The sequence below is a fragment of the Gopherus evgoodei genome, chromosome 1 (assembly GCF_007399415.2).
Source record: "Gopherus evgoodei ecotype Sinaloan lineage chromosome 1, rGopEvg1_v1.p, whole genome shotgun sequence".
In the NCBI taxonomy this organism is placed as follows: Eukaryota; Metazoa; Chordata; order Testudines; family Testudinidae; genus Gopherus; species Gopherus evgoodei.
Window position 1 is genome coordinate 358490226 of NC_044322.1, and position 225606 is coordinate 358715831.

The 225606-nt window shown below is 42.1% G+C and overlaps 1 protein-coding gene across 2 annotated transcripts; it reads left to right on the top strand.

Annotated features, from left to right (window-relative positions):
- Positions 1–13329: 13329 nt before the first annotated feature.
- Positions 13330–205630, top strand: MKLN1 (muskelin 1). 2 transcript variants are annotated; one of them, XM_030574455.1, is made up of 19 exons: positions 13343–13433; positions 23843–23941; positions 43313–43382; positions 57721–57863; positions 59445–59533; positions 75199–75308; positions 82313–82505; positions 91382–91459; positions 92240–92305; positions 109950–110062; positions 147184–147396; positions 148979–149200; positions 161050–161179; positions 172575–172722; positions 173896–174010; positions 178163–178302; positions 182443–182545; positions 201751–201805; positions 205308–205630. In XM_030574455.1, exons 2-19 carry the CDS (start codon positions 23886–23888, stop codon positions 205427–205429), a joined length of 2166 nt encoding a protein of 721 aa, XP_030430315.1. In that variant the 5' UTR covers positions 13343–13433; positions 23843–23885; the 3' UTR covers positions 205430–205630. The 2 variants fall into 2 exon arrangements, with proteins under 2 accessions (XP_030430224.1, XP_030430315.1); XM_030574364.1 differs by lacking the exon at positions 23843–23941 and having other exon boundaries at positions 13330–13433.
- Positions 205631–225606: the final 19976 nt, after the last annotated feature.

A 225606-nucleotide genomic window follows, 5' to 3' on the forward strand; every position in this document is an offset into this window, starting at 1 on the left:
ACCAGGGGGCTTACCAACTATTTAAAGGAATACTGCCGTAGTCCTATATATTACATATTATTTCCTCCTGTAATATAAAGAACATAAACAAATTACAAAGGCATTACTAGCTAAACTACTGTCACTTCGGGTTCCCAACTTTCTAGTCGCAAAAACTGAACACCCTAGCCCCGCCCCTTCCCTGATGCCTTGCCCCTGCCCCACCCCTTCCCTGAGGTCACGCCCCCACTCACTACATTTCCCCTCCCTCGGTGGCTTGCTGTCCCTCACCCTGACTCACTTTCACTGGGCTGGGGCAGGGGGGTATGATGTGGGAGGGGGGTGAGGGCTCTAAGTGGGGGTGAGGGCTCTGGGGTGGGGCCAGAAATGAGGGGTTCAGGATGCGGGTGGGGACTCTGGACTGGGGCAGGGAGTTGGGGTGCAGGAGGGGGTGAGGGTTCTGGCTGGGAGTGGGGGCTCTGGGGTGGAGCTGGGGATGAGGGATTTGGGCTGCAGGAGGGGGCTCCAGGCTGGGGTTTGGGGCTGAGGGATTTGGAGTGCAGGAGGGGGCTGAGGATTGAGGCAGGGGGTTGGGTGAAAGAGGGGGTGAGGGCTGTAGGGTGGGCCAGGGATGAGGGGTTTGGGGTGTAGGAGGGTGCTTTGGGCTTGGGGGGAGCTCAGGGCTTGGGCAGGGGGTTGGGGTATGGGCTTACCTCAGGTGGTTCCCGGTCAATGGTGCAGTGCTGGGGTGGGGCTAAAACAGGCTGCCTGCCTGTCCTGGTACTACGAGAACCCTCTGCCAGAAAATCAGGCCTCTTTAAGATGTCTCACATTAGGCCCCCAAAGTCACTAGTAACTTTTCAAAAACGTGGTCAATATTCTTTTGCCTTCAAGGAAGCGCAGTGAATTTTTTGTTTTTTCAATTGGCTTTTGTTGCTGCACTCTGATTCATTTTCCTAAAATAAAGCTAAAATATACATTCTCTGTGTTAATTTAATCTAGTCAGGCACCTTTGTGACCTAGCTGGTCAGATCTATTTCTCTAGCTGGTCATCTTCAGGAGATGTCTGTTTCTTTTGCCTCTCCTCCTGTCCTAAGATGTCTCCCTTTTCCATTCCAGAGGCCTCTAGGGGTACAACATCTTCACTGCAATAAAACACCCATGTCTGGCCTGTGTTACCTGACTTTTGAGTTTGCAGGGCTTGGGCTGTGGGGCTATGAAATTACAGTGTAGACATTTGGGCTGGAGCTGGAGCCCAGCCGTGGGTGTTTTACTGCAATACAGATGTACCCTAGAACTTCCTTGTTGCGGTTCTAAACCCCTTCCCTCCAACATTACCTTCTCTGTATCTCTCAGGCCTTGACGGGCCATCTCTCTTCTATCTATCTCCTTCTCTGTGTCACCAGAACAAACAGACTTCTAAAGCAAGCTCTCCTAGAAAAATCCATTAAAGATTGCCAAACCCACTAGACACTCACTTAACTAAACAGGACTTCAAAGAAAGCCTCCAGGTACTTACACCTGATACATCCTGTGGTCTGGGTAATATGTCAGCTAAAATGATGAAAATCACCACTGTGTAAATCTGGAAGTCTGTTTGAGAACTGTCTAAACTAATTCTCCATGACAGATGTTTCTCCAAGATATGGTCAGAGGAGCTATCATCCCAATCCCTAAATATGATGATGTTAATCCAAAAAGCTGCGGAAGTATCAGTGTTATTAGCAACATCAATAAGTTATTCTGTGGATTCAACGGGAAAGTACTATACTACCTAACAATACATCTGCCACAATACATAATAAGAGTCATACTGAATCCCTTCCCAAATTACAAACCACGGAGCACACATTCACAACACAGTTGCTTATCAATAAACACACAAACAACAACAAAAATGAGAAAAGATAATTGTGTTTTTCGTAGACTTAAAAAAAACCTTGTGATTTACTATAGCAATTTAGGCTCAACTTTCAACTGCAGCCAAATGGAACTGTTGGCAAAACATATGACATAATTAAATCTATGCACCAATCAGTCAGCTGCAGGATAAAAATAAACCACATGCAAACACATGTCTTCAAAGACTAAAGAGAGGGGTAAAAGAAGGAGGCGGATTCACTTCCAACTTGTTCCAACACCTACGTCAGTGGCCTACCTATTCTTCTCTAACAGTCTCTAATCCATTCAACTCCTCAGAAAGAAAGAAAGGTAGTTTGACATGGATCACAAAAGATTAAGAAATGTGGGGCCAGAAACTTAGCTGGTGTAAACTGACATCAAATAGCTCCACTGACATACCCTGAGATACAGCAGCAAAGGTTCTGGTCCAGGAGGGATGTATTCACCAGTTTATCAGGCTCCTTCACCTACTTACACACCAGCAAAAATATTTTTAAAAGCCTCTAGCTGAGTCTGGCGCCACGAGCTATGACTTTAAATTACTGTAAAACAGAACAGGAGGCAAAAAATATGACATAATTAAATCCATGTACAAATCCATTTGCTGCAGGATAAAAACAAACAACATTATGGTTACCAACCCTCCAGGATTGGCCTGGAGTCTCCAGGAATTAAAAGATTAATCTTTAATTAAAGATTATGTCATGTGATGAAATCTCCAGGAATACATCCAACCCAAACTGGCAACCTTACAACATGCAAACAGATGCTTTCAAAAAGAAATAGGAGACTGGAATTAAACCTTCAATCTGTTCAAAATTATTTAATTACCAAATTAAAAGTGATATTTCAGTGTTACTCAATCCATCCCAAACACATCAATAAATAAGTCTGAAATAAATTATCTACTCTACTCAGATGACCTTGTCCTACTGGTACCCAAACAGGACAGAAGAATCTATACCTTCTTTCTCTGTTCATGTTTATTGAAATAACTTCCAAACAAACCCCCCAAATTACTGTCGCAATCAGAATCACAAATTATCAAAGAAACCACCGAAACCCTTCCCACTGCAGACTCTGTGTCCTGAAAACATGAAGATCAATCTGATATCATAGGCCTTCATGCCACCCACCATTCTACCAAACTCATTCTTTTTTCTCCACCATTGCCAGTGACCAAATAACCACACCAGTAACGTGCACCAGAGTTTCAAGTGTGTTGTTCTGGGTCCGAAGACAAGCTGACCAGCGACTCTGCCATAAGTAGTATAAAACCAGTGTTAACAACTGCCAGAGTCTCAAATAAAAAATATGTGGCAAATGTCTGTCCTTGATCGAGGCATGATGCTGAGTCCTCTCGTATCTGAAAAAGTTCAAAAGCCAGTACATAAGTCTGGCCACACAAGAGCAGGACTCACAGTTTTGAAGCCAACAAATCCCAAATGTGGACACTAAAGGAACAGAATACTAAAAGGTGCTCTTTTGTCTCTACTGAATCAGAGCACGCTTCCTGGGGACAATCTTTATATACTATATGCTTCCCCCATTATATCTAGCATCTGAAGAAGTGGGTTTTTTCCACACAAAAGCTTATCCCCAAATAAACCTGTTAGTCTTTAAGATGCCACCGGACTCCTCATTGTTTTTGTAGATACAGACTAACATGGCTACCCCTCTGATACATAAGATACCCACTATATATCCCTGTTGTGGAAGGGAACTCTGTTATTTTGAAAGTACAATAATGACCCACAGAGACAATCTTCTGGGCAATTCAGTCATGCTAAATGGTGTTCTGAAAAAGTTCCTTAAGCACCCTCTGATACAGCACTCTCCTAAACTGTAAGCCACCGGGCCTGGAATGCTGTTGCCTAACTTTGCCAGTGGGAAATATTTCTTAAAGCAAGTTGCATGTAAAGTGCGCTATTGCAGGAGAAAATACCATTTTGTGAGCTGCATCGCCTTTTTCCCACCAGTTACTCCATTTCTTCCTGTGACATTTCCCAGCAATGCTGGAAATTAATAGCCATACCCTGCCCCTAGCTGCACAAACCCTATGAAATGTATAAAACCATGCCTAAACCCCCTTTTTTAGCTGGCAGGTAGCCTATGCTTCCCTTCATTAGGTTATATTTATTCCCTCAGAGCATCTGAAAAAATAACCAATAATTTTCCAGGGGGAGGATACACATAGAATCATATAATATCAGAGTTGGAAGGGACCTCAGGAGGTCATCTAGTCCACCCCCCTGCTCAAAGCAGGACCAACCCCAACTAAATCATCCCAGCCAGGGCTTCATCAAGCCTGACCTTAAAAATCTCTAAGGAAGGAGATTCCACCACCTCCCTAGGGAACCCATTCCAGTGCTTCACCACCCTCCTAGTGAAAAAGGTTTTCCTAATATCCAACCTAAACCTCCCTCGCTCCAACTTGAGACCATTGCTCCTTTTTCTGTCTTCTGCTACAGTCTAGATCCATCCTCTTTGGAAAAGCCCCATAAATCCATAAATGCAAAGGGGTAACAGGAATGTTTTAATGAAACATATCTTACACTTCATCACCTTGCTCTGGCAGGAGGCAAAGTGCTTCTCCCAGTTCAACTCAGCTATTGACTCACCACTGACGGTGAGTCTCAAAATATCTGTATAGCCCCAGGAGGGCTCATCACAATCTGCAATGAATCTGGAAGAGCAAAAGAGCAACCCCTAATCCCCATCCCCAAAGCACTGCTCTTCTACATGTTAATTGCTGTTTTGGCTGCAGCTGGTTAATTAAGTGTCAAAAAATATATTCCTGTCATCTGTCCTGTCCACCAGCACTGTGACATCATCAGCATGGGCAAAAATTGCCATTGACAGAGTGAAATTCTTCTCCCCCTTAATCCACCCATTTAAATTCCCTGTTACCAAATACTGTCTACAGCAAAGGGCGCAAAGAAAAACAATATAACCACGGACTCAAGGGACAATCTTGCTGTACCCCAGAAAGTCTCTGTATAGCCCCCTTTTCCCTGTCATTCGCTAAAGGGATTCATAGGGCATGAACATAAAAAGCGGTAAGCCAGTTAATAAGCTGTGAGGGAATGCCATATTGAGGATGGACCAACCATAATTAAGGCAGGTTCACTCTGTCATAAGCTTTGGCCTGATCCAAGGCCAAAACATAACCCTGCCATTTTCCCCATTGCCCAGTTTCAAATACCTCTCACACACTCACAAAGTGTCTGTCCCTATATGACCTTTAACTGCCTTAGATTGACTGGGATACAGTCATTTCCTTGCTATTTTCCCCAATCTCTTGGCTATAACAGAAGTCAAAATTTTGTAAAATCCATGTTCAAAAGGGCAATAGGTCTCCAGTTCCTGATATTTTCCAAATATCCTTTTTATTTTCTTTGCCAAAAAATCAAAAGGGCTTCATAAAAGAGCCCAATGTGCTTCTAGTCAAGCCATTACTCCTGGAGAAATTTTGCACCACAGTGAGTGCGCAGAATTCATGTCCCCTGTAGATTCCTTTGCTTCCCCACAGAAAAGTGGCTTTCTGACAGGGAAGCAAAGGGAAGCTGCAAGAGCAGTCACACCTCCATCCCCAGGAGCGCAGGTATGTCATTTCAGGTACCCAGAGCAGCTGGCAGAGAGGTAAATCACCGCCGGCCTGGGGACACCCCAGACAGTGGCTCCTACCCTGTGCTGAGATCAGCCGCTAGTCCTGGTTGGGCTGGAGGCGGGAGAAGACAGAACTTCCTCTTCCCCTGAAAGGAGTGGCTGCGACTGTATCAGACCCACCCCCAGAAACCTCTCCCAGCTGCAGGGGGAGGGGTCATTGTATGGGGAGCTGCTCCCCCATCCACCCAGACCTCCCATACCCAGAGACCCCCGCCAAGCCATACCCGAACCTCACCCCATTAAACCTCAACCCCTGCATCTAGAGCCCCCTTGCACCCAGATGCCCTGCCTCCAGACCCCCCACTGGGCTTCCTGCACTCAACCCCCTACCCTGATGAGCTCCACCCCCCTGCACCACCCTGAGCCCCCACATCCAGACCCCCATGCCACTGATCCTGAACTAGCTATAAACAGATTCCCACCCCACCAAGCCCCCAGCCCCAGCACCCAGACCCCTGCCTGCTGGGTCCCCCACATCCAGACCCTCCCCTCCCCCGCTGAGACCCGAACTACCTTCACCTGGAAGTCCCTGCAGAGTTCCATTGCCCCTGCACCTGGAACCCCCGCAACAAGCCTCTGTGCATCCAGATCCCCCCAAACCTAGACCCCCCCACTGAGCTTCCTGCATCCAGACTGTCCCACACAGAACCCTCTCACCCCACACCTGGACACTCCCCCCCCCCACTGAGCACCTTCACACCTGGATCCTATTTGGTTGAGTCTGCCTACCCACACCTGGTACCCCTGGCTCAGAGGGGCAGGGCCCCAGGGTGTTTCTGGGGCAAGCCCGGACCTTGTGCTGTGTCAGGATTGGGTGCAGCCTCACCGCTGAGTCCTTGTCTGGGGGGTAGCAGGGGCCTTCAGGGTGATCTCCCACCTCCATGTAGCCAATGCCATGCTGGAGCCTCCGCATTTATTTATTGACAAATAAAATGTACAGAATTTTACAGAATTTTAAAATATTGTGTGCCATTGTTTTTAATTTTTTGGCACAGAATTTTTTATTTTTTGGTGCAGAATGCCCTCAGGAGTAATCCAGCACTGAAAGCACATTAGAGTACCATAGAGGGGGGATCCATAAACCTCTCATAAAATTCTTCTGTCAAATCATCGACTCCTGGGGCAGTTCCCTTCTGCACTAACAAGATATCTGCATGAACCTCAATTTCTTCTATTGGCCTCACAAGTGAGTCCTGTTCCTTATCTGCCAATGTTGGAAAATCTGTGATACTATCCAAAACCTGCTGCTGCTGGAAAGGAGGAATGGTTTGTTCCTGAGAGATCTCACTGTAATATTCCTGAACTATTCTCAATATGCCAGCAGGGTCCCTGTGGACTTGCCCAGCACTAGGATTCCATAACACCATCATATGCTGCTGCAGTCTCTTTTCCTCACATCCTGCAAATACATTAGAGGAGGCTGTTCCACCTTTTGTCCTGAATCCTTTGCAAATTTATCTGATTCTAGCCATCGCCTTCAGTACTGAACCATTTCCTTCTTAATTGTCTCTAAGACCCTTGCATCTACGTGTTCCCGAGCTTGCAGTTGACTATGAAGATCTCTCAAATGGCTCTGCAGTACTAAATAATGCTTGTAATCAGATGTATACGGACGTCATGAAAAGGAATGTAGAGAGGTCACCAGGCTCCTCTTAGTCAGTTCCCACCCTTCTGTCTGGGATGCATAAAACTCGTAAACTGTTTCTTGTTCCATAAAGATGCCTTCAACCTTTCTACATGCCACTGCATTATGAAATAAACAGGTATTTAGTTTCCAATAACCATGGCCAAAGTTCACTGTTCTGTACTCCCTGAGTTTAACTTGGACCAAATACAGTGATAAGAAAATTCTACAGGCTGCACTCTGCAGCATCCGCTCACTGAGATAGCTTTCCCAAACACCCTGTCCAATCAATCAACCATTTCCCCTCCACACAATGTAAATGCCCCCTTCTTCCTTAAATTAGGAGGCCCGAAAACATCAAGTCAATGGAATCACGCATTGATTGTAAGTTTCAACAGCTCATAATCCTTTGAGTTGCTTTGCTCTGTCAGCCACTGCAGCTAAATAACTAAAATCCCCCATTAAAAACAATTGTCGAGCCATTAATACAAAAGGAGCAACTTCTATAAAAAAAGATCTTTCCTCAGCTTCCGACGCTGTGGGCCACAGATGTAACACAATGATACTTCACACTCCAATAACAGAAATCCAGTAATAACCCTCTCCTGGCTGTAGTTCTACCACCTTCTGCACCGATATCACATAAGTATAAAATTACCCCTATTCCATTAGCTCAGTGGACGAAATCAGATGGGTCTTTCCTCCGGTCCCTCTGAGCTACAAAATGTCACACCTAGAACATAGTCTCATTTCCTGGATACCTAGTAGAACCAAACCCTGCCCATCCAAAAATTGAAAGATCATTTTTCACACTCAGGATCGGGCACATGTTCTAAATTGCAATTTTCGGTATCATCTAAACAAAGGTTCACAGCTACTTGTGGCCCCCATCTAGCTGACTGCCTTGACGTTGCTATTAAACCCTCTGACTTCCCCTCTCCTCTTGTTTTTTCTTTACCCACTTTTTTCTTGCTGACTCGTTCATTTCTCACAAATTAGGAAACCTCCTGAGTCCCCAGATCTTGATCCCAATTCTGATACACCTCTACCTCGATATAACGCTGTTCTCGGGAGCCAAAAAATCTTACCGTGTTATATCGAACTTGATTTGATCCGCCAGAGTGGGCAGCCCCGCCCACCGGAGTGTTGCTTTACCGCGTTATATCCTAATTCGTGTTATATCGGGTCGCATTCTATTGGGGTAGAGGTGTAGTTCATTCTGAAGTAACTCAGACCCAATAGCTTGTGGGTCCCTTTCCCTCAATGAATGCACATTTAACTCACCCACAGACTCCTTTCTCTGCTGTTCCTCATCCGCAATAGCACCTAATACAGAAAACTTGTAAAGTGTTTGAACTGTGAAAATGCTGTGTGGTTTGGACAGTTGTAGGGCACTCTGTCACTGTAAGCCCAGCTGTCTCCTTGGAGCCTCTCTTTCCGCCTGTGATTTCAAGAAACTCTTCTATTCCTGAAGCTAAGCACATCAAATCCTATTCCCCAGCTGTCAGGTCTGCCAGATCCACAGCCTGTTAATCCCTCTGCGGTGGCTAGGATTCCTGCATAACAAATTTTGCCTGTGGATTTTCCTTCCCCAGTTTCTCTTATTCTCCCCGCCTCTGCCATCTCTGATTGTGTCCCCTACTTTACTAGTGCTCATGTCCCATCTCTACTGTCCTGGTTCTCAGTGGTTCCCACTCCCTTACCCTGACCCCTTCCCAATCCTGTATCAGCAAAGTACAAGGTCAGTCCTTCCTCTAAAAATAGGGAGGCCCTGCCAGTCAGAATGGGGCTTTCTCCAATCCTTGCAGAGCTGTTTGACGTTCTCTGACCCTCTGGCAAAGAAGGGTCATTCTGAGGCTAGGAATGATGTTTTTCTCTATTGTGCCATGCCTTTAGGCACTGCCTATGAACAAGTCCACTTTTCCTACACATTGCATCTAATGAAATCCCGGCAATCCTCAGTCTTGCATGCATTAGAGCAGCAGTGCATGTGCTTCCTCACCACAGCCCACACTAAAATGTTCTGTTGGGTCACATGAAAAACATGTGCATAGCTGCCAGGGATACCTACAGCAAGGGTAGTCAATAGGCAGACCATGAGCCAAATCCAGACTGCCAGATGCTTTTGAGCCAACCCCAAAATATTTTTATTTACTTATTATTATTATTGTTGTTGTTATTTTTGTATTATTTTCTCTGGAATCTAGACATTGACTATATCTTGACCAATACTTTTGGACCTTGCCAAAAAACAATTGACTACCCCGACCTATAGTAACTCTGCTTAGAACCAATGTAAAATATATGGAGGAGCTGTTGCATTGTATTATTTACTTCTATAAGTTCAATGGTGCCTTTAAATTCATCATTCCAAACCCTAAATCAAACATAAACTTTTACTGGGGCATCAGAGAAACAAGGCTCATAACATCAGCTGATAGCGCCACAGGACAGTGCACAATGACTTCTGCATATGTCTCCACGATCACATCCAAAGAACTTACTCAAGGAGTAAAGCCTCCTTTGGCCTCACCATCTGAGGCTGCAGCTGTCTCAGCTGGAAGAGAAAGCAAGAATGAATTTCACTCTCTCTGTCCCCCACATACTCCTCACTGTCATATCTACTTGAAATATATTGCAGCACATTTGAATGATAAGAGTCAATGTAGGAAGTAAGGTCTAGTGCAGGGGTTGGCAACCTATGGCATGCATGCCAAAGGCGGCACGCGAGCTGATTTTCTGTGACACTCACACTGCTCGGGTCCTGGCCACCGATCCGGGGGGGTCTGCATTTTAATTTAATTTTAAATGAAGCTTCTTAAACATTTAAAAAACCTTATTTACTTTATACACAACAATAGTTTAGTTATATATCATAGACTTATGGAAAGAGACCTTCTAAAAATGTTAAAATGTCTTACTGGCACACGAAACCTTAAATCAGAGTGAATAAATGAAGACTTGGCATGCCACTTCTGAAAGGTTGCCAACCCCTGGTCTAGTGAATAGGGTGTTGGACTGCGACTCAAGAGACCTTGGTAAAATGGGGTATCTCGGGGATCTTACCTAACAGGCATGTTATGAGGATAAAATCCATTAATGATTGTGAGGCGCTCAAACAGTGACATGGGTCATATAAGTACCTAGATAGGTAGTACCAGCCTGTCCCTCTAACCTTAGAAAACATCCTGCAAGCCCAACTCTGCACACTTATGAAATTTGCAGCTGACTCTAAACTGTGAGGAAGTATGGAGAACACTCAGAAATAACACAGAGGGGGATTAAAGAAATGGACAGAAGTTCAGCAAACAATGCAGTTAAATTCAGCAGAAATGGAGACTAATATGTTTTCATAGATTCCAAGGCCAGAAGGGACTACTGTGATCATCTAGTCTGAACTCCTGTATAGCATGGGCCATAGAACTGCCCCCAAATCATTCCCAGGGCCGATCTTTTTGAAAAACATCCAATCTCGATTTAAACATTGTCAGTGATGGAGAATCTATCACAAGTCTTGGTAAATTGTTTCAATGGCTAATTACTCTCACTGTTAAAAATGTATGCCTTATTTCCAGTCTCAGTTTGTCTAGTTTCAACTTTTTGGGAGAGGAGGATTTGAAATACAGATATTCAATGGAAGGGAGAAACCTGAAAAACAGTAATAGTACTACACAGCAAGTTAGCTATGAATTTACAGTGGTGATTTGGTCACAAGGAAAAGACCAATGCTGAGGTGGACTGCTTATGAAAAAAACAACAGTCAAGAACAGGGAAGTAAAATGTCTCCTCTAAAGGGCTGTGGACCAACCCCACCTAAAATAATACATTCACTTCTAGGCACCACATTACCAGAAAGAGAATTTTAGCTCCTTGGGGTAGGGACTGTCCTTTTTGTTCTCTTTGTACAGTGCCTAGCACAATCGGGTGTTAGTCCATGACTAAGGATCCTAGGTACTATGGCAATACAAATAATAAATACTATTATATATTGAATAACTGGAGGGGATTTAGAGACGATGAATAAAAAGGATCTTGGCACTGGAAGGACTGACTTCTCAGAATTGAATAAAAGAACGGAATGTGTCCTACTTAGAATAATAGAATATCAGGGTTGGAAGAGACCTCAGGAGGTCATCTAATCCAACCCCCTGCTCAAAGCAGGACCAACACCAAGTAAATCATCCCAGCCAGGCTAAGTGATGACTAGGAAGGGAGAGGAATTCTTTAGTTTAGTAGCTGTGGGTAAAGGAATTATATGAAATTAAGAAAGGGGAAAGTTAGGCTGAATATCACTCTGACATTGAGGTGCACTAGGTTGTGGAATAGTCTACCAAGGGATGTGGTGGAAACCCCCACACATGGGACTTTTAAAAATTATTTGTACCGTGGCACCAGAAAGGAGACTCAGTCGTGGACCAGAACCGCATTATGCTAGTTGTTGTACAAACACTGAACAAAAAGGACCCCTGCCCTAAAGATCTTAGACAAGACACTCTCAAATACAGTCCTACAGTGGCCAAGGGGAGACGGACTTGATTGTCTAACAGGCCTTGCCCTTTCCATCTCTAACATCTGTGGTATCAGCAGAAATAAATGAGATGGCACACAGCAGCCATGAACCAGCAATGGGTGCTGATGACAAATAGGGTGACAAGATATCCCAATTTTATAGTGACAGTCCCGATTTTTGGGTCTTTATTACCCCCCACCCCCGTCCAGATTTTTCACAGGTGCTGTCTGGTCACCCTAATGACAAGTGATCCTAAGGGACAAAGCCCTGCTTGTGTAGTTTATTTGTTTTATTCGTTTTTTCACTGCCCAGTGCCAGGCAATTCCTCACTATATTGCTGGGCCTCCTAGCAGACACGCCACAACACTGCAACCCAGGGACCCAGCAGGGCTCGGTCTGCCAGAAACCACTTGGGCTTGGATCTCAGCATGTGTCTGTGAGCCCCTCGTCTGTCCATCCGTGCGGGAGGCCTAGGATTCAATTTTGTCCTCATCCTGGTCTGGAAGTGCCTACATGCCAGCGCATAAGATAAGCAGGTAGAGAGACAGCCAGGAAAGCCAGACGCACTGAACTGCCTGGCCTGGCCTGCCCATCTACCATCGCTGCCTGCAGTGTGGGTCTGTCTGCTTGTTTGTTATGTCTGCCAGGGTGTCTGCAGCATGTCTGCTTGTTGTCTTTCCGCAGGGTGTGCCTGAGGCCGCCTGCAGTGGCTGTAGTCTGGGTCTATCTGTCTCTCTGCAAGGTGTGTGTCTGGCTGTCAAAGCCTGGCTGCGGTCAGTGTCTGCAGCGAGGGTCTGTGCTGTCCGGCTGTGCTGTCCGCCCGTCTTTCTGCAATGGGTCCGGGTCTGTCTGCTTGTCTGCAATGGGTCCGGTTGTGCTGTCTGCAATGGGTCCGGATCTGTCTGCTTGTCTGCAATGGGTCCGGCTGTGCTGTCTGCAATGGGTCCGGGTCTGTCTGCTTGTCTGTAATGTCCGGCTGTGCTGTCTGCAATGGGTCCGGGTCTGTCTGCTTGTCTGCAATGGGTCCGGGTCTGTCTGCTTGTCTGCAATGGGTCGGGCTGTGCTGTCTGCAATGGGTCCGGGTCTGTCTGCTTGTCTGCAATGGGTCCGGGTCTGTCTGCTTGTCTGCAATGGGTCGGGCTGTGCTGTCTGCAATGGGTCCGGGTCTGTCTGCTTGACTGCAATGGGTCGGGCTGTGCTGTCTGCAATGGGTCCGGATCTGTCTGCTTGTCTGCAATGGGTCGGGCTGTGCTGTCTGCAATGGGTCCGGCTGTGCTGTCTGCAATGGGTCCGGGTCTGTCTGCTTGTCTGCAATGGGTCGGGCTGTGCTGTCTGCAATGGGTCCGGGTCTGTCTGCTTGACTGCAATGGGTCCGGTTGTGCTGTCTGCAATGGGTCCGGGTCTGTCTGCTTGTCTGCAATGGGTCCGGCTGTGTCTGCGGTGTCCGCCTGTCAAGCCTGTCCGCTGGCGGCGAGCTCTGTCCGCTTGTCTCCCTGTCAATGCCAGACACACGGACAGGCCGGACCGCGGGTCTCTCGCCTCCCCAGTCTCCCAGCCCGGCTCGCTCCCCTCGGGCTCGGGAGGGCGGCGGCCCCTTTAAGAGCGGCTGCCCCTCCCCCCCTCCGCCACTGCTGCTGCTGACAAGATGGCGGCGGCGGCGGGGCCCGCGGGTCCGGCCGGGCCCGAGAGCCGGGTGCTGGGCTACACCCTGCACCGCTGGAGCAGCTTCTCCTCCACCTACCTGCCCGAGTGAGTGACCGAGCCGCCGCGGGGGCCGAGCGAGGCGTCCGCTCCCCGCGCCCTGGGCCTGCGCGGGCGCGGCCGCGGGGCAGAGCGGGCTGGGGACGCGGCTCCTGAGAGGGGCCCGTGACCGGCGCCGACCCGGGGGCGGAGGAGCCCGTGGCAGGGTGGCCGCTCTCCGCCCCCCCCCCCCCGCAGCCCGGGGTCAGCTCTGCCGGGGCGCTCCCAGCCCGGAGCCGCGCGGTGCCCCCGCCCCGGGCAGCGGTGGGGGAAGAGAGGCCGGCGGGGGTCCCGGACCTCGGTGCCCTGATGGAAGATGAGCGGCGGCTGTAGGAAGGGGACCCCGGGGTGGGGGGGAGGAACCAGCTTTAACCCGGGGAAGGGGGTGACCCGGTCGCTTCTTCGGTCCAGTGTGGCCCACCTGCCACCGTGGGACACGACCAGGGACTGTCCCATCCCTGTGCCCTATTCCTGCTGCTGCGCTGCCCCCCCGGGGGCCTTGTCCTTGTCCTGCCGCTGAAATGCTGCTAACCGTGCAGGAAAGGGCTGTTCACGCCACGCTGTGTCTGTTGTTAGGAGTTAGTGTTTTCTGTCCCTCTCTTTGGGGCGTGTGTGTGTTTGGTTGTAAGTAGGCTTTAAGGTTTGATCCAGGCCTGAAGAAAGTAGCTCAGAGTTGCGTTTTACTGTAGTCCCATAGCATCGTTAATGAACACCGAAGTGGTGAAATCTCGGTGAATGCAAATATAGGTCATACTGCCCACTGGTTATGACCTGCTAAATTCCGATGGCTGTTGACAGTAAAATGAATAAACTTTATAAGTATCATAAAACTATTATGACCTGGATTTATTCTTACTGTTGTCCACTGTGTACCAGTTCAGTTTTGAATTTTTCATAGGTTTTTAAGGTCATAGTGACCATTATGATTCTGTAAAAAGTGCTCTTACATGTACGCAATCTGACCATCTGCATGAAACAGGCCATAAAATTCTGGTTGAACCAGAGCGTATCTTAACTCCATCACTTGAAGTCTAAGTCAAGACTGGATGTCAGTCATCTCATTCTCTATTTCCATTGGTTAATTACTGTTACTCATGTTCTTAATTTTTAAACCCAAAGTAAAACATTATTTATTTATTTATTTACTTTAACTTCCAGCCATTGGATCTGGTTATGCCTTTGCAAGTCTGGATTCCTTTAGTGTCAGATATCTTCTTTGTGTATGTACTCCTAGGCTGTGACATCTCTGCACCTTTCCTTTGATAAGCCATTTAGACTAAACTCTCTCTTTGTAAGGCTTGTTGTCCAGACCTCGAATCTTCCTTGCAGTTGTTTGCTTTAAAAAGATTTGAGAAGCATCAGGGTTGATAGATACCTGAACTGGACAAGGTATTCTAGTATTGGTCTCACGGGTGCTATTTACAAAGGTAAAAACTCCCCATTGAATAGTTCTGCTTATACAGCCAAGCATCCTCTTAGCCCTCTTTGCCAAGCATCTCATCAGGTGTTCCTGGTTAGAGGCTATCTACAATGCTGCTCTAAGGTTTTTTTAGAGACTCTCAGCTTTTCAGGATACAATCTCCCATTCTGTAAATATGACTTGTGTTTGAGGATGTGACACTTTACATTAAACTGTATTAAAATTAGGGCTGTCAAGCGCAAAAAATTAATCACAATTAATAGTGCGATTAATCATGCTGTTAAACAATAATACAATAACATTTTATTTAAATATTTTTGGATGTTTTCTACATTTTCAAATATATTGATTTCAGTTACAACACAGAATACAATGTGTACAGTGCTCACTTTATATTTTTTATTACAAATATTTGCACTGTAAAAAACAAAAGGAATAATATTTTTCAATTAACCTAATACAAGTACTGTATTGCAATAGCTTCATTACGAAAGTTGAACTTACAAATGTAGAATTATGTACAAAAAGGGTATTAAAAAATAAAACAATGTATGACTTTACAGCCTACGAGTCCACTAAGTCCTACTTCAGCCAATCACTCAGACAAACAAGTTTGGTTACAATTTGCAGGAGACAATGCTGCCCGCTTATTGTTTACAATGTCAGCTGAAAGTGAGAACAGGGTTTCGCATGGCAGTGTTGTAAATGTCTTGCAATACCAGCTACGTGCCAGGTATGCTAAAGATTCGTATGTCCCTTTATGCTTCAACCACCATTCCAGAGGACATGCTTCCATGCTAATGATGGGTTCTACTCGATAACGATCCAAAGCAGAATGGACCAATGCATGTTCATTTTCATCATCTGAGTCAGATGCCACCAACAGAAGGTTGATTTTCTTTTTTGGTGGTTTGGATTCTGTAGTTTCCACATCTGAGGGTTGCTCTTTTAAGACTTCTGAAAGCATGTTCCACACCTCATCCCTCTCAGATTTTGGAAGGCACTTCAGATTCTTAAACCTTGGGTCCAGTGCTGTAGCTATTTTTAAAAATCTCACATTAGTACCTTCTTTGCGTTTTGTCAAATCTGTAGTGAAAGTGTTCTTAAAATGAATAAGGTGCTGGGTCATTATCTGAGACTGCTATAACATGAAATATTTGGCAAAATGCAGAACAGGAGAAATACAATTCTCCTCCAAGGGGTTCAGTCACACTTAATTAATGCATTATTTTTTTAACGAGCATCATCAGCATGGAAGCATGACCTCTGGAATGGTGGCCAAAGCATGAAGGGGCATACGAACGTTTAGCGTATCTGGGATGTAAATATGTTGTGACACTGGCTACAAAAGTGCTGTGGGAGCAACTGTTCTCACTTTCAGGTGACATTGTAAATTAGAAGTAGGCAGCAGTATCTCCCGTAAATGTAAACACTTGTTTGGTTGAACAAGGAGAATGAGTGGACTTTGTTTTGTTTTTGAGTGCAGTTATGTAACAAATAATCTACATTTGTAAATTACACTTTCATAACTGAGATTGCACTACAGTACTTGTATGAGGTGGCTTGAAAAATACTATTTCTTTTGTTTATCATTTTTCCAGTGTAAATATTGGTAATAAAAAAAGTGAGCAGTACACTTGTATTTTGTGCTGTAAGAAATCAATATACCTGAAAATGTAGAAAAACATCCAAAAATATTTAATACATTTCAATTGTTATTCTGTTGTATAGCAGTGAGATTAATTTTTTTGAGTTAATCATGTGAATTAACTGTGATTAATTGACAGCCCCCGTTAAAATGTATGTTTTACTGTGCCCAGATTACTAGCAATCTGGATTACTCTGTATTGGTGACATATCCATACATCCTTATAATTTTTTTGTTGTATGAAATCATTGCTGTTAGAGTTTGCATGTGTTCTTCCAGATCATTGATAAATATTGAATAGTTGCGCTGAGAATGATCCTAGTGGTAATGGACTAAAACCCTTCACTTGATGATTTCACAATAACTGCTATGTTTGGAGACCTAACAAATGTGATACCAAATGTAAAGGCAAGGAGCAGTCCTTTACCTGGCTGCAGGCTAAAGTATTCAGCCAATACTTGGAAGTCCACTCACCTGTTTGGCAGTGACAATAGGGACAGCTTCTTTGGGGACTTCCTGTTCATTTGTTTGGTGGAGGTTGGTGATTGCAATAACTAGTAGTTTAGCAGAATCTGAAGTCAGACTCCTTAAAAATAGGTTTTGTCTCTGTGTTTATAGATAACCTTCCAAATATCACTCAAGGAAGTATTCTCTCAAATTTTCAGAAGGACAGCTCCAGCATCTTTTACAGCTGTTCCTGAGTTTCCCAAGCAGTCAAATGAAGTTAATGATCAGGACACTTTGGATGTTATTATTCAGAACTCCATGGGCAGCAGCAAGGGTGTCAAGAATCCAGGAATCATGTCATTGATTCTGTTGGTTCTTAGGAAAGTTATAAGTTGTTGCCAGGAAAATTGAAACAAATTCATGCACTTATTGCTAGATCACTGTATTTCAAATGTCAGAGGGGTAGCTGTTTAGTCTGGATCTGTAAAAGCAGCAGAGAGTCCTGTGGCACCTTATAGACTAACAGATGTATTGGAGCATGAGCTTTTGTGAGTGAATACCCACTTTGTCGGGTGCATGTAGTGGAAATTTCCAGGGGCAGGTAAATATATGCAAGCAAGAAGCAGTAGTGCCTAGTTTAGTCATTGTTTTTATGGTGCTGGAGTAGCCTGGTACTTGGAAGGAAAGTCCAGTTTTGATTCTTCTCTTGCACCTCTTGCTCTGACTCACTGTAGACTGACATTGCCAAAGAGCTGGCAGGCTCAGCCCCCGGGAAGAAAGGACTGTCTCATGTTGCTGACAACTTTGCTGTGACTTTTTCCACCACTAAATGTCCTATATTTTTTTTCTATGAAGCAATAAAACTAGGAAATTCCCTTCAGGGTTTTTATTAAGTGAAACAGAAAAGGTACTGTGTTTCACTTCATAAGCATGTATATTCTTCAGACCTAAAACGTCATAGATTCATAGATCCTAGGACTGGAAGGGACCTCGAGAGGTCATCGAGTCCAGTCGCCTGCCCTCATGGCAGGACCAAATGCTGTCTAGACCATCCCTGATGGACATTTATCTAACCTACTCTTAAATATCTCCAGAGATGGAGATTCCACAACTTCCCTAGGCAATCTATTCCAGTGTTTAACTACCCTGACAGTTAGGAACTTTTTCCTAATGTCCAACCTAAATCTCCCTTGCTGCAGTTTAAGCCCATTGCTTCTTGTTCTATCATTGGAGGCTAAGGTGAACAAGTTTTCTCCCTCCTCCTGATGACACCCTTTTAGATACCTGAAAACTGCTATCATGTCCCCTCTCAGTCTTCTCTTTTCCAAACAAAACAAACCCAATTCCTTCAGCCTTCCTTCATAGGTCATGTTCTCAAGACCTTTAATCATTCTTGTTGCTCTTCTCTGGACCCTCTCCAATTTCTCCACATCTTTCTTGAAATGCGGTGCCCAGAACTGGACACAATACTCCAGCTGAGGCCTAACCAGCGCAGAGTAGAGCGGAAGAATGACTTCTCGTGTCTTGTTTACAACACACCTGTTAATGCATCCCAGAATCACGTTTGCTTTTTTTGCAACAGTATCACACTGTTGACTCATATTAAGCTTGTGGTCTACTATGACCCCTAGATCTCTTTCTGCCATACTCCTTCCTAGACAGTCTCTTCCCATTTTGTATGCGTGAAACTGATTGTTCCTTCCTAAGTGGAGCACTTTGTATTTGTCTTTGTTAAACTTCATCCTGTAGACCTTAGACCATTTCTCCAATTTGTCCAGATCATTTTGAATTACAACCCTGTCCTCCAAAGCAGTTGCAATCCCACCCAGTTTGGTATCAGCTGCAAACTTAATAAGCGTATCCTCTGTGCCAACATCTAAGTCGTTGATGAAGATATTGAACAGAGCCAGTCCCAAAACAGATCCCTGTGGAGCCCCACTTGTTATACCTTTCCAGCAGGATTGGGAGCCATTAATAACTACTCTCTGAGTAGGGTTATCCAGCCAGTTATGCACCCACCTTATAGTAGCCCCATCTAAATTATATTTGCCTAGTTTATCGATAAGAATATCATGCGAGACCGCATCAAGTGCCTTACTGAAGTCTAGGTATACCACATCCACCGCTTCTCCCTTATCCACAAGACTCATTATCCTATCAAAGAAAGCTATCAGATTGGTTTAACACGATTTGTTCTTTACAAATCCATGCTGTCTATTCCCTATCACCTTACCACCTTCCAAGTGTTTACAGATGATTTCCTTGATTACTTGCTCCATTATCTTCCCTGACACAAAAGTTAAACTAACTGGTCTGTAGTTTCCTGGGTTGTTTTTATTTCCCTTTTTATAGATGGGCACTATATTTGCCCTTTTCCAGTCTTCTGGAATCTCTCCCATCTCCCATGATTTTCCAGAGATAATAACTAAAGGCTCAGATACCTCCTCTATTGGCTCCTTGAGTATTCTAGGATGCATTTCATCAGGCCCTGGTGACTTGCAGGCATCTAACTTTTCTAAGTGATTTTTAACTTATTTTTTTCATTTTATCTCCTAAACCTACCCCCTTCCCATTAGCAGTCATAAATTGTGCAGAAAAGTTTTAGTCTGGGGGAATTCTGCACCACTGCACATGTCCCCTGCAGATCGTTTTTTTTTCCTGCAGAAAATACATTCTCCTGGAGAGGTGCTGCAGTTATGCCTTTTGCCCACCAGGGGTTGCGATGGCACCAGGACAGAGGGTACCTGGCTCACCCGCCGTAGCAGGTACTTTTCTGTATTTTTTTCCGCACATACTCAAGAGCCCTCCAGGTTCACTCCCAGACTCCTTCCCAGCAATTACTTCCTTCTCCCTCAGTTCCTCCTTTTCCCCTGACTTCCCCCAAGACTTTGTACTGCTTTTGTGGGGTGCGGAGAATACATTTCTGTATTTTAATTTAAATGAATTATTACTCAAAGCTCTGTATTAATATGCCTAGTAAGGAATCTGTTTGTCAAAAAACATTTCCTGACTCTCTTGTTGCCTGTATTGTTAGATGTATTTGCTGATAGGTATTTTGAAATAATTGAAACTGGCATGATTATATTGTGTTGCTTTGACAAATAAAATATGCAGAATTCCCCCCAGGAGTAAACTAGTATCTACCATTCTTGTGTTTACCCTTAGATGTGGATAGACTTGCTTTTTCACAATCTAACCTATTAAAAAGTTTTTGATCAGAACAGTCAAAGTGCGAAGAATGTGCTTGATTGACTTTGAGCTGGCTGGAGTGACATTTTGTTTTCGTTTTTTGAAAACCAGTAACATTCTGAAGTCAGCTGTCTTGTTTTTTGAGATTATATCTCCACAGTTTTTCTAAACAACTGATGCGACAAGCTTCTTTGTAGACTGAGTTGAAATTTATATCTTAGTTTTAAATGGTAGAAGGAGGGAACTCACTTATGTTCCAAGAGTCACAAATCAGCTTTTTCTTGTTCTGAACTCAGCCTTTGATTTGTGATCAATCGAGACTAAGTATGAAAAGTTCCTGAAGCTTGTTTTTGGACTTTCCTTAAGTAGTTCCAGTTCTTTATTAATTAAGTGAAAGCAATTTCTATTTGGATTGCAACAGTAGTGTCATCAGATGGCAGTCTGTCAGGTTCCTCTGAAAATGCCTTTGTTGGCTTTTACAGTAGAACTCAGAGCTATGCACACCTCTGGAATTGAGGTTGTTCGTAACTCTGAAATGTTCTTAACAAAATGTTATGGGTGTTTTTTCAAAAGTATACGGCTGAACATTGACTCTATACAGCTTTGAAAGTTGACTATGTAGAAGACAAATGCTGCTTTTAACTATCTTAATTTGAATGAAATAAACACAGTTTCCTTACCTTATAAAATCTTTTTTAAATCTTTCTCTTTATATTTTCAGTAGCTTACATTTAACACAGTACTGTATTTACTTTTTGTTTATTTTTTGCTGCTGCCCTATTGCATACTTCCAGTTCCAAATTAGGTGTGTGGTTGACTGGTCAGTTCATAATTCTGGTGTTCGTAACGCCGAGGTTCTACTGTATATGTTTAGTGCTGTTATGTAGAGTCCATTAGGTAAAAAGCATGCTGTATTTTGATCAGTCATCCTTGTACACAGTGCAAACGTCAACATGCTTAATGACAGTTGGATGCAAATGTAGAGAAACAATTTTCCTGAGTGTGTCAGTCTTTGCATTTCATCCATCCATCTGCCCTCTTTCAGTCAATTATGCTGCTAATGGCAATTGTGGAAGAATGTTTGAACTATCACAATGTGCTTTAGATTTCTTTAGGTCTTATACTTTCTCAGTGAGCTGAAGTGTGCTCTCCATTGATATGTCAGAAGTTTAGGTGGTTGTACCTAAATTTTCATCCTTATTTCATTTTTGTTTTCAGAGTAAATGAGAGACCGTATCATGCTTTTATCTGCATTCTTGAATGGCATCTTCAGCAACTTCTATGCGAATGAGGTTTTCCTTTAATGTATAGAATCACTTCTATTAAATAAGAACACATTTTTTCCTTTAGAGATTGTGTAGTACCTACTGGGTCAATTCTCAATTTCAGCAAGTGATATGAATTAGTGTGCCTGATTCTTTTATTCCTCAGTTCTTTCCCTAGCTTTTCTGTTGCTGCATCTAGTAGTGAACCAGCAAGTTTAAATCATTCTGGAAGAGTATATCCAGGGCAAAGTGCGTGAACAATTTAAAGAAATGAATTTTTCTAAAGGTTATAAAAGATGCAACTTGAAGTTCAAGTCTATCTTTTTTATGGCATAATCACTGATGAAGCTTTACTATACTTTTGGGTGTTGAAGATGAACAGAGACCACTCCTTAATTCAGTCGACATGGAATTGCTACTGGAAACTCAGAACCAGACACTTCTCCTGGCAATATTTTTGATAGTGGCATATCCCTTGCTGGGTCATCAAAAACTGTGTTCTGGTCTTCTATGTCAATAGACAAGTTTCCTTCAATAATGAATTTGACCTTGAGTTATCCAAAGCAACTGATTATTTTTTTACTCGATATGAGCATGAACTTCTTCCATCTTACTACTTAACAGCTTTTGTCAACATTTACATTTTACTTTAGAAAACTTACCTATTTTTATTTCTTTAGTTTATTCAATTGATTGTGTTTAAAAGCAAAGGAAGACATTGTAAACAGTCAGATAAATACTCACACTATTTGATAGTGTTTGTTAATCCCTATGCATTAATGTTAGTCCCTGTTTTCAGTATTGATCAGCTTTAACATTTATTGTTGGAATCAGAAACAACCATAGAGTGAATTCTGACACGAACTAGTGGAAAATAAGATGAGCTAGTCAGCTTTATCACATTATTAGATGCACAACCAACCTTGGAGTTGTTCCTAGATTCTACCAAACCATGGGCTTTTAATAGTTCAGCACTTTACCCTCTTCCTCCTTTTCAATACTAAATGAAAAGTGATTCTTCCCATTAGTCATGCCTTGCTCTTTCTTCAGAGACTCCACCCATTTCCCTTCCCCACAAGATTGTTCTAGAACTTGATTTACTGTTTCCTAGTAGTCATATAAAAATCCTAGGTTTTTAATAACTTCCGTTTTAGATCTGATAAAGGTCTCAGTCACAGACTGAAGCTGGAACCTGATGTTTATAGCATCAAAAACATTTTAAAGATGATCTTTACATGAATATGTCAGGGTAACCTAGGAATTGAAAAAAATTAGAGGTCCCATCCATGGAATAATTAACTAAAAGCACTGAAGAGTCTGGGAGGTTCACAAGGCTGCAAGCAGCTTCATTATCAGTTGGCCCATGGCTCTGATAGAAAAGGATGTTATGGAGTAGGTAAATTCTTCAGTGTTCACCTTTTCCTAACGTCAGCCTTACCTGGGTTCACTTTAACCTGGATGGTGGATCTTCTCAAGACATTGGGAAGTCTAGGAGATAGTGCTGCTTAAATCTGATTTGAAGAATGTGGTGAGCAGAGTGTCATCTTCATATTGCTGACATTTTATACTGTGGGGTCTTACTGTATTCCCAAGTGTTACAGTTGCTGCAGTAAGATGAGGCACAGGATAGAGCTTTGCTGGACTTGGTAGATGAATGCTCTGGGAGTGTTGGAACAGTTTCCCATCACATCTGTCTGGGTTGGACTGAGGGCAGATTCTGACAGTTTTAGGATGAACGCTTAGAAGATTGTGGTGGTCATCAGCTGTGTTGAATGTCACATATAGGCCCAGTAGGTTAAGTTATGCATTTCTGTGGACAGGAGGATATCATTCACAAGGGCGACAAGTAATGTGTCTATGCTATGCCATGCCTTGGCCTGAACCCTGGCTGAGATGGCTCCAAGGCTGTGAAGGATGTTATAATGGATCTGGAGATGATTCTAAGCAAGCTAATCAAGAAGATACCATAGGAAGTTGAGGCTTAACGTAAGGTGATAATTAGTCAAGGTCACTTGTGCAGAATACTAATTTCTTTAGGACTAGCTGGAATACAGTTGCTTTATGGTTGGAGGTAACGTTTTCTCTTTAAGGGAAATATTTAGTCTTTTTTGGGGGGTCCCAGGAGATCTTTCGCTAACCAGGAGGAACCGAGATCAATCACATATGGTGGACTTGATTGTTGTTAGCGCTTGTGCTATTTGTCTGTAAGCCTGAGAGAATTGGATGTGCTGGTGTTTATTTTAATTAATCTGAAAAAGGACTATGTGTGATGCAGAACCCGAGTGCCTTCTGCTATCTCTGAGCAAGTGGGACATGTGTCCCACTGGTTCTGGGAATTGGCCTATGGAAGGTGCAGGCTCTCTCTGTGAATAAGTAAATGGCAGCAGAAGCAGTTAGAGCAACAATATCTCAGGAACCCTATTGTGAATATCTTACTTTGCTTTAACAGGGATGCGAATCTCTGAAGGCAGTGGGTGGACCTTGAGAAGTGAATGGCCTGCAGAAAAAGGAGGTCACAAGAGGAACTGTATTTTTGTATACATTTAAAGTAATGTGTTGATGCATATGTACATATTTACCAAGTATTAACATAGGAGAAGGCTGAAGTTAAAAAGAAGTGGAAATAGTGGGAGGGGTTTTAGGAAAATATCCCCCTCGGTATTCCTAATTGAATCAGCTTAGATAGTGCACAATTTGATGTTCCGTTTAATTGTGTGGCTATGTCACCGTTAGCTTTATATTTGGGGTTTACTGACTTCAAATCAAATCAGAACACATTTTAGAAACAAATTTTTAACTCTTCTGTAACCGTCTTTACCTATTTGATGTATGAAAAATATAAGCTAACTGCTTGAAAGGTTGTAATACTTTCTGGTAACACATACCTGCTTTCTTTAATCAGTGTTTTACTAAATTACACTTCAGGGATTTCATTGTTAACTAATATAAATTAGCAAGTGCTATATTTCTTATTTATTAGATCTTTATATTTAAACTTCCACCTCATTTTTATTCATTGCTTAGCAAAGGAAGACTATTCCTCCCCCTACTTCCCCCTTCTGCATTTTCTGCATCCAGTTGGTTTCTCAGGTTAGGATGAAGTCGTCCAAATTTAGAAAATGAAATTTCAACACCTTTAGAACAGACTCCTCCTGGAAAATAAGCAGGGTTGTCACTTCTATTAACTCATGACCAATGTGGCTGGCCAGTGATTTCTACTTTTTAGTTATGACTACCTGATAATGTGTCAATATTGGTCGTCATCCTTCATACCAGTAACCCACTTCTCAGGATACTATTTCATTGTTGCTATCAATCTCCTATCATTTTAGTTTTTTTACATGCATGTGATCCTCTCAGAACACTAGTGAATGATACTGGAAACTCTTAAAAATATCCCCAGATAGGATCTCTGAAAACCTGGAGAGATGGTAGGTTTCCTCCAAAATGATGGGTACTGCAATGTATGCTCTAGCTTAACCACAATTTATTAGGCTTGTTCCAGGAATCACTGTAGTGATATTCTATGTACTGTGTCATACAGGAGACCAGAATATGAGAGTCCCTTCTGGTGTTAAAATCTGTTGTTAATTGATATAATACTGTTAAAACTAGTTACTTCTGCACAAGTTACATAAAAAGTAACCGTATTCAAGTTAAATGTTCTTGATTGTTCTCCAGTTGAAAAAGTATTATCGAAGAGTGTTTCTACAAATGGAAGCAGAGTTACTGAAACTATAAAGACTAGCAACCATTCTGTAGTTCAGCTATAAAATTCCTTCATCCGTTCTATCCAAGTTAAGAACCTAAGTGCTTACAGGTTCAGAGCCCTAGATTGAGGCTCATTGAGGCAGGGACTCCCTGCGTTTATACATAACCTAGTACAATGGGACTGCAATCCCTATTAAGGCTTTTTTATGCTGTTGTAAAATAAATTTAGTAGTATTGTTTAGGATATTAAAGATTAGAAATGTGGAAAGAACCTCAAGGGATCTAGCAAAGCTAACTGAATGACAACATTATGGCAAATTAAAATCCATTGTGACTAAATGCCAGGTCAGCATGGAGAGGAATAATTTAAATAAGCTGTAAACGTCACTATGTTCCAAACTAACTGTAACCACACAGGAAACACTTGGGTATCGTATTCAGCTCTATTAAAAACAGCTGCTCCATGCTTAGCAGTGGTCAAAAAAAGCAAACGAAGTTCAGATGTACAAAGAACAGAATAAAAAAAGTTGTCGTTATTTAGATTGAAGGTAACCCTCACCAGGAATGCTGTGTTCAATTCTGGTTACCCCATCTAAAGAGAGTATACATAGATGTGGTCCAAGGAAAGGCCACAAAAATGGTTATGTAACTGAGTCTTTTGTATGAGGAGAAATTGAAATATTAGGACTGTTTAAAGAGGGGAGTGACTAAAGGGGACGTGATAGAAGTATACAAAATTAATCTGGGGTTCAGAGAAAGCAAGTTAATTGTTCTTACTTATCTTTTCCAATAATGGATGAACAAGGGGACATCCAGTGGAATTGAAAAGTAGAAACCTTAAAACTGATAAAAATAAATTAGATTTTATGCGATGAACAATTAACGTCTGGCAGTAATGGCTGCTGTATATTGAGGCCAAGAGTTCAGCGAGATTAAAAAAAATGCTCAGTTTTTGAATAATGAGGACATACAGTTACATTTGGAGTCGAAAGCCTAAAACTTCAGTGTAGAATCAGCCACTGAGTGACCAGATCAGAAAGAAACTTTCCAATTGGCAATGGGATTCTTGCTTTTTCTCTGAAGTGTGTGGTACAGGCTACTGTTGGAAACAAGTTACGGATCCAGTTAGTACATTGATCTGATCCAATATGGTGGGCCCAATGATTCTGTTAGTTTGATAATCAGCCCTTTCTGGGGTTAAATTTTTATTGGAACACTTTTTCTTAAAAAAGATGGCTTCTTTTCCTACTGAGTAACAATACCAACTGATTATTTAGGGACCAAATTAGCAATATGGGTTCAAAACCTGCATGGTTTATGAAGAATTTCCAGCTCCTGGTTAATTATGGTCTCCTTTTTTTCACATGTAATACTTGAAAATGTTTTCCTCTTACTTATTACACAGATATTCTTACACTATTTTATTGTACTCTGCAAAGTTTAGAGTTGCTGGATTTCCAGTAGCATCTCTTCATTGGTGATACGAAAGAATCATTAAGATTTAGGAAAAACTGGTTCTGGATGAGAGTAAATTGGCTTGTGAGAGTAAGAATAACTTCAGGTATTTGCTTTTCATGGCTGAGTTTGATCAATTAATCACCTCAATCTGTACTACTTCTGAAGATGTACATGGTAAGAAAACTGTCAAGTATAAATTAAAGGTGGGATGGGGGGCAGGGGATCTTGCAATCCCTTGGGTTATTACATTTTTCCTGAATAATGGTTTTCTATTGACTAGTTGTGGAGGGAGAGACTTTTCAAGCTATTTATTAGGGCAGACTTCAAAGCCCAGAAGAACTTGTCCTCAGGTAAAAATAACAGGGGTGGAACAAAACCCGTACTATGTGGCAGAATTTTCCAAAGTATACTTTAAAGACAACCTGGTATGAAGTTAATTTCCAGGGTGAATTTTTTGAGTTCAAAATCCAATTGAACAAAGTAAAACACAACCATAATTTCATTGTAATTGAACATAACTGTATACAATTTATTAAAAATAGCATATATGATTGTTAAATACGGTAACTCCTAGAGCAAGGTCATGTTTTCATGGAACAACTTCCTCAGGTGGAAATGCACTTTATTCAGAATTAGTTTGCATATTTTAGCACATTGAGGAATTAAATTTGATTTCGCTGTACTTAGAATTTCACTGTATCAGTTTCTGTAAACGAGTCTTACTGTACTTGCCTAAAAGCATTTAGAAATAAACAAGTCTTGAGCATGCAGTGTGTTTGAGAGAGTTAAGAATGAATCTATAAGGCTGGTACATGTTAATGGGTGTGGTTATGACAGAGAGATTGTATGTAAGTCAACAGCTCTTAAATCAGATTTATGAAAGCAGGAATTCACCTTCCTATGTAGTGAAAAAGTTAATAGTATTGTGATGCTTGTGTAAGAGCAATGCTACAATATTGCAGAATCATTGCTGAATATCTTAAAATTCTTGCTTTTCATTAAAAGCTTACTTTCTGGATATTTTTTATGGATTATTTTTTGTTTGACAGTTGCCCAACTTCTTTGGCGATCTTACAAAATTCTGCAAAGAATAACCGGAGATTCACACAGATGTATGTTGTCTGTTTTGTTACTCTGGTTTTCTGGCAATACCAAGAGATCATTTCTGTATAGATGAAACACAAGAATGGAAATGCATAGCTTAGACGCTCCTGTAGTGTCTTAAATATGTCATGACTCTGTGTTGAGGCTAAAGTATTAGAGGTTTAAGAGAATGCAAAAGATAGAGCTTATGTCAAAAAAGACCTTGGGGGCCTGATTCGCCTTTCTTCCTGGTGTAAATTAGGAGTAACTCCATTTGGTGTAAGTCAGGAGTAACTCTAGTTATCCCTTTGTCTAAAACTTGATACTGTGTTCATCTTTATTCTGAAGATGACACAGAAAAACTTAAGCCTCATTAATCTGATTAATTCTTTTAAAAATAAAACACAAGTCTTGTAAATAGGGTTAATAGTGCATCACAACTTTGAAGCTACATAAGTTATAGTAAATTTATTTGGGTTCATGAAAAGAAAGAACTAGTGAGGAATTAACTCTGAAGGTGCTCTTGGAAACCTATTAGCTGTAATGCACCACGAGCCACCTATTTGTTTTGGTTCATATCCTTAAGAAATTAGAAATGGGTCTATAAAATCCCCTGTAAAGCTAAATTTGGTTCTTTCATTTAAAAAAAGAACTGTGTAATTGGGTCACAACACAAGTTTTAAAAGGTACAAAACTTAACAGTACTACTTTTATAAGAGGCAGTCTGTATGCAATTCTGGATTGAAGTTGCTGTAGCAGCGGAATACTGTGCTAGCTTTGTTTTGTTAAATGTTGTCATTAGCAACTTAAGGTGAGTGCTGCTGTTTCATGGAACTCTTGGGAAGTATATTTGAACTAATTTTCTTAGTCTGCAATTATTCTGCTTGTATTTTTCCATTAATTAAAATATGGATTTTTTTTTACCTTGGAGTTAGTCTAACTTTTTTTTTACATCAGTTCGTCACTGAGGAAATGGTTAAAGCTCTCCTATTATAAACATTTATGAACAGAATCGCAACACTCTTACCATGTATCCTGGATGATTGAGGGGCGAGGGTGGCAGGGTAGATTTACGTCGTGCTTCCCAACTGGATTTTGGGTTGGTGGATATGAGAAATAGGAGCAGTGGATTACTGAAGAAATGTGTGTGATCGTCCTTTTGTGTCAATGTTTTGGGGGCATCAGCTAATTCTTTGCTCAGCTAGTCGATTTGCTGATGTAGATTTTTCTCATTTTGGGGACTATGGAAAGGTACTTTCAATAGATTAATAGATTTGTAATTTGAAGGGATTGTTTGTGCAAGTCTAGTTTGACTTCCTGCATAACACATGCCATAGGATTTCCTTGTGTCAGTTCCTGCCTCGAGTCCAGTAGCTGTGCTTGAATTAAAGAATAGCTTTTAGTAAAACATCCAATCTTGATTTAAAAAATGGCCAGTGATGGAGAATCCACCACAACCCTGGGTAAGTTGTTCCAATAGTTAATCCCCCTCAGTGATAAAATCAGACTAGAAATATGGCCCAAACTTTTATCTGGCTTCATCTTCCAGTCATATAATAAGAACGGCCATACTGGGTCAGATCAAAGGTTCATCTAGCCCAGTGTCCTGTCTTCTGACAGTGGTCAATGCCAGGTGCCCCAGAAGAATGAACAGAATAGATGGTAATTCATCCCCTGTCGCCTGTTTCCAGCTTCTGGCAAACAGATGCTAGAGACACCATCCCTGCCCATCCTGGCTAATAGCCATTAATGGACCTATCCTTCATGAACTTATCTAGTTCTTTTTTGAACTATGTTATGTTGCTGTACCCTTTGTCTGCTAGGCTGAACAGCTCTGTTATCAAATTTTTGTTTCCCGTGTAGATATTTATAGACTGTGATCAAGTCACCCTTTATCTCTTCAATGAGCTATATTGAGCTCTTTGAGTTTCGCTATAAGGCATATTTTCTAGTCCTTTAATCATTTTTGTGGCTCTTCTGTGAACTCTCTCCAATTTTTCAATATTATTCTTGAAGATAGAATTAGTGATACCTCTGCAAGCCAGATGCAACCTATTTTTGATGGTGAATAGTCTAACATTTTTTTGCAGTGAATATGTAGCCATAGTTATCTTAAGGGTGGGAGGGGGAGGAATTCCCATTAACAATCCTGCTGTAATATCCTGGTAGAGACAAGGCACTGTCATTTTTACTCCAAAGTCAACCACATGGTAAAAATTAAACAGTGCCGTATCTTCATTATGATTTTGTAGTGGAATAGGTAATGTGCATCTGCTATCCTGTGGTTAAAAATGCTCCCTTTTGTCTGTAAGACAAAGCTTGTATGATTGTCATATGGTAAAGAATTCCCTTAGTATGTTCACCTTATTCATGTTTACCTGTAGCAACTGTGGGTAAGTACTATGCTGTATTCTTCAGAGTATAGTCTAGCTGCTGTTGCTGTGACAAATCTTTGATCCTGCTTTGCCCATTCCAATTCCTACAGTGTTAAGAAATTTGCAAGTCATATAATGTACTCACAGAAATGCTCAAGAAAATGCAAGCTTCTGTAGGTTGCAAGGTTTGATGGAAATTGGTCCTGTTTTTTCTTAATTTATGAAAGTGTGATGGGATAAGCTGTCAGGTTGAATGCTGAATGAAGACTACTTGAGGGATAAGTGGCTATTAAGATGCAAGAGTTTGATTTGTGACTTTTTTGTTTGTTTGTTAAGCTTTGGCTTGGTTTACACTAGAAAATCAGGTTGGTTTAACTAGGTTGGTCAGGAGTGTGAAAAATCCACATCCCTGAGCGGTGTCTTTAAGCCAACCTAACTCCCCATGTAGATAGCCTAGGGTGACAGAAGCTTTAGCTCCGCCTCTAGCTCTTACCTACCCTGATGGGAGAGACTTTCCCATCAGCATAGGTAGTGTCTATACTGAAGTGCTACAGTGGCACAGCTGTGCCACTCTAGCATTTTAAGTGGAAACAAGCCCTTTAACTAACTACTTTCCCATATAGAGGGTAAATCTCTAGTCCTGTATGATTAACTGAATTAATTTCTTGTATTTAAGTATCCATGAAGCAGAAAAAATCTCTTGATCTTTAGGTGCTTTTGCCCCATGAAATACAAGCAAACTACTAACAACAAAAATAAATTCAGCAGTCCTTGAAGCCAAGAAGAGGAAGTGGAGAAGCCACCTCTGCCAGAGATTTCAATCTTCAGTGCACAGACTCCATCCATGTCTCTCCCAAACCCTCTGAAAATAAATGGGATTTGCAGCATGCCTTGCACGTGGACAATGTGGGCTATTTTGGACAAGTTGAAGGGAGAGGAGTGAACTCAGAGTTCAGGGCCACTTCCAGATAGCATGCTGCTAATAACTTCATTTCTTTTAAATTGAGGGGGCCTCAGCTTGTGCACATCTGCTGACCCAACTTTTGGTAATATGACAGAAGGAGGGATGTGATTTCTCAAATTGGCAGGTCCCATGTCTTTAAGGCCATAATTGCAATGTATATTAGCCTGGTTCCTGGCTGTCTGAAATAGCCTCTCCTTCTGCACTGTTGTGACAGTTCAAGTCATCTGAGGTATTTGAGCTCCTTGTGCTTAGATTTGCATGTCTGAGGGTCAAGGACAGGATGTTCTTAGTGGAGTGTCTTCAAGTCTGGAATTTTGTTTCCTTGCTGGGCTGAAAGCAAGACCTGCTTTCAGGCTTTTGCCTGACAGAGTGAGTGAGGAGCTGATGTTCAGTTTTCTTGTGCAGTACTGAAGCATTGTACATGCATCCATAGAACTTTCTTTGTATTTGCATTTTGTAAATAAACAAAGCTGAGTTTCAAATAACCCTAAAGTTATGAATAGTAGAAAAAGAAGGGGCATTGTGGCTATTAAAAGAAATAAGCAGAAGGGGATAAATGTTGAAATCTAGTGAGTGACAGTTAACTTTTGTCAAATTAAATAAAACAACTGGATTCATAGACTCTAGGACTGGAAGGGACCTCGAGAGGTCATCAAGTCCAGTCCCCTGCCCTCATGGCAGGACCAAATACTGTCTAGACCATCCCTGATAGACATTTATCTAACGTCTATCTACCCTTAAATATCTCCAGAGATGGAGATTCCACAACCTCCCTAGGCAATTTATTCCAGTGTTTAACTACCCTGACAGTTAAGAACTTTTTTCCTAATGTCCAACCTAAACCTCCCTTGCTGCAGTTTAAGCCCATTGCTTCTTGTTCTGTCATTAGAGGCTAAGGTGAACAAGTTTTCTCCCTCCTCCTGTCCCCTCTGTCTTTTTTCCAAACTAAACAAATCCAATTCTTCAGCCTTCCTTCATAGGTCATGTTCTTAAGACCTTTAATCATTCTTGTTGCTCTTCTCTGGACCCTCTCCAATTTCTCCACATCTTTCTTGAAATGCGGTGCCCAGAACTGGACACAATGCTCCAGTTGAGGCCTAACCAGCGCAGAGTAGAGCGGAAGAATGACTTCTCGTGTCTTGTTTACAACACACCTGTTAATGCATCCCAGAATCACGTTTGCTTTTTTTTGCAACAGTATCACACTGTTGACTCATATTTAGCTTGTGGTCCATTATGACCCCTAGATCTTTCTGCCGTACTCCTTCCTAGACAGTCTCTTCCCATTCTGTATGTGTGAAACTGATTGTTCCTTCGTAAGTGGAGCACTTTGCATTTCAACCGGTTTACCTCAGACCATTTCTCCGATTTGTCCAGATCATTTTGAATTTTGACATTCTAAAGGTGAATGTCAAAGAGGGAGTCATGCAACAATGAGAGCTGCTGAATCTCTAGACGCAGAAAAATGAGTTCTTTAAATACATTATGGCATAGTGAGCCATAAAATAATGCTCCCAATGTAGGAATATACTGGTAAGACCCAGACTGGATCCCTGGAGATGACATAGGCAAAAATTCACACATCCCACTGAGAGAAATAGAAACTTAAAACATGTCCAAATGATGCCAAGTAAACAGCTCCTAGGGATTAGTGGGAGTGGAATTCAGTTTTTCTAATAATTGACTAGTCTTAGTAGAAATCATAAACGTGTATAATATGAGCAGATATGGTTCACCTAAGAAATGTACTTTGAACAAAAGCCCAGTTTGGGGCCACAAAAAGTCTTGAATTTGTTGAGAGTTTTGGGGTAGCACCACAGATACCAGTTACCAAATTAAACCACTTCTGATTAATCTGTGACTATGTCAACTTTGTCATTGGATTATGTTAATTATTTTTGACCTTTAGGAGAAATTTACTAATAAGGTGCATTATTGCTATGGTCCAAAGATCTTTAAAAATTAAAAAGAGCCAAGTTAGAGTGGTTCAGAACGAATTAAAAAAAAAACCCTTTTGTTAGAAGTTTTGCTTATTAAATCATTTTTTGGTAACCATCTAAAATAAAAAATTGCCATTTATTTGTTGCTATCAAATTCTCAAAGCTAGATATTACCATATGAGGGATTTACAATATCCAGGAATCATTCAGATGCTGACGGTAACTAAATTCTCCAAGTTTTTGAATATTCTCCCCTAGCCAACTATAGAAAATTATCTTAAAAAACCCCAAACAAACTTTGTGCAGCCTATTACTGTAGGAGAATGTATTTAAAACAATTGATTGGAAATCTAAAACAGGTTCATGTGACTCTGGAGGTACTGCTTTTATGGATATCAGCCTCAAATTACAAATGTTAAACAGCAACAGTTTGAATCTATTAGTCTGTGTTTTCTGTAAAAGTTTAACAGCCACCTGTAAGTGCTAACTTACGCAAATACACCTGTTTTACCTTGTACTCCCCCAAATGCCATTTGCCTATTCATCTGTTGCTTTTCGTCAAAGTAAATTGTGAGCTCTCTGAGATAGAGAATTGTTCGTAACTGTCTGATACAGTAGGGAGCCGTAATCCTTAATTAGAATCATTGGGTCCTACCACAAATGAAATAACTATTAAATTAGTGAAATGATTATGAAAAACGGGGCATGGATTTGCGCTATTGCAGCATTTTAAAGCCAATTTTCCTTACGTGCCAGGAATTCCTAAACTCTGTGAAAAATGTCAGATTAGAAAATGTCCTACATAAAGGATTTTTGAGTAAAGGGGAATATAGCAAAAACCAAAACCTGCTTTTTTTCTTTTTTAAATGATCACACTGGAATCTTCTGCAGTATCACCAATATGGCAGTCAAACAATCCAGTGTTTCACCAGCTCATTCCCTAGATGCTGAGGTGTTTAACTATGTAGAGTCAGACTATCTATCTGTGTAATACTTTGAAATTGGTTTGGGATTTGACACTACCTTTATAACCATTGTATCACTGTTGGATAGGAATCTGCCAGCAAGATTTTTAATTAATGCTATCTCTTTCCCAATTACTTTCCCCACGTATGGAAACCAGACAGTTACCACAACTTCTGCACCCCTTGAATTAGTGAGTTGGTTCTTTGTCCATTGCTACTAAATATGATTTGACTGACACCTCTCAATGTGGATATGTTTAGATTACACTTGCATTTCATATAGGATATATGTCCGTGCACACACATTACCTTACTTCATTTTTTTTGGCAGAAACCATTTTATTTTCTTGTGACTTATTACAAATTGAGGGAAACAAATCAGTGATCAGGAGGTGGAGTGATACTACACCTCTACCTCGATTATAATGTGGTCCTCGAGAGCCAAAAAATCTCACCGCTTTATAAGTGAGACCGTGTTATATCAGGTTTGGTCTGCTACGGTGTACTGGCAAGAGCCAGTATGCCGTGCCAGACTGGACTGGACTGGCTTCTCCTGCAGTGATTTAAAAGGTTTGGTGCTCCAACTGTGTGCAGTTCTGGTCTCCCGTGTTTAAGAAGGATGAATTCAAACTGGAATAGGTACAGAGAAGGGCTTCTAGGATGATCTGAGGAATGGAAAACCTGTCTTATGAAAGGAAACTCAAAGAGCTTGGCTTGTTTAGGCTAACCAAAAGAAGGTTGAGGGGGGATACGATTGCTCTTTATAAATATATCAGAGGGATAAATATTAGGGAGGGAGAAGAATTACTGAAGTTTAGTACCAGTGCGGACACAAGAACAAATGGATATAAACTGGATACTAGGAAGTTTAGACTTGAAATTAGATGAAGGTTTCTAACCATTAGAGGAGTGAAATTCTGGAACAGCCTTCCAAGGGGAGTAGTGGGGGCAAAAGACATCTGGCTTCAAGACTAAGCTTGATAAGTTTATGGAGGGGATGGTATGATGGGATAGCCCAGTTTTGGCAATTAATTTGGCAACTGATCTTTGATTATTAGCAGGTAAGTATGCCCAGTGGTCTGTGATGGGATGTTAGATGGGGTGGGATCAGAATTCTCTGTAGTAGCTCATTCTTGGGTGCTGGCTGATGAGTCTTGCTCACATCCTCAGGGTTTAACTGATCGCCATATTTGGGGTTGGGAAGGAATTTTCCTCCAGGGCAGATTGGCAGAGGCCCTGGGGGGTTTTCACCTTCCTCTGCGGCATGGGGCATGGGTCACTTGATGGAGGATTCTCTGCAGCTTGAAGTCTTCAAACCACAATTCGAGGACTTCAGTAACTCAGGCCATAGGTTAGAGGTTTGTTACAGGAGTGGGTGGGTGAGATTCTGTGGCCTGCATAGTGCAGGAGGTCAGACTTAGGTGATCATAATGGTCCCTTCTGACCTTAAAGTCTATGAGTCTGTGAGCCCTGGGTCCTTTAAATCACTGCTGGAGCTCTGGCAGTGGGGCTCGGGTGGGGATTTAAAGGGCCTGGGGCTCCACACGAATTCGGATATAACGCGGTAAAGCAGCGGGGCTCGGTTGGTGCTTTAAAGGGCCTGGGGCTCCCCACTGCTTTACCATGTTATATCCAAATTCGTGTTATATCAGGTTGCATTCTCTATGGGTAGATATGTATGTAAAAATGGGCCAAAATATGAAATGTGGACATTGAAACTTAAAAATATGACTTGTTATGCAGAATAATCAGGACTGACACAAGATTTATTATTTTTGTCCAATCATATGACAGGCCTTTAGGTAGTTCTAACGAGCCTGGAAGTTTACTAAGTGCTGTTTAAAATCAAATGATCTGTTTCCTGAGTGAGCAGGCATTCTTTGTCCAATGTATAGATCGCTGTTTGTTTGCCAATGGTTTACTTACTGCTCTATAAAAGAAAGACCTTTGAGTAATAGTTAATTATAGTCCATTCGCTAAAAGAAATATACCAAATTAAAAAAAAATGAATTATTGCACCACTAAACAATTGCAGGAATTAATCCTTCAGTTCTTGTTATCCTTCTATGCCATTTTAAACAGTATATAAAAGTTATCGTTCTGACAGATGAGGAGATACAAGAACATTGCTTTTTTTTCTTGTGACTTTACTCCTTTTTTAAACTGTTTATTTAGGGAGTTTTAACAGCCTTACATATCTTTGCTATGTGAATATCAAACAAAATGATAATCATGATGACTGAGGGTGTGGTTTTTTTATTTTTTTTTAAATTAGAGAAACATTATGCAGTAATATTAAATATCCCTTGAACAGGATGTTACCACATTACAGAGAGAGCATCTTTACCCCATCCAGGAGATGTTGTTTCTGGTGATTATTAAACTGAGTGAAACTACTGACTCTACTCATCGGTGTGCTGTTGTCTTGCAGGAGGGTAGTTACCACTTATTCACTACTCAAAGTCTAAATACAGAAGTACTTGTTTATCCTCTCTCTAATTTGCTGGGTACATAATTAATGATTTTTCCATAGCAAGCTCCTATGTTTTTTTTGGAACCATTCTTCCGTTTTTGGACTTTTTCCCCCCCTTTTCATTGAGATGCTATTAGTAGTCTCATCGTTATTAGCAGATGAGAGATGATTAAGCCTATATACACCTCTACCCCATATAATGTGACCCGATATAACATGAATTCGGATATAATGCAGTAAAGCAGTGCTCCGGGGGGTGGGCCTGTGTACTCCGGTGGATCAAAGCAAGTTCGATATAACACAGTTTCACCTAAACACGGTAAGATTTTTTTGCTCCCGAGGACAGCGTTGTATTGGGGTAGAGCTGTGTGTATATATAACTGTTTCCTAATGGATCAGAAGCCATTGCTTGTACCAAAGTTAGTTTTCTATATGAAACATCTAGACAAGTTTTTAATTTCTAAATAAGATAAAATTCTTAGAACACCCTGCCAACCATATGTATTTCCTGGCTCTCCCAATCTTTAAAACTCAATGGTTTGTGGTTTGAGTTCAAACCTGGATAATTTGCAAATGTTAAACATTGGTGAAGGGAATTGTTTCTCTAGTTCTAGCCCAAATCATAGCATAGCCTTTGGAGAGCGATAATTATACCTTTCTGGAAGGTATAATTTTTTTTTTTTAATTTAAACCCTGGTAACCTAGCAGTATATACACTGCCACAATTTTCTTGCTGAATAAAGATCAAGTGTTTGGGTGAATTAGAGCAGGGGTTCTCAGACTTCATTGCACCATGACTCCCTTCTGATAACAAAAATTACACGCGACCCCAGGAATGGGGAACCGAAGCCCGAGCTCTGCCACCCCGGGCTGAAGCCCTCGGTCTTTGGCCCCGGTCGGTGGGGCTTTGGCTTGGGCTTCAGCCCCGGGCCCCAGCAAGTCTAATGCCAGCACTGGGGACCACATTAAAATGGGGTTGCCACCCACTTTGGGGTCCTGACCCACAGTTTGAGAACTGCTGGATTTGAGCACCCCTAAACCACTGTTGCTTTGAGTTGTCTGGTTTGATATTACTGCATAATTGGAACAGCTAGTACACCCTGTTAATGGTGCTTACAAAGTATCTCCACTCACACTTGGTCTTCCCTTATTTCATATAAGTTCTAACATTCTTTGCATTTCTGCTAGTTTTATCTGAGACGATTATAGGAAGATTTTGAAACAAGAAAGATATCTCTGGCAAAAAAGTCATTTTGACTGTGACTTTTCTACCTAACCATGAAACTATAATTTTCTCTGCACTCTATTTTTTTTCATTTGCTAAAGTAGTGATTTTGACATTGAAATTATACAGCTCTTCTGGTTTTGTTTTATATTTGAATCCCCAGGTATTTTATAGAACTTGTCCATTTGTACTGAAATGTTTTCTGGAGGGATGACGTTTTAGAGCCTAGCGAATATAGAGCTAACATTTCAGATTTGGCATAAATTACTTTAAAGCCAGGAATTTTTCATTTACTTAAAATACTGTGTCTTCAGAATATAAAGCTAATTTCTGATGTGTCCCTGTAAGTTTTATCCCTGTGATGAATTCATTGTTGCTTTTCCTGTGTGTAAAAGGCTCCACGGCCAGTGCGGAAAGTAAAGGAAACGATGGACATCCCTGCTTAGTTTCCACATGTAATTCAAATAAAATGTAACCCCATTGATTCACTTAACAGTTTTTTTGTAGCTGGTATAAAGAGAAATTATCCGTTTAAGGGACTGGGGGCCTGTGAATTTATGGTACAGGACTTCAAACAGAAAGTTTCACTTTATTCTATCGAAAGCTTTCTGTGCATCAGGTGATACAAGAAATGCATCTCTTTTGGTGTGGCACCATGACAGATTCCAAATACTCTGAGAATGTTACATGACACTTGTTTGTCAGTTAATCTGGTTTGATCCAAGTTTATGTAAACTGAGAGCGTGGACTGCATTTGGTTAGCTAGTATTTTTGCTAAATTCTTTATAATGATTCAGCAGTGACAAGGGCCTATAAAGAGCTGCATATGGTAAAGTCTTTTCCATCTTTAGTGAGAGCAGCAGTAGCTTCTTTCATGGAGTAAGTTCCTCCCTTAACAGAATGGCATTAAAGGTACCACAGACCTGTTTATAGCTCTTTAAATATCTTGTCAAAATTCTGCTGGGAAGCCATCAAGTTCTGGAGTTTTGCCACTCTTCATACTTATGATTGTTTATAATAAGACTTCTGTTATTTCTTTATCTAAAGCTTCTTTATCTGTTTTGTTTATCTTTGGCAAACCAGCTACTTACAGATGCTCTTGAATCACTTCATAGCTTGGAATATGTGAAATACAAATGTCAAAGCTGATTCCCCACTCTGGCACTTTGAATGCAGAAGGTGGTGGCCCCCAAGGATTCTAAAAATTAATATTGGTCACTCCAGGCTGGTATTAAACTCCCAGGGTTACAGCTTTTCTCTGACCTTGGATGGGTAGATGGTGCCACAACCCAAGTCCAATAAAACCCCTTTCGACCCAGGAAGGCACACTTGGGAATTCTTCCCTGTGGGGTACCCTCAAGCCCCCGCCCCCCCGGAAGAGCTGAGAAAGAAAACAAAGGAATTAAACAACATAGGCACAAAACTCTTAAGACACAAACCCCCCCAATCCTGTTCTTAAAGGTAAATTTTATTTAAAAAACAAAGAAAATATATCTGGAATGTAGGCTATTGCTAGATTTTAAAAAAGATCAAATATAATAAGTAAGCATCAAGAATGGTTTTCTTGAGGTCCAGCTTAAGGGTTACAAGCAAAACAAAAGCACCTGGCGTTAGCACAGATAATAAGAGAGAAACCTAATTGCATCTTCCTAGACATTCTCTGATCTACTTACATATCTGGGGTTTCAGATAAGTAGTTTCGAGGTATGATTTGATTATTATTTTTTTTTCATACGTGGTTTAAAACGTCTTACAACATTGCTGCTCTGTCTCTCCTCTCTCCGGAGAACAACAGACAAAGGGAAAGTGTGTTTCCCCCTCCCCCTCCCAATTTTAAAAAGTTCTAACCTTTCCATTCGCTCTTTTGGACAGGTGCCCACTCCCTTTTACCTCTGGGCTTTTTTAACTCTTTCCAGGTAAAACAAGTAGAGAACAGGTACTAACAGGGATTTTGTAGCTAGCTGGGTGTCCATGAAAGAAAGCTACTTCCCGCCTTCATTTATTACAACACAGGTTTTTATAAGAAGCAGGAAAAACTGCACATATTTCATTAGGGTATGTAGCCATCTTTTGCTGATTGTTCTTAGTTGGTGAAATAATGTATTGCTCTCATCTCTTTAAGCATTTGGTCCAATAACTTCTCACTTTATTTCCTTTTTCATGAAATATATGCTTTGAGACAGGTCTTCAAACAGAAAATTCCACTGTATTCTAGCAAAATCTTTCTCAGTGGTGTCTAAACATTGTTTCCTCCCGATTAATACACTTTCTTCAACTTGGTTTTTATGAATTCCTTTTAACCTTTTTATCTCCTGTTAGTTTTAATTTTTCTTGAGCTCTTTCAAATGAGGCTCTGCTTATCAACTGACTCTTAAATATTACTTCCTGCCTCGCTTTATATTTCTTTATCATTTATTTGAAAATATTCAACAATATCCTCTTTAATTGCTGCAACCGGATCTTTGACCTGGAACAGCAAACAGTTAATTTCCCATAAAAATGATCTTTGGGATCCGTCCATCCCTTTTTAGCAAATTACTTTTGGATGGGCATGAGCTGACCATGTAATTGCACCAATTTCTATAGACTGTATCTGCTTCAGTAAGCATTTAGAGCAGGGATTCTCAAACTGGGGGTCGCGATCCCGCTGGGGATCGCAAGCTATCAACCTTCACCCCAAACCCCACTTGCCTTGAAGATTTATAATGTTAAATATATTAAAAAGAGTGTTTTAATTTATTGGGGGGGGGGTCGCACTCAGAGGCTTGTGATGTGAAAGGAGTCGCCAGTTTAAAAAAAAAAAAAATTTGAGACCCACTGATTTAGAGATTAACATTAAATCTATTTTAGTATATAAACGAGGGTATGACTAACATGTATAATCTCATTCCCATGGGTGCAGTTCTCTCCAGCAATCTGAGCAACTGATTTGTTATAGAAAGGTTAATGCTGCACCTGTTTCCTTCTCTCCTATGTTGTTGTCTTCAAATCTGGGACAGTAAGGAATTTGGTGTACAGTAGAAGTCTCCTCCAGGTATAATTTCCCTTCTCCAAAATGTAATATTTTAAAGAAATCCTTTAAAAAGCTTAGAGCTTTTTTCTTTTGATTGGGAGCATACACTGAGCCCTCTATTAATATTCTACCGGTTGTGTCCTTTAGTAAGAAACTGTCCTTACTTATCTTGAAATTGATCTTTAATCTGGAAAGGTACGTTTAAAATATTTTGCCCTTATTGAGTTTTCTCCCTCTGCATTTTCAGGCAACCTCTTAATTCAAATGTTTCTTCTCTATTTTCTTTCAGATTTAAACTGCATCTCTCTCTCTTTCTCTCTCTTCTTCCCCCCCCCCACCTCCTCCATCAGTGCCAAGCCGTTCTGCAGCCCTGTCTCTCCATTGTTTCTCTTTGGCCAGTTCTTAACACTGATTTGAGAGATCGAATTACTGTAATGTCCCTTTTTTCTGCTAGAATCATAGATATCAGATCATTTGTTTTGGCTTTAAATTCAGATCAACTCCCTGCTGTCCACCTTGGTGCTCAGTTGATTTTCTTTGGCTTTGGTTCTTCCTGATGATCTGCTGTGTCCTCACTTGGAGTCAGAGAGGCCTCCCTAATCTGTGAGTCAAACACTCTTTGAGGTATCTCTTAAAATTTTAAGATGTGTTTTGGAGGGTCCATCGAGTGCAATCATGTACTCTGCTTTCTTGGAAATTCAGTGGCTTTAGGGCAGTGGTGCCCAATGTTATCACAGGAGGGCCACATAAACCTCAGCACAACTTTGAATGTCCACAGTGGGTCAGACTAATGGTCCATCTAACCCAGTGTCCTATCTTTCAATAGTGGCCAATGCTAGGTGCTTCAGAGGGAAAGAGCAAAACAGGTAATGATCAAGTAATGCATCCCCTGTTGCCCATTCCCAGCTTCTGGCAAACGGAGGCTAGGGACACCATCTCTGTCCATCCTGGCTAATAGCCATTGCTGGACCTATTTTCCATAAACTTATCTAGTTCTTTTTTGAACCCTGTTATAGTCTTAGCCTTCACAACATCCTCTGGCAAATAGTTCCTCAGGTTGACTGTGCACTGTGTGAAGAAATACTTCCTTTTGTTGGTCTTAAACTTGCTGCCTATTAATTTAATGTGGTGACCACTAGCTCTTGTGTTATGAGGATGAATAAATAACATTTCCCTATTTACTTTCTCCACACCAGTCATGACTTTATAGACTTCTGTCATATCCCCCCTTAGTCTACAGATTCTGCATATTTAATAAAGTCTAAAGTCACCTATATTTTATATTTTAAGTTCAGCTTGTTCCATATGTATTCAGATAAGTTGTTTCTATGTACAGTATTGTCTGTTTACACACTTGTGTATACTAAAATGATGTAAATGTGACAAAACACTGATGAATCGGTCCTTAGTATATTATATTCATAAGGCCCACAGCCTGCTTCAAATATTCTCGTGGACCATGTACGGCCCACAGGCGGTAGGTTGAGCACCCCTGGCTTAGGCAGTTGATGTAACCAGATTACTTTGGTATGTCCTCAAACTCAGGCATCAGGCAACTATCTTAGTCCATCCCTCTGCATATTTTCTAAACGTTACTCTGGTACTGGACTGTCTGGAGACTCCTTACATGTTGATGTTTCTTCCTGTTTCTAGTATGTGGAGAGAGCTACTCTTCTTGAAGGACCCTGTTAAACTTCTCAATTAACCTTTTTTCCTTTAAGCTTTTACATAAACTTTCCCTTCTCCAATATTTTATGCTAGTCAATATGTGTAGAGTTCCTCCTACATAGCAGATGGAGAGATGATAAATCTTTTTACGTTCTCCTCCTTTGCCTACTAGGAGCTTCCCAGGTCAGAGAACTCAGCTGGTCTCCAACCTGAGCAAAGGAAAAAATGGAACAGAATGATTTGTCCACTGAGATTCAAGCACCTAACTTGGTCTTTGTGCCTCTTACCATCACATATTCCTCTATCTTTCTTTCAACCCAAAGTAGTTCAGTATGTTTAAATTACAAAGGAAGACACAGTGGTCACTGGTATCTCTTAATACATGGGAAGGCAATGCAGATTAAGCATTTTATGAGACTTCATGTTCCGTGCATCAGTCTAGACCTATTGACAGGGGTGAAGATGACTTTAAATTTGAGGGTGAGAGATGATTTTGTAATTTCCCCAGTGTGGCAAAACTTGAAAGCAAGCTAGCAGCTCCATTGCTCTCCATTCCAGTACTTAGTGTCTAACAAATAGAAGTATATTTTAGCTAGATTATGCTAAAATGATAGTGAAATGGTTAATGTTCTCATAACACCTCACTGGGCTTTAAAATTCATGCCCTGTTGAGGTGAATGAGACAGTTCATGCCTCTCTGAGTTAAGGTTTCAAGTTGTCAGCAGACTTGAGTAAACATAAATGCATTGGTTTTCATCTATTTCACAATTTGGGATGATCTTCACAACCGCAAGCACTAGAGGCTTGACTTATCTTTTTTTTTAAAAAAAAAAAAGATTCTGCCACACAATTATGCAGCAAATTCAAAAAGAACAACTACATAGCAACTTAGGTAGCTTAATAAATGCATTGTTGACAGGACCATATGTGTTTGTGTTCAAACTATAGGAACTATTGGCTAAAGTGTAGTATTTTCTCTGCGAGTTAGCCGTTTTGGGTTTAAAAATTAGTATTGTAAACATACCTTTGTTTTTCATTTTTTAGGAACATTTTAGTGGACAAGCCTAATGATCAGTCTTCAAGGTGGTCTTCAGAAAGCAACTATCCTCCCCAGGTAAGCATTTTAATTCTACATTAGTACTTAGCCATATTGTGGCTTCCAAAGGCCCAAATTTTAAATTGCAATTTATATTACATCTTGACTATTATTAATCTAAACAGCTGGTTAGTAATGCTGGTATTGACTGATAGATCTGAGTGATCTGATACATAAAATGTTACCTCTCTTGCAGCTTTTCTGTCTCTGTTCTTGGCAGGAATATTTACATTTCCACCTAGGGCATGGTTGCCTCCTTGATTATTATTATTTATTTTTTTTAATTTTTTTTTAAAGCAGTTTCCTTTTTGGGGCAGAATGTCATGTTACCACAAGTGAATTTGGCAGGTATCTTTTTATTCTTAATTTCAGACTTCAAGAATAAAACTAAAAGGGATTCAAGTTCTGCTGTCATTGAGCTAATGGTGGGAATCTGCCATGCAAGCCCCATCTCCTCAGCACCTTGAGGAGCTGTAATAGAGTTCCTTTGCTCGCCAGTCTTGTTTCAATGAGTATATTCTGTCCTCTAGAATAGACCACACATCCTCCATGTTCATCGCTTAAACTGCCAGACTTCTAAACGTGTAAGCTGTTAGAAACTGTAAATTGTATTTCCCCTTCTTTTGCCTGATTACTGTTCTAGAACGTGGTTCTGCTTGTTCACTTGTCTTAATATCACAACTTTAGTGTCTAACTCATCTTTCTACTGTGATATTTTGATTTCTGGAACTTCTGAGAGAAGGAAAATCTGTTCATCCTACCACTTCTCTATCAAAATATTTGTTTGGCTTTTTCTCCAATAAATGTAAGCTCTCCTGTTGAGCAAATAGATTTGCACATTTGCAAAATCTGCTATTCCGCTTACCTCTTAAACAGTCTAGTAATATTGGTAGAGAGTGCTCCTTTTTATCAGTCTTCTGGGACCACTTTAAGCTCACAAATTTTATCCTACTTATATATAAGGCTAAGATTGTCACAGAAGTCACACAATCTGTGATTTTGAGACCTCCATGATATTTTCTGCTTCCACTCCAGGGTGGTGGGGGTGGCAGAGATGCTCACCCAGAGTTGCTCGCCACTGTGGGAACAGCAGTGGAGGGTGCTGAACTCCACCACATTTTGTCAGTTACTTTTAGTAAACAAAAGTGACATGTCTATGATGTTTACTGAAAATAACTGTGACAAAATCTTAACCTTACTTATATGACCTCACTGTGCTTTTGGCTGCATTTGTTTACTCTGTTTTCCAGCCTGGTTGTTTTACTCTGAGTTTACATTTTTTCCTGATCTAAGCAACAAGAGATTTTTCTTTTTCCCCCCAGGACTAGTACTATTTACAAACTTCCTTGTTGCTTTTACTTCACTAGATCACAACTTCTCTATCTTTTTTTTGTTTTTGATTTGCTTTTAAATTCATTTATTTAGCATATAATGTACCTGCTGCCACACAAGAGATTTATGAATGTTCATAATGTGCAGCAATAGTAACCCCTCACTTACCCACCCAAGAAACATGAGAAAATTAATCAAAAGAGAAAATGCTGCAAGACTTAGACTGTGGGGGGCAAATGCGTACCTGGAAAGAAGAATGTTCTGTTTCAGTCTGAAGGCTAACAAACATGAACAGGACTGACAGTATTCTACAGTAGTGAGATCATCCAGTGTGAATACCTTGTCTAGAGCCTTTCAGCAAAAGTATTTTCAATGATCTCCATTGACACAAAAATTCATCTGCAAGAACTCTTCCCCACCATAAGGTTTTGAAGTTCAGAAAACATTTCACAATGTGTGCAGTTGTCAAAAGCTGTGATGAAGAATGACTCCTTTTGGATCCTGTTGGTCAAGATTTCTGTTCAGGGATTGCTATTTAGGTACATACATGGCCACATCACTGTAGTATGAGCACTTGTTCTGGTTTTGGGAACATTATTTTTTACCTATTTGGTTGTTATCTCTGTGTTGTCTTCTGACTTCACAAGGCCAGAGATTCAGGGAAAACCAAATAATGCATATTTCACATACCAACTTCCTCTGATCCCCAGGGCTAGTACATCTGCTCAGTCAGTTTAAAATTACTTGTTTTTTTAATCTTGTACAGCACAAATGTGTTGGTTTGGAAATGTAGAAAAATTTGTTCCCCACTTCCAAGCAATCTTAATCCATCCTAGAATGGTTACAGGGTAATGAGTATTGAGATTGAAAAATAACTTCCTTGATAGCAAACCATCTTCTGCTTTCTCCCTCCTTACAGCCTCTGTGGCAGGCAGCGTGTTCTTACTTTGTAGTATCAATTAATAAGGAAATGTCATGTGGTATATTCAGAGCATTCAGCCTCACTTTCTTTCCTAGATTGTTTGGCAAGAATCTAGTTCTCTGCAACTGGAGACTCATGTGTCTATCATGGCTTCAGGTCAAAAACTGTTCGTTTTGTTTGAAATTAAGCTCCTTTCCCTTAGGTGTGTTTCCCTTTAATTCTACAGCTCAGATCCTTCAGAGTTCTTGACTTACTTAGGTCACCTTTATTCTCATTGTGAAGGTTTATTAGAAGTTTACTCTCACTCCTTTGTTCAGAACAGACATCAGTAAATTGAACATTTAGCCTCCTAATTTCATAACTGTCACTTAAAAAAACCCCACTGAGAAGTAATAATCTAACCATAGGGTCAAATTGGAATCCCGCTGAGTAAGAACCATTTCTTAATCTTAATATGGTTACTAAGAACGTAGGGACATTTTCCTTTATGCCTAATAATTCTCAAAGGGGCGGCCTTTCTAACAGGTAGTAAAAAGGGATTGCCGGTTTGAGGAAGGGATAGTCTGTGGCAGGGGTGGGCAAACATTTTGGCCTGAGGGCCACATCTGGGTATGGAAATTGTATGGGGGAAATTGTATGAATGCTCACGAAACTGGGGGTTGTGGTGTGGAAGGGGGTGATGGCCCCAGTTGGGTGTGCGGGTTCTGGGGTGAGGCCAGAAAGGAAGATTTCAGGATGCGGGCTGGGGCAGGGTGTTCGGGTGCGGGTGTGTGTGAGTGAGAGGAGGGCTCTGACTGGGGGTGCAGGCTCTGGGGTGGAGATAAGGGGTTAGCGGCGCAGGAGGATGCTCTGGGCTGGGATTGAGGGGTTCGGAGGGCGGGAGGAGGATCAGGGCTGGGGCAGAGGGTTGGGGCACAGGAGGGGGGCAGAGGTGCAGGCTCCAGGTGGCACTTCCTCAAGCAGCTCCTGGACACAGCAGCATGTTCCGCCTAAGTCTCCTACATGGGGCCCAGCCAGGCCTCTCTGCATGCTGACCTGTCCTCAAGCGCCACTCCTGCAGCTCCCATTGGCCGTGGTTCCCAGCCAATGGGAGCTAGGGGGACAGTGCTTGGGACAGGGGAAGTGTGTGGTGCCCCCTGGCTGCCCCTACACATAGGAGCCGGAGAGGGGACATGCTACCGTTTCCAGGAGCTGCACGGAGCGTGGCCAGCCCCCAACCCCACTCCCTGGCTGGAGTACTGGAGCGGGGCAAGCCCTGGACCTCGCGCCCTGGCAGCTGCTCGAGGATCAAATTAAAACATGTGAAGAGTCAGATGTGGCCCCTGGGCTGTAGTTTGCCCACCCCGGTCTACAGTGAGCTTTTTTTCTTTCTCTGACACATTTTGCCTTCATTTTGTTAAGCTCTGTCAAAACAGTGGATTAGTTGGAAGTGAGCTTGATTTTTCTTATGAAGTCAGCTATTAAGTCAATTTAAAATATATTTTTCTCTTGGCTATAGTTTTTATTCAGACCTCTTAATAAGATCAGGATACACCTTATGTGTAGACGTCCCTCTGTGGAAGTCTTGAGGAGGGTTGGTGCATGCGTGTGTGAGAGAGAGAGTGACATGGTTTGGCACTGGGAAAACTTAGTTTTGTTCCACTCTGCTGTTTGTCTTATGCTTAGCGGACAATCTGTGAATCTCTTGATATGCCTGTAGTGAAATAAATTTTGGCATCAGAATTCTGTTTGTTGCTAGGCTGAATTCCATGGGACTTGCGGCCAATATATTATCAGTGTGGAATGGTGGATCTGAGTCACAAGCCCAGTTTTCAGAAAAGAAATAGTTTAACAGGTTCTTGTGTAGAGTCTAAAGCAAGAAAATTCCTGTGGACAAACACAATCTAGTGAAGTAAATGTTCTGTAATGTAAAAACTTGTTTTGATAGCGCTTCATCAGATATGTGTATCCACCTAGGTTGTTGCCCAGCCAGTCCCACTTCTCTCCCTGCACCCCAGCTTCTTATCAGATCCATCTCTTGTCATCTCCTTCCTACTGCTGTGTTGGGTCCCTGTCTCTCCTCCTGGCTCGTAATCTGGTCTGTTCTACCCCCTTTCTACATGTGCAATCTTCAGTCCCTGTGCCACTCAAAAACATGCTTGTCCCAATCTACTCCCACTATAAATCTGACTTTTGTTTCCTCTGTATTTGAATTCAGCGGCTTACTACTTGAGGCCATCAGGGTGGTCACTGAGAGCACAGGAAAGACTTGATGATTTTAGTTCATGCCCTTGGACCGGGTACGACCTGCAGTTGCCTAGCAATTGCAGGGAGAGTGCTACACAGCACAGACTGCATGTTAGGGAAATTTAGCTATTAAAATCAGAGTTCCTACTGAGTGGATTTTTATAGGGATGGCAAAAGGCACATCCTTGATTTAAAGACTGTCTGTCAAATTTAAAGTCCCTGCTGCATAACATGGGGGCACCATAGCTTTTCAAAGCTTCTTAGGATTTTTCAAACAACTTATTTTTCACTAGCTTCATTCTCAGAAATGGCCAAATAGTTTTGGCTGAAATTTTCTGAATTATTCTGCTGGAGGCAGGCAGCTGGCATGGAAAACTTCAGCCCAGACGGTTGAAGTTTGGCTAAGTTATAAGCAACTAAAAACAGAGTCTTCTATTGAAAGTATTGGGCAACTTTAACTGGATGCCCACCAGCCCTGCCTTTGATAAGCTGGGGAGAGGAAAATTCTAAATATATTTTATATTCATGCCTAGATATTACAGTAGTAAGGGGTATAGAAATAAGAAAAACAAGTGCATGTAGATTGTGGAACAGAAACTCGGAGTGCAGCAGAAGTCTTATGGCCTGATTTTTCAGAGGTGTTGAGCACAACAGGTCCTGTCGAAGTCTATGTAAACTGAGGGCTTAGCACCTTTTGTCATAGGCTCCTTCCTGCATCTATTCTCCTAAAGCAGTCTAGAGTTCACGCATATGGGGTTCATTTTATCTACCATTGAAATCCAACTCAAAAATAGTTGGAACACAGTTTTAACTGTATAGCAAATTGCCAAAATTGCTTAGGACAGGAAGTGAACTATGCTATACCCAACTAAAAAGTGAAAGTAAAGCTTCCCTTTCTGTGATATAAGTCCTTCTGGTTTGCCCTAATTATAGTTCAGACAGACACTGCTCTGACACATTTTTTAAAAATGCCATGGGATATTTAGTAAACTGACTTCCTGACTAGAGCTGGGTGAAAGCTTTTAGATAAGTAGTTTAGTTGCTGAAAAGTGCACTTTTGAGTTGAGAAACTATTTGTGAATGCATGCTGAATAGTTTCAATTAAACTGAAAAAGTCATGTTTCAGTAATGCCAAAGTAATGCCAGTGACCATAATATAATTACATTTAACATTCCTGTGGTGGGAAGAACATCTCAACAGCCCAACACTGTGGCATTTAATTTCAAAAAGGGGAACTATGCAAAGATGAGGGGGTTAGTTAAACAGAAATTTAAAAGTTACAGTGACTAAAGTGAAATCCCTGCAAGCTGCAAGGACGTTTTTTAAAGACACCATAATAGAGGCCCAACTTAAATGTATACCCCAAATTAAAAAACACAGTAGATAAACTAAAAAGAGCCACTGTGGCTTAATAACCATGTAAAAGAAGCAGTGAGAGATAAAAGGCATCTTTTAAAAAGTGGAAAGTCAAATCCTAGTGAGGTAAATAGAAAGGAGCATGAACACTGCCAAATTAAGTATAAAAATGTAATAAGAAAAGCCTAAGAGGAGTGGGAAGAACGGCTAGCCAAAAACTCCACAGCTAGTAACAAAATGTTTTTTTTTAAGTACATCAGAAGCAGGAAGCCTGCTAAACAAGCAGTGGGGCCCCTTGATGATCGAGGTGCAAAAGAAGCCCTTAAAGACAATAAAAGCAGCAAAGAATCCTGTGGCACCTTATAGACTAACAGACGTTTTGGTCTATAAGGTGCCACAGGATTCTTTGCTGCTTTTACAGATCCAGACTAACACGGCTACCCTCTGATACAAAGACAATAAAGTCATTGCAGAGAAACTAAATGGATTATTTGCTTCAGTCTTCACAGCTGAGGATGTTAGAGAGATTCCCAAACCTGAGCCGGCTTTTGTAGGTGACAAATCTGAGGAACTGTCAGATTGAAGTGTCACTAGAGGAGGTTTTGGAATTAATTGATAAACTCAACATTAACAAGTCACTGAGACCAGATGGCATTCACCGAAGAGTTCTGAAAGAACTCAAATGTGAAATTGCGGAACTATTAACTATAGTTTGTAACCTGTCCTTTAAATTGACTTCTGTACCCAATGACTCGAAGATAGTTAATGTAACGCCAATATTTAAAAAGGGCTCTAGAGGTGATCCCGGCAATTACAGACTGGTAAGTCTAACGTCAGTATTGGGCAAATTAGTTGAAACAATAGTAAAGAATAAAATTGTCAGACACATAGAAGAACATAAATTGTTGGGCAAAAGTCAACATGGTTTCTGTAAAGGGAAATTGTCTTACTAATCTATTAGAGTTCTTTGAAGGGGTCAGCAAACATGTGGACAAAGGGGCTCCAGTGGACATAGTGTACTTAGATTTCCAGAAAGCCTTTGACGAGGTCCCTCACCAAAGGCTCTTACGTAAATTAAGTTGTCAAGGGATTAAAGGGAAGATCCTTTCATGGATTGAAAACTGGTTTAAAGACAGGGAACAAAGGGTAGGAATAAACGGTAAATTTTCAGAATGGAGAGGGGTTTATTAGTGGTGTTCCCCAAAGGTCAGTCCTCAGACCAATCCTATTCAGCTTGTTCATAAATGATCTGGAGAAAGGGGTAAACAGTAAGGTGGCAAAGTTTGCAGATGATACTAAACTGCCCAAGATAGTTAAGACCAAAGCAGACTGTGAACTTCAAAAAGACCTCACAAAACTAAGTGACTGGGCAACAAAATGGCAAATGAAATTTAATGTGGATAAATGTAAAGTAATGCACATTGGAAAAAACAACTCCAACTGTATATACAATATGACGGGGGCTAATTTAGCTACAACGAAACAGGAAAAAGATCTTGGAGTCAACGTGGATAGCTCTCTGAAGACATCCACAGTGTGTGCAGAGGCGGTCAAAAAAGCAAATAGGACATTGGGAATCATTAAAAAGGGGATAGAGAATAAGAAGGAGAATATATTATTGCCCTTATATAAATTGATGGTATGTCCACATCTTGAATACTGCATACAGATGTGGTCTCCTCATCTCAAAAAAGATATACTGACACTAGAAAAGGTTCAGAGAAGGGCAGCTAAAATGATTAGGGGTTTGGAATGGGTCCCATATGAGGAGAGATTAAAGAGGCTAGGGCTTTTCAGCTTGGAAAAGAGGAGACTAAGGGGGGATATGATAGAGGTATATAAAATTATGAGTGATATGGAAAAAGTGGGTAAAGAAAAGTTATTTACTTATTCCCATAATACAATAACTAGGGGCCACCAAATGAAATTAATAGGCAGCAGGTTTAAAACAAATAAAAGGAAGTTCTTCTTCACGCAGCGCAGAGTCAACTTGTGGAACTCCTTACCTGAGGAGGTTGTGAAGGCTAGGACTGTAACAGCGTTTAAAAGAGAACTAGATAAATTCATGGAGGCTGTCCGTTAATGGCTATTAGCCAGGATGGGTAAGGAATGGTGTCCCTAGCCTCTGTTTGTCAGAGGGTGGAGATGGATGGCTGGAGAGAGATCACTTGATCATTACCTGTTAGGTTCACTCCCTCTGGGGCACTTGGCATTGGTTACTGTCAGTAGATAGGATACTGGGCTGAATGGACCTTTGGTCTGACCTAGTATGGCCATTCTTATGTAAAATGAAATATTTTGTTTTGAATGTCAGGCATTTTGACAAAAGCAAACAAAAGATTGACTTAACAGCGGATCGGTGGTGGTGCATAGTTGTAAGCTTTAGCCCCAGCAGTTAGGGTAATCATGTGGAGACCCTGGGTTAAGCTCTTCCCGCTGCTGATGTAGAGAAGAGTTTGAAGTTGGGACTCCACCTCCACTTTTGCAGGAGAGTGTTCTAACACTAGGCTATTCTAGAATGGGACTTTCTCAATCTTTGCTCTGAAGCTGCTCTGCTTTCTCTAAATAAAACGTAGTCTGCAGCAGGGACTGGGTCTCTCACATCCTAGGTAAGTGTTCTAACTAGTAGTCTGTGGAGTCATTCCCCAAACTCTTTCCCTGGCCCACAGACTATTCATGACTATGAACTGTGAATTTGAATGGAAATGGTCCAATAGAAGATATCTCAGCACCTTATCTCTCTAATATCCTGGACCATCATGGCTAAAAACTATTGTGCATGTTTATTTACGGAAAGTGGAGCAGCTTCAAGAGCAGAGATTGAGAGAGCCCCATTCCAGAATAGCCTAGTGGTTAGGCCACTCTCCTTCAATGGGCTGGGAGACCCATGTTCAAGTCCCTCTGCATATGGGAGGAGGGGGGGAATTGAACTCAGGCTTTCTATATCCCAGCTAAGGCCTCCAACTGCTGGGCTAAAAGCTTATAAGGAAGTACTACTTCCTTTTCTTCCTGTTTGGGAATCCTGTGCTTTCTTTTTGTCAAAATGTTCAAAGTGTAAACAAAACCTTTACTTTCAACATCACTGAATATTTCAACTCAATTTTTTGTTTCAATAATGTTTACACTTTTTGAAAATTTTCAACAAGTCAAAATGTCATTTTTGGTTTGCCCTCAGATTTACTACTGTTTTTTTCAAAATTGCCTGCAAACTGAAACTGAAAAATTCGTTATTCACCCAGCTCTAGTCCTGACCAGTAGGGTTTGTCTCTTCAGAACAGCTGCACCTTCAAAATCAGTGTTTTCTAATGCCATTTTGTGGCACTGGTTCTGTGCTGCTTAGTGAATCTTCACCACTTAATTGTTCTCTGTGTTTAATTCAACATGCATTTCCTTCTCTTCTTTCCTTCTGCTTGTTGCTGGAAAGAAGGAATTGTCCATAATAAACTTCTTTATTTGAAGAGCACATATGATGGGCTTGATAAAGAACCTGAGCAGAACGGGAGAAAATCCACCAATTTGCAGAGTAGCTGAGGGAAATGAAATGAAATGTCATTTGATTGGTGCAGTAGGGTGTTAGGTTGTTCATTGAGAGAGAAACTGAAAGTGGAAGTCTAAAATCTCAGCATACAACTGAAACATCTGACATACTACCCCTTGGGTTATATTTAGTAAAGGGGTTTTCCAGCTATGTGGTTATGGTAGAGTTAAATGACTCTTGTGGCCTTGAAGGCCATGAGTGATTATGAATGAGTGCCAGCAAAGGAAATACACTTCAGCTGTTCGTTAACTGGATACTTCTGGGATGCACTCTTGAAATAGAATGACCCAGAAATTATATGTACAATGGTGATATTATTTAGGCAGAAGCTGGTATATTCTCTCTTTTCTTACAAAAGATCTTTTTCTAGATCTACAAAGGAAATGTAATAAAATTGATAGCATTGGAGACCAGACTTTCATTTTATAAGAGAATCTTAGCTGTGGTTCTATTCTGAATTAGTACAGTGTACATACAATATGGATTCCTGTGGTGGTTGATGACAGTTAATATGTAAAAAGAACATGTTTTAGATGTAATCCTTGTTATAAACATAAAGTAGACCTTTAATGCAGCGAATGACATCCGCAGTCACTATGCCTGACTTAACTTTTTTTTTTATGATCTTGTATTCTGTTTTTTTATATACAGTACCTCGTGTGTTAATGAAATGCATTACCTCTAGGGTGAAATCATGACAGCTGCTTATTAATGAACTGAAATTGTTTATGTTGAAAAACTAGCAGAGTATGTCGGAATCAAATTGCAGGGTAGATAAGACTTTTAATGTCTGATTCAGCCTATTGGCTCTGGAGAAATCACAATTTGAGCTAATACAGAGCAGAAGTATTCTATCCTTGTAAAAATGAAAGCGTCCGAAGTGACAACTTCAATTTGCCAAGTACGTAAACATTTTTCTGGTTCAAAAGATTTTTGTATCCCTGCAGAGTAAAGAGATTTTGGGCTTCTGCCTAATCCCAAAATTTTGCCTCTTGATTCTGCTCCTGCTGTGCAGATCATATCTGGGAGTGATTTAAAGTATATTGTTAAACTTGTTCAACTGTATGCGGTAAACACCACATGTAGATTCAACATGTGGCCTGGGTCAGATCTTCAAAAGAACTCAGTTCCCGCAGTGACACTTGGGGGTCACATTTATTGATGCCTATGTGACTGGGTAGCGGTTGCTAAGGTTACATGTATAGTTTTGTTACACTCCCTTTTCCCCTGTACCTCAGGTTTATTTCTCTGCTGAAGCACAGGCTGAAGTTTCTGTGGTTTCAGGACTTCTCAGGAAATTATTAAACAAAGTTAATCCTCAGAATTATAATGCAGTCCCCTGAATGTTGGTGCTACTAGCAGTTGGTCAGTCAGCCTCAGGAAGAATACTATATGATTTTCTTAGTGAACAAACTTTTAGTATAAACAAAACATTTGGAATATTTTTGAATAACTGGTTTAATAAAAATGTTAGGCACTGGAACCTATTGGTGCTCCTTGTACAAAACTCTCCCCTTTTTGTTACTTTACATATAAATCAGTGCATGGTTTCAACTGAGCATATATACCCCTTTATACTTTCTGCTCTGATCTTCTTCTCTCAGATTTTTCAGTTTCTGTAGGGTGGCATTACTCTGTGTAGTGTGTCAGTCAGTCAGTCACCTGGATCATCCAGAGCCTAAGGAAAATGAGATCCTCAGTTCCCTTCCAAACAGCTCAGAACCTTCTCAGCACAACAGTCAGGTGATCTTCACTATCAGCAGCAATTTCAGTTCCTGAGGTAATAGTCTACTGTCTCTCCTCTTCCAACCAAGATTAGATACAAGCTGCGTATTCTTAAAGTGGAGAGGTATTGGAACGCAAGCCTTTACAGCAGATGCATTTCTTGATCCTGTGTTGATCAGCCACTGAGTTCACAGGTCTGTCTCAACTCCTGTTTATAACTTTCACCCTGTGAGCTCTCTTTGCTCTTCTCTCAGATGGTGAGTGTGTGGAACCTGCCAAGACTGCTCATCCTCAATTGAAACCTTCTGCATAGCTTCTAATACAGCTAGTAAGCATGTCCGCTAACTACCACACCTTATTTCTAGAGGTCTCTGCCCTTCCAACTAAGGTGCCCTGCACATGTTATGCAGAGACAGGTTTTGACTAAAATCCTGTCTCCTCCCCACTGTTTTCTCTCCTTTCCTTTGGACTAAAAATAATAAAACTGCAGCATTTAATAAGCATGTAGACTGCAGTGAGTTTGGGTCTTCTGAAATCTGGCATTAATATTTGCCAGAGGGTGTATCTTAGTAACCTAAGCATCTGATGTGGTTTCAAGGAATTTAAGAATTCCATAAGTTCAGATCTTGATAAGGTCAGTTCCAGTCCTTCAGCTTTCTCAGGTAAAACTGTGTGATATATAACTTGTGGTACGAGATTTTTGGGAAAGAACATAAGATCACATGGGATTTGTGCTAGTGTCCTAGGCCAAAAGTCCCCCATCTTCTCCTTTGTTCTTCAGCATGCCCCACGCCACTTTGCTCTGCTTGCTGACCACTGTCAATTCCAGAAGAAGTTGGAGTTCAGTGCTGCTTAATTTGTATGGTTTGTGAAGTTCTTTGGGATACTCTGATGAAAAGAGGCATGTAAAATAATTAAAAATGTGTAGGTGGCTAGAGAGAGAGACTTGTGTTCAAATATGGCGTTGAGCTATGTGAGGCTTTGCAGAGAACTACTGGAAAAGCACTATGTCCTCACCTCGCATTGTAACTAGCTATTGGCAAAGTGTTGGTATACCTCTTTTGTCCTAAATTGTGAATAAACTTTTAAGATTGGTTTTCCTTGGGTTTATGTCTCTTAATGCTATTATTAACTAAAAATAACTTACCAAATCATGTTTAAAGATTCCTTCATTTAGTATTAACCAGATGCTTTATAGTAATGCCTTTAGCATGAATGCTGCTTCCTGTTGTGTTAGTAGTGTTGTGACACAGTGCATAGATATGTAAGTTGTTAAAAATACATAATCACTGCTATGATGTTTGTTTAGGGTTGGCAGCATTCAATTGTATTTTTTATAATTTACTGCAAAATTATGGGTTTAAAGCATTTTTCTTAGTTAGCTATTTCAGTTTTCAGTTGTGGGAAATTATGTATGAGGTCAGACCATAATTGTTTAATGACAGCAGATGAGATATATAAAAATTTTAATTGTTGAAACATTAAACCACAATTGTCAACATTCACGTCAAAATATACAAAGTAAATATTCTTAAATCAAACTCTGTTCCTTTCTTACTCTGCTTACTTGTAGACTTCAATTATTATTAATGAAAATATTTTTTCATTTTGTCTAATTCTCTCTAGCCTGTGTGTTTTACAGTAAGACTTAGAGGCGCCCATTGAAATAATGGTCCCATTGAGCTGGTGCGGTATAAACACTTAGTGAAGGCCTGTTCCTGTCCTCAAGAACTTAGTCTAAATTCACAGTTTTACTGCCCTAGGTACAATGTGGTGTTGGTCTCAGTCCAGTTTCTAGGGACAGTTAGAGGTGACTGTATGATGGAATCACAGCAAAAAGACCAAGGTCTGTCTATCTGACTGGTTGTGGAGAACAAATTCCTCCATCACCCTGGAAGTTGTAATGCTAGGTCAAGTTTGAGGCATGGTGGCAGGGCAGTTTCAACAAAGTTTGCATGTCTGCTTTCTGTACTGTACCTGCTTTGTGGATAGATAAGACTCCAGTCTCTAATCTGGAATCTTTGAAAGCAGTCACTTGTATTTAAATTCTGTAGAGTCTGTCACTTGCTATCAAAATAGTTAAACTTTGAATCTTCAGTACCATTTTATGGTTGGACTAGGGCCCCCCCCCATGTAGTTTGCAGTGGAAATGTTTCTAGAATATTGTATATGTCTGTTCATACAGTAGCTTCTATTGAGGTTTTTGGGTCAAAATCAAAGGGAAGGTAGTACATGTGGAGTTTATTGTACATTTTTCAACCTCTTGTTCTATTGTGTGAGTGTGACAATCCTGTTGTAGATCTCCCTGTTGTGAAGATAGAGAGCAGAACAAGATCTGCTACTCAGGAGTAAATTCTAGATTATTCTGCTTTTGTTGGGGGGGGAAAAACCTTCTTTTGATTCTCTCAGAGAGAGAAGGGAGTGTTTTTTTTTTTTACTCTCAGCTATGCAAAATTAAAACGTCTTGATTCCTGGTGTCCAAACAGACTATTCAGTAGGAACATCTCCCTTCAGAGGCACTTAAGAAGTAGGATTCTTTCCCTCAGGCAGTGCTGGTTAAGGTGACTGATAGGGCCAGAAAATGTGATTATGCCAACCCCTCTGTGCCCAGGGGACAGCTGAAAGGAGAGCCTCATGAGCCAAACCCTTCAGATCAGTTTCCTTATGGACTAGGAGGGGCTCCCTATAGCAAATGAAATGGCCAAATATCATTTGATATGCTTTATAGGCAGTTGGTTCACCTATTACTGACGAGCCAAGCTTTTCGTGGCTCACTTTGCTCTCTGGGACCAGGTAGTCTCTGAACTGACACATAGTTAATGGAAGTTGTAGGTTAACATCTGAGAGAGATTGAATCAACAGAATGTACTCCAAAGTTAAGGTTCAGTTCAAGCATTAGTGCATAGCAGAGTCACAGTTATCCAGAGCCTGGCCATACCTTGCAGTGCCTTCTGAAGTCTGTCTTCCAACTCCCAGGAGGAATACATGAGGTCTTGAAGAGCATATGGGGTCTGACTTATTTTCTGGTTGTGTAGATTTCTTTTAAAGCAGTACTTCCTAATATGCAGCCCTCATCTTCCTTTGTTTAATCTCATTCACAGGCAGGGACCATATAATTTTGAGTACCAACATTAATCGTTGTCCTGCAGCCTTGGTGTTACCTGTGAAGGCTGTAATTTTCCTCCTTCTAGGCGTACACTCTGCGGCATTTATTGTTGTGCTCAAAATTCATCCTGTTTTTCTCCTCTTTCCGCAGTATTTGATTCTGAAACTCGAAAGACCTGCCATAGTCCAAAGTATAACCTTTGGTAAATATGAGAAGACTCATGTCTGCAATTTAAAGAAGTTTAAAATCTTTGGTGGAATGAATGAAGAAAACATGACAGACCTTTTATCCAGGTAAGAAATGATTTCAACAACTTGTAAATCATCCTAAATCAAAGACTGGACCACAGTCTTCTTCCCTCCCCTCTTTTCTCCCAAATGGCACTTGGTTAACAGTGCAAAAAGGCTGCTAGTGTAAGCCTGCTATTGCTCCTGTGGTCCCATGGGCAGATAACTGATGTGATATGGTCAGGCCAGGGAGCATACATGTCAAAATTTAGCTCTGGGAAACCTTCCCTACTTTGTTCTAACCACAAACGATTTGTGGAGGGTGAACTCTTGGAGGTTTTGAAGAGCCAGGGCTTAATGCTTGTGGGCTGAGATTCCTTTCTTCTGCATACCTGAGACTTGCACCTAAATTTGAGCTACAGTTGTGGAAAACTTTTAATAGCTCTTTAGGAGTTCTGTAGTAAGTGTTCTCGATTGCATATGTACAGAAACTCGTTGTAATAGTACAGGTCTGAACTACTCAGCTGCTTTACCTTCATGTTGATTGATCTGTCAAAGGACAGAGTACAAAACTAATTTCTTCTTTGTCTTAAAACCATGTGATTTGGTAGTCCAGTGGTAGGTATTTTGTGGAAGGCAGCCTATTACCAGTTTTAGACTTATCGTAGATCTTAGAATAATTACTAATGTAAATTTGAGAAGCCCACCTAACAAGTTTCCTGCCTCCTAAAGAGACAGATAATGTTTAGATCACTCACTGTACTTCGAGTGCAGAGGAGCCATACAGCAAGAGCCCAGTGTTAATTGGAGGCCAGCAACAGGAAAGCCCAGTTATAGGGAGTGTGTTGCTAGTTTGTTGAAGTAGTCAGTATTCATTGGCTGCACTCCCTTGATCAAAGAATCAGACTAGTGCTGCCTTACCAAGTGAAACCATGTGGCATGAAGAACCTAGCATAGATATCCTGCAGGATCATGTTGTAGGATTTCAAAAGCATCTTCAAATTTGAGTTACCCCAATTTAGTAACTTTAAATTGCTATTGCTTAGTGCTTGAATTGTGGAGCAATTTGATGGGAAGAGGGAAGGTTTGAAATAGGGAGGAAGGTATGCTAGTAGTTTGCTGGTATAGTTGAGCAGTCTTTCAATGTCATTTGACTTCTCAATTTGTCAGGAATTATTGCTTCATGTATAATTTTTGATAAAACTGGACTTTAGTATAGTTAAAATTTATTATGTATCTTGATACCTTGCATTTTACGTAGTACTTTTTCATCTGGAAATCACAGAGCACTTTTAAATCAATTAATACTCAGAATGCTCCTGTGAGGTAGGCAAGTATTGTCTATGGCTTACAAACGGGAAAGCTGAGTTGCAGAGAAGTGACTTTCCTAAAGTTACACTTTGAGTCAGCATAGATGGGAACAGAATCCATGTCTCCTGACTCCAGTTCCCTACTCATATCACTAGACATGCTACCTCCTTGGGAATTAAAGTGGCTGACAACAGTCCAGACACTGGTCCAGCATGCATACTTATGAATCAGTAGTAAAATGAAACCATCACCTTTCAGACATGATCTAGGTTGCATTTACTAGCTAGTTCTAAAATACAAGGTAAGATTTAGTAACTTTATTTATTTTTTCCACAGTGGCTTAAAGAATGATTATAACAAAGAAACATTCACCTTGAAGCATAAAATTGATGAACAGATGTTCCCCTGTCGATTCATTAAGATAGGTAAATGCATTTTTTCAGCATTCTGAGTAGAAAGTAATCTCTTCTTATACTTGTGCCAGTCTTGGCACTTGTGACTATGCTGTACTCAGGCAAAATATCCAAAATAGTTGTTCCATTTCATGACCTTAGACTGGTTAGACTAGAACACAGTGAAGCCTTGTAACCAAGGAGTAATAGCGTAATATTTTAAATCCTATGGACTGCAAGCAAAGTAGAATACAAATGTAAAGAAATGTAATCATATAGCCAAGTAATATTGCTGGGGATGCTGCTTACTGTCCTATTATGAATGACAGTACAGAGCTTTAAAAAAAAAATTCAAGTAGTTTACTGCTGATAAAAAGTTCAGCATTGACAGCCTTCAAGGTTGAAAAGAGTTGAATTCTTCTATTCCTAAAACAGATACAGCATTGTTAGCAGGAACAGAAGCTTCCCTTGCCCCTTCCATAACACTTAGACCCACCCTGACTAAAGAGACAATATCTGGGGGAAACAGCAGGTCAGTCCTCATGATGTACTGAGTCATTGGTCTTTCTGTCAACAGGTGTATCAATTAGGGCCACTTGTGTTTGATGGTTTTTGTGATATGAGCATTTGTCCGCTGAGAACTGGACCGAGTCATTTCCTCATTTCACCTGGCCCACCAAGCACAATAACACTTGGTCACTGTTCTTCTTTGCTGCGTTTCAACAAGTGACCTAGAGGTGAAAGATTCCAATTTATGAATTAGCTGAGCTATCTGGTCCCTTAGTGTATGTCTACACTGCAATTTAAAAAAACTCATGGCACTGAGTCTCAGATCTCAGATTGGTTGAGTCTGGCTCACAGGGCTTGGGCTGTGGGGATATAAAATTGCAGTTTCGATGTTGGGGCTTGGGCTGGAGTCGGGGCTCTGAGACTCTTCTCTCTCATGGGATCTCAGAGAATCTGGGCTTCAGCCTGAGCCCAAATGTTTACATAGCCAGTATATAGTCCCGTGAGCCTAATAATGGCGATCGGCAGCACAGCCACAGCTGGCCTCCGGTCTTATATTGTGGCATTAGACATATCCTCAGGTCAAGAAATAGATAAGTTTATGGAGGATATTCCATCAATGGCTATTAGCCAGGATGGGCAGGGATGGTGTCCCTAACCTCTGTTTGCCAGAAGCCGGGAATGGGTGACAGGGGATGGATCACTTGAAGATTACCTGTTCTGTTCATTCCCTCTGGGATACCTGACATTGACCACTGTCGATACTGGGCTAGATGGACCTTTGATCTGACCCAGTATGGCCATTCTGATGTTCTTATTTGCTTTGCTGTAGTGACTATTCTTTGAAAGGAAAACAGCAAGGACATACTTGCAGAACAGTGGAGGAATGAGGCAGGTTATTAATACAACTCACAACATACGAATTATGTAGCTTGAGTATCTTGAGGTCCTGTTTTTATCTTACCTCGCTCACCTAGACTTGGCTGAGACTGACTGACTGAGGCTCCTCTTGGAAGCCATTCTCTCTGTCACTCATACCTCTGCTGTAGAGTTTTATAAAGATGTTGTCTCCATTGTGTGCCAGCACCTAGGGAAGTGAGAACTTAGGCCCAAGAATTTAATCTGTGATTTTTTTGATAACCAGAAGCCCTAATACACTTGCACACTTTTATGGGATTTTTTTTGTTTGTTTACTACTGCCCCGACCTCCCCCCAATGATCTTCTTGGGCATATAATCTGCAAAATTTGGCTCTGAGGTACTTCATGACAGAAGAGCAAGGTAATGCAGCAATTGTGCTGCTTTACCGAGTATAGCATATGTGAACGTATTAGCAAAGTTGTATTGCCCTTAAACATGCTGAGGCCTATTTATTTTGTCACAGGATAAAAATGTTACTTTTCATATGTTGTGATGCAAGGTGAAAAAAGTAATGCCAGTAACTTTTTGGTCATTTTTTGAGCTACTGGAGCATTAAATGTATGCTGCTTTACCATTCAGAAAATGGTTCAGATGCTTTTTGAGCTCAAATTACAAATGGCAGTTTTAAAATTAAACACTTGATATACATAATTGCAAGCTAATTCTGAATGTGTGCTTTTCTGTGGATTGAAAGAAACCATTTGATAGGTTATGAATATCTAACAGTTTGTGTGGAATGTGTGTACTTCATTAATTTATGCATGTGCCAGAGAGAGGGGTTTGGGAATGCCCACAAGTGAATATTATTCCCAGCATTTTTCATAGATCAGGTGCAGGATGATTTGACATTACTCCTGGGGGAATTCTGCACCACTGCGCACACGCAGAATTCGTTATGTCCTGCAGAATTATTTCCCCTGCAGAAAACACATTTTTCCCAAGAAGTGCTGCAGTTCTGCCTTTTGCCTACCGGAGGCTGCTGTGGCACCAGAACAGCTAATGGCATGAATGCAGCTGGCTGTTCTGGTGCCACAGTGGCCTCTGATGCGCGAAAGGTGGAACTGCAGCACTTCTTGGGCACAGTGTATTTTCTTCGGGCCGGGGGTGAATTCAGTGCATGCACAATGGCGTAGGATTCCCCCAGGAGTAGAAGTTCATCACAGTACCCTGCCTGCGGAGCCAGGTTAGAACAAACAAAGTGGGGCACACAGGACTGCTGGCGGCAGGGGTGTCACGGATTAGGGTTCAGAATGGCTAGTGGGGGGAACAGACTAGGGTGTGGGCTTGGGCTGGTGGGGTAACAACATCGAGCCAGGGGCTGAATAGGAGTGGGGGTGCAAAGTCATATGGGGAGGGGGAAGGAGGGTTGCAGGGACATATGAAGATAGGGGGTGCGGGAAGAGGGGCAGGTGTGCCTGACTGAATGGGAGAGGCTTGGGGTCAGCAAGGGTCTTCATGGGGGAGGCTTCTGAACTCCCTAACAATCCTGCCTCCCCCCACCTGTTCCATACTTCTCCCACTCACACCCAACAAATTTCCAGGTTCACTCCAGGCTCCTTTCCTCTCCCACAGCTCCTCCATTACTCCTGGCTCCCCCAAGCCTTTGCACTGGTTTTGATGGGTGCAGGAAATACACTTCTGTATTGTAATTTGATTTAATTACTCAGAGTTCTGTACTAATATGCCTAGTAAGGAATCGATTTCTGAAAAAAATTTCAGAATCTTATTTTAATCTGTATTGTTACCGAGAAACTTGCTGAAAGATATTTTGAAATAAATTACCAAAATAATTGAAACCAGCATGATGATACAGGTCTGTCGCATCTTAACGCGCATTTACACATGCACGATTTCAGCTTTACGGTGGTCGCAAAAACAATAAAAAAAAAGAGTAAAATTAACAATTTAATACTGTTTCTGTTAGTGCGGGCGATTTCACCCCGCGTTCAACTCAGTGTAATTTTGACTGTATGTGGTTTCGCTTTCCGCGCTAACCGCAGAACGGAACCCCCGCGTAAGATGACAGACCTGTGTGTTTATAACAATATGCAGAATTTGCAGAATTTTAAAATATGTGGTGCAGAATTCCCACAGGCATAGGACATGCTAGTCAAAGAGCTTTGAGGTGTGCCTTGATACCAGATAGTGTTTCTTTTTCTAAAGAGTATGGTATTGCTCTGTCATTAACACTCAACATTTTACTTTTGCAACAATTCTCCGCTTTTCACCTTTTTCATTACCTTCGTGATATGTAACAATGACATAACAGAAGTGTGCATGGACCTGGGAATGAATGAACTGTGGAGTGTCAGAGGTCACTGCTGAAGTAACAGTGGCTGGATAATCTAGAATAGGGCTCGGCAACCTTTCAGAAGTGGTGTGCCGAGTCTTAATTTATTCACTAATTTAAGTTTTCGCGTGCCAGTATTACTTGTTAATGTTTTTAGAAGGTTTTTCTATATGTCTATAACATATAACTAAACTATTGTTGTATGTAAAGTAAATCAGGTTTTTAAAATGGTTTAAGAAGATTCATTTAAAATGCAGAGCCTCCCCAACCAGTGGCCAGGACCTGGGCAGCGTGAGTGCCACTGAAAATCGGCTCACGTGCTGCCTTCGGCACACATGCCATAGGTTGCCTACCCCTGACCTAGAAGAATAGGTCTGTGCGGTTCTGGACTTGTAAACAGATGCAGTAGGCAAAAACTAAGTTCAGTTAGGTCTGGTCTGTCTTTCGATGGAATATATCGGAGAGGGGAATGAGTGTTTGTTGGTTTTGTATGCCAGACGGTTAATTACTGGACTACTAGTGACTGCAAAAGCATAGCTAGAAGTCTTAGCATGAGAACAACCTTGCATATAATGCTTCTGAATACCAAAGCCCCTTCATCAGTTTCTTGCCGAAATGGATTCCTTACAAACGGAGAATCTTCACTTGTTATCCTTCTACATCGATTGATATGGGACTCTCCTTTCTAAGCTTTTTTTTTCTTTTTTTTTTTAGTAACTTAATTTCTTGATTCCTTTCTCTTTTGGGATGAATTTTTTTATGCTTTCTGCATGCCTGGAAGTAAATTTTGGTTGTGGAAAATTGAAGAAAGTCTACATAGCCACTTGGGAAAGATTAGGCATTTAAAAACAAGTGGCTTTTAGACTGAAACCTATTAAAATACTTTCTATTTTGTTTTATGCAGCATTGTTCATATAATAATGTGACATGAAAGTGTTTCTACTGTGAAAACGCTATTGTGAAATCTGTTATCTTTCATGCTTACAGATCAAATTTGCTCAGTTTACGAGTCAACTTTATTCTACTTGCTAGCCATGGTAATTTAACTTGGGATAGGAATGCTATGCCGTGTTCCTTGTGACATCACCAATAATCAAAATTCTGTAAGCCAAAATTTGCTCTTATATGAGCCTATTGGGTAAAATCCTGACATCAATGAAGTCACCCATTGTCATCAGTGGGATTGCACAAGTGTAAATTAGACCTAATTTGGCTCAGTGTTGGAATTTGGTTAGCAGTTCTATTAAACATGCCACAATAGACTCAAACTTCCGCTTCTGTAGTTGAATGAGCTCTGCAGAGTTAGCAGAAGGAAAACGGTGTGGGGAAGGAGCGGGGGGAACCCAACCAAAGCCCCAAATGCCTTATGTGTTTGTGTTCAACCATGGCTCCTAACTTGAAAGGGTAGACCGTTGAATAAGAAGGCAACTTTAAAAAACATCTATTAGAGTTGAGCTACACTTTTGTAATTCTGACTGCTTGACATTGTTGGGACTTCGTAGGCCATGCAACAGAGCAGTGGGACACATTTAACCCTTACAACAAAACTCTGTTTTGCTTGGTTGTTCATTGAAAGACTGGGCGTGGGTGAGGGAAGCAGCTTACTTGGATATTCCATATACCAGTAGAAAGCTCATATATTCATTTCTTATCTTAACACTTTCATTTCTGGCCCTTCTGCCTGCCTGCCTGGGTTTCAGGAAGGTTTGCTTGGGGAAGCTCTTCATTGAGGGGGTGTGAGGGTGTTGTGAGGATTGTGGTTATACTGAAAACTTATCAAGAGGAGTGTCTGACATACCAAATAACTGGCATGAGTTAATTAGCCGTACATGCCATAAGCTTTGGCATAATGGAATAGAACTATACTTGCTTTACTGTTGCTGCTCTGGTAAGTCTTTTATAAATAAGTTGGCTGTAATGTTATCTAAATTGTATCTTGTAGCATGTGTTTCTATATACAATAACTCTTCACTTAAAGTTGTTCCGGTTAACATTTCATTGTTACGTTGCTGATCAATTAGGGAACATGCTTGTTTAAAGTTGTGCAGTGCTCCCTTGTAAGGTTGTTTGGTAGCCACGTGCTTTGTCCACTGCTTGCAGAAAGAGCAGCCCGTTGGAGCTAGCTGGTGGGGGCTTGGAATCCAGGGTGCACTGGCAGACCCTCCTATCAGCTCCCTGCTCCCCTATGTTTCCTATGTGGCAGCCGCCCAGCAGGCTATCAATTGCTGGGCAGTTCAGCCGTCTCTCCCCCCACTGCTGTGTGCTGCTCCTGCCCTCTGCCTTGGAACTGCTCTCAATTTGCTAATCTACTTAAAAAAGGCAATGTACTTACAGTGGGGTCAGTGTACTTAAAGGGGTAATGTGCATCTCTTTCTCTCTCTCTCTCTCTCTCTCACACACAGGGTGTGTCTCCCAGTTTTCTCTTCCATGCTGTCTCCCCTCCCTCCATTTGTGCTGCCTTGTAGAGTGAGGCTACATTAACGTGCTAATCCTTGAGGGCTCAGCGGAGTGCTAGTTCATCTTTTAGCAGTAAGGCATTCCCTGGGAAATATCCCATCCTTGGACTCACTCCAGCACCTCAACCAAGCTTCACAATCATCATTGCTGTGTACAGTATTAAATTCATTTAAAACTTATACTGACTCTGTGTGTGTGTGTGTGTGTGTGTACATATAAAATATAGTCCTTTTATCTGGTGAAAAAAAATCCCTGAAACCTTAATTCTTACAGGGAAATTGGATTCGCTTAACATCATTTCGCTTAAAGTAGCATTTTTCAGGAACATAACTACAGCATTATGTGAGGAGTTACTGTACATGTATGTTGTGTGGCCAAGTACCATAATGTCAGCCTGCAACTCTATAGTTGAGGTTGCTGTAGATAATTTAAGATTACGTTTGAAATAAATGAACTCAGACTTCAATCACGTTTCCCCAGTCATAATATTTTGGATGATGTTTTCATTTCCATCCTCTATCACATGCTCCCTCAGTAGGCTTGTTCTTACATCATTTTATGAAAACAAAAGCACTTTAGTGCCACTTGAAATACCTGTATGTCTTGTAAGTGCCCTAAATATCTTCACTGCTTTTGATCTTGTTAAGTGTGGTCAGTTGTTTGGCTGCGAGCATGTTCTCTCCGTGTGCTGTTGCAGCTCTGTGCAGACAGTTGGCACAGCAGACCTTGAGCGAACCACCCAATGACCACAAGAGTTGTTAAAGTGCGAAAACATCCAGCCAGGTTTGTCGACGAAGTACGATAATAGCACCTGGCAGACTCTACGAGGATACTAAGACGTGTATGTGTGATAATGGATGCAGCTCAATCCATGATGGGACTTTCCACTACTCCCTTGGCTGACCACAGATACTCCCTCTGAGATGGATCTTTATACCTTGATATAAACAAGTTATGTACTGTCATGCTAACCTTATCTTCTAGGAGGGGTCAGTGTGTTTCTGTTATCCTTGGGGAATGTTCTTGTACCATCCTTGATATCTGGATGTTCTGGTACCACTTGATATAGGATGTGTCTGCATGAGTACTCTGTACTTAGCACTTCTTAGGATGTTTCTTTTTGCAGCATCAGCTCTGTTCTTGCCAGATTCTGTGAGCAGGTTCTGCCTCATACCAGGCCTCTAAGACAAGGGCTTATGCCTCAGGCTCTATTCCTATTACAAAAAGTATATTGATTTCTGCTCTGCACCAGTTTTTTGTTACTATGTAGCAGTGATTCATTTGATCTAAACTGTTTACATGTTCAGTACTGATTGCTGTAGTACTTGCAACAAAATATGCTGAGAATCTTTAAGCAGATAGCTGTTCTGACGGTTTTTACCGTGGCTAGTATGAGCCAAAGATAACTAAAACTCTACTCCCAAAGGGATGGGAGTGCCTAGCACAGTGGTCCCCAACCTTTTTCGTTTGGTGGGCGCCAGACGAGCCACGGAGAACCGTGGCGGCGGACAAGCATCCGCCAAAATTCTGCCAAGTGGCAATGTCAATAGGTGGTGCCGCCGACAAGAGCGGTCATCCAGAGGCGTCACCTCCGAAATACTGTCGAAAATCGGCGGCATTTCAGCGGCGCTACCGCTGAATGGCGCAGCTTGTTGGCGGCATTTTGGCGGATGCTCGTCCACTGGCCAGTATCCGGGCGCACTTAGACGCCCCAGCGGGTGCCATGGCACCTGAGGGCGCTGCATTGGAGATCCCTGGCCTAGCATAATCCAGTACAGAACATACACATAACAGGGCATGGCCACTGCGGCGAGAATACCCTTACAGAACACATCTTTGGACTTCATTTTTACAGGGGCTACTTCTCAAATACGTGGGAAGGTTTTACAGGCTTGAAGGGCAACACAGAAGAAGATATGTAATCTGGGGTGGGTGAAGGAGACAAAGGGAACTGTTGGGAAAAGAACTTTAGATGGGGCGTAGGTATTAACTTCCTCCTCCTCCTCCTCCTCCTCCAGATCCTTCCTCAAAACTAGCTACTTTGTTGCTTTTGCAAATATTACAAATAAAATAAATTTACAAGAAGACTAGCTCAGTACATAACAAAAACAGGGTTACCCCCATGACCATATTTTGTGTGAATCTCACTGCTCTTTCAAACTGCATCCCACCGTCTGTCTCTCCTTATGTCAGTCTAATTTAAATAGTTGCTACCCCAGCCATATGACACTTTATCTGAAATGCTATGCACATCTCTAGGAGCTGTATAAATGAGAGGGCAGAAAACTGTGAAAGTGAAGATGAAAAGCTTGCCCTTAATGTAGAAGAGTGGGAACCAGGGCGAGATTCAAGACTGAGGAGATGTGCTTAAAGTGATGGAGAAGGAATCCTAAAATGTCCTATGTATTAGAGTTAAAGGGCAGGTTATCTAGCCATCAATTGATACTTTTTTTCTCTCTACTCTCATCATTGGAGCAACTGTAAAATATCTGATGAAATTTTTCTTGGGCTTTGTAGCCCCTGCAGGGCGTCTGTCATCTTCCCTTTCATATGTGGTATAACTTCTGTTTTAATGCTACTTGTTTTTAAATACTTGTGAAATAGAATGATGCTGCGTAATGGAACTCTGATAGTAAAAACACCACTGCTCACCTCTTTTCTGTTTTATTTGTGAACAAATGTAAGACCTTGTTGAATGTTTAATGAGAGGTATTGAGCTGTTTGTGGTCTTGCATCCTTGTGGTATTCATGGTTCACATTTCTGAAGTACCTGTCACCTTAATATCTGGACATGTACATAAATGATAAGAATGATCTCTAAATGGGATTTTAGCTGTCCAACCTGAACCTCCATTTCATGGCCTCTCAGGGTATGATTCCAAGTAAAGTGGGGTGAGGTGTAAAAAGCAACGAGTCCTGTGGCACCTTAAAGACTAACTAAAGTGGGGTGAGGCGGGGAACCTGCTATTCCATTAAAACACCTGTGTAAGGAGAAGTCTTTTTCCTGGGTCCGGTGTTAAACCTGGACTGTTAAATCTTTGCTGGAAGCCAGGTCCGGAGTTGGGGCTCTCCATTGAGAAGTTCTGTCTCGGTCCATGTGAGGTGTACCTTGTGCTCTGACAGCTTTCCAACCATCAGCTCATGTTTCAGTGTGAGGGACAAGTGGCAACTGTTGAGATAGATGGGCCACAGCCCCTTAATCATTTAGCAAATGATTGTTAATACCTTGAATTGGGCTTGGAACTGGGTAGGTAACTAGTTCTGAGTGTGATGCTCAGGGGTGGAATGTTCTTGATGCTCTTCCTTGCGTAGAGAGGTTTCTGAATGGTATGCTAGTTCTAACATTTTCAGGTCTTCATAGCTCTTACTTGATTTTCCTCTCTTTCCAAGCTTTTTGGGGGCTGGGGTGGATAGACGGATAGAACCAATAGCACTTAATAGCTTTTCGGTTATTTATTTTGTTTTATAGCCTCTAAAATTGTAGTGTGAGGGACAATGCTTTTTCTTGTAGAGAAGAAACTAAATGAAAACAATCATATTAAACTTTTATTAACCTTTAATTTTTTTTACATGCAAATCTGTGTGAGAGAGAGAATTTGATAAATTGCTATGTAAGCTCTTGGATTAAATCCACTTCTAATCAAGAGAAGAATGTTAGTAGTGGTTGCTGATGAGCAGGACCTGTTACTAAAGTCCTCTGTTCAAAGGACAAATATAGTTAAGGCAGCAGGAGCATAACTTTCACCTGCACTGTGCATTAGTCCTGACCTGAAAAGATCACCTCATATCTACAGGGGGCTTCTGCTCTCCAGGGCCTGTTCAATCCTTTTTGCCTCATATGTGTTAACCATCACCAAGCAGTATCTTTGTTGGGTTTCTCTGGATGTGACAGCTCTCCACTAGGAATTGGACTGAGAGTAACTCTTGGAACTCTGAAAGGCCATCAGATGGTGGGTCACTTTCCAAACTGATGAATTTGAACAGATGACCTGAAGGCTTATGTCAGACAGACATGTTACAAATTCCATAAATTATCAGATCGCAAGTATAGTTTGATACTGCTATAGTATGCCCCACTCAGAGTAGGAGATGGAGTAGGGTGCAGGTTCTAGTGCTGCATTAGGGAGCAACTACTGTGTAATATCTTCTCAGTTTGGATTTTTGTTAGGTTTTTAACTTTCAAAGTATCTGAACATTGTGGTGGGAGGACTGTACTCTATGAAGTGATTTAGGGTTTTATCTGCATGTTTAGCAAAGAGTGGAAGAAGCCATCCCAACAGTCTAGATTTGTTTTTCCGTGTCTTCCAAATTTTACAAATTGTTCTTTATGGGAATGTTTATTTTTCAAAATAAAATAGGAATAATACATATCCTGCAGGCACAGCATTTGGCAAATCAAAGATTAAGAGCCAGGCGGTGTAGTGAGGAGAACAGTTTTTAATAGGTTTCAGAGTGGTAGCCATGTTAGTCTGTATCAGCAAAAATGACGAGGGGTCCTTGTGTTCCAGTTAGTCTCTAAGATGCCACAGGGACTCCTTGTAGTTTTTAATAGGGCATCTTTGGTAATGAAAATAGTCAAAAACAGTGGACTGGAGGCATGTATAAAAATCTTGAACTTTGTGTTGTAGAATTTGGTGTTCTGTAACACTTTCCATACTACTGGTGTCACGGATTAGCATTTGAACATCATATGCAAATGTTGCAGCAAAATTCTTTTCCTTTGCAATAGCTAGGAAAAGCACTTGCACACTAAGACATGTTCAATTGAGGGACATAAAGGTATCCAGGACTCTGGAGGTATCTGTTATAACATTTCTTCCCAGATCTGGACCTTAGCGTCCAAAATATGGGTGTTAGCATGAAAACCTCCAAGCTTAGTTACCAGCTTGGACCTGGTATCGCTGCCACCAGCTAGGAATTATACAGTGCCTAGCTCACTGTGGTCTCCCCAAAACCTTCCCTGGGGGACCCCCAGATTCAGATGCCTTGAGTCTTACAACAAAGGGAAATAACCCCCTCCCCTTGTTTCCTTGTTACCTCCTCCCAGGCTCCCCTCCCTGGACGACCCTAGGAGATTTCCTGCTTCCAGTCCTTGAAACACAAGTACCGAGAGATCTAATCTCTCTTCCCTCTCACCCAGAGGATATGCAAAGTCAGGCTTAGTAAATCTAACACAAAGAGATTTTCCCCCTGACTTCTTCCTCCCACTAATTCCCTGGTGAGCGGCAGACTTAATTCCCTGGAGTCCCCACTAAAGAAAAAACTCCAACAGGTCTTAAAAAGAAAGCTTTATATAAAAAAGAAAGAAAAAGACATTAAAAATAGTCTCTGTATTAAGGTGACAATATACAGGTTCAATTGCTTAAGGAAAAAAGTGAATAAACAGCCTTATCCAAAAAGAATACAATTTAAAACGTTTCAGCAATTACACACATGTAAATGCAAAAGAAAACAATATAAACCTATTGTTTTCCTATTCTTGTACTTACAACTTGGAATTAGAAGATTAGAAAGCCTGGAGATAGAAAAATCACTCTGAGACGAGAGGGTCACTGAACTAAGACAAAGAACTCACACCCAAAACTTCCCTCCACCCAGATTTGAATAAGTCTTGTTTCCTGATTGGTCCTCTGGTCAGGTGTTTCAGGTTACTGTTGTTACCCCTTTACAGGTAAAAGAACATTAACCCTTAGCTATCTGTTTATGACAGTATCCTCTCTTTATGTTTCAGAAAATGTCCTAATTTAGTTTAGTATCAGACGGGTAATCGTGTTAGTCTGGATCTGTAAAAAGTGAGAGTCCTGTGGCATCTTTTATAGACGAACAGATGTATTGGAGCGTAAGCTTTTGTGAGTGAATACTCAGTTCGTCAGATGCATGTAGTGGAAATTTCCAGAGGCAGGAAATTTGACGCCATCAGCTCAGGATTAAACAAAGACTATGAGTGGCTAGCCAATTGCAAAAGCAGTTTCTCCTCCCTTGGTGTTCACACCTCAACTGCTAGAAGAGGGCCACATCCTCCCTGATTGAACTAACCTCGTTATCTCTAGACTGATTCTTGCCTGCATATTTATACCTGCCTCTGGAAATTTCCACTACATGCATCTGACGAAGTGAGTATTCACCCATGAAAGCTTATGCCTCAATACATCTGTTGGCCTATTAGGTGCCACAGGACTCTTTGTCGCTAATTTAATCTGAGACTTTGTAAGTGAAGAGAGAAGGTTTCAGTGAAGTGAATAATAGGAATGGGGAAAGAGAGAGTGGAATAGAAATCAGAACCTGCTGAGGACCCTCTGAATTTCCTTAGAATCTATGAAGTAATAATCTTCTGTGTCCATTCCTAGAATCTTGGGTACAATTTTTATTTGGAAAGTTCTGAAAGGACATAGTAAAATCTAGGCATTGTGTATTTAAGTAGGTGCTTTGCATCCAGTTTTTTTGTTTTTTCACACTGCACCCATCATTTGTTTCTGTCACATACAAATATTTTAAATCAGCCTGCAACTGCTAGGCAGTCAGTGAGACAAATCTACTGCTCTCTCGTGAGATCCGTCTGGACTGGGGCCAGGACTTCCTTAGTCCAGCAAACCCACTGCCTTATTCTATGGGGCCCCACAGTTTGGAGACTAATAGGGGTGGTGTGGTGTGGTGTGAATACTGAAGTACGCTGCATTTAAATTCCTCTATGTGGATGCTGTTGTGAGGGAATTAAAAGAAGGTTCCTAGTTCGCGTTACACATGTCCTAAAGTAAATTGAGGAATCGTTTAATTTGTGCCTGCAGTGTCCCACATGGGAGTTCTACTCAGCACTTTGCTGCGCACTGCAATTCGTACCTTTGATGTCTGAGCAGTAGTGCAATGTAGACATAGCCCAGGAGCCTAAACCATCTTTTGTCATGTCCTGAAAGACAGTCAGCAAGGAGTGTATTAATTTTGGCAAGGACATTTTCTCTCCCCTCCCCGCGCTTGAGAGGTTCCCTTTTCCTGGAATCACTTTCATCCCTCTCCTTTGTTTGGCAATTGTTCCCTTTCATGCAGTGATTTTTTTTGTTTTGTTTTGTTTTTTTGTGAGAGCTATTTGCTATGGTATCAGGTACTTTTGGTTCTGGTGTTCCTTTGGAATGGATTGGCTATTATTTTGTTTACAATGCATTTCCTCCCCCTCCCTTTGAAATGGGACAAAACATTGAATTTTTGTGTGGAATAATCTCGATTTGGAAATGGTGGTGTTTTGCTTTTGAAATTTTAAATTGAAACAAAACATTTTGATATTCTTGAATTGGAATGTTTAATGTCCGTTTATTTAACTGACCCAAAATGTATCACTTTGAGTCAATTCAACATTAAAAATCATTTCCCTATAGTTTTGCATTGTCTCATAGGAGTTGTAGAGCAGGTACCTGATGCCCTCTTTCCCCTGTGGACTAGACTTCTTGCCCAGACTACAGCTTCTGTGTTACTTCCATGTGTGACTTCCATGATGCACTACACAGTGTGGTCAGGGGAGATCATGTTGCATCATCAGATGTAGTGTGGCCTCCGCCTGCTTCATAGGGGGCATGGGGCATCTGAATTACAACTTCTATCATGCAACGTGGCAGTATAGGAAGATGCAGTTCAGCAAACCAAAATAGTTTTACTTGTCAAACTGCCAAAATTAAACATCTTGTTTCAGTTTTTCCCAGAGGAGAACTGAAGAAGAACCAGTCAAATTTCCAGAAAATACATTTTCTGTCAATGATTTTGGACAGAAAATTCCCAGCAAACCCTTAACCTTAGTATATTGTGTTGACTTGGTATATTTGGCTTCCTGTATGGAGCTTGTGTATCTAGCAATAAGCACTTTTTAAAACTAAGCTATTTAGAAGAGGAAGTGAAGTCTCAGTTTAAACTACAGATATTTAGTTGTGCAATTGTAACTATCAATGGGAATTTGGCTAGGACATCAGTGTCAATATCCTTAAGAGTGCAGTAACAGACACTTTTTTTTTTTTTTTTTTTTTTTTTTAAATTACCACCAGTGGTAAGAGGATATTAAGATTGTAACTGGAAAAATAAAATGATACCTTTATTCACTAGTATGATCAGTTGGGATGGAGTTTCTGTACCTCTTGTATCTCTCCATAGTTTCAGGTCTATGCTGCAACTTCAGTGTAGACTCCTCAGTCTTGGCTTGTGTTGTATAGTTAACATAGCTAAATGCTATAGATCTACAGCATTACACTTTATTCATATTAGATCTGCCTACAGACCGGCTGTTAAAGTTTTGCACTGAATTTTGGCATCCTTTGCTATTCCTGAGAGAGAACATGTCATTTTTTCCTTAGTGTAACATTTTAATAGCTGTTTTCACTTTTAAAGGGATATTGTCAAATAGTTTAAGCCCAAAGCTATCTTATTGTACCTCTAAAATTAAGGAGGACGTTTCCATGTTCCATAACTGTTTGTGTTGTGCTTCACGTTTTCTAAATGCATGTACTATTTATTCCTTAACCTTCATTAGCAGGTCTCTACTGCTGTGGGCTTGAGCATAGTGTACTTTGGGGAAAATTTTGCACCAAACATTTTAAATGTCTGAGTACAATATTTTAAAATTCTTCATATTCTGTATGTCAAAATAACACAATATAATCACTCCATTCATTATTTTGGTAATTTATTTCAAATACCTGTAAAGCACATCACTTTTTTCCTCCCAAGCTTCCGGGACAATGTTGCAATCATGTAAAGTTAAAAATAACCAACCTGATATCCTCTTCCTTAACCAGGGATGGGTTTCTACTGTTGGCAAAAATGCAATAAACCACACACTTTAAATATCACGTACTGCCCTCAGTTTGCCCATGTAATGTCCATCAGTGTCAAAACACATTGGCCATTTGAGCTGTTGTATTCTGACCCTACTTTCCTCCACCTGTGTGCAAGCGTCTAGTCCAGGGGTCGGCAAACTTTCAGAAGTGGTGTGCAAAGTCGTCATTTATTCACTTTAATTTAAGGTCTCACATGCCAGTAATACAGAAGGCTCTGTTCTATAAGTCTATAATATATAACTAAACTATTGTTTAGTAAATAACTATTGTAAAGTAAATAAGGTTTCAAAATGTTTAAGAAGCTTCATTTAAAATTAAATGAAAATGCAGAGCCCCTCGGACTGGTGACCAGGACCCGGGCAATGTGAGTGCCACTGAAAATCAGCTCGCGTGCCGCCTTCGGCACCCGTGCCATAGGTTGCCTACCCCTGGTCTAGTCTATAAAGATCTGCTGTCTCATCTTTTTTCCACTGCACGCTGTTTTGAGGCACAACTTAATAAGATGTATGGCTGGTAAATTTTCTAACCTTACAGAAAATCAATAACCAAAAATTTGTGTGTAAAGGAAGATAATTTTATTCTTGTTAAATCATTATTCTTCCTGGGCTAAAAATGCATTCTTTGGCTATAGTGTTGTAGGTTTGATGAATAATCTAACAAGTATTTGACATTTATGTACCTTTCTTTTTTCCCCACTCTCTCCCCCTCCAGTTCCACTGTTATCATGGGGGCCCAGCTTCAATTTTAGTATCTGGTATGTTGAACTTAATGGCATTGATGATCCAGATGTGGTCCAACCCTGCCTCAACTGGTACAGCAAGGTAGGCCTGCATTTTAAATGACTGCACCACTCTCAAAGCAAACACAATCTCAGGACACTGTAAAACTTACTCTTGTGCAATTGCATTATTTCTCTTCTGTTCTGCAGATATCAACTGTTTAAACAAGCTTGTTTTTTCTTTTTTTAAATTATATATAAAGCAAGTGCGGAAGCTTAAATTCAGACTTTTTGAAACTATCCTGTGCTTTAAATTTGTATGATTTATTGTGTACCAGCGAGTCTATGGAATTTGAGGCACATTTGTTAAATTGTGATCTTTTTTGCCTTACACCCTCTTCCAGTAACTTTTTTCCTATATCTTACCCTTTCTTTAAAGGGTCTTGAATACACTGAACACTTGGTTATTTGAAGTAGGTGGACTTGTATTTTGTATTTGGTTTTCACTAGTGAAGCATGGCGTACACATACCAGGACAATTGTAGGCATAGGCTTCAGCATGGTGGGAGAGGGACTATGTGAGCTGTTCTAGAACACTGCTATAATACAAACATAGTAAGTTGCTGTTGCAGGACAAAACACTAAAGCTTAAACATATAAGGATCTTGATGGTGATTTTCAATATACATTCCCATGTAAAGTGTTCTCTTATAGAGTAATATTAAATCTTGTCATACTGACCAAGGTGTGTGTGTGTATGTATAGATGTACACGTTTTCATACACACTTTTTTGTCTTTGGTCAGTATGGTGAAATTTGATCATTTGAAGTCTTGTGTACAGGAGAGCAGTTGATACAGAAACATCAACAAAGCGTGTGTGCGCATACAGACCACCTCTGTTTTCCGAAACAATAACGGTTGATAAAGGTCAATCCAAATAGTAATCCATGCAACTTTTCACCTCCCCTTTCATCTGTCCTTTTTCCTGTCACTAGGTTCTTGAATTCCCAGTGTTGCCATTACATCTTTATAATACTTTGCTTTGATAGGTCAGCCTCAAACCCTGTTGCTTTTATGGACTCTAAATGAGGTTGTTTTTTTTTTTTTTTTTTTAAATATAAAACTCTTCTCCAGAATTCCTGGTTCAATTAACCGCATTCATCAACATCAGAGCATTTTTGTAGTTTGCTTTTGCTTGACTATACTTCCTGTTCTTGTTCCTGCATTTGCTAGTGAATAGTAGAAAGCTTTTGATGCTACTTAAACTTTAAGGTTAGCTGCAGTGAACTGTTTTTAACATGATTTCTTTTTTTGTCTCCCTATCCTGTTGTTAAATTATGAGAAGTTTATTAAAAGTCGATCTACAGCTATAGTCTGGCTCGTCTACTTGAACCTTGACAATGGTGTAAAAAATAGTCTTCAGTATTTGTATAATGAGAGAGGCGCTACTTGAATTGTGGGATGATTATCAAAAAAAATTGCAGCTGAGTTGCAGACAAGCCATGGAAAATTGCAGGAAAGTAGTAATGGACCTTAATGGACTTTATTACCACAGATAATAAGGTCATTTGTACTTTTCAGCGATTTTTTTCCGCTGTTGGCCATCTGGGCTGAGAGTGAGGGCCCCCACTGACAAAATTGCGATGGAATCTTAATATTGTGGATTCCACAAATATTGCAAGTTAAGTTGAGTCTTAATAATAGTATCCAAAAGACCAAACCAGGAATGGGGCCCTGTTATCCTAGTTGCTGTACCAGTGAAGATATGGTCACTGTCCATGTATAAAAGATCTTGCAGTCTAAGAAGATGAGCAATCTTAAGGGTGGGAGACAATGAAATATATAAAGTGTGTAATGTACTCATAGCTTTTCCCAATAAAAGCCATGCCGGACCTCTTCTTGGTGTTTTAAAATAACCATTTATGCTCTTAGGGGCATTTCATTGTAAATATTGACCATGAAAATTAGCATCCAACATTAATTTCAGTCTTTATGGACTAAATACATCAAATGTATTCATGCCCTCAGTGGAGTTACACCAGGGTTTAATTTGGCCTTATGACTAAACTAGGGAGTTGAATATGCTCCAGTCTGCTTTTTTTATCCTTCCATCACTTGAGTAATTTAGGATTTTCTGTATAGGTTTCACTTTAAAACTAGGTAGATTTTACTGATGTACAAGTGAACACTTTTAAAGTTCTAAACAATATCATAACTCTTAGAAATCAAGATGGTATATGTTATATGGTGTGCATATATAGCCACATCTGGAGTATTGTGTCCAGAAAGGGCCCCCTACTACAGAAAGGATGTGGACAAATTAGAGAGTCCAGCAGAGGGCAACAAAAATGATTAGGGGTCTGGGGCACATGACTTACGAGGAGAGGCTGAGGGAACTGGGCTTATTTAGTCTACAGAAGAGAAGAGTGAGGGGGGATTTGATAGCAGCCTTCAGCTACCTGAAGGGAGGTTCCAAAGAGGATAGAGCTCGGCTGTTCTCAGTGGTGGCAGATGACAGAACAAGGAACAGTGGTCTCACGTTGCAGTGGAGGAGGTCTAGGTTGGATGTTAGGAAAAACTGTCTCACTGGGAGGATGGTCAAGCATTGAAATGGGTTACCTAGGGAGGTGATTGAATCTCCATCCTTAGAGGTTTTTAAGTTGATGGCTTAGTTGGGGTAGGTCCTGCTTTGAGCAGGGGGTTGTACTAGATGGACTCCTGTGGTCTCTTCCAACGCTAATCTTCTATGATTCTGTGTCGTTTTTTCATACATTCAGCTATATTGTGAAGCTGATCTTCTTGCTTTATTTGCATATTCCAGTAAGTGTTCTGTGTTTTTTGTTAGCACACAACTTAATCTCATTCACATATTTGCTGGTAGTTGATTTTTAAGTCACAGATAACATTCGCTCCCAACATTTTCAGGTAACTACCAGTTCACAGATGACTTGCAAATAATTTTGGATTAAGAATGATCAACACCGCACTTACGACTATTGTAGATATTTTCTTTCTACTTGTAAACTTTTTGTCACAAATTTTTTCAAAATTCATCCAACTCTAGGCTTTTTGAAATATACTAAAATACAGAAACTGACTTCACCTACTGAAAATGTTTAAAATAAAATCTGTCAGCATTTGATACCTACGTTTTAAGAGGCAAAAAGGTGAAATTTCAATAGTTAATGAAAGCCCCAAATCCAATTAGATGAAGTTGGCATATTTCTCAGTCATAAAAGCTAAGGGTAGGATGTTCAAAAGTGCCCATGTGGTTTATTCATAGCTTCCAAGGTAAGAAGGAACAATTGAGATCTCTAGTCTGACCTGTATAACTCAGGCAATAGGACTTCACCAAAATAGTTACTTTTTGAACAGAAGCATATCTGTAATTTAAATTGGAATTTAAAAATATCCAGTGACAGAGCACCCACTGTGACCCTTGGTAAATTGTTCCAATGGTTAAACAGAGTGTTTAAAAAAAATCACACTTTCTTTATATTCTGAATTGGTCTCATTTCAACTTGTAGCTACTGGTACATGTACTTTTCTCTGCTTGATTCTAGAGCCCATTATTAAAGGTTTGTTCACCATAAGGGCACATATAGATTGCGATTAAATCACTACTTACCCTTGTCTTTAAGCTAAAGAGACTGTTCCCTTGAGTCTCACTGTAAAGCATGTTCTCCAGCCCCTCAATCATTTTCATGGCTCTTCTCTAAACCCTCTCTGATTTAGCAATATCTTTCTTGAAATGTGGGCACCAAAACTGGACAGAGTACGCCAGCAGAAGTTGCACCATTGCCAAATACAGAGGTAAAATAACCTCTCTACTCCTATTTGAGATCCCCCTGTTTACGCCTCCAAGGATTTTATTAGGTCTCTGGTCACAGCATCACACTGGAAGCTCATGTTCAGTTGATTATCCACCACAACTCTCAAAGCTTTTAAGAGTCACTGCTTCCCAGGATAGAATCTTCCATCTTGTAAGTATGGGCGTATGTTCCTAGATGTATACTTTTACATTTAGCCATATTAAAACGTGCATTGTTTGCTTGTGCCCTGCTTACTAAGTGAGCCATATTGCTCTTTATCAGAGATCTGTTCTCTTCATTATTTACTACTCCCCCAATTTTTGTGTCATCTGCAAACTCTCTGATTTTCTTTTCTTCCAGGTTGTGTTAAATAGTGGAAGGGATCAGTTCTTATCCCTACATGATCCCATTAGAAATGCACCTGTTTTTTATGATGATTCCTCATTTACTGTTACATTTTGAGACCAGTTAATTAGCCATCTTTTAATCCACTTCATGTGTGCCATGTTAATTTTGTATTCTAGATTTTTTTTAATCAAAATTTCATGTGGTACTTTAGTCAGGTGCCTTACTACCAAACTTGTAATCTCATTAAAGAGATCTGGGAGCACAAGTTCAATGAAAGTGGGTGTGCTAAGTTGCTTACACACATTGGAAAATGTCACCCTGAATTCCTTCCATCTAGTTATTGCTATTAACATATTTAAAGCAAATGATAATTAGGGCTGTTGATTAATCACAGTTAACTCATGCAATTAACTAAAAAAATTAATTGCGATTAGTTGCAGTTTTAATTGCACTGTTACACAAAAGAATGCCAATTAAAATTAATTAAATATTGTGGGTGCTTTTCTACATTTTTGCATATTGATTTCAGTTACAACACAGAATACAAATGGTACAGTGCTCACTTTATATTTTTATTAAAAATATTTGCACTGTAAAAATGATCAACAAAAGAAATAGTATTTTTCAGTTGACCTCATGCAAATACTATAGTGCAATCTCTCTATCATGAAAGCAATTTACAAATGTAGATTGATATTTTTTGGTTACATAACTGCATTCAAAAACAAAGCAATGTAAAACTTTACAGCCTACAAGTCCGCTCAGTCCTACTTCTTGTTCAGTCACTAGCTAAGAGAAACAAATTTGTTTCCATTGACAGGAGATAATGCTGCCCACTTTTTATTTGCAATGTCACTTAAAAGTGGAACAGACATTCGCATGGCACTTTTGTAGCTGGCATTGCAAGGTATTTACGTGCCAGATATGCTAACATTCATATTCCCCTTCATGCTTTGACCACCATTCCAGAAGACATGGTTCCATGCTGATGAAGCTCATTAAAAAAATTATGCATTAATTAAATTTATGACTGAACTCCTTGAGGGGGGAATAATATGTCCTCTGCTCTGTTTTACCTGCATTCTTCCATACATTTCATGTTATAGCAGTCTCGGATGATGACCCAGCATGTTGTCGTTTTAAGAACACTTTCTCTGAAGATTTGACAAAATGCAAAGAAGGTACCAATGTGAGATTTCTAAAGCTATAGCTACAGCATTGGACCCAAGACTTAAGAATCTGAAGTGCCTTCCAAAACCAGAGAGGGACAAGATGTGGAGCATGCTTTCAGGAGTCTTAAAAGAGCAACACTGTGATGCGGAAATTACAGTACCCGAATTATCAAAGATGAAATCAGCCTTGTGCTAGTGGCATCTGAGTCAGATGCCGAAAATGAACATGCGTCAGTCCTCACTGTTTTGGATTCTTATTGAGCAGAACCCATCATCAGCATGGATGCATGTCCTCTGGAATGGTGGTTGAAGGATCAAGAGACATATGAATCTTCAGCGCATCTGGCATGTAAATACCTTGTGACACCGGCTACAAGAGTGCCATGCAAATACCTGTTCTCATATTCATGAGACATTGTAAACAAGAAGCAGGCAGCATTTGCGAAAGATAATGTAAACAAACTTGTTTTAGTGATTGGCTGAACAAGAAGTAGGACTGAGTGGACTTGTAAGATCTGAAGTTTTACGTTATTTTATTTTTGAATGCAGTTTTTTTTGTACATTATTCTACATTTGTAAATTCAACTTTCATGATAAAGAGATTGCACTACAGTACTTAAGTGAATTAAAATATTTTATTTTTATAGTGCAAATATTTATAATAGAAGGAAATATGAAATGAGTAATCATAGAATATCAGAGTTGAAAGGGACTTCAGGAAGTCATCTAGCTCAACCCCCTGCTCAAAGCAGGACCAATCCCCAGACAGATTTTTGCCCCAAGTCCCTGAACTCACAACCTTGGGCTTAGCAGGCCAATGCTTAAACCACTGAGCTATCCCTTTGTATTCTGTGTTGTAATTGCAATCAATATATTTAAAAACATGAAAAACATTCAGTTTAACAGTGCGATTAATCGTGATTCATATTTTTAATCGCTTGACAGCCCTAATGATGATATATCTTCCCCCTCTCTGACAACTAAAACAGTAGCTTTTTCAGATGCTGTTTTTTGAGTTTTGGGGACTGTAAGTCACTGGATCTCCTCCAGACCCTAGTGTCAAAATCCTGCACTGTTGGATGGCAGGTGGGCAGCATTGATATACTGGGGGATACGATGAGGAGTTGGTGTGAGGGAATAGTTTACAGTGCTAGTTTTGGCATGCACACCATTTTTTTCCGAATACAGTTATGCAAGACAGCTGGGCTTTTGAGGCTATGGGCTTTCATGCTTTTTTACTTTGTTTTCAAGTAATGGCGATTAATGGTCATTGTCTGTGTGTATATGGTATATATTCCTGTTTAATACTCTTCCCTTATGCTCTTTGGCTTAGAGAAGCTGTGACCTACTTACTGTTTTAAAGTATTTTGTTATATAATTTATGATTGTATAACTTTGGGAGTGAAGGGTTTTTTCCACTTTCTTCCATTTTCGTGCAGAATTCAGCAGCAGTAAGACCAAAGAGAAAAGGAATGCCAGTGATTTTAAAGATTTGGTTTTGTGGTGAAGTGTGCAATCACATCTTGTAACTGTATCAAAAAATAAAATCATCTTAAAGAAAGAAATAGCACAATGTTTTGTCTCATCTCCTTGGGAGGCAGATGCGATGGAAAGTATTACGTTTAGTATAGCTTTGTAGGCTATGAACAGTTAACATATGCAATATGTATGAGAGCTTCCACTTCCCTGTCATCCCAACAAATTTGTAAGAAATTCCTGCTAGTACCAGCCAGGGAAATCTACCCTTCTCATAGGTTTTCTTGTGTTCCAGTAGTACCGTGAACAGGAAGCCATTCGTCTGTGTCTAAAGCATTTTCGCCAGCACAACTACACTGAGGCTTTTGAATCACTGCAGAAGAAAACCAGGATTGCGCTAGAGCACCCAATGTTGACAGATCTGCATGACAAACTAGTGCTGAAAGGAGACTTTGATGCTTGTGAAGAATTGATAGAAAAAGCTGTAAATGGTAAGTGAATCCAAAGCAGCATCTTGTCTGGAAAGCCTATTGATGTATAAACTCTTTCCATAATGTACATTAATATACACAGCTCTATTGTGATAACTTTTGTTTTGCATTATGTAAGGGGAGCTATTTAGTATCTGAAGCATGATGCCTTGTAAACTCTTGCTGGACACATGATTATGATCTGCGTGAGAAGAGTTAGTAAAGGTTGACAAGACTTACTAACATTTTCCCTGGTTATAACACTACAAGAGAAGGTAATAAACCAGGCCTGCACAACATACGGCCCGTGGGCTGCATGCGGCCTGCAGAGGCTCACTGTGCGGCCCGTGGCCGGGATTCAAAAGGCTCTGAGCTGCCCGCAGTGGCAGGGAGCCCAGAGCCCCTTAAATCTCAGCCGCGGCCGGGAATCAAAGGGCTCTGGGATTCCCGCAGAGATTCCTGTCCACGGCTGAGATTTAAAGGGCTCAGGGCTCCCTACTGCCACGGGCAGCCCAGAGCCCTTTGAATTCCGGCCGCGGCTCCAGCGGATGGACTGGGGCTGGGATTTAAAGGGCTCGGGCTCCCCTCAGCAGCAGGAGTTCTGGGCCCTTTAAATCCCTGCCCCAGCCCTGCAAAGCTCCACGTTCCGTCAGCTGCCGGAGCCCCGGGCCCTTTAATTTGCCCTGACAGATCCCAGCCACCTCTTCAGCTGGGAGCCCCTGGTTGATTTTAAAATCAACCATCACCTCCCCACCCCCAACCTTCCTTTTTGGCCCACAGCTGTTTTGGTGGGGCGGCGCTGGGGAAGAAGGGTTTGTTTCTGCAGGGCTGGGCGGTGCTGGGGCCGGGTGTTTCCACAAGCAGGGAGGTCCTGGGAGGGGGGAGATGTTTCTGTGGGGCTGGGGGGTTTCGGCCCTCAGCTGTTTTCTTTGCAGTAATGTGGCCCTCGCTGCTTTACAAGTTGTGCAGGCCTGTAATACACTCCTCCCAACTTCTCTTTTGTTTAAGGGAATGACAAGATTTCAGTAAGACTCACCAATTAACAGGGCCATCTCTTCATTATGGTTGATTTTGTTAAATTTAATGGATTGTTCTTTTTAAACCTACCTAATTGGGCAACACAGCAGAAATAATATTTTGGGAGGGATTTGAGTGAGGGCAGTGGCTTTGTTAACGGATGTAGGGACAATATGGCTTGTAATAGGAATCTGCTTACAGGAAGACCCTGAGGTGAGAGTGGGAGACAGGCTCTGACTTTTGGAGCAGAGGCCCAGCGGCTAGATTTGTTATAAATAAATTTAAGATTAACCCTTTATTTAGAGTGCAGAGGGAACTTGAGTAGCAGAGTTGAAGTGTCTTTGCCCTGCACAGCAAGCTTGGAGCACAGCCATGGTTAGAACTCCGCAATTCCTGACTCTCAGTATTGTGCTCTATGTTCATTTGCTCTGTCTAGGTGAAACTTATACTGGCATAATAAAAAGAGAATCTTTGGTAACTCCTTTGACTTCAGTGGCATAATAACAATGTAGCATGATGGCAAGTCCAGCCCAGAGCTTTGTCCTTCTGAGCTCAACTATCCTGATTTGTAATAGCTACGAATAAACACAACTTCCAGAAGTGTGTATGTGTCTGCTGGCAACATCAGTAATGCAGTTTTTATCAAAGTAGTGATTGGTTCCTGGGGTGCAGTGGGAGTGAAAAGAAGTGTAACAAAAGATAGCCTCATAGTTTGTGTCTCCTTCATAAATCAAGTATATCAAATAGCATGTTCTGTTTACTGTGTGGGATTGTGCTGTGCTACTTTCCACTCCTTTGGGACTGCTCTATTTTCTCCAGACTTGTAGATTGTGCTTTTTCTAGGAAGTACTTGAGTACTTTCTTACTTGAACAAATGATTCATAACTGCTGCAATGTTCTCCTGCTTATCCAGGTATAGAAGTATTGGCAAAGGACAAGTATGGCAGATTCCTAGATCCAGTATTTCACTGGCTAAGAAATCACGGTTGCTTTCCAGTTTAATTTTTTTTTTTTTGTAGTGAAGAGTCAACCTGCCTAGTTCCTGACACAGTTTTAAATGTCAGGTTTGCATTGACTGCTGACATCTCTTGGCATGGAGCAATGGCCTTGAACAACTGATTGCTTGCTTCAGTTGCACCTATGCAATGTGCAAAAAAACTCTGGCCGTCTAGCTCTAGGCCAGGTCTACACTAGAAGAGGTTTGCTGTTATAGCAATACTGGCAAATGCTCCTAGTGTTAGACGCAGTGTACACTGGTTCCTTGAGCGACATAAACTAAGCTGGGAAAAGCACTTTCATGTTGGTATAACTGCGTCTACACTAGGGCTTTTGCTAATACAGAAATTTGCTTAAAATAAAAAAGAACTTTGTAAACTGACGTTAGCAAACGTTTCTGGTGTATGCCTGACATTAGGCTATGGCTACTCTGGAGAGCTTAGTGGCGTAGCTGCACTGATGCAACTGTGCTGCTGTAAGCTCTCTTGTGTACCTGCTGTAAGCTGATGAGAGAGAGCTTTTCTGTCAACTTAATTAATCCATTCCCAACGAGTGATGGTAGCTACATCAATGGGAGAAGTTCTCCCACTGACCTAGCACTGTCCACACCCGCACTTAGGTCAGTGTAACTGTCGCTCACAGGGTGGCTGATTCACACTCGGAGCGAAATAAGTTATATCAGCATAAGTGGCAGTGTAGACGTAGGCCTGGTCTACATTACGCGTTTATTCTGATTTTAGCAGCATTAAACCGTTTTAACGCTGCACCTGTCCACACGAGGCCCTTTATATCGATATAAAGGGCTCTTTAAACCGGTTTCTGTACTCCTCCCTGATGAGAGGAGTAGTGCTGAAATCGGTATTGCCATGTTGGATTCGGGTTAGTGTGGCCGCAAATCGACGGTATTAGCCTCCGGATGGTATCCCACAGTGCACCACTGTGACCGCTGTGGAAAGCAATCGGAACTCGGATGCACTGGCCAGGTAGACAGGAGAAGCCCCGCGAACTTTTGAATTTCATGTCTTGTTTGCCTAGTGTGGAGCTCTGATCAGCACGGGTGGCGATGCAGTCCCAAATCCAAAAAGAGCTCCAGCGTGGACCGTACGGGAGATATTGGATCTGATCGCTGTATGGGGAGACAAATCTCTTCTGTCAGAGCTCCATTACAGAAGATGAAATGCCAAAGCATTTGAAAAAAATCTCCAGGCTATGATACAGAGTCCACAGCACAGTGCTGTGTGACAACTGTAATGGAAAGTCAAAGAATCAAATGGACGTTCATGGGGGAAGGGAGGGGGTACTGAGGACTCCAGCTATCCCACAGTCCCCGCAGTCTCCGAAAAGCATTTGCATTCTTGGCTGAGCTCCCAGTGCCTGTAGGGTCAAACACATTGTTTGGGGTGGTTCAGGGTATATCTCATCAATTTACTCCACACACCCCACCCCCCGTGAAAGAAAAGGGAAAAAAAATCGTTTCTTGACTTTTTTCAATGTCACCGTATGTCTACTGCACGCTGCTGGTAGATGCAGTGCTGGGGCACTGAACAGCAGCATCCTTTCCCTCCCTCCTCCCCCCGGTGGCAGACGGTACAGTGCAGTAGGATTGGTAGCTGTCCTCGTCATCGTCCCGTGAGTGCTCCTGGCTGGCCTCAGGTGAGGTTGACCGGGGGCGCCTGGGTAAAAATAGGAATGACTCCCGGTTATTCCTGTCAGATGGTACAGAACAGCTGGTAACCGTCCTCATCATAGCAGCTGGGCACTGAACTCCATCAGCTCCACTCCCCCCCTTCATGTCTAAAGAAAAGATTCTGTACTGCCTGGACTATCATAGCAGCTGGAGGCTGCCTCCCTCTCATTTTATCTCACTAAAAAGTCAGTGTTTCTTATTCCTGCATTCTTTATTACTTCATCACACAAATGGGGGGACACTGCCACGGTAGCCCAGGAGGATTGGGGGAGGAGGGAAGCAACGGGTGGGGTTGTTGCAGAGGCACCCCCTAGAATGGCATGTAGCTCATCATTCCTGTGGGATCTGACACGGAGCGGCTGTGCTCTCTGGTACACTGGTTCTCTAGTACACTTGCCCCATATTCTAGGCAGGACTGACTCTATTTTTAGATACAACATAAAGGAGGGAATGACGTAGGGGGTCATTCCCATTTTTGTCTTTGTGTCCCTGGCCGACCTCAGCGAAGGTCAGCCAGGAGCACCCATGACAGCAGCAGATGGTACAGAACGACTGGTAACCATCTCTGCTACCTTACAAAGGCAAATGAATGCTGCTGTGTAGCGCTGCAGTACTGCCTCTGTCAGCGGCATCCAGTACACATACGGTGACAGTGACAAAAGGCAAAATGGGCTCCATGGTTGCCATGCTATGGCGTCTGCCAGGGCAATCCAGGGAAAAAGGGCGCTAAATGATTGTCTGCTGTTGCTTTCCCGGAGGAAGGAATGAGTGACGACATTTACACAGAATCACCCGCGTCACTGTTTTTGCCCCATCATGCATTGGGATCTCAACCCAGAATTCCAATGGGCTGGGGAGACTGCGGGAACTATGAGATAGCTACGGGATAGCTACCCACAGTGCAACACTCGAGAAATCGATGCTAGCCTCGGTACATGGACACACACCGCCGAATTATTGTGCTTTGTGTGGCTGCGTGCACTGACTTTATACAATCTGTTTTACAAAACCAGTTTATGTAAAATTGGAATAATCCTGTAGTGTAGACGTACCCATAGCCATAGTTAACTTGATACCTGCAACGTTAAGCATGTTGTGGCATTGCATCCTTTGTTCTTGTCCCAGTTTATTGTAACGACAGAGTGAGCTATTCCTTTCACTAGTAATCTGTTTGAATGACTTAGCATGAATTTTTTTATTTACACATGCTATTCTACATTCTGTCACTGATTCTGAAGGAATATTCTAAATCTGATATCAGCACTTTTACGATCTAAACCTATTATCCAGTACCTGGCTAACTGAAGCTCCTGGTTACGTGTAACTTGCATTACTCCCGGCTTATCCTTTTCTGCGTCCCCTTCTGTTACTTTGACCACATTATCCCTGAACCCCTTCGCTGGCTTCCCCTGGCTTTCACATTAGGTTGCCACTCTTTTTAATTCTACTTTTCACTCATCTTCCCATCTAGCTTTCCTTCTTTGTGTAGTTGCATTACTTGTGTGCTGTTATCCTCACAACGTCCCTGTGACGTAGGGAAGTAGTATTATCCTGAAGCACATTAAATGACTTACCTGAGGTCACACAGGAAATCTGTGGCAGAGCAGGGAATGAATCTGCACTTCCAGAGTCCCAGGCTAGTGCCCTGAACCACTGGATTATCCTTCCTCTCATTGGCCTTCAGGGCCAAACGTCTTCATTCTGGTCTGCCGTGTTTCATTCTGGACTTCTACCACCACCTGCTCACCATGCTCTTTTACTCTCTTATGCTGTCTTCTGTGTTTGAAATGCCTTCTCTCCTCAGGTTCCCTGCTTAAAACTTTTGTGAAACCTTTCTACAATAATTTCTTCAGATGCAGAGTTTGGGACTTTTTCATTCCTGAATTCTTGTCCTGTGTGTTAGCTTTTCAGATGAGTTTTTGTTTTGGTCAGTATAGCGTTGTGTATACTTCCAGTGCTGTACAAACGTACATTTAAAGAGAAATGTATACAAATGCCCAGTTGACTTTGAAGCCTTCAGAAACTCTGAACTCTCCTGGCCATTACATAGCTTAAATCTGGGGATGTGAACTTTTGACCTCATGCTGATCTTGAGGTTCATGGCCTTAACCTCATTTCACCACTTCATTTTTCTTTAACAGGGATGCCGCACAGTTAGTTTAGCACAAATTGACTTAAAAAAGGGGGCAAATATTTGTAATGCTGGGTTGAAAAAGTGACATGCCATACCTCTTGCAGGCCATCACTGTATTACATGGGAAGAATGGGTCTACATGGGTGAGAATGAAGATTAGTGGAAGCAGAAGTAGATTTTTGTATTGCTAGTGCTGAACACTGATGCCTTCCACCCTACCTCACTGGATAATTTCTTTTGAGAATTTTTTGGCAGGAAATCACACTCTTCCCACAGCTTCTTAGGACTTCCTCATGCGCATTATACTCAGAAAATGGGCATATTGAAACTCTGGCAACTGGCTGACTTCCTCTCAGAACTAAAAGGTTCCCTAAATCTCAATTGCTTCTCAGATGTAGCTCAAATACCTCACATTTGGATTCATTCCTGCATCTTCCAGACAGCCTACGCTCTGACAGACAAGTCTGGTTAATATTCCTGTACAGCAAATGCAGAATCCAAGTTACTTAATGGAACTGCATGCAACTACTGCAAAATGTACTTACAGATTAGATTTCTGTGTGCAAGCTACAAGTAGTGTTCTGGTTTCCCTTTTTTTCAAGGAAGTGCTCCATCTGGCTGTTGGTTCATGTCAGTATCTGATGTTTGATCATCCACTAAGTCACTAGCCAGAAGTCTTATCATATTTGTTGACTGTGCTCAAAGTGCTTAGGGTGTATAAGAAGGGAATGGTTGAATCTTCCTGGAAGTTTCAGAGACACTGCAGTTTTAGGGGGTAATACTAAGCCATGCATAGTCCTTTCATTCAGTTACTCTGTAAAATCTCTTGCTACATAACATTCAACTGGCTGACAAAATAGTCTCTAATATTAGTAAACTGTACCTCACTGAATAACCTGTAATCTCTAGGAGTTGGATGTTACTATATGCAAAATGCATCCCAGTGTAGGTGTAAAGGAGTTAATAGATAGTGATTACATAATGAATCATCATCTTTGGACATAATTGTAGAGTAGATGTGGACATTGGCTTGTGTGAAAGGCCTCATGGGCTCTGGAATCTGATTTTTCCTTTAAAACTAAGTGCTCTTAAAATTGTTTCTGCGATGGAGTTGAAAATATCATTCTAAACCACTGTCACTGTTTCATTGGAAACAGATGATAAAAACCTAATCTGACCTAGGTCTGATCCTCCACCGGGCCTATGCAGTATGTTGTTTCTTTCTTCAAACATGTCAGGTCAGCTTAGCTGATAAAACAGGAACTATGAGCAAGGTACTAGAATAGATAGATACCCAGAAGGAGATCCACCTAGGGCCCCCTTCTGCCTATGTGCCAAACCACTAGTGAGTGGTTCAACTTCCAAAACAAGCCACTGCTGATTTATAGTGCAAGTAGAATGAATGTGGAACTGCTCCCAGCTGAAAGAAACATTTCTGGGAAGAGAGCTGGAATATCTCCAAATCAGTGTCCCATGGAAGAAAAGAAGCATTATTAAAAGAAGCTGAAGGCACAGCAGGGGAGAAGTGTTCTGTCTTGACAAGTGCAGCCCGTGGGTGTTGAGTACGGGCGAGAGGTTAAACCACCCTTTTCAGGTCATATGGTGCAATTCATCCTCTTGTTCTGTGTGTCCAATTATCTGTTCTCTGTCAAAGGGATTGATGCTGCTGTTAAGTTCCTTTCTTGACGACCAAACCATCCTAATGTTCCATAAAAGAATGATTTATTTTTTTTCCTATCGGTTTGTGGCTAGTAAAATGGGACTGATTCTGTTAACGTGGAATTTTTTACTAGTGTCAAATAACAGAACATATACTGTGCATGTATCTCTGGAGCGAATCAAAATGCATGAAAACTTTCGCAAGTTTTGTAGCTAGAATTGACCAACGTAACTCTTGTTTGAGTTTGTAAATGATGTGTCGTGTTTGGGGAGACCAGACTTAAGAACCTTAGAATGCTCAGCCTCTTTCAGGAAGCACTCATTGACTTGCAGAATTAAGCCTTTAATTTAAACCTTGATCTCAGTCCTGACAAATTAAAACCAGACGAAAATTAAAAATATGATGTGGAGAAAGTTCATCATGTACTACACAATTTAGAACTTAGACAGTTTTGATTTTAACTTTTCCACTTAGAGGCATCTGGGGTATGTAGTACACTTCTGAATTTGCAGCTGTATTTTTAGGAAGTGGACGTCTATCAACTAAGTTAATAACTTTTAAAGTCCTTGCCTTACCCCCAAATGCCTGGGCTCCTGAATGGGGAAAAGTACCCACTCCACCCCCCTCTTCCTAGGACTGACAGTCCACACACAGTAGAGATGAACAGGCAGGTGTTAAAGTTTTTTTTTGTTTAGATTTATAAACTTCATCTTGTGGTTCAGGAAGCATACATATATACCCTGTACAAATCTGCTTTATCAGGGGCCCCAAAAGCCCCGTCCCCTTTTTGCATCTCTGTCCCCTCCTCTCTTCCCCCCCCTCCCCCTCCAAAAAACGGGACCACCAACACAAAAACGCTCTTGGGTACACTGAGGAGGGAGATGGGATTTAAGACTAATTTACTTTTCTGTTTTGATCCGGTGCCTGTTTCTTTCTTCTTAGCATTTACAACTATCTGCTTTAACCTTTTTCTCTTAGATGAAGCTCTGGAGACGCCATCTGACCCAGTTTCAGCTCAACATGAGCTAAAATGGCTGAATTTATAAGCACTTGCAACTTCCTTGTTTAAATAATGGAAATAGGAACTCATTCTTAATTAAAACATGTCACGCTAGAGATTTATGGATAACTGGCATAAGATGGCAATCAAGCCAGTTTGATTCTTGATTGATATAGTGCCTAATGTTTACTCTTTTTATTTTGTAAAAATACAAATTGAATAAGGTATGACTTATGAAAATGTTATTAGTAACTGACATGCATATGACAGTTCAAAGAGAGCTCTAGAGTAGCAGTTAAGTTTGAATGAGCACATCTTATTTTAATCTGAAAATATTCTGCTACAGCACAATGTAAGTGCAAACATTACATGCAGCAATATGTTAGTTTTTCTGTGTTTGCAGATGGCTTGTTCAATCAGTACATCAGTCAGCAGGAATACAAACCGCGTTGGGGTCAGATTATCCCCAAAAGTACCAAAGGTAAGAGTCTAGATGAAAACACTTTTTTTTAAATTACCCATGCATTAGTAATTGCCACTATAGTAGCTGGTGGATACAGTGCATGAAGGTGATAGAAGGGAGGTTACGAGACAGTTTAGTCCTGCTTTTTACAGGTGCAGCTGATGTCACTTTATTTTTCACTCTGGCACAATGCATTTATCTTGAGATACTAAAATAATGTACATCAATGTATAGTTCAGTAAGGAACTGTTCACAGAACAATAGCTTTAAACCAAAAGTTATACAAGATGGCCTTTCTGGAGTGGCGGAATATCATTTAAGGTGCCATTCCAGCTAACTTGTCTTCAAGCAATTCTGGGGCTACTTTTTACCATGCTGGGAGCTGAATTAGCCTTTGTCTGTCCCCACTGTTGGGGCTGCAAAGGTTGGTTGAAGCTCAGTTTTTATGGACCTGAGGATATGTTTTCACATCCAGGGACTGTTAAGGTCTCCTCTTGCAAGACACTCCCTGTACTGATAGAGAGCATTGTGTTCACTACTTTACACATGACAATGATTTTCCTCTAGAAGATAGATACAAAAAACAATTGGACAATAAAAAAAAAAAAAAATCTTGGTTGCCTTGAGTATAAACATGCTGTTCTCCAGATAATTGCTATGTATATTTTGAATGTTTGAAGAACTCTGGGCTATTTAAGTTATGCTACCTCTGCTCAGCTTATATGGCATGAATGAATGAATTATGTATTTTTTAGAAAATCATGTATAATAGAAAATCTTTCCTTTGTCTTTTACAAGGTGATGGAGAGGACAGCAGACCAGGAATGAGAGGAGGCCATCAGATGGTCATTGATGTACAGACAGGTGAATGATCATTTAGTCTTTAAGAAGAAAGTTCTGTCCTATTTTTATTTTGGGACTTACTTATATTGAACTGGTACCAACTCAGCTATAAATATGCAAACATTTCTTGTTCCTTTTGTATTTTCTTTTTTTCTGTTAGTGTTGGGACAAAACTCTGTTCTTAGTGCATCTAGATTGTTGTTCTGCATTCCCTCTATGGAGCCCTAGTCCACTTTTCTAGATTTTAGGCTGCTTGTTTTGGTGATGCAGGAGTGACTTCTTCCGTAGGTGATCTGATCTTTTGGTTGAGGGAGGGTGTGTTACGAGTGCCCTTTCCACCCCTATCTGCTGCAGGTCTGAAGGCTGGAAGCAATCTCAGCCTTTGCTGGCCAAGTGTTACTGGTCTCTAACTCACATTGATAACCTAGAAACCTTCTGATTAAGAGCCAGGGCTTTTTCCTGAAGGGGCCTGGGATCTTTAAAACTAAACCGGATTTCGTCTTCGTCTTGCAATGATTGGCCATGTGCTATGAGCGCCACTTTTCTAAGAACTTACTCTTGGGGAAATTCTGCACCAAAAAATTAAAAACTGCACAACATTTTAAAATTCTGCATATTTTATTTATCAAAATAATGAAGTATAATCATGCTGGTTTCAATTTTTTAGGTAATTTATGTAAACTACAGTACAATGGATGGAGAATGGAAAGCATTAGAGGAAATCCCCAAACCCACTTGCCTAATCATAGAACTGGAAGGGACCTCGAGAGGTCATCTAGTCCAGTCCCTTGCACTCATGGCAGGACTAAGTATTATCTGGACCATCCCTGATGGTCGTTTGTCTAACTTACTCTTAAAAAATCTGCAATGATGGAGATTCCACAATCTCTCTAGGCAATTTATTCTAGTACTTAACCACCCTGACAGCAGGGGCGGCTCCAGGCCCCAGCACGCCAAGCGTGTGCTTGGGGCGGCAAGCTGCGGGGGGTGCTCTGCCTTCGCTGTGAGGGCGCCAGGCAGGCTGCCCTTGGCAGCTTGCTTGCGGAGGGTCCGCTGGTCCCGCGGCTTTGCCTGCCTGCCATGCTTGGGGCGGCAGAATTCCTAGAGCCGCCTCTGCCTGACAGTTAGGGAAGACTTCCTAATGTCCAGCCTAAACTTGCAACTTAATTGCTTCTAGTCATATCCTCAGAGGTTAAGAACAATTTTTCTCCCTCCTCCTTTTGTATATTTATATATTTATTATAATTAGACAGCCACAGTGAAGGTTGTTACCTTTTCACTGTGGCTGTCTAATTGTAATAAATATACAAATCCGTACCCTGTAGCTACTTTGTGTGCACTGCTATGGAGGAAGAAAAAGTGTTAGGTTCTGTGTAAACACACAAGAATGGTACAGTCCCTGCCCCAAAGAACTTAGTCTGTCAAAAGATAGAGGAAAGGGGGATACAAGTAGGATGGTCAGGGTTTTGATTGACCATATCTTGATAGGTTGATATGTAATAACATACACTATCTCCAATTACTGGTTAACCTTGCTGTTACCATTCAGAAGACTTTGTGTTGCCCTCAACTTCTTATTTAAATACTCTTAACAAATGTGGTTTCTAACCCATACGATTAATACAATGTAATAAAGGTGACTTACTGTTAGTGGAGAGAGAGGGGCGAGTGCCAAGCCTTTGGGTACATCTGTACCACAAGTCGGGCTGCAATTTGCAGCTTGTGTAGGTGTGCGTTTATTAGCTTTAATCTAGCCACCTTGTGAAAAATAGCAGTGAGGATATGGCAGTGCAGGCTGCACAAGCCTGTTTCACCCCTCTGGGTAGGTACTCACTTGTGCTGCCTGCTGCGTCCTCACTACTATTTTTAGCAGACTTGCTAGCTTCAAGGTACTGTGGGTATGTCCGTGCAAGCTGCAAATCATACCCCAGCTACAGTGTGATACCCCTTGAGGGGCAAGGAAGAATGTGGGATTATTATTGAAAATTTGGGGGAGCTCAAGGTGGCTTTATTGGTTGTGGGTATTGTCATAACTTTCCTACTCAGATCTGAACCTTAGAGTTCAGAACATGAGAAGCTAGCATGAAACCTCCAAACTTAATTACCAGCTTGGATCTGATATCACTGCCACCAGCCAGAAAATTCCAGTGTCTGGCTCATTCTGGTCTCCCCAGAACCTTCCCTGGGGGACCCCAAGACTCAGATGCCCTGAGTCTCACCACAAAGGGAAATAACCCACTTCCCTTCCCCCTCTTTACCTCCTCCCAGATTTCCCCGCCCTGGGTACTCTAGGATATTCCCTGCTTCAAGTCCTTGAAACGCAAGTACCGAGAGATCAAATCTCTGTCTCCCCTCACCCAGAGAGTATGCAAAGTCAGGCTTAGTAAATCTAACACACAGAGATTTTCCCCCTCCCTTCATTCCTTAGCCTTAACCAGTGAAAAAACTCAAACAGGTTTTAAAAAGAAAGAAAAAGACATAAAAATGGTCTCTGTATCAAGGTGACAATACACAGGGTCAATTGCTTAAAAGAAAAAATGAATAAACAGCCTTATCCAAAAAGAATACAATTTAAAACATTTCAGCAAGTACACACATGTAAATACAAAAAAACAATATAAACCTATTGTCTTACTATCCTTGTACTTACAACTTGGAAACAGAAGATTAGAAAGCCTGGCGATAGAGAGATCACTCTCAGAGCCAAGAGGGCCACTGAACCAAGACAAAGAACACCCACCCAAAAAAACTTCCCTCCCTTGACATTTTAAAAAAATCTTGGTTCCTGATTAGTCCTCTGGTCAGGTGTTTGGTTCCCTTTGTTAACCCTTTACAGGTAAAAGAACATTAACCCTTTGTTATCTGTTTATGACAGGTGTATAGATAGGGAGTTGAAGGCTGTAACAAGTTAAAGTGCATGGGCCTGAGGACAGAATGTTTAAAAATAACTAGGGCTGTCGATTAATTGCAGTTAACTCGGGATTAATTAAAAAAAATTGATTTAATCAGTTTGAATTGCACTCTTAAGCAATGAAATACCAATTGACATTTATTAAATATTTGGATGTTTTTCTACATTTTCATATATATTGTATTCTGTGTTGTATTTGAAATGTGTATATTTATTATAAATATTTGCAGTGTAAAAGTGAAAAGAAATAGCTTTCTTCAATTCACCTCATACAAGTACTGTAGTGCAATCTTTTTGTTGTGAAAGTACAACTTACAAATGTAGATTTTTGTTTATTACATAACTGCACTCAAAAACAACACAGTGTAAAACTTCAGAGCCTACAAGCCAACTCAGTCCTACTTCTTGTTTAGCCAATCACTAAAGCAAAGAAGTTTGTTTACATTTAGAGGAGATAATGCTGCCCTCTTCTTATTTACAATGTCACTTAAAAGTGGAACAGGCATTTGCATGGCATTTTTGTAGCCAACATTGCAAGGTATTTCCGTGCCAGATATGCTAAATGTTCATATGCCCCTTCATGCTTTGGCCATCATTCCGGAGGACATGCTTTCATGCTGATAACACTTATTAAAAAACAATGCGTTTAATTACATTTGTGATTGAACTACTTGGGGGAGAATTGTATGTCCACTGCTCTGCAGGTAAAACATTCTGCCATATATTTCATGTTATAGCAGTCTCACATGATGTCCCAGCACATGTTGTTCATTTTAAGAACACTTTCACTGTAAATTTCACAAAACGCCAAGAAGGTACCAATGTGAGATTTCTAAAGATAGCTATAGCACTAGACCCAAAGTTTAAGAATCTGAAGTGCCTTCCAAAATCTAAGAGGGGCGAGGTGTAGAGCATGTTTTCAAAACTTATAAAAGAACAACACTCCAATGCGGAAACTACAGAACCCGAACCACCAAAAAAGAAAATCAACCTTCTGCTGGTGGCATCTGACTCAGATAATGAAAATGAACATGTGTCAGTCCATACTGCTTTGGATTCTTATCGAGCAGAACCAGTCATCAGCATGGATGCATGTCCGCTGGAATGGTGGTTGAAGCATGAAGGGACATATATGAATCTTTAGTGCATCTGGCACATAAATATCTTGCAATTCTGACTACAACAGTGCCATGAGAACGCCGGTTCTCACTGTCAGGTGCAGGCCTGGCTCCAGGCACCAGCAAAGGAGGCAGGTGTCTGGGGCGGCCAACAGAAAGGGACGGCACGTCGGGGTCTTCGGCGGCTCTTCAGTGGCAGCCCAACGCTGCGCTTTAGTCTTCAGTGGCAGTTCGCTGGCGAGTCCTTCACTCTGTCTCTTCCGCTTCAGCAGCAGCTCAATCTGTTTTTTTTTCTTTTCTTCGCCACTTGGCGTGAAAAAGAAAAAAGGCTGTAGGCGGCCCTGGTCAGGTGACAGTGTAAAGAAGAACTGTGCAGTATTATCTCTCTGCAAATGTAAACAAACTTCTTTGAGCGATTTGGCTTAACAAGAAGTAGGACTGAGTGGACTTCCTGGCTCTAAAATTTTACATTTTAGTTTTGAATGCAGTTTTGTACATAATTCTAGATTTGTAAATTGAACTCTCGTGATAGAGATTACACTACAGTACTTGGATTAAGTGAATTGAAAAACACTATTTCTGTTGGGTTTTTTACAGTGTAAATGCTTGTAATCAAAAATAAAGTGAACACTGTATACTTTGTATTGTGTTTTAATTGAAAACAGTATATTTGAAAATGTAGAAAACATCCAAAAATACTTAAATACATGGTATATTATTATTGTTTAATAGTGCAATTAATCATGATTAATTTTTTTAATTGCTTGACAGCCCTAAAAATAACTTGCTTGTTCACCATTATGGTTTCCTGGTTGATAAAGTTCTAAACCTTTGTCACCCAATATATAATTATTGCCCAAGAGAGGAAGTACCTCATTTGTGTGAGGCTGGCAAACATTCTTCTTGGAGAGAGGTAGAAGAATCTGAGGAAGATCTATGAGGATAAATTTTCCTTGTTAGAGATTGTGTTGAGAGAAGCACTACCATGTGAAATGAAAGCTGTGAAGCGCACTCTAGTGGCTATAGAATATAGTTTTTCAAGATCGGGTGCTTATTTCAAAGCAGCAGGAGTGATGCTGATACAAGTAAGAGGAATATACGCATTTTGACATGAAATGTATTAAACATTTTCGGAATGAATGCATTGGTAAGTGTGATTCTTCCTCCCTTACTCAGAGCAAGCTGACTAGCTCAGGCTTTGACCTGTGATCATTCTGATATTAAATAAGGCAGGGAAATGGAGTCAGTCTTCCAGTTTCTTAAACTGATGTACTTTGTTTTCAGGAAGAACTGGACTTCCTCACATTCTTGTAGTCAATTTCACCGCCAAGCTTTATGCCTTCTAGTGACAGAGGGTAACTTTGGATCATTCTTACAGCTCTGGAGAAGAGATTCCCTGTAGGCTTCTTAGTAGGCTGTACTCAGTTTTGCTTCAGGGCCTGCTTGGGCCTGCAAAGTCAGTATGTTTTATTTGGTGGTGGTTTTGCTCATGAGGAAGTTCTGGGTGTTTCTGGTATTTAATTTGGCTCATGAAAAGGCCAGGAAGGTTGCTGATACTGTTTGTGTTGTAAAACCTGCTGCTTCTGCTAATGGCTGCTCAAGCTTCCTTTTGTGCTTGGGCACATTTATCGAAAGTGTGGGAATTTGGCTAGGCGTGGCTTTGGGGTGTATTTTACAAACAAGCTAGTCTCTCTAGGCAGTCTCACGCATGCTTAATATTAATGGAAAAAGGAAAAAAAGGAACATACGCCTTGCCCCACTTGCTGAACTGTTATGACATAGATCCTAGGGATGAGAGGAATAATAATTTGCGCTTAACACTCTTCATCTAAGAGACTTTCAGAGATTGGCATTATCCTCATTACCATCTATGAAAAGTGAGGTAGGAAAGGTTAAGTGACTTCTCCATGTCTCACAGTAAGTCAGTGTCAAGAACAAACCCCTATTCCCTGATGCCCAGGCCTAACCTGTGCTGCTTTCAACCTTGTATTTTGTAGCTTATATACAGTTCTGCTCTTGCTTAGTTTCCAACAAAAATGAGCCAGCAAAAGTGAAAGACATCACTGTCCACAGGCTTAAAATAGAATACCAAAGCTTATGTTACTCTGTTGGGACAAGTATGATGTTGGTATGTAGCTTCTAACAATTTAGTCATGCAGGACACGTTAACACTAACTCTGCCCTCTTACATGTATTTCTGGGAATAGACTTTTTTTTTTTTGTGGGTGGAGATGAAAGGGGAAAATACATTATGTTAAAGATTCTGTGGGTTACTAGGTTACCTCTCCTTTAAAGTAATCAGATGATATTAAAAATGTTTTTAAAACTAGTTGTACTGCTCTAATGCTACACTGAGTGAAGCTGGAGGCTAAAATTAATTTATTTTTTATTTTATTTTATTTATTTTTAACACACGTGGGAGCATGATGGAGGGGACGGGCAATTCAATTCTGTGGCCCAAGAATATAGTCAGATATACATGGTGCAAAAAGTCTGATGCCCATGCTGTAATCTATAATGTCCTTCCTAACGTAAGATAACTGTAGCTTTAAGGTAAGATAATCTTTTCAGGACCAGACAGTACTCCAGTCAAACACCACAGCAGAACCAGAGCTGGCTCTAGCTTTTTTTTGCTGCTCCAAGCAACCAAAAAAAATAGGGGAGGGCAGGGGGCGGCGGCTGGAATGTGCTGCACCAAGACCAGCTGCCCCAAGATTGGCCGGAATGCCACCCTTAAAATGTGCCGTCCCAAGCACGTGCTTCTTCTTCCGGTGCCTAGAGCCAGCCCTAAGCAGAACACTCTTAATATATTTGCACAGAAGTATATTCATTAACCAGGCTTAGATCAGGGACGATAACTTTATACATCCACAGGCGCATACAGTTTAAAATGTCCATTTTCATTTTTTCTGTAAGATGGACCTATTTTTAAATCACTGTTTATATGGGAGGCAGGACAGTTTTCTGTACCTTTTTTAGGGGAAGAAAGTTATGACTGCATTTTGGAAGCTCTAATATAAGGAAACATGGGTCATCACCCAAGGACATTAGAGGTAAGTGCTCTGCCTAGTTCTGTAACATAAGAAGGTACTGTAGTTCTGTTTGTAGATTCTGGCAAAATACCCAAACAGAGGAGTGCAGGCTTTGATTTCAGTGCTATATTCCCAGCTGAACAGAGCTGCAAGTAGCAGAGTCATTGTCTTGATGCATTTTGTAAGAGGATTCAGACATCTACTGCTGGTATCTTTATCCAAATGACCTAATCACGCTTTGTCAGGCCATTTATTAAGCAAATGAGAGGTAGGTTCCACATAGAAACAGAAAAAACATATATATGTATATTGCGGATGAATTCTGCTACTTAATGTCAGGATGCCAAACATAGGTTTTAAGGAATAACAGCCTGTCTTTGACAGGAATACAATGCATATTTTGTTATGGAATCATTCCTTGCAGTCCCATAGTTAAGTTTGAGTTGAGTTTTGCACTAGAAGTAGGGATTCAATCATTTTATATATGAAGCATACGTTGTAGTGTCCCCCAAATTACAGCACTTGTTTCTTGAGTACAGAATGAATGTTCTGGTAATTTACAAGTAAATTCATTAACTGGTTTAAAGTTAAAATTAATTAAAAATATTTCCGTTGTGAAATGTTTTTGTGTATCATTGTACTTTTATTCCTGATGGTCTCAATTAAATAAAACTGACCCTGCTGACATTGCGTAGCTAAAGCTCACTAAAATCTCATGCATTGGGCTACATTTGGATTAATGGTGATTTCCCCCCCTCCTCCCCCCCCCGGTGTTGTTATGAGTGAAAGCTTCTCCTTTATGGAGAAGCAGATGAACAGTCTCCTTCACAGAATTCCACAAAGAACTGCTCTCTTTGAAAATGGATACCACTTCCCATTGTTTGTCATGGAAATGAAGCCAAGCTATACTCCAGGAAGGCCCACAATTTTATCCTGGAGAAGGTAGGCAAATTACACTAGGTAGCTAAGCAGCGGGAAGGTCAGGGGAAAGGGAGTTGCGATAGTCAGCTGACCACAGATGAAGGCCTAGTGGAAGGTTTCAGCAGAGATGGAATGAAGGCAGCAGTACACAAGGACAATGCTGCAGAGATATGGTGAGTCAGATTCAGACAAAGGCATTACAGGAAAAGTAGCAGAGGATGACACCAAGGTTGGCGTAGGTACAGTAGAGGCAGATGAGAGGCTTAGATTGAGAAAAGAAGGAAAGAAAATGCTGATTTTACTCAAAAGCGCTTCTATCTCAGGACGCTTACCTGAAAGCTGAGAATAAGACATGAGTTTACTTGGTTGAGGGGGGAAAGAAGGGAGCACAAGGTATAATCCAGGGGGTTCTCAAACTGGGGGTTGGGTCCTTTCAGGGGATCATGAGGTTATTACATGGGGGGTCGTGAGCTGCCGCCCTCTATCCCAACCCTTGCTTTGCCTCCAGCATTTATAATGGTGTTATGCATTAAAAACACTTTTTTTCTATATTTAAGGGGGGTCACAATCAGATACTTGCTGTGTGAAAGGGGTCTCCAGTACAAAAGTTTGAGAACCCCTGGTATAATCAAAGGTACTGGGAGAAACACTGTTTGCATGTCATTTAGTTCCATTACTGTAACACAATGAATATGACTAAACATTAATCTTCCCCTCCCCAAGTTGTCTAAGTATTTACCTGGGATTGCTTATATTAGCCTACTCTGTTGAAAATTGGTAAGTACATTGAGAGAATTTGGGGAGCAGGAACCACTTCATTGGTATCGTATGATATATGAGTGAGCCTAGTGATTGCTCTTCAGTACGGTAGAATCTAGTTAATTCAAACTCTCTGAGAAGCCATGTTGTGACTCTTGAGGTAGCAAGTGACACATTTAATGAAAGAACAAGGGTAACTCATTACAGTGTTTGTTTCGACAAGTATAGTTCAATTTTAATGTGATCTGTGCTTCATAATGTACTAGTGTTATTAAATGCACTGCAGTATATTGTAAAATAAAAAAGGTAAAATTTCCTAAAGTGCCTAAATCTCATTGATTCAGTGGGATTTAGATTTCTGAGTGACTTAGCAACTTTTGAAAATTTTACCCGAAGTCATCTTAGTGTGAGATTTAGTTCCATTGCCCTCGATTTACACTGCTAGTGAGGAGTGTAATCTTTTGTGCAGACTAAGAGTGACATGAAAATGGCTGCGTGAGTGCACAAGTTCTCTGGAGAGAGGCAATCTGACTGATGTGTTGTGTAGCACGTGATGGGAGAGGGTTACTAAATACTCTTTTGAAAAAGGGAAGCTTAGAGAGAAGTTGGTAAGCAGTATCCAGGTTGAGGCGTGGTGATAAAGGATGGACAGAGTAGTGCAGCTTCTTGCACTCTTGGGAAAGGGGGGTTGTTGACGATAGCAAGAGTATTGAGAGTAAGGGAAGAAAGGGGGAGAGCAGAGTAGGCCTCTTGGGGCCTGCTTTTTTGCCAGAATAAGCAATTTAGAAGTGCTCTTGAATATAGTTTTTCGAAGACATACTTTAATTTTGAGTTTTGGGCATGGCAAAAACAGTAGGGAATTCTGACCTCCAAATTATAGCTGACAAGGGCTTTGGATGGATGTGACAGTGCTATAGTCTCTTGCAAATGTTCACTGGTTGATTTGGGAGGAGAAATTCCAAATTTGGACCGTGAGTGGGAAAGGAGGAGTTGAGTGGGAAGCTGGAGAGTGATGCAACATTACCTCTAATACATATTATTGGGCGCAGGGAGAGTCTTTTCCTGTATATTTTTACAATATGTAGCACAGTGGAATCCTGATCTTGATTGAGCTCTTGGGGTGCTACTACAATATAATTATCTTGACATGCCAGGCCTTTGCCTTCTCCATTCAGATCTGTCCTCCAGTACCCATTGCAATGCCTGCAAGAAATGACATTTAAAAAAAAAAATCTAATTTGGTTTGTTTACCTTCTCTCTGATCACTTTACTTGTATGTCGTTATATTTGTGTTGTGGGAGTACCACAGTCATGACAGGGTGTCATAACATTTTTTTCCAGATCTGGACCTTAGCGTCCAAAATATGGGTGTTAGCATGAAAACCTCCAAGCTTAGTTACCAGCTTGGACTTGGTAAAGCTGCCACCAGCCAGGAATCATACAGTGCCTAGCTCACTGTGGTCTCCCCAAAACCTTCCCTGGGGGACCCCCAGACTCAGATTCCTTGAGTCTCACAACAAAGGGAAATAACCCCCTCCCCTCCCCTTGTTTCCTTGTTACTTCCTCCCAGGCTCCCCTCCCTGGACACACAAGTACCGAGAGAGCTAATCTCTTTTCCCCCTTACCCAGAGGGTATGCAGAGTCAGGCTTAGTAAATCTAACACAAAGATTTTCCCCCTGACTTCTTCCTCCCACCAATTCCCTGGTGAGCTGCAGACTCAATTCCCTGGAGTCCCCACTAAAGAAAAACTCCAACAGGTCTTAAAAAGCTTTATATAAAAGGAGTGAAAAAGGACATAATATATAGTCTCTGTATCAAGGTGGCAATATACAGGGTCAATTGCTTAAAGGGAAAAAATGAATAAACAGCCTTATCCAAAAAGAATACAATTCAAAACACTCCAGCAACTACACACATGTAAATACAAAAAAAAAATAAACCTATTGTCTTACTGTCTTTGTACTTACAACTTGGAAACAGAAGATTAGAAAGCCAGGAGATAGAAAAATTACTCTCAGAGCCGAGAGGGTCAGAACCAAGACAAAGAACAAAGAACTCACACCCAAAACTTCCCTCCTCCCAGATTTGAAAAAGTCTTGTTTCCTGATTGGTCCTCTGGTCAGGTGTTTTTTGTTACCCCTTTCCAGGTGAAAGAGACATTAACCCTTAGCTATCTGTTTATGACACAGGGCCCCATTGTGCTGTACAGGCACAGAGGGGAAAAATGATGGCCCCTTTCCCAAAGAGCTTACAATCTGAGTATAAGACGAGACAGTAGGTGGTTACAGACATGGGAGCACAAAGAATAAGACATTACTGTTTTCTCCCCTGTTTGTTTTTAGTCTTTAGATTGTAATCTTAGAGGCACAGATCATTTCCCTATATGTCTGTGCAGTGTCTGGCACATTTTTGGTGTTACCGTAGTACTAAAAATAAGGATTGTTCACATCTCAGATGCATGGTAGAAAAATATCTGCTGTACAAGCTGATATTCCATCAGTCTTTTGTTTAACTCAAATACACAGTAAACGTTTCCTCTCCCATCTTTTGCATGCAAAATTCATCTTGATCAGAGTACAGATATTTGATATTTAAAAGATCAGCCTAATGGAATCAGCATGCAGCCTTGAAGAGTTGCCTTGCTCCTTTGTCATTGAAGACAAGCAGCTTTAACTTGGACATTTGCTATTTTATGTGTTTCTTTGGTCTGCTTGAGAGTTCTGAGGGAGCAGGTGAGAATGTAGGGTTCCTTGCCTGGGATGAGTTTGTTCCTATTCTTACATGTAGTTTTAACTCTTTTTTGTACCATCTTAGAATTAAGACTTTTAGTGATCTTTAATCATGTCAGACAGGACAATAAGGCTGCCAGTGAGCCTTTCTGGGCACAGAGGTTGGAATGTGCATCAGACTTGCAGACCTTTTCCTGGAATACTGTCTGACTCTCAATTGTATCGTAAGTATCTGAAGAATTGAGTGAAAATGAGGTTTGCCACTGCCTGCACTTCTATATTGTAACTTGTATTATCAGAATAGCACCACTTGGAATGGATCAATTTTATCTTCTCTCCCTCTGTCTCACAATCGTGAGATCGAATTGTTTTTCTACAATGGCTGCACATGAATCTTCCTTTTACCTTTTTTGTACTTTTTGTTCTTTTAAGGGCACATTACCTTTTTTGCCAATTTAATGTTAAATTAACTAGATTACCAAGAGGTGTCAATTGGAATTGGAGCCTCATTGCATTAGGCAGTCTTCAAACACTTAGCCTGGTCTACGCTACAGGATTAGGTCGAATTTAGCCACATTAGATCGATTTAAAAATGACTGCGTCCACACAACCAACCCCATTCCGTCGACCTAAATGGCTCTTAAAATCGACTTCTGTACTCCTTCCTGACGAGAGGAGTAGCGCTAAAATTGACCTTGCTGGGTTGAATTTGGGGTAGTGCAGCTGCAAATCGATGGTATTGGTCTCCGGGAGAGTGCTCCATTGTGACCGCTCTGGACAGCACTTTGAACTCTGATGCACTAGCCAGGTACACAGGAAAAGCCCCAGGAACTTTTGAATTTCCTGTTTGGTCAGTGTAGCGAACTTAGCAGTACTCAGCAGCACAGGTAACCATGCGGTCCCCCCCCAGAATTGTAGAGCGTAGAATGTTTCTACGCTCCCCCTATCATCTCCATCCCTGAGGTTATCGCAGATTAGAAGTCGAAAAAAACCACACTCACGATGACACGTTTTCCGAGCTCATGCAGTCCTCCCATAATGATAGGGCACAGCTTAATGCATGGAGGCATTCAGTGGCATAGGCCGGGGGAGAATTAAGTGAGCGCAAAGAAGGGAAGCGGAACACGATGCTGAGACTAATGGGGGAGCAAACGGACATGATGAAGCATCTCTTGGAGCTGCAGGAAAGCGGTCAAGAGCACAGACCCCTGCTGCATCCACTGTATAACCGCCTGCCCTCCTCCCCATGTTCCATAACCTCCTTACCCAGATGCCCAAGAACGCTGGGGGAGGCTCTGGGCACCCAGCCACTCCACTCCAAATGATGGCCAGGCAACAGAAGGCTGTCATTCAAACAGGTTGATTTTTAGTGTGGCTTCAATAAGCAATGTGACCTTGTCCTTCCCTCTTCCCCCACCCCACTTGGGCTACCTTGTCTGTTATCTCATTTTTTAAAATTAATAAAGAGAGAATGCATGGATTCAAAACAATAATTACTTCATTTTGAAGGGGGAAGGGTGGTTGGCTTACAGGGAATTAAAATCAACAAAGGGGGTGGGTTTGCATCAAGGAGAAATGCACACAACTGTCACACTGAAGCCTGGCCAGTCATAAAACTTGTTTTCAAAGCCTCTCTGATGTGCAGTGCGCCTTGCTGTGCTCTTCTAATTGTCCTGGTGTCTGGCTGCTCAAAACTGGATGCCAGGCGATTTGCCTCAGCCTCCCTCCCTGCCTTAAATGTCTTCCCCTTACTCTCTCAGATATTATGGAGCAAACAGCAATAGCAATGGGAATGTTGGTTGTGCTTAGGTCTGAGCGAGCTTTTAAACATCCAAAGGCACATTCTACAACTATTCTGCACTTGCTTAGCCGATGGTTGAACTGCTCCTTACTACTGTCCAGCCTTCATGAGCCATGGGAGCAAGGGGTAGGCTGGGATAGGTGCGACCGCACGGTGCTGCTAGCTGGGAAAGCAACCTGAGGCAGAAGCCTCCAGCTCGGAACAGCAGCGGTGAGCTCAGTGGGCTCCATGCTTGCTGTGCTATGGCATCTGCACAGATAACCCAGGAAAAAAGGCACAAAACGATTGTCTGCTGTTGCTTTCATGGAGGGAGGGGCGACTGACAACATGTACCCAAAACCACCTGCGATAATGTTTTTGCCCCATCAGATATTGGGAGCTTAACCCAGAATTCCAATGGGCAGCGGAGACTACGGAAACTGTGGGATAGCTACCCACAGTGCACCGCTCTGTAAGTCAAAGCTAGCCACGATAGTGAGGATGCACTCCACAGAGTTAATGTGCGTAGTGTGGATGTATGCAATTGACTGTATAAAATCGATTTCTAAAAATCGACTTCTATAAAATCGACCTAATTTCGTAGTGTAGACATACCCATAGGAACATGTGATCCCCGTCTTGACTAGCTAGTCCATTTACTTAAAATGGTGGATAGTAATATTGTGTTTTCTGGAGGTAAACTGAAAGTTTCAAAGTGCAGCCTCTTTACCTATAAGTATGATATGTTGCCTAAGCCAAGATCAAGAGGGTCAGTATCACCATCAGACTACTCCAGATCCATTCACCAGACTTATCCTCTCTCACAAGTCTTGGATCCTGTTGAAATGTTTTCACTGCAATCGTCGGCCTAGTAGCTATATGTGTAAGTGTGGTTAGGGAAAACAGATACTGTGATTGCTCTAAACAGCCAATGCAGCATAATCATCATTTACCAACTGTTAACACACTGTGGTATTGGGAATATTGTGATATTTTGTTATTCTGTGAACAGAGATAAATGCAGTATGGCAGAGACTATGAATGTAATAAAGTTGATGACTTAATGCAAGCCAAACATTATGGAGGATGTCAGATACCCCATTTGATGATGGAATAGTGCACATATATAAAGGGGGCTAGGAAGTGAAACTGTTGCTGCAAAATTGAGTTACTTTGGATTTGTGGTGAAGGATAAAAATACATGTTACTTAAACCTTGGAAGAATAGTTTCAAACATTAGAAGAAACCATTTCAAAACAAAACAAAACCATGAATCTCTTGGCAGCAGATAAATTTATATTTGGAAACACCGATGTCCTTCTAAAAAAAATCCTCTAAATAAATAAATTTTACAGTACATAAATTGTGCTGGCAATACAATAAATAATAAAAGATGTTTGGTTTTATTTTGTGCATCTGCTAAAAAGCCAGTAGAAAGGGAAGGAATGTCAGTCATTCTGGACTGGATAATGATGGAGCCTTTATCGCTGAGCTGGAATGTAGTTATGCAGTAAGAATAAAAGCAAATTTGACATTGTGTACATTTCTTTTCATTGCCGCTTGTAAGCACTGAGGTGCTTACAGTTGGCATTTACTTTATGATGATATTTCACTCCTTTTGAATGCTTGCAAGATTATTTCATTTTACCAAGTTTTCTTAAGGTAGATAAAAAGGTTTAGCTTTCATCAGATTTATTCAGGTTTGCTATTAAACTTCAACTGGTGCAACAAAGCCTTCATAGGCAGGCATGACATTTTGGCAGAGACCCAATAGGATGCGTGGTCTGTGCCAAATCTTTTATTTTCTTCGGCTATCAATGAAGCTGTTGTGGTAATGTGGGTTTTGTGAACTGTGAGAATTTATGAGCACAAAGGGACTTGCTCTTCGCAGGGAACATTGGGAGCCCTGAGCCCAAGAGGAAGGGTAATTAAAGTTAATGAACCAGGATAACCTTTTCATGGTGGTGCCCACTAGCACAATTATAGACAAGGGTCAATAGCCATTTAAATTCTATATCACATTTTTAACTGTGCTGTTTAATTGGTACCAGATTGAAAGTTGGCAGACAGTTGTTATAGTAAACTAGTGCATAATTTTTTTAGTAGTACTTTAGGTGAATACTTAAAGGGTTTTGAAAGCTGCCTATCTCCTCTCGCCCACCCCCCGGAAACACTCTTAAATTTTGAGAAAAATTAATTTGAACTGTAGTTCACTAATCAATTTGCTTTTTGGTATTAAAATCAAATTTTCTTTTGAGAAGATCTGAGACTTCAAAGCTACCAAGCCAGTACACTAGATGTTTCCTACTCCTCTTTTTATTAGAGCATTGAGATTCTTTTTCACTTCTCCTTTGTGCAGAGACTCTGTCTCTCACACACATTGTTATATCTGAGCATGACTGCCTGGGACACCTTTTGGAGACCATTATGTTGGTCATTAATTGGTTGGTGGGGTCATAGATTTAATATGCCTCATATAGTGATGTTTAAATATTGATGGGTAGCAAGCTTTGGAGGAATGGGCTTGGAACTTGAAGTCATGGAATTTTCTGGCTCTGCTACTAACTTGTTTGTGTAGCTTTCCTCACTTGTCAAAAAATCTCAGAGCACTTCATAAATTGTAATTACCTCACTGTTAAGGGAAGCATATCTGTTTTACAAAAGAGCAGACTAAGCTAGAACATTTGTAACTGAGGGCTTGTCTACATCACAAAGTTGCAGCGCTGGTGAGGGGGTTACAGCGCTGCAACTTAGGAGGTGTACACATCTGCAGGGCATCACCAGCGCTGCAACTCCCTGTTTGCAGCGCTGGCCGTACTCCCGTTTTGTCTCGGGTGTAGAGGATCCAGCGCTGGTGATCCAGCGCTGGTAATCAAGTGTAGACACTTACCAGCGCTTTTCTTGACCTCCGTGGAATAAGCAGGTATCCCAGCATACCTGAGGAAGCCTCTGGTAATCAAGCAGGTCTCCTTCCCCAGTTTGCTCTCGCGTTCCCCGAACCCCCGTGCAAGCAGGTCTCCTTCCCTGCGGTTTGCAGGGGGGTTCGGGGAACGCGAGAGCAAACCGCGGCGAAGCTGGTCTCCTTCCCCGGTTTGCGCTCGCGTTCCCCGACCCCCCCCTTGAAGCCGTCCAACAGCGCTGCAGTGTGGCCACATCTAACACCACTTGCAGCGCTGGTTGCTGTAAGTGTGGCCACTCTGCAGTGTTGGCCCTATACAGCTGTACTAATACAGCTGTAACAACCAGCGCTGCAAAATTGTAGATGTAGACATACCCTATGTCAGTGTCGGATCGCAAGCCTGCCAGAGCTTGGAATAGAACCCAATTTCAGGTTCTAGTTGATAGCCTGCACCACATCCCATAGAAAATCCCAACACCTTGTTGAACAAGCTATACTTATTCAACCAATATTCATGTTCAGGGTACGGTGAATTTTTTTCAGTATTTTTACAGTGAAATACTGGTTTTGATTCTCCCTTCTGAGATAGGGCTTGTCTACATCAGAAAGTTGCAGCGCTGGTGAGGGAGTTACAGCGCTGCAACTTAGGAGGTGTACACATCTGCAGGGCACCACCAGCGCTGCAACTCCCTGTTTGCAGCGCTGCAACTCCCTGTTTGCAGCGCTGGCCGTACTCCCGTTCTGTCTCGGGTGTAGAGGATCCAGCGCTGGTGATCCAGCGCTGGTAATCAAGTATAGACACTTACCAGCGCTTTTCTTGCCCTCCGTGGAATAAGCAGGTATCCCAGCATACCTGAGGAAGCCTCTGGTAATCAAGCTGGTCTCCTTCCCCAGTTTGCTCTCTCGTTCCCCGAACCCCCGAGCAAGCAGGTCTCCTTCCCTGCGGTTTGCAGGGTGGTTTGGGGAACGCGAGAGCAAATCGCGGCGAAGCTGGTCTCCTTTCCCGGTTTGCTCTCGCGTTCCCCGAACCCCCCTTGAAGCCGCCCAACAGCGCTGCAGTGTGGCCACATCTAACACCACTTGCAGCGCTGGTTGCTGTAAGTGTGGCCACTCTGCAGCGCTGGCCCTATACAGCTGTACCAACCAGCGCTGCAAAATTTTAGATGTAGACATGGCCATAGAGACATTATAAATAAAATTTGAATAGCCTAGAAAATTGGCTGTATATCTAAGGGGGCTGCGTCAAGCCACTCTGAAAACCTAATTATTAGATAAACCACCTCCTTTCCATTGCTCCTTCAATTAACGGGTGAGAGAGAATTGCATTCAGAAAGGAACTGGCTTGAAATTAGTACAATTTTCCATGTCCACTGACTTTTATAAATTGATCAATTTGTACTGCCTTTTCATCCTAGGTAGATCATAAGTATGTTTTAAGATCATGCCTCTTCAAGGCACTCAAATTAACTGGTTTTGTGTTTTTTAAAATCCATGTATGTTCTTTCATTTTTATAGAAACTGTTTATTTGTTTGGTGGCTGGGATGGGACTCAGGATCTGGCTGATTTCTGGGCATACAGTGTGAAGGAAAACCAGTGGACCTGTATATCTAGAGATACTGAAAAAGAGGTAAGTTCCCCCAAACATTCATATTACTAGTATCTGATTAAATGTCCTCTGTTACAGTTACAAAATTCATCATGCTTCTGTAATACTCGTGTTAGAGTGTTGCTTGCATTAAGATTCAGATTTCAGACTCTGAAGTTCTACTGGACTTTTGAAGTGCTTATATTGGGAGAATGTGAAATAAAGTGACTTCTCAGTCTCAAATACTTTTCAGAGTAGAGGAGGGAAGAGGTGGTTTTATTTGTCAATAGCAGAATAACCCACAAGTTAGAGACACAAGATGGGTGAGGTAATATATTTTATTGGATCAACTTCTGTTGATGAGAGAAGCAAGCTTTCCAGTTACACAGATCTTTTGTTAAGATCTGGGAAAGGTTCTCAAGCATCACAGCTAAATAAAAGATAGTTTAGCATAAGTAGTTTGCATATATGCTAAGGGACCATTCAAGGTGATGTGGCCTGTTAACACCTCTTTAGTCACAGGACAGAAAGAGGGGTTGATGAGCTACAGATTGTTGTAATCATCTGTAAATCCAGGGTCTTTAAATTCAAAATCATAGTTTTAACAAGATCCCAGGCTTATCTTTTGAAAGTGTGTGTTTGTGCAGGTTTCATTTGAGGATGACGTAAAGGTCAGATATAGAGTGATTGCTTTGTAAAAAGTGTTCACCCAGAGGTGATGGGTGTTTTTATCTTTTGTCATGTTCCTGTGCAAGTTCATTCGAGAGCATGGAGATTCTGTCAGATTTCCCCCACATAGTTGTTGTTGGGGCATTTAGTGGACTGCATGAGGTACACCACATGTGATAGGCATGTGAAGGACCTATGGCTCTTGAAAAGTGTGTTTGGAGGGGATGTTAATCTTTGTGCAGTGGAGATATGTCTATGGGTTTTGTGTCTGTTCTGGCAGAGTCTGGTCCCATTTTGAGCTTATGTGTCCTGGTCTGTGGAGAGCTTGCTTTTGATGATGAGGTTGGGGGTTGTTTGAAGGCCAGAAAGGGGGTGGGGGTGGGGTTTCAGGAAAGATTTCTTTCAGGATAGGGTCCCCATTGAATATGGGTTGTAGTTGTTAGATGGCACCCGTATGGGTTCCAGTGTGGGGTGGAAGATGAGAACTAAGGGTGAGCGCTCGGATGGGATTTTGTCTGTATTGAAGCAGGTTCTCTCAGGGTATGTCTACACTACAAAATTAGGTTGAATTTATAGAAGTCGTATTTTTAGAAATCATTTTTATACGGTCGACTGTGTGTGTGTCCCCACACAAAATGCTCTAAATGCATTAAGCTGGCGGACTGCGTCCACAGTACCGAGGCTAGCATCGACTTCTGGAGTGTTGCACTGTGGATAGTTAACCCACAGTTCCCGCAGTCTCCGCAGCCCCTTGTTGATTCTGGGTTAAGATCCCAGTGCCTGATGGGGCAAAAACAGTGTCACTGGTGGTTCTGGGTACATGTCGTGAGGCCCCTCTCTGTTGAAAACAACAGCAGACAATCATTTCGCGCCTTTTTTCCTGGGTTACCTGAGCAGACGTCATACCATGGCAAGCATGGAGCCCGCTCAGCTCACCGTCATCGTACATCTCCTGGGTGCTGGCAGACATGGGACTGCATTGCTACACAGCAGCAACTCATTGCCTTTTGGCAGCAGACGGTGCATTATGATTGGTAGCCATCGTCATCATATTCCTGGGTGCTCTTTTAGCCGACCTCGCTGAGATTGGTCGGGGTGCCTGGGCAGACATGGGAGTGACTCAGCCAGGTCATTCCCATCTTCTGCCGAGCACCCAGGAGATGACGATGGCTAGCAGTCATACTGCACCATCTTCTGGCGAGCAGCCAGGAAATGATGATGGCTAGCAGTCGTAATGCACCGTCTGCTGCTAGCCTACGATCTAAAAGATAGATGGATCAAAACAAGAAATTGAACAGATTTTGTTTTGTGAAATCAAGGGCCTGCTAAACCCAGGGTTTTGAGTTCAGTCCTTGAGGGGGCAATTCTGTGTGACAGTTGTTTTGTGTTTCTCCTTGATGCAAAGCCACCCCTTTTGTTGATTTTAATTCCTGGTAAGCCATGTCGTCAGTCACCCCTCCCTCTGTCAGAGCACTGACAATTGTTTCGTGCAAAACCAGGCGAGGGGGTGACGGCAGCGCGGTGACAAGAGGGACATGGTCGTAGACTTCTCAAAGTATGGGCTGGGCAATGTGCCCTGGTGGTGTGCACATCATGCTGATGAGTTCTGCAAACACGCAGGCCAAACAGGAAATGAAATTCAAAAGTTCGCTCCCTTTTCCTGTCTACCTGGCCAGTGCATCTGAGTTGAGAGTGCTATCCAGAGCAGTCACAACAGAGCACTCTGGGATAGCTCCCGGAGGCCAATACCATTGAATTGCGTCCACACTATCCCAAATTTGACTTGGCGAGGGCGATTTCATCGCTAATCCCCTCGTCAGAGGTGGAGTAAAGAAATCAATTTAGAGAGTCCTGTAAGTGTTTAAAAAAAAAAAAAAAAGGCTTCATTGTGTGGATGGGTCCAGGGTTAAATTGAGGTAACACTGCTAAATTCAACCTAAAGCCATAGTGTAGACAAGGCCTCAGGGTATTTGGATGTCTCCTTCAGTGTTACAATCTGCTTCTCTGGTGGAGCGTTCTTGTTTGGTAAAGGTAGTTTTGAGTATGTTTAGGTGTATATCCTGGACTTTCTCCTCAGAGTGTATTCTGTGACATCCGAGAGCTTGGCTGTAGATAAGAGTTCTTGGTCTGTTTTTAGGGTGGTTACTGAGTCTGTGAAGGTAGGTGATCTGAGGAATTTTTTCATATATAGTTCTCAGTAAGGTTCCATTGTTGAAGCTGATCGTGGTGTCCAGGAACTTGATGCTGGTGTGGGAATGTTCCAGAGAAGAGTTTGATGCACGAATGGTGGTTGTTGAAGTTGTGAAAATCTGTGAGGAAGTGTCATCTGTCCAGTGGATGAAAACATCATTGATGTATTATACAATGGATATATATATTTGGTTTTGTGGTGTTTTTGTCTAGAAATTCTTCTTAGTACAAAAAGATAGAATTCAGCAGGTAGCATGTGTGGAAATAATTTGACAGCACTGAACAGGCAGTCTGCATTCCAGTGTCACATTCCAGTAGTGGTTCTGAAGCTACATCAGTACAGAAATAACTTATTTCCTTCAGCTTCTCTCAGCTACAGAAATAAAACGGACACTTGAAAATTTGAACCCAACTAAAAGGGAGGAGTTCCAGAGGTGTTGGAATCCTAAGAGCTTCAGTGATTTTGCTTGTGCCATGACCTTCAGCCTGTTTTGCTTTATATTTGATGTATGAAGCTTTTGGAGCTGCTGCAGTTTGGGCTAGTAGGAAGCAACAAAAAGCTTTATAGATTCATAGTTCAAGGCCAGAAGGGACCTTGAGATCATCTAGTCTGACTTCCTGTATATCACAGGCTTTTACCTTTCACCCAGTTACCCTGTACTAAACCTAACTATTTGCGTTTAGAAAAAGTGTATCTTCCAGAAAGGCATCTATTGTTGATTGGAAGACATCAAGAAATGGAGAATTCACCTCTTGTCTTGTTTGTTTCAATGGCTAAAAATGCGTGCCTTGTTTCTAATGTGAGTTTGTTTGGCTCTAACTTCCAACCATTGTTTTTGTCTTTTTAAAAAATCCCTTTAGCGCCCAGTGTTTTCTGTAGGTGATGGTTCTTATGCACTGTAATGAAGTCACCTCTGTTGTCTTTTTGATAATCTAAACAGACTGAATTTTTGTAAATCTTCTGCTGTAAGGCATTTTTTTCCAGCGATGGAATCAATTTCGTGGCTCTCAATTAGACTCTCTCTCTCCAATTTTTAAACATATTTTTATAAAATATGAACACCAGAACTGTACGTAGTACTCTAGTATCCGTCTCACCAGTGCCGTATACACCTCCCTACTCGCAACTCCTTGTTTATACATCTAAGGATCACATAATCTCTGTTTGCCATAGCATTGCTCTGAGAACTCCTGTTGAGAAGCTTGCCCATTATAACTCCTAAATTCTTTTCAGAGTCATTGTTGTCCAGGATACAGCCCCCCATTCTGTAGTTATGGCCTGCAGTCCTTGTTTCTACATGTATAACTTCCCATTTGTCTATACTGAAATGCGTTACTTCTGGTGCATCATGGTTTGCATACTTGTGCAACTCAGCTGAAGATAATGAGGTTTCACAGGCTTCTGCATAAATCCCCTGCGGGATTGGTGAATATCTTCCCCCTATCTCCTGCCGCGAAAAAAACAACTTTTGGTGGGCTGTAAAGGGGAGGGTGTGAAAGCAGTAGAAGGGACAGAGAAAAGATTCAGAAGTTGTTTTTTGCAGCAGTGCTCAGCATTCTATTTCTCCGCTCTTTCCTGCTGCTGATGAGCTATTAATAGCTCAATAGGCAGGATACAGTTGCTGCCTTGTGCCGTGGGAAGGAAGGGATGAGTGGAAAGTAGGCCATGTCCTCTTGCTGGACAAACTTATTTGCGCACAGACTGGCTAACCTAGTAAGGAGGGCTTTAAACTAGGTTCGACGGGGACAGGTGAGCAAAGCCCACAGGTAAGTGGGGAACAAGACCTGGGAGATGGGTTGGAAACAGGAGGGAGCACGGGCTATAATGGCAGAGAGGAAGGAGGGTCAGGGCAAAGCTGGGAGGCAAGATCAAACCAGTATCTTAGATGCCTTTATACAAATGCAAGAAGTATGGGTAATAAGCAGGAAGAACTGGAAGTGCTAATAAATAAATACAACTATGACATTATTGGCATTACTGAAACTTGGTGGGATAATACACACGACTGGAATGTTGGTGTGGATGGGTATAGTTTGCTCAGGAAGGATAGACAGGGGAAAAAGGGAGGAGGTGTTGCCTTATATATTAAAAATGTACACACTTGGACTGAGGTGGAGATGGACATAGGAGACGGAAGGGTGGAGAGCCTCTGGGTTAGGCTAAAAGGGGTAAAAATCACAGGTGATGTCGTTCTGGGAGTCTACTACAGGCCACCTAATCAGGCGGAAGAGGTGGATGAGGCTTTTTTCAAACAACTAACAAAATCATCCAAACCCCAAGATTTGGTGGTGATGGGGGACTTCAACTATCCAGATATATGTTGGGAAAATAACACCGCGGGGCACAGACTATCCAATAAGTTCCTGGACTGCATTGCAGACAACTTTTTATTTCAGAAAGTTGAAAAAGCTACTAGGGGGGAAGCTGTTCTAGACTTGATTTTAACCAATAGGGAGGAACTTGTTGAGAATTTAAAAGTAGAAGGAAGCTTGGGTGAAAGTGATCATGAAATCATAGAATTTGCAATTCTAAGGAAAGGTAGAAAGGAGTACAGCAGAATAGAGACAATGGATTTCAGGAAGGCGGATTTCGGTAAGCTCAGAGAGCTGATAGGCAAGGTCCCATGGGAATTAAGACTGAGGGGAAAAACAACTGAGGAAAGTTGGCAGTTTTTCAAAGGGACGCTATTAAGGGCCCAAAAGCAAGTTATTCCGATGGTTAGGAAAGATAGAAAATGTGGCAAAAGACCACCTTGGCTTACCCTTGAGATCTTGCGTGACCTACAAAATAAAAAGGCGTCATATAAAAAATGGAAACTAGGTCAGATCACGAAGGATGAATATAGGCAAATAACACAGGAATGCAGAGGCAAGATTAGAAAAGCAAAGGCACAAAATGAACTCAAACTAGCTATGGGAATAAAGGGAAACAAGAAGACTTTTTATCAATACATTAGAAGCAAGAGGAAGACTAAGGACAGGGTAGGCCCACTGCTCAATGAGGAGGGGGTAACAGTAACGGGAGACTTGGAAATGGCAGAGATGCTTAATGACTTCTTTGTTTCAGTCTTCACTGAGAAGTCTGAAGGAATGTCTAGTATAGTGAATGTTTACGGGAAGAGGGTAGGTTTAGAAGAGAAAATAAGGAAAGAGCAAGTAAAAAATCACTTAGAAAAGTTAGATGCCTGCAAGTCACCAGGGCCTGATGGAATGCATCCTAGAATACTCAAGGAGTTAATGGAAGAGGTATCTGAGCCTCTAGCTATTATCTTTGGGAAATCATGGGAGACAGGGGAGATTCCAGAAGACTGGAAGGGGGCAAATATAGTGCCCATCTATAAAAAGGGAAATAAAAACAACCCAGGAAACTACAGACCAGTTAGTTTAACTTCTGTGCCAGGGAAGATAATGGAGCAGGTAATCAAAGAAATCATCTGCAGACACTTGGAAGGTGGTAAGGTGATAGGGAATAGCCAGCATGGATTTGTAAAGAACAAATCGTGTCAAACTAATCTGATAACGTTCTTTGATAGGATAACGAGCCTTGTGGATAAGGGAGAAGCGGTGGATGTGATATACCTAGACTTTAGTAAGGCATTTGATACAGTTTCACATGATATTCTTATAGATAAGCTAGGAAAGTACAATTTAGATGGGGCTACTATAAGGTGGGTGCATAACTGGCTGGATAACCGTACTCAGAGAGTAGTTGTTAATGGCTCCCAATCCTGCTGGAAAGGTATAACAAGTGGGGTTCCGCAGGGGTCTGTTTTGGGACCGGTTCTGTTCAATATCTTCATCAACGATTTAGATGTTGGCATAGAAAGTACGCTTATTAAGTTTGCGGACGATACCAAACTGGGAGGGATTGCAACTGCTTTGGAGGACAGGGTCAAAATTCAAAATGATCTGGACAAATTGGAGAAATGGTCTGAGGTAAACAGAATGAAGTTCAATAAAGATAAATGCAAAGTGCTCCACTTAGGAAGGAACAATCAGTTTCACACATACAGAATGGGAAGAAACTGTCTAGGAAGGAGTATGGCAGAAAGAGATCTAGGGGTCATAGTGGACCACAAGCTTAATATGAGTCAACAGTGTGATACTGTTGCAAAAAAAGCAAACATGATTCTGGGATGCATTAACAGGTGTGTTGTAAACAAGACACGAGAAGTCATTCTTCCGCTTTACTCTGCGCTGGTTAGTCCTCAACTGGAGTATTGTGTCCAGTTCTGGGCACCGCATTTCAAGAAAGATGTGGAGAAATTGGAGAGGGTCCAGAGAAGAGCAACAAGAATGATTAAACGTCTTGAGAATATGACCTATGAAGGAAGGCTGAAGGAATTGGGTTTGTTTAGTTTGGAAAAGAGAAGACTGAGAGGGGACATGATAGCAGTTTTCAGGTATCTAAAAGGGTGTCATCAGGAGGAGGGAGAAAACTTGTTCACCTTAGCCTCCAATGACAGAACAAGAAGCAATGGGCTTAAACTGCAGCCAGGGAGATTTAGGTTGGACATTAGGAAAAAGTTCCTAACTGTCAGGGTAGTTAAACACTGGAATAGATTGCCTAGGGAAGTTGTGGAATCTCCATCGCTGGAGATATTTAAGAGTAGGTTAGATAAATGTCTATCAGGGATGGTCTAGACAGTATTTGGTCCTGCCATGAGGGCAGGGGACTGGACTCGATGACCTCTCGAGGTCCCTTCCAGTCCTAGAGTCTAAGAGTCTATGAGTCTATAAATAGGAGCCCATAGCTCTTGTTAATGTCTCACTGGGCTCAGTTCCTACTTTGTTTGGCCACCATTCCTGCCAGCTTTGAGCATCTGCAGGGCAGGAGGGACCTGGCTGGAAAATGATAGAAGCTGCCACCCTAGCTAGTGCTCCTCCACTTCCCCTTTCTCGTCTTAGTGGGCGAGGCACGAGGAGCTATGAGGGGCACTGATATGATGGAGGAGGACAGCTATGGATGATGGACACTAGGTGGTGACAAGGTACTAAGGGATAGTTATGGGAGGACAGTCTATGGGAAACGGTTGAGATGACAGGCACTAGCAGTGCTAGGTTCTCAGGGGGCAGCTATTGAGGAAAGGGAAAACAGGGCAGAATATAGAAGAGGGAAAGGAGACAGGTGCAAAAAACAGTTTGAGGAGAAAAATAAGGGTTTGGGGATGAGGGGGAGAGAATCAGGTAAATTTTGAGGTAAGGAGGAGACTGGGGGAGTGTAAGGAGGATGGATCTTGGAAAGGAGTGACTGGTTTTTGAGGGAATAATCAGAAGTAAGAGGAGAACTATGGCTTGGGGGGGAGATAGAGGAGACAGGGTAGTTTATGGGGTAATCTGATATGGCTACATTTGGAATTTCAAAGCGCTGCCCCGGCAGCGCTGCGGGAGCGCTGTCGTGGCAGCGCTTTGAAGTGTGAGTGTAGTCAGAGCGGCAGCGCTGGGAGAGCTCTCTCCCAGCGCTGCATGTAAACCACATCCCTTACGGGGGTAGTGTACAGCGCTGGGAGCCGTGCTCCCAGCGCTGCTGCCCTGATTACACTGACGTTTTACAGCGCTGTATCTTGCAGCGCTCAGGGGGGTGTTTTTTCACACCCCAGTTGCAGCGCTGTAAAGTGTGAGTGTAGCCAAGGCCTGAGAAGACTTCACAAAGTCTTGAGGGGAATTTGAGGCAGAGAGAGGTTTACAGTGTGTGGGGCTTTTACTGATTATTGAAATGGGGCATATTCAGAATTCAAATATACTGTCAATATATACTATATATTATATGTACTTACACACTAATAATGCCCTTCTTTCTTATGAGCTCTGAGTATAACAAGTGAAAAATGGAAAGGTTAGAATCTCAACTGGGTAGGAACGCTAAAGAAAACACTCCAAATATTCCTCTAACAAGAAGGTCAGAATATTCATAAACAAGTCGCTATAAGGAATAGTCTGAGAAGGAATTGCTGAAAATATTCAGAGAGATCTCAAGAGAACTTGAAATCTTTTCTCTTCATATTGTATGTATGTATTTTATTTCTATGCCTTCAGTGCTTATTAATTTGGCACTAAATAATTAAACTGTTAAGCTAAAATATGAGCAGAATGCAATAAACATATCCCCATTTTTCCAGTATAATCTCAAGGGTAATATAAAGTAACCAGTTCTAGGACAAAGAGGTGTAACTGTAAGGGAGACGGTAGTGGTCCATATATTTTAGGTAGCCTAGCGTTTTTTATGAAAGATTATATTTTTTTAATTTAAATTTTTTTTTTAAGAAGCTATATTGGCTCAGTTGTTTGCAGCAGTCCTTTGAAATTCATTAGTGAGAGAGCTGTCAGGCTAGAGAAATGCCTTTTTTAAATTCCATTCATGTTTAGCTGAGTTACAAACTGAAAATTGTATTCTATGGCTGATGCAGTCAGCAAAATTTGGGCGCCTGGAAAAAATAACAGAAAATAATATTTTAAAGCATTAGACCCACACAGGAACACGGCAGCAGCAGATGATGCTGTGCTCAGAATTTGGGGAGTAGACCTTCTCCCCTGTAACAGGCTTCTCTGCATATATGGTAACTTTACAAACACGTTACCTCATGAGGAAAATATGTGACTTTAAAGAAGTCTTATAGTCTTGTAGCCTATATTATCACATCTGTCATGTTATCCTCATTCCCTCAATATCCAGTTAATTCTTTCATTAAATATCAGTATGTTGCTTGGTCTCTAGTTTTACTATCAGTTGATAAGTATGAAATGTTTCTTGTTTTTGCATTTGCTTAGAAACTGGCACTGTAATGAATAACTTTCAAATATCAGATTTTAGTTTTCCTGAAAGAGATCATACATGAATTTAGTGTAAGTAATTAGAGATGAAACTCTTTGGCTCATTGGGTAGCTGTATGAAAGACTGCAGTTATAAGCTAATCATTATCTAAAGTTTATAAATTTTCTCTTCCTGAAAGTCCCAAAGCCTCTAAATTGGGTCAGAACGCTGAAGTGTTTTGGGAGTCCCAGTGGCTTTGATAAATAAATCAGCAAACTGAATACAATGATAGTTTGTTTTTGATATTTTATCAATAGTACCATAATTCCTGCAATAATTTATTTGTATTACAGTAGCTTCTAGAGACCCCAACTGATATCAGAGCTCTACTGTCATAAATGCTGTACAGTCATAAAGAATAAAATCCTATGTTTACAATCTTAATAGACAGAACAGGAAAAGGGTAAGAGAAAGGGGTGCAATGTATAAGCAAAAGACTGAGACTCAAAGGAACTAAGTGATTTACTGAGGATTGCACAAAAGGTCTGCAGCCAAGTGAGGAACTGAACCCAGATCTCTGGGCTTCTTGCCTAGTACCTTGACCATAAGAACATCCTTCCTCAGCAGGGTCCTGATTTAGCAAGGTTTTTAGGCACACGCCTAACTCTAAGCATGGGAATAGGCTTATTGGAGATGACAAAGGTGTTGGTAATCCCTTTCTCCCAACCTTTGTCTGTCTTTTCCATTTAGATTGTAAGATCTTTGGGACAAGGATTTTCTCTTGCTATGACTTTGTACAGTGCCTAGCACAAAGGGACCCTATAGACAGCTGCAGCTTTGTGCTATCTAACAGATTTAATGTAATCTTTTAAAATCTAGAAATCCTGTTCACAGATTTGTGGTATCTGTCACCATGGGCACAATATCAACTTCTATACTAGAAAAGTTCATAGTCACACTGCTCACAGTATATGAGAAAGTAATCCATCCCTAATATTAGCCTTTCTGTCTTTTTTCAAGCATGTCAAATTAAGAGTTACTGTGATTGTGAGTTTTTAATTGTTAAGGTGCATTAAACTTGTGTAGGCATTTTTGTAGACTTTTTAAATCTAAATAAATAAAATAATTTAAGAATCTAGTATTACTTCTATTGCAGTTTGCGCACACATACCTCAGTTAGTATCAGGTGCCTGTTATGCTAGATACCACACCAACACATAGGGAGAGATGGTCACTGCCCCAGAGAGTTGGCAGTGTATTCCTGCAAACATGCATGTGAATACCTTTTGCACACACGAGTTACTCATGCATGCAATTGTTAGCAAGATCAAGGCCTAATTTTATTATTGCCCTTGCTTATTTTTTATTTATTTGTAACCTCTGCAGTGGTTTCTGTTAACCCCTCCCTGTTTTTATGAAGGTTTCTAACTCTCCAACATGGAAGAAAAGCTCACCCCTGCTTCTTCCAGCCCAAACAAGTACCTAGAACTATTCTCTTCCACTCCACTGCTCTCCATCACCTTGCACTTACAATTCGCACTTCTGACCGTGATAAAACTGCATAACAGCATTCCAAACTTCAGGCACTTTCAAAACGCCAAATGTCCGAAATAAGCATCTTTGCACTGAAACATGGAGAGTTTCACAGCAGCTTCACAGAGGGTCCCAAACCTTGGTCCTGGGAGATCTTGGGAAGGAACCAGTTCTCCCCACGGATCACCCTTCTTCTGAGAGGGCTCAATCATTTGTGTCTGGGCTAAGGTTGCATACTCAAGTGGCATAAAAGATATGTGGTAGCATAAGTTATGACATGCTGAATTGAGAGCCACTCTGTGTTTGTAACACCACATGTGGCATGCATAATTGCTCTAAAAAGCTTGTCTTTTAACTGAGACCACTGTTTTAGTTGTATCTTACGGTTTGTGTTCCTGATGAGACACCACAGAATAGTAGTCTTGTTCCAGTTCTCTGACCTTATTTGGAAGATCACTTACCAGTTTATCTTAAGGATTCTACAGTAAACTGAAACTCCTCCCCATGATGGTTTAAATGCCTCCTAGTACAGAGCAGTAAACCCTTGGATTTCTTTTAAAAGTATTATAGCATTTTCAACTGGCTATTTTAGGCAGTTTTTAAGAGGGGAACAGGTCTTTCCAGTTTCTGCTAGAGAGGAATCTTAGTATGTTAACTTTAGGAGTGATAGGCACTTTTTCTGAGTAGTGGCAGGTGTGCGCACAGTTCAGGCGAACAAATTTCTTCAGCACCATAGGTGGTTTATAAGCCAATGTGAAGACTAACAAAATTCAACCAGACTAAAAAACACTTCTTGCCTGTCGGGGAAAGTATCTCCAAACAGCATTCAGATATGTCTGTAAAGTTTGTCGTCTTTGCATTTCTTCTCACCTATTAGAGACTTTGTGTTGGACTCATGCAACAACTAAAATTCCACAGATTACAGTGAGATTTGACAGAAGTAATGTTAATACCAATTCCAATTTGGTAAAATGGAGGAACCATTGATTTTCAGAGCCGTAGACAGATACTAAGCTAATTTGTTGAAATGTACCTTGAATTTAGCAGTATTCTTTCTCAATCTCTTGTGACTTTGCTGGCAGGAAAGGGTATAATTGTGTATTAAGATTATTATACTCAGTTCGTGGTTAGTGAGGTATTAAAGTTCCAGCCAACTCAGTTTCTTAAGTCTGTTGGCATCTCCCTATAGCAAATGCTTCTTGAAAGAGCATTGCATCTCTCCCTCCCCGCCCCAGGCTTTTAGGCTTTGGAAGAGCTCCAGTATGTTTAATAGGACTTAATCCATGAATGCTCCATAGCAAGCATGTGATTTGGTTAGATACCATAAGAAGTAACAGGGCCAAGAGGCTTGAATTTAATGTTGGGAGCCGTGAAATCCTGAGTTCTAGTCCTAGTACTGTGTTGACTTGCTGTGTGATTTCACTGCTCTTCACATCTTCCCAATCGGTAAAATAACACTTATTCATAACATTCTTGTGATTTTGGCTTAGTTACACATGCAAACTGTGTAGAAAAATGGAAGTGCTCTGAGCATCCTCTGCTCAGTGCATTCCTCCTTGGGAAATTCCCTCTTCTCTTGTCATTGTTAGTTATTCCCCAGACCCTCCCTCTCCTACATTCTTGCCCTACAATGTCTTCTGTGTGTTTACATATGTAAATTTTTCAGCTCCTGAGGGCAGAGGATATATTTTGCCTTCTGTGAACTGTCATGGTCATTTATACCTCTATTAAATGTTTAATCACTTTTGCAGTTTATTAACTCGCTTTATTTATTACAGTTTATTAACTGTAGTACCTGTTAAAACATCTTTTTTCTTTGAGAGGAGGGGTGGTATTGCATGGACATTAGAGGTGGAAAAGCATCCGTTTCCAGGACTGGGAACGGAGAGGGGGAGTCACTCTGTTTGGATTCACAGAGCTTGTGTCTGTGTATCTCTCCAGGAGCACCTGGAGGGGGGAAGGGAAAAAGGATTATTTCCCTTTGTTGTGAGACTCAAGGGATTTGGGTCTTGGGGTCCCCAGGGAAGGTTTTTCAGGGGGACCAGAGTGCCCCAAAACACTCTAATTTTTTGGGTGGTGGCAGCAAGTACCAAGTCCAAGCTGGTAGCTAAGCTTGGAGGTTTTCATGCTAACCCCCATATTTTGGACGCTAAGGTCCAAATCTGGGACTAAGGTTATGATATGGGAATCTGCCAAGCAGGACCAGTGTTAGACTTGCTGGGGCCTAGAGCAGAAAGCCGAAGTCCCACTGTATGGGGCTGGAGCCCAGTGCCCTGAGCTCTGCCACCTGGGGCTGAAGCAGAAGGCTGAGCAACATAGCTTCACTGTGGTGTGGGGCCCTGGGCAATTGCCCTTCTTGCTACCTCTTAATGCCGGCCCTGGCTGATGTATGCAGAAAACCAGTTATTGTGGCACAGGTGGGCTGTGGAGTTCTTGTAGTTTGTTGGGGAGTGGGGGAGGCAAAGAGAGAGAAAGTTGAGAACCTCTGTATTAGATCATCCAATCTACCTCACCTCTTTCTTGACTTGTTTTAGAAATGGATGTTTTTAATCTTCATAGGGTTTTGCATTTTTCATACATGATTCATCTTGCTGTAAATTAGTTAAGCTATGGCCAGTTACTTCTCTTTTAGTTGAAGTATAATCTGATTTACTTCAAGGATGATGGTGGTTTTCTTTTGTCCCCCCCCCCCCCCCGGGAAAAGTCTGGTTCTTCGGTGTGTCTTGCCTCCTCCTGTTTCAGATAGAGCAGGCAAAGGGGTAATTGTCATGATAATTAGAACTTTCTTTACAGTGGTAAATAAGTTAATTGTTCCCAAAGGAAATTATTAAATGAAAATGTGTCTAGATTTTTATTCAGGGAGCAGGACTTTGTGATATTTTATTCGTTTGCTGTTATGGTAAGGCTTGTTTGAAGTGGTATTTTGTTCTTGATGGTGATGATGGTCACAGTGGTTCTGATGTTTACTGGAGTGAGTTAGAAACTTCTGAGCAGTTTCTGAGAACAGTCTCCTGGGTGCAAAAGTTTAATGCTTTAAGTTGATACATTGCGCTGGAACAATGGAGCTATCTGTCATGGAAGGGCATGATCATGCTTGGTGAGGGTAACTTGTGTAACAGTGCTTTGAAGATGAGGATTGAAACCTTGCATTTCACCTGATGTTCCATAGAGAGTTAGTGAAGAAAGTGAAACACTGGAGTGATATGTTCTTGATTGCCTGTATGACTGAGCAGATGGGTTACTTTTTATGAGACAAGTGATCTAGATCCTTCTTGTCACCTTCCATTTTTAGGCTCTAAACTGATGTGTTTTGAACCAGATTAGGGATCTTACATTTCTGTTCACTTTTTAGGGTTATCTGCAATGCAGCTTGCAGTTATTTGATTTTAATTATTTATTTAGATTTCAAATTGATGCCTATCCAAAGCTCTAGGCATGTTAACTTAATCATATAATAAACACTATTAGATTAATCCTCAGCAGCATTAAAATCAGTTCCACAGGAATTTGGTCAGCCAGCCAGCTATTTTTCATCTAGAAAATGTACCATCAGCTGTCTCCAAAAGCTCTATCAAACCTATATTTTGCAGCATGCCTGGAAGGTTGCCAGGTTGGGGCTATTTCAGACTATTGTGAGGAGAGCACGTTCCAGAGTCTGAGCCCTAATGGAGAAACACCTTGCCTGCCAGTCTGTCTTATTTACAATGAGGGGCTCTAGCTTGAGCACCCATGCTGACCACAGCTGTGGTAGTATGGCACGGGAGAGAGGCAGTCCCAGGCCATATAGGGCTTTGTAGGTCATAACCAAAACCTTTAAACTCCACTCAGTGAGTAGCAAGTACACATGCTGCAGCCCAGGTGTCATTTGTTTCCAGGAAGATGCCCCACTTTATGTAAGTGAACTGCCGTGTTCTGCACTGTCACTTTTCAAATGGCTTAAGGTGTAACCCCATGTAGAGTTTTTATTGCAGTAGACTAATCTTGAGGGAACAAAAGCAGGGATAACAGAGGCAAGGTCCACATCTGAAAGAAAAGCTAGCGACCTCCTAGCCCAATGTAGATGGTAAAAAGCTGACTGAGTCACTGCCGTGATATGATTGTTCAACACTGCTGAGGGGAATAATATCACTCCCTAAATTTCTAGACACTATTAACTAATGGTCGATGCTCCTTCAGTCCACGGAGGGTGATGTACCTCCTCCGGCGGCATCTCCCAACTGGCCATCATCACCTCAGACTTGTCTGTTTTCTGCCTCAGCCACTCACTGTTCTCCAAGCCCCAGCATCAGTTAGATACTGTCTGAGGTGCTAAACTGCGTTACCTAAATCAGATGATAGAGACGTACAGTTGGGTGTCAGTCTATTCAAAACTCGAAACCCTGTGCCTGCTTACTCAGGGACGCTCAGAAGGGGGGGAGGCGAGTAGGGCAATTTGCCCTTGGCCCCACAGGGGCTTCCATGAGAATATAGTATTCTATAGTATTGCAACTTTTTTTTATGAAAGGGGCCCCTGAAATTGCTTTGCCCCAGGCCCCCTGAATCCTCTGCGTGGCCCTGTGCTTATTAAACTTTCTACTGGCCCCATATACATATTGAACAGGAGAGTTGACAGAACGGGACCCTCACACTTGAGAGCTCTTTGAGTGGAAGAGCAGTTGCCTACAACTACACATTGAGCTCTCCTTGAGAAGAAAACTAAGTTGCTGAACATGAGCCCCTCCAGAGTCTACAGGTGAGTTAGTGACACCTCATGATTAAGGCTATGATTTAGTCAGATATTTTTACTAAAAAGTCATGGACAAGTCATGTGCAAAAATCAAAAATTCATGCCCCTTGAACTGTTCATAACTTATACTAAAAATACCTGTGATTAAATCTGAGAGGGGGGGCGGGGTAGAAGGGGTCACTGATGGGGGGGGGGGGAGTATCAGAGGGGTGCTGCTGGGGGAGGTGGGGGGGAGCTGCTGGGGGGGGATGCCTGAGGCCAGGGACACCAGCTCCCCGGGGCCACGGACTGTGGCTGCTCTGGCTGGCCGGGGGCCACAGCTGGTGTGGCTGTCCCTTGGGCCACCTGAGATCTGGCCCCTGCAGAAGTCACGGAGGTCATGGAAAGTCATGATACAGAGCCCTACTCATGGTAATGAAAACAGCTGATAGATTTAATACCAGCATTGGACATCTTTATGCATTGTAGGAGATAATTGGCCAACGCAGTCTCTGTGTCATTGCCAGATCTGTACTCCGATTGACAAGAGTCAGAGATCAAATGCATCTGTGAATTATTTCACAACCTTCTCAGCAGCCTTACCCAGAAAGCAAGGTGTGATACTTTTTGATGATTAGTGAAAGCAATGACTTTTTAAGGAAAGACCTCGTTATTGCTTCCTTCAAAGCAGCAGGCAACCTACCTTCTCTCTGAGAGGCATTGACAATCTCCACAAATAAAGTACTGTGGGCAAGTACTTCCCCACTGGCCTTCATTGGTGAGGAAGGAAATGGTTCCAAAGTGCAGGTGGTGGGATAAAGTTCTTCCAACACCTCCAGTGTCTCATGGAACATCACTGGTTGAAACTCTGCAGGAGAAGAAAAGGCCCTTGTTCCCTCAAGACCTTACTCTGCTATCACGGAAACAGACAGCCAATCCCTGAATGATCAGTCGTGTCCACACAAAAAGCGAACAGTTTCTTCAGTGGGAGGGACTCAGATCAGCTACTGAGTGGAGGTAATCTAGACTATCACCTGGAACAAATTTGTTATCTGAGATTTCGCAGATGCTATGATGGAGGAAAAGGTTTTTTTTTCTCCTACACAGCCACATTGTAAGAGTTTAAGAAGGCTTTATGTTGCAACCAATCAGCCTTGGCCTTCTACTTTGTGCTCTAGCTGTCTTCATCTGTTGCAGTTCATCTGCAAATCAGGGTAACCTGTGAAAATGAAGCTGGCCAAGACGGCACCCCATCAATGATAGACAAAAGGGGAGTATTGTGTGTATCCTACCAACCCACTAAAGGAGTGGTCTGTTTGTGGAACATGATTCTTCCTCAGCTCTCTAGAGCTTTTCTGGTTCCATTAATCTTTCAGAGCAGATAATCAAAACAAGCCTCTTGCCCCAATAGGAGGGATGAGCCCCAGCCTCAAAATGCAGGATGAAATGGTTGGTCCATGATACAGGTTTAGGATCCAGTTGCCTGACCTTCACTCCAAGTCCAAAAACTAGTTCCAAAATGTGACCAGCCATATGAATTGGATCCATACCTACCTGGGATAGCCCCATGGTGGCCAGGAAATCCTGAGCTGCCTTAATAGATTCTCAAAGTTGCTGAGAACCATCAATCTGTACATTCTAATGCAACTGTAATAAGGAATTTAGCTGGCTTACAAAATGACTTGGTAGTGCCATGGGGCAAGTGATACACACATACCAGCCCCATATTAATCTCATCCTCTGACTCTCATGTAAGTTGAAACACTGTATTAGATCCAGTTTTGGAGAAGAGCTCCTACATTTAAGGCTTGCTGCGGTCAACATGGTCACACCTCCTTTCCACTGAATTCTCTCTCCCTCCTCTCTGTGGTTTATGATGACACCTATGCTAAAACTGGCCAAGCAGCAGCATCTACCAAAGTTTGTGTAATGTACACAAAGTCAGGGAGAGGGTCTCATCTTTTAATAAATGACAGATGGTTGGTTAATTTCCCACCATCCAATCATTAATTGTGAACTGAAGGCCAAGATCCTTGTCTCCTGACAACTTGACCTCCTGAGGTGAAACCAAAGGAACAGAAATTAAACCTCCTTTAAAATTTTATTACCTTGTCTCTCCTTCCCAGCTACAACAGAGATTGAGAATTCAAAGTTCCCACAACCATACCACCCAGCCTCGGGCTTCCATATTCCCACTACAGTAATTCCTCACTTGACGTTGTAGTTACATTCCTGAAAAATGTGACTTTAAGTGAAACGATGTTAAGCAAATCCAATTTCCCCATAAGAATTAATGTGAATAGGGGGCTTAAGTTTCAGGACAGCCTCCCCTACTCTGCAAGCACTAGGGGTGGGGGGCTCAACCCTCAGCCCACCCACTCCACCGCTTCCCCCAAGCCTCCACCCTTGACCTGCATCTTCTCCCTTTATTTCACACGCTGCGTCCTGGCTCCTCTCCCTTCCAAATGCTGCCACGTTTGGGAGGGAGGAGGAGCCTGCGTGCTGCGTCCTCGCTCCTCCTCCCCTGCCTCCAAAATGCTGCAAGCCAGCTGATTTACACCAGCAGGAGGCAGGGAAGGGAGGAGGGGGAGACACACAGAGTCCTTGCTCCTCCCCCGTCCCTCTTGCCCAGGGCAATAGGCTGGATTGTGGCGTTTAGGAGGCAGGAGGGAGGGGGAAGGAGCGAGGACTTGATGCAGGATCCACACACCCCCCACCTCCTGTCCCGGGCAATCAGCTGGCTTGCCATGTTCGGGAGGCAGAGGAGGGAGGGGGAGTCTGTGTGCCGAGTCCTTGCTCCTCCCCCCTCTCCTGCCTCCAAAACACCACAAGCTAGCTGATTGCTGCATGCAGGAGGCGGAGGGAAGAGGGGAAATATGCTAATCCGCAGGGTCTACCAGTGTGCGGGAGGCGTAGGGAGGCTGCCAGCTGTGGAGAAAGCAGGCAGCCAAATAACATAAGAGTGGAGTGTTGCACAACTTTTAATGAGTATGTTCCTAATTGATAAGCAATGTAACAACAAAACAACATTGAGCAGGATAACTTTAAGTGAGAAGTTACTGTATATGGCAGTGTTTTCCCACCCTCTGTGGCACTTGACGGTGGCGATCAAATGCATGCAGTTGGTTGGCTGGGTAGTGACCCCTAGAGCTGGTTAGAAAAGATATCTTAAAGAAAAACCACACCCTTGCTAACCCACTACCCACTCACTTTCGCACATTGAAGGGCCATTCTCCCCTTACAATGCGCTCATTCGCTCTCTTTCTCTCTCAGAACAAAGAGAGAGAGAGTGTCTCCCTCATTTCTACAGTTGTCCTTCTCCTCCCCATGACCACACTGCCACTGTGGCCATATGGTGAGAACATCACAATGATTGCTCACACGCTTGGTCCCTAATCTGCCAGTCTAACTGCCATGGAACTAACAGGGCAAAGTGCTGTACGGTATTGTTGGAATTGGATCTGGACAAATGGCTTATAGCAGATAATTAAACATGTCCTAATTTTTGTTCAAAAGTTGTGATTGTTTGAATAGGTTGCAATTGTTCTCATTTTCCACAGGGTTCTAGATTCACCTAGTGAATAATTCTTGGTTTGGAGGTGATTTGTAAGCATTTTGTTGCAATACTCAAAAATGAGATGTATAGATTCCAAGGCCAAAAAGGACCATTGTGATGGTCTAGTCTGACCTCCTGTGTAATACAAGCCATAGAACTTTCCCAAATTAATTCTTAGAGAATCTCTTTAGAAAAAAAAATCCAATCTTCACTCAAAAATTGCCAGTGATGGTGAATCTACCAGGACTCTTGTTAAATTGTTCCAATGGTTAATTTCTCTCACTGGTAAAAACGTATACTTTATATCCTGTATGATTTTGTCTACCATCAACTTCCAGCCATTTGGTCATGTTATATCTTCGTTGGATTGAATAACTCATAATTAAAGATTTGTTCCCAGTGTAGGTACTTATAGATTGTAATCAAATCACTCAACCTTCTTTTTGTTAAGATGAATAGATTGAGCTCCTTAAATCTATCACTATAAGACATGTTTCCAATCCTTTAATTATTCTTGTGGCTCTTCTCTGAACCCTTTCCAACTTACCAGCATCCTTCCTGAACTGTAGATTGTCTTCACTTCTGAGTTAACTCAGATTCTTAGCTGGCTATTACCCCTAAGCCTCCTGTTAATTTAATTCTAGCAAATATTATTGTATAAAACACATTTGCTCAGCTGTACTGGATCAGTCCTTCACTACCTCCTGGGAGATGGAAAAAGATGGCCCTAGTAGGACTTTGTCTTTAGTCTAATCTATGAGCAGTGATGTCCTTTGTAGTATTCTCCTGGGGGAATTGTACACCACTGCCCCTGCACATTATTTTTTTGCAGAAAATAACTTTGGTTGGAGAGTTACTGCAGTTCTGCCTTTTGCCATCAGGGGCTGCTGTGGTGCTAGAACAGAGCAGCCCCAGCTGCCGATAGGGAAGAGAAGACACTGCTTTCCTTCAGTGCCCTGTGGTGCGGCTGGGCAGGAGACAAGAGAAATGAGGGGACAGACAGTCTGGGGCACATGGGGCAGGTGGGGGGGTCAGAGACTGGGGCAGGGGCTGAATGGGAGTGGAGGCACAGGGCCACTTGGGGAGGGGGTGCAGGGACACATGGGGCTAGGGGGTGGGGTGGCTGAGGGAGTGCAGGGCCACAGGATGAAGAGCGTGGCTGAATGATGAGGATGAGAGGGGCAGACACACATGGGGAAGGAGTGCAGGGACACATAGGGATGATGGGAGGGGGCTGGCTGAAGTAGTGCAGAGCCACATGGGGAAGGTGCAGTAGCTGAGTGGGGGCAGAGAGACACATGAATGCAGAGGGAGGGGGTGCTGGGCCACCTGGGGACGGATGAGTGCAAGGTCACATGGGGGAAGAGAAGTGACTGAGTGAAGGCACAGGGACACATGGGGACGGGGGAGGGGGTCAGGGCAACAGGGGGTGGCTAAGTGGGGTGCAGGGCTAATTGGGGGTGGGGGTGTCGATGTCGGGATGGAGGGACACATGGGGATGGGGGCAAGGGGTGCAAGGACACATGGGGACAGGGGCAGATGTGCCTGACTGAATGTACAAGGCCAGGGTCTGCATGATGGAGGCTCCCTAACAATCCCTCCCTTCCAAAAAAAAACCCTGTTCCATATTTCTCCCACCAACACCCTACAACGATCCAGTTTTACTCCCAGGATCTTTCCCTCTCCATCAGCTCCTCCATTACCCCTGACTCCGCTGTATTGTTGCAGACCTATTTGCTGACAGATATTTTGAAATAAATTTACCAAAATAATGAAACTGCTGTGATTATATTGTGGTGTTTTTGACAAATTTTTGCAGAATTTTTTAAAAATTTGCTCATAATTCCCCCAGGAGTAGTATTGGAGTATAACTGAGACTATAAATCCTTCATTCCTACTTTGAATATTCAAAAGAAACTTTAGTATGTACACAGAATAAAAAAGTCTAATAGGTTCTCTTGTATCATATTAACTGCTTTCCTGTTTTTTTTTTTTAATTTTCATCGTAAATCATAGCGCTGCTAAACAAATCATAACTGCATGCTAAAAGCTGCCTCTGACTTTAATCCTGTTCCTGCATGTCTGAGTCAGATGCCCGGAAAAGACTTTAGCTGTGACTGAACCTGTTTGTTTGCATATGAGAGTACTTGTAAGTATATCAGTCAGAGCCAAAGTACTGCATTTGCTGCCTGAATGAAGAATATTTCTTCGTCCTTTCCCCCTCACTTGTGACTAGATACGTCAGTGGACAATTATCTGCAAAAATTGGACTTGTTGTTTTTGTACCTGAATCTAAAAAAATCCCCAAATGGTTTGTGGAAATGGCATCAAAGCATTCTTTCCAAAGGAGTACTTAAGAGAGAACCTTAAATGTCACAAATTTTAGCCAGACTTCTTGTTTACATGCTACTTCACAGCCCTTTTTTTACTGCAAGATCATAGCTTAGAGTACCTCTAAAGCTACAGTACTTGAAATTTTTTTTTTAAAAGCCCAGGTGGACAAAAGCACCATGTGGGTGAAATCATTATAGGTATTGAATTGTTGCAAAAGGATGTCACGTGTTTGATTGCTTATGTTCATATCTGTGGCATGTTTGCAAAGTTCATGTTTGTGGCTGTAGTGAGGGTAACTTCCAAGTTCAAAACAAACTTTTGGCTGGATTCTTGTCTTACACTTTTATAAAACCACTTAAAACATAAGTTACTCCTGACTTACACTATTGTAACAGACCAGAATCTTCCCTATGTTATCCGTTGTGTGAACATTCTGAAGAAGGCTTGCTAATCATGCATGTTATTAGTGAGTGCTTTTATTTAATTTGCTAGCATTTATCCCACATCCAGTTTATTTTGTAGTTTGGCCTTGTGGGCTAATAGAAGTGCAGTATGCTACAATATGGATGCACCAGCATCAATTCTTCTGCTAAACCTTTAGCATCCTTGGCCTCAAGGGGCTCGAAATAGCTTCTGAGCTGAGTGGGATGATGTCCATGAATGTACAGGATCTGTGGTATGCCCTGGCCTGTAGATAGTTTCCTGGGATTGCCCCTTGAAGTTATGTCTACACTATGAGCTGGTGGTTTGATTCCCCAGCTCATGTTCACATACTCAAACTAGCTCTCATTGATCTAGCAAGTATGAGTAATAAATAGCATTGTAGGCATGGAGCAGCAGTACAGTTTCTGTGCCAAATATGAACCTGCCTGAAACCAGTGGGTATGTACTTAGCATGGCTAAACTGTGCCTTTGTTGCCCCTACACATTCTACTGCGGTTACACTGCTATTTATACTTGCGCTAGCCTTATGAGAACTGGCATGATTATATTTACGCAAGCAGGGAAATCACACCCCTAGCTTGTAGTGTAAACATAGCCTTAGTGTGCCATACCCCCAAGGGATCGCAGTCTTGCACTAAGTGAGGCTGCAGCACCTCAGTACCTCAGACTGAGCTTCTATGCTCCAACACTCCTTGTTCAGAGACTCCTACCCCCTTCAAGGATCAATGCACTTCAGCAAATATCTGCAGAAACTCTGTGCAGCCCTTTCAAAACAGAGTAGGATTTATTAGTCAACTGGACTGAAGCATCAGGAAGTCCTTAGGTTAGCATAGAGAAGCAAAGGTTAACACAGTGTTCAGACTGGCCAATGCCACGGCTCCGCCAAGCTGCTGCAGAATCCATCTTCTTTGTCTCTGTCAGTCAGTCTCAGATGAGACCTGCTGTGTCTCCATGAGGCCAGTTCTGATCACAGCATGTGGTTGGTCACCTCTTGGTCCATTGTTGTTCTGCTGTGGAGCCATGCTGAATTCACATGTCACCTGCTGGGAGCCTTCAGTTGTTGAGTATCCATTGCTCAATCATTGGGTTCCCATTATCTTTCCAGATCCTCCAGTGATACATGTTGTTCCAGCCAGTCCTTGAGGACCCGTTCATATCACCCCAGATAGTTATGTAACACAAACCACTCATGTCTCTTGCCCCAAGAGCAGCATTTTAATCCTTCTGCACCCACGCAGTGCCAAGGTCATAGGGGCAGAGTCATAAACGTAGTTCATGAAAAGAAAAATTACAGAAATCTGTGGGAGCTCGTTTTATAATGGTAGCTAGTTCTGCTGAATCTGGGATAGCATTGACTGGCCTAGAAGGAAGAAAAGTCCTTTTTGACCAAAATTGTTGTCTTGGATCAATCTTGCTTTGTATAAGCATTGTGGGGCAGCAGTGTCCTGATTTTTGACTCATTACAACATGTTAAACACTAACTATTTTTGTAAAGCAGAATAAATTTAGATGAAGGTAGCATCATCAAGAATAGTATGCACTCTTTTCTGAGGATTTTACTTGTGGATAGTTTATCCATTCTGGTCCCCATGGGGAAAAAAATTATACTTCTGTGTCTTTATGAATTGTAATCTGTTAAGGGAAATGGAGAACAATGAATTTCTGCAGCTGAGTGCAGACAGGTGGGAGTATTTGTGGAATGACAGCCTGCTCTTGGAAATACAGGCAGAGTTGATTTATTTTTTTAAATGTCCTCATCCTAGTTTGCTTCAGGACAAGAGTGTTTATCTCATGATGCTCATTTCTAAACTTTATACTGGAGACAGTGTTCACATTCCATTCAGTCTTTTCAAGCTCCTAAAAGGGATAAATGGTCAGCTGTTTATTTCCTTCCCCTCCTCCCTGATTTTTAAACAATGTCCAGACCTGCTTCTGAGGTTTCTCATCTGGTTCAATCCATGTACAGCAGATTATCATTGCCTATAACTCATTATTAGCAAAAAGTTATGACATCCAATACCAGCTAAAATTCCCCAAGCAGCCTTTTCTTTAGGGAAAGGCAAATTGGTTTTCTCCTGCCTTGTTACATGGAATCTGCTTTAGTGTGAACATTTTATTTTTAAAAGATGCAAAGTGCAAAAAAAATTTTTGTGCTTTATTGTAGTATGCCAGGGCTATGTGTTGCTACAATGATGCATAGTAACTCTGGCATAGATAATCATTTGAGCAGACCCTAAGGAGTTGTTACAATCCTTTCTCCTTTTTGCATAGGAGCAAATCATTTTCGAGAGATAATGCCCACTGTGGTGCTCGAGAGCAAAAAATAGCTGAACTTTTGAAAATATTTCATAAGTTAATTCTTAAGTGGGATAATTACTTTCTATATTTGCAAGTTAAATGAAGTTAAGTCTTCACTGAATTTTATAATGTGGTATGTATAGTGCATATTCAGAAGATATTTTTCATAAAATATACTATGATTCAGCATTGCATGGCACAGTTGGGTATTGTGCGTGGTTTTTTGGTATTCCTCAAAGTCTCTGGCATTGGTCACTGTTCGAGACATAGTGAACTTGAATGCCCTGTGTATCTTAGATGCTTTCATGGCCCCTTTTACAACAGTATCTGACTGCTTTACAATTTTTCATCACTGTGAGGGCAGTGCTATTAACCCCATTTTACAGGTGAGAGACTGAAACACAGACTGTGAGTTTTCCAAGATTGCAGAGGGAGTCTGTGGCAGAACAGAGAACTGAAGCCAGGTCTTCTGAGACCCAGGCTATTGCCCTAGCCAGCAGACCATTCTTCTGCTCCATGGCAAATGGGATATTGCTGTGTAACTTTCCATGCTACCAAGCAGCTGTGTGGCATACTTATGTTGTAAGATCCTATTGGTTTTAGTTGCTCTTTTTACTACGAGAAGTGTAATTTTTCTACTGTCTAACTCAGAATCATCCAAGCTGTGGTGATATTGGCCTCCACCAGCAGGGGTGGCTCCAGGCACCAGCGCAGCAAGTGCGTGCTAGTGTGGCAAGCCGCGGGGGCGGCCTGCTGGTCGCTGTGAGGGTGGCAGTCAGACAGCCTTTGGCGGCATGCCTGCGGGAGGTCTGCCAGTCCTGCAGCCTCGGTGGTAATTCAGCGGCTGGTGTGCTGAAGGCATGGGACCAGCAGATTACCCGCAGAAACGCCACTGAATTCTTGTCCCCAGTGGACTGCCCACAGGGGTACTGCTAACGGCTGTCTGACTGCCGTGCTTGAGGCATCAAAAAAACATAGAGCTGCTCCTGTCTACCAGTGTGGGAATCTGGCATCTCTGGACACAGGTAGCAGTACAAAATGCTGGTGCACAAATCTTCACCAGGAGAGAGAGCAGTTGTTCAGATAAAATCGTACTATTGATGGCCATGCTTCTGTATCGCTTGAGAATATTATTCATTTGCAAGTCTTGGAGGATATTTAATCCTTTCAAGTGCAGATATCGTCAGAGTGTAGAGATTTTCCTTTTGTACTCAAAATTTAGTTACAGCAGATTATCCTCTTGCTTTACTTAGGAAAAAATGACTTTACTTCTCTTCTCTCAGCCCTGTGGAGCCACTACAGGTATAGAAGAGGGAGGGCTGACTGTCGTCGTCTTTATATATTATCTGCAGTCTTATTGATCAAATTCAAGTTGCAGAATATTTATTTTGAGGAATACATAGTACTTCTCACTTGTACCTGAATTTCATGCATAATTTATATGAGGGCCTGTTTACACTGACACTTGACAGTGCTGCAGCTTTCTAGCTCAGAGGTGTGAAAAAACACACCACCCACCTGAGCGCTGTAAGTTTCAGCATTGCAATGAGCCAGTATAGATAGTGAACCAGCGCTGGAGCAGTGCTGGTAGCTACGACCCTCGTGGAGGTAGTTTTTTTAGAGTGCTGGGAGACCTCTCTGTCAGCCCTGTCATGCTACACAGTCCATGTTAAAGCGCTGCCATGGCAGAGTGCCTTTCCCACACCTGAAGGAGAGCTCTGTGGAGTTCAGAAGCTTATTTCTTTCACCAACAGAAGTTGGTCCAGTAAAAGATGTTACTTCGTCCACCTTGTCTCAAGCATATCCTGAGACCAAGATGGCTACATCATCATCTCCTGAACAGGTGTTTATCCTTGTGACATAATTTACTTGGATTCTTGTCTGTTCCTTCATTTGCACACCAGAAGTCTCAGAAGAGAAATGGAAAAGGTTCCCAAAGCTAACATTTGTTAATTTGTTGGTAAAGTAGTCAAAAGTGAGATGCCTATTTCATAATTGTCTCTGTTAAACTAGCGAACGTTCTTTTGAAGCTACCGCTAACAAAGCTTGTAATTCACATGTGCAAATAACTTTTTTAAAAGAGATTATTATATATCTAGGTACTTAGAGGAAATGTTTAATGTAAAATATGCCCTTTACTACTAATTGATTAGCACTTCGGCTGTCCAAAGTAATAGATAAGTAGAAAGCAACAAAGAGTCCTGTGGTACCTTATAGACTAACAGATGTATTGGAGCGTAAGCTTTCATGGGTGAATACCTACTTCGTTAGCCTTAAACACCTTTGTTTATTTACTTATCCATGATACTTAAATTTTTCTCAAGATCACAAACCATGCTGGTGGAAGAGCCAGTATCACAAAGTTTCTCTTAGTCCCATGCTCTGCTCTCCAGAGTACACTGCCTCCTTACAGTAGAGATGCCTTTTTAGTTGACAGTTCTGTTTTGAGTGGGAGGCTGTGATGGATAAAATTTAGTCAAGATTTGCCTTACTTGCTGTCTTCCACTGGAAAATCTGTTCCCAAAGAGTGTGGTATGCATGTTTTCGGTAGTAAGTTTTTTCTCTTCTCCCATTCATAGATGGGGAGGGTATGTGTAAAATTTCCCTCTTTATCAATGGATGTGCACCATACAAAGTGGGTCTGTGTAGTGAGAGTACTAAATACTTAATCAGTTTGCAGTTTTAATGGTTCTGCCCAGATTCAAGAGAGGTCATAATCTCAATGGGGTTTAGCCACCTTTGTGACATTGACTCATGGAATTTGGGCCAGTCAAGGCTCTGGAAAAATTTATTCTGTAGCCCTTTCACCATATTTGGTCTTTTCCAGTACTAGTTAAAAGGAAAGTTATATCTACTACAGTCTCTCTTCCTTCCCTGTTGCTTAATAAATAAGGAGTCAAGATTTTTAAACACTTGCGGAATCAACAAACTCATTCCCATTTGAATTCAGTCAGGTCACTCTCTCCATAGCAAGCTCTTTGACTGTATCCTTTGTCTGGACAACAGGCCTGCTATTGTAGCTATGTTAAGTAGACGTCTTTGGATGAACATTTTCAACTGCCCACAGGCTCTTTATTCATTTCATCACATGTTGCTGTAAGTGTCTTATTCATTTTCTTTTGTCCAGAGTATCTATACATATCTTTCTTCATAAATGGCCTTGTGTCCCCCCACTGAAGTGTATTCCTATTACAAGGGCAAGTGTAGACAAATATAGCAACCCTCAAGCAAGTGCAGGTTTAGACCTTTCCACTATGGTTTCAATTTCAAAATTAATGACACCATTGTTTAAAGGCATTTTAAAGGAGTTGTTAGCATCGCTACCAAAAATTGGTAGACTTCATGATTGGAAGCTTCCAGTGGATTTCTTATACCCCTTTTCACTATAGTTAATGCTTTCATGCATGCACAATTTGAGTTTCTGAATAAGCTACCAATTAAGCACTCTTCTGGTGGGCAAGGCTTGTACTAGAAAAGATGGGACAAGCTGTGGAAATTAACTTCCTTTTCCTAGAGGTGTACCCTTCAGGTTAGGGATTAAATGTTGTTAGGGACCAGTCTGGGGAAGCTTGCATTGTTACTACCCTTGCTGTGCCTGTTATCTGAATAATAAAAAGAGGAATTAGGTCTCCAGAAGCTGTTAATTCAGCACATATAACTTAAAAAACCAAAAATTCTGTATTATGAGACTTGAAGGATCACTTTGCCTTTACCTTGGTATTCCATTTAGATAATCGGAATGAAATATGGTACTGCTGTCCATTTTTGTCTTATAAGAATCTCTTCTTATGGTTTGCATCGTTCCGGTGTTGTGTACTGCTCAAAAGTAAACAAACTCCTTTACCTTTGGTACCAATGCCAAGAATTTGGTACTTTAAGGTATCAACGGTTTAAGGTTTATTTCTACTTTTCAGAGAAATATCACTTGAGAGGAATGATGGTCTTATGGACAAAGCACTCATTTCAAAACAGAACATCTGAGTTCAGTTCCTGGCTCTGTCACAGACGTTGTGACCACGGGCAAATTGTGTACTCTTAACAGTGCCCTCTATTCACCGTCTGTAAAATGAGGATAAATACTTCGTCTTGTCTGTTTAGACTGTAAACTTTTGAGGCCAGGGACTCTCCCACTATATCAGTTTCTATGTACTTAGCTTGATTGGTTGTCTCAACTACAAATTGATGCAATATCTTGATGACATTGTTGCTTGTGTAAATCACTGCATGAATTTTTGAAGTATATTCAGCCTATACATCAAAAGCCTTTGATATGAAAACAAAAATGGCACTTAAACCATCAGGTTCAGTATAAAAAGGACTTGACTTGCAAGGGCAATGACATAACAAATGGAGGATCCATAAAACATGTACTTGAAATACAGACATTGGTCTTAACATTCCATCGAAATGGCCTCTTTAACAAAGCATAAAATGTTTTATTGTTCCCCTTGCCAAAGGGCATCCATAAGTGTCACAACTGCATAAATGTGCTCAGAGATGGGCTTTCACTTTTGTGTTACAGGGATGACCTGGCAAAGAGGCTGGGGGTACATCTAAGAAGTGTTAAAAACTAGGGCTGGAAAGTGATTTACAGCACGATTAATCACGATTAATTTTTTAAACAGTTTAATGCATTTATTTAAATATTTTTGAATGATTTCTACATTTTCAAATATATTGATTTCAGTTACAACACAGAATACAAAATGTACAGTGCTCACTTTATATTTATTACAAACATTGGAATTTTAAAAAACAAAAAACAGTATTTTTCAATTCTCAATACAAGTACTGTAGTGCAATCTCTTTATCATGAAAATTGAATTTACAAATGTAGAATTATGTACAAAAACCCCTTACATTCAAAAATTAAACCATGTAAAACTTGAGAGCCTACAAGTCCACTCAGTTCTACTTCTTGTTCAGCCAATCGCTAAAAGAAGCAAGTTTTTTTACATTTGCAGGAGATAATGCTACTATCTCCTAGTTTACAGCGTCACCTGAAAGTGAGAACAAGCGTTTGTGTGGCATTGTTGTACCAGCGTTGCAAGATATTTGCATGCCAGATGCGCTGAAGATTCATACATCCCTTCATGCTTCAACCAACATTCTGATGATGGATTCTACTTGATAACAGTCCAAAGCAGCGTGGACCAACGCATTTTCATTTTCATCTTCTGAGTCAGATGCTACCAACAGAAGGTTGATTTTCTTTTTTGGTGGTTTGGGTTCTGCAGTTTCCGCATCAGAGGCTTGATCTTTTAAAACTTCTAAAAGCATGCTCCACTCCTCATCCCTTTCAGATTTTGGAAGACACTTCATATTCTTAAACAGTGGTTTGAGTGCTGTAGCTTTCTTTAGAAATCTGGTTTTGTAACCTTTGTATTTTGTCAGATCTGCCGTGAAAACATTCTTAAATCAAACATGAGCTTGGTCATCATCCGAGACTACCATAGCGCTTAATACATGGCAGAATGCGGATAAAACCATGGAGCAGGAGACGTGCAATTCTCCAAGGAGTTCAATCACAAATTTAATTAACTTTTTTTTAAACAAGCATCAGCAGCATGGAAACACGTTCTCTGGAATGGTGGTTGAAGCATGAAGAGGCATATGAATGTTTAGAATATCGGGCATATTAAATGCCTTGTAATGCAGCTACAAAAGTGCCATGCAAGTGCCTGTTCTCACTTTCAGGTGACATTGTAAATAAGAAGCGGATAGCATTATCTCCCGTAAATGTAAACAAACTTGTTTCTCTTAGAGGTTGGCTGCACAAGTAGGACTGAGTGGACTTATAGGCTCTGATGTTTTACATTTTGTTTTTGAATGCAGTTATGTAACACAAAAAATATATATTTGTAAATTGCACTTTCACGGTAGAGATTGCACTACAGTACTAACTAGTATGAGATGAGTTGAAATACTATTTTTTTCATTTTTACAGTGCAAATGTTTAATCAAAAGTAATATAAAGTGAGCACTGTACACTTTGTAGTCTGTTATAATTGAAATCAGTATATTTGGATGTTTTTCTACATTTTCAAAAATATTTATTTAATTTCAATTAATATTCCATTGTTTAACAGTGTGATTAAAACTGATTGAGATTAATTTTTTTTAATAGTGATTAATTTTTTTGAGTTAATCTCTTGAGTTAACAGGACAGCCCTAATAAAATCTCAGCTTTGTTGAATTGGAAAACCTGCCCCTTCAATATAAATGTTGTCATTCGGGAAGCTACAGTTGTCAATGTTTCTCCTAGATAATCAAGCTGTAGTGAGTTTCTGTCACTCCCTCCCTTCCCTTTAGTACTGGTCCTTCCTCAAGAGGAGCATGCAGAGAGTGTGGTGAGGAAAGAGGTTTAAGAAATATGTCCAGAGAAGGGATGTGAGAAGGATATTTAAGCTTTGACATGAAAGTACTGAACCTTGCTGCATGTCAGATGTGCTGCTGAAATTGTCTTATAAGGCTTGTCACAGGTCCCAGTTGAGTGCCCCTCTCACAACTCGCTAGACTGCTATGAGGAAACCCAATGGTGGGTCCGTGGGTGTTTTAAGCCTCTGGATTCTGAACTGAACCCAGTCACTGTCCCAGTCTTGGGGTCCTTAGGCATGCTCTCAGCACACATCTTCTGTCTTCTAGCTCTTAGGAGTGATGCTTCAGTCTTTTTTTCTGTAGCTTACACGTGCCCTTGCTTAGAACTCCACTCGAACTCCATTCCACTCTTCTGGTTTACCTCTTCAAGGGGCCACTTAGTAGGTCTGAATGCTTAATATACAGACTTTGCAGAGAAATCTAAGTCATGCTTTCTCTTTAATAGCACAGGAATTAGAATACCGATAATTTAGAAAACAGTGAATATCCTCAACATAATGCCTTTCACTAGCTCACCTTTTCCTTGGGGAGTCCTTGTGGTCCCCTGCCTCATGCAGATCCCACATGCTGGGTTGCTTCCCTCTCCTCATGAGCTGGAGAAAAATGGCCCTGAATAGATAAGTTCCTCCCTTTTTTAAAGAACCTTTGTCTCATTTGTCAGGTAACTCCCTCATCAGCCTCAGCACGTGACCAAAGATCCCCTTACAAGGTGACTTCATTGCCCAGGTGACCTAAAAGTTTTTCTGGTTGGGAGCCAGCCTGTTGTCTAGAGTATTAAATGTCAGTGGTTGAGTACTTACGTTAAATGACCCTCTATTGTTAGGCCATTGAAAGAACAAGGGAAGTAACTAGCCCCACATTTTCACTGAAGACTGACTGGCATGTTTAGGTTGGCTCAATTGCGGAAGTGCTACACTCCTGACCTTTGTTTTGTGACATCAGCGGCTACCCAATGCTGTCCACAAGGTCAGTTCTCAGTGACTTTCCCAACCCCACCTGGCCTTGATTTACGTAGACCTGAACCATGTTGGAATCTACAGTCTGCTGACTGCTCCTGCTATGTGGTGATTATAGAGGTCTTGGTAAACCGAATCCCACAATATCTGGCTTCTTACCACTGGTTTGTAGGTCGTCTAATATTGGCCACCAAATTGAACATTGCAAGGGGCTTCAGAAAAGCATTAATTCCTTTGCTGGACTGTGGCTCCCAGTTTTGGCAAGGCACTCCTCCGGCAATATTAAGCCAACAAAAGTCCTGAAACCGCAATAGCATTGCTTGAGTCTTTGAACTCAGCAAGAAAAAGGTGGTGTGAAACTGTGACAGTGCTTGACTTTACAAGGTCAAACTACAATGTCTGAAAGTGCCTCCTTTTCAAACCACTGCAAGTAAGTGAAGATGCCATCTCCTCACAGTTAATTGCCAACTCCTGTGTGGCAGTGGATAAAAACATTAGGCAGCAAGTCCAGTTGTCTTCACCCCTTTCTGACCCCCTATAGAATAGATGAAGTGGATAAGAGTCTCTCCAACACTGAGTCGGAGAGAGTGACAGAAATGGACAGAATATATCCAAAATTTCTGAAGAACCTTGGTCCAAAGTCAAGAAGGTGGCTGGCAGACTTTTTCAGCAACATCCACTCTTTTGGTATTATAGCAGAAGTGGAAGATAGCCAAGCTCATAGACAGTTTTGAAGCCTGGAAAAGAGGCCACTGATTCAAAAAGCTACCAGCCTATCTCCCTCTTTAGCAGCTGTTATAAACTGTTGGAGTGGCTCATGCTTCAGAGGTTACAGCCAATAGTGGAGCACCTGGTCCCCAAAGAGCAGGCTGGATTTAGAGCCAGTCACAACTGCTGTGACTAGGTGCTGGTCTTAACCAGTACATAGAATCTGGCTACCAGTGAAAATTTAAAACAGGGGCATTATTCGTTAATCTGTCTTCTGCATATGATATAATATGGCACAAAGGTCTCCTGCTGATGTTAGCTTTTCCATGGCAGTCAACCATCAGACTCATCACCAAGATGCTGAGTAACGGAAGATTCATCTTGGTAAATCTGTCCACAAATTACAGTAATTGAACAACAGCCTCCCACAGAGGTATGTTTTAACACCTGCACTCATCAGGCTCTGTACCAGCAACATTCCAGCCACATCTTCTTGTAAATTCATCTATGCAGACAACATTGCACCAACAACACAAACATCCTTTCTGAAGGCCACGTCAAAGGTCATGAACAATGACCTCCAGACACTTGTAATGTATTTCAGAGCTTGGTGACTGAAACAGCATGCTTCAGAAATACACATCTCTGGCTTCCACTTGAATAACCATGAGGCCGAAGTGCTGCTGAAAGTGGACTTTTGTGGTCTGCCTCTTTCGCCTGACCACAATCCATGGTATCTTTGTGTTACCTTTTGATTGGACGCTGAGCTGTTGCCAACACCTTACAACAACAACAAGAAAATAGAGACAAGGCTTAAAATGATCCAGAAGCTCACTGGCATATCCTGTGGATGTGATACATGCACGCTTTGAACATCAGTACAAGCCCTGGTCTTGCCAATGGGGAGTATTAGACACCAGTTTTGGTGCAAGCAACTCCCACACCAGTCTGACATTGAAATCATTGCCGTGTTCAGGATTGTTACTGGCTCTCTCAAATCAACACCAGTACTCTGGCACCTAGTTTTGGCGGGCACTGTGCCAGCCAACATCAGGTGAGAGGTTGCTGTGGTCCAGGAGCATGACAAGATCCTGATAGCTCCAGACCTGATGGCTCAGGACATCAATTCACTGCCACTCTCCTGACTAAAATCCAGGAAGTCTTTCTGGAACCATTTGTCAGCGTTAACGTGCCAACTGAAAGGATGCCAGCATGCTCTGGCTCAAATTGTGAGCCCCATATGATATCTCAAACAGAGACCTGATTGAAGATCCAATGAAAAGTCCTAGGATTTTGTCTTTCTCATAGGCAGTGGACTATACTCAGCTGTGTTTTGAACAACACAGAGAAGGTGTGGATCCCTCCTCCACAAATGAAAAATCAAAGGTGGTACAAACAGTGTGACGCATCATGGACAACTGCCCCATATACACCTCTGCCCTGATATAACGCGACCCGATATAACACGAATTCGGATACTATGCGGTAAAAGCAGCTCTCCAGGGGGGCAGGGCTGCGTGCTCCAGCGGATCAAAGCAAGTTCGACATTAGTGTTTCACCTATAATGCAGTAAGATTTTTTTTGGCTCCCGAGGAGCTTACAGTGGTGGCAGAAGGAGGATCCACCTAGCTACCCTAGAAGTATTAAAATGGCTTTCAAATCTCAAGAGTCAATTTTCTCAGCCTGTTGCTTTTCAAATGTCATTTGAAAGTAGAAGACTAGCCCAACATTTCCAATTTGGAGTTTGGCTGCAGAAAGCTCAGTCTCACACGGAATTGATAAGTTGTATAGATTCTCCAAATTGTCTCAATGCTATATATTGCTTTTATTTAAAATAATCTTTTTGCCTATTGGTAACATAACTGCTATGTAATCTTCAGAAAGCTGTGTTCATGCCTGTGATATGATAGCATATCCTATTTATAAAATGCAAGAGAAATTCAGTACAGTTTTTATAACATTTCAACAATTTAGGGTTGCAGGAAATAGTGCTTGCAATATTTTATTCCTTTTTTTTTTAACACAATTTGAATTCTTGTCCTTGAAAACACTAACATTAAGTCTCTTGGTTGAGGCCAATACTTAAGTTTTGTGGTCATTATTCATGTCTAAGATATACTGAGGCAGTTTCACATTGTGTGCTTAGACTTCAACAGTAGTTTTAGAAGTATTTCTTTGTCCTGATATTGTATAATTGTGATTTGCCTTATAAAATTTTATCTAAAATGTCATATAATGGACTAATTTCATTTACGCTGCTGGCTGTCATAATTCCACCTCTGAATGAGGGATTCCCTATTTGGCTTTTATTAAAGCTGAGGTAAATAAGGTTCAGTTAGTTTTCTTCTGTAACTGATCTTTTCATAAGGGAAAACTTACATAACACAAATTCATGCAGGGACAGAAGATTTTTGTATATTTCAGTAAAGGTAGATTTATTACTGGCATATTTTAATCGTGTCACACTACTACATACTAAAACATCTCGCTAGTTGAGCTTGATTTCCACCCACCGGGGCTCATGGAGGTTTCTGGTCTAAGCTTTCTTTGTTAACACTCTGCATATCAGTGCTGGCTCCTGACTCACTTTCATTTTGAGTCATTTGTACTTCTCACCTCCTAGCTTTTAGACTCTCCAGCTCTAATATTGAGCTTGCTGGTCAGCTATATTATTCAGTGTTTTGGTTTCTTTTTGTCAGAATGCTAAAATTACTCACGGAACTCTTCTTCATGCCCCAGCAAACACCTAAAATGACTGACAAAAGCAAAATCTTATGTCTCACATCACTTCCAGATGTTGTTCCAAGTGATTCAGAGCAAGCCAAGATTAAGATCAAATAAAGTGGTTGGTGTATAACCTGGAAGGGCGAAAAAAGCCTTTCTTCTTGTAAAATCTTATGTGAATAATAAAGTACATGAAACCTTGAATAAATCTTTGCACAACTTGCGACTCTTACAACCTTGTACATACACACATCACTTTTATATGTATTCCTGCATTGGAGTATGGAGTCACTTTATAGCCCATGCTCTGCAGAAGCATTGCGGATACTTCCTCTTTTTTTTAACTTTCTTGTTTTCTCAACCAAGTATAGAAATGTTGGTTGTTATGTCCTGCATATTCAGGTTTGATTGTGTTCAGCCCTCTTGGTTGGATAGATTTTTCTGTAAATTTTGGAATTTGGCTAATTCCAAGGTTTTTTAGCAGCAGATCGTGACTAGTAGTTTTTTTGGCTTGTAGTAGGGAATTCCTTCTTGAAGTAGTTTTACCTGCATAGGAAGGACAGTTCTTGTATTTTTTGCATCCAGATCCAGTCCAGGGTGTAGCTAACTGTGTGACTATCTGGAAAGTATCGATCAGAAAACAAAAGTGGAGCGTTCTGATAGCATATCAGAGACTTTGCTGGATGAATGTTGAAGTTTCCATCAGAAGCCTTTAGTATTTGGGAGCCAATGAATTAGCAGGATGCCATGTTAGTCACTTCTTCCGTTTTAATGTTGGAAGGGACCATTGTAATTCTGTAACCTCCCAAATAGCTCAGGCTTTGGGATTTTACTTCATCAAGCCCCATAACTTGTGGCTAAACTGGAAAATATCTTCTAGAAAGACTTCCATGCTTGATTTTAAAAATTTAGTTTTGGTGAATCTGTCATATCTCTTGGTAGGTTGTTTCATTGGTTAAGTACTCTTACTCTTAAAAATTGGCACTTAATTTTCAGTTTGTCTCGTTTCAACGTCCAGTTATTGGATTTTGTTATGTCCTTCCTGCTTAATTAAGGAGCCCGCTGTTGTTGCATCATCTTTCCATGTAGGTATTTGTAGGCTATGATATTTGAACTTGTGCATTGAGTGATCTACTACAGTTATTTTAATAGCTTAAGTAGATTTCACATGCACCTGGAAATTCACTCTTTTAAGGAAAGTTCTGAAAAGACTACAGGTCATAAATTAGCTGGAAAAAGACGTGTGTTAGGTCATAGTGTGATTGCCTTTCTAAAGTGAACTGGACCTTTACAGTGTATGAATAGCATGTGTCCATGCTGTAGGGCAGGGGTGACCAGCCTGAGAAGGAGCCAGAATTTACCAATGTACATTGCCAGAGAACCACAGTAATAAATCAGCAGCCCCCCATCAGCTCCCTCTCCCAGCACCTCCCACCTACCGGCAGCCCTGATCAGTGCCTCACCCGCCCACCCTCCCTCCCCACACCTCACGATCAGCTGTTTCGTGGTGTGCAGGAGGCTCTGAGGGAGAAGGGGAGGAGCAAGGGCACAGCAGGCTCAGGGGAGGACACGGGAAGGGGTGGAGTGGGGGCAGAGTCTGTGGCAGAGCCAGGGGTTGAGCAGTGAGCACCCCCCGGCACAGTGGAAAGTTGGTGCCTGTAGCTCCAGCCCCGAAGTTAGTGCCAATACAAGGAGCCGCATACTAACTTCTGAAGAGCCACATGTGGCTCTTCAGAAGCTGTAGGGAATATCACTGGGGATGGAAATAAAGAATTTTATGTATTCTCCAAAGCAGATTCTTTTATAAGGCTATATAATTGTTGAATGAGTACTTATTTACCTGACTGTGCAAATATCTGGGGCCCTAATAAATGTATTGTGCCTATTAAAATGTTTTCTTACTTCCTTTTCTAATAGAATGGTCCTAGTGCCAGATCTTGTCACAAGATGTGCATTGATATTCAGCGAAGGCAAATCTACACACTGGGCCGTTATCTGGATTCCTCCGTGAGGAACAGTAAATCTCTGAAAAGCGATTTCTACCGTTATGACATTGACACGAACACATGGATGTTGCTAAGTGAAGACACTGCAGCAGATGGAGGTCCCAAGCTGGTGTTTGATCATCAGGTCAGGTGCAGAGATAAACATTGAGTGCGCTTTTACTTCCCAGGCTTTGCTTAAAACAACATTTCTTACCATAGCCCATTACTAGAATTGAGAAGTTTGTGCACCAGGTAGTGCAACTAAAAAATATATTGGGAGAAATGGATATGATGTATTTTTTTAAAATGTATGCTCCTAATTAGCAATGTTAATGTTAACAATATAAAAAACCTACCCTATTTATTTTTTTTCAGGAACATGAAGTTATTTGTTAGTATCTTGTAATCTCCTATAAAGATCAAGAAACAATGCAGCTGTGTCTGGGAAAGCTAGTCTTGCACAGTGATGTCCTGTCAATGAGTAACAGTTGCTCGTCGCTGGGATTGTGGAACCGCAAACATATTGTAGCCAGCATTGGGTGTTACTGTGGACAACAGTGCAAGAAACAGTGCAGATATTAGAGAAAAGCTTGGGTTTTGATCAAAATTTGGCCTACCTTTAATTTAAAAAGAATGGTGTGTGTGTGTGTGTGTGTGTGTGTGTGTGTACATATACATGTATATGCACTTCATAGGCATAGGAATTCATTATGGAATTGGCTGCCAGATTTTCTTTGGAATATTGTACCTTGAAGAATAAGAATTAAAATTAAATTGATTCTTTTTGCTACCTTTTGTGTCTAACCTGTGCTGAGGAGCCACCTAATGCTGCTGTATTTCATCTTCTGTCCTCCTTCCCTGCATCCCCTGCTTTTTCCTACTTTTTCGTAACTCCATTGTGGTTTCATATCTGAAATAAGTTTTTTGGAGGCAAGGACCACATTGTCATCTTTGTACTGAGAGGCACTTTTTGGATGCTGTAAAATACAGTTATGTTTCGAGCTTTAGAGATTGTTTAATAACAGTACATATCCCTTAATATCTATATTGCCATAAGACCTAGAGACCTTACAAGGTCAGGACCCTGCTTTTTAGAAATAACAGGTAAATGAGACAAAAAGGAAGGCTGTTGGAGGAAGAGGGGCAGTGCTGAGCATGGGGTTACAAAAACCAGAGGCCATTTTAATGCTAGCTGTGTGTGCAATCCTTGGCCAGTCATCAGTAATCTTGACTCTCCCTGCCTTATCGTTATCAGATGGTAGCTTTTTGTATATGTTATGACAGAGGTTATTGCAAACAGCAGAGTAAAAAAGCAAACCATTGATGTCTTCATTTTTACTCTTTTATACATCAAATTTTGAAAACACTATTGAAAACTTAGTGACCAAAATGCAGCCTGTGGTTGCCCTCATCTTATGCAGATGGGGAGAATGGAGACAGTAGACCCTGGCATGCAGTGTTGCTTCATGGGGGCAGGCAAGCCACATTATAAACTAGGGGCCAGTTATCTCTGTGTGCTGCATCTGTATTACCCATGGAGTTAGCTGCAAACTGCTTCATTTACTACAGATTAAGTCAGGAGGATCTGCTGATGTTAACTCATGCTGAATATGGCTGTTCTGTTGGTTACCTCAGTGAACTAAGGGTTTTTTATTGGCTGATATGAAATATTAATGTATTCCTGATTAAACAAATCTAGTTTAACAGGTATCTCTTGCTTCCTACAGATGTGTATGGATTCAGAAAAACACATGATCTATACATTTGGAGGTAGGATTTTGACATGTAATGGCAGTGTAGATGACAGCAGAGCCAGTGAACCTCAATTTAGTGGATTGTTTGCTTTTGACTGTCAATGTCAGACATGGAAACTGTTGCGAGAAGATTCGTGTAATGCTGGACCTGAGGACATCCAATCCAGAATAGGACACTGCATGTTGTTCCATTCGGTAAGAGTTAACTTTGGATATTAAGTCGTAATGCCTGATTTTAGGGGGTGATAGCTGTTTAACTTCATTGAGCACATGAATCTTTCTTCAGATTATTCTTTTGGATGAGAAGTAAAACATATTAACCACTTATCATTAATACTGGCACTGTTTGTAGGAGACTGTGGTAGGATTGTGTATTTTTGTATACTTTAAAATTCACCTTGTGATTTAATTTGAAACGGTAGTCATCTGAACTGTAGTAATGCGCTGCCATTAAACAGCTGTTGCATTCTGTCCTCTCCCTCCCCCTTCAGGGATGCTACATTTCTGTGGGGTCTCAAGTGATCTTTGCTAAAAGTTGGTAAAGCATTTTGGGATCCTTTGGCCTGATAGATGATGCATATTATTAATGGCAACAGATGGTGACTTGCAGATATATCCATATGTTTGAGTTAATTGAGAAAATAAGGGCCTGATTGCTGGGTACTGAACATTTTTGGCAGCTTCTGTTCTGGAAGGGTGTTAGCGGGTGCTGAATACTCTTGTAAACCTGGTTACTTCATAAATTCCAAAGCCAGAAAGGACAACTATGATCATCTAGTCTGCCTCCTATGTAACACAAGCCATAGAATTTCCATGAAATCAATGTTTGAATTAATGCTTCATTTTAAGAAAAACATTCCAGCTATGATTGAAAAATTGCCGGAGTTGGAGAGTCTGCCACCACCTTTGGTAAATTGTTCCAATGGCTAATTATCTTCACAATTAAAAAATTATGCAGTATTTCCATGCTGAATTTGTCTAGCTTTGACTTCCAGCCATTGGATCTTGTTATACGTTTGTCTGCTAGGTTGAAAAGTCCATTATAAAATTCTTGTTCGCTATGTAGGTACTTACAGACTGTGATCAAGTCCGCTCTTAACCTTCTCTTTGTTAGATTCAAGCAGCTCAGTCTCTTTAATTTATAACTATAAGGCATGTTCTTCAATCCTTTAGTCATTCTCATGGCTCTTCTCTGAACCTTCTACATCTCTATCAACATCTTTCTTGGATTGTGGGTACCAGAACTGGTTACAGTACTGGCTGTATATACTCCATCACAAGCTGGTTCGTTTATAAGCCAACCACTGCAAGATGGATGAGTAAAAATTGAAAGTTTTTATAACCCGTTCATAAGCTGACCCTATAATTCAGGAGTCAGCAAACTTTTTGGCTCCCAGGCCATCAGGATAAACTGCTGGCGGGCTGAGATGGTTTGTTTACATTGAGCGTCCGCAGGCATGGAGGTAAACGTAAGTAAACAAAGTCTCCTGGCACTACCCTGATGGACTGGGACAGCAACTGGTGGGGAATTTTTTTTTGGGGGGGGGGGGAGAAGCTGGGAGTCGGGAGTAACTCCTGTGACCACTCCTCACATGACCCCACCCTGGGACCCCTACACTCCCCTATCCCATCCCTTCCCACCTTATCTGGGAAGGGCCAGGGAGGATGTCTCTGACCTGGCTGGAGTTGCTCTGGCGGGCCAGACCAGGCGGCGCGGCTGCAGCATGTTCCAGCAGGCTGGGCTGGGTGGCATGGCCACAGTGTGCTCCAGCGGCGTGGCCACAGCCTGCCCTGCGGCACAGGTGTCGTAGTATAATTCCCAAATCTGGACCTTAGCGTCCAAAATATGGATACTAGCATGAGTTTCCCTAAGCTTAATTACCAGCTTAGATCTGATATGCTGCCACCAATCAGGAATTTTCCAGGGCCTGATACCCTCTGGTCCCCCCCCAAAACCTTCCCAGGGGACCCCAAGACCCAGATTCCTTGAGTCTCACAACAAAGGGAAATAAACCATTCCCTTCCCCCTCCCTTCTTCCTCCCAGCTCCTTCCCGCCCTGGGAACACTAGGAGATCGCCTGATTCAACTGCTTGAATCACAACACCGAGAGGAGTGTTACCTTCCCCCTCATCCAGAGGCAATACAAGCTGCATGAATATAACACAAAGAGAAAATTTATCCTTCCCTTCTCCCCACCAATTCCCTTGAACCTTAACTAGGAGAAAAAAATTAACAGGTCTTACAAGCAAACTTTTAATAAAAAAGAGAGGAAAAAAAGTAAAAGGTTTATCTCTGCACTTTAGATGGTAAACAGTTACAGGGTCTTTCAACTTATAAACAATAGAAAGAAACTTTCTCCAGCAGAAACACAATTTAAGCTACTTCCAGCAAGTACACATATATAAATGAAAAAAAAACAAAAGACTATGACCGCCATTTTTCTTACTCACAATTCTGAATAGATAAGATACTGTAGCAGGGAGATTGGCAGAAACCTGGTTGCATCTCTAGTCCCGTCCAGGACCCAGAGAGAACAAACCCAAAACCCACAAACAAAGGCTTCTCTCCATGAGATTTGAAAGTATCTTGTCTCCTGATTGGTCCTCTGGTCAGGTGTTTGCAGGTCACTATTTGTTAACCCTTTATAGGTGAAAGAGACATTAACCCGTAGCTATCTGTTTATGATAGCAGGGCTGAGCAGCATGGCTGCAGCCTGCCAGCCCCGGAGCTGCAGCTGCTTCAGAGGCTAGGAGGAGAGCAGCATGGCCAGAAGCGGAGAGGCTCTAGCCCCGTCTCTTCCCTTCTGGCTGTGCTGCCTCTCCGTGCTCCCTCTGTTGGAGGGAGGGGCTGTGTCCCACCTCTCCCTCTCTATACCCGTTCATAAGCCAACCCCCTTCTCCGGTGCTTCCAAAAATTTGGCTTATGAACAAGTATATACAAGTATTGAAGAGCTTAAATGTGATCAGAGCTTTTTGAAAGTCTGCCCTCAATTGTGGGCACTGAAGATTTTCAAAAATGTGTCCTTAAATGCCTAACCGCTATTCAGGTTTATCTACGAATTTTGGTGACAATATGAACTTTATGATTGAAGTCAAGCGTGGTTTTTACATATTACCAGGCCTCTGAGATTAGAGTTTCACAGTATGTGTAGTTTAGTACTATATTTTCCACTGTCTTAATACTGCCAACTTAAAACATAAAATTTTAAATTGTAGTGATTTTATTGTGTTAGTATTGTGTTGATCCCTTAGGAATTCCTATCTCTGTTCATTTTAGTACAGGGGCAGGCAAACTTTTTGTCCCGAGGGCTACATCAGGTTTCTGAAATTGTATGGAGAGACGTTTAGGGGAGGCTGTGCCTCCTCAAACAGTCAGGCATGGCCTGGCCCCCCACCCCCTATCCGACCCCCCCTGCTTCTCACCCCTGATGGGCCACCCCCCGGGACTCCTGCCCCATCCACTCCTCCCTGTCCCCTGACTTGCCCTCCCGCCACTCCATCCAGCCTCTCCTCTCATTCTTGACTATGCCCTCGGGACCCCTGCCCCATCCAACCACCCCTTCTCCCTGATCGTCTCTGGGAACTTCTGGCCCCCACTGCCCAATCTATCCCCCCTCCTTCTTGACTGCCCCTCCCCCCACCGGGACGCCAGCCCTCATTCAACCCACCTTTTCTCCGCCCTCTGCCTGCCCTGACCCCCACCCCAAACTCCCCTGCCCTCTATCCAAACCTCTCTGCTCCCGCACACACACACACACACACACCCACGCTGCCTGGAGCATTGGTGGCTGGTGTTGCTACAGCCGTGCCGCCCAGAACACCAGGACAGGCAGCCGTACTGCCCGGCTGGAGCCAGCCACGCCACCACGCAGCACAGAGCACTGGGTCAGGCTCTGGCTCTGCAGCTGCGCTGCCTGGCAAGAGCTCGCAGCCTACCATCCAGAGCATTGCGCCAGCAGCATAGTGATCTGAGGCTGCAAGGGAGGGACCGGGGGCTAGCATCCCGGGCCAGGAGCTCAGGGGCAAGGCAGGAGGGTCCCACAGGCCAGATGTGGCCCACGGGCCATAGTTTGCCCACCTTTGATTTAGTAGAAGATACTTTTTCCAAAGTTCCACTTTGTTTTAAATTGCCTTCTAAAGATTTAGAAATATTGCTAAGTTCTTCTTCGAGTGCTTGTATCATAACCTAGTCCCAGATTTGGACCTTAGCGTCCAAAATATGGGGGTTAGCATGAAAACTTCCAAGCTTAGTTACCAGCTTGGACCTGGTAAAGCTGCCACCACCCAAAAAATTAGAGTGTTTTGGGGCACCCTGGTCCCCCCAAACCTTCCCTGGGGACCCCAAGACCCAAATCCATTGAGTCTCACAACAAAGGGAAATAAACCTTTTCCCTTCCCCCCTCCAGGTGTTCCTGGAGAGACACACAGAAGCAAGCTCCGTGAATCTAAACAGAGGGATTCCACCCTCCTCCGTTTCCAGCCTTGGAAAACAGAAGTACCGAGAGCTAATCTCTCTTCCCTCCTCACCCAGAGGAAATGCAAAGTCAGGCTAGTAAATCTAACACACACAGATTTCCCCCTGACTTCTTCCTCCCACCAATTCCCTGGTGAGCACAGACTTAATTCCCTGGAGCTCCCCACTAAAGTAAAACTTCAACAGGTCTTAAAAAGAAAGCTTTATATAAAAAGAGAGAAAAATACATAAAAATGGTCTCTCTGTATTAAGGTGACAAATACAGGGTCAATTGCTTAAAAGGAATATAAATAAACAGCCTTATTCAAAAAGAATACAATTTAAAACACTCCAGCAACTATAGACATGTAAATACAAAAAAACATATAAATCACTATCTGATCTTTTGTACTTACAACTGGGAAACAGAAGATTAGAAAGGAGGGAGACAGAAAAAATCACTTCTCATAGCCGAGAGAGTACAGGCAGAAGACAAAGAACTCAGACACAAACTTCCCTCCACCCAGATCTGAAAAAGTCTGGTTTCCTGATTGGTCCTCCGGTCAGGCGCTTCAGGTTACTTTTTTTAGGTGAAAGAGACATTAACCCTTAGCTATCTGTTTATGACAGCTTGCTCATATCAATTCCAATTAAGTGTGCGCACATCGCTTGCACGATTGTCGGAAGATTTTTACCCTAGCAACACTCGGTGGGTCGGCTGTGGCACCCTTATGGCGCTGGATATATGCCCCTACCAACCCAGTGCCCCCCTCAGTTCCTTCTTACCGCCTGTGATGGTTGTTGGAACTGTGGAGCACAGCATAGCTGATCTCCACTTCCCCAGCTCTTTATTCATCATTTCTCTAGCTAGTTTTGTTGTATAGTTGATAGTGGTTTCTAGTTGTAGTTAGTGTATACAGCAGTTGGAGGAAAGTTGGTTTCTCTCATGCTAGGTCTCCGGGTTTCAAGCCCTGCTCGGCCTTTCTTAAGCCGATGCTTATGGGAGACCCCACGACTCTTGCCTGCAGTGTGTGAGGGAATCCCATCAAACAGATAAGTGCTGCATCTGTAAGGCATTCAAGCTGCTGACAAAAAAGGAGTGGGGCTTTCACTTGAAGCAACTCCTCATGGAAGCGTCACTTAGCCCGGTGCCCTTAGGCCCGAGCAGAGACCCGGTGCCGTCGGTTCAAAGCGCACCTCCGGCACCGGGACGACCTGGCACTGGCAATGACTCTCGGCACCGGACATCTCCGGCCCAGCAGCCAGCGTGACACCGCTCGCTATCTCCGGGGTCTAAGAAGCAGCACAAGCAACCTGCTGCTCCTGCCCAGTCACAGGCATCGCCTGTGGCCGCCTTGGAGCAATGCCCCAGACCGGACTGCCTCGCGAAGACTCCAACTCCAGCACCATTGATTCCGGTGCCGTTGATTCTCTATAGCCCACGACTTAATCGCACTCACTGAGTCGGGACTGTCGCAGCCTCTGGCACCACTGGTGCGGTCTGTCCCATCGATAGGGAAGCCTGCTGTCATGCGCCCTCCATTGCAGACTGGGATGTCTCGGCACCGCTCCAGGTTGTGGTCCCGATCTAGATCTAGATCTCTCTCCCGATATCGATATGATCGTCGGTCGCGGTACCGATCCAGGTCTCGGCGCCCATCTCCATCCCTACAACGCGGTCCAATGATGCGGGATAGTGCAACACAGCACAACTGGTTGGCCCTACCTTGGCATTCCCGCCCTAACTCGAGGTCATTCCAGGCAGAGAGTGGCTAACTCCGTCCATGACCAGGACTAATGGTTCCCAGCGCTGTCCTCCTCTTCGTTGCCTGACGAGGCAGTTGTGGGCATGACCTTCTCTGGCCCACCACTTATAGACCTCCGTGCGCACCAAGACTTGCTGCGTAGGGTGACACAAAACATGAACCCCCAGGTGGAGGAGGTGGTGGAGGTCGAGGATCTGGTGGTGGATATCTTGTCTGCCAATCCCCCCACATGCATAGCCTTGCCATTCATCCGGACCATCCAGGCTAATGCCAATACGATCTGGCAGTCCTCGGCGTCTATCCCTCCCACTTCCAAGGGGGTTGAGAGGGAAATACTTAGTTCCCTCCTGAGACTATGAATACTTGTACATTCACCCCCCACCGTGCTCCCCTGTTGTACAGTCAGTCAATGAGAGGGAAAGGCACAGTCAACAAGTGCCTGCCCCTAAATCCAAGGACACTACATGCCCGGATTTATTCGGGCTCAAGATATATTCAACTGGCGGCCTACAACTTCGGGTGGCTAATCAGCAGGCTCTCTTGAGCCGTTATAATTACAACACTTGGAACTGAATGGGGAAGTTCAAGCAACTGGTTCCTCAAGAGTCCAGAGAGGAGTTTGGGGCCTTGCTAGAGGAAGGCAAGAAAATAGCCAGGACCTCCTTGCAGGCTTCGATAGATGGGGAAGACACGGTGGCAAGGACTCTAGCCTCCAGTGTAGCTATGCACTGCATCTTGTGGTTGCAGGTATCCGGTCTTCTGTTGGAGCTGCAGCAAACAATTCAGGACCTACCCTTCGATGGCCAGGGGTTATTCTTGGACAAAACTGACTCTAGACTTCAGAGTCCAAAGGATAACCGGGCCATCATGCTCTCACTGGGTATGCATACCCCAGTGATGCAGTATAGGCCCTTCTGGCCCCAACCGCAACGCACCTACCATAACCCTTGGCCCCGACAGGACTTCTCCAGAAAAGGTGACAGGGGTGCTAGGAGGAGGTCTGGCGCTCAGAAGGGCCAGAGTCAGGCCCCACCCAAACCATCAGTGGGGCCCAAGCAAAACTTTTGAAGGCGCACCCGAGTTTGGAGCACCAGTCTCCTTACAAGATCGTTTCCCACCTTTCTCCAGCCGCCTCTCCTATTTCCTCCCTGCGTGGTGCCGCATAACATCAGACCGCTGGGTCCTGTGCATGGTGGAAAGTGGATACCATCTGCAATTTGTTTCGTTCCCTCCCCGTCCCTCTTCAGGGACCGCTCTCAAAAGCAATTCCTTCTGCAGGAGGTTCAGTTGCTCCTGGCTCTTGGAGCGATAGAAGAGGTTCCAAGAGAACTGAGGGGCAGGGGGTTTTACTCCCGTTACTTCCTAATCCCCAAGACAAAGAGGGGCTACAGCCCATTCTGGACCTGCGTGGACTCAAAAAATTCATGATAAAATTGAAGTTCTACATGGTTTCCCTGGGGACCATTATTCCTTCTCTGGATTCTGGAGACTGGTACTCTGCCCTCGACATGAAGGACGCGTACTTCCACATAGCGATTTACTTGCCACAAAAATGTTTCCTCCGCTTTGTTGTCAACCAACAGCACTTCCAATTTACTGTACTTCCCTTCAGCACCAAAGGTCTTTACGAAGTCCATGGCCATTGTAGCTGCCTCACTCTGTTGACATTGGATCCAAGTGTTTCCGTACCTTGACGACTGGCTCATTCGGGGTCACTCCGAGCTCCAGGTGCAATCTCATGTTCGATTCACCATGAGCCTGTTCAGACAGCTGGGCCTGCTGCTCAATGCCGAAAAGTCCTCTTTGCAGCTGACCCAAAGAATAGACTTCATTGGAGCAGTCTTGGATTCAATCTCGCCCATGCATGCCTCCCACATGTCCACTTCCAGGCCATGGCAGTCATTGTCCACAGCCTCCAGAGCTTCCTGACCTCCACAGCTCGCACATGTCTCAGTCTTCTGGGGCACATGGCAACATCCACCTTCGTGACCAGACATGCCCGACTATGTCTCTGTCCACTCCAGGCCTGGTTCACATCAGTGTACCATCCAGGCTGACATAATTTGGACACAGTGCTCACGGTACTGATGGAGGTCTTATCCTCCCTGGCTTGGTGGCTGAACCTCAACTTAGTATGCGGGGAGTGATATTCTATGCACGACAGTCCTCCCTGATCCTGACCACGGACGCGTCATCTCTGGGCTGGGGTGCTCACCTTATGAACCTTCGTATATAGGGCCTTTGGTCCTCTCGAGAGAGAACCCTGCACATCAACATGTGGGAACTTACAGCATTTCGCCTGGCATGTCAGGTTTTCCATAAGCGCCTTCAGGGCTGTTGTGTCGCAGTCCTCATGGACAACACAACGGCCATGTTTTACATCAACAAGCAAGGGGGAACGCGATCGTCCCCCCTCTGTCAGGAGACCATCAAACTGTGGGAATTCTGCATAGCCCACTCGATCGACCTGGTAGCATCATTTCTCTCAGGATACCAGAACACCTTGGCAGATCGCCTCAGCAGATCCGTGGTCAATTCACCTGGACGTTATCTGTTCTGTTTTCCAGAAGTGGGGATTTCCCCATGTTGACCTCTTTGCCTCTCGCAAGAATCGGAAGGGCCAAGTGTTCTGCTCTCTCCAGGGATGCTCCCCGAGCTCACTATTGGACGCCTTCCTGATACCGTGGAAAGACCATCTGTTTCATGCCTTTCCTCCATTCCCATTAGTCCACAAGGTCCTTCTCATATTGCAAAGGGACAAGGCCCACTTAATACTAATTGCCCCGGCGTGACCCAGGCAGCACTGGTTCACCACACTCCTCGACCTGTTGGTGACCACACCAATTCCTCCCCCATTGTGGCTGGACCGGATCACTCAGGAGCACAGCTGACTGTCACCTGGACCTGCAGTCCCTCCATCTCACAGCATGGATGCTGCATGGCTAACTCATTCTGAGCTGCGTTGCTCCCATTTGGTGCAGTGTCTTCTCTTGGGTAGTAGAAAGCCCTCTACGAGGTCCACGTATCTGGCCAAGTGGAAGTGTTTCTCCTGCTGGTGTGCCCTGAACAATCCTGGATTATCTTCTGTCGCTGAAACAGCAAGGTCTAGCTGTTTCGCTGCTAGATGTACTCTGATGGATGATTTTGGCCTTCCATCCCTGTGAAAAGGGGCACTCAGTTTTTCAATCCCATAGTCAACAGATTCCTCAAGGGATTGGAACATCTGTATCCACAAATTTGGCATCTGGCCCCTACTTGGGACCTCAACCTGGTCCTGTCCAGACTCATGGATGCTCCATTTGAGCTAATGGCAGCCTGCTTGCTTGTGTACCTTTCATGGAAAACGGATTTCCTCGTCGCTATCACCTCGGCGAGACATGTATCGGAGCTGAGAGCTCTCGCATTGGAACCACCGTATACAGTGTTCCACATGGTCAAGGAAGGTACAGCTGTGACCACACCCCGCCTTCCTTCCTACGATGGTGTCTGCCTTCCATGCCAACCAAGACATCTTCCTTCTGGTCTTTTATCCAAAGCTGCATGCTTCTCGACAGGAACAACAGCTGTACTCCCTAGATGTTTGCGGAGCCTTCGCCTTTTACATCAAGTGAACAAAACCTTTCAGAATGACGACCCAGCTGTTTGTGGTGATGGCAGACCGGATGAAGGGTCTACAAGTCTCCATGCAGCATATCTAGTCCTGGATTACATCATGCATCCGGGTGTGCTATGACTTGGCTGGTACCCCAACTACGCACTTTACTGCCCACTCAACTCGGGCTCAAGCTTCGTCCTCCACTTTCCTGGCTCAGGTGACCATACAGAATATCTATAGGGCAGCAGTTTGGTCATCAGTACATACCTTTGCTTCCCACTATGCGATAGTGCAGCAGTCCAGGGGTGATGCTGCATTTAGTTCAGCAGTCCTGCACTCCGTGACATCTCTCTCCGACTCCACCGCCTAGGTAGGGCTTGGGAGTCACCTAATTGGAATCGATATGAGCAAGCACTCGAAGAAGAAAAGAAATATTGGTAGGATCTAATACTGCTAACCCTGTATGTGCAGAACTTGTAATTGAAGTCGAGAGTTGCGTGCACCCTTGGCTTTCAGGATCTGGCCCTGGATCAGAGTTGGGAAGCAATGAGCATAACAAGATCCAGTCGATGGAAGTTAAAGTTAAATAAATTGAACCTTTTAAAATAAAATGTTTCTTAGCAGTCAGGCTAATCTAAATATTGGAACATTTTATCAAAGGAGATGGTGGACTCATCATTGAGGCCACTAAAATGGGATTAGATACATTTGTAAAAGAGATGCTTTAGTCCATCTTCGGGTTGTATGCTCATGATGGAGCCTTCTGGCCTTGGGATCTGCAAAATCCTCCTGTTCATCACCTTCCCTCATGGGCCTGGAAGTGAATTGGATTGTACATATTGCCCTCCACGTGGTCATAACATCTGTAGCTCTACATTCAGATGATGATGATAAACAGGCCTCATGGTTCAGGGCTTCAGGGGTCCACAAGGAATTTTTATTCTCAATACAATGGCCAGATGTATTCTGTTTTTTTTGTTTTGTTTTCTTTAATCTTGCTCTGTGGCGTCAGAGATTGGCCATAGCTGAAGATAATGCGGTGGACCAGTTCTTTGAAGTGGTACAGTGAATCCTTTTCTTAGATGATTGATTAGTGAGTCTTGCTCTGATGCTCAGGGTCAAACCTCCATAGCTGGAGTTTGGGAAGAAATTTTCTCCAGGTCAGACTGGCAGGTGCCTTGGTGGTTTTTTTCATCTTCCTTTACAGTGTGGGGAATTGCCTGCTAGGATCATCGGGCATATCTCACCAAGCCAATTCCCTGCCTTTGCAAGGCCATGGGCACTGATGGCACTTTGTTCTCGTGTTCCCTGCCTGTGGCACAGGCCATTCTTTTGAGGCCTGAAATGCTTTAGTTCAGTGTTTCCCAAACTTGGGATACCGCTTGTGTAGGGAAAGCCCCTGGCGGGCCGGGCCGGTTTGTTTACCTGACGCATTTGCAGGTCCGGCCGATCGCGGCTCCCTCTGGCCGTGGTTCGCTGCTCCAGGCCAATTGGGGCTGCTGGAAGCGGCGGCCAGTACGTCTCTTGGCCCACATCACTTCCCGCAGATCCCATTGGTCTGGAGCGGCGAACCACAGCCAGTGGGAGCCGCAATCGGACGGGGCAGGTAAACAAACCGGCCCGGCCTGCCAGGGGCTTTCCCTGCACAAGCGGCGTTCCAAGTTTAGGAAACACTGCTTTAGTTTAACTAAAATAATTGGGCTCAATATACAAGTATGGGGTAAAATGTAGTGGCCTGTGATAGACAAAAGGTCAGAGTAGGTGATGTTATGGTTCCTTCTGGTTTTAGGGCTTATAGTTTCATAGAGTTTATTTAAACGAATGTCTTCATAGTTTACCCATGTCATCAAAACATCATAAAATGCTGAAAGACGAGTGGATTTGTAAGCATACTATGTTTGAAAGGTTCCCCCAGTAAATGCTTTATTTAAGAGCAAACTATTTGCCAAATTAAATAAACTGCTTTTTCTGGGGAAATCTTTGTGGGGGCAAAAATCAAAAAATATAGTGAGCTCAATTTTAATATTTTTTTTGTACATTTCCCGTATGCCAAAATAGCCAAACTGATGTAAATACTTTTCCCTTCTTCAGCTAAAAATGTGCCTGAACTATTGCTTGTTTTCATGATTCATTGATGTTTTTGCAAATGCTTACTGAGAGCTGGTTGGCTAAGAATTTGTTTTCTTGAGCACAGTTCAAAAATTAAGCATCTGCTTTCCTTCCTCTCCAGAAAAATCGCTGTTTATATGTATTTGGTGGGCAGAGATCGAAGACTTATTTGAATGATTTCTTCAGCTATGATGTTGACAGTGATCATGTGGATATCATATCAGATGGCACCAAGAAAGATTCAGGGATGGGTAAGAGCTTTACTGTGTAACTTTGTCTTGTTGGTATAAATGAAAGACTTAAGGTATATAGCAGAAGATAAGACCTCAGTGACAGAGGATAGAGGCTGTAGTCCTGTTAGATCACAATGGCTTGTTAACAATAATGGTATCCAACTAGAGCTTGCCCACTCTTGCCCACTCTGTACCTCTTAGTTAAATAAATGGCTAACTTAATTCTCCAGTTCTGTGAATTTGACATCTTCACCAGTACTATTTTTAAGGCTTACAAGTAAATCACAATTTGTTAGGTTTTACCATTCACCACAGTCTTTGACCTTCTAGCTATGTGACTTATATTGTTTCCCTCATTCTTGCAAATGATCAATGCTCATCGCCTTGCAGCCTATAAAAATGGAATCTTAGCAAAATATTTGCTAAAATATTGGTTTCATGATTGGTCCCAATCTCTGGCAAATACTGAAAACAAAAGAAGTTCTACATATAGTTTGTTCCATAAACCAGTGTAGTGTAATACCCCCTTATTTTTACAGCGTGTTTCATACAAGGAATGTTCCAAAACAGTGAAGCGTCTCTGTTCCAGCTCTTTATTTGAGGGATATATAAAGTCAGCCAAGATGAGAAATGAGCTGTAGAATTGATGAAGCAGAGATATAGGGAAAGTATTCCAGATGGCACAAACCGCTTGATAGTAGCCAGCTTCTGTAATAGGACAGAGAAATTTTATGCTAAATGAAATGAAGGGACTAAAGGAGTAGAGGAGAACAGGTTTGTGAGTTAGGCTTAGTCAAGTCCGTGTAGAATTTTCCAAGGAGAATGAACAGTTTTGATCTGATCCCTAGAACAAATGGGAAGCAAGTGGAATTGTGTGAGAATCAGTGGGTGATTTGATGCACTTTTTCTCTGTTGAAAGGCAGCTAGCAGGTATTTTGCAGTGTGGAGAAACGAGTTGAAGGGGAGCCATAGAGGGGGGGGAAAATTGCAATTGTGTAGGCAAAAGGAAATTTAGGCCTAGATCAAGATTTCATCAGAGGTGCAATTGAAGCAGTGACTTACACATAAAGTGGCACTCCACACTCAAAGCATTTACTGCCCATTGATGTTAATGGAAAGACTCCTTTTGGCCTCAGTGAACTTTGCATTGGGCCCATTCTACCTTATTAGGAATTTTTAGTAAGACTTCATATGTAAGTCTTGCCTTAGTTTTTTTTCTTCCTTCCCTTGAAGAAATCCTGCAGTACAAGTTGGTTTGAATGGATCATGTGGCTTGTAACCATCTCTGTATTATGATCTATAAAGAATCATTTTGGTTCTAAAACCTTGTCAAGAATATCATGTTGTTGACAGGTGCTTTCAGAGATTATTAGAGAGAGAAGGTGGATGAGGTAATGTCTTTATTATTATTATTATTATTATTATTATTATTATTATTTATTTTTATTTTTATTTTTATTTTTATTTTAATTTTTTGAAATAACTTTGTGTGTGAGAGAAGCTTACACAGAGCTCTGCTTCAGAAAAAGACCCAAAGAAGTTAGTTCAGTAAAAGATATTACATCACTCTGTCTCTAATATCCTGGGACCAAAACAGCTACAACAACACTACATGCAAGAATGATTATAACAGAATCAGAAACACTGTAATCATTTTTCATCTTCTCACTCTGACACTTACTTTCCTCTCTAGGGTAGAGTTACAAAATTGCTGATGTACATTTCCCTTTTTATGAAAGGGAGAAATTTTCTGTATGTGCACAAACTGTGTTAAAGTATGTAAACAGCAGTTTTGTCTTCCTTGCCAAGTAAAGGAAGGGCCATAACTCCCCAGAACTAGTGCCTGTTATTTAATTGTGAAATTCCCTGTCACATTCAGCCCTCAACAGGGAAGCTAACAGTTGTTTTGCGGTGTGCCATTACATTTCTGTGAGAATATTATGTATATTTGTAAGAGTTTCTCATTTATGCAAGTGGCTAATTTTGCCTTCTGTTTGTTTGGTAAACAAATCACTTATGTTTAAACACACAGCTTCCACCTCTTATTTTGATCACTCTTTTTTTTTTAAGGCAAGTTTATTGGTTATTTCAGTCATACTCATAAATTGCTCTTTGCTCTTTTAGTTTGCTCACTTGGGTTAATTTCGTTGTCTAAAGATTGAATAAATCTCAAACAAAGGATAAAAGTTCATGATACTTTTCCTGAAAAGTGATTTTTTTTACTCTTTTTACTGTCTTCCTGTGGGAGATCCAGATTGCATTCCATTCACAATCTTATTTAAATGCCCTCTCTGTGCTTAGCGCTGCAGTAGGACACGCTCTCCCCCCCGCCCCCCAAAAGACCTTGCCCACAGTTTAAAGGAAAGAATATCCTTTACTAGTCTGCTAGCACTTGGTTATTGAAGGGAATTGCAGTTTTGAAAATCTAAATGACAAACATTTTAGAGTGTGTGTGTGGGGGGTGAGGGGCTGGCTTTTTAATGAACACCTGTGATGAGTTCAGATTTTAGAAACCAGACTTGTCTTATGACTAGTGAGCACAATGAGCCACATTTCTCTGGCCAAGTATATTAATTGCACGTTTCAGTTAGTCAGACAAATGAGAACATAATAATTAGCCCTCTTTCCCCCCTCCCTCCAGCCCCTTTAATGTTGAATAGCAGACTGTGACTAAATGACTCATTAGAAATCATTTATGAATAGATTTCCAGTTTGCTGTCCTCATGTCTGAGAGAGTAAATAAACTGAACATTTCCCTTGTTTGTGAAAGGAAATGTTAGAATTATTTGCTTTTAACAAGAACAGAAGAAAGGTCTTTTATATTTGAAACCACAAATGCTGTCAAAGAATTATTTTGGTCAAAGAAAGCGAGTCTGGATTGGAACCCTTTTGAGAATGTTTAGTAATAAGGCACTGGTTTAGTAAAAATAATTCTGTGACAGGCCACTATAATATAAACTTGATTCATCCCTTTAAATGCGGTTAAGGATGCTTGTTTTACATGTTAGTATCTTTAATGCATTGTACTTCATTTTGTTCCTGGTTTTCAGTTGTAGGATTAGATCCCAGAGTCTTACAATTCAGTTATATTTTTAGTCCAATGTACATCTAATGCCTTTTCAGCTTGGGAGAGCACCATAACCCTGATAGGTGCTCTGTAACAGTCTTTCTCCCCGAGGACTCAAAAGTCCAGGGACAGTTGGCTCAAATTATATCTTATAGACCAGTCTGTGGGATACTATTAACCCTGAGGAGATTGCCAACAGCCAGACTGGAGCTGAAAAATCTTTGACCAGTGCTCCCTTGAGCAGACACCATACTCTGGGCCTCGGAGAGAAGAAGTCATCAAAGAAGATGCCAATAACATTGCAACCTCAACACCAACTATCTCGTCATGGGCAGCCTCAGCAATGGCATGAGTTACCTCATCTCTGAACCTGACCGTGCTGGTGTCCTCACACCAAAGGGCAGCATCAAGAGGCAAGACCAGATGGAACATAAACATGGCTCCAAGCGCCACATGGAACCACCTCTCAAGGAGGACTTTAATGCCATTCTTCCAAAGACACAGCCTCCAAACTCCTTAGATCTCCAAAATTGGAGGAGGCAAGCTGGTTGGCTGGTGAGGCGCAAGGGGCTTTTGGTCTGGTGCCAATCTCACTGCTGACACCTGCACCAATAGCTAAGTCTGTCGAGGGTCATACCTCAAGGAAGAACTGGAGACATGCTCCGCACCAAAACAGCTGCTGGCCTCAGGGGAACACCACTCTGTCCCTACCATTTGAGGAAGAATACACCTCATCACTTTGTGACCTATTTGTTCTTGCTGGCATCAAGTAGGGATTCCTATCCCTTACTGTTGGAGGACTCCCATTCCAAGCAAGATATTAATGGCACTGGGCTGGCCAACTTAACCTAGCCAGTACCCCATAGCATGCTCCCTTAGCCATACTGGGGACTATCCATCCTATATGTACTGGAGCAAATCCTCCTGCTGTTCCGCAGTCAAGAGGAAGAGATTCTGCTCCCCAGCAGCATCAATAGGGAGGCCACCGACTCAAACAATGAAGGGACAGCAACAAATCCAGCCCCAGCTGAAGGAATTGTCATAGTCACCACGTGAAGCAGTGACCCTGGCACAGGTGGTCAACTCGAAGGCTTTCCAGGACCTCCTCTCACAGACCGCAGAGCCCCTGCCATTGAAACCACAGTAGTCCAGGTGAGGTCTTGTAAACTCTTTGATATAGTGAGCTCTGCGAACTCAGCCGGGATCTCCCTTCTACTCAACAAGGGCTTAATCAAGCTAGTGAAGGGACTGTGAAAGACCCTGGATACTCTGGCCTTTGCATCTAAGCAAGTAGGGAAAATAGATACCCTGCTGCCACCAAAGCACTCCTGTCACTTTGGTGCATGCCCAGATCCTGGGTTTCTGATGGCATCGGCAATCCAAGAAAAGTTCACTTCAAGAAGGCATCTCAAAGCAAAAGGATCCAAACAAGTTTTGGCAGCAAAGGATATTCCTCCACTTCATTGTAGCTCTGTGTTGCAAGCTACTAGGCTGTTCATACAATGTAACTTCCTCACCTAGAAGAGAGTAAGTCCCTTCCTGTCCAAAATCCCACAGGACAACAGGGAGGAACTGAAGGGGATCATAAGAGGACCAAATGGGGGCCAGGACAGCTCTGTAAGTGGCTAAGAACACATTAAATAAGACACTAATTTTTCATGGCAGCTAGTATCAGGCATCCCAGAAGAGGATCTTCTCTTTGAAGGGGTGTAGCTCTATATCAATATGCCTTATGCCTGAAGAGCTTCCATCTCTAGATGAAGTGCTCCATTTGCTGAAAGGCTTGAGGGCCATGTTATGATCCTCTGTGTGTGTGTGTGTGTGTGTGTGTGTGTGTGTGTAATATAGGCTCTTATGGAAAGTACTGTAATTGTCAATCTCAGCAGAAGATCTAGTCCTACTCCCAGAGCAGACAGCCAGAGTTCCCGCCAATAAAAAGATCCCACTACTGCAGGAGGCACCCATTGTTGTCCTCAATCATTCCCCCTGCAGCATCACAGAGGCAGAACGTTTGACAGGGACATGGAGCTCTGATGTTGCATCAGAAGCTTGCTATTGCCTTGTCCCTTTCCACTGAGCTTGGTCTGCTTCTTACAACAGAAAATGGATGTTGGACATCATTTCCCATGGCTGCCATTGGCTTCATTTCCACATTTACTCCCTGTCCTACCTGCTTCCCTAGCCCTCTTCAGGGTCCCTTCTCATGAGAGCCTATTGCAAACAGTGGCCCCGTTGCTGCGTCTGAGAGCCGTAGAACTGGTACCTCAGGTGTACAGGGGAGTAGGTTTCTACTCCTAATATTTCCTTCTCCTGAAGAAGAGGGAGTCTTCCTCCTCTCCTAGACCTGAGGAGAATGAACAAATACATATGCCATCTGAGATTCAGAATGATAAAGTTTGCCTCCACCATTCCTTTTCAGCAGACTTAAAACTGGTTCATGGTTCTCAGCTTGTAGGACACATACTTACAAGTTGCCATCCACTGACCCACAGAAAGTACTTGAGATTCACTCTGCAGCCAAATGACTATCAGTACAAGGTACTTCCCTTCAGACACTTCGTTGGCCTGAGAGTTTTTGGAAAATGTGCCTGGTGGTAGTGGTGCATGCACCTGAGGAGATGAGACATCCATATTCTACCCTTAAATTGATTGGCTGATCAGGGCAGATTCCAGCAGTAGACTGTAACAAGCCTAGATTACGCGCTCTCTGTCTCTCTCTGTTCAGCCAGCTGGGTCTCCTGCTGAACTAAGAAAAATCACTTCTCATCCCCCTGAAAGCTAATGGGAGCAGGTAAGAGAGAGTGTACTTGCCGAACAGGTTCCTGTCCTTATAATTGGTATTACTCAAGATAAAATCAAGCCTGGCTACAATGTAGACTTGTCTTGGAATGTTAGGCCATATGCTGGCATGCATATACATGATGTTGCTTGCCATACCTCACCTGCAAGTCAGGCTCAAATCAGTCTTCTCTCCCATCAATCACCCGATGGACAGAAAGGACTTGATGCCACCTCACGTCCTTGCAGAACTGGGATGATGTCTAGAACCCAAGAACATTAGAAAACAGACTCTAATCAGACACCTCAGGGACAGGTGTGGCATCTGACCTGGTTCACAAAAGACAATGAGAATTCACATAAATGTCCTGGGGTTCCTGTGATAGATCTGTTTATCACAAAGGACAATGCCAAATGTTAGAACTACCTGGACCTGATTTTACCACACTGTGGTAAGGTACTCTATCCAGCTCCAAAGGCCCTCCATCTGATAGGCTGGATGTTGGTTGGTTAAGTATCGTGGATACGGACTGCTCTAGACAAATTCAGGAAATTCTGGTGCAGAGCAGGGATGTCCACCAAGAAAAATGATTTGTCAAAATGGAAGTAGTTCTCTATATGGGCATCCCAACATGGCCTGGATCCTCTGCAAGCTACAATACTGAAGATCCTGAATGACTTGCTGCACGTAAAACACTCTAACCCTTCACTGAGCTTCACTAAGTTTCACCTCGCGCATTCTCAGTGTTCCCATCTGCCATGCAGTTGTGCTAGTCTTTTCCCATCTGATGATATTGAAGTTCCTCAAGGGTCTGCTATATATTTATCCACAGGTCAGAAAACCTGCCTCTGCCTGGAACTTCAGCATTGTCCTCTTGAAACTCATGGTGATTCCTTTTGAACCCCTTTCAGAATGCTTCTTTCTTCATCTCACTCTGCAGATGGCTATTGTAGTTGCTATCACTTTGGCCAGGAGAATGAGTGAGCGCCAAGGATTTATGGTTGACCTCCCTACACAATATTTCACAGGGACATGGTAATGTTGAAAGCGCATACTAGGTCTTTTGCCAAGTTGGTCTGAGTTCCATTTGAATCAGTCTCTTAATGTATCTGTCTTTTCTCTGAAGCCACATATATGTTGGTAGAGAAGTTTATGTAAACTGGATGATTCTCGAGTCTTACTTTACTACATCAGCAGAACCAAACCATTCACTGTCTTCCCATTTATTTTTGGCTATCTCTGGCCATTCCAAAGGCCAGGCCATCTCATCACAAAGAATATCTTGCATGGATAACGCAGTGTATCTCACTGTGTTGCCAGTAGGTTGTTGTACCTCTCCCACTGAACATCAAGACTCATTGCAGCAGACCTCAGGTTACATTCTCCTGTTTCAGAAATATGCCAATTTCCGAGATGTGGAAGGTTGCACCATACATGCTGCTAATAATCTAATGTTTTTTCTGCCATAATATTATAAACAGTTTCTGAGGAAAGTTCTGAAACGTAAAACTTTATCACAGTCACCTGTTGCTGTATTCTTATTCTGAGCAATTGGACACTGAGCTGACAAATAATGGAGATAATCCATGAAAACATCTTCCATCTATTAGATGGGCTTATTTCCTTGATTTAGTGTTGATTTAAGCATTGAGAGCCCAGTGGCTTCTCTGAAGGAATGAGAGACAGCGTCATGGGCGAGTTCCTGAGCCCCATTTCTGTACCCTTTGGACCACCTGAGTGGCTCAGAGGAGATGTGAACTGGCTGTAGTTGACCACGTGAGGGATACCACTGGCTGAGGGGAATTCTCAGCAGGTGTGAAACCACTGGAGTCTGCTCCAGTGTCAGCGGCCTCCCACCCAGTGTAGTGGGGGGGAGAAGGTAGGGAGTGATGGAACAGAACTTCTGAGCAGCAGTTCTGAGCGTGTATACTCCTAATTTACCACAAATGAGTATGATCCCTCAAGAACAGCTATGCGCTCTCCTTATCCTGAATGTATTTTGGTGCAGGAGAGACTCTGTCCCCATATTGGTCATCACATGTTATGCTAAGACATCAGAATGGTAGATCCCAAGCAAGTATTTGTTGCCTTTAGTAAGGGTTTAATAATTTTACATGCACTTATATTTTTAAATGTCCTCTTAAAGAGACTTTTGTTGGCTGAATACCCAAGAACACATCTTTTCAGAAGCTCACTACTCATGTACACCGCTCAAATGACTGAGGTTACTACATTATAGTTTAATTACCATCAAGTACTTAATACATTGTGTGCTGCAGATGTAGATATTGAAGTTGTACCTTCTATCGGAACGGTTAGTTTTTCGTACAGTTTGGTGGTTTATATGTTTTTGTGCTCATTGATAGGAATCAAACAAACATCTGGTAAACACCCTTAAAGGTTTCAGTGTTTTCTAGGCTGAAATATTGCTCTACCCAGCATCTTCCAATTAGCGTGCCCTAGTTCCACTGCTGTCTGATCAATTTTGTTGTTTTCAGGAACTTGTTCAGTCCCGAGCCTTTTTTCATTCTGTTCCAATAATATTTTTGCTTTCTCTTCCTCTGTAAAGGATTGAGTAAAAGGCCGTGTCTCAACACAAACTTGTGTGTTTAACCACTTCAGTTTCTAAGCTGAGTGAATTGAAGCAGTACAACTTGTGTATGTGGTCAAGGTGTGAGGTTCTAGTTCTGCGGTTATCTGTTCCACCGCTTTCCCCATGTTAAAACACCAATACTGTGGCAAGCGGCCTACCTCCTATCCATCTCCAAACTCCCTCCATTTTGAACCTTTTGTCAGGAGGTGGTTGACTGACACTTGGGGCTGGGGGAGTGAGTGAATTTGAACCATTTTTTATTCTCATTCTAGGTGAACCCTGATATTTCACCTTGAGTGGATCTCATCTGGTCTTACTCACTTTTGTTCGTTACCTTTGCCAGTAAGCTTTGTATTTTCTTTGCTCTTACAGGATAACCTTTTCTCAAAGATTTTCTTCTTCATTTAAATACAATAAACTTACTTTATATAGTATCCTTCATACACTATGGAGAATCACTCCTAGGCCAGAGGGAAATGCAAGTGTTTTACAACAGCGTTTAAACAGGGAGGCTATAACTAAACAGTCTGTTCTTCAAGGATCCCAGTTTTCTCACCCTTTTATTCTGAATATATTTATGTTCGCACAAAGAAAGAAATTGAAAGCAACCATAACTGGTTTCTGTTAAGGGAAAAGCCACCCACATAAGCCCGTAAAAGCAAAGAAATGTCAGAGTAAGAAATTCTTTAACATATCTAACCCCCAACAAATCACATTTTACTGACTGACTCTGCCTCTCTCTAAAGAAGTCTATATACTTCCAATATGAACAATAGTGTAATACATGCATCATATTCCTCTCAATTGTACTATAATGCAGCTCTGACCTAGGGAGTCTGTTATGTATATATGCACTATTTTTTTAACTGTTCGTTACTCTGGATAGTCCTACAGAGCCAACACAGGTACGAGAGAGTGAGGTACTGGGCCTTTGGGCCAATTTCCCCCTCGCTTGCAAGGCAGAAGATAGTAGTGTTGCATAGATGACATTTCTGACCAAATTCTATTTATCACTAAAGATGATGCACAGGCCAGAAACAGCTCAAATGTGCATTGCTGCTAGCTAGAGGCAACCTTTCACTCGTAAACTTGACATGGAAATTGAGACAAAAGCTACAGGTAGGAGCGGGGAAAGACTAGGTTAGTTAAAGATCTCCAAGGACTTGTGCTTTTCACTGAGGAGCATAATTGGAGCCTGGAAAGAACCTTGAGTGGTGCTCAAATGTGCAGTTTCACTGGTGCGTTGTACATATTAAAGTGTGAACTAGATGTATTATATATGTCTGTGTTTTTATCTGACTACAGATTTGAATATGAGACTTACTGAATGGCTTATTTGTCTTTTTGTAGAGAAATGAGTACTGTCCAGATTTTTTTTAAATCAGTGTAAGTTACTTTCCTGACCCAGCATATGAAAATAGTGAAGCATAATACTAAATTCTGTTGCAAACAGGCTTGTAAAATGCAATTCTGTATATTGTTTAATAATAATGTAAAAAAGTAGTTAGCACAGGGCTTCCCTTCCAAGGAAGAACAAGATTGTATATACGTGTATGCAGTTTCATAGTTAATTGGAGGGAGAATTTGCTACATGTAAGCGCCTTGAGAGTTCGCCTGCCAAGCAACTTGACTGAGAGCCAGGAACCTTCACCAGCCTTTGTAAACTGACCCAGAAAGAAAAATGAGACGAGCAGAATCGATAAACAAAGATCACGTGTTGGTTATGAGTGCATTTGAAAGGATGGTTGCCTGGGGAAACAGGAAATAAGAATTACACAACAAACAGTTAGGACTGCCAAACTGCTAATTTGATGACGCTGTTTCAGGGAACTACATAAAATGAAACCTTCAGGAATCTTCAGTATGTCACCGTTTCTAAATCTGAAGGTAGAAAAGAGAAGAATACCTTGATGTTTATACCACAGTTTTTCTTAGTGCAAAAAATACAACTTCCTCACAGTACCCTTTTGTCCAGGGGTAGTCAATTATTTTTTGTCATGGTCAGGGGTGAAAGTAACTTGCAGGAATTACTGGTACACCTAGAGTCCTGAACGGGGGTGTGGCCTCAACAGGAAGAGGTGTGGCCTCACCCGGAAGAGGCGAGGCCTTACAAGATTTAAAGGCTCTGGGGATCCGGCTGTGGCTGGGAGCCCCAGGGCCTTTAAATCACCCCTGGAGCTACCAGCTGTAGAGATGGCTGGGAGCCCTGGGGCTCAGAGGCAAATTAAAGGGTCCAGGGCTCTGGCTGCTGCAGAGCTCCAGGCCTTTTAAATCACTGTGGGAGCTCTGCCGCCACCACCTCGGGGTGGGAGGCTCGGGCGGGAATTTAAAGGGCCCAGAGCTCCCTTCACTTGCTGAGATATAGCAGCCATAGTTCACAGAAAAACTGGCAGAAACCCCTGTCCAGGCACATTCATTTCAGTGTAGCCTAAACTTGTTGCTAATAGATTTAACCTAAAGCAAAATAAGCCTGGTTTAAACCAAAAAGTCTTTTTGCACTGATTTAACTGTTTAAAACCACACCTTGAGCTTCAGCTGGTGCAACTCTGTGTAGTAAAATCCACTTAGCCTTGTCTTGGTTTAAAAAAAAAAAATTGTGCTCTGCTGAATATTATCAAAATGAAGCAGTTGCCCGTAGTTCTTTGCAATCTTCTCCCTCTAGCAGAGATGTGGCACCTTATTACCGTGGAATTAAAAGGCAAAGAAGTTCTTGGTGTAAATCAAAGGATTTACTTAAGTGTTTCTTTAATGCCAAGTATATCTCAGCAGTGTACAGGATATGAGAGAAAACCAATTTCTGCCAAATAAAGAATACCTAGCTAAATAGAGGTCCCCATGCCTAACAATCAGACTCTGCTTGCAGATTATATTTTATTTTCATATTATATCCAATTCCTTCAATTCTCCCTTCTCTGGTATCTGCTTCCATTGTTCTGTTTAGGATGTTACATTTACTTTCTCTCTTACTGAACAGTTCCTATGACAGGTTTCACTCAGAGAGCCACCATTGATCCAGAACTGAACGAAATACATGTGTTATCTGGGCTCAGTAAAGACAAAGAGAAACGGGAAGAGAATGTTAGGAACTCTTTCTGGATTTATGACATTGTGAGGAACAGCTGGTAAGTAAATGAAAAGCTTCTCTGAAAGCAAGATGCAGTTGTTAACCTCCCTAATTTTTGAAAATTATTCCATTTTGTACTTGTGGGATGGTAGGAAAGTAGTATATTTAAAAAGCCTCTTCCCCCTACAACACTTTCAGATGCAGACAGGGTTGACTCAGGCTTTCATCCTACTGAGTTGGATAACTTGGTTTCCCTGCAGCTTTACTGGGTGGGTGGGTAGGGGATGGCCTCCAGCGAGAGACCTTTAAAAACATATGGTCCAGGGTCACTTCCCAGGTAGCATCTTTGATCCAAACCTCTCCTCTTACTTCTGTTTAGTGTGATGTATACCAGTTGGGTGCCACTACATGACCCCAGAAAATTAATGGGTGAAGTCATTGTCCCACTTAAATTAATGGGTCATGGGCTACTAAGTCATTTAAATACTTTGAAAATTTTGCCCTATGTAATTAAAATGTTATAGCAGTTTCAAATTAACCGTTTGCCTACTGAGTACTGTAACAGCTACCATGCATAAGGCAAAACGTAGCTGAAGTAGAAATTAAAAAGCTAATGTTAAGAAAAATTATATAATATATGGGTTAAGAAATGTGCCTGTACATCTGGATATAGTGCTTAGGTTATCCACAAATACAAAGTATGTATTTTTTGACTTTTAAAACAAAATCAGCAGTAACCCAAATTTAGGTGAAGAAATTTAACAATACAGTTTAGATATTAAAATCCGAATACTTGAGAACATCACTCACACACAGAGAGTTGGTTGTGGAAAGCAAATGTAATTACATCTGATGCTGTATCTATCACATATTACCCTTCGGAAGTGACAGTGTTTCATACGACACCAGACTTGAAGTAAGGTTGCCAACTGTGGTTGACAGGGAAGTCATTTCCTATATGGTACATTTATTTGGGATTAGGTGGGGCAAACTGAAACTAATAAATAAGACCTCCTGTTCCCTGGAATGGCCATTTGTCACCTACCTTTTCTCTGATAGTCTCCCACAGCCCTCTGTTAAGGAACCAGATACCTACCTTGCACACAGTTTGAGTTTTAATCAACACCACATTTTATGCAAGCTTCTCTTTTGCTAACTGCTTGTTCTACCTGTAGCTAATTCTCATTTGCTAGTGGGAGAATGTTTGTTTGACTATTACCCTGTGTTCCAGGTCTTGTGTCTATAAGAATGATCAAGCAGCAAAAGATAATCCAAGTAAAAGCCTTCAGGAGGAGGAGCCCTGCCCGAGGTTTGCCCATCAGCTGGTGTATGATGAGTTGCACAAGGTATGGGTGTCTATTTTCAGAGTGCTAGATTTCAGTTGTATTTAGTGGGCATAACTGTAGATCTAAAAAATAAGATGGTTGTGTCTTTGCCTGTGATAAAGCAAAAGAAGCTGATGGTGATATGACATGGTGCAATGCACTTTGCTTTGTCTAATAGTTGAGTTTGGCCCTATGGGTGATGGGAAGATCTATTGGTGATGGTGAATCAATTCAACATACGAGTTACTGAGCTGCTGCTGCTTCCTTTGTAACAGGGGTAGGCAACCTGTGGCATACATGCTGAAGGCAGCATGCAAGCTGATTTTCAGTGGCACTCACGCTGCCTGGGTCCTGGCCATCAGTCCGGGGGGCTCTGCATTTTAATTTAATTTTAAATGAAGCTTCTGAAACATTTTAAAAACCTTATTTACTTTACAAACAATAGTTTAGTTATATATTATAGACTTACAGAAAGAGGCCTTCTAAAAACGTTAATGTATTACTGGCACTCGAAACCTTAAATTAGAAAGAATAAATGAAGACTCGGCACAGCACTTCTGAAAGGTTGCCGACCCCTGCTTTATAATATTAATAGGCATGATAGTGCTAAGTTAGAGGCGGCCAAAAAAGCAGCCTATGGGACGAATGCTGCCTATAAAGTTTCGTAGTGAGGTTAGCTCACAATCATTCCCCTGTTTAAAACATAGGTAAAGCCTATGGAGGCTAAGTCCATGCATGCAGCACTCCATCTTGATCTGCTCAGTCAATATGGAGCAGCACATGCTGGCTGGCTTATGCTGTCATATTCAATTGCATAGTACAAATGAGGATGGTTGCAATATTTTCCATTTCACATACTCATCTTGTGGGCTCCCAGCAAATGGCGTTGTGAGACACAGGCAGTTTTGGGGCATGTAATTCAAATTCACCAAACTTTAAAATCTTGTATTAATTTAGGAAGAATAAATATTGCTTGTACAGGGGAAACTTGTCATTCAAATTACTGGTGCGGAATAGACAACTGGTGCAGTAAAATTAACTGCTGTCACTTAAGAATAGGTCTGTACTGCAGTCCAGAACTCAGCTGCAGCATGGATAACAGCAGCAGTGTGGATGCAGCATTGCAGGCTTCAGCACAGGCTTTCAAGTATGCTGGTGACCCTTGGGTATGTACTATCAGGGGAAGGATAGCTCAGTGGCTTGAGCATTGGCCTGCTAAACCCAGGGTTGTGAGTTCAGTCCTTGAGGGAGCCACTTAGGGATCTGGGGCAAAATCAGTACATGGTCCTGCTAGTGAAGGCTGGACTCGATGACCTTTCAGGGTCCCTTCCAGAAGTTCTGAAATAGGTATATCTCCATATATGTACTTGCATTGCTAGTCTGCATTAAAGCCCGTGCCACTACATACACTGTTATTTTTAGCCATGTTAGCATGGTTAAAGCTAGCATATGTCTAATCATGCTGCAGTCACACCTCTAGATTGCAATGTAGACATATCCTAAATGTGTTAAACCATACAAGACTGAGAGCAGAATTCTGCTGGGTTGCTGAATCATGGCTCCTATCTTGAATTCACTCTATATGAGAAGCCACACGTTCTTTTAGAAGCCTCTGTTCAAATGACCATTCTGGACTCCCGTGATATAAATGAGGAATCTCCCTTCTATGGACTCTAAAATTGTGATTTTGGGGAGGAGGGGAATGAATATATGGAGGAGGAGAAATTTTTGAGTCTCTGCAATTGCAGAACCCTCTGGGATATTTAGTATTCAACAGATGAGTTTTCAGGTCATAAGTGGGTTTTTTTTAAATCCAGTAAAGGAAGAGAAAAAATCAATACTACTTGCTTTCCACTTTGCTTGTGCTTTACATCTCCTTGTTGTAAAGAGGTCATGGACTCTGCCTCATAATTAGAGGGAAACATCTTAGTTATCCTGAAGTGCTTTCAACAACATGACTTTATTTTTCAAAACTTGCCCTTAATGCTGGCAGAAATAGAGGCTTTGAGCAGAGATGTTGTAATGCATTTACCAGTGCTGTATCATTTAACTGGTCATTAGTGCCACAGCTTCTAGTAATTTGGGTATGTAGGAATACTTACCTGTACAGCCTTCTGATATCTGAGACTAAAAGTTGTAACGTTGAGTTTGTGGTACTGCTGGATGCAAACCAGCAGAATGTGAACTGTACACCGTACTTGTTGTTTATACATATAAATCTTTTTGTGTACCCCTAAATGATAAAAACGAGGAGATGGGAGCAAGGGCTTTCTCAAATGTATTAATTTTCAGTGTCTTGGCTTTTCCTTCCTTTTTTTCATAGCAACTCCTTAGAACTTACTGTGTGCAATTAATTCTTCTCTCTTTTGCAGTGAATTATAGTATTCATCGGTGCTTTATCTGTTCCAGTGCAATAATAGCAATCACTTATGAAATCCTGGGTGGGGCTGGTTCATTTCAGGATGCATCCTTTCCAATTTGACACTTTATCCCATTAGCTCTTTGCTTTGCCTCCAGTTAAGGTAGGAGCTGAAGTGAACAAGCCTCTTGTAATTCGCCATGTAGAACATCTCATAACCAGGCTATTGTATTATAAGATAATGAAAACAAATCTGTCCTTCCAGAGGCTACTTGAGTATTCGTCCATATAACTATGGTCGTATTAAGACAATGGGGGCCTTAACAGTCCCTACTGACCCATCCCTGTTTGTGTGGGTAGCTCCTGATACTTCCACTCTTAAAAGCATTCTGCTGGACTGGGATCAGCCCACAATCACTATCCTTTGAGCGTTCTTTAGGCCTCCCTAGAACAAGGTTTCTCAACCTTTTTCTTTCTGGGGCCCCCCAAACGTGCTATAAAAACTCCATGGCCCACTTGTGCCACAATAAGTGGTTTTCTGCATATAAAAGCCAGGGCTGGTGTTAGGGGGTAGCAAGCAGGGCAGTTGCCCAGGGCCTGTGCTGCAGGGGACACCGCAAAGCTAAGTTGCTCAGGCTTCTGCTTCAATCCCAGGTGGTGAGGCTCAGGGCCCCAGGCTTCAGCCCCATGCAGAGGGAATCCGGTCAGCTTTCTGCCCTAGGCCCTAACAAGTCTAACATTGGTCCTGCTTGGCAGACCCCCTGAAACCTGATCACAGCCCCCCAGTGGCCCCTGGACCCCTGGTTGAGAACCACTGCCCTAGAAGACTGGTCCCTGTCTTCAGATGAGTTGGGGTCTAACTCAGAAGAGAGGACTTTGCTTTCACAAACCCAGAAAGCTGCTCACAATTCTCAATCAGAATCATGATTCAGTGGTAGCAGTGAGGATCCCCCCAATGCCCTCTGCAGTGGTGATGGCACTTCCATAGTAATGGGTTTCCAAGTTGTTAACTTATTAGGATGACTAGAATAGGTAGTACATCAGAGCACCATTGTTGCAGGCTGTCTGCAAAGTTATGTTTTCAAGACTTTCTTTGCAACCAAAAGAGAGAGTGTGTTGTCATGTGACTCCAGGACCCTGGGCCCTTGGCCTTTATAGTAGCTATGCTCTGATTTGGCCCTACCACACACTGGTGTTCTGCCTCTGGCAGATAACTGTTTGTCTACTTCAGAGTCAGCGTCTTGGAGGTCAAGAATGGAGAGTATATTGGCAATCTGTCACTGTCGAGAAGTCATTATGCCATAAGTCTTTCTGAGCAGCAGTGCCAGAAAAGCCTAATGAGCAAAATGTATTGGGAGACGATATACAATAAAAAGGTTGAATTTCTATTGTTACTTCCACATAGCCTCTACCATATTCACTTTGAAGGGCTGTTGCATTAATATGGGCTTCTCTCTTCAATAGATACAGTAACCTAAAGAACATTTTGAAAGAAGTTGTATAGTTTATGGATATTAGAGATCATTTCAAGATGTCATCTTAAAGTAAGACACATACTAGTCTTTGGCAGCACAGACTTATATTTTTCATCGTGCTAGACAGTAAGCTTGAGGAGAATTACTAGTTCTCAATTTATTGATCAGCAGATTCAGTAGAGTGAAGCAAGCGTAGTAATAACTTGGAATAGGTTTTCAAAAAAACCCACCTGTGTATGTAGTAGAATAACATCTTCAGAGACGTGACTTGTCAAATGTACAGTAAATGTTTAATACATGTGCACATATCAATTTAAAAACTGTCTCTGGCTTACATAGGTTCATTATTTGTTTGGAGGAAATCCTGGGAAATCCTGCTCTCCAAAGATGAGGCTGGATGACTTCTGGTCACTGAAGCTCTGTCGACCTTCGAAGGAATACCTGTTGAGACACTGCAAATACCTTATAAGAAAGCACAGGTATAATAGCTGAGACGGCTTCTTTTGAGATGATTAATTACAAATTTTAGCCTTTTCAAAAGCTTTTTAGAGAATTTTAATACTATCTGTCATTATTTTGTAGATATGTCACTGCCCTGATTATGTAACGGGTTATAAGTTTCCCAATTATTTTTCATTTGTGTGTTTTTCAGCATATACAGAATTGTATACTGAATGTCCATGGAGTATCTGGATAGAAGTTTTGTGGGGAAATAGGGAGACTCTTTGAAAATTGTTATAGGTTCCCCTATTATTTTTTGCTTCTTTTCAAATAAACCCAGATATTCTTGTTGTCTCTTAAAGAAGTCAATGACACATTCCTAAAGCAGTGTTCTAGTAGGCAATTATGTCTTCCAGTGGTGTTAGCAAGGCCATATGTCCAAATTCCCCTGCACATCTGAAAATTTACACCCTTACTGGTTCACATGAAAATGTTTCTAGGATTCATATGGACCTAGTTGGTTTATCAAAGAAAAGGTTAAGAAGAAAGTAGATGAAAGTCTACAAGTACTTGCATGGGGATGAGATTTCTTTGATGTCTTACTGTGCAGTAGAAGTATGTGCTTGTATTATGCAGCTATTAGCTAAAGTTTCAGTTTAGCTTTTCAGTAAGAGCTCTTTTTTCAAATGGCCATGTAGAAAACATGAAGAGGTAGATTTGCATAGTCAGGCATGCTCAGGTTTGTCAATTTGGGCTTGAATGTCCTGTTTTATACTGTACAATATCTGAGGCTTCTAGTCATATGAAATAGAGCTGAAGCTTAACCAGCACTTACTGGTGAATCTGGTACACTGTCAATATTACATCAATCTCTCCTTCCCCTTGACTGCTAATTCATGGTAACTTCTGCCTTTGGACCATCCATGCAGCTTCCTAAAAGACGTGAACTTTTTTTAAAGGAAGGAGATAATCAAAGACAGTGACTTGATTTAAACCAAAATCATTTATATTACTGATGTTAATCAGTAAGCTGTAAACTTGATTTAAATAATGTATTATAATCATGTTTTGCATTAGTGTCTTTATCTTGATAAAGAGAGGTTGATTCTCATTGGTTAGTAACCATTAATACATATTGATTTGCAACTAAATTTGAGACTTTGCTAACCAAAAGGATATATTATATGCACATTTTATTTAAGCAGTTATTGCTTAACATAAATGTATTCGGTTTCTTAATTTTTACTTTTGAGAAAATGGTGAATAATGCATTTAATTACTGATTTTTTTATCATTATTCATGACAAAAACAGAATTTTTAAATTGTTCTGTTCGTTAAATAAAGCTACCTTAAATGTGCTGGATACATAAGTGTCATGGTATAATTCCCCACTCTGAACCTTAGCGTCCAAAAGATGGGGTACCCGCATGAATTCCTCTAAGCTCAATTACCAGCTTAGAACCTGTAGCGCTGCCACCAACCAGGAATTCCAGTGCCTGGTACACTCTGGTCCCCCCAAAACCTTGCCCGGGGACCCCCAAGACCCAGACCCTCTGGATCTTAACACAAGGAAAGTAAACCCTTTCCCTCACCGTTGCCTCTCCCAGGCTTCCCCCTCCCTGGGTTACCCTGGAAGATCACTGTGTGATTCAAACTCCTTGAATCACAAAACAGAGAGGACAATTCACCTTCCTCCCTCCTTCTCTTTCCCCCTCCCAGACTCTTCCTGAGAGAAAGTAATCCTGGCACAGAGAGAAATCAACCTTTCTCTCCCCCTTCCCTCCTTTCTTCTCATCAATTCCCTGGTGAATCCAGACCCAGTCCCCTGGGGTCTCACCAGAATAAAAAAACAATTAGATTTTTAAACAAGAAAAGCTTTTAATTAAAGAGAAAAAACAGTGAAAAATTATCTTTGTAAATTTAAAAAAAATGGAATAGGTACAGGGTCTTTCAGCTATAGACACTGGGAACACCCTCCCAGCCTAAGTATACAAGTACAAATTAAAATCTTTTCAGCAAAATACCAATTTGAACTCCTTTCAGCCAAATACACATTTGAACTTCTTCCAGCCAAATACACATTTGCAAATAAAGAAAACAACCATAAGCCTAACTTGCTTTATCTACCTAGTACTCATTAGTCTGAACTTATAAGAGCCTGTATTGGAGAGATTGGAGAGAAACCTGGTTGCACGTCTGATCCCTTTGAGACCCCAGAGTAAACAACCACCAAAACTAACAGCACAGCACAAAAACTTCCCTCCCTCAAGATTTGAAAGTATCCTGTCCTCTGATTGGTCCTCTGGTCAGGTGACAGCAAGGCTCACTGTTCTTGTTAACCCTTTCCAGGCAAAGAGATATAAAGTATTTCTGTGCTATTAACTTTTCTTATCTGTTTATGACAATAAGAGAGAGTCAAAACATGTTTTGCTTTTAAAACTAATTGATTAAGTAGAGGAAGTATATCTGTAGTTAGTGAATTGAACTGGTTGTTTCTGGCCATCATGACCCTCAAGATTTTAGAACTAGTAGATCTCATCCCCTTACCTCATTTTTATTTGTAGAGTGGAAGAGAACAAACTTTCTTGCTTCAACTCACAATTAGTTTCTCAACTTAGAATGAACTAGTCATTGAATTGAATAAACTGAAATAAAGAGAATATTCTCTCTGCAATTGCAGAAGTGGCTAGTGCACTTCAGCAAACTCTGGTTCCAGGCGCTTATGCAGTGACTTCAATCAGTTCAGTATGACATTCTTTAAAACTTTGGCAACAAATGTGATGCTTGAAATATTATTTAATTTATTTTAATAAGTCATAGTAAATTTTAGGCCTTAACATATGTTGTCACAATTTCCAATACATTTATTTTTTAAAAAAAGAAAATTTATTTAATTTAAATAAAATACAATGTGAAGAAACAGATTTGTTTTTAATTTTAAGCCAATTTTATCCACCCTGATCAAAGGAGATGTTCTAAACCAAACTGAAGGAATTCCTTAGCATAGCACAATTGGGTTGGCATTGAGATTCAGCCTGTTGAAAAATGTAGATATAGAACTGCATCTTTTTGAAAAAAAAATTGCTGACATTCTCGATTTGGCATCTTTTTAAACTGAGTCATCTCTGCCCTCTACTGGATGGAATGTAAGACCTATTCAAGTGCATGAGTGGCCTATAGAAGAAGGAAATCTTATTGCTACTATTGTAGTGAAATCTCCATTTAGCTTCTAAAAAGACCCATGCTTTCTGAAGCAGGTTATTCCAAGTTCTGTCCTCTCGAGATCCGCAATGAACAAGGTAGATAACAATTGCTAAGTGCTTTTGGTACAGAAAAGTCACAGCAGCTTCTTTTGTGACTTGTAAACATGCTGTTGGTTTGAGAGTGGCTGCTTCGATCGATATTACAAACCATAGAACTAGAGGGTTCTTTCAGTTAATAACATGGGGAGGAAACTGATTCTCTCAGTTACATAGGCTTTTCATTAGGTTGCTTGAAGAATTAATCTCCAAAGCAAGATTGTCCGATCTGTCCATTCACTTGTCTTTGGGTCAGACCAACTTGAAGTCCTAGGTTTATTCCTTTTTGGTTGGTGGGTGCCTGAATACCATACTTTTAAGACATTTGCAGCCCTTGTATTCATTCCTAAGGGAATATTTTGGATGAAATTTGCTATTGGTTTTTTTAAAGGTGGTTAGATCAGGTTTTGGACATTTTGTGTCTTGATTGTAGGTAGTGGGTGTTAGAAATTTTGAGTTCTAGCTCTGCATCTGCTGTTTTGGCAAATGACTTCACTTCCTCATGCCTCAGTGTATCTCTTTGTGAAATGGATACACCACACTTATTTGCCTAATGTTTTAGTACAGAGTACCTTATGAACAACAGCTTGTAAAGCTTTGAGGTACTTGGTTATTTTAGCAAAGGGATCAAAGTCGCTAGCTTTGATTTCCCCTGAGCACCTTAGAATGCTGCTTCTGAACCCAGACTTTTAGCAGGAGGGGGCTCCTCTGGCATAGAGTTCATGTGCTTTAAGCAGTTCACTGAATAATTTGCATGTGCGACTTTTGCTCTCATAAAACAGTGTTTAGTAACTGAGTTCAAGGTAAATGAAAACAGTGCTTGTTTTGAGTGTGTCTTACAATCACATACAAGTTTCTTATCTCCTTCCACTTTACAGGTTTGAAGAAAAGGCCCAAACTGACCCACTCAGTGCACTGAAATACTTACAGAATGATTTATATGTAACTGTGGATCATTCTGACCCTGAGGAGACAAAAGAGGTAAGAGTGAAAACTACCTCCCTATTTTTCAGTTTAAAAAAAAAAATAGAATGTAAAAGTTCATACTGTGGAACTTCTAGAGTTACTTAGGTTTTCTTAGACCTTCTCTACACACATGTATTTCTTTAACTGTATCAGAATAGTTTAGAGGTACGACTCCCTAATGTGGTTGCAGTTATACTGATATGAAGGTACTTATACCAGTATAGCTTATTCCTTTTATATATGGGAATAGCTACACCAATGTAAGGCACCTTTATGCCAGTATAACTGCATCTAAGCTAGGGGATTTACTAGTATAACTATATTGCTATTTTTTTAAAAACTCCAGTTTTTTCAGTAATCAAAATAGCTATCAGTAAAAAAAACTGCATGCACAGGGGGCCTTAGATTTAATTCTAACGGGCTGTCTTGTGTTTGGGGGGTTTAATGCAATATAAACTCTGTATAAAATGGCACAGACTTATAGTTAATTGGTTGTGCTATGGAAAGTGCATTATATTGCACCCAATAAAAGGAAATGCTGCTATTATGTTATATTAAGAAGATGTAAAAGGATACTCTGATATCAGACATCACCCCTGAAGGTGATATCTCAGAATATTTTTTCATTTGGGTTGTACATATTTAAATAGTTCTGAAGGAAAAAATTGAGCTCTTCTCCAGAATATATATTTCTCACTCTGGATTTTTTTATGTATGTTGATCACTAAGGCTTTTATATGGCCTTATCACATTTTTCAGTGCACATATTTGGTTTTTTCAGGAGTAAGTTGGTTCCCACAGCACAAATGAAGCCATAAGTTCCCAAGAGCTGATAGGAATTTCAGGCAGCTTCTCTCCATTACATATGTCTCTTTACAAAAGGGATTAAGGAAATCTAATAGCAGCCTTAGATAACTTACTGAATTTATGAAGTTTTAGGATAGGCTTTTGGGTTTTGCTTCTTTGTGCACTTATGTATAGTACTTTGGACCTTCAAAGTGCTGTACAAACATGTAACCCTTATCACTCTGTCTCAGTTGCCTCATTTTAACTGGTTAGAGTGTTCCTTACTTTCCTTACATTGGTGCAAATGAGAAGTAGCTCCACTGAAGTCAGTGGATAGTTACCCTTGTAAAGCTGGTATGAGGCGAGAATTGGGCTCAGTAACTAAATGTCTTGCCCTAGTTCATGTGTCAAGTCAGTATCAAAGCTGTGATAAGAACTTGGGGAGCCTCTGGCTCAAAGCCCCTTAGTGTGCTGGCTAGATCATAAGTTGTTCTAAGCAAATAGAAGTTGTCTAAGTATAGCCTCTAAAAGCTTTGTTTTTGTGGGGCTGTTACTGAAGGCCATATGCAATATGGTGCTGCGGTTATAGGGTGACAGGACTTTGGAAACTAATTTGCTGGTATCAGGATCCTGGAAATGGTTGTTTAATTACTTTATCATAGATTGCAATTCATTTTCAGTAACATAATTGACATGCTAATGTTATGTTGCCAGATTTAATAGATAACATATCCATACAACATGTCTAAATTATGAGCTTCACACTGAAATTGACTCATACTAGCTATCTTCACATCTTTTCTCTCATTTGGGACAGATTAGGAAGAAAAATAACAGGAAATGCTTGCTACTTTTCAGGTTGAAAAGTATTTGAATTAAATTTCATGTAGTGCATAGAGGATCCCAAAATATTTCACAATACTTTCACAAAGTCTCTGCAAGATACTCTCACAGTAAACTGCATGCTATTCAATTTATCTACCTTGCAAGCGTGAAATGTTTGAGTTGACCATGGTACCATGTGAACCTGTGATTCCAGGGAACAGCTTCAATCCCGATGTGCAGGGCCCTAAGCCAGCCTGCCTGCCTCTCTCTCTCTCCCTCTCTCTCTCTCTCTTCAGGATAATATTTGTAATTTCACTACACCTTATCTCTTTGCAGGCGTAATGCTTGAATTTTTTGACCTTTTTCCTCTTGCTTCTCTTTGCCAGATCAGTATTTACTATTTAGCAGAGTTAGAGCAGCTGCTGAAAATCTTTTGCAACTTCTTCCTTTACAATCTCTTCTGTTCCAGTAGCTTCAGTTCTCATAGGCTTGTTGTATGAGAACAGAGCTGCCAGTCAGATGGCTTTATGCCCACGCTGCACTGATACTGACGGGGTATATTTCCATGACGTCAATTTCCCTTCCGGTTATCTCATTGAGTTGGCTTCTGGCACTGCCACGACATCTCCAAATGGCTCCTGAGTGGTGTTCTCTGTACTGATGCCATATTTTGGATGAAAATTGAAGCAGAAGTTTCATGGTTTCCGAGCACAGATGCCTGCACGATCCCTGGCGCCACCCATAACAGAGATGTGGTCTATTTCATAGCAAGGGCCGTATATCTTATTGACTCAGTGTGCTGAATATAGCTCAGCATTGTAGGACTGCTAAGTTTGATTCTCTTCAGATCTCCTCTCACGGCTGTCTTTCCTCTCTCCTTTACCTTCCCCATCTCTGCTCTGTCTCCAACCAACTTGTATTCACTGGTCACAGTTTTGCAAAGCAGCAAGCTGATTGGATTTGTCTGTTGTAGTGTAGTGTGATTGTCTGTGGTGTTCAGTGTCACTTGGTGTTCATGTTGTGAACCACAGATTTCAGAGGTTTGTAAGCATTGCTGTAAAGGATTGCAGCAAGGTAAAATTCTGCATAAAATGATCCTAGCTTAGGAGTAATTTCATTTTTTAAACTTCATTTCATATCTTTTCAGCTATTTTTGCATTGTGCCAAAGAAAACAGACAATTTGTTCTTGAGAAACTTGCTCTGGCTTTGGTAACTAATTTTGTTTAATGTAGTGCGGATGAGAGACAGCATGGCACCTCCAGAATTTTAGCATTTGTTATGAATTTATCGGGTTAAGGGAATTTTCTTTTTTTATTTTCTTAGTTTTTTAATTCTGGAATGTGGCTGAGAACCTCTTGGCACCATTTAGCACATGTACTTTTCAATGGTGCTGCAAGCACTGGTGGATCACAAGGGATGTTTCACCAACATGCTTGTGGGATGGGCAGGAAGGGTTCATGACGCTCACGTCTTCAGGAACACTACTCTGTTTAAACGGCTCCAGCAAGGGAATTACTTCCCAGACCAGAAAATAACAGTTGGAGATGTTGAAATGCCTATAGTTATCCTGGGGAACCCCGCCTACCCCTTGATGCCATGGCTCATGAAGCCATACACAGGCAGCCTGGACAGTAGTCAGAAGTTGTTCAACTACAGGCTGAGCAAGTGCAGAATGGTGGTAGAATGTGCATTTGGCCATTTAAAGGCGCACTGACGCACATTACTGACTCACTCTGACCTCAGCCAAATCAATGTCCCCTTTGTTATTGCTGCTTGCTGTGTGCTCCACAATCTCTGAGAGTAAGGGGGAATGTCATAAACAGATAGCTAAGGGTTAATGTTCTTTTACCTGTAAAGGGGTAACAACGGTAACCTGAAACACCTGACCAGAGGACCAATCAGGAAACAAGACTTTTTAAAATCTGGGTGGAGGGAAGTTTTGGGTGTGAATCCTTTGTTCTTGGTCTGTTCCTTTTCTCGTCTCTGAGTGATCTTTCTATCTCCTGGCTTTCTAATCTTCTGTTTCCAAGTTGTAAGTACAAGGATAGTAAGACAATACGTTTATATTATTTTCTTTTGTGGGCTGCCTCTTTGGCTGCTTGTTCTCTTTTGTAGGCTGCCAGTTTGATGGTTTCTTCCTTTTCTTTCAGCTCCACTTCTTTTTCTCTTTTTTCCAGTTGTCGCCTGTGGTCTGCTTCTTTGATTTGTCCCTCTCCCTCCTTTTTCTCCTTGTAAGTCATGGTTCCTGTTTTCTTGTGTTGGGGTGCCCTCTGGTGTTTGTTGTCTGAACTGCAGGCTCTCTGTTATCCCCTGGGGTTTGCCTAGCAACAGTGCCTTTTTTTTCTTGCTCTAGCTAATCTTTTAAATGTAAATTAAACCAAAAATACCACTTTATTTGCATGTATGTTTTGCTGGGTACTTGACTCACAACCGGAGTGCTATTGTATACAAAAGACCCTTTGTCACAACTTAATGGTTCCTTGCTTAATATGCAAGCTACTACCAGGAGAGAACAGAAAAAAAAAATTCTCTCTGGTTCCTTTTGAAACTGAACCCTCTCTGCTTAAAAGCCCCTAGCAGAGAAGAAAAATACAATATTCCTACTGGCTTCTGGATTCTATCTTTCCCACAACACTGCACACCATGTCATAACATTTCTTCCCAGATCTGGACCTTAGCATCCAAAATATGGGTGTTAGCATGAAAACCTCCAAGCTTAGTTACCAGCTTGGACCTGGTATCGCTGCCACCAGCTAGGAATTATACAGTGCCTAGCTCACTGTGGTCTCCCCAAAACCTTCCCTGAGGGACCCCCAGACTCAGATGCCTTGAGTCTTACAACAAAGGGAAATAACCCCCTCCCCTTGTTTCCTTGTTACCTCCTCCCAGGCTCCCCTCCCTGGACGACCCTAGGAGATTCCCTGCTTCCAGTCCTTGAAACACAAGTACCGAGAGATCTAATCTCTCTTCCCCCTCCCCCAGAGGGTATGCAAAGTCAGGCTTAGTAAATCTAACACACAGAGATTTTCCCCCTGACTTCTTCCTCCCACCAATTCCCTGGTGAGCGGCAGACTCAATTCCCTGGAGTCCCCACTAAAGAAAAAACTCCAACAGGTCTTAAAAAGAAAGCTTTATATAAAAAAGAAAAAGACATTAAAAATAGTCTCTGTATTAAGGTGACAATATACAGGGTCAATTGCTTAAGGAAAAAAGTGAATAAAAAGCCTTATCCAAAAAGAATACAATTTAAAACATTCCAGCAACTACACACATGTAAATACAAAAGAAAACAATATAAACGTATTGTCTTACTATCCTTGTACTTACAACTTGGAAACAGAAGATTAGAAAGCCAGGAGATAGAAAGATCACTCTGAGACAAGAAAAGGAACAGACCAAGAACAAAGGACTCACACTCAAAACTTCCATCCACCCAGATTTTAAAGTCTTGTTTCCTGATTGGTCCTCTGGTCAGGTGTTTCAGGTTACTGTTGTTACCCCTTTACAGGTAAAAGAACATTAACCCTTAGCTATCTGTTTGACAGGGAGACCTTTGTGGCGGGGTGGGAGGCTGAGGCAAATCATCTGGCCGCTGATTATGTGCAGCCAGACACGAGGGCGATTAGAAGAGCACACCAGGAAGCGGTGCGCATCAGAGAAGCTTTGAAAACGAGTTTCATCATGGGCCAGGGTACGGTCTGACTGCTGTTTGTTTCCTCTTGATGAACCCGCCCCCCCCCTTGATTGACTCATTCCCTGTAAGCAACCTACTTTCCCGCTTCAATTCCAGCTTGCTTTCTAAGGAAATAGTCACTATCATTTAAAAATCATGTATTCTTTATTAATTCATTTTAAAAAGAGGGAGAGAATGACAAGGTAGCCCAGGTGTGGTTTGGGAGGAAGATAGGAGGGAAGGAAAAGGCCACTAAAAAATTTCAAAGTAATGACAGCCTTTTGGTTGGGCTGTCCACGGGGGTGAAGTGGGCGGGTGCACAAAGCCTTTCCCCACGTGTTCTTACACGTCTGGGTGAGGAGGATATGGAACATGGTGAGGGTGGTTACACAGGGGCTGCAGCTGCCTCTGCGATCCTGCTACTGTTCCTGAAGCTCCACCAGATGTCGGAGCATGTCAGTTTGATCACGCAGCAGCCCCAGCGTTGCATCCCGCCACCGCTGATCTTCCTGCTGCCACCTCTCATCTCGAGCGTCCCTCCTGTCCTCACATTCACTGGCATCTTTCCTGTAATTTGATACCACGTCCTTCCACTCATTCAGATGAGCTCTTTCATTGCGGGTCACTTCCATGATTTCCGAGAACATTTCATCTTGCGTCTTTTTTTTCCGCCGCCTTATCTGAGAGAGCCTTCGGGATGGAGTAGGGAGGCTTGAAAAATTTGCAGCTGCATGAGGGAGGGAAAAAAGGGAGAGAAGTATTTAAAGAGAGACATTTTACAGAACAATGGTTATACTCTTTCACGGTGAACAACGCTATTCACCTTACATAGCACATGTGATTTCACTACAAGGTTGCATTTTGCATCTTCAATATTGAGTGCCTGCGGCTCTGGTGTTGGAGATCTCACAGACGCAGGTCCAGGCAGCAGAATTCAGCTTGCATGCAGCCATGGTGTAAGCCATTGTCTTTCGGATTCTGCAGCCTTCATATACACAGTGCCCTCCTTTCCCAAATACCAAGCAAATCTCGTTCAGTGCTGCTTCTTTCCTGTTAACATGCAGCAGCAGAAACCACCCCCCCCATCCAATTCTCTGGGATGATCGCTTTACCCCTCCCCCGCACCGCGTGGCTGGTATCATGAAATCACTGCTGGCCAAACACGAAAAAGCTCAGCGCCAACCTCTCTCCCCCCCCCCACTTGGCTACCTGCAAGGAAGGATTTCTTTTAAGCAACAGGCAAACAGCCCAATAGGAATGGCCATGTCTGTTCCCTTAATTAAATTCCTGAATTTCAACTAGGGTACCATGAATGATATCACTCTCCTGAGGATAACACAGTGAGATAAAGAACGGATGTTGCTTGAATGCCAGCAATCACCAGGACCATACGCAGCTAGGCTTTGTCATGCAATGATACCAGATTACTTGCTACATGCATGGCGTGGTCAAGTGTCCTACCATGGAGGACGGAATAAGGCTGCCCTGCCCAGAAATCTTCTGCAAAGGCTTTTGGAGTATCTCCAGGAGAACTTCATGGAGATGTCCCTGGAGGATTTCCACTCCATCCCCAGAGATAGTGCTTGGCGTGTGCTACAGACCGCCAGGATCTGATTGGGATATGGATAGAGACCTCTTTAATGTCTTTAATGAAGTAAACACAAAGGGAAAATGTGTGATTATGGGGGACTTCAACTTCCCGGATATAGACTGGAGGACGAGTACTTGCAAGAATAATAGGGGACAGATTTTTCTGGATGTGATAGCGGATGGATTTCTTCATCAAGTAGTTGAAGTACCTACGAGAGGAGATGCCATTTTAGATTTGGTGTTGGTGAGCAGTGAGGACCTCGTAGAAGAAATGGTGGTAGGGGACAATCTTGGTTCGAGTGACCATGAGCTGATTCAGTTCAAACTAGATGGAAGGATAAACAAATGTAGATCTGGGATTAGGGTTTTTGACTTCTTGAGGGCTAATTTTAAAGAGTTAAGGAAATTAGTTAGGGAAGTGGATTGGACGGAGGAATTAGTGGATTTAAATGCGGAGGAGGCCTGGAATTACTTTAAGTCGCAGCTGCGGAGACTGTTGGAAGCCTGCATCCCGAGAGAGGGGAAAAAAACCATGGGCAGGAGTTGTAGGCCAAACTGGATGAGCAAGCAACTCAGAGAGGGGATTAGACAAAAGCAGAAAGCTTACAGAGAGTGGAAGAAAGGCAGGATCAGTAAGGAAAGCTACCTTGGTGAGGTCAGAACATGTAGGGACAAAGTGAGGAAGGCTAAAAGCCGCATTGAATTGGACCTTGCAAAGGGAATCAAAACCAATAGTAAAAGGTTCTACAGCCACATAAATAAGAAGAAAACAAAGAAAGAAGAAGTGGGGCCGCTATACACTGAGGATGGAATGGAGGTTAAGGATAACCTAGGCATGGCCCAACATCTAAACAAGTACTTTGCTTCAGTTTTTAATAAGACTAGTGAGGAACCTTGCGATGATGGAGGGATGATAAACGGGAATGTGGATATGGAAGTGGATATTACCGCAACTGAGGTAGAGGCCGTACTTGAACAGCTCGATGGGACGAAGTCGGAGGGCCCGGACAATCTCCATCCGAGGATATTAAAGGAACTGGCGTGTGAAATTGCGAGCCCGTTAGCGAGAATTTTTAAGCAATCGATAAACTCGGGGGTTGTGCCGTATGACTGGAGGATTGCTAATGTAGTGCCTATTTTTAAGAAAGGGAATAAAAGTGATCCGGGTAATTATAGGCCTGTTAGCTTGACGTCTGTAGTATGCAAGGTCTTGGAAAAAATTTTAAGGGAGAAAGTAGTTAAGGACACAGAGGCCAATGGTAATTGGGACGAATTGCAACACGGATTTAGTAAAGGTAGATCGTGTCAAACCAATCTGATCTCCTTCTTTGAGAAGATGACGGATTATTTAGATAAAGGAAATGCGGTAGAGATAATTTACCTAGATTTCAGTAAGGCGTTCGACACGGTTCCGCACGGGGAACTGTTAGTCAAATTGGAAAAGATGGGAATGAATATGAAAGTTGTAAGGTGGATAAGGAACTGGTTAAAGGGGAGACTCCAGAGGGTCGTATTGAAAGGTGAATTGTCAGGCTGGAAGGAGGTCACTAGTGGAGTCCCTCAAGGATCGGTTTTGGGACCGATCTTATTTAACCTTTTTATTACTGACCTTGGCACAAAGAGCAGTAATGTGCTAATAAAGTTTGCGGATGACACGAAGCTGGGGGGTATTGCTAACACGGAGAAGGACAGGGATACTATTCAGGAAGATCTGAACCACCTTGTAAACTGGAGTAATAGAAATAGGATGAAATACAATAGTGAAAAATGCAAGGTTATGCATTTAGGAATTAATAATAAGAATTTTGGATATACGTTGGGGGCGCATCAGTTGGAAGCGACGGAGGAGGAGAAGGACCTTGGGGTACTGGTTGATAGCAGGATGACTATGAGTCGCCAATGTGATACGGCTGTTAAAAAAGCAAATGCGATTTTGGGATGCATCAGGCAGGGTATTTCCTGCAAGGATAAGGAGGTATTAGTACCGTTATACAAGGGGTTGGTGAGACCCCATTTGGAATACTGTGTGCAGTTCTGGTGTCCCATGTTCAAGAAGGATGAATTCAAACTGGAACAGGTTCAGAGACAGGCTACAAGGATGATCCGAGGATTGGAAAAACTGCCTTATGAAAGGAGACTCAAAGAGCTTGGCTTGTTTAGCCTGGCCAAAAGAAGGCTGCGGGGGGATATGCTTGCTCTATATAAATATATCAGGGGGGTTAACGTTAAGGAGGGAGAGGAATTATTTAAGTTTAGTACTAATGTAGGCACGAGGACGAATGGGTATAAACTGGATATTAGGAAATTTAGACTTGAAATTAGACGAAGGTTTCTAACCATTAGGGGAGTGAAGTTCTGGAACAGCCTTCCGAGGGAAGTAGTGGGGGCAAAAGACTTTCCTGGCTTTAAGACAAAGCTTGATAAGTATATGGAGGGGATGTTATGATAGGATCGTTAATTTGGGCAATTGATCTTGGATTACCACCAGATAGGTCTGCTCAATGGTCTGCGGGGAGATGTTGGATGGAATGGGAACTGAGTTACTGCAGAGAATTCCTTCTTGGGTGCTGGCTGGTGACTCTTGCCCACATGCTCAGGGTTTAGCTGATCGCCATATTTGGGGTCGGGAAGGAATTTTCCTCCAGGGCGGATTGGCAGGGGCCCTGGAGGTTTTTCGCCTTCCCCTGCAGCGTGGGGCACGGGTCGCTTGCTGGTGGTTTCTCTGCAGCTTTAGGTCTTCAAACCAATTTTGAGGATTTCAATAACTCGGTCCTGGCATAGGGGTTGTTATAAAATTGGATGGGTGGGGTTCTGTGGCCTGCCTTGTGCAGGAGGTCAGACTAGATGATCAGATTGGTCCCTTCTGACCTATGAGTCTATGTTAACAGACTTTTCCAGTAGCTGTACTGGCTGCGCATGCATCCCAAGTCCTCAAGGCAAATTAAATCATTAAAAAAAGCTTGCTTTTAAAACCATGTTTTATATTCATAAAGGTGCACTCACCAGAGGTCCCTTCCATGGCTTCATTGTCTGGGATAGTGGCTTGGGAGGGTAATTCCATCAGGGTAAGAAAAAGCTCCTGGCTGTTGGGGAGAATGGAGTGCTGTGTGCTCTCTACAAGTTTGTCCTCCTCTTCCTCCTTCTCATCTTCCCTGTCCGCAGAATCCTCAGCCATGGCTGAGATTACCACCCTCACCTCGGAATCCACGGACAGGGGTGGGGTACTGGTGGTGGACCCCCTAGAATTGCATGCAGCTCAGCGTAGAAGCGGCATGTTTTCTCATAGACTCATAGACTCATAGACTCATAGGTCAGAAGGGACCAATCTGATCATCTAGTCTGACCTCCTGCACAAGGCAGGCCACAGAACCCCACCCATCCAATTTTATAACAACCCCTATCCCAGGATAGAGTTATTGAAATCTTCAAAATTGGTTTGAAGACCTCAAGCTGCAGAGAAACCACCAGCAAGTGACCCGTGCCCCATGCTGCAGGGGAAGGCGAAAAACCTCCAGGGCCACTGCCAATTTGCCCTGGAGGAAAATTCCTTCCCGACCCCAAATATGGCGATCAGCTAAACCCTGAGCATGTGGGCAAGACTCACCAGCCAGCACCCAAGAAGGAATTCTCTGCAGTAACTCAGTTCCCATGCCATCCAACAACTCCCCGCAGATCATTGAGCAGACCTATCTGGTGGTAATCCAAGATCAATTGCCCAAATTACAATCCTATCATAACATCCCCTCCATATACTTATCAAGCTTTGTCTTAAAGCCAGGAAAGTCTTCTGCCCCCACTACTTCCCTCGGAAGGCTGTTCCAGAACTTCACTCCCCTAATGGTTAGAAACCTTCGTCTAATTTCAAGTCTAAACTTCCTAATATCCAGTTTATACCCATTCGTCCTCGTGCCTACATTAGTACTAAACTTAAATAATTCCTCTCCCTCCCTAACGTTAACCCCCCTGATATATTTATATAGAGTAAGCATATCCCCCCGCAGCCTTCTTTTGGCCAGGCTAAACAAGCCAAGCTCTTTGAGTCTCCTTTCATAAGGCAGTTTTTCCATTCCTCGGATCATCCTCGTAGCCCGTCTCTGAACCTGTTCCAGTTTGAATTCATCCTTCTTGAACATGGGACACCAGAACTGCACACAGTATTCCAGATGGGGTCTCACCAACGCCTTGTATAACGGTACTAACACCTCCTTATCCTTGCAGGAAATACCCCGCCTGATGCATCCCAAAATCGCATTTGCTTTTTTAACAGCCGTATCACATTGGCGACTCATAGTCATCCTGCTATCAACCAGCACCCCAAGGTCCTTCTCCTCCTCCGTCGCTTCCAACTGATGCTCCCCCAACGTATATCCAAAATTCTTATTATTAATTCCTAAATGCATAACCTTGCACTTTTCACTATTGTATTTCATCATGTTTTCGGCCCTGCCCTGGACCTTCCGTTTGCTTCTTTGGTTTTCTGGTAGGCTTGTCTAAGCTCCTTAACTTTCACACGGCACTGTACTGAGTTCTTGGTGTGGCCTCTCTGCATCATGGCCTTGGAAATTTTTTCAAATGTTTTTTCATTTCATCTTTTGGAACGGAGTTCTGTTAGCACGGAATCCTCTCCCCATATAGCGATCAGATCTAGTACCTCCCGTGCGGTCCATGCTGGAGCTCTTTTTCGATTCTCAGGAGACTGCATTGTTACCTGTGCTGATGAGCTCTGCGTGGTCACCTGTGCTGGTGAGCTCTCCACGCTGGCCAAACAGGAAATGAAATTCAAAAGTTCGAGTTCAGGTGGCTTTCCAGAGCGGTCACAATGGTACACTGTGGGATACTACCCGGAGGCCAGTGCTGTCGATTTGCGGCCACACTAACCCTAATCCGACATGGCAATACCGATTTCAGCGCTATTCCTCTCGTCAGGGAGGAGTACAGAAACTGGTTTAAAGAGCCTTTTATATCGATATAAAGGGCCTCGTGTGGATGAGTGCAGGGTTAAATCGGTTTAACGCTGCTAAATTCGGTTTAAACGCATAGTGTAGACCAGGCCTCTGTCTTACTAGCCTGGAGACCTGACAGTTGTGGTGTGCTCGTAGGTGAGGTAACTAGCAGGTCTCCAAGGCAAATAGAAAGCTGTTGATTACTGCACAGTGTGTGGGTGGCGTCCTGGCAAATAATGAGATGAAAGGCATACCAGATACTGAAATTTGCTAATACTGATTTAAAAAAAAAATGTGCACATATATTTTTCCTATTCCGTATAAACAACACAGCTGTCCCCAGATTCATGCATCTGAAAAGGAGTGACTCAGACCTAAGGATGATAAAATTAGAAGCTAAATATAAGCTCCCAGTCTGGTGCTGCTGTGAGTCAAAAAACCCAGTGCTATTAATGCAGGTCATCTGTTATGCTCCAGGGGCAGTAGTTTCTTGAGCTTTAATGAGAACATAAGAATGGCCATACCGTGTCAGACCAAAGGTCCATCTAGCCCAGTATCTGTCTAGCGACAATGGCCAATGCCAGGTGCCCCAGAGGGAGTGAAGCTAACAGGCAATGATCAAGTGATCTCTCTCCTGCCATCCATCTCCATCCTCTGATGAACAGAGGCTAGGGACACGGTTCTTTACCCTTCCTGGCTAATAGCCATTTATGGACTTAGCCCCCATGAATTTATCCAGTTCCCTTTTAAACACTGTTATAGTCCCAGCCTTCACAACCTCCTCAGGTAAGGAGTTATACAAGTTGACTGTGCGCTGTGTGAAGAACTTCCTTTTATTTGTTTTATACCTGCTGTCTATTAATTTCATTTGGTGACCCCAGTTCTTGTATTATGGGAATAAGTAAATAACTTTTCCTTATCTACTTTCTCCACATCACTCGTGATTTTATATACCTCTATCATATCCCCCCCAGTCTCCTCTTTTCCAAGCTGAAAAGTCCTAGCCTCTTTAATCTTTCCTCATATGGGACCCTCTCCAAACCTCTAATCATTTTAGTTGCCCTTTTCTGAACCTTTTCTAGTGTTAGAATATCTTTTTTGAGGTGAGGAGACCACATCTGTGCGCAGTATTCGAGATGTGGGCGTACCATTAATTTATATCAGGGCAATAATATATTCTCAGTCTTATTCTCTATCCTCTTTTTAATGATTCCCAACATCCTGTTTGCTTTTTTGACCGCCTCTGCACACTGCGTGAACATCTTCAGAGAACCATCCACGATGACGCCAAGATCTTTTTTCTGACTCGTTGTAGCTAAATTAGCCCCCATCATATTGTATGTGTAGTTGGAGTTATTTTTTCCAATGTGCATTACTTTACATTTATCCCCATTAAATTTCATTTGCCCTTTTGTTGCCCAATCACTTAGTTTTGTGAGATCTTTCTGAAGTTCTTCACAATCTGCTTTGGTCTTAACTATCTTGAGTAGTTTAGTATCATCTGCAAACTTTGCCACCTCACTGTTTTCCCCAGATCATTTATGAATAAATTGAATAGAATTGGTCCAAGGACTGACCCTTGGGGAACACCACTAGTTACCCCTCTCCATTCTGAGAATTTACCATTAATTCCTACTCTTTGTTCCCTGTCTTTTAACTAGTTCTCAGTCCATGAAAGGACCTTCCCTTTTATCTCATGACAGCTTAATTTACGTAAGAGCCTTTCGTGAGGGACCTTATCAAAGGCTTTCTGGAAATCTAAGTACACTATGTCCACTGGATCCCCCTTGTCCACATGTTTGTTGACCCCTTAAAAGAACTCTAATAGATTAGTAAGACACGATTTCCCTTTACAAGAAGCCATGTTGACTATTGCTCAACAGTTTGTTTTTTCTATGTGTCTGACAATTTTATTCTTAACTATTAGACTAATTTGCCTGTTACCGACGTTAGACTTACCAGTCTGTAATTGCCAGGATCACCTTTAGAGCCCTTTTAAAATATTGACGTTACGTTTAGTTTCTGCGCAATGACGTTATCATCTTTAAGCGCTCCTTTTATGTATCGATCGTCAAGGGGCCCCACTGGTTGTTTAGCAGGCTTCCTGCTTCTGATGTACTTAAAAAAATTATTACGTTTGGAGTTTTTGGCTAGCTGTTCTTCAAACTCCTCTTTGGCTTTACTTATTACACTCTTGCACTTAAGCTGGCAGTGTTTGTGCTCCTTTCTATTTGCCTCACTAGGATTTGCCTTCCACTTTTTAAAGGAAGTCTTTTTATATCTCACTGCTTTTTACATGGTGGTTATGCCACGGTGGCTCTTTTTTCAGTTTTTACTGTGTTTCTTAATTTGGGATATACATTTAAGTTGGGCCTCTATTATGGTGTATTTAAAAAGGGCCCATGCAGCTTGCAGGGATTTCACTTTAGTCACTGTACCTTTTAACTTTTGTTTAACTAACCCCCTCATTTTTGTATAGTTCCCTTTTTTGAAATTAAATGCCACAGTGTTGGGCTGTTGAGACGTTCTTCACCCCACAGGGATGTTGAATGCTATTGTATTATGGTTACTATTTCCAAGCGGTCCTGCTATAGTTACCTCTTCGACCAGCTCCTGCGCTCCACTCAGGATTAAATCTAGAGTTGCCTCTCTCCTTGTGGGTTCCCGTACCAGCTGCTCCATGAAGCAATCATTTAAAGTATCGAGAAATTTTGTGTCTGCATTTCGTCTTGAAGTGAAATGTTCCCAGTCAGTGTGGGGATAATTGAAATCCCCCAGTATTATTGAGTTCTTAATTTTGATAGCATCTCTAATTTCCCTTAGCATTTCATCATCACTATTACTGTCCTGGTCAGGTGGTTGATAATAGATCCCTAATGTTATATTTTTATTAGAGCATGAAATTTCTATCCATAGAGATTCTATGGAACATGTGGATTCGCTTAAGATTTTTACTTCATTTGAATCTACATTTTTTTCACACATAGTGCCGCTCCTCCCCCTGCACGACCTGTTCTGTCCTTCCGATATATATTGTATCCCGGAACGATTGTGTCCATTGATTGCTCTCAGTCCACCTGGTTTCTGTGATGCCTATTATATCAATATCCTCCTTTATCACAAAGCACTCTAGTTCACCCATCTTATTATTTAGACTTCTAGCATTTGTGTACAAGCACTTTAAAAACTTGTCCCTGTTTATTTGTCTGCCCTTTTCTGATGTGCCAGATTCTTTATGTGACTGTTTATCATCTGATCCAGTCCTTACATTATCCTCTTCTGTTCTCTGTTCCTAACTATAACCTGGAGATTCCCTATCATCAGACTCTCCTCTAAGAGAAGTGTGTGTCCGATCCACATGCTCCTCTGCAGCAGTCGGCTTTCCCCCATCTCCTAGTTTAAAAACTGCTCTACAACCTTTTTAATGTTTAGTGCCTGCAGTCTGGTTCCACTTTGGTTTAGGTGGAGCCCATCTGTCCTGTATAGGCTCCCCCCATCCCAAAAGTTTCCCCAGTTCCTAATGAATGTAAACCCCTCCTCTCTACATCATTGTCTCATCCATGCATTGAGACTCTGAAGCTCTGCCTGCCTACCTGGCCCTGCGCGTGGAACTGGGAGTATTTCTGAGAATGCCACCATAGAGGTCCTGGATTTCAGTCTCTTCCTTAGCAGCCTAAATTTGGCTTCCAGGACATCTCTCCTACCCTTCGCTATGTCATTGGTACCTACATGTACCACGACCACCGGCTCCTCCCCAGCACTATACACAGGTCTGTCTAGATGCCTCGAGAGATCCGCAACCTTCACACCAGGCAGGCAAGTCACCATACTTTTCTCCCGGTCATCACAAACCCAGCTATCTACATTTCTAATGATTGAATCTCCCATTAATAACACCTGCCTTTTCCTAGCAACTGGAGTTCCCTCCCCCGGAGAGGTAACCTCAGTGCGAGAGGCAACCCCAGCACCATCTGGAAGGAGGGTCCCAACTATGGGAAGGTTTCCCTCTGCTCCCATTGACTGTTCTGCTTCCCTGGGTTCTTTCTTCCTCCTCAACAGCACAGAGGCTGTCTGAGCGGAGGTGGGACAATTCTACAGTATCCCGGAAAGCCTCATCAACATACCTCTCTGCCTCCCTTAGCTTCTCCAGTTCCACCACCCTGGCCTCCAAAGTCCGTACGTGGTCTCTGAGGGCCAGGAGCTCCTTGAACCAACTGCACACATACGCCACCCGCCCACTGGGCAGGTAATCATACATGCTACACTCAGTCCAATAAACTGGATAGCCCCCACTCTGCTGCTGGGCTTCTGCCTGTATTGTCTCCTAGTTAATGAAAGGATGGTTTAAAGAAAGGGGTTTTGGAATATGGTTTGGATTATAGGTTTTAAGGGGACTACAGGGGAACAGGTAGGACCAACAGGGGACCCCCCCCTCCCTTCCCACTCCCCTTCCAAACGCCCTTGCAAAACTCCCTGTTAGCAGCCCCTGGTCGCAAACTCCCTGGTCGCTTGTGCGCAGCTTTATAAAGCCCTGCCCTGAGTTAATGCCCCGCCTACTGATTAAGGCTTAGCCAATTACCAGAGGCTTTGAGCTTTCAAACCTTCCTTTGAAGCTCACACTCTCCAACTGCCAGCCACAGCACACTGTCCTTCAAACCACCAAACAAACAAACAGACTGACAAACACAAGCTCAGCACACAGCAAGTAACCCCCAAACACACACACACTACAGACAGTCACTTACCGCACGGATGCTGTATTTGCTCCTCCTTCACTTGGAGAACTCCCTTACAAAACTCCCTGTTAGCAGCCCCTGTTCCCTGTGACTATACCTGGAATGTTACTGTTGTTCAGGAGGATATAAACAAACCTAGAGAAAACACAAAACAGAAGTATCTAAGGAATGGAGAGTAAAATAATTCTGTAGGGCAAGATTGATAGTGAAACTTCCCGAACGCTGGAAAGTGAACTTGAGTGCGGACACATGATCACTTTATAAATAGGTTCAAGGTAACTATATAGATGAAAAGAATCAGTCACACTCAGAAGTTGTAGAAGGAGCAATGCATTGTAACTAAAGAAGGAAATGTTTTATGCTAGGCTGTAGGCGGTGCTACGTATAGGCAGGACTGGGTAGATCTGCTTATAATTATTTTCCGACACTTCCTATTATAAGACCACTTTTTCAATTGAGTATCAGAGGGGTAGCCGTGTTAGTCTGGATCTGTAAAAGCAGCAAAGAGTCCTGTGGCACCTTGTAGACTAACAGACGTTTTGGCGCATGAGCTTTTGTGGGTGAATACATGCATCTAATGAAGTGGGTATTCACCCACGAAAGCTCATGCTCATGCTCCAAAATGTCTGTTAGTCTATAAGGAGCCACAGGACTCTTTGCTGCTTTTTCAATTGAGAGTAACTTTGCCAGACTGTAACCATTTGAGCTGAAATTTTCCGTGCCAGTTGTCTGCCTCAGTCAGAAATTTTTGGGAAAACTCCAGCTGAAACAGGTCAGCCATTTCTGAGAACAAGGCTAGGGAAAAGTATGTTTTGCCCATGTTGGGGGAGGGGGGGGGAATAAATACTGGTGACCTTTCTTTAAAGAGCTCCAGCTCCCCTATGCTTTGGAACAAGAACTTGAATTTGGCCTGGGTAACAGGGAGGTGGTGGTCTTGTGTCAGGGATGTGCCTTTTGAAATCTCAACAAAAATCTGCCCAAATTTTGCTGAGTTATAGAACTTCTGAAAAATTGCAGTTTGCACATGCTCAGTAGAGACATCTGAGATGGTAGCTGCTAAAATCAAAGAATCCATCCACACTGAGCTTGCTTGAGCCTCTCATAGCTCCTAAGTATGACTGGACTGCACATGTGCCATCTCCACAGAGCAACTGAGCATGCTCCCTTCAGCCCGGAGCTGCAGGGGTAAGCTGGTCTCCTTCAACTTGGGAAGAGGTCCCTGCAAATATTTGCAAAGCCACTTTATTGTTCCCCTTCAGATCCCTCTTTAAACTCCACTTAAGTGTGATGCCATCAAAAAAATTTGACAGTGGTTAGGCTGCTGGTGGGCTAAGACCACAGGCTCTGATGCTGACCAGTATTGTCTCATTGTTTCCTTATATTGCTCTGTCTGTATCTGTCTGTTTACTCTTGTCTTACACTTACACTTTTAGTTCTCCTAGTTTGATTTGTGCAGCACCTAGCACAAGCTGGTCCTGGTCCATGACTGGAGCTCCTAGGGCCATGGATAATACAAATAATAAATAAGCACCTTGCTGAATCAGGGCCAGGATCACACTTTCATACATTGCCGTTTGCAGTGGCAGTGAAGCTCATTTTAGCACTGCAAGCGCACTAAGGTTAATGATTGATTTTAGTTCTGTTTTATGTATGTTTATACCTCACCCTTCCTTTGGAATCGGCACATCTCAGTACCAGAGGGATGCAGGCGAACAGGAGGAAGGTCAACAGAAATGATAAAGTGCCTTAAGGGACTGATTATCTTTATGGAAACATTAATTACTCGATTTGTTTGTACAGCTCTGCTAATTGGCGACTAGCGGTATGGTGAAGGGGGGGTTGCTATATATAGCTGCTTCCCGATAGCTGAAGGGTACAGACATGAAGGATGGATATTACTACATTCAAGTTATTCTTATCACATTCTCACTCTTGAGTCTCATGCTCCTAGCCTGAGAATCTTTTAATGAAAACCCCAAAACTTATGGGACTGAATGGATGGGGATTGGCACTGAGATATGGATGATCAGGTCCAGGTTAGTAGTGACCAGAAGTTATTAACCATTTAAAGGTTGCTTGGCCTATGAACAAAAGTTGGTGGTTGTAGTCAAGTTCCTTTTGCACATCATGAACATCTGTCTCATTCAGTGCTAATTGGCACCCTTAGTTGTCTCTGCTGGGCAACCAAGGATTGAATGGGCATGGAGACAGGGCATGGAGACAGTATCACACTCATACCTAGAAGGGGCCATTCCAAGACAGAAATGATCTGGAGGGGTAGTTCAGGAGAAGCTTGCATTACCTTTATGATGTGTGTCTTCTTTGCAAAAGTAGGACTTTGATCTCTAGGGCTCTGGCTGTTGCCTTTCATGATATTCATGCTAAATTTTAAACACCGAATTCACTTAAAACCGAAGAAAAAAGGAGGGATGGACACATGTAAAATCTATATTTATAGTTTAAAAAAAAATGCAGTTGCAAAATCCTGTACGGCTCTGCCTGCCTCTGTTACAACAACCACTGTACCATACATCTGAATGAACATTGTGCTAGGTAAACACAGCACGGGCCACCTTTAATGCAATTTGCTGTTTTAAGAAGCTTTTGTTTGCCTTATGTAAACATCTGGATAATTTGTGTGGCTCTTGTTTTTTTTTCCCCCACAGTTTCAGCTTCTTGCTTCAGCACTGTTCAAGTCTGGTTCAGATTTCACCACTCTGGGTGAGTATTATAATGAACCAGAGATGAATTATGCCAAGACCACAAAGTGTAGCCAGGTTTATTACTGTGATAAGATTTCTGCTATTGCTGTTGAGGTGCAACAGGTGTAGGCCACAAATGTGTTAACGCTTTTACAGTCTGAATGTGCTAAGTGCTTTTTTATGCACTGTTACAGTTTTGTTGGTCCCAGGATATTAGAGAGACAAGATGGGTGATAGTTTCTTTTATTGGACCAACTTTTGTTTGAGACACACACAAGCTTTCAGTCTTACCCAGAGCTCTTCTTCAGATAATAAAAGAGCAATAAAAGAGATTACCTTGCTCACCTTTTCTCCGAAAAGTGCCTTTAAATATCTGAGAAGATCATTTCTATTCAATAGCGTTTATTGCCCCAAGCCCATTTTTAAAACAACCAGTTATCAGTGGTCTCAAATTCAGGTATCAGTGGATCATTTTGCAGCTCTTGTTACACCATTTGCTGCGTCATTACCCAAATAAGCAGAAGCCTTGGTCAAAAGAAAGGAACTTGTGTCGTGTCATTTTGGAATCCAGCAGCATGGTTACAGATTTCTGTTTGGTGTGAAAACGCAGTGCAGTTCCTAGAGCAATTTGGTTGGTGGTTCTTTGCAAAACTGGCTCTTTAGACAGAATGTCAAGAATAATAAAGATGACAATGTTGTAAACTTATAAAAACAAGAAATCCCAAAACATAATTTGTTTCCCCTGACATCCAATAACAAGATATTTTTCATAGTTACTTGAATGATAATTTGGAGATTGACCTATGAGAAGGCCAGAGGCATTACTTGGCTTTTGTTTTTCTAACTCTGTGCTGCCTAGTAGTTCCTCGTTTCATGCTATGTAAGCACTGATAATTTTGGTGTTAGCCGAATTGGCAATTTGCATCTCAAGAATAACAGGGTAGGAAAAAAAGACTGCACAGTTTGTCCAAATGGATGAGGAGGTTGTGCTGATCTTGTTTAAGCATTATCAACAGATACATTTTTCTAAGATGAGTTTTAAATAAAAACTCCTTGACACCAGTGGTTGAAAGTTTCCAATGTTTTTGTTCTAATGTAACAAGGCAAATTAGCCTTTATCACAGTGGTGCCAAGGAATTATCTACTGTAACATTCTCACTGTGTATAAGCCACAGAGTTAAATTTCCCATGAAGAGCATGTATATGGTTTTAAAGAAACTGAATACTTAAATTGTATTTTAGTAGATCATTTTCCCCTTGATTTTGCCCTATTAATGTAAAATATTTCAGCTTTAAAAAAAAAAATCCTAACTTTAGAAAGCATCTACACTGTCTTTATTTCTTAATTGGATAATATGGTATTCCAATATTTTGCAGTACATGATTATGGTAATACACAAAGGTATTTTTCTTTTTAATCCTGTTAAGATTAATATCTGCGTTGTAACAATGAGGATATGTTGCACCTTTCTTTGTGTCCTGTATCTTTTTAAAGGAAAATTCCCCTTGTTTCAGTCAATGTGACAAGTCTGCATTCATGTAGTAAGAATTAGTTATGATTGAAAGTGACCCCTTTGGGATACCAGTGGTGTGAATCATAGAAATTGGAGTGGACGTTCCAGTACATATAAATAGGGCCCTACCAAATTCATGGTCCATATTGGTCAATTTCACCATCATAGGATTTAAAAAATGGTAAATTTCATGATTTAAATCTGAAATTTCACAATGTTGTAATTATAGGGGATTCTGACCCAAAAAGGAGTTGGGGGTGGGGGTTGCAAGGTTATTGTAGGGGGTGTTGCAGTACTGCTGCCCTTACTTCTGCGCTGCTGCTGGTGGCAGCGCTGCCTTCAGAGCTGGGTGGCTGGAGAGCGGTGGCTGCTGGCCAGGAGCCCAGCTCTGAAGGCAGATCCACCACCAGCAGCAGCACAGAAGTAAGGGTGGCATGGTATGGTATTACCACCCTTCCTTTTGAGCTCTGCCTGCAGAGCTGGACCCTCAGTCAGCGACTGCCACTCTCTGGCCACCCAACTCTGAAGCAGCACAAAAGTAAGGATGGCAACACAGCAACTCCCCTAAAATAACCTTGTTCCTCCCCCCGCAACTCTCATTTGGGTTAGGAATTCCAATTTGAGAAATGCTGGTCTCCCCCCATGAAATCTGTATAGCATAGGGTAATATATAAGCCGTTATATAAGGCACTGGTGAGACCTCATCTGGAATACTGTGTGCAGTTCTGGTCTCCCATGTTTAAAAAGGATGAATTCAAACTGGAACAGGTTCAGAGATGGGCTACTAGGATGATCCGAGGAATAGAAAACCTGCCTTATGAAAGGAGACTCAAAGAGCTTGGCTTGTTTAGCCTAGCCAAAAGAAGGCTGAGGGGGGATATGCTTGCTCTTTATAAATATATCAGAGGGATTAATGTTAGGGAGGGAGAGGAATTATTTAAGCTTAGTACCAGTGTAGACACAAGAACAAATGGGTATAAACTGGACACTAGGAAGTTTAGACTTGAAATTAGACGAAGGTTTCTAACCATTAGAGGAGTGAAGTTCTGGAACAGCCTTCCAAGGGGAGTACTGGGGGCAAAAGACATATCTGGCTTTAAGACTAAGCTTGATAAGTTTATGGAAGGGATGGTGTGATGGGATAGCTTAATTTTGGCAATTGATCTTTGGTTATCAGCAGATAAGTATGCCCAGTGGTCTGTGATGGGATGTTGGATGGAATGGGATCTGAGTTACTGCAGAGAATTCTTTCCTAAGTGCTGCTGGTGAGTCTTGCCCACATGCTCAGGGTTTAGCTGACCGCCATATTTGGGGTCGGGAAGGAATTTTCCTCTGGGGCAGATTGGCAGAAGCCCTGGAGGTTTTTCGTCTTCCTCTGCAGCGTGGGGCATGGGTCACTTGCTGGTGGATTCTCTGCAGCTTGAGGTCTTCAAACCACAATTTGAAGACATCAGTAACTCAGACATAGGTTAGGGGTTTGTTATAGAAGTGGATGGGTAGGGTTCTGTGGCCTGCTTTGTGCAGGAGGTCAGACTAGATGATCATATTGGTCCCTTCTGACCCTAAAGTCTGAGTCTATAAAAGCACACTAAAGACCAGATTTCATGGTGGGGAGACCAGATTTCATGGTCTGTGACGGGTTTTTCATGGCCGTGAATTTGATAGGGCCCTACATATAAATCCATTGCCCTTGTATGATGTTGGCTTGAATGTGGGGCAGACCAACTCCAGGCAGGTTTAGAGTATGTATTATGGATAAACTGGTGGCAGTGGATAGCAGGGCTGAATAAACAGCCTGGACTGTTAATGTTGATGTGTGATGCAAGGTTGGGAAAGACTTTTGGTCACAGCCAGTGCAGTGATGTGTATTTCAGAAAAGAGTACGAGGAGACAGTTGCAAGTATTCTGCATTCCTTTAAAATGTAGATACTTGGCATATTTCATTGCTTCATTTATTTCATGTTTGAAATTTGACTTATTTTTTTCCTGTCGTTCTCACTCACCCAGGATTTTCGGATGTTGACCATACCTATGCGCAAAGAACTCAGCTCTTTGATACGTTAGTAAATTTCTTTCCTGACAACATGACTCCCCCTAAAGGCAACCTGGTAGACCTCATTACACTGTGACAGAAAAATCACTGGACATGTGGAAGAAGAAAAAAGCATCCATTTTCAGTATTTTAATTTTTTTTACTGCATTGATTGACTGCTGGGTGCAGTAATGTAGTGACCCCTGGGTCTTTGAATGGGGCTTTATACTTGTATAATGAATACCTGAGGTTTTTCCCCTTGTTGAATTAGGCTAATAAAATGTAACTGACATAAAAATATATATATATATGTATGTATATATATTTTCTGATTTTGACTTAAGAGTTAGCACATATAAGAAGAAATCAATCATGCAGTCATCCTTTTTGCTTGTAGGGGAAATGCTAAGATATTTCAGGCTCCTTGAAACTGAAGATGGTTTTACTTTTTTTTTTTTTAAATGCCTCTTGCTTGATTGTAACTAGTCATGACATTTGCTTTGCCCTACTGGCTTTATTCACAGCAGTTATGTAGCTTGGCAGCAGGACACTGCTATACATTAAGGTAATGTGTGTCCTTTTTGACTTGAGTCCTGTAATTGTAATGTACAGTGTGAAGGAGGATATGTCTCAAATTTGCCACCCTCTTATAGTCTGAGAAACTGACTAACACTAGTGTGTAATTGGATTTGCTATAGAGTGTGAACATAAATATTTAGCTGGTGCTACTGTAAATGCCTGGCTTCCATTCTCTGAAGCCTTCTTCTTAAAGCTGGCAGTCAAGTTTGAACCTCAGAGAAACCTTTGAAAATAGAGTGCAGGAGGTGCTGGTACAAGAATTTCTTCAGGGATGGTTTTATGTCTGTGCCTCTCTTGTGCTGCTTTCATGACAAACTTTTCAAGTCCTTGTAGAGTTCTACAGAATTGGGTCTTCCACATCCCCCATGCACACGCTGCACCTGTACAGCACTTCCGTCTGGATGCAGTTTTCCAAAGCAGCATGTCTGGGTTTACGTACATGTTGGCTCTGTGCGTATATTTGTGTGTGAATGTGAAATTTAATGAGGATTGTTCTCAACAGCTTGTTTTTTGTCTGTTCTGTGTAGCACAGCTCATTTAAGTGCACCTTAGAATTATTCTGTGCACAAAGGCCTCTCCCCTCATTTAAAGGTTGGATTTATTAAACTATGCTGAATGCATATGTCCAGAAATTGGACTTTATTTTCTCCCTTGCAGAAATCATTCTTTGTATGTAGGCCTAAGGGCTTGGAGCTGCAATATGTCTGTAAAGTATAATGAAGGACACATGCACCTAGTGTTAGCATATACTTAAATTCAGTTCCAGAAAGCATGCAGTTCAAACTGGTTGATAAATTATATAAAGACTGTAGAGATTCATGTCTAGAAAGCCAACAACCCATAGGACACGAATCCTGAATTTCCTGTGTCTGAGTAACTTTCTCTGAATTTACTGGAAGGTATTGTGTGTGCAGGGATGATGGAGTAGACTTTTTTTAAATGAAAAGAAATGACAGTGAATATTTTTTTCATAGTTCTAGATATTCTTGTGCTTTCATTCAGTTAGTCCCCTTCTTCCTCACATTTTGTTTCCAGTTTCAGTACATTGGAAATCATGATGAAAAATTTTGTAATAATATTTAGTTTATTAAGCTATGAAACACTCAGAAATTAACAGTAAATTAGAGGCTGGATTTGCTTTAAAAACTAAGTGATTAGACTTGACTTTTTTTTCCTTGAAAAGATTATAGATGTAGCTTTTTTTTTTTTTTAAGTTACCGCTAACTTAGTGTTTGGCAAGTAAGTTAATGTAGTTAACAGGTAGCAAATCAAAAAATCAAGGGAATACACAGTTTAGCAAATACAATCTGGTTAAATATTTCAAAGGAACAATGTCAAAAAAAAATAATTCTCCGGTAACATGAAAAAGTGCCATGCTACAGTGTTTTTTACTGCATGTTGTAACCTTCTGGTTCTTTGCTAGGTAATGGCTAGGTTAATCTTGTTGCTTCCATTAACACTGAGCCATAGCACTGCTGTTCTGTAACTAAACTACATTTTTCAGTCCTCAACTACTGAGGTTTACAACGTCGTGTGCTGTTTATCTTGGGGCTGTGATTATGTATTCTGTTCACAGAAACAAACTTGCTCACAATGTCAAGCGGGTGATTCTTCGTTTTTGGTGGCTTTTTTGCATGCCCCCCTCCACCCCCCCCCCAAATCTTTCTAAGCAGTTTACCCGTCATTTACTCTTCTAATTTTAATTTTTCTAGCTGGGGTTTATTTTCATGTCACTTTTTAACTTTATTTTTATTTAAATAAAGTTGAACCAAAGTGAAGCAATTATATTAAAAATAACCAAGAGTAGATTTAGTGGAGGGTCTAATAAAAACACCAAATTTTTTGGGGTAGTAACCTCATTGAGAACCATATCTTGCAAATCAAGCTTTGATTAAGTGACAACATACTCACGTCATTGAAGTAAAGCATGATCTTTGTGTGATCTGATTCGAGATTTGCAAACATAATTGGCTAGGGTGTGTGTATGTGATTTTCGCTGAAAACTACTGGGACTAAAATTCTCAATTTTAAATTATCTTTGTTGTATATAGACAGACACGCAACAGCAAATGTTCAGTCATGGGCATAAGCCTGCTCTGTGCTACGGGCAGGTGGGGAGGTTGTGGATGCCTGCAAGTGCAGAAAGTTAAAGTTGCTAGCTTAGTACTTCCTACACAATGACTGACAATCCCAGGCTAATGGGAGTACTTGAAGAATATCAAATATTGACATACCTTGTTTGTGTACATAGACAAGTTTACCAATCAACCCCTCCCCCCAAACCACTCAGTGTGCACTTTATTGCTTCCAGCTGGTGGTTAACCAGCTGCCATTTCCACAGCTCCTTTCCTTTTTAAGAACTGCTTGATGTACAACCTAACACAGCAAATGCATTTGCAGCTGTATATTTGTGAAGCAATAGAGGCACCCTGTGGCCAGATAGGTTTATTCAAAGTGAGTATTTCCTATGATTTTCTAAAGGGTATCCACTACTTCCGTGCCCTCTTGAAGGTTAGTAATCAAAATTATATGATTGGTGCTTTGCAATAGTATACTCTGCATCTCTTGTATAGCTGATAAAAATAGGTAGTATTAAAAAAAAGTATTGCTCAGTTTCCTGAGAATGTACAGAAATTCCTGTAATAGCCTGTTAAAATACAGTTGTGATATTAGATTTTGGGGTTGTATTATGCATGGGCTTAAGCTGTGAGTGTCATTCCAGGAACTTATTAGCTCCAATCATTATGGAAATACAAAAGTCCAAACAGAAGAGATCCTCCACCTTGTTTGGAAAGGTCATTTTAGAAGACATTTTGTTGTATAGTGCGCTCACTGGAGAACGGCGTAAGTGTAAACACATGCTTTACTGTGTACCATCCCGGTACTTGATCCTGCTGATTACATAGTGCCTCAAAACTTTAACACCGAGCCTGCTTCCTGGTGTGGAGCACATGAAAGAACATGTAGTATACATGATCTCTACTTTGTAAATTTACTACCACATATTATCCACATTGCAACTGTAGGCCACTTCATTACATGGAAATGTGAATTGGGCATTCTAAAGGAAACCTTGCCCCATTTGCTTAAGTGAACACTTTCTACCAACTGAAGTCTGTAAAACAAAGACTATTTTAAAATATAGCTGGTTCATTTGTAGCGATTTATAAGGCAAAAAACTTTGTACCAACAATTTGAAGAATCAGAAGCTATAATTTAAATGTCTGCTGTTCCCAGTGCTTGCTTACTAGTAGAGACTTCGAGACACAATGAGCCAATGTCTACTGATATTGGTCTTCAGAATGTTTGTCCTTGGGATGGTGTTCAGTAGGTGTTCAGTAGGTAAGTTTTTGTTCACACAAAGCTTGTTTTATGTTAATGTCCCTGAGAAGCTGTGCATAAATCTTCCTCAGACAACAAGGCCCTTTACCTACTGCAAATTGCCAAAACTAAATCCAAAGTTGAATGTATAATCTTAGACACGGGTCATGAACCTGGGGGAGAGGAAACAATCTCTGTATCACCCCACTTGCCAGTGGGTCAGAAGGCAGAAATCCATAGATGTCCATGTTTGTTGTGTGTTTTCGGTAAATCTGTATCTTTTGGATTCTTTCAAAAATGTTATCTTCAGGTAAAAGCACCATTGTAAAACATTTAAACATATTTTGCATGAGGCATATAAATGCAAGGGACAAAAGGAAGATTTTTGGTTAATTTTTTAAAGAAATCAAATTGACCAACATTCCATTTGACTCTTACCTGTTGTGAGAGGTCTCAGTAGCAGCATTCCTACAGTGGTGAGACATGAATGTTGCCTATACCTGTCTGCAGGGTGGTAATTATTTAAACTAGCTACATCCTGATGCTTGCTGAGAAAGTTTTGATGTATAGTTGGTCATAATCCAAGCTCTTTTTTCCTTGTAATCAGAAGATATGCTTATTCTGCTCTTTGCTTCCATGCACAGTACCCCACATATGTAGTGTTTAGATGGAAACAGTAGAAATTTAAATAAATACTGATCCATTAGGTTGTCTATGATTTTGTGTGTATGTGTAAGGCCACAGGTACTGTGTATGGAATTGTTTTCAAAACCATGTTGAAGGATTTATTTTGAAAAATGGGTAGGTGCAGACACAGTTGCAAAGGGCTTGCAAACAGACCCTGGAGATCAGACTTTAGGTAAATCTGCCTTGATAATGTACTATAGAAAAGCCTCTGCACTGGTTTCTTTCTTTGAGGATAGCTTTGACCATGACATGGGGATGGCATCCAATTTAGGCATTCTTTTCCCTAAGCATGGAGTTGCTTGAGGAAACCATCTTTCTTGCTAGAAATATCAGTAATGTGAAAACTGGTGAGCAGAGTGTAATTCATCTCTAAGTTTACATAGCTCTGTTCCTAAGAACGAATAGCAGTAAAGAATCTATTATCTCTGGATGGGAGATATTGTCACATCTCTTATGTTCATTGCTTTTTCCTTTTTCTTCCCAGAAGCTAAAAAGATTTGTAATCCCGTGTGTAGAAATGTACTTCATAAAACCAGTTGCTGGAGGAAACAGACTTGGTATATTGAGAGTTTTCTTTTTCACCTGTTCCTGATTTTTGTTCCTAGAAGAAAGTCTTACATTGCTCATGAATGAATCTTATATCCAGTGTAGTAGGTTGCATGTCTGACTTAACGTTTTTTCCTTCAATAGTTATTTCTCTTGTGAGATGGGGAGTATAAAACGAGTCATAAATTTGCTATAGCCTGCTGTAGGCTGGGGTAGAGTACCACACAGATGATAAAGCATTACAAAACAGGCAACAGTGTAAACTCCACTCAGAGGTGATTAGAGATAATGGGTATGTACATAGTACAACTTAAATTGGTATAAGTTATGTCACTCAGGGATGTGAATAAGCCACCTCCCTGAGCGATGTAAGTTACATCAATCGGTGTGGACAGCGTCATGTCAGCGGAAGAGCTTCTGCCACCACCCGCAGAGTCTGGAATAATTCATGGGAGAGCTTTCTCCTGTTGGCAAAATTGTCATGAAATATACTGCACGCCTGTGCTAGGTAATCTGCTCCAGGCCGTATCTTGATGACTGGGCAAGTAGAGTTTTGCAATGTTGAGAAATGCTATATCTTCGAGAGTTGGGAGTAAGTGTTGGCGAAGGAATTTAGACCAGGTGGCGTGGTGTAAGGGAATAAACTGCTTGTGTAACCTGAGCAGATTACAGTAATTTAAAGGTACGCAGTCAAAAAGCTTCTATATAAAACAAAACTGACGTGTAATGAGAAATGTACCAATCCTAGTATTAATACACGTTTGGTGGAGTTATAACACAAAGGTTTTTTAGTTGAATGACTCCCCTCATCCCGAGCAATGTGGGAAACAAATACCCATTGCATTGGTGCAGGAGCACCAGAAAGTTAATCTAATTGAACGTGAACGTGCATATTCCCTGGCCAAGTCCAATTTTATTGTTGAGGGTAGCGGAGTGTAGTGGGAAAAGTTACGTCAGCATAAATGGGAAAGAGTAAAATAGGTAAACTTCCTTTACTATTTGAGGTCGGCGACCCTTTATTTACACAGTTTGAAATCAAATCCCAGCTACTGTATTGTTGTCTTGTTCTTCGCATCCAAAAAAGCCAGCTCTGTGGCCTAGAGGTAGCGCTGTGTGCTGCCATGAGGGATACCCTGTAAAAGAGATGGAGTTCTCTTCTACGTGGTGTTGGGATATGGTAGGAATTTGCTGTAGAGCAGTGTCAGGAATTACCATCAGTTTGAGCTCTTATCTCCAAAGACCACATCTATTCTTGACTGTGGAGAAGCAGAGGGAAGATTTGGGTGTGGGGGGAGATTGAGATGTGGTGGAGTGGGGTTGAATTAAGCAAAGACGATTGCACCTTCTGGGGCATGGAGTTGAAAATAGCAGATAAGAGAGACCTGGAGGATATAATTGCATCTGGACTTCAAAAGACTTTATAAAAAATCTTTAAGAGGCTGCTAAGGAATCTTGAAAACAATGGGGTGGAAGGAGGGGAAGCTCTCAGAGAGTAGAGAGGAAAGGCAGGAATAACCAAGTAAGGGCTTGTCTACCCTACCGCTTAAGTCGATGTAAGTTGTATTGCTCAGGGGTGGGAACCCACTCTCATTACCACTTCAAAAGTTTTTTCCTCCCTTGGTTATCCTACTGTTAATTGAATTGTCTCATTAGACTGACCTCACACTTGGTAAGACAACTCCCATCTTTTCTTGTATTTATACCTGCTCCTGTATTTTCCACTCCATGCATCTAATGAAGTGGGTTCTAGCCCACAAAAGCTTATTCCCAAATACATTTGTTAAGTCTCTAAGGCAGGGGTGGGCAAACCTTTTTTTTTTTTTTTTTTTTTTGGCCCGAGGACTACATCAGAGTTGTGCAACTGTATGGAGGGCCGGTAGGGAAGGCTGTGCCTCCCCAAACAGCCTGGCCTCTGCCCCCTCCCACTTCCCCCCCATGTAACCCCCAACCCATCCAATTCCCCCTGCTCCTTGTCCCCTGACCGCCCCCTCCTGGGACCCCAGTCCCCTATGCAACCCCACTGTCCCCTAACTGCCCTGACCCTTATCCACAGCCACCCTCCTGCCCAGGACTCCCACCCTCTATGCAACCCCCCTGTCCCTGACCCCTATCCACAGCCACTCCCACCCCCTATCCAACCGCCCTCTGTTCCTCGTCCCCAACCACTCCCTCCTGGGACCCCTCGCCACTAACTACCCCCTGGGATCCCACCCCTTTATCCAACCCCCTCTGCTCGCTGTCTCCTGACTGCCCTCCCAACCTCATCCACATCCTCGCCCCGTAAGAGGCCCCACGGGACTCCCACTTCCCAATCCTCCCTGTTCCTCATCTTCTGACTGCCCATTCAACCACTCCCTTACCCAACCCCCTCACTTCCCGCCCCTTTGCCAGCAGCAGGAGCTCACAGCCATGACACCCAGCCAGAGCCAGCTGCACTCCCCACGCTGCCCAGCAGGAGCGGCGGGTCAGAGTGCAGCCTGTGCAGCGGTGGGGCTGTGGGGTAGGGGGGCCAACAGATACCAGGGAGCTCAGGGGCCAGGCAGGACGGTCCTGCGGGCCATAGTTTGCCCACATCTGCTCTAAGGTGCCGGAAGGACTCCTCATTGTTTCTCCCTGAGCAATGTAATTACGTTGGTATCCACACTGCACTGGATCGGTAGGAGATGCTCTCCCACCGATGTAGCTTTCGCCTCTCACTGAGGTGAAATGATTATGCTGTGGGGAGAGCCCTCTCCTGTCAGCATAGCACGTCTTCCCCAGGCACACTACTGTGGTGCAGCTGCGCTAGTGTAGCGCAGTAGCAGAAACTAGCTCTAACTTTTGGCTGTGGGATAATGCTAATGTGCATGGAGACTAGTGGCAACTAACTCGGAAAGTACCCGGGAAAAGATCTAGCCAGTATTGTGGCAGCTTAACAAAGTTCTGCTTGATTCAGAGCCAAAGAGTGAAGATGATGGGCTGCATTACAAAAAGGCTAGAGAATAATAGGAAAATATGGTATTGAAGCCATAAATCGTAGTGGTTTCATTATTTGGTTTCTTTGAAAGGGAGGGGTTAAAATGTCAGAGGCGTCTTAAGGCTTATCAGTAGTGGGAAATTTGACCAGAATCGCTGTTGCAGAATAGCTCTCCATGTGGACACTCCGTTCCAGAAAACTACTCTGCTTTGGAAGTGCACTAATTATTATGGAGTAAGATGAGTTTTATTCCAGAATAGTATCCATGTGGGGGTTTATTCCAGTAAACTTCCCCAGGTAGACATGCCCTTACAGAGGAGGGTTCCCTTTGGGGAAGCTGAGAGAGGGTGGGATGTGATAGGTTAGTGTAGTTTTCAGAGGTCTGACCTCTTTCATATATAGCTTAGTTGTAACAACTAAAGCACCAAGTGCATAAAATCCACAAAAATCATATTGAGTAATTCTGCAAATATTAAGAGGAAAATAAGGTGAGGATTCAGTCATCATTACAGATGATGCAAGAACATGCCAAGAGAATTATTTATAATCCTACATGTCACGATAGGACCTGAATTGGGAAGGAGAGTCACGTTGCTCTAGAGGTCTTACTTAATGCAGTTTGTTTAGTATATTTAACTCTGCACAGAATAAAAATTTACATCTCCTGCATCTCTCTTGGCTTGTGTAATACTGTTATAATACATCTCTTCTTGTTGGAAAATGCCAAAATGATCGGTTACAGAGGTACCAGGTGGCAGTGTGGTTAAGAGTGGAGAAGTATCTGTGTTGACACAATGTGAATCCAGGCTACAAATTTTGAATCCATGCCCCGTAGTTCGTGGGTGGTTCAGATTTGGGGTATAGGTTTGACCACTGTAGAGATAAGTACTTAACAGCAAAATGGGGATTCAGGTCTGGATTCTGAAGTGCTCAAGTCACTTGTCTTGCTGCACAGTAGCAGTTAGTGGAAGCATATTATACCAATATTTATCGTTGTGATCTGCCTGCTTTAGTATAATCATGGGAAAACACTACATTTAATGAGTTTGAGGAATGGTCTTTATTTCAAATCAGTCTCGGTAATAATAATAGCTCTTACATAACGTTTTTCAGAGAGAGCTCTCAAAAGTGCTTTATAGGGAAGGCAGAGAGAGATTGTACCTTGCCCAAGGCCGAGCCAGAGGCCTAGCTGGGAATAGAACCCAGGTCTCCTGAGTTCTAGGTCAGTGCTCCATCCAGTAGACAACACTGCCTCAGTCCATTCTTTAGTCCATGGAGAATTAGACCAGTTGACAAAACTATTTTTCATGTGTGATGAACTAGAGAGAGCCCTCGTGCCCAAGAGAAGGGGAGGGGAAGCTTACTGGAAGTGCATGACTTGTTTCTATTGGCTGTAGTTTTGACAGTGGTGTAGCTTATGCCACAGCTGTGAATATTGGTGCATTAGATAGGTGTAAATGTGTGGTAACACCATATTACAGTGAGGAGTTCTTTAATATTGATTAACATGGGCACAGTGGGTGTTTAATCACTGTACTGTCATGAAAGGGCTGCGTTAAAAACTTTACAGGTTGTGGTAATCGGAATTTTTATGCAAGATTTTTGCTCTCTGGAAACCACCTGTGTTCTGATGATCCAAAGAAGATAATTTGGGGAAACTGTTAACACGGCATATAGAACAGAGTCTTTCACCTCTAGGACACTGATTGAAATCCATCAGAGAATGGTTATGGTACCATCTGATGAAATCCTCACTACTGTCTCAAGTGACCCCAATACAAAGTACTCCAGTTAGTTCAGATGGTCTGTGTTGACATTCTCAGCAGAGGGGCAAAGGATTGAATGGAGATGAAGCCTGGCTTATCCATCCGTATGTCTCCAGAACAGGGCTGTGACTTTCCAATAGTGAGTGTGCAGGGACCTTGTATTACTGTTGCCTATGTTGTGCCTGAGGTTGACTTAAGAACTTAAATTTCCAGGGTTGCCAGTACAGCACCTTGACAAACACTGTGATTAAAAAATAAATGTAAACATTTGCACTGATGCGAGTTTCTACATGCAGGTGACTTCCAAGCTCTCTTTACCTGCAGTGACCCGAGTTTGGGCTTCTGTTTCTGAAGTTAACACCTGGAACCCCAGGGAGCTCCTTCCTTCTAGGTGTTGGCATGCCATTACCTATCGCATCAGAGGAAGAGAACTTTCAACTCAGGCTTTGGCATGGCAGTGAGGGGGAGAGCAAGATGGGGGGACAGTCCTGCATCTCTTTCCTTGTAACAAGCCTGCTGAGATTCCATTGATTGGTCTGGAGTTTAACTATTTGAGGCCCGCTTGAATTTAATTAGCAGCATTCAACATCGGTGTGGCATCGTATTTCATTAACCAAGTGAACACAGGTCAGGATAAACTGCTTTACAATTGACCTTTTAAAGTCTCACATGTGGAAGATGAAAATCTTTGTGGCTACTATTTTCTTTTTGCACATTCCAATGGACAGCAGTTGATCATCCAGGCCTTCTTCCCAGTTCTTCTCCATTGTGACTATTCATTCTTCGCCAGGGTCCAGTGCACACCTAATTTCCTGATGCTGATGTACTGAAGGGGACTCTTCTTGAATGGAGGCTGTGGTGGATCACTTTCATTGCCTTCCATCAGGGCATCATTGTGACCCTTTCTGTCCAGAGCACCTCAACATCACTTCTAAAATAAGGAGTCACTACAGATTGTGCCAGCCCTGAGCCACACTCTCCTCGAGGCCTGCTGGCCCAAGAACAAAGGACATGAAATCATGCACGCTGATCCTCCTCCCCCAGCAATAGCTTTATGTTTTGCCCCTTATACCACTGTACAGGAGAGAGCTGTGTATTCACATCCCTCCGAACAACCAACATTCTGCTGAGGACGTAGAGGCCCTAGACTGTAATAAGACCTTATTCCAAGGGTGGCGTATGATTTTATATTGCATCAGCAGTGTGCTAGCTTCTTTGCAGAAGTATGAGGATAGAGATCTTGTCTTGAAGTTAACAAGCTAAATAATTGATTGGGGGTCATGAAAAGGGCATGGCGACCCTTCTGCTTATGTAATGTAGATAATTAACTGTTTTAACTATTAATATCAGCTTTCAGGTTTATTGTAAGTTGCAGTCTTTTCTGCCCTCCCTCCCTGTTGCAAATAGGAATATAAACAGCAGGGGAAGGAGGGAGGCGGGGTTGGCCTCATAAACTGCTTTATTAAGTGAGCTGTTCCATATGCAAAGATTTTTGAAACCTCTCCCCTCCCTTTCCACCTCCAGTCTATAAATTTGCACCATTAGGAAAGTGTGTCCTCTCACTATCCAGATTCCCTAGATCACCCACCTGCCCTCTTTTTAAAATAAAATTAGTGCAAGAGCAGCCTATTCCAAATGCCAGGGCTGCATTTCAGGCAGGCTTTGCTGCCTCTCTTCTCCACACGAGAACATTATATTCATGTATAATGTTAGACAACACTTTTCTGCTTGCTGTGCCCAGCTGCAAAGAGAAGCAAATCTCTTTAGAACGTGTTAAGACCTATCAGATGTAATGCAGAATAATCAACAAACCCACCAGAAGCGGCCATCTTGGAAGATGAAAAGTAGGACCTAGAAAATACATCTGACAACTGGAAGCAAGGGAGATCCAACTAGAAGATGTTATAAGGTTCCTTCTACTTAAAGTTTAACACAAAAAAAAACAGTGGGCTAACTTAGGTGAACTACTTTTAAGTGAAAATAGAAGACAAGGTCAATACCAAAATCTCAGCTCCCACTGACACACACCTATGCTGTTCCAAGCTTTGTAGATACTAAATGGCACATGTTTCTCAATGTTGATTTAAAAATTCATTTACTATAATTACCTAATTCATTGCTCTTCAAGCAATGAACCAATTGATGCACACTTCCATGGCAGGATGCTAAAGCTGCCTTTTCACAGACTATCTTGTGTTAGGGGAGAAGGTGATCTTTGAAATCTTTGGGAAACAACTTAATTCTGTTGTAAGAGAAGTGATTTTTTAAAGTGTTCGTCTTCAGCTCTGATAAACTTTGCTTAATTTACAAGCAAATAAAATGACTTCTAACTGCAGAGATTCTGGGGTCTAAACACCAGCTGTTCTTTCTACCTCTGATATCTATTTCCGCTGTCAGCTTGGCTGCTGCATGAGGCAGGAGAGTAGCCAGCTTCCTCTCCCACAGCGGTGTTGATTCTGCTGCAGTGGTGAACAGAATTCATTAATTTGCTTTGGTTAAACTCTATATGTGAGATTTAGTGAAACATGGGGAGCAGCTATGTTGAGTAAGAAGCTGGATTTTTTTTGACACTTTCCATCCTGTAACTGTACTTGATAATTCTTTCAATTACCAGGATATTTTAAAAGGCAAAATAGCATTGAAAACCTAATGTCTTCATTTTTGTCCTTTGTCTGTTGAAGGTTAATGTCTTAAGGTTGCCCCCTTGGGGGGAGAGTGAGCACCTTGCTTTCCTCCCGTGTCATTCTCTAGGCAGCTACCACCCTGTGCTCTGGTGGTAGGGCTTAATCTTGCGAACTGTTCCTGCAGAGTTCATGGTGAACCTGATAAGTTCTGTGCACTGTTTGCAGAGTCTGGCTTTAAATCAATGGCCTGATGTTTGAGTATTCAGTCAACTAACTTGGACCCTCTAGTTCATTGTGGGATATTGCGAGATTGCATTCCAGTAACTTCCGCATATGATTATCAGGTGGATTTTACACATGCAAACTTTGAGGTGTGACCTGGCCTCAGGTCTTTGTAAATGTTTTCCCTACTCCTTAAAACACCTAGGGCAAGTTCTGTATCTCTAGGTTCACTGGCTGCTTGGACTAAGCTGTGGTAGTCTCAGTGGATATCATTAAAATCTCCACATCCAACAGTTGTGGGACAGAGATGCACCAAGCCCTACGTATATAGAGAGGGTATAGTTATTTACAGTACCTTGGAGAGTAACTCCAGAGATCTTAATACTGCTTACCATGAACTTTTCCCCTTGTACCATTTGGGCAAAGGGCCTTTATCCTCCATCCCACTATCCTGAGTTATTAGCACTTGTGTATCTGATTAATTGATGATTTGTAGACCTCATAATCTGGGAAAGGGATTGAATCTTACATTGCATGGTTCCCGTTAATGCTAATAGCAGTTGTGCCTGCACATAAAGAGAATATATGTTTGACTGTTGTAGTAGTCATTGAAATGGAACCTCATTCCTTACCCTCCACCCACATTAAGCCCCCCCACAAGCTGTCTCTCATATGGTGCTTTGAAATCTGAACTTCCCCTGGTCAAGAATTTGGCACATCTACATTTCTCTTTGATCGCTAATATGGTGCCTAGTTGCATTTCTAGGTCAGTCCGAAGTATGCTTGTGCCCATTTTGCGGTGGATATTCACTGATCATTTGCCTTACCCCAACCCCTGCCATAGGAGATCTGGACTGTGAGTTACAGGAGAAGGTTTGACTCAATGAGGGTCCTGCAGAGACGCATTCTGAGAGTTGCAGTGACATTTTCATGAGCAGTTAGAGGTCTGTGCTGAAAACTCATACAGAGCTGACGGAGCGCTTAGGATACAAATCACGTTAATAATGAATGCTCTGAGATACTGACAGGATTGTCCATCTGCATCTATCACCTCTTCCTGACCCATCGTCTCAGCTACTCAGATTTTTTTTTTCCATCTTGGAATGTTAATTTCCCTTCTCTGGGCCCTTGGCAGTGTTATGATTCCTGGGTTGATAAATACGTAAGCAGTGCTCTGTGAATAAATGAATGGGAGAGCTGGTGAACAATGACAAATGTAGAATTCCGCTGTATGTAATGTACATATGGAAAGAATGTATTTTCATTTTTTCTTAATAAAAATATATATACAAACTGAATGTGATATTTTGGTTACTGTGTGTTCATTCCAGTACCATTTTCTCCTAGGAACTTGAATGCACCTTTTGGAGGGGGCACATGGAAATTGTGATTCTTTTTTTGGTACATATTGAATGTATGTTACAGGTTCCGCAAAAAGAATTGGGGCAAGTCTGTCTAGCATTCTTATATGCCACAAAGAGAGCTGAGTACTGAAATCAGTGTTTAGCTGTGTCCGTGTGCCATGGATCTGGTGCTTAACAATCAATCACAGCTTTTGTATTTGTAAGTAATATACAGTCAGAGCATAAGGGCGAGGGAGATGCATAGGTGGGATAGAATGCAAACAGTGACGTACAGGAGACACACTTCCCACCCTCCATGGAACAGTCAGCCCAGCCACTAGCATGTTACTGGGTTTCAGACACTGTACGGGGATTGTGGTGAGGTGTCCATCCCACAAAGGATTAGGAAGAGTTCATGGAAGCCAGATGGGCCAATTAACCTAGTAGATTAAAAACTGAGAGGAAAGCCCTAATTAGAGGAACAGGCTCACCTGTGCAGGAACAGATGGGGCCTGCATAAAGCCAGGTAGCTGGCTGCTGATGGGGGCTTTTGCTGGGAAGGGCTGCAGGGAAGTGGGCTGCAGTCGTTCTTTGAGTGGAGGGAGCTGGAGGCTGGAAAATAGAGGGGAAAAAGCCATATAAGTAGGAAAAGGTCTAAGGCAACACTAGCAAGAGGTAGGACTGTATGGGGACTGTGGCTACTTGTTACAGGGTCCCTGGGCTGGAACACAGTGTAGAGGGCAGGTCTGGGTTTCCCTCCCAGCCACTGGGAAGTGGCAAGGGCTTGGAGATGCCAGCCAGTGGGTCTGGATTTTGAATTCCCCTGAAGGGGAGGACCCTCGTGATCTGGCTGGAGAGCCAAGCCATGAAGAGGAAACTGCAGATCTGGAAGTGAGCAGGGGCTGCAGAGTGAGGCAGGATGGGGAGAAGATACCACCGGAGGGAGAGTGCTAGCCTGAGTTAATTCCCAAGGTGGCCAGCAGGAGGCGCCACTCACAGTGAGTGGACCCTGTGGAAGGGATGTTTAACTCAAAGCAATCTTAATTATTGGAAATATATTTGCAATTCATGCTTAATTTGTGGCCATGTCCCTTTAACGCAAGCAGTCCCCCCTTCATCCCAACCAAAAACTAAGTCCCGTTTTACACACAAGAATGTTTATTGACAGAAATACATGGTGTCTTCAAAATATATTTTGTAGGAAAATGCAAGAATTATAATCTCTACAATCCAGTTGCTCAGTAATTTCCAGTGTAAATCAGACTCCTGTCCCTGTGAGAGACGCCACTCTACAGCATGCTAGATAGCTGTATTGTGTACATGTGAAACATTCAACAACAAAATAGCCTCTTTAAACATGTATTTTTCCCTCCCCACAGTCTATTTTGGGAATGATTTTGCTGTGGTGGCAATAATATAAACCTACTGTCAGCTGGACCATGGCATATGACTATGAGCATAAAATATGCATTATTTACACTTCTATGATTCTGAAAATAGAAGTCTTGCAAGAACTTGTCTTACCAAAATGTAAAGGTAACACTGTACAAATAGAGATTGTGTCTTGAAGTTAAAGCTATTGTGTTGGGGAGGATTTTCATCTTTTTTGGTCTAACACACACAATTATGGCTACATTATACTATGCAGTTTTAAGGGCAAATACGCTCAAAGTTGCATTTTCTGGTTCTCCTATTTCCTAGGGGACTTTGAAGAACACGATCTACTATGTATCACTTTCCATTATTCATAGGAAATCTTTATTTAAAAAGTGGGAGGGAAAAAAATCTAATTTTAAGATTCTTGTGGTTTAAAAATATGGTGTATGGAAAAATAAATACATTTCACAATTCCCGTTCAAATGTTCAGTCATTGCTTGCTGAGCAATGTTTGCTCTAAATAAGACCTGTAATTTCACAGTGTCAAGCCCTGGACCTGCATCGTGTTCTTCCAGTCTGTGATATCAGGTCTCTGGACTCAATTCAGCAATGCAGTTAAGTATATACCTGATTTCTATAGGGCTCAAGCATGCGCTTAAAGCTGAGAACTACTTTCTGCTCCAAGTGCAAGGCACATTTTTTTGAGTTTGCCTCCTCTAACATAAATAGCAACGTGTATATTTAAAAAACAATACAAACACCTTAGCATGCTTAAATGTGGTTTTCCCCTGTGGTTCGGGTGAGAGAACGAGACAGATATTAGTCACATGGCGGAAGGCACTCCGATACTCTGGTGATGAGCATGGTGTAAGAACACAGAGAGAGTAGAAGTTAGTTGAATAGGGATGATTTGCTGAACTGAGGCCTTTATGATGATATCCTGCAATTAAAGATTCCTTGGCACAAACAAGCAGAAAGACTCAACATTATGTAAAGGAGCAGACGCACAAGCTTACAAATGGATGAGTTGTCCATTAGAACAATTATGAATCAACGTGGTTACGAAAGTTATTGGAAATGCTGAGACCAGCTCCTTAAGGCTTTTTGTAAGGCAGGTTGAGCCTGTTTAAATATGAAAACAAAGCTGCTTGTTCTAATGCAACAGCAAGCCTCAAAGACTGTCACTTGGCCACTGCTGGTCAGATTTAGCCATCACACTTCACCTTAGAACACAGCAAGTGTCTTCTGGGCCTACCAAAAATGGTAATCTGCCGTTTCCCATTGGCAAGCTATAGCCTGAAATGTTCATCCCCTTTAGTTTGGATCAGGTTCTCATCCCCCTGCTGCAGGCAAAGAAGTACTTGCCTGTGGGAGTACTCTTAGCCTTTTCAGTGGGGGCTGCTCTCACAGCACTGGGTTCTGAACCTTACCTTTATTTCTCCCCCCACCTCCAAGGCAGTGCACAAAAATGCAAAGTGTGCCTTGTACATTGCTGCACCACTAGCAGTAATATTTACTTATTGAAGATATATCAGTTTAACACTTTTCAGACTCTTTCAGTGTATGAGAGAAGGGGGAAGGGTTACTTGTACTGGGTACTCTGTTCTGGTTGAGATCCCTCCCTCCCCCCAAACCTTTAACCTGTGTGAATACCTTGGATGATTAACACCTGAGACTCCAAAATGTTTGTTACTTTTTCACCATTCCTGCTGGTCTGCACTTTTCTCAGCCTGGATATGGAAATGCGTAATGCTCCGTGCATAGCCCTCTTCCTCCATAAATCTGAACCCGCTCTTCCAGAGAGAGTAAATATTCCCCGCGATTCACAGAGCAGGATCTTGGGTAACACTTTCCCATATTTCTATATCAGACACTTAAGCACCTCGGTCCCAATGGCTTTCACTCATAGTAAGGCTCCTTAAGTGCCTTTTGCTTTTGAAAATGGGACTTTGGTGCTGCTTCTGGAAACTTAACCCTTGAGAGCACAGAGGTTAAGGGCCAGATTTTTAAAGGTATGTGGGTGTAACACTGACAGATCCTGGGCGGGATCAAACCTAGGACCACTAAAGCTTAGTGTATGAGCCTCTACTGCATGAGATAAAAGCCAGGTGTGTCTCAGCTGAGGCTGTAGCAGACTCATCCATCTCTAGATGGTCTCGGTGCCACTAGAAGTGGACACAACACATCAAGGAGGCCTGGGTTACATACTTCCCCTACCTGAGGAAGCACGGCCCAAGCTTCAGAGACTTACTGTTGATATCCTGGACAAGCTCCCACTTGTAACTGAAACCAATTGGAGTTAGGTGCCTAAATACCTTTTAAAATTCACCCTGAAGAGTTTTGCCCTAGGTTTCAGAGCCAGGGCTAGCGTCTATTACCCTGTCCTCAGACCACACTGCCTTCCAATGAAGGAGACTGCTTTCATTTTCTGCATCTCCTGCACCAGCACACAAGTCTCTGGGTTCACAATACTGCAGATGAAATTAAAGGGAGACTGTTCACTTAAGCCTACTGTTAAAAGATTTAAAGTAACTTATTACCACTACACCTGCCCATGTGACTTCCTGTCAACTAGAGTGGTTTCACAATCCGGTTCCTACCTTTTAAAATGCTCTCGCTGCTGCTGTGTTAAAGACCCACAAAAACAAGAGAGGTTGGTTACACAGGGAAACTGAACCTGACCATAAACCGAAAAGACAGAGGAAAAATAATTATCTAATCACTTTCCATTACAGAAGATGAACAAGATGGTCCTTGCAACAGGAGAGGACAATGTTTAAGGCCAGATGTGTGATGCCTTTTTTAAAGTAGATGATGTCCCTTTTCAAAAGCGAGAACCGAAGTAATCATTTGGGGTTTTGTACCGTGAAAGCCTTTCTTTTTTTTAAAAATGCACCTAAATTTGGAGCCTAAATAAAATCAAGTCCTTTTTAGAGAAAAGAATAAATTATCAGGGCTTCGGGTGACCTTTTTTTTTAAAAAAAAACATTGGTCTGAAGTTCTTATATAGGCAAAAATCCCTTTGATTTAATCAGCCATTCTGCCAACCCAAGGGCTGTCGGGGCTCTGCCCTGGTGTCTGAAACAGATAATGGGTTCTTCAGTGCCAGCGGCCTGGCCCTATATACTGAGCCACCGAAGGATCTTCAGTGAGCAGCACGGTGGGCTTGAGGGTCTGCCGGGGCTGATCAGATGGCAGGACTGGGGCCTAGCTGAGTTTCAGACGGGGAAATACCCTGTTTCTTGTATCCGCTCAGACTTCTTAGGCGACGCCTTTTGCAGGTTCTTAAACTTAAGACTGTGCTGGAAGGAGACTTGATAGATAAGAAATCTGGGAAGAAATTCAGAACTTGCTCAGCTTTAGACAAAGCAGCCCTGGGATGATTCTCGGTCACAGTGGGGGGAGGAATACACCCTGAAAACTCGCCTCTAGCTCAGACTCCCTCCCCCCCCCCCCGAAGTCTCAGAAATGTGAACTCTTCTCTTCCCCCCTCCTTCCCTCCTGTAATGAATTTTGGATCTTTCCTGCAATCCTGGTGTATTTCATGCGAAAGTAGCGCTGCCCGCTCTAATGGCTGGAATCTGTACAGTGGCTTGACATGGCTACTGCCCCCAAGCTAATGAGGGGCTCCTTTTGCTCAGAATACCAGGGTTGGAAGGGAACTCACCCCACTGGTCCATCCCTGCCCATGACCCAAGCAAGGGCCACACTTACGAACTGCTCTGTGGTGCCCAGCCGTGAGGGAGAACAGTGCTGTACTATGTTAGTGTGAGTTACAGCAGGCGAGGATGACCAGATAGCAAGTATGAAAAATCGGGACTGTCCCTATAAAATCAGGACATCTGGTCACCCTACGCAAGGCTCTGCTTGCAGTAACTATCACGTTGGCATTTAAGTGCAGCTCACTGTAGTTTGCCCTCTGCTGATACCTCTCGCAGGTTTTGATGCCTAGCCTGGCACAATCCAAATCAATACGTAGGTGATTTCCAGGACTCTTTGCCTAGTAAGGTGATGACATGAGAAGGTGGCTTTTGCTTCACTGACGCTTCCCTGTTGCAAAGTGTCATTACATACAGCTAATGTGCTAATGTATAAACCAGACTGGCCCCAAAACTAGGGAGTTTGTAAAATTCATAGTTGCCCTTTCATCTCTGCAATATTGCTCCACAAGCAGAGGCCAAAGCAAATTCTCTTTTGATTTATATGTTATAGATAAGGGTGGCAACACTCTGCTCCGGTCTATGCATAATTGGGCAGGTTCCTATCAGGAGTTTGTGGGAGCTGCGAAGCAGAGGAACCCTGCAGCCTGTGCCCAATTATGCACAGGCATGAGCAGAGTGTAGCCACCCTTATCTATAATACGGAGGTGCAACGTACACACATTTTGATCCAAGTGACTAGGTGGCTCAGATCAAAAGAATACTGCATGCTGGGAGATGCAGTCTCCACACCCTGCACTTCTGTTCATACCTGCTGTTACACTTTTAACATGTGCCAGGACACCTGCCCTGCTTAACTCATTGGTGAGCTCTCTATGCCTTCAGTAAACCCAAAACCCAGCCAGCTTGTGTGAAATCGCTGCACAGCAGAGCAGATTTTGTACAATGGCCTTATCCTGGGCTCCTTTGTTAATAAATCTTTGGAAAGTGCACAGAACAGTGGGGCTTTTAAAGAAAAAGGTCTGAATGTCAAAATCCAGCCCCCGCTTTGCCACTGAAGTAAAGTCTTTTCAGAGTGTGTCTCAGCACCATCAATCGGCAAGCACATAGGCTTTTAAAGAGGAAACACAAGAGGGGCCATCCAGACATACCAGTAACATCAGCCTCATTTGAGAGGTAAACCTAGTAACTGAA

Excerpts from the sequence above, each read along its gene's own strand:
- MKLN1 (XM_030574364.1), top strand. The coding sequence starts at position 13,330 with ATGGCGGCGGCGGCGGGGCCCGCGGGTCCGGCCGGGCCCGAGAGCCGG. Across the intron at positions 82,506-91,381 it reads GATAGAAAAAGCTGTAAATG|ATGGCTTGTTCAATCAGTAC; the intron begins GTAAGTGAATCC and ends CTGTGTTTGCAG. Across the intron at positions 161,180-172,574 it reads CAAGAAAGATTCAGGGATGG|TTCCTATGACAGGTTTCACT; the intron begins GTAAGAGCTTTA and ends CTTACTGAACAG.